Below are 288358 nucleotides of genomic sequence, written 5' to 3'. Positions count from 1 at the left end.
AACATGGGCACCTGCTAATTTTTGTATGTTGTTCATATGCCCAAAACTGCCTCAGACCCAATATCTGGCTCCTGCTTAAACCCCACTGGTTTTCTAGTGAAAGGTGTGATCTAACAGGAGGTTCTGAGCTCAGCAGAGCCAGACATAAATGTACATCTCACCCAAAGCAATTATAACTGCTTTCTTTAAACTGAAGAGAAAGCGGTAGCCTTCTTACAGGCATCATCTGTAGCTAAAACTGGTTGCCCAAGAAGCTGAACAGTGTAGTTCACTGTAGCCCTCAGGCCGGAGACATTTAAATTCACACTGTTATCTCTCAGGGGAGAGCCCTGACTTAGAGGTAACAGCTCTTTAGGTCCAAGTAGGGCATTCTTTTAACGCACTTCTGGCATCCCAAACAATTCTGCTTCTATCTTGTTGAATCTAGGTCACTATGCAACGAGCAATGCAATATTTAAAAGGAGAACAACCAGCAGGGATGTTGTTGAGTTTAAAGTACCCGAGTGAAAGCAGCAAGTGCTCACTGGCAAGCCCTGCCAGCAAGACTGATTTCTGCATTTTACATTAGACAGTTCTTGGAGAAAAATGGGAATTAATCCTGAAATCATGGTCTGGAATCCAGAGGTACCTCTGTGCTCAGCATTTCATACTGGATAGTTCTAAGCAGCAACAGTGTGGGGTGATTTACCAAATGTGTGGAAAGCCTAGAAGCCTCATGGTTTTGGATTTCACTTTGAGGCCAGCTTCCTTAAGTACAGACTTAGCAGCGACAAAATTGTAGGCATTAGAGTTCTTTACTGGCCCTGGCTTCATGCCTCTTTGTGAGATGGTCATGGTTTTATTCCCAGCAGAAACCAGGTGTGCTTACATCTGTATATTAAATTTAGTGTCAAAGAGGTTATGGGAGAAGTTATGGGAGAATATATTCCCATATATCCTATTTCCTTTACAGAAACTCCCCCCCCCGCTATTAATTCAATCATCCTTAAAAACAGCGTATGAGGAAATGTATTGACGCAATGTTATTTTTACAGTTATTTACTACTGACATCATTACGTATAGGTATAGATACCAGAATAAGCATTAAAACAATGATCATTAAAATTATTTAAAATGAGATTCTTTCCAGAGTAGGAAATACGTCCTGCAGATCTGAGGGGTGCTGGGCTACAGTTTGTAGACACGGTTCTGTCCTCAGTTGGTTCCAACTCCAAGAATTGTATCTCAGGATGCTTAAGGCATTATAAAAAACAAAGAAATGTAGTGCTGATTCTTTGTAAGAGCTGATAGAAGATGCAGGATATTGATTAGGAGAAAGTGGTCATTGTTTCCAAAGCTGCTCTTTTCTATTGATGAACCCTACTTTTACATTGATGATTACATATTTTGATTAACTGATTTAAAGCCCTTAACATGCTAGAGTGAGACTTGAGTGGTGTAAATCACTGCAGCTTCATTTTTGCCTCAGCCAAGGCACTCTTTGATGCGCTTTATTTCTGACTGTTCAGCAGCAACCGTGGTGGAGCTCTGCCCTGCGCTCCTGGCGGCAGGTGCCTGAGGGAAGGCTCAGCGGCAGGGCCCAGGCCCACGTTTGCCAGCAATGGTCTGCCAAGCACTCATAGTTTACAGTTCAAGGATTTTCTGTTCATAGATTGGTTGGGGTTTTTGTTTTTCTTGTGCTGGGTGGGGTTTTTTTCTTTACGTTCTTGCCTAGTAAACCTTTGTGAAAACATCAAATGATCACCAGCTGCCAGCATGCTCACACAGCTTAAACCTCCCACCTAGGCCAAGGCCTCTGTAAAGGGCTAGGCCCGAGGGCCTGCATATGGAGCACAGTAAAGGCCTGTGCAGAGCCAGATGATACATACAACACTTGCACATAAAATCTGAATAAAGCTGTAGTGGTTTATGAGACCTGCTTGATAGGATGAGTGATACGCCTGATTCAGAGAACAATTGAAACATGGAAGTAAACAGAGTACTGTTATCTCAGCGGCAGTTCATGTGACTGCTGCTTGTTTCTTGAAAGATTCTGTGGAGAAGCATTGCTGCAATGCCAGAGGTTAAAGTACAGTGTTCCTAGGCACATGAAAACAGTAGGAGATCAGTGATAGTTAGCAACATGAATCCTTGTTCTCGCTTCAGGGTTACAAACCTTGTGATACTGAAACCTTCTGACTGGTCCAGAGTCCAGTAAAATTTGCCTTTTAAGGAGCTGGAATATATGAAGTTTGCATGCTGTATACCTTTCCCGACTTCCTCTTCTCCAATGTAACGGCTGTAGTCCAGGAGCTGTGAACAGGAAGGAGGGATTCATTCTGCCTTTCGTTTCCTTTTTAGAATGTATTAATTGGTAATCACTGCAAAACTTCCACTAAGCTCTATGAAGCTGGAATTGCAATTCATACCTTTAGCAAAAGAAACTGTAATTGTTGAAAGTATGAGTGACTCATGCTTTATGCTTCTTATTCTTTAGGCCCTGTGAACATGCCTGCTTTATTATGCTTTCACTACCAGGAATTTGAATGGTTTCTAATAAAGGGTCCCATAACGTTATTATGCTTATGAAACATTTCCATAATGGTGTTAATCCTTTTGCCTCTCCTGCCTTTTCCACACGTTGTCAGGATTGGCACCCGCCATGAACACTTCACTTAACCTAATTCATACGAGTAGTTTCAGTGTAGTCAGGAGACATATTGTGATCTGCTAGACTAGGGATTTAAAGATCAGGACTTGACCCTTCTGAGCCTCATACCCACAGAACAACCTGTGAAGAACAGCTCTTCCTTTTATGTTCACTGAAGAATAAATAAGTTGTTGCTCAGCCCAATTTTTTTTCTGAAGAAAAAGGAGTTCTAGTTTTAGGCACTGTAATTATCTACAAACTTGCACTTGCCATGACAAAGAACCTGAGAATGTTAAAAACCATCAGGAAGAAACTACCCTGCCAAACATCATGGAGGTGGAAGACACCTGGAAACTGCTTCCCCTGCCCTTTGTCCTGCTCCAGTGTGTTCTAGCAGCCCAGGGGGACAAGACATACGAGGATTTCTGTGTTGATGAGTGTGGCTGATCATTGTATGTCAGATGACAGAAACAATAAGTGAGAAAATGTGAAAACTGAGAGAAAGCTAATTCAGAATTCTTTGTGTTTTGTGAAGAAGTTCCTACTTCATCATCTGATGCTGAATTTTGACTTAAATGTCAGATGGAATAACACCACTTAAATAAGGCATTATGTGAAAGGTGTTTGCTTTGTTAATTTTTTGGGACGGATGAATAGGACTAGTTAACACAGTTAATCACTTGTGGCTGTCTATTGCAGTACTGCAAACATATGTGGAACTCTTAAGTTTTGAAGTAGAGATACTCGTCATTGCCAGAGGGTAGAGGGAATTTTATTTGTCAGTTCAAGCATCATGACAGATCTCTGAAAGCATGACATTTCTATTAAACAGGTACTCAATCCAAGTAATTCAATTTTTTGTCTAAGTAATTTATTATGAAGATTAATATAGACTAAGCACAGTGGTATAACTCTTAGGCATCCCCATACTCCCACCTATGCCTCTGATTTTCCTCATATCTACTTTTGAGTCTCTTCTCACACGTGTACTCTAACAGCCAGTCTTGGTATAAGCTGCTCACTTGCAGCTACTGCTATGCTTAGGGAATCACTCACAAATATGGACTTGCTCACATAGGAACTGTCTAATCACATAAGCAGGATTTTCAGTGTTGGGTTTTAGGCACCTCAGAAAATAGGCTGTGATTAAATTTTTCACATACCTATGTATTTCTATTAAATTGAATAAAATTTTTACTTTCTTGTGCTAGGGCGGGATGAGAAACTACTCTGTCATTCTGTCAAAAAATGCCACAAAGTCTCTAGATATATCATATATTGTTTTTATTAGATAAATTGCATCTAGGTGCACCTTTATTAGCAAGATTTTTAAAATCCCAATCCCCTTTTATTTGACTAAATCCTTGTCGCTGCTCTGTAAGTCAAGCTCACTACAGTGCAGATTTGTTCAAATATATCTTAGGAATTTCAGGTGGGCTCCCTGTTCTACCCCACTTCCCCCAACACCACATAGAGAGCAAAATTGCAATCTGAAACTCTGCCTGAGGGTACTGGGAATCACAGTGAAAGAATGTGCTGAGCATATATATATTCTGCAGTGGTGAAAAATTAATAATAATAAAAACTACTAAAAACAAACAAAAAAATCCTGTTACTCTGCTGACTTTTGAGACACAAGGATCCCTTTGGGAATAGAGGGAAACAGAAGGGTTAAGCAGGGAAAAGGAAATAGATGCTGCAGTCTCTATTTTCTGCATGACTCCAGAGGCACTGCAGCCAGCTGTTGCAGACTCAAGCAGACTTGTAATTTGCCTCGTGGGTCTGGCAAGGAATTAAGGAGCAGTAACCAGTCTCTGATGGGGTATCCAGTCTCAGTAACAAGCATAAACATAATACGAAGGTCAGATCCTTAAAGATATGTAAGTATTATGTGAAATCGATGCTCAAATACCTTTAAGTTGAGGTCCATACTGTGTGTTTTTAGGTTTTGTTTGGGTTTGTTTGGGGTTTTGTTGTTGTTTTTTTTGATGTTTTTTTTTAGCAGCAGCACATATGGAAGTTCACTATTCCAACACTGGTGCAAGGTAATCATAGAACCTGATGCAAAGAAAGATGTTTTCTGAATAAAGCCTAAATGCCTAAACATGCTAAAAATGTCTTCTGCAGGGGCCTGTTTGAGCCTCTGTGTTTTCTGTTCACTGGCAGTGTCTAAGCTAGTGCTTTTGTGAGAAAAGAATACTAATGTGTGCCCTGATGTGCTGAAGCTTGGTCCTTCTTTCTTCCCCCAAGTTATTTGATTTCTGCCACTTGGGGAAAGAGCTTTATCGTGGCTGCTTTGCAAGTATAGTACCCATTAAGAGCAAAATTACTAGAAGAAAAGAGACAGTATCAATAATCTTGTTATTTCTCAGGGCTGTGTTGAAACAAGCCTGTTTAAACTCTCCAGTGATGCACAAGCGCAAGTTGAGAATCTCTGGAGAACTGAGAGTAATTTTTCCATTATAACAAGAAGTGATAAATTACAGTAACACATATGAACTTTATTGCTTTAAGTTTATCTTTCAATAATATGAATATTATAGAGTATAGGTAATGTGAAAGGCTATACATCCTGCTATAACCATGAGGTCAATATGTGTAACTAGCAGCTTTCTTCTCAGTTTTTCTTGCAAAGTGCAATTTGTTTTAGGTTTTGGGTTCATTTTTTTTTAGAAATATATGTACTTATATATACATATACATGTTGTCTCAAGCTCTGAGTGGGAGAATTTGAGGCTTGTAATATACCTGGGACAGGATCAGTTTTGATTCTGTCATTTTGTTGCTGATAAGGTGACTTTTTTCAGTTGAGTCTGACAGCCCTTTATATATAAAGCACCTGCTCCTCACTTCTGTCAGAATCAGATCCTCATATAGCTTTCATTTTTCTCCTTGTGAGGCATATTTTCCCATAGTACGTCAGTAGCAGGCATGCTAAAAATTGACTTTTCCAACTGGACACAACCATATAAACAGTTGGCATCATCCATGGCAATTATCACTTCAAACCCCTTGAAAAACCTCACTTCCTAGGAGTTTGAAAAGTGAAGGTCTGCTATTCTTCTAATGTGCTCTGTTTTTAACTACAAGAAATCCATATGTTTTCAGGAATTTTGTTTATATTTCAACAGTAGCTTAAAGAAAAAGTTAGGGTGGAGTGCGTTTTTTTTGTGTATGTGGTTTGGTCTTTCTGTCTTTCTGGAGGGAGCAGAAAAGAAGGCAGGAACATCCACAATTTTACAGCTCTTCTTATTTGATCAAATCTCAGAAACACTTGCATTTTTACTATCAACCCTCAAATTAGTTTCACTTCACATGATTTAATAGACAACATATTTCAAGGAGAATATCACTAGAAACTAAATATCTAAATGAATACCAATCTAAACGAATAATCTAAGCTTGTAAATGCTTCTACCTTATCATCTTTCAACAGTCTTGCAGGCTTCTGTGTGGTCACAAGACATGAGAAGGAAAGGGGCAGGAACAGTAGTTTGTAACTGACATCTGTATTTCCTCAGTAGTTTTCCATTTTCCCCTTAAAAGTAGGTCTTGTAGTACTAAACAGGACTGTGCCATTTTCAAGGCTTGCCTCAGAGCAAGAAATCCTTCATGAACACATGCCATTGGCTGACAGAAGGACTGCTGAACATCTTACAGCAACAAGGTTTTAACATGAGGTTTAGGGTAAATGTTTCAGCTTAATCATCTATAAAATGGGTGTACTGAGAACATGAGTATTTTATGACTGATGGTTACTAACATTTTAGATTCATATTTTTATAGTCTAAATTATTGTCTGTGTAGATTCTTATTCTGCTCTTTGCCACTTGCTAGTTGTTCATTAAGTAATATGACCAACATGAAACGCACTGTACAAAATAAGTGCTTAGTGCAAATATTCACAAATATTGATCTCTTCCCATATTTAGAAAATGACCTTTAATGTTTTTAAACCAACTGAAAAAGTAGTCTATTTCAAGTAACTTAACATATACAGGTTTTGTTTTAGCATCAACTACATCAATTATTTAAAGACCATTTTTATTCCTTCTGTGATGAATATTGAGCCTACTGTAAAATAAAAGCTAATCTTTACTCTGTTTTCCCCTCTTATCACATAACAGACAAGTGTTTCCTGCAGCTAGTGTATTATACCAGAGCATCTGCCTCTGTATGAACAAACTGCCAGATAGCCTTAGCAAGCAGTCAATTTATGCAGTTGACAGGTTTATTACTTTAACAGTTATTTGCTCAAGGACAATTTTATTATATGCAAATCATTGACATAAATTGGGGCAGAATGGATTTATTAAGGGCTCTAGATTCATCTTTCAGCATTTGGTACATGCATTTTTATTATGTAATGTATTTACTTGCAGAATATTCATTTGTCTAAGATTTGTGCTATACAGAATTTGTCAGGGTTGGAATAATGCTGATTTGTTTGGGTTTTAACATGGTCAGCTTAGCTGGTCTTTGTTCAGAGTACATGAGTTAACTAGAGAGTTTTGACTTGAGATAAGGGAAATAAAAACTCATACTTGTGATTTTAGTGGACTTGAATTTTAAAGTTCAAGATGGAAAAAAGTCAGATCGTTATGCATAGAAGCAAAAAGGTTCTGTCACCTGGTTTGCAGAACTGACCCAGAACGTGGTCTGTTAAATTTACTAGACAACCATTTTAGATAATAGAAAGAAATCATAACCAAAAGTTGTAAGTCCCGGGGGGGGGGGGGGGGGGGGGGGGGGGGTATTTATTTATTTTTAAAGCATAGGGAGGAAAAAAATCCAACACCTAAACATTTGAATTGGAACAAATATTTACAGGGGGGTTTGGGGAGGATTTTTTAAGTTTTGGTAGTTCTCAGGTTTTTGTTGTGTTTAAACCTTATGTGCTGGCTTCATTCTTGCCCTTTTTGGGTACACTTCATGTACACATTCATGCTGTTGAAACATGCTTTCACGGATACCCACAGAAGATGCCTTTGTGTTGGCTCCCTCATTGCTGGTATCAGTAACTGTACACTTTTGTGCAGTAAAGAATGAATGGGTCTGTCCTGTGTGTCCCTAGAATGAGCCAACGGACTGTCTCCTGTTGAGGGTTGCTTTGTCTGATATGGGTGTCTTCCAACTGTGCAAGGAAAGATGTTAACACACTCACACTAGTAAAGAATGGTGAATGTACTGTATTTTCCTCCTTTTTTTATTACTTTTTTTTTACAGAAAATTTTGGTTTATCTCTATCAGGCATAATGGCATTTGTAAAATCTTAAGATACTGATGTGGAAGAAGCCTGTCTTTTTCTTAGATCTAGTTAGGACTGGATGAACTTTAAGTCTTGAGAAACCTGTGCTTGAATCATTGTTCTGCTACAGAGCTGAGCATGTAAATTGCTACATCTGTGCTTCAGTCCCCATCAATAAATTGAGAGTAAAAGTAAGGTTTTGAAGGGACGGACACACTGAAAGCTGTCAGATGATCAGTTTTCATGTTGATTGGGGTATAAAATTGTTAGATGTAGGTTTGTGAGACCTAGAAAACATAATACGGAATCCAATCTGAACTTGGAGTTACAGAGCCATCATGAGTTTTAAAGCCCTAAATGACTTGTATCCTTTCTGCCTGAGAAACTTCTATTCCCTCTCTTTTCCTTCTCACACTTAGTTGGTAGAGCATTCACTCATGTTAAAGGGTGCTAAGAAGAAAATTCCCTCCTCTTCACCTGAAATAACCAGTTTGCTGATTTTCCTGTATGTTAGAAGACACTTGATAGTTTCCTCAGCGTGCTGGTGAGGCTGCAGGCAGAAAAATACTGATTTCCTTTGAACAAGACAAATAATTAGGATGCATTATTTAATTTGTAGCAAAGGGGGGAAATCCAAGAATTCTTTGAAGTTTTGTGTTTAGAGAACTGCTGCCCCTCCCCCCACTCCAGGAGGAAAAGGGAAAATAACATTTAAAAAAACCCTAATCTCAACTACCTTAACTGTGTGTTTTTTCATTTGTAGGTTGTACCGAAATATTTGTATTTTAAAAATTGTCAGTGTTAAAGTTTCTAAATTATAATGAATACTACTCCCTTCTAAATTATAATAGATATTAGTCTTCATAGAATTTCTTAAACTTATTTAGAATAGCCTGTTTCATGTTTCTTTTTGAAGTTTTGAGTAATAGAATACTAGTGTTTTAAATTGTGATTCCAACACAGACATCTTGGTATTATGTATTGTGCCCAAGCCATTTTGTTCATTTTGGAGTTGTCAAAGTGATATTTTAAGGAGTCTTTGAAGATTTTAATGGATTTTTTCCCCCCTTAAAGGATTTCATAAATCACTGATCCAGAATGTAAAATGTTTGTATTGTTTCCTTACTCATCACTCATAGCTCTTTATGAACTCAAAGCAGTCTACTCAAACCACATATATGGGCAGAAAACAATTAGAGGTCTTTCTCACCTGGACCTTACCTTTTTTACCTAATAATTAGGCTTCATAATAATACAGGTTTTTAAATGAATGAGATAGCAGGTTTCTCTGTTAGATGGACCTTGGAAGGTTCATCTAAGTTGTGGAAGATCTCTGTTGGACTTACTGGATTTGAATCACAGTGTGTCCTATGTGTCCATCTTTGAAAAAATGTTTCATGCATTTGATATTCTGGTTTTAAACTGAGATATAAGTAAGAAATATAAAATAGACAAGAGGTATATACTCTACTGAATGTGTCCAGAACTCTTTTAGAACCGAAAACTTGAAAGGTCTGGTTAATTCCTGCTGTAGTACTTCCCACTAGATGTCTGCAGTTTCTGTCTAAAGGATTTGTTAAAATAATTCCTGAACTGGTAGGTTACACTGGCACTCTGATAAACAATTATTGTTACAGTCATCAATTCATGCTCTATTTAGTAGAAATAAAAACACTTAATGGAAAATGATACATTATATGATAACATTCAATGAAATACAACTTACAGATTTGGTATGCTGTTCAAGAATGGTACTGGATAGATTAGAGAAACACACAAGACATTTTATGGTGCAGATCATATGCCATACCATTGATAATCTCATATTGCTCTTAGAAACAGAAAAAGAAACTCTGTGGAGGGACATAATATTGATATAAATGTTCTGTTTCAAGTATAAACTTAAAAATGGGGGATCATATTAACTATCAGATATTAGGGACTTGGATTTAGTCATGGCTGAGAGAGGAGCTTGGCCAAGAGCGGAAACTCTACTGCTCTTGTTTGAGTTTGGGCTTACAATACCTCCTCTTTCTCATATTAATTCTGTGTGTCAATTAACAGATTTAAGTTCTTTAAAATAAACCTTACAATTCTGTGAGTGATAGCTTCCTGCTGGTGGTTTATGACAGAATAGCACTACATATTATCAGAAATAATTTTCTGAATGTACTACTGCTCATTAATGACAACAGGAAGACATCAATCAGATGAAAGTTCTCTACATCTCACAATAAAAAAAAAAAAAAAAGTAAATCTTATTTTTAATAGAGAAAAAGTAGGACCAAGCAAAGGGAAGACAGATGGCAAGTTGGTAGAGCCACCCAGTCTAAAGTCTCTTAAAAACATGTTTTTTTTCAAACCATGAAAAGGTAGAGTGCAAACCATTTTCTTTCTCAGTTGAGAATTCTTGATGCTGTAGCATTTCCTGTACAAAACAAACAAACAAAAAAACTCAATCCCAGATTGAGATTTTATTTGACTTGAGCAATAATATCTCTTCTGCCTTTTTTCTTACCTTCCTTCTTGGTCTGTAAGACAGTAATTACTGCCTCTGAAGCACAGTAATATAGTTTTCTCCTTAATTTAGAAATGGTATAAATTGTTAATGCTAGATTTTTTTATGTCTATATATGTTTATATGAAGTTTATTTACGAGTAATTGCCTTCACTTTTGATCTAGTTTTCCAGTAACCCTCAAGTTACATCGTGTTGTTTTCATTTTTTGTTCAATACATTCTATATAAAAGTCACTGAAGCACTATAAAACCTGCGCTGAAATTAGGACAGACAGAAAGACAGGCTTTCTTCTTTCCTTAAACATTTATATATATGAAATTCTTACAAGCAAGGCAGAATGATGCAAGAGTGATGTTATGTGTAGCAGAAGAAGAAAGTGAGGAGGTGTAAATCTGGCATCAGTACTGTGTCAAAAGGAAAAATCAATTAACCCATAGAAGTTAAGCAGTAATGAAAGGATTCAAGGCGATTCAGGTTCAAAAGTTACTTGTCTTATTCTCACTATTGAGTACTTCTAGTGAGTGTCAGTGGCACAAAATGAATATGAAAAGCAGGAAATAAAGGAAATAACCAAAAAAGAGACATATATCTAATAAAGTAAGAGTTGCTATCTAGTAAACAGAATAAAATAAAAGTCTCTGATGAAATAATTTCCACCCAGGACTCTTCTGAAATGATCTACTTGCAAAATTTATACTAATCCTTTATTTAGAAACTCTTTTAAAAGGTTAATAAATTAGTAAATTAATAAATTAATAATAAAAATGGAAAATAAATTTTCAAAAATGTTCAGTCAATTCAAATAGATTTCTTTGTAGTTGGAGTCAATAGACTGCTTACAGCACAGAACTATATAATATATTCTAGCTGTGCATTTACATCCATAATTCACACTATTTACTTTTCTCTTATGCTTCCATGAATTCTTAAACCATCTTTTAAAGCAGAATCTTATTAGGGAGTGGAACTGGCTGAGGAAAACAAATCTGTGAAACATCCTGAAATTATGAAGACCATAAATGAACTAAGGGGGGAAGTATGTTCTAGGCTCTTAATTAATAGCTTTTTATCTTCAGTTTCTCTATGAATCACTATTGATCAGAGCAATGGTAATATAATATAAAGGATGTATGTATTTTGTGGGGTGGGGTAGAGATCCTGTATTTGTCTTATGAGGTCTTATGAGTCAAACCTAGAATTGTAAGAGTCAAGCTTGAGTGAGTACGGCAAAAAAGCACAGGTAATTAAGTGCTGGATTAATGCAGTGAGGAAACAAAACATCATTTCATCATTAAATCTGACAATTTGCAATTTCTGCACTGATTTAAAATGACTTGTCATTTATACAGATCAGTACAGATCCTCTTGTATCACATCACCGAAAGACAGTGTGTTTTGGTGTCTTGGATTATTTCTAAGACTGTGTTTCAATATAGATCTCCCAACTCAAACAAGTTTGGGTCAGTGTTTCCTGTTATCTCCAAAATAAGGTTCCAGTTCTGCCCTGAGCTGTTACTCCCATAGACTACATAGGGCACACATGTAGACCTTTTTCCAGAAATAGCTTCAGTGGTAGTGGTATACACTGTGTCAGCAACCCTTTAATGCACTAGATTAAGACATATTTTCAGGTTTTATCCATCATATTAGTTACAAGCAAATTTATTTTATAAAGTGTCTAAAATAACATTTTGTATTTTATATAGTATAAACAACAAGTTTGTATTAAAAATAAGAAGAAATAAGGGCAAGATGTTAGAACTCACTCATACATAGAGTGGAAAAATGAGCTCTTTACCTTAGTGGACTATCTTTCATAGGTGGCAACTTTTTTATTGGTGAATGATGCATGGCTGCTGACAGAAAGTGTTTGTGGGTTTTGTGCCTTTGTTTGGAGTGACCCCTTAGAAAGATCTCAACCTTTCAATAATACAAGGGCTTGAACAAAACCATAGATCTGATTACAGTTGAACTGTAAGAGTGCTTGGGAGAATAATTCAGATCTGACATTTTCAGAATAGTTTCTGATGAACTTCAGCAGGATGATTTCAGATCAGCTGGGGGCAAAACTTTTCTTGGGCTCTGAGTGAGTAAAGAAATTCCTTTCAAAAGAGGAGAAAAGGCAAATACAGTGTTTTCAGAATTCTCAAAATGCAACGTCTTCTAACTGTATCAGATAGAAGGACTGTGGATAATACAATTTATGTTAAGAGAGTTCATAATCATCCAGGCTAATGGTTTGTGATATATTGACCAAAAATTTAGAACTGAAGCAGCACTTTTTTCCTAACACCCATCTCTACCACCCCCACTAGAATTTAACTCAATTATATGCCTGGTCAATATCTCTCCAGTGAAGAAGGTAATCTGCTAATCACTTAGAAATAAGCAGGAAACAGATAGCAAAACTAGTCTCCCACATACAGTGCAGCTGGCGTACTAAGAAATTTTAGAATAGTTATGATTTTTTAAGAGAGCCTTTGCCACTTGCATGAACTCAGTACAGTTGCGTTTGCGCGAGAGACTGAAAGAGCAATGTCACTAGAGTAAAATGCACCAATTGCTACTCTTAATTATGTTTGCATGCATAATTCATAAATATACTTCACGGACGAGAGAGAAAAAAGATAAGACTGAACAAAAGAACAGAATTCTTCACAAAACAACTACAATATAATTAGGCAATATATTTAATATGCTTATTACCAAAGTGATTTTTAATTACAGAGCTAAATAACGTTTCCCTTTCAAGAAGGAAAAAAAAAAAAGAGGGAGGAAGACAAAAAAAGAAAAAAAAAAAAAACACCATCACTTTATATTATTCCACGTGGTGAATGAATCTGCTATAATAAGCTTCTCCTTTCAAAGGATATAAAACATAGTTGAGGAAGAGCAAACAAAGGGAAGGCCAGGGCTGCTCTCATCATGTTCACAGGAGCTGCTGAGGTCCCACTTCAAAAAGGCTCATGGCTGTACTTCATCTCCCAAACCAGGCTTTGTGGAATGGTGACTCAGTGCAGCAGAAGCGAACAATCTCTTCACATTCCTCAGAACACATCAGAGGACAGCCTGTGTTGTCTGAAGACAGCGAGCTACATAATACATAAGCTTGAGAGTTTTATTCAAACTAACTTTTCTATTATGCATCTGCAGAATTTGACCGAAGGCCCACTGGGGAGATTCTCTTTAATTTGAGAATTCTGGATTAGGCCTATGAATTCATCCCATCTAAATTGTGTGCCATTGGAATCAATGACAGCATGCATTCTGGAAGGGAGATTAAACTTTATGCCTTAGGGGTAGAGAACAGAAGACTATTTAAGTTGGGGGGAAATTATTCTGCATCTGCCTGGCTCCAGGTTCATCTTGATATGAGACTGAACCAACTGCTGGCCTCACAGTTACTGTGGTGGTTCCTATATTTTTCTTAACATGGTAAACTGTAGGTCAAGTTGACACACAAACCTTAAAGGGACCTTCTGAGGAGCCACAAAGGATTATAGAACAAAAGACCAATCCAGTACAGGTTTCTTGCCTGTACCATAAAAAATATCTTATACTAATACTCATTCATGATCTATCTGTTTAAAAGACATCCTGCCTTACACTTCAGTCACTACAGTGTTATCATCTCATAGTGTGTATGTACCTTCAATAGCCATTAATTATAACCTGTCAGGGATATTGCGTTATTTGTAAAATCTTGAGCAAATGGAAAATGTGCCCGAGTTTTCTGGATTTAAAAATAGAATGAAATGCTCTACCTCAGCTAGGTGTAAATCACAGCTTTAGGGAAGCCCTGGAGAGTTTTTTTAAGTTAATGTATTGAATTACTTAATGTATCAATGCATGTTTTAATTGAAAGCCAACTGAAAATATATCCTTCTCCTTCTCCCTGATCTCAAATGATCAAATTTCTCTGTCTGTGATAACCCTACAATTCGTTTTTAACAGCAAGAAAACAATTTATTCTATCAAGATGATACACTTCCTCAGTCATGAACTGCTTAAGACTTCAAACTCCAAATAGGTTTAAAGGCAAAACATCAGATCAAATTTTACTTTGCAAAGCAGAAAGAAACTCCACAGTCAAACATGTCAAGCTAATTCAGAAACTGATCTCAAGCTGTTATTCTGCCCTAGCAGTTACTTGTTTCATGTACAGAAGTTATCTTTCAGGGAGATGTACATTCCCCTGGAACATCATTATTCAGGGCTGTATCAAAGGGGTCCTGTAATGCTGAAGTGCATATTCTTTATTCAGCTGAGTGTTCTAAACAAAGAGTTTCCTTATCCCCAACAGATGCTTCTGATGATTGTTGTTCAAACATCATAACTTGTCGTTTGCAGATTCCTTTGCTGGACTTTGTTCAGAATTCCAATATTCAAAGTTTGCACATTCAACATTCAATGCTTTCCATTCAATGTTTCTTTTACTCTTGGATTGTTAAATTTGTATCTTGCTGAAGAACTGTATGTAGTTTATTATTTAATAGGCTTTTCAGGATAGCCCTGCTCAGTGCTGCTTTCTCTGACGTAACAGGGTGAATAGCAAGCTGGACTTTTAGTTGCTACTCCTTTCAAGCACTGCTAGGTCATATTGTGAATCAATATTCTTCATACAGATTCTGGATCATCTAAGTAGAGATTGCTGATACCATATCACCAAGTGCAGTCTGGAGTGTATTAGTAAAGCAGTTGGAGAGTGCCACAGGTACATAAGCAGATGACCCAGTATGTTGGCTTAAGGTTGTTACCCTGGCTTGCTTAGGAATACTTTTTAATGGCCAGAATAGTCTTGCCTGCAGGAAAAGAAAAGCAGAGCTCTGATCAGTGCTTTAGTTATACAGAAACATTGCCACTTGGACAGATCTTCAGGTGACAGCTGCTACCTAACTCTGAAATACCAACTTTAAAAAGTACTGGAGTAATGAAAAGAAAAACCTTACACTACCTACCTAGGGAAGCCTTGTAAGCATCTCCAGAAACTAGACTGGTGAAAATAATGGTGGAAAGATTGGAAGAGAGGAAACATCAGTTGAAAATCTTGCAAAAAATGTTAGACTATAATTTTGCCAAAACTGGTATTAAACATCATTTTTTAAAACAAATAAAAAACATAAAAAGGATGTCTGCTGTATCTTGCCTCAAAAGTATGGTAATACAGCACCAAGCACTTCTATTGGCATTAAGGACGTTCAAAATCTGCCACAAAGCAAGTGATGGTAAACAATGTCCTGCTTTCTTCAGGGATAGACAGACAGGACATTTCTGGGAGGGTGTCCTCATGCTAATCTGCTCACATCCACCATGCTGTTAAGTAAAACCAAACAATGAGGGAAGCTCCACTCCTGATTATGTTGTTGCAGTACCTCTGACTTTGTGCCTGTAAAGTCACTTCTTCAACAACAAGAAGCTGAAAGGAAGTTAATTTAAGAGATCATACTCCATAGCTATGAGCAGATTAAGAAGAATAAACTAATTCTGTAATGGCATTAACAAAATATCTCCGCAGATTATTCACTGGTTTTATTTGGTTTTGTTTGGTTGTGGTTTGGGTTTTTTTTAATCAGTTGGACCAATTAAACTTTGTATATCATTGTAACCTTTGAGAATGTGTAGAACATAGCTTATATATAGGAAGGTTAATAAAGTTTTGTGCATTTTAAAAATAAAAAAAAAGCATGGGGAGAGGAATATTATAGACCAGCCATCTTAACTTCAATTTCTGGAAAAGTACTGAAAGTATCAGTTTCTTTTTAAGCTCTTTAGAAAGCAACGGAGGTCAATAACAGCCAGCATAAATCTGTAAAGAGCACATCATGTACAACTAATCTAATTTTGCCTGATGGTGTAGTAGGCTCTTTGGATAGAGTAATAGCAGAAGGATTCTAGCCTGACTTTCAACCTGACACTCTTGCAACAGTCTTATAACCTTGGGGTACAGGGTCTAGCTCTCAAGTGGGTAAGGCAATGTTTCAAAATTTTTCAGTTATTCATAGTTCATTTCATTCTTCTGCTTTGATAGAACTCTAAGATGTTCTATCAAGAATTTTGGTGATACTTAATATTTTATTAATGTTTATTTAAGTTGCAGTTGACAGTAATAGGAAAGAGGCTGAGAATATGCCAAAGAACAGTAGAAGAATTCAAAATGACAAATTCAGGATCTTAAAAATATATTGCATTTGTCCTCACTGAAAAAAAACCAATCTACTACACGTCGATAAGGTCCTCTTTCACAAAAAGAGGTAAAATTGGAAATTCTTTAGAAAAGAACCTGGTGATTATAGGAAATCACATATAAATAGTAAGTGACAAATATCACATTGTCACAAGAGAGTAAGTAGCCACAGAATATATCACAATGATGTTATATAGGCCGTGCTTAGACCCATGATATATTTTGCAACCTGCAAAATTCATGAAATCGTTCTCTGCTGTACATAGCATTGGGAAAGATTGCCTTTGGTGTCCAGGCTGGGCTCTGCGCTGTAGGGAAGCAAAAACTGGCTGGACAAACTGAAAAGGAAATCAGTGTAACCTTCAGGAAGAGAAGGGAGAAAGGAAATGGGAATGTTTAGCATCAAGGAGTGATGTGAAAATGTTTTCCAGTATGTAAAGACATAGAGAACTTATTCTCCCTGTATAGGATGGGTAAAATAAACAAACATGATCTTAAAATAGAATAAGGAAGATTTAAATTATACAAAGGAAATCTTCCTAGGTAAAAACATCATGAAGGATTTGACTAAATTATTTCACCTCTCAAAGCGTGCTTACACCTGTGATCTATATTTCTGTTATGTGGATGAAGTAGTTATACATTGATATGCTCATTGTTTTGTGGGTCTTTCAAATCCAAACCAGGCCCCTGGGCCTTTTACTTGTACTGTAGTTTCAAATTCCATAAAGGGTTTGAAACATGTTTATGGTATATATAACTGTCTTGTTTTGCACGTTTTTAAATGACTGAACAGAAACTGTTCCCAGCCCAAAATCTGGACACACATACCCTGGAATTTTCTGGAGAGGATTTCAACTTTGTGTTCAAGCTTGAATTATGCATCCTTAATCCCTATCTGATTTGGAGCTATTTTGTGCAAGAAAGCATTTGGAATTAATTATTTCTTTGCAGTTTTTAATTAGAAAAAGAATCTGACTGATTACATTCTCCCCTTCAATTAACTAAAATAATTTCACTTCTGGGCTTATACCTTGCATGCCAAATTGCAACTAAATGTGCACAGTAAAGCCTGATGGTGGTATCCCTAAAAATAGAGGTTCAAAATGGGAATGCTCTGAGAATTTAAACTACATGAGAATGAATAATAATGCTCTAATGTTTCAGGACAATCTAAGATTCTTTTTTTCTCTCCTCTATTTGCTCCCAGAAGAACACTTAGGTTTATATAATGCATGAATACCAAGATTTGTGGTGGGAATACTTCACATCTACAAATGGCTGTCCCACTGGGATTTGTAGCACTGTTTTAGATTTCTGTTTCCTGCTTCAGATTTCTGATTCAGTTTCCTGAAGTTTCACCATCACACCAAATGCCTTTTCAGAAGAGTTCTGTTTTAGCACTTTTCTGCAGTGTACCGAGTTCTTTTTATATACCTGGATTGGATTACATTGAATCACACTGACAAATTAATTAAAAAACATGGTTTTTGTCATAGCAAAAACATATGTATAAAAAAAGCAATGAGTCATCAGCATATACTAAATAAGATTTGTTTAAAAAACAATTTATGTATGTATTAAATTTGTTGGATCTTTTTCAAGGAGGAAGAGAGGTTATTATTTGTACTCTTAAATTATTTCAGATCCTGATGAATGAATATACGAATGAAAGTCAAGTCAGCATTGTCAATGCCAAGACAGAGCCAAACAATCCCATTTGATATCTAATATGTTTTATGATCTAACCCTGTTTCAGTTTCCTCCTTAATATGTTTGTTCTTTTTAAGAATCATTCACTTCAAAGCCGGATTCTCAGTCTTTGTAGTTAAAAACCCGTCATTGTATTTAGGTATCTCTGTGGATCCCCACATTCTTCCCATGTCTTGAGTATGCTGTCTCATTCTGCCCTGCAGTTCTAAGATAGTACCTTTTCAGTCAGTTCACACAGCTAAAATTGATGTCTAGATTCATCAGGTCACATCTTGGTTTACTGCGTATTCCTTTTCTCTTGCCTGTAGAAACGCAATTTTGCTCACTATATCTGTACAGAAGATTGGAGACAGAATCTCTTTTCTAGCTCATCATTGAGGTTTTGCATCTTTCCACTGCTTTTCCATTGCATCAACAAGAAAGCACTTGTCCTCACTTTTAAGGCTGTCACCCTGCCCAATTTATCCTCGTTTGTTCACACCGGAGAATCTTATTCCTGAATCTGATCATCCCCTCTCTGCCAATTGGACTGAAAACTTCATAAGTACTTTTGGGCTTTGACTCACTGGGACTGCATGCCTGGAAGGGACTCTCCAAAAAGTTGTGCAAACCATTCTTTAAACTTCCATCTGCCCTCAAAAATATTTGGCAAATATTAAAATGCCAGTGGACTGGGACCATAGTCTCATGCTGATGTGAATGGTGTCCTCTTTAGTCCCAGAGTCTAGTGCTAGATAGCAGGTAATTCTCTATTCACTAATCCACTAATGCTAAACCAAGATAATAAATTTTTTTGGAAGTCAGGATTCATTTTTCTTCTGAGCTTGTGGATCACTTAGAAAAGTATCTAGGCACTAGAATAATACAAAATATACTCTAGTAATTCTGTAAGAGCCTTGCATTATGATAAATACAGCTATCATAATATGATTATGATAAAAGATTAATGAAATAGTGGACTTTCCATAGAGTGGTGGTGGGGTTTCCTTCAAAGCCTACAAGTTGTCAGGTTTGATATGACACTGGAATGCTATGATATCAGTGTAGTATCACTCTGGCCTACTTGGTTTAGTCCTGCTCAAAAATGACAACTTGATTGTAGTGCCAGTCAAGCTATTCTTCCTTCTGATTGTGGCAGTGTAACGATTTTAATTTTAAATAACAAATAGGCAAATAAAAACTCTATGTGAGAGCTTGTAAATCTGATTTTAAAATATGTGCTCTACAATGAGAGCCATTGTTCACTAGTGAACTGGGATGGAATAACATCTGCTGGGAATGACTAAAATTGAGGTTTTGGGAAATAATCAAATATAAGTGGAAGGATCAGGTTGGTTTCACAGCATTACTCTCTGTGTTTCTCAAGTTGCTCAAAACTAAGATTCTGAAAAATAATCAGACTATCCTAAAACCAGCAAGATAAGTTGTTGCATTAGTTGCTTTTTCCTGTTTTCTGGGGTGATTTTTAAATGGATAGGGTATGCATTTTAAGGTGCATCTTTTAGATCACAAGGGCTAGGTCATTATTTGCTTATCTGTCTTTAAAAAAAACATAGAACCTCATGTGGTTTACTTACACGAGAATTTCAGAAGGAAAACCACAAGAATTTAAATATAGTTCTAAAAGTCAGAAACAACTTAATCTGCAGGACTTAGCAGTTGCTGAAAGTAGGTACATAAACAAAACCGGAAGAGGAGAATGCAGGAAACGGAGGCTGAAGAGGCAGAAATCTTTGATGCTGTGCAAAATATTTACCACATTAGAGTTGCATCATTATTCTGAGCCATGAAAGGAGTGTAATTTCTTCATCAATACATTCATAAATACGGGGGTAATTCACGTACACCAGTCCTTGCAAAGGGAAGTTTAAAGCAGAAGAGGCAAACTGGCAAACCTGTGTTTCTTTCAGTCTTCAGGGCTGACTCAGTGACTCCATGTACAGGGTTAAACAAATTCTCCTTCTAAAGCCCTATCTCTTTATCTTTAGAGATAATGGATTGGCTGATCTCACTGGCTCAGTTAATTCTTCTGGGGATTAAACTGAATAGTCTGAACCAAAACCAGTAACTCTAGATATGGCTGAGACAATACATGTTCTGTGCAAAGGCTGTTGCTCAATATTGAGAAGATTCTTCAATATGGTAACATTTTCTACAGACACCTCATACTCTTACTTATTCCAGTATGTTTTGGAGTTTTTTGTTCCTTTATTTCTGAAAACTTACAGATTGAATACAGCAATCATATATAAGGAAAGTATAACCATTTTTTTTATTGCATTAATGACCATCAGAAACTCCTGAAGAGTTGCAGGTTAAAATCCTGCTTGAGGCACATGTGCAGTGCAAACCCGTCGAGTTCAATGAATAAAATGAGAAATATTTGGCATGAAACACATTTAGCTGTGTTTATAAATGGCTTCCTGGTAAAAATAAGCATGTAACAATTGTTCTTTAAATAATGTTATAACCTCAGAAGGGGAAAAGTAAGTAAACAATGTCATAAAGATTTGCTCTCAGCTAAAAGTTGGAAACACACTATTTTAGTTAAGAAATTGATAGGACCACAGAAATTTCATACTGGATAAAATCTGGCAGTCCAATATCCTGTCTCCAGAAGTGGCCAAAACCAGATTCTGTAGAAGGACCTATTGCAGGCAGACATACTTCACACATCTAGTCCTGAATTTGACAGAGATTGTGCTTCAGGGCTTAATCAAGTTTCAGTCTTCCTTCCAAAATATATAGATTATCATTAATTATAGCAACTCTAGGTAAGTCTGCTATCCACATATATATTTGTAAGTTTTGAATCTTAAGCTTTGTCTGCAGTAGCTTCCTGCAGTAGGCTTTGAAGTTCAATTTTGTTTTCAGTGTCCCATTTTGTCAACTCTTTTGGGTGTCCTTTTGTTGTTATACTCACAGAAAAAACTTAGTACTTTTGCTCAAACATTTTGGATTATTTGTTCTTTTACAGACCCTCTTTGTCTTCACTGTTCAAGAAAAGAGACTAAATCTAGAACGTATCAGATATAAACAAACCACACTTAACCTAAAAAAGATAACATAAAGTTTTTAATGGTTCTCTTAAGGGCTGCCAGGATCACATGAAGTGTGTGTTATCTGTCTTAACAGCATAGATAATTGTTTAAAACTCCTTAACTCTTAACAAGTATTCACTTGTATAAAAGTCTGTCTTCATTTAGAGACCTGTGGAAAAGTCCTTTGGCATTTTCTGTGGGAAGTACCATAAATGTGCACACATCTGCTGAAGTCATTTGATGTACAGCTTTGTGAATTATATATTTTCCTCTGTGCTCATCTCTTCCCAAGTAATTTTCCTCTTTTTGTTTTGCTCTCCAGTCTCTAAGCAATTTGATATTCCGCAGATTAAGGTCTTCATACATCAGTTGTCTTTCTAAACACCATACTAGATCTGCTGTGTAAAGCATTCCAAGGAAAATACGAGAGAAAGACAGTAAAACCTATAAATTTTTGCCACATGCTGATATAAAACAAAGCATGGGAATAATGGTCAGACATAAATCTAGAAAAATAAAATGTGAACTCACATGACCTGGGGTCATTCAGAGAGCATCTTTTTCAAAACCAGCTGAATCAATGCTTGTTCTCACATGATGCACTGGGCTCTGCATTGGGTTTGTAAGATTCTAACATAGCATGACACTAATTTTTTTAGACAGAAACTAATTAACTCCTCAGTGATACTTAGGGGAAGTTCTATTTAGTAATCATTAGGACAATTGCTCCTAAAAGTAGTCAGTCAAAGCGCTGAATGCACTGAATCAGAAAGTCAAGAACTCATTTTCAACACAGACAGCTCTCACCCAAGTGGTATTAGCCTTCTACGATCAGATCTGCATTTTTACCAGCTTTGGAAAGGGAGAAGCATGCAATGACAGGGAAGTTTCAGGTGCAGCTAGACAACGTTTGATCCAATATGAGCTGATCCAAGAACTCACTGCTGATGAGAGGGGGAGTTAGGCTTAGTCTTGATTTTGATGCGGTCCCACTCGCAGTACCAACTCTGGCACTCATGTGGCCTCACAGAGAGTTGCTTCAACTCACTAAATCAGCAGTAAAAAAAAAAAAAAAAAAAAAATTAGCTGTGCTACAAGCGTCAGGTTCTTCCAGCAGCAACAGCCTGTTTCTGCTTCATCTGAAAGAATATAAAGCCCTTTTCTGAGATCATCTTCAGCTGCTAAACCCTGCCTCCATTTCTGGTGTATCTCCCTTTTGTATTGTTAAGGCAAGGACTGTCTAGCCACTTGGTTTCTTGTTGCACAGTAGAGTACAGATGAGCAGATAATCCTGAAAGAAAGGAGACCTGATTTAGCAGATTTGAAATGCAGATTTTTCCCCTAGATAGCCAAGAGATCCCAAAATAGGAGACAAGCTAGGATAAGGCAGGGAAGGGGAGAGAGGGAAAGGCCAGTATTCATCCTGCTCAAAACTCATCACTCTTCACTCTTTTTAGGTTGGTGTCCCTCCTCCCATGAAGGAGGATCCCTTTTGGTCCTTCTGTTTGACTTGGCTATCTTTTCATCTCCCCTTCCTTTGCACACAGTCCCTGTCACACTTAATGACCTTGATTTTTTTTTTCTTTTGCAACAGAGAAGCCTTGAGCCAGCTCCTGTATGTATTGTTTGGTGTAAGAAGCATCCTGAAACACTACTAGCAACTAAGAGTCTGCCCTGATTCAGAACCAGCCTTCTCTGAACAAATGCTTTGAGCTACATTAAGAAAATGTTATTTAAAAAAATATGTTGGTTTTTTTTTCCTTTAATACTAAAATTCTGATTAGGGTTCAATCTGGCCTGTTATTTCCCATTTTCTTCATGGCTAATGAATAATATCCACAGTAAGAGAAACAAAATACTTGTGTAGTCTGCTGTACCGCTTAAACCTCCAACAAACTGGAGGAGGAATGATTCAACTGGTATCAGGCAGTAATTTCTTTTTATTATTTTTTTTTAAAGGCAGACTCATTTGCGTAGGTTATTTCATTAACTGCCCCACTGGACATGAATGTGTACCATACTGTTTGCCATCAATCTGCTTTCGTCTCTTATTTTCTTAATATTTTTCTATCTTTATATCTCATTCTCGCTGGCTTTGTTCTTTGAGCTACATCTTAGCCACTCTACATTATACATTTTATTTTAGTCATATCTGTTTACCCTGAAGATGGATCAAGTGCTTCCGAAAGAACAAAACCAGGCATTGGTCCAAGGTTCAGCTAGTCTATAAACTAATCATAACTGTAAATATCACACATTTGGTGCAGAGCAGTACATATGAGTAATGAGGTTTCAGCCTCTGCTGCAGGCGGTCTTGTAATGAATATCTTATAATGTACAAAAGTGTGTTGCTACTTCCATCTGCTTTTCCCAGCTTATTCTATTTACTGCTACCAGTTAATCTAAATCCAGTCACGATTCCTCCCTCCCATTCTAAAATGGCAAGGGCTCATGATCTTGCGCCTTGCTATTCTCACTTGATTTCATCACCAGCTCCATCAGCTTCTGCTTTCTGCCTTGCTACGCTTTGCTTTCTGTGCTGCGTCCTTTCCACCTGCACTGTTAGCAGCTTGGCATGGGTAAGTGTAGCAGTCTTTCAGAGCTACAGGCTGTTTTTTATCTCCAGGTTCTGGGGCACCTGCTTCATCAAAGTGCAGGTGCAGTGGCAAACCTGGAGACATTGAAGCAGAGCCCCACAGGGACTGAGTTCTTAGGCCTCAGGGGTTTTAGAAGCCTTCTGGGACTTGGTTAGAAGAAGCCATTGGGGGTTCATAAGCTCTGTAGTTGCAAGCAAGGAGTACCTTGAAAGGAAAACAATTTATATCCATTGTGTTTGGAGAGAAGACAAGGGGAATATGGACTTGTCTCAATAGGAGAGATGTATATGTTGATACTCTTGCTCACCTCAGCTGAAATAAATTGCAGTTAGGCTTGTCTAGACTGAGTAATTAAAAACATAGTGAGACAAATTATTTATCCTTTGTCTTCAAATGAGGAAATGTTTACACATAGACCACTTGATGATCTCTTCTGTGGATAGAATGGTAAGAGGTTTGGGGTTTTTTTTCTCTCTCTCTTTCAGCAATTGCTGATGTACATCAGTCATTTTGGAGTGGAAACGTCAGATGGCTGGACCATACTTCCCTGAGGATCAAAGCCAGACAGTTGAATTTAGAGCAGCCTGGGGGTTGCTTTTACCTGGCAGAGAGCTGGAGCTGTAACTATCAGCTGACCTTTGCAGTAAATCTAAGTATGCATCTCTAAGCATAGCATAAAGTAGCTGTGAAATACTTTCTAATATGTTTCCAGCCATCATGGAGAAAGTCAGAGCTGCTCTGGGGTTTTGTCTTCTGTTAGATTCTTAGTCAGTGTTGTATATTGCTGGCTGTTCCCTATTTTTTTTCAGTAAGATCTATATGAGTTTTGTTACACTTTAAGTTTTGTTCAGCTTGTTAACGAGATGACAGTCCACTCCCTATTAAAATATGTAGCAAACCACTGTACCTAGAATGAATGTACTAAATGTACTTAACTGTCAGGTCAGCCCCCACTACCACATTTTCACCTGCTTGTGTTATGCACCGATGGTGTGTTGGTTGCATAATCATTGGAGTTTTGGAGAGTCACGATATGTAACCATTGGAAGTTTGTACTAAGGACTATTCAGGAGTCCTCAAAGGAAACTGTAAAGAGTGTACAGATGGGTAACTGTCAGTAGGAAAAGTGAAGGTGTCTTTTTAGCTAGTTAAAATTATATGGTGTAGTTGCAGAAATAGTCTATAAAAACTTATCAGTGCATTTATCCCTAGCCTTTCACTTCTTATGATTCAGTTGCAAACCCTTTAGTTTGCTTCCTATCAGAGTTCTGTGTGTACATAGAACACAGTGGCAACGCCGGAAGTGTGTAAAGGGAGTATATTTATGCAGTGCTGATAATTGCAAAATTAGGAAAAAAATAAAATTCCATATCTCTTGTTTTCATTTTTCTTCTGAGTTCTGAGCCATTAGATGTACTGTATTTATGCTTTGTAAAGGGCTACACTTTGTTTTCCTTAACAAAGCAGCAATAGAAGGAATGGACACAGCAGCGATGCCAAGGTAGCATTTAGTGCCAGAGAAGTTCACAGCCTGGGTCACAAAGCAGTTTCAGTGTAGCCCCCAAGGGGAACCTAAGGGATCTCTCTGAATAGTTCCTCCCTACACAGTGTAGGCACAGCCCATGTGATATGCAAACTCTATACGGATCACTCTGAAACTGAAGAGCGAAAGGTGCACAGCTGCTTTGGTAGACGAGCTTGAGTTAATAGTTGCCAACCAGTTTGAGAGGCAATTGCAAGAGACAGATGGAACATTTCATTGATTAGTCAGTAGATCAGATTAGCAGAATGAGAAGATTTTATTCCACCCTCTAGTCACTGATCGTCCCGAGGAACACTGAGGCTTCCAGGTAGGCATCCTGTATCTTTGGAGAGGACCAAAGGGAAATACTGAGAAACTATGTGGAAATGGATTCCTTTCCTACCACAGGAACTGTTGCTTTTTGATATCTACTGTTGGCTGGCTTTGTCTTCTGTATGTTTTTATAGATTTTGCTAATAATCTACATGAACTGAAAGTTTTAATCTTTTGTCTGAGTCTTGTTGACTTCCACTGAACTTCAAATATTGCTTGACATGCTTAGCTTAATTCCATGTCCAGCCTGCATCTGGGTTGGGCATATGAACCAAGTTTTTTCTGAAAAAATAAGCAGACTTTTGAATAATATTTAAGATTTCCCTTAGAAACTTTCTTCTATCTGAATTTCTGAATGTGTGTACATGCTTACCTTCAGTATATTTTTCAGGATAACAGAAAAATATGTGAGGACAGATCAATAGAATGACTGCTACAGTGGGGAGTAAGTCCAACTGGGAAAGGCGGTCCTTTGGATAGCTTCTCCAGGTACTGGCATAGTGGTGTCCTCACGTTTAAGAAAATAGTTCTGTCTCTGCATTGACCTTCTCATGCAAGGGGAAGAGTCCATCACTGCCTGAAGAATCAGGAGTTGCCTGAACAAGTCCTCAAGGTTGTCAGTGACAGATGTCATTCAGGACTTTACTGGCTGCGAAGGGAATTAAGACTCTGAAGGAATCAGGCATTTCGCAACTACAAAATGTGATGAGGGCTGCTGGCCTGCAGAGCAGGAACTGCTTAAGCGAACAGGGAAAATAATGCCTTCTGGCCAAGCAAGCTATTGGTTTTATACACATCCCAGTCTGACCTCAGCAAATCTTTCATTTCCCTATACTCTCTAGGTAAAGGGCTAGAAATTGAGTGCTTATATATACCATGTTCGCTGAGATAGCTTTAATCGACAATCCAGCTGGAGAAAACAGCTCTTCCGGGTCTTTTAAAGCTGGTCAGTGATCAGCTCTAGCAAGCTTGATTATGTCCATTTAGCTCACCAGTGCATGCTGATTGCAGAAGAGACATAAAACTGGGACTTAAAGGCCAGCAGAAATGTGGAATCTTGCACATGGTGGATTGAACAGTACTTATGAAAAATAATATCATATTCAGAACATGATCACTGAACCATGATCTCAGTACGAAGCCTGAGAACCTAATAATATGTGGTTCTTTTTTATTTTTCCCTGTCCTGCATCTCGATGAGGAACAAAATATCCCCAGATTCTTTCTTACACACTGAGAAGAAGTTAAAAATTATGATCAGCTTTTGTCCTGTTCAGGTGGAGCTTTACTATTGTACTGGTTTAACAGAAGTCATTAAAAGAAGCTCAGCTTCCTCTTTCAAGCCAATGGTGACTTCTTTACAGCAGGAGGAATCTATATGTGAGTAGAATATTCTGTACTGAATGTCAGGAGCAGTTGTTACTGTTTGTTGGATGTGAACTTAATGGAGGAACAGCAGTGAGTTTATTTGCCAGAAATATCAAATGCTAACGAACAGCTTGCTGTAGTCCTGGCCTTGGCTTCCATCATTAACCTGATTAGACCAGTATTATCTGCAATGTTCTTGGATGTTCTTTCACTAGTATTAGAAGGTCATTAAACAATAGGCATATATTTTGCAAGCTCCACTGGGATTTCTTTTAATTTCAAACAGGTAGAGAGGAATTTCATGTTTCATTTTGAAATTCAAATTTTTTACATGAGTTGGCAGATTCTCAGCTTCAAGCAGAGAGAGCCTGAATTGACTGGGTTCTATTGCTAACATTTTTGTTGTTTTCAGTTTAATTGTAAAAATTGTAGCAGGGTTGGTTGGATTGTTTCTTTGTTAAAGCATAACGTTCACACTTTAAAGAAAACTTGAATATCATCTGTTTTGTTTTACAGATATTTTGTTTGTTTTTAAGGACACAATGACTTTGATCATAGGGGAAAACAATATTCACTCCATGAAACATATGCTGTTCTGTTGTTTGTTATTTATATAAACAACTGTATTATAATAGTTGATTAACTGTTCATCATGGCAAAAGCTTGAACCTCACAGCTGAAGTATGGTTAGATGAATTGGGGGAAAATAGGAAGTACTTGAAGACAGTCTATAGCAGGGATTGGTATAGGTCTATCGTATGTGATGTTATTTTGTGAACCACAGCAGTGGGTAAACCTTTTGTTCTCTCCCTTGAACGTTTTTATCTGTGTATGGTTTATTTTACACAAATACTTCTATGAGCAGACCACCCAGCAAGTTCAGAAAAGAGTGTTAGAAGTTCATAACTTTAAGGTACTGTGTTCAAGATTTAATAAAGAGATGAGTTTTTAAGTTCTGTGCAGGTATTTTTCACCTCCTGCCTGTAACAGATTCTATCCAGATGTTTTATGTCTTTGCTCCAATGCAAATATTGCATGAGTGTTTCTCACAACTGAAACCATGCTAGTGTACAAATCCTAAATTTGGCAATTGCACTGCTATAGCTGTGCATGCTGTATTATCAAATCTCAGCTTTTCTATTATGTTTTAGCATTAGCCGCTTTAATATTCCCAGTGATAAGAGATGACTTTTTGTTTCAACTTGGATTTTCTGGCAAACAGTACTGTTAACTAAAGCTTTTCCAGTAAACTCCCTCATGGTCCTGGTTGGGTGCAGCTGCGGAGTGGGGTGGTGTTAAATTTGTCCTGTAAAATTCCAAATATTAGCCAAAGGAGGGGGAAACTAAAAGAAGTTTACAGGGTCCAGATCTCTAGGAACTGTTGTAGCAAATCACTTTCTGAGAGCCCTGGTAGTTCTGTTCACAGTACGTTGTGGTACTCACAGAAGGAGGGCTCCCCACTGCTGGTAAGGCTGCCCCATACAGAGATGGAGCAGCTCCTCCCATAGCAAAGCTTAGGGAGAAGGGGCAGGCTGGAGTCATTATTCTGGGAAAGTGATTTTTGCAGTATGTGGCAAATGAGGATACACATAGGAGCCTCAGACTTAAATACACTTATTTTTTCCATTTAAAAAAAATATTAAATTCTATATTTTTCTAGCTCTCTTGGTTGTGATGAGGATTATTGTGATGTTATTTCCTCTTCCTCAGTATACAGGCAGCAGGAAGTTATTGTTAGTGCTGAGAATTATGGACAGATGCATATGTTCAAACAATTTTTTCCCTAGGAAACCAGCTTTTACTACTTAAATATCTTTATTAACTATTTTCCTGCCTTCATCTTTTGAAATTGAGCTAAGAGGCCTAACTCACAATTTCAAGCTGCCTCCAAGCTGCCAATACCCGAGCAGTCTGCTGTCAAAACCTTCACTTCCCACTTGACAGTATCTGATGTTTTTGTGTGGCCGTTAGTGCAAAATAGTGCAGTGCTGCATATAAAAAAGGAAAGTATATAAAAGAGATATTGATATGAAATTAAGTAGTGCAATGGGCTTTGAAGAGACTATGATTAAATATAGTAAGAATAAGCATAAGCAATTCTATATAACCTGTACTATTTTCATATTTAATTCAGCAAAAGAATTAATTATTCAGTAGTTGAATATGCCATAGGTTTTCCACTCCAGTGCACTGGCATATCACAACATCCAGTGCTCTACTGCAAATGAACAGGGGCGCTTAGTCATCTAAACACATATATAATGTAGTCAGCTTACTGAGTTAGATCTCGGCAATTAATGGATCAAACAAGTTTTGAGACAAATTTGATGACTTCATTCACACTGGATATTTGCTTTACAGCACCAGCATCCCTGCTGAATCCATCAAAGCTCTAAATGAAGAGAGAATTTCTTGAAGGCTGTCACTGGTCTCATGTTAAGTGATGTTAAGAGCACATCTGCCTGCTCCAGCCCACGACTCCCCCCTGCCTGGCTACTCCTGCATGGAGCTCAGCTCAGGGACCTGGGGCCTCTACTCAGGCTGAGGGACGTGGCTGCCACTTCCCTGTTTGCCATTTCAACCAGTAGCAAAGCTGAGCAGGTATCCCAGAGACACACAGAGAGGATGTTGACAGGGCCAGGCGCAGTGTCGTGGGCAAGGTGCTGCATTCAACAGCATCTACGTATAGGACTCACACAAACCATAAATACAACCAGTCAAGTCCCTTGTTTTCAGCTGCTAGAAATAGTGGTCACTACTGAGAGCACACACACATGACACTTTCTGGGTTCACAAGCATGCACACATCCACAGATCCCTTGAGTACCGGCACTTCTTGCCTTTTCCATTTACATGTTCGGACATACTGTAACATTGTGTCTGTGCATCAGTCACGTCAGGGCACAGAATCATGTCATGGCAAATAGCAGTATCTTCAGACTGCAGCAAGAAAGAGCTTATACTGGGGGTTGTTTGAATGCAGGGTTCAGACAGGGCAGCTACAGATTCCCTTTCTCTCAGGGACTTGGTGCCAGATGGAGGTAGCTGGCATGTCTTGGAGAGGTGCTGCAGTGTTTCACAGCTAATGAATAACCAACATATGCAACTGAGAGAAAGTGTGAGGTGGGGGCCAAAAAACATATCCTAAATAATGTATGGGACTTGACATATTTGCTGTGGGAAAAATAAAAAATATTGCCAAGCTGAGTTTTGACTTTTCGGGGTTTATTGTGTTTCTCACTAGTCGTGTGTGCATCCACCACCCACCCCAAATTTTGTTGTTGGAAAGATAAAGAGCTTCAATGGACATTTAAATTAATGCTCCTGAATAAATGGTGTATTACTAAAAAAATCAAATAAAAGAATCTCAACCCTCCCACACCCTCTTTATGTTCGTGAGTTTAGTAATCAACCTGAACTTCATACTTTGAATTTCTATTAAGATGACTGAAAATATATGTGTGATTGGCTATGAATAAAATAAAATAAAATGTATCTGTCACTTTGCAAAATACAGAATCCAGTGCAAAATTATATCCAGTAAACAAAACAAAATATTCCAAACTCATTGTGTTGTGAATGACAAAGTGACTCTGAGAGCTGTTTGCTGCTGTTTGCAGGTCTGTGGTACAGATACTGTGTGTCTCTGCTGACAGCACAGCTTAAAATTCTCCAGTGCAGTGAATAATACCTGAAGGACTGCAAAGCTCAGACTTCAAGTTCACTGGTATTTGGGAGTATAAACGTTGCATCTTTAGAATGAGGAGGACTTTGTCTGCTCTGCCAGCATTGCTGACACGCTCTCCATCTGCTCTGCTTCTTAGTTCCTGTATCTGTAAAATGCAGTAATACTGTCTGGGAAGAGTAAGCAGCACAACTCACTTTCACTTTTGAAAAGTTTTTAGATCTTTGGATGAAAGTTACATAGAAAGTGTTTATTGACTTACCTAGGTGTCAGGGTCCCTGTGTTCTTTCACGGTCTGAACTTAAAAGTAAGAGTTTTATTAACTTGCTCAGCTGGGGATATGGTCCTCATATGAATGAGATCTGAATACTACCTGGACAAATAAAAATCTGTACTCTTCCACCAAACCCACATTTTTTTAAAAAAAGATATATAATTAGACATAGTAGGGGGATTTGCCACTCACTGGTGTCTGGGGATCTAAACAGAAGCAACACTTATTCCTTTTGAATATTTGCCCTTTGGAACCCCAAACTTTTTTAAAAACAATGCAACAAATTTAAGAATCCTTGGTACCCACCCTTAAAAGTCTAGTTTCCTAAATAGTGTTCATTATTTTTCTTCAATCTTAAAACTATAGAAATTTTTATTCAGTTACTTAGAATTTTTGCAACCTCTTAAAGTAAGTTCTTTTTCATGTTGATTCATGAACATGGATTTGAAGTGCAAGCCCCAGCGTTTGAAGTTTGAAAACATCAGTCTTCAGCTATAATTTAAAGAACATTTTTTTGTGTGTGCTAGGATTTTTTTCTAGCTTGAGATGGATTTACTAACTTAAAACTTGTAAACATAATGCCTTTGAGTATCTTAAAATTATCGATTGACTTATTTGTGCAAGTAATAGAGCGGGCAGTGCTGTGAATGCATTCAGGAAAAATCATGGTCTTGTTCTTGAAATGTATCTTCGCCATAATATCACCTCTATGCAGTATTTTTCCATACATACATTTGTTACTGTAATGCAATGGGTAACTGAAAACGACAGCAATGAAAGAGGCTTTGAATGCTCTTGCAGTGGTTTGTCTTGCAAGCCTTCCTTATGTAATTTGTGGATTGGTTCCATGGACTGAGCACCTTGGCTTCTGTGGTTCGATGAATTAATTGCAAAACAAGTTTGCTTTAACTCTGAACTTTTTACCTTTCACATAGAAAAGAAAAACTGCAGAACATAGTCTGTAAAACTTCTGAGATTTCCTTCCCTTTCTCATTTCTTCTTTCTGCCATCTCCAGTGTTTAATTATGGTTTTGCTGGCAGTAACTGAAATTAGCGTCTAGTGGTAATCACTTTGAGTGATCATAATACTTCCAAGATGTATAGAAGTTTATTTCTGTGTCTGTTTAATTTGCCATTCTGGAAATTATCTTAGTATACATTACAAAAGAACTTTACAGAATGAACTAAATTCCACTGTCATTTGTTCTCTCTTTTTGATTACAATATAACTTATTCTGTCCATGTTCATTATATGAAAATCATATTTAAATCGCTAAGACAATTCAACAGTGTTTTAGGTGTGAGCATAGGGATGAAACAGCTCATAGGAGATCAATGCTTATTGTCAGTTTGCAGAGAGATTTGCATGGTGCAAAGTTTGCATTTGCTCAGATGATAATACCTGGCAACAGGTGACCTTTCCACAAGTTTCCCCCCTTCCTATTAAGCCTCTGTTGTTACTTAAAATAAAGTAACTATTCGATAAAACTCAGCAAAATGCCTCAGGGCAACTCACTTCTAAAAAACAAACTGAACCCATCAGATAAAGCCGTCAAGGCTTGGGCTTTATCTAATGCTGCACACTCTTTTATAAATTGATTCACTTTTCTGCCAACCAAACATGTCCATGAAATAGCTTGGCTGCTGCTACAAGTACAATTATTATTCTGCCTGAGGTGATTTGTGTGGTCTTAGAGCCCAGCAAACATCCATTTGTACTCAAAGAGATTGTAGATAAAGTAGACACAAGCCTGCACTCCAGGCAGGCAATGATTGCCAGCTTTCCGTGACGCGCGGGTTGCAGACCGGCTGGTGGCCCGGTGGGAGTCTGTATCAGTCTGCAGGAGCTGGCCAGGGCCACGGCCATGGCCGCAGAGCCACGCTCTGGGAACAGTCCTACCAGGAAAAGTGATAACTGATACCTTTCTGCATGCAAATCCTAACCCAGAGGAAGCTCAGTCTGGTTAGTGACTGTAGGGAGGATCGTTCATGCGTACAGCTACCTGCATGCATTTACAAAAACAAACGGCATGAGCCTGTTTTCTTGGATATATATCATATGTATATGCAATTATGTGCATGTGTGTTATGAGGACTTCTTAAGAGGAAACTATTGGTTGCAGTTCTGTATAAATGAAAACCAGTCATCATTTGCAGGAAATCTTTTCTTTCTTCCCCCCAACCCCCAGGAGTTAATACTTAAGCACATTACTTTCTTGGAGTGGAAAAAAACTCAAATTGTAGATGTACACTAACTTCTCAATAACAGACCAGGAAGCGTATTATCTAGAGCACGTTACTTCCTGATATCTGTGTGGTGGATCTTGTATTTTCTTATTCGTGCAGCCCTGAATAGACTTATGTCCTAATGTACAATGGAATATAGGAGATGTCTTTATCTAGTTAGCTCAGCAAAATCCAGCAAGGATTAAACATAGAATAACCCCAAAATTTCATGATTAGAGATAAAAGTAAAATTACCATAGAACTGCAAAAGCAGACATTAAATACAGGTTCAGGTATAGTATCTGAAGCTGTGTAATTTTATTAAAAAGGAAAAAAACCAAACCAAACACAAAACCTACCAAGATTTCAAGCATATTAATATACTTTCAACCAACAATTTTTATTTTTTTTAAAGAAAGAGCATATAACCAATAAAATAAAATAAATCAGATAAATCTAAGTACAACTATGGTACTGTAAATAAACTTCTTAGGTTATTATTATCTCACATGTAGAATTAGCTTGATAGGTGGCAATTGAAATTATATTTGGCTAAAAAAGTAGTTTGAAATTCGGGGTGATGAGAACGGTTGTCTAAAGTACACAACCTTTTCTTAAAGCAGAAAAACTTACCTTTGTGGGTAATTTTATGTCCTTGCACAGCTTGCTAAAACAGCTGTTTGTGTTGCGTTATGTTAGACTATTGATCTGATCAATTTTTTCCATTAAATGACTATTTTTCCAAATACAAAATTCAAGAGAAGTCCAATGTGAGTGAGTTTCAATGTTTTATAGAGAAAAAAGAATTTTTTTCTATTTTCAATGACATTAAAATAAATGGCTTTTTTATCATAGCAAATAAACTCAGCCTCCCTACTCCCTGCCGCAATGGACATGGGGAAAAAAAGTAATTTTTTTTATAAAAAAATTTTGTCTAACTGGACATTTAATTCAAACTATCATGAAAATGCAAAATAAATTTTTCTCAGGGTTGGTAAGAAAAAAAGATTTTCTCCCTGGTCTACTTGGGCATACTGACATGTGCCCACTGTCAGTGGAAATAAAGCTGGATCAATCCCTTGAGTGAGACTGTACTTCTTCAAAGGAAAACACTGACAGTTGTTATTGTTTTGTTCTGCTGGAAAAAGATCCCACAGATATTACTATTAATAACATTCTTAAAACGGGGATCTAAAGGTCCTCTCTAAAGCCATTTTTAATTAATTTGATTAAAGTGTAAGTAAATACGGAACAGTTCAGAGACCAGTAGTTCTCACTGATGTTATGGAAAATATGTTGACTAAGCATTTTTGAAAAGTCAGTCACGTATTGAGAAGTAGTTAATTTAATGCAAAAAGCAAAGGAAAATAAATATGTAGGCATTGGAAAATAAAGACAATGGTTTAAAAGGATATGGCAAGATGCAATAATCTATCTCTCCCCAGCCAGATCCCTACCAGTATTCACAGCCATATTTCTAACAACCAACATCAGTGTTCAGATGAAAAAAATGTTTTTTGCATTATCTACAGTACTTTTTATTTGCTTTTCCTGCATTGAGCAGAAAGACACAGTTTCAACCTATGGCAAGTAACAGTATTGCTGAGCTTTACCATCTGTCAATAAGTAGATGGAAACCCCTCATGTCTCTTAGAGAACTAAACCCAAAAATGAAGGATTATTGAAGCATGTGCCAAAAGTAAGAGAAATATATAAGTGTAAAAAGTACAGAGCAGTATCCACATACTTTTGTTAGGAATGTGCTGATATACCATTTTGAATTGTGGCTCAAGAGTTAGTTTTTCCCATATTAACTGTAGTATCTTGTAACGAGTGAGTTTGCAAAATGAGATGTTTCATAGGCTTTTGATCATTGCACAAATACATAAAGCTTCTTTGAAGCTCCTGTGTTAGCTTGCTGTGCTGTAAACTTCTGGGAAAGGATGTGGCACTAAGTCATAGACAGTTTAATGCTTGATCTAGTATTCAGGCTTCCAGTTAATAGTTTTGAGTGTAGCTAAATGTATAGGGTAAAACAAAGAGATTTGGGGTTTGTTTGGTTTTGTCTTTAAACAATTGGCATGGGACAATGCTATTTAAAGTGTGAAAAAAATTCTGCTGAAAAATCTGTAAAGTGGCAGAGCAGAGCTTTCCTCGAAGAGAGAATGTGCAATATCAAACATATAAACTGCAGGGTCCACTGAGTGAGAAAGCATACCAGGAAAACTCATTTTAGAGAAGCAGAGATCAATATTTCCTACAGCAAATGCTGGCAAAAAGTAGCATCAAGAAGAAAGATGTTGTAACATTAAAAGAAACAAGATTCACTATATTACTTATGGCATAGAAAAGGACAGAGGTATTTTTTTAAATGATTGGTGGAGTAAACTCAGGGCTTTGAAAGATATGGCTGCACCAGCATCTTAATATAACATACAGATGAATGCTAGTCTCACAATTTATCTTAGTTCAGTTACTCCAGAGTACAAAACAGATATACTGGTAATTAAATTAAACTTGTTTGTTTCTTTCTTTCAGTGTTTGTTAGCTAGAAACCATTTTTTATGACTTAGCAATAACAAGCATTGATTTGTGTGCCTTGTAATCTATTTGTTCTTACATGCAACTCACCCACACCCACCCACGCTCTCTGCTTCAAGTAATCACAATGCTACAGTGCTGGGGGGGGGAACAGAATTAATTTTTAGCGTGTAATCACTGTGAGGAGGTCATAATCCCTCACTTTTAGCCAGCTGTTGTCACAATTTCACACTGACAATACTGGCACAATGAATGAAATATATAAAAATTCGTCTCAACAAGAAATCCTCCCCATTAGGTTACTTGATTATATAACATATAGAGACTGATGAAGTACATGTAGTTGATTTCACTTTAGACAAAAATGTTAAATGAACTAATTAAGGAATAAGCCCTAACCAGATGGGTTTGTTGCTGCATCAGTAAATGCAGGCCAGTAATAAATGATCTGCAGATTCAGTTTTCAAACTATCCATGGATAATTCTAATTAAATGGCCCTGCTAAAAGTACACCAATATACCATATTTAATGCAAGGGATCTGATCCAGAAGAACTGCTGAAGTGTGTTGCAGTGTGTTAGTCCCATTATGCAAATAGGAGCCCCTGGGGGTTGATCAGAGAGCTAAAACCCTCTTTTCACCTGGGGTAACCTAAGATCGCTGCCAGAGGTAGGAGTGTATCTGAGTACCTGCTTTCCCATGGGTAAAGATGTAAGAAAATAGTGTTGCATGTTCTTCTAAAAGCCTCAAACTGTTTCAGCAAACAGAGCTTGGATTTTGGTTCTATACAAAGAGATGGGGGTGGGGGTGAGGAATACTTTATGAAGGGTTGCGGCTGACTCAGAGTGAAATTAATTTTGAGCTAATTAATTGAACAGATAACTGAAAAGTGTGACACATGGGCACACACCTCAGCTGGCAATTCTGGTATGGCAGATCAAATCTTGGGTGGAAAAGTGAGGATTTGGGTGTGCAGAGCTCTCCAGCTGCAGCAACGCTCAGTGGAGCCCCTCCTGCCAGGGACCATGTGAAGAAACTCTGAGACCTCTTCAGAACTAAGCATTTCTGACATGTTTATCTGAGGACTATTAAAGTCTTTTTAAAATACATAACCTTTTGGAGGGAGAATAAAGGAAAGCACCACCCCTCACTTTTAGTCTGTTAAGTACATTTTCATACTAACAATTCTGACACAAGAAATTAAATATGTAAGAATGACCCTACTTCACATATTATAAGCAGGTGTTTGTTCCATGAAGTCCATTTCACCAGCTTTGTCCATTGGCTATATTTCAAGATTCAGTGAAAAGAGAATTTTTTTCTCATTCTCTCCCCGTCTCTCTGTGCCCCCTCGGTTTCTCTTTGCTCTTTTCTTTCTTCACTCATTTTCTTTTGCTCATGCACTCTCACATAGATTCTCACTCTCTTGCTGTTTTGCTCTCACATACTCTTGCTTGCTCTCTCCCTCCTGCTTATTTTACCTCCCTTCTTTCTTCCTTTTCCGTCTCCCCTCTCCTATCTTACTTTGTCTGAATTTCTGACTGTGTAATTTTTATTGTATCATATGATAGATGAAAATACAATTTGGCATTTGCTACTTAAAGTATCAAAACCCATAAAATAACCTTATAGAATTCTGTATTGATGCTCCATCTCTGAAATGTAGAAAATGTCAGTGTAGTTGCATAAACTTTGACTTTGTACTTTCTAAAATCACCTTAAAACTGGAAGAAAAGTGAACTTCAGAGGTCATCTTAGGTTAATATCAACAAAAGATCAAGCACAGAATCTGCAATATGTTTTTTACTGAGACAACCCAAAAAACTGAAAAATTACATAGTACTACTTAGATATCACTAATATGTTTTAAAATCTATTACATCCAATTAACATAAAGAAAGGTCCCAGGAGTTGTAGAGCTTGGCACTCCTGCCAATTGCAGCAGGGAGGTCCTTATTAGTAACCAAGTCTGAAAGTAACTGAATCAGGAGCATGGGCATTCTCCTGCACGCATAATGGGGGGTGGTTCTTGCTGTTGTTTCTTCCAAGGAAGATATAACACATCCTTAAGGCATTGACACAGTATAGTTAACTTTGGATGAAGACAGTCATTTTCAGCAACATAATGTAACCTTCCAGTATTCGACTCTTTCTAAACCACATATATTTTTCTCAGCAATGAGCTTCTATTTACTGCCTTTGTGACTTTGAGAGAAAGTGATAGTTCACTGGTGTGAAGTATTTACCAGGGATGTTTGCAGCATTTAATCAATAAATGCTCCAACCTTGGCAAACAGTAAAAAAGAGCCCACTGGTATAGGTGTCTTTTAATCCTCCTGCTAACACATACAATGTCTGCCTCACTAATGTGGCAATTTAATTAGCTGAATACTAATTGCTAGAGCTGTGGGATCCTCACAGCCTCATCTTACAAACAAACTCCCTTTTCCAAAAAAAAAAAAAAAAAAAAAAAAAAAGCAAGCTCTTTGAATTGTCCTTACCCAGAAACATCCTCTCTAAGTCACTCAGACTATTTTATCACTTTTTCTCCCCCTTGGTTCTTTTATATCTTTGCAGACTTAAAGAAATCCTCCCTGTTCCTTATCTTTTTCTCTGATTTCACCTATCTTTCCTTCATTCCATTGCCTACTAGTTTCTCCTGTGTCTAGGAAACCATTTAAAGGATCTTGTTCATGCTTGTACATCCTGAACATGGCTGTATCAGTATCAAGTGGAGGAAAAGGTTTTTAACAGTCTGTTCTGTTTGTTTCTGTTGAGCAGGATTTCCTCCAACATCACCCTTCTGATTAATGTCTGGATTTAGGAAGCATGTAAATCACGTTCTTATTTAACCTTATTAGCAAAGTAGCTCAGCACACTTAAACCTTATTCTTTTTAATGTAAGCATCCTTCTGAATTTAGACAAAGCCCACTTCTACAAAACCACTGACATTTTAGAAAGACTATATGACACAGACAAAACTTAGGGACTTTCTGGAGACAGCCCTTAAGAGGTTGAGTAGCTGCCAATGCTCCTAGTGGTAGGGGGATGAGAGATCGAGGGTGGAGCTGCAGAGAAGGAGGGAAATAGGAGATGGTTTATGTACATGGTGCTTTCAGTTTTGTATGTGTCAAGACTTGGATTTATTACATATCCATGTATGTGATATTTTGGAAATAGTATTCATTTATTATTTATTTATTATATATTTATTATATATATTTGGTTGGGGTGTGTGTATTTTTCAGGCTTTCAAACACAAAGTGAAGCCTATATGGCTAGTCAGTGACCTATCTTGATATTGAGAGTGATTTTTGGTTTTTTGGTTGCTTTTTTTCCTTTTTTCCCTAAACTGTAGTAAAAGAGGTGTTATTTCTTTCATTCCCTTGATGCATTTTCAATTTAAACCCAAGACCAAGACTGTATCTGACAGCAATAGGTGTGAAGCAAAATCTATTTGAAACTGAAATTGCAATGAATCACTGGGGCAGGAAATGCTTATGAATATTTGCTTGTGGGGAAAAAGGAGTGTTGTCAGATTTAACATCTGTCATGTCACATCCTTGAAAAAGATGCACATCCTAGCTTATGATTTTGAGAGGATCTTGGTAGGTTAATTATAAAATACAGATATTTGTTAAAGCAATTTCCTTGCTTATAGAAAGGGAAGAGAAGAGATATAAATGCTTCAGGGGATGCAAAAATCTTATGGGTTGTCTTTTATCTTTCTTTTTTTATTTTAGACAGAGAATGTGTTTCTGTAAAAAATAAGCTCCATAACACATGTAAAGGTGAAATGGCGACTGGGAGAATATTAGCTGACTAGACACAGGACAGGAATTTAGTTAGGTACAGCTGAAGTTTCTAATTTTAGAATCTGATTTTGTAAATGCTTCAGTATATACATAACTCTGCTCACAACCAGAGAGGAAGGAAGCATAAAGTTTAAGCACATGCACATGTTCCTGCAAGAACTTTTGTGGAATTTGTGAATGGATTTTTTCCACAAATCCTGATATAAAGTTATGGTAGCAATTAAGCAACTCAGCTTTCTCTTCTTTCTGTTTGGTTTGGGGGGTGTCATGTCGTCCCTTGTTCCCTTCCCCCCCCCCCCCCCCCCCCCCCCCCGCCTTCCCCCAAATAATGTTCCTTTTTTGTTTGAAGTTGCAGAAAATCTTTCTGTGAAGAATAAGGTATTTTTTCTATATTATATATTAAACATCGTTTCATAGGGACCCTTACCTCTTTCAGGTGACTCTTAAAATGCATTTAAAATTGACTTAGCCTTTCTTGTTCTTCTTTAGTCTTGTTTGTAGCCTTCATTTTTTATTTTTTATTTATTATAAGTGCTGTGAACTCTTAAGGCATGCTGTGACTGAGTATTATCTTCCAGAGACCTATATGGCATTCACTGGTCTTTTTCTTATAGTGAGTCATTTCTCTATGGATTTTTGTCCCCCAGTGCTGAATACTGTTTCAATATGCTGAGGCATTATTACCTGTGACATGTAAACATACTGTTTATACATATATTCTGAGGCAATATCTTTGAAAGGAAAGAAAAATACTTTTCTAAAAGTGGGAAGGAAATAGATCACTTGAAAGAAATGGGCAGCTGTTTTCAACAATTTCATAGAACCATAGAATGGATTGGGTTGGCAGGGACCTAAAGATCATCCATTCCCAGCCCCCCTGCCATGGGCAGGGACACCTTCCACCAGACCAGGTTGCTCCCAGCCCCGTCCAGCCTGGCCTTGGGCACTGCCAGGGATGGGGCACCCACAGCTGCTCTGGGCAGCCTGTGCCAGTGTCTCACCACCCTCACAGGAAAGAATTTCTCCCTAATATCTGACCTAAATCTGCCCTCTTCCAGCCTCCAGCCATTCCCCCTGTCCCGTCACTCCATGCCCTTGTAAAAGATTCCTCTCCAGCTTTCTTGCAGGCCCCTTTAGGTACTGGATATCTTGTGTATTACAAATGCATTTTTGAAAATCAGGAAAACGGCATTTCTCTTTAGGAAGTCTTACAAGCGACTATCAAGAACAACACTCACTCAGCTGTAACTAAACAATGAGTAAACTAGGGAGGCTGGTAGCTGGAGAAATTCACTCAAATATGGCGTAAAATTACGTCATAGTGATTTTAGTTTTGGACTTATTCCACCATGGCTGAAAGTAAGAAAGCAAGAGATCTAACCAAAGTTGCCATTTTACCAGAAATTGACCCCAATAATACTTTGTATTAGAAAGCATTTGTCTTAACAAAAGAGAAACTTTTTCAAGGTACTGAAAACTAACTATGTGTCCTTTCTGTGGAGTGTGGGAAAAATATGGCCTTATAAAATAGGCCTTATAAAATATTTTTAAGTGGTATCTAAGTTCTTTACCAAATTTAAGTGGCAATGCTGAAAATCTTTTGTAGGTTTCACAGCGGTGATTGTGATTACGTAGCGTGAATCTGCACATTTCATTTAGAGAAACTTTAAATTCAACATTGAATTTATTTTATTTACCCTTGTGACACAAACCCTGAGTCAGAGTTCAGCCAAAGAGACTAGGCTTTCTCAGTGAGCACTGAAGAAAACCTTATTTAAACAGACAATCCAGTGAGTAATTAGAGGATAATGGAGTACAGATAAAACATAGGAAAGTAATGGAATACAATGATATGAAATGTATGTAGTTAGAGATTATGTGGATACTAAATAAAAATAGCTGATAGAAGAAAGAAGAGATATTTAAATACAAAACTGCCACGTACTGTGGTAAACACTAAAAAGGAAGTAATAATTTAGGAAAGAAAATCTTATTTGAATGTTTAATTTCAGAGTAAGTTACAAGAAGGTTTTGGAGCATTGCAAGTGGGAACTTCTGGGTGAGGGTAATTCCAAGCTGGAGGACAACTGTGTAGAGCAATTTTGTACTATCTTAATCCTAAAGAGAAAATTATGCATTTCAGTTAGATATGGCTAAAATTACTTAACATCACATAAAAATAAGCATAAGATTATACCAATTGGCTATTTGGAGATTAAGATGGCTTTCTAGCCTTCTGCTCTTGGAAAGTCATGACTCATTTTCAGCATTCAAAATATAAATATTTTTTGATTCTATAACCTAACTGAATTCAAGTGTATCCTGTATATATATGCCTTAGTTTATGGCAATATTGTGGAAAAATAAACTTAAGATATTGTATTACTACTACCTATAGGTTTTAATCTGTTACTCTCTTAAAATCACAGGGCCAGGTGAATGAATGGCAATGATATGCACTCAATTACGTGTGTATGCATATGTGCATATGTTCATCCTCAGAAACAATGTAATCCCTTTGGTTTGGGGTTTTTGCAGGATTAAATTTACCTGAAATAAGGCATTTTCAAACTAAAAGATGTATCTAGTAATATTTATTTGTTTATTTATTCAATACTGGTTTAGTTCAATGGGTGTCACAAGGCCTTACTGGATTTATTTCTGATTTTTAACTGAAAATTATTTGTATTTACTGTATTTACAGATAAATCTGTCATTTTCCTTACAAGTTTATTTTAAGGTATTTTAAGGTTTAAAGGAAAATAGGGTGTAACTTAGAAGGCTTAACTGACCAGCCTGCTGATACCTCTGCTTAATCAGAAATGTGGAACATTAACATTCAGTACAAATTTTTTGCTGCTTTTAAAATCCATTCTTCCATTTGGTTTGTTGTTCCCTGAAAAGCTATGAAGCATAGTTTTGTTTTGATTTGAATAAGGGTCATCGTTAAATAAATGTGTTTAATTCTGGGATGGGAAGCTGCCTGAAAAGCATAAGGGATGAATTTGTCAGTTCAAAATGTCAACTCAAAATGTCTTTTCAAGACATCTGAATTTAAAAAAAAATAAAAAATCTGGTTGAATCAGAGGAAAAGAAGTCTTGTTTATGTTCAGAAATATCATTCCAAATTTGTCCCAAAGGTCATACGCAAGAGAAGCTTTGAAGGATGATCATGTATCCCATTTCAGAGACATGGATTTGACAGATGGACCACTTAGTGGATAAGGAATTGGCTGGATGGTTGCGCTCAAAGACTTGTGGTCAGCAGTTCAATGTCCAAGTGGAGACCAGTGACAAGTGGTGTTCCTCAGGGGTTGGTGCTGGGACCAGCACTGTTTAACATCTTTGTCAGCTACATGGACAGTGAGATTGAGTGCACCTTCTGTAAGTTTGCTGATGACACCAAAGCTGAGTAGTGTTATTGATATTCTAGAGGGAAGGGATGCCTTCCTGAGGGACCTTGACAGGCTACGGAGGTGGCCCTGTGGAAACCTCATGAGGTTCAACAAGGTCAAGTGCAAGGTCCTGCACATGGGTTGGAGCCATCCTAAACATGGATACAGGCTGGGCAAGAAGTGTATTGAGAGCAGCCCTGTGGAGGACTGGGGGATATTTGTGGATGGAAAACTGAATATGACCTGGCAACGTGCGCTTGCAGCCTAGAAAGCCAAATGAATCCTGGGCTATATCACAAGAAGCGTGGCCAGCAGGTCAAGGGAGGTGATTCTCGCCTCTACTCCACTCTCGTGAGACCTCACCTGGAGTCCTCTGTTCAGGTCTGGGGCCCCCAACATAACAAGGACATGGGCCCGTTGGAGCGAGTCCAGAGGAGGTCACGAAGATGACCAGAGGCTGGAGCACCTCTCCTAGGAAGACAGGCTGAGAGAGTCGGGGCTGTTCAGCCTGGAGAAGAGAAGGCTCCGGGGAGACCTTATGGCAGCCTCCCAGTGCCTAAAGGGGCCCGCAGGAAAGCTGGGGAGGGACTTCTGACAAGGGCATGGAGTGACGGGACAGGGGGAATGGCTGGAGGCTGGAAGAGGGCAGATTTAGGTCAGATATTAGGGAGAAATTCTTCCCTGTGAGGGTGGTGAGACACTGGCCCAGGCTGCCCAGAGCAGCTGTGGGTGCCCCATCCCTGGCAGTGCCCAAGGCCAGGCTGGACGGGGCTGGGAGCAACGTGGTCTGGTGGAAGTTGTCCCTGCCCATGGCAAGGATGTTGGACTCAATGATCTTTAAGGTCCCTTCCAGCCCAAACCATTCTATGATTCCATGATTCAGGAGCATGTAAGAAGTGAGTTCCAATGCACTGCTCCCCTCTGCTAGCAGCAGGGATGATCTGTTGGGTAGAAATGTGTGTCTAGACCAGCAAAGTGAGTCTATTATTATAGACATACTCACTTTAATGAATATGAGTCTTTCCATGCCCTGGATGCTGTTTGATTGTGTGTTTTAATTCACTGCAGTATCTTACTGTCATCTTAGCAAAGTCTCTCCAGAAAAGGAATAGGTTTAAGGAAAAAAAAAAGAGGGTTTCTTTTTCATTTGTTTGTTTAGTTTATATATATTATATAGAGAGATATGCCAGTAGTGTCATCATAAGGTACTTTCATTTCTCTTTCTTTCCTTTTTTTTCTTTTTTTTCATATCATTAATGTTCAACATCAAGTTTTCTTATTACCCCTTAGGATTTCTAAGTCAAATTCTGTAGTAGCTCTTCTATGCATTTCCCATACGAAATATAAGGAAAGAAACACGTGCACACTGAAAGTTGGTAACCTTATCACAGTTCAAATGTCAAGAGAAAACAGTAATCTTTGGCCATTTTGGAAGCATTTCAATTCAGGTATTGTGGAAAAAACAAGTTAAAAATAAGGAACTTGATGGTACTTGAAGGCAAGCCAAATTTTGTGGTGGAAGGCTGGCAAAATGCACAGCATTTTGAGACGGATATTTAATACTTATTTTTTATAACACTTCTAAGTCAGGTCCCATTACAAAAGACAATGTACAAATTTATAATAAGTAAAATGCTCTGCCCTGAGTGTCTTAGGATTTAAATAAGGAGATTTTTCTGGGTATGAAGAATAAATAATTTATGCAGGATCATGCAGGAAGCAAGTGTCAAAGCCATGACAGCATGTCACATTCAGCACTATTCAGATAGTACCCGCGAGTACCAGCAGGAGAAGAGTTTGAAGCTCATTCTTGAGTGTTTTTGCAGGAAGTATCTAACAACTTAAACAGTAATGCACTAATAAATGTGAGGAGTCGTCCAAGCTAATGGGTAGGATGTAAGCATTATAGATCTTATAGATCTGCTTTTTATATGTATGGCAATAGATGGTCAAAGTTTATCTAACTCCTTTGAGATCTGCTCTGTGAGGCTTTACCTCTGTAACACAAATAGATGGAGATGCGGGAAAAGACCCGTACATGCTAATCTGCACGTATGCAATTAGGTTTGTAAAATTTGCCTGAATTGGTGCACCCACAAGTCCAGCACAGATCTAGAGGAGCTGGAGAAACTCACAGTTCTGGGAAGAAATCCAAAGCTTTAATTTAGTGAGGGAAACTTAGACAGGAAAGGCCAAGTAAAAATCTACAGATTTGAAAATGTTGAATAATGTTAACACTATGCAGAAGGGTTTCTTTTGCTTCTTAGAATCAAACAAACTGCTCAGTGCCTTGTAGGTATATATGTATTTTTAATAACTCCTTACCCTGTTACCCATTTTGAAGCAAAAACTAAACCATAAAATATAATAGAGGTGGGAAAAGAGAAATGTTTTAATGAAACCCATGATTTAACCTCAGCCAAAATCTGTACATCATAAGTTGGCTTATTGTAGTAAGCAAATTAATATGGCAGCGAGCTTTCCAATTAGGGCACATATCAATTTATTTTTATGGAAATGTTGTATAGTTTATATTTTTAATACATTACAAAATGTGAAGGGAGTCTACTCCCCGGAACATAAGACTCCCCGAGGCTCACACATATTACTTAACCTAGTTGTGCTAATAAACCTTTATATACTATGTTTTGCCAGCTCAGCTCTTAGCACAGCCTCAGAAGCAAAACCTGCTTAAATTTATGGGAAAACAACAACAGCTTGAAGAAGAAAAATGTGGTAGTAAGGGGAGAGGGGAAAGGAAATGTTCCTGTTCTCCCCACTGAGAAGACAAATGATGACAGACTTTTTTCTTTCCTTTATTTTTTTTCCAAAACCCACAGTTATTCACTTCCGTTTCTATAAGAAAAATTAGTCTTAAGAAAAAGAAATTCAAAGACCATAAAGCATGAAGAGAAAGAGGAATTGATCTTGGATACAAGATGGGATTGAGTTATAATATAACAAGTTACCAGTCTTTTCCTACTGAAAGGCAGAACCAATTGATTTATTATCATGACTCCCAGCTTGCGTTTTTTTAGGAAGGAACTGTAGATGCTAGGTAGCATGTCTCCTTTGATTTGCCACACTATGTCTTAATTACTAATGCTAGAAGTTCATGGTAGTATTTTCCAACTTCAAAGGCTTCAGCAGCTTAAACAGCATGAGTGGATTTGTAAGAACACAGTGACAACGATATGGTGTCTTCATATTTTAGAATTGTCAGTTCATTTTTTATTTATTGTACATTAAAGTGAAAATAAGCACACAGAAAAGATAATAGGTTTAGTCAGCATTCTCCTCTTTTGCTATCAGACAAACTGAAAAATTACTCTTGTTTCAAGAACTGGGGTTCAGAGCTGCAGTTGAAGTATTTTTTTGATCTTATGGCAAAGGCAAATGATCTTAAATTTCTATTCCAAATGTCTTTGAGTCTTTCCCTACTTATTTGTGAGAAAGGCTGCTGTAAGCGGAGGAAAACCTGGCCTATGAGATACAGGGACCAGGACATGGCATAGGGAATTTTACTTCTGTAGAGTACTGTTCAACAGATCATTTGGGTAGTTCTTTTAGTTCAAGAATATAAGTCGCTATTCCTAATAGCACAGCTATCTTATGGTGAAATCAGAGACATAAGCAAACCTCTTTTAGTGGAATTGTTGACTGGATGTCAAATTGTTTACTTGGTGCAGTGGTGAAATAGAGTTTAATGATGATACAGCAATGGCACATGATCAATGCCAAACTGAAGCATCTTAATTGGTGGGGATAGCTAGAGTACCAAAGAATCTTTAATCAGGTTGGGGATGACTAGTGGATGATTACCCGGATTGAATGTGAATCTAGGTTTTAAAATAGCAATCTCTCTAATGCTATAGCAATCTATTTTATATTGCAGTAGAGAATTGAGATGTAGGCCAAATTCTTATGTAAATTGTCGTAAAAAAATATTTAGAACTATGAACATACACAGCATGAGTTTATACCCTTCCATTTATTCAATCTAATAAGGATTCTTCTCTGTACTATCCTTTATTGTATGTTGAATTGTCTTAAATTAGCATTACTGTTTATGAATGCTCTGCTGGATACTTAAGAACTTGTTGGTTTCTCCTGCAATGAAAGATAGCTGAAAGGTCATTACATTTCTTGCTGGTTTATGAAACCCAGGCTATAATCAGTGCATCAGGTGAAAAATCTATTTTCCTCATCCAGTGATTGTCAGAGAGGATGGGTTCAAATCTGTTTATCTCTGTACTATAATAATGAACAAAAAATGTTATTGCTTTTCCAAGTGCTCTGGCTGTGACAATAAATTAAAATAATCAATGTCAGCAGAGAAAACAAGAGGAAAATATTATGATGAAGCATATGAAAGTGAGAGAGAAGATCTTTCGCATTGACATAATAATAAAATCATAATATCTTTATAAAATGATAGAGATATTCATGTCCAGAGCCTTTTCAAATATTTCATGCTTGAAAAATATTGAGAGTTGTAAGTAATATGTCTAATAGATCAGCATGTTAAGCACTGATTTGTTAGTACTATCTGCCAATACTGCCACTGTCAGGACATTATTTGGTATATTGTAAATCTTGCATACATCTACACCTTGATCAGCTAAGTTTTTTCCATGCCCTTCTCCTCAAAGGAAGTGACATCAAGTTGCAATAATTTTTCATTTTTCCTCATGGAGGAATTTTCTTTCTTCCTTCTCTTTTTTTTTTTATTTTAGGAATCGTTTAATTGAGCAATTCAAAACACCTAGTGGTGCATAATATTAAAACACTTGTACAGTGCACTCCACTTGATCAAGACATGCTTAATCAGGAATCTGTTTAATGTTAGAGAACTTATTTTAAACTAATGGCTGTAACCGATGCTTAATTAGAATGGTAGTTCTGTAACTAGAAGATATCAGTCTTCAGGTTTGTCAGATTTGCATCCAAACTTTGTATCTCCGTGACATAGATTACACAGCTGAAAAAAAAGAAGGCTGTTTTATTTCAAGTGAAATGTGAGAACAAGCCATACATGCTATTGCCATTGACCCTTCCCTCCCTCAATTCTGTCTTAAGCACTCCTTGTTTTCTTCCATTTCTCTTCCTCTAATGCCTACCTGTTCCTCAGACTTGAAGCACAATCTGCATTTCTCAGGCTTTACAGAGAAAACATTTTACAAGGATCTCAGTGAGATCTTAGGCAAACAAAGCAGAAGGAAAACTTGGAGCCTCCCATCTGTCTCTCCAGCTGACTAATAATTTTCTCACCCCCCAATTAAGCTTCCTGCAGCCTACCTCCACTGTGTAATCTGTTTTGTTTTCTTTTTCTCAGAGTCCAGAGTGAATTATTTATGTATTTTCCATTCCCTGAACTGGGGTTGTGAGGGTTACCAAAAATCTGGTTCTATCTGTGTCATCCTGTTCATTATACTCTCCCACCGTGCCCCTTATTCATGCGAGGATGAATATTACTCTTCTGCCCTAATGCTGGCCCAGCAGCTGAGCTCCTCAGCCTCCGTATTTAATAAGGTGTCTTGGTTTGCCTATTCCCTGTCACTTTCTAATCTTTCTTTTGCTTAAGAAAAGAGAAGAGCCAGATAATCTGCCTTCTCTGGTGCAGATGTCAGTGCTATGAACAAGGAGCAGTAGATAGTCATACGACCTGAAAATAGGATATTTATTATACTGAAGTGAAATAAAAACTTCATATGAAACTTTGTGCCTGTTCTTCACACCCTATGACAAGTTTGGCAGGACCAGACAACTTGATGTAGAGATTCAGGCTTTTTTTCCTTTCTTTTTTAATATTCAAGTGAACACTGAGTCTGTTTCTCAGTCATGGTGCTCATGCCTGTGAGTAGTTCGACCCAATGTGATAAATCCTGGCCTAAATTTTGAGGTCTATATTTTGCAAAATAGTCTTTGTCATGGATATTAGAGACACTGTAAATAAAGGGCAAGGCTTTCTTTTTCATCAGTAAGGAATAAAGAAGGCAGTAAAGTTCCTTTTTTTTGTGCGTGTGCGCTGCTGGGTCAAGGTTTGACTTGAACAATAAGCAGTGAGAAGCGAGTGTAGTCATTGCGTCTAATAGTGATGGTGATATGAATTCACTTTCCTTCAGTTTTTGGGAACCTGTCTTAATACGACCCTGACCTCTGCTTTCACAGTGTCAAGCACAGTAGAAATAACAAAGCGTGAAAAAGTTAAGCCTGATGGCAGGATCTATTGGGGTTAAATTCTTCCAGCAACCTTTGAAAACTTAACTCTGCAGCAGTAGGAAGAAGCAGGATGTCCGTGGAATCAGGACAGTGATTGTGTCATACGAACTTGCAATTGAACAGTAGGTAACACTTCTGCTCTCAATTTTGTTCAAGGAAAATGGAGAGAGAGACCACACATGTCTGATCATTTGCACTGACTATTTTAGAATGTCTTTTTAAGAGACTTTGATGCAAAGTTTAATATCAATGAGAAACAGGATCTTAGCCTGTTGCTGACATATCTCCTTTCCAACCCTAGTTCAATTTTTTGCCTTACAAATACTGTAATGTTAATCGAGTGGAAACAGATGGGAATAAACGCATGACTGCACTTTGCAACAGGCACTATTCTGTCCTATTTAGTCCTCAATGAATGCAAAACCTTACAGAAATTACTCTGTGCTGTACAGTGATGACCCAAAATCTTGCTTGAGAAGTTCAGGATCAAGATCTTTTCTTTCACTGACTTCAGTTTAGGTGATCCAAAGTACAAATAATGAATATAATATTGATTCTATAATCTATAGGAGTGATCTGAGACTTCATTAAGTTTTATAAAGCTCCTAACTCACCAGACAAAAGGCATTGTGTTGAACAAAAGTGTTGTTGTTTGTGAAAGTTCATGCTAGGAAAAAGTGAATAGATTTTTGAACACTGTGACCTGTTTGGCTATTTACAAGTCACACAAGAATATGTATAGCTGGAGGAGGTCTTGAGGTAAAAGCAGAAAAAATTGCTTTGGCAAGTATGCTTTAATGAAAATAAAGAAAAATGAAGAGAAAATTTATTATCATGTTACAAAGCTGTCTGATTTCTTAATGCCTGTTTAGAATTCTGTTATAAAGGATTCAGACTGCAGCATAACCCAGTGAAACATCCAGCATACGGCTCCTTCAGGTACATGCATGTACTACAGAGCTGCTTACTCTGGAGTGAGGAAATCGATATAGTTTTGTTCACCAGCCTCTTTAGTGAACAAACAGAATTTTGCCTCAATTAGTATCCCTTTCTCAGAATTTTTTTCAACAAGATTTTGGGGAGGAAAACAGAGAAAGGATGAGCTACTGTGGCTGAAAGATGCCAGCTGCTCTACCACAGAGGGATCCCAATGTAGATAGAGCTCTGTTTTGGAGAACTTTGGTGCAGCTCAGTACGTTGTGACACTCTACATAATAGTTTGTGGCAAGACAGATACAGGTTAAAAGACAGGGTCAGAGAGGTGGGAAGAACAGGGGAAAGAATAGTTAGGCCATACTAAGGGCATTTGTAGCACAAGGCATATTGAGAGCAGCCCTATAGCTGTTCTGAACTTATCTGTACTGCACTCTATGATTTCTGCTTTTCAGGATGCATCAGGACAAAATGTTATTTTGTAATTCAATTATTTCTGTGGAGTAGAAAATGTCTTGCCATTCCTCATATGATCTTTAGTTTGAAAGTCTGCAGTTTAATCCAATACTGCTTATGTCTTCATAGTCTGTGAAGGGCCAAATAGAGATCAGGGCTCTCTTGGACAAGTTGATGTATTATCAGCACTGCTATTGGCATGTAAAAGAAAGTTCTGTTAAGAAGAGCCATCAAGATTGTTCAAGCTGAGACAGAAGCTAAGGGTCACAGGAGAGGGAATAAGGCAGCTGAGTAAGGCTCAGAACCCATGTTCTGGCCCCTCTGAAATGATGTATCCATTAAATTATTTCTTCTCTCAGTGGACCATGCCTGAAAGAAACTGCAACCTAAATATGAGAGGAAAAAATATTATCTGTGTGTATGTGTATATCTACATACACAGGACCACACTTGAAAAGGAGGCTGAGGAGGATTATTGATGATGAGAGAAGAAGATGGGGAGATTTGCTAAAGAATGTGGAGAAAGGCATCTGGTGTATGTGAATATGAAGGCTGTTCCAGATATGCAGCAAGACAAAAGGTGTGTGTGTAGAAGGGAGACCAAGGGAAGACTAAAGAGCAACCACTGGAGAGTAGGGCAAGAGGATAAAGTGTGGAAGAAAGGAATTTATGAAGTATTGTATCTGAAACCATGTATGCATTGCTCAGTGCTCCCCAAAGCAAGTATTATACAATGAAGAATAAAGTGCAGTAGAGTTCAAACAAAATGTACTCCAGTGTTACAGCAGTGCTGTAAACCACCTGAAATATTACAACTGTTACCTCTGGCATCATTAATGTCCTGGGATTATTTCATAAATCAGGCCCTAAAACATAATAGAGAGGGTCGGTGCTTTCTATAAAGATGAGATTGAATTGTAAGAGAATTAATGATACCATTATTACAGCCTTTAATCTATTTTATAGAGAACCGCTTCCTTCTTCTTTTATGAACAATTTGTCCTTTAGAGAATTCTCTAATATTTCTGTGTAAGCAAAATTTTTGAAGATTTCTTCTGAGTCTTTGAAATAAAGATCTTTCTTTCAGTCTCTTCATTAGGAAAGGAATAAAGTCTCTAACAGTTTCTTTAGGTTTATGCAGATTACAATGGGTTAATCTCTCTGGGAGCAAGTAAATACAAGTTTCACTAAGGCCAGGTTTAGCTGTGTGCACTGTGCTTCTGACATTAAGCAAACCATGTGGTCACCAGTCTAACTTGTATCCTTGCTACTGACACCTGAGTAATTGCAGATGGATAGAGATGTATATCCCTGGACATTTTGGAGAAACAAAGATTGAATATCTAACTGCAGTGAGAAACAACAAAAAGAGTTTTTTTCTCTAATGGGATATCTACTTTCTTTGTTGAGTGTTTTAATAGAGAAGTTTAACATTTTTATTGGTGTAGCTTTAGTTTGGCATAAGAGAAGTTCTATTTTTGCTTTTTTTGCTCACTAGGTCTTCGCTCTCTGTTTTCATGCAGCATACATTGGACCCACCTTCCCTTTCAGAAGTTTTTTGAGGTAATTACACCAGTCTAAAGATGATGCCCAATACAACAAAGCTAATGAAAACCTGTCCTTCAATCTAAACTGTAATCAGTTTATAACAAGTTCTCTTTTCCTGTGCTTCATTACTGTGGCAAAATCTCTTTTTCATACCTCAGAATGATAAGGCAGGGTGAAAAAAAAAATCATTTTCCATCACCAGGCGTGCATGAAAAGAAGATGTGCTTAAGCATGCAGAATTGATTTACTTGCATTCTTCTATTGCTTTGGTTGCTGCATCTTTGAAAGAAGTTAATATCATATCTTTGATTTGGCCTCTGGAATGGCAGGCCCTGGCAATCAAGCATGCTTATTATAGCAGACAAATAATCTAGACTGGTGGAGTCCCAGTATGCATCGATTCATTTGGAAATGTGGCAGACTCACAGCAAAATGAATTTTGGAATCTGTTAGCTGGACATAGCAGTTTTTGAGCAAAAGAAAAGGCATTTCAGAATAAGTTAGCCCTCCTGACAAAGATATCTTTACTTGTTTTTCTTAATGCTTGTGAATATCACCCTAACACCACCAGCCAGTTGCTTCTAATGTTTCTCTTTTCCACTCATTATTCTACTCTGTGCATTTTTGTGTGTCTCCTGCTCTCCTGCAGGCTGTTCACACAGTGAGAGTTGTTGGTGTCAGCAGAGAGTGATGACATAACCATAGGTTTCCTATTTGCTTTAACAGCAGTACAAAACTCTACTGTTAATCTAATATTTCACATAATTTACTACAAAACAAAGTTGCTTACTCAACTATCTCCCAGTCTGATTTTCTAGTTCAGCCCTTGTCCTCAAGCAATCTGAGTAACACCTCTTTCAGCTGACACAGTGAAAAGTAGGAACATACTGGTCTCTGTGACACTGGTACAATTTTGTTCGTTAAATTCTGATTCTGTGAAGGGGGGTTCATTTCTTGAAAGAGCAAGTGAAAACCTGATATGCCAACATTTCTGCTGTTTGCTGATCCAGAAGAGAGGGACCTTGCCTTAACCATAGTTTCAGAGTTTTCTGTTCTTGGAACAGAGAGCCCTTACTACGGTACACTGTACTGTACCTTGAAGTGATCGCAATAATTATCTCCATATTAGAGAATGACAGTTGGAGGCAAAAATTTTAAAAAGTAGTGCTCATGATGACACTAGAAAATTAAAGGCCCAGTCAAAACTGGAACCCAGTAGTTCAGTTGTTGTCTGTTTAGTTCCTCGATGGTGCATTAACAGAATTACTCAATATGTGGGCCAGACTAGCTCCTGACCCCCTGGAAACCCAGCTGTGGGCTTTAAGTTCATCTTACTAACTTCCAAGACACTAAAAGAAAGAAGAAAAAAAAAAAAACCCTAAACACTCCAGCCTAAAACCCTGACCCAAAGTGAATTTTCTTGGGTTTTTTGTTTCTGAATTAGACACTCAATGGATGAATTGAGTCCTTGTAAATTTTTTTATAAGGCAAACCTTTTCAGAGACACAGCAGTCAAAAATGTTTTAGAATCTGTGAATAAAAGAGTATCCATGTCTTTCTGCACCTGGTTTTGCACTAGACAGGTACACAGTTTACATGTTAAGCAGGAAGCAGCAAGATGTAGTAAGGACGTACAATAACCAGTAGCAAGTATCTCGGCTCAAGTGAATATAGATCAGGCAATCAAGGAAGCTGCTCTCCTGCCTTTCAGTCTAGAATTCTGTTACTCAACTCAGTGTTAAACTGCTAGCCTGTCAGTGAATTCAGAATAAGTGTCTGCACTTCAAGAAAAGGAACCCACACATTAATTTCTAATGCTGATGACATTCAGAAAGAAAGAGGCTTTTATTGGCATTCATGGTTCCGCACCTTTGGACTGACATACTTTTAACTTCCATTTGCCATCCAGCCCCACAAGCCACAATAGGTTTATAATTTTGGCATTGTAACAGTGCAAAGAGCTTTGCAAAAGAAGCCAAGTACAGTTACAATTTTGGGCAGTTAGCGAAAGAGAGAACAAACCAGCAACATGGTTTGTTGGTTGTTTTTTTTTTTTTTTTGTAAACATGCCTGTTACAGGTGACCCCTGAGAAATCCCATTACCTTTTTCCTCATACATGTTTTGTAAAATTTACCATGTAATTAGTGTTGAAATGGGGAAAATCACCATTTTAGGTGTTTTGTTCTTTCAGAGGTAGCTACATACAGAATAAGGAAAGAGAACTGTACACAAAACTATTGAGTGTAAATATCTGTTTGAATTTTGGCACTTTGTCCTTCTTCACCTTAGTTTCATCTCTGTCCAGAACTAACTCTGGAATTGGAGTTCTTTGTTAGAAGTCATGTAATTCTGGTTCCATCATGGAATTTGAGTGGTCTTTTCACAGAGAACATACAGAAGTCCTGCTGTTGGTGACCACTGCAGTATCACAGGAAACAAGCTGTGTGGTAAAATTTTAGTTTAACTTCTATGTTAATGCTTTCCTCTGTGTGTTCCCATAATTTCTCTAAAATTTAAAATAATGAAAGTAATGAAGTATGAGAGCAATTACTTATAAAAAACAAATACAAAACCAAAAACCATTGTATGCAATACAGTAACATTTTTTCTCTAGCTTTTCTAAAGCTACTTCTAAAATATAGAGTTAGTCCCACTGAATACTCAACAGGCAGGCTAGAAGTTAGATCAAAATGCTTGTTATTTTCTACTATGTTTTGGAGGACCTTTTGTAAGCATTTATGTGCAATTTATACAATATATTTATACAATATACAATACAATACAAAATACAATACAGTACAATATGTCTACATACCACATCCTGGGTGAAATTCTCACTACCTTTGCAGTAAGGAAAACTATCTTACTACATCCAGTAGTAAAATTATTCTATAATTAGGTACAAGAATATGACTCTCAAGCTTATTCAGCAAGAAGTCAAAAGCTTCAGAAGCTTCCAAGTATGGAAACTGAGTTAGGCATATGGAAATATGGGTTAGGCAGAGCACAGGTGAAGCGGTTTCTATGAAAGGAGACTGTTAAAATGCAGTGTTAGGTCAGCCATTGCTTCGCTACAGAAAGGAGGGGGTTCAAGTTCAGATTTAATAAAAGCACGTCTTTGTATATTCAAGTATTTCTGCAGTAGTAAAAAGTCATACAGCAACTAATTAGGAAATAGGCAATGTTCATTATCTTTGAACAGAACAGTAAGAAAATTGAGACGTTACTTTTTGTAAATATATCCACCCAAAAAGAAGTATACCAGTGGCAAGACTCACATATAATATGTGCTGATCATCCAGTGAGATGCATAGAAATTTTATACTAAGAGGCGTTGATCACTTCTATTATGAATCAAATGAATTTCCACCCATGCACTCAAGAACAGTTTTCCCTCCTGAAGAGCTGGCTAACTCTTTTGTTTGAACTCTGATTGGTAAAGTAAAAAATTATAGCTGATTATTGATTTGTTTCTCTGAATTAAAGGTGTACTGGAATTAGAAATTGTATGCAAAGAGTAAAATATTACTGTCCTGTAAATATTCATGGCTCTGTTGCAGAAAGGAAATCAAATGTAAAGTTTTTTTCTGAACAGCTTATTGCCTGCGAGACTTTTTATTCAAAGTGCAGTCACATTATTCCCCATTTCCTCCATATTCATAATTGTAGTTCCTAATTATTTGGGGTCATTATGCATTTTCCATCTTCCAAAGGTTAAAGATACTAATTCTTTTAATGAATAATTTATTCAACAATTGATTGGGTAATGAGTGAAAAAGCTGAATACAGTTTTCACTTGGAAATGCTAGACTATATAGGGATATAGTCATGAAATGAAAATATATGGGAGGAAAAATATTTGTAAAAAAGTAGTTGTAGCAAATAATTCAGTCAGCCATAAGACTGGCTATTTTATTTTTCTACACAAAGTTCATCCTCAGAGTATACTTTAAATTCTTAAATTGTAACGCTATACGTATATCTGTAGTTAAATGGTAAGAAATTAGGTTTTATCTTTATTTGTATATGTAGTTCTCAGGTTAATGAACAGTTTGGAGAAAATCCTATCCCTTTTATATTTTCTCTTTGTTATCAATGGTTTATTTATATCAGAAGGCCTCCTAATTCTGCCAAAGACTGTCACCTTGTTGTGCTAGACAGCATATACGCATCTGATGAAAGGCAGCTCTTGTCCAGATGATCTTAAATTAATTAAACAATACAAATAATGAACAGCAAAGGCAAGGGAATTGCAATTACCTGCCTGAGTGACAGATTCTACATTAGAAACCAGGAATCCTGTTTTCTTGTTTATTGTTACAGTCCGATGAGTAATGTACTGCTAACTGCCTAAACATTTACAGAAAATTACAGTTAACATGACTTGATCAGATGTTTTTTAAAAAAATTCAAAATGAGTATTCTCAAAGTTTCAATAAGATTTATTCAGAGGCATCTAGATTTCTGTTAAATTCCCATTGACACAGCAAACTTTTTAGACAAAGTCCCTAATCTCCAATAAATGCCGGTAACTGTTCCTTAACACTTTGTTTGCAAAAACATTTAAGGAAACCAATGCATATGTTCAGTCCATCCTGAGTTTCAAATATAAAGCATCAAGGGAGCCAAAGGATAATGCAAACTCTAAAACAAGCAAACAAACAAACAAATGCATATAGTTTGGTAATTTTGAAAATCTCTTGGTTTTTGAAGGCTGTGTAGGGATGCTCAGGGAACTGAAAAAAGTAGCAGCATTTGACAGTGATTTGATATCTGAATCATTTGTTTAGCACTGCAAAATATAGTTGTGCTCCTTTGCACTTGCTTCATTTCTCTCATAGGAAGGAGCAGAGCCTGGAATAATGAGGATCTGCCAAACATATTATGACACTACAGATTGTTATTCTCTTTCCAGACCCAAAGGCAAATCTTTTACAGGGACAATCTGTGCCCGATGCCTGCTGTTACTGGATGCAGGCAAAAGGACTGGCACAGAACAATTGCAGTCTCCTGGAGATGATCACACCCAGAGGAAGAAATAATCTGGATAATTTGACTGACGAGTTATTCACTGGCAAACCTGAAAAAGAGAAAGTTGGCAGCGAGATTTGAGGGTTAAACTTCAGTTTGAAAGTCCGTTAGACTTCAACAAATTAGAATCCATTATGTTTTGCCTGGAATTTCATGCCAATCTGTGCTTTTACTGTTTGCCACTGGAATGTCATGGTTATATGTGCAACTACAAATATTTTTGTTTTAAATTGAGTATAAATCTCAAAGACATTTTTTAAATTAAAATCTAGTTTCTTTGGGTTTTTTTGCTTTAAGAATATAAAAACCAGTTTCTTTTGTATTCCAAACAAAGTAGTTCCATTTCTTTATTTATTGTTTTTTATTATTATTTGCCCAGTGAATAAAGTATTTGGTATTTGGCTCAAATGTAGATGTACCTCTCATTCTGCTTAGGCACAGTCCTCTCCCAATGCTCTAGTTTTGTGCTGTTTCACAATTCCTAGAAACACTATTCTCTCATGCTCTTTTATTCCTTCCCTGTATCATGATCCGTAATGCTTTTAAATATGTGCTTACGTGTTTTTATTTATATACCTGGTTGAATCTCATTGAAATTATTTTAATTATCTTCATATTCCTTAATTTTGTAGTATACTAGTTTAACATTGAAAATACCCTGCAGGTGTAGCAAACATCTTGCCCCTGTCTTCCAGCAATCCATTAGTAGTGTTGGGCAACTTCGGTTCACAGCTTGAGTTTATTTTCTAGTTGTAAAAGAGGAATGATTTTTTTTTTTCTTTGTGCCACAGAGCATTTGAAAGCCTACTGAAGGGAGATAATAGAAGCTAATATGGAAAAATACAAAAGCTCTCCACACATCCCTCTTCCTTGAAAAGTATATCATATATTTATTTTCATCGCAAACCAGAGTTAAAAATAAAATTGGAATTTCCATGGATAAAAAATAATTCTGAAAATTAACGTAAGGCCATTATCAAATCTGTATCAGTGGTCTGTTTCACCAACTGACCAAAAAAAAGGTTAAATAGGTGACATTAAATAGACTCTAAACCAATAATTTACTTGCTTAGGAAAAAAAATAATGAAAACAACTTCTAATAAAGATTATGTGCTTGATAATTATTCCACTAATTATTGTTATTATTTACTGATCACAATTGGGAGTTCCATGATAATTCAGTTCAGTGACTGTGAAAATATCAGTTTTATGTTTGTTTGGTTTTTTTTTTTGTTGTTGTTTGTTTCTCAAGATCATAATTCCAGAAGTAACTGCAACTGCCAAAACATGACCAAAGGTATCCCTATGTATACCAGACCAGACTGGGGGGGGGTTGGTTGGTTGGTTGATTTAACATTTGGACTATCCTATACTTGGCAATGCAGATTAAAAAAAACTTGCAAATATTTCTGCTGAGATGAAATTGTTTGAGCTTGTATAGATGAGCTTTGTAGCAGTAGTATCCAAGTAGTACCATCCTTTGTAGTAGTAGTAATAATACTTAGCTCATCATATTTGATGTAGTTTGAACTATAAATGACATTTTTAACTCAAAAAATAAACACAATTACAAAAATTAATTGCATAACAAAGAATTAAAATAAAGACCCGATAGTATGTTTGAAGATGGAGGTTTAAGAAATTCTTTCCTTTCCTCAATTTGTGCAGTAGTTAAACAGGCTGGTAAATCCAGATGCTGTTGAGATAGTTTCCAGTTTAATTTTCTAGTGGCACAGGAATGAATTTGGGTAATTTATTGTAACACTGAATCAAATTCAGTGCTTTAACAGTTAAAGACATTTTACCAGAAAAATCAACTATGAGAATTCTTTTCCTTGACTGGCAGATATATAGAATTTTTCTAGAAGCCACCTAGTAAAGTATAAATGATATCACTGAACACAATAACAATGTGAAGAGTATCTGTTTATTAGACATGTGCCTGTAATGGTTAGATTTTATGCTTCTTGAAACATTTCTGAAAAGCTGAGGCCACGTTGTATGTTGAAAAAACACTACAAGCATTTTATAGCTTCTGTTTTCTGGAAAACGTTTTGCCATTCCAGAGAAACAATCAGGCTGAGATCAAACAGAAAGCTGAATTTTACTTGAAGACTGTGCGTGGAACGGCATTATTCCATAACCAGCAGTATTAACGCTAAAGTTTAAGCCACAATTTGCAGTAAAAGTGAAATATTTGGCTTAGTGCCATGGTATTATCTCCATTAGCCAAATTTGTCTCTAAAGTACATGAGTAAAAAACACGTGGGGAAAGATGCCGTTTGTGACACTTCTAAAAGAGGAAAAAAAAATGGGTTAAAACCATTTTTATTATAATAATTTGAAGAGTTTCAGGTGGGGAAAACAAATATCTAGAGAATGTTTGGGAATGTTTTCTTGAGCTAAGAAAGCTGTCAATGGGACAAAAAATTAAAGATCTCAGCTACCCCACAATTAATTTCCTTAGGAAAAAAATTCTCATACAAAGAAAGACTGAATGGGTAAGTTCTCTGAACATGGCAGAAACATATAGGAAATTAACGAGGGTGTGTAGGGGTGTGGGGGTGTGTGTAGAACTTTGAACCAGGGGAAAGAACTTTTTCTACTATGCACTACAGAAGAATTTCTAGAGGTAGCTGATGCCCAGTATTTTCCTAAGTTTGATAGGTCAGCAGGGATATGGCAGGTTCTGTTGGAAAAACAGAGCATATTTTTAAGTATGGTCATAATCCCATTTGAAGGAGACAGTCTTTCTTAAGACTGTAGTTTGGATTGTGCTTGGCACCCATGGTATTTCACAGGAAAATACAACAAACTTTTCATGTTTTAACCAGATTATATTTTGATCTGAGAGATAAAAAAAATATTTTTTAAAAAACCCACTGTGAATAAGGGCTGTGAGCATGGTTTGGATCATGTTAAAGTTGCTGGGATAAAACTAAGAAATGTGTAAATTCTGTGCAGCAGAAATATCTGCTTGGGAAATATTTTAGTATATAACATGAAAAGGTCGATCACATCAAAGCTATCAATAACATCCTTTTCCCAACTACTATGAATTATCTTGTAATTATGATTAGCCTAGGAAATATTTTACCTTGTTTTAGTTAGACCAGCAACTGTGGAGATGTTGTCTGCATGTGTCCAGTGGACACTGACTGCAAACCTTAATAATTGACCGTGAACAGGAGGAGGTAGCTGAAGCACTATGAGAGTAAGTGCAAATATAAGATGTCCACATCTAAGGAGGCTGGTTTTTCTTTTTACAGCACCAAAGTCAACACCAGAGAGTGGTGTCTTGTGTATTTCTGGCACTATCAAAGCCAGAATGTCCCTATCCTGAGGTAAGGAAGGAAATCTGTTTTATGCTCATACTCTAAGGACAGTCTTTCTGTAAGAAACTTCTGTTAGGAAAGCAGGCTGTGACCTGACATTTTTTTTAACCTAAAGGAAAATAATAACTGTTTGCCTAAGAATATACAGATAATTTTTAAAACATTAAAATAAGACTGCAAAAAAATACACCAGAAGAATTCAGAGTGTGAGTGCCTGCTCGCTGTTCTTCTGTCCTTCACTCCATTTATGGCTAAGTGCTGCAAAACTGAAATTCCGGATCCTGTGCTACAATATATTTTCCTGGTTTTGCCACCAGTTGTCAATATTTAGTAGTTCCAGCAGAGTCATTTAGACATTCAAAGTAGTAACTGGAAGTCAGCTCTGAAGTAAACAACTAGCTCGTAAATGACTGTTGTGATTGTCAGATCTGCTATAGGCAGAACAGACTTAAGACTCAACTTAAGGATTGTGGGCACAGAATGGCAGTGCCCAGCCAGCCATCGTCTGTTGGTTTAAGGGTTGGTGAGCAAGGCTGGTGCTCAAAAGATTCGTTTAGGTGGCAGTTTCACATGACTGAATGCAGGAGGCTGAAGGCCACTACTTCTTTCAATAGAATAATCTGTTTCCAGGTCTGAAATAATCTTTCCGGTCCGAACTACATTTGTTTCTAATCAATTCCATTAGTCTCTATTCTAATACATGGAATATAGAATTAGGGCTAATGCTTTACAAAGCGTAAATCATTTTTAGGTTAAATATCAATAAACAAGAGCCCATTCCCATGCTAAAAAAAAAACGTTCTGCCAATGGTAAATTCAATTTTATTTGGTAACCTAATAGCTACTTGTTGTGAAAGCTTATTTCACCTATAAACATCTGCTTTTAATCTGCCTTTGCACTATGATAGTTTAAAATATACCATAATTTTTTGACTCACTGTGTCTACTAGTTCACGTTTTATCAAAATTGTTAATATTGCACTGCTTTTCTTTTTGCTACTGAGAAAAAAATTATAATTTAGAACAGTGATATAGAACACTTAATGAAATAACTTAAATCTCTATTTTTATTGCCTTATTTTTGCAACTTGTTTTAGTTTACCTGTAAAATAATCAATGGTACCAAGTAATAGAGTGAAGTACAGGATATGTTTGTTTGTTGTTCTTTAAATTCTATGACTCACTAAACTGAAGGCTACATTAAACCCCAAAGCTCAGTTTTACTAAAAGTTGATATTGTATAACCAAATGATAGATTCTGATGGGTACCTCTTTCCCTAAATAGCTAGTAAAAGGCTGCATTTGAAAGCTGGTATTTTTATTGGAAACATTACGTGATACAAAACTCTGTGCTACTTTCCACTGAGTGGGTTTTGCAGATTGTAACTGCTATTGCAAGGAATATTCAAATGCTTATTATTATGCAAAGATTTGTATCATTCTCAGGACAGTGTATACCCAGAATTAATGATGTCATTGTTGTTGGGTTTCTATTAATCTGAAGACAACAACCCCATTTGTAAGCATGATGTACAATATACATATGAATAGGTGGTGGCAGTCAGAGATGACCTTTCTGATCTGTGAATTTCTGAATATGATTAAGAAGGTCAGGCTTTCATGCCATTCAGCTAACAAGTGAGCAATTTCATGGAATTCATTTCAGTCCCAGAGCACCAACTCCTGCATATATTACTTTCAATATGCAAAATCTATTATTATTCATCATTTCCAGTCAACTGCTAGGAAAAGAATTCTACATACTGCTCCTGTTGCTTACACTGGAAGATTTGGTCAATGGCTTAATTTGAATAAGTTTCCAGAAAGATAATAGCCCAGATTTCTTCTGTGGTGATTCTGCTTTCAGGTGGTAGCTTCCTTTAGATTACCATGGTGGATGTCTTCAACAATGTCTTATTTCAGAAATTGTCTGTGCTAACAATCTTCCTTCCAGGAGAAGCTGGAAGTATCTTTCTTTTTATGAGTTGTGAAATGTTTTTATGTCCACCTCTATGTAGACTTTTTCTATGGATTTGTAAACACAGAAATCCTTAGGTATTCTCTCAAAAGTTTAAGATCTTTTTCCTACTATTTCCACTTAATTCATGAAGAGCTTATGCCTTTGTTGACTCCAGTATTTGTTAGAATGGTGGTTTGTGGAACCCTGCATACATAGGTTTGCCAGTCTCCTGTTTTTCACGGCTGCAAACACCCCTACTGTAATGTTTGCATACTGGAGGGAAACTAATGCTCTGAGGCTCAAAGCGAGCACCAAAAATGGAATATAAACCTCAGTACTGCAACATTTTACTCATATGCACTAATCTTAACGGGATCCACAGGCCTGAGTTAATGACAAGGAGCAGGAAGAAACTACTTACAACGTTTATCTAACAAATTTGCTAATCTCTTTACTTTCCTTCTGTAAACAATGGGGAGAGAGACATTCATTCTTTCAGAGGGCAGGTCAGACCACAAGTTTATACAAATAGGTACCTTGGAGTAGGTCACTCCTTTGCTTGTTGAAAGGGGGGCTTCATCACCTAAATTAGAGGGGACGATGAAGATGACAAGATGAAGTGCTGAGGACAAGGCAAGGTACACGGCCTCAGCTATTCCAGACAGAAGTTAGAGCCATACAACACCACAGGGAGATGGTTGTGATGATTAAGACCTTATTTAAAATACAAGTCAATGCAACAATAGATGCAGTAGAATGATAGAAGCTTGGATTAAATCTTTCCTAAGTACTTCATGGGAGTAAACACATAGTCCCACCTTAAGCATTTTAATCTAAAGGAAATGTGATGGTTCCACCACCACCACCTTTTGGATTAGGTCTGATTTCAATCTAGTTTTCTAAGAATACCTGGTAAGGCTGTGAATATGGCCAAGGTCTTTCTCTATTTCCTTTTCTGCTGCTGTGTATGGGATTCAACCTGCTACATCAGCCCTGCAGTCAAATATATACCTATAGAGCTTACTCTAGAGAAGTGAGGATAATTGATCTTTCATCTGCAAAGCGTGTACTCAAAGTTTTAGTTTTTAAGTCATTGGGTGTTTTTTTTTAAGAAAAAAAAAATCAACACTGCCTTTGCTTATTAGTCACCTCCTTCACCTATAGGATGCAATCCTCTCACAGCCGTGTCTCTACAGAAAGGAATCGAGTGACTTCTTCTATTCCACTAGCAAAGACAGCTGGATTAGTCCCCTGCTGATATAGCTTAAGGAACTAAACTGTGCTGAGTAAACTTCACTCAGCTCTCAGTTTCTGTATTTTACAACCTAGTTTATTAATGACTACAGTTTCAATTAATGCACAACTGTAAATGGTAGTGACTCCCCATGCAACACTGGAATACAGGAAATCCTGTTTAAACACAAGACAAACTTTTTTACTGGAAAGGAGATTGAACACAAGAGAGATCGTGGAGTCTCCGTCCTTGGAGATACTCAAAACCCAACTGGACAAGGTGCTGAGCAACCTTGTCTAGGCTGACCTTGCTTGAGCAGGGGCTTTGGGTCAGATGACCTCCAAGAGGTCCCTTCCAGCCTCAGTAATTCTGTGATTTTGGTGAGATGTTTTCAGCTTCCAAAAGAGGGATAACATCATGATTCCTTCAGCTAAGTATGCCTCACAGTGAATCAGTGCAGACTTTGCCCTAAAAGAGGTTAAACATTCTCATTATCTTTGCATAATTTTAGCTATGGGGAAACACACTCCTGAATTTTTAAGTCACACTGCTGAATACCTGGGATAGGGGCAATGGCAGGTGTTTCCAAGGCAAATGTACAATCATTCTTTTAGTCACCACTGAAAATTTTAATTCAATAGGTATAAACAAAGCTATAAATACACAAACTCCTTAATTTTCTTTATGGCATAACATTTGTAAATATCACTGAAAAGACTGCATATGTCCAATGACATTTGTAATTGAATTAAAAACTCAAGAAAATGAGATTGGTAAGGGAGAAGTGGGTGAGAAATTTACATCTCTGGCTTAACACAGTGTTACCAGTTACGGATGAGTAAGGAATGTCTTATGAATACAGCAGGAATAACAAAAGAAGTAGCAAGCTGTTGCTAGAAAAAACACATATAGAAAAGCGTATGACCAAAGATCAAGCAACAAAGGAGAGTGAAATTGAAAGATCAATGTGACCTGGGGCTGCTGAACTCCTTGTTTTCAAACACAAAGCAAATCCAAGCATAAGCTCTGTTTGCTGTAAAGAACCCGTGCCCACTTTCTACATTAGGTTCTCTAATACATAGCAAGAAGTGACCTTTAAACTACCTTGACAGATAGCAGCTGACTAGAAAATTACAGTCATTAACAGGATATCTAGAGAGCAGACTATTGTAAAAAACGATACTAAAAGGCAGATGTTAACAATTTCCAACCCTAAAAGACAGCTACAATAAAACCCTACATTTCTAGTGGTCTGAAAAATTGTTATTGAAATTCAGCATACACAAAAATAAAGGCTGCATATATTTTTTTCCATCTCTAGAGCCAAGCTTTATGTGAACAAAATATAGAAAATATTCTGATTAGTCAAACAAAATTTGTTATAAAAATGTAGCTACTTGCATTCACTGAAAATGAAGGTTCTAAATAAAATCAGTTTAGTCTTATCCACTCCAGGTATTTCTGTTAGTTGAAAAACTTATAGAATTAGATATTTAATATCCTCATTTTAAAAATAATGGGAAAAAAATCTATAAATAATGCCTTTAGAATTTCTCTCTTTCTATATGTTAGTAGACTCAAAGAACAAAACCAATTAATTTGAGCTTTTCTTTCTGAATTTCCATAGCAATAAAAACTTTTTTTATTATTATTAGCAAATGTAGTTGAGGATAACTGTGGAGATTTTTGCCCTGTGTATAAACTCAGGGGTATCATATCAGGATATATTTATGAGTCAGTTTATGGTCCAGAAAAGAAATCATTTAGAATTGTTCAGTGTTTGTTTTTAATGTTAATTGGTGTAACTCAAGGCAGCACCTGGAAATATAAAACTAAGTAATACTAAACTATGCAATGCCATGATCTTGTTGGGTCATTGCAAGCACATGTCAGAATTATCAACAGTGACAAAGACATACATTTGAAATAGAACAAAAAGTTTCAGATGGCCAGTGAGTTTCTCAGGGAGCCGTGGTCAGCAAGAACCACAGCATGGAACAGCACCATGTAGCTTCCTTTGCACACCACCACACCTGGACTAATTTACCCTGTTTTGGCACTTCCCTGCCAAAAAGATATTAAGAATTTGGACAGAATTCAGAGAAGAACCAAGAAAGATTAAATAAGAGTAACACATGGGAAGAAAACCTTATGTAAATTAACAGTTGAAAATTATAAGTGTGCTTTAAAAACAATCACAAAACATAGCTGCAAGAATATAAAGTATGGAATAACATTTCCTTAAAAAAAGTAATGGAAGTCCTGAATTCCAAATTTAGCGTGGACAAGTGTATTTTAGTGAAAAAGAAAATCTGCATGCGCAGGTTTTTCCTGTTCCTAGATATAACTTTATTCAGTGATTTTGTTTCACAAGTTACTGAAAATACATATTAAAAGTTGTAACTCCTTTTCAGATGTAGAAGTTTATAAACACACTTTGCGTTAAGATTCTTGATATGAAAGACTTCGTTGAAGTAATAAAATTCGTTTTGTAAAAAAGTTTATTTTCATATAAATCAAAGCCATATTTTTTTCTTTTTCTCATTTGAGGTATCCCACTGTCTGCAAATGTCCTTTAGTAGAGACCTCTCCGCTTCTCCAGATGTTTCAGGAATGTAGTCATTCTCTCTTCTTTTTTTTTTTTTTTTTAGTAACTAATTGCTCTGTCTTTTAAGGTGGATGGTTAAAAGTTAAGTGCTCGGGAGAATGTGACTATGAGGCTATGCTAAATTAAGGCCAGCAAGGGCACAAGTGGGGACCGTAACTCATGTATGCTTCTGATCACTGACCCTGAACTTGCCTTACAGTCTTTCATATAAATTATGACAGTCTGAAAAGAATTACAGTGAAATATTGTTTCAGGGAGTGGCAGGCTTCCCCTCCTGTCTTAACAGAAACTCTTGGAAGTCAATTGTGCTGCCTTTGGATCCTCTCATTCTTCAAATACTAACTTTTAAAATAGTTCGGTTTTGGGCTTCTATCTCATTCATCTTCTCCTTCTTTTTAAGAGTTTCCTGAAGCTCTCTCTCCTCTCTATTACTGGATCAAGCAAACTTTAATTTTACTGATTAGCTAATTACTTTGTCCCAGTCTTTCATAAAGCACGTGTTGATGAGGTACTTGTCAGGATTTCATTTCCTTCATTGATTTCCTTAACATCAGCATCTCAAAGGGTTTTCCTCCAAAAGATCACGTAACACCTTTGGTGGGGAGTAATGGAATGTTCTCCCTGACTTAGCTACCAGAGAAGCTATATTTATAATGATGTGTTTCCATAAAGCTAAGCTATATCTCACACTCCCAATAACATCTGCAGACTACTGGATCTTTATATCTAGTATCAATACTGACCAAGATGAAAACAATAGTCAGAAAACCTAAATCCAGTAATTTCTCCTTAGAGACTGAAGAGAAAACTTACTGAAGGGATTGGAAGAACAAAAGAGAGAATCTGTTGGTTTTACACTAATTTACTTTCTGCTTCTGATTGCTGCATGGACTGGGTGTTGGTATGAGTTTTTGGGGCTGAAATAATTTGCTGACAATTCACGTTTGCACTATGACTAGTTGTCCTTTTTCTACGAAGGTGAAATTTTATCAGCTTTATTTCAGGCAATTCCTTGCTTTTCAATCAAAAGAGGGCTTATAATCCTACATGAGCAAAAAGGGGAAAGTACTGTACCTCCTTACCATCCACTGAGACCTCTTGGGAGGCAATAACTGCCAGAGCCTCCTCCTGCCTTTGTTTAAAGCTGAGGAAAACATCTTGATATTTTTGGGGGGCAGCAATCAGGCACGATAATGAGAATGTATTGAAGCAACCAGTTCTTTTTTTGAGAAGTGTAGTTTTGAAGTGTTTCAGTTATCTTTTATTTTTGACATTATTTTTAACACTATATTGTCATGCATTATAAGCACTTTTGAACAGTAGCTCATTCTGAGCTCTACATATAGTTCTGAAATTAAAAAATTGCAAGAAGGATATTTTTCAGTCTTGTCACTTTCTTTCTTTTTTCTGTCTTTCCAAAATTATTTTAAACTGGAGACTCACTGAAACTGGCCTGGTAATAGTTTCTGTTTAGGAAATAATTACTTTTTGAAAAAAATTGCTTTCCATCCTGCAAGGAAAATTTTTATCATTTTGTGTGCTTTTGACTCACTGTTGAATTGCAGCTATATTTTAAAATAAACAGTAGACTTAAAAGAATATGACATTATATTAATAATGAATAAACATACTTCAAAAACATAGAATCTGTGTAACCTAAGCATAAGACAATCCTCAAAAATGGCAAGGTCCTTTTTCTCATCCCATCCAAGGTGTATGAATAAGAGCCTTTAGGGAATATGAGATCTGCTGGAAACCAGTGGTTCTCCAGGAGTTGGGTCATATGTATGTCAGCAATTCTCAGCCTGCTAGTCTGTCAATTTACTTCTCATGTTTGAAAATATAAATGATAACCTGTAACTAAACAGACAAGCAGGTAATAGGTTCCAATTGATTTTAGCTACTTGTGCAATTTTGTTGGGTGGGAAGGTGTTTGTTTTTTTGTTTTTTTTTTTTTTTTTTTTGCTTTTCATCTTTTCTTGGGCCTAATCTAAGTGTGATTGAAGGTTCATACAAAGAATATCTAGTCTGACTTGATCTACAAATCTACAATCTACAAAAAATTAAAGTCTGACTTTCATTTGAAAGCCAAAGGGACCTGTGCTCCTAAATCAGTTACATGTGTCTGGGAGTCCCACTGAAGTCAATAAACTGTCCTCTAACTTCACTACGAATTAAATGTGACCTCAGTTCCCAAGATAAATTTCATGGTGTGAATTAATTCTATAGTCTTGTTTTGTCTGTAGTTGGGCTAGACAGAGTGGTAGAATGGCATTGGGAGGTGTGAGTATACTTTCTTTAATAGATTTATGCTATTTCTATTCCCATGGTAATAGTGTGGTCCTCATTCATATTAATTAGCTCTTAATTTACAAGCTTTACAGATATTTGAATGATAACACATAAAACATAATTAATTTGTTATTGCCTTTATCCATCATTTGTGAATTTCTCTAAAGGGATGTTTAGGTTTTGATTTGACGTGTCACAGAGGTAAAAAAGCTTTATATGAATGTAAATTTACAATATTATTTAGGAGTTTTTTTGTCTCATAAGTGCATTTGAAGGAAATTATCAGAGAAAAGCTGGTAAGCTGGTATGAAAGCAGAAAAAGAAGGAGGGGGGGGGAATGTTTCTCTTACCCTCCTATTCATTTTTTCTAATAAGCTGTTTTCAATTGCTACACCAAATTTACCAGACTCAGTAATTCTGAATTAGGTATATGGATAGAATCTAACACACACAAAAAGAAACAAGGCTAAAGATATTAAATGCTGTGGTGAAACTGTGCAGGCAACGAGGAATAGAGCATCTACCAAATCCTTCCATTTGATTCCTGCATATAGAAAAGTCAAAGGGCAAATTTTCTACTAGAATGTGTTGAATCAATTAACATTTATGATGGAAACCAGGCAGGCCACTTGGTTACCTTCCAGACATTTATAGTGGGCAAACTGCCCAAGCCAGCTAGCCATGCACTGAACGCTTTGATCCTGCATTGGAAGACACCACAGGTTTCCCATCCTGAATGCCTCAACTTCCAGGTTTGTGCCTGTGTTTTATTCCAATCTGATAATTGATATTCTTGCTGGTCACTTGGAATGCAATGAATAATAAATAAAATCTATTATGGTAAAACTACATAAGTATATAAAGTTTTATTTCATGAAATCCCTACAGAAGTATATGTAATGGAAGCAGGAAGCTTTTTGTTATGTACAGTGTGTGTAGATATATACCGTGTGTGTATATATACACAGCCTAAATATATAGGTTTATATATAAAAATGTTACATTTAGGTTTATATACAGAAAACATCTGTATTTAATAGGTAAATTGCCAAAACTAGAAATTCCAATTACCAGCTAGGGCACCCAATTGACTGTTTCATGATACATACAAAATGAAACTGAATGCCACTTGTTACCCTAACAGTGAGCAATAAGAGTACAATTTATTGGTTAGACTATGAATTTCAGAAACATTCAGCAAATAATAAATAAAACAAAAATATGAAAAGACTGAAAATATAAATCTCTATTATAGTTTATAAAATTGAAAAAAAATCATATTGTATAATTAAAACTTTAAAGTCGACTTGAGAAAGTTAAAAGGAAACAATTTAACCATGCTAGAATGACACAGTTAAACTCATTGTGCCTGAAAAATGATATTTCCAGATTCTGAAAAGTCCAGTAGTAACACATGTGGCATACAGATCTATCAATGCACAGCTTCTCTACAAAAATGTTTTGCAAAATGGCTACATTTAAATTTTATTTGCATGTGCTTGTAACGTCTGTTCTGATTTCTGTACATACCTTATCAAGAAGTGAAATCTAATTACATCTTTACAAAACATAAGGTGTTTTTTTAATATAACGAGAATTTTCAGTGTTGTTATGCACACAATTATTTGGATTTAAAGTAACGTGCAGTTCCACACAAATTACTCTGATATGAAAGGGTATTATTGTAAATGAAATAAAGTATAACTTGTTACAGGGACTTAAAGCCGAATTCCACACCCTTACCAGAGTGGGAAGATATGAAAGCACTGAAGATTTATGACATGGCTCTCAGGGCTATGCAGTTGTTAATTTATTGTAGATCTACACGTTTCAATGCTTGCTGATCCACAAATACCTTCCTTTTGGATTTGGGTTTTAAATGGAGGGTTGTGAAAATTGAGGGTCCATAAGAAAGACAGAAAAAGATACAGCCAGAGCCTTGAACAGCGTCTAGGGAATTTTGGAATGTCAGACTTGTCTAATTGCATGGGCTATGCTAAAGGCTTAGAAGATACACAAATTGCAAATTTGGCAGCATCTATTGCAACACTGAAAGTCCATTTTTGTCTTACATCCATCATTAGTATAGCAGGTTGACCTATGTGCTGACTTCTTCAGTGCATAGGCTTTTAGACATTTTTATTCTTTCCTTTTGAAAAGTGAGAAAATATAGCCAGCTTTAAAATGAATAAACTGTGATTTTCATGCTAATGGCAGCAACAAAATTACTATCTCTGGGTGAGAAAGGGCTAAACAATACTGCCTACCTAGCATTGTTTATACTTAACACTCAAAGGAGACCCATATGCCTACAAATGTGTGTGGGAAAAGCAAAAACTCCTACCAGAACCATGAATCCAACCCCATCTATACTCCAAATTAAACAACTTTTTTTTCCTGAAGATTTGCAATGATGAAATGTCATTGGGTTTTGCTTTTAGCTCTCTCAAAGCAGCTCTTTTTACAGGTTACTAGCTGCTGTTCACCATCCAGGCAAGGCACTATGCCACTTTAAATACATCATCTAACCTCTCTGCACTTCAATTCATTAAAACTAATAAAATCCTTTATTTCTCACTGCATCTTTGTGCCAAAGATTAGAGGTCTTAATTCAGGTTAGTAGGCTGCCTGCAAAAGCAGTATGATATAGATAGCAATAATGGTGCCTTTGGTTATTGTTAGAAATTAAATTTGCTGAACAATCTTACTTCAAAAGGATAGAAAAACATTGGTTTTAATTAAGTGAAAGGAACCTGTTCTTAAACTCATAAACCACTCCAAGTTGTCTATGTTCCTAAGTACTCGACCACGATGCTCAAGGAAACTGGGAATGCCACTGTTTTCTTTGCTGAAAATTGCAAAGTCCCCATAGCACACTAAAGCAAGTTATCCCTCTGCTCACAGTTTCCACCTCCTTCTGAGATGCAGCCACGGGATTACCCATTCACTACCATGGCACGGCAGAATTGGGGGAGTATTTTTTCACCTCTCTTCTAAGCAGTTTTATTTTCCTATATAGTGCTGTTTACCCTGTGGTTTTACAACTTGCTAGTGTTCAACTCTTAAGGAAATCTTTAACTGAGGTGTGAAAATAAATATTTTAAAGAAAATACATATCAGTCTACTTGATAGAATTCTGGTTCAGTGCAACTGCCTCAGAGAATACCTCTGTCCAAAGGCCCTGTCCAAGAAAGAAACAACACTCAAAATCCTAGGCATGATAAAATCTTTGAGGGTAATTCTGTTAAATTGAATCTTAATCCATTTCTAATCTATATATACCTACTGAACAAGAAGCATCAAAACTTTAAATGCTGTACTGGATGTGGACTCAGGAGAATTAAAGCAGATTTTTGCTGTCTAGAGCCTTTCTAGGAATTTCTGAGCATATTCTAGGAGCTCCTCAATCTAGAACCTTTCTAGGTATTTGATTTCCAATAATTTCTCTCTGTTTTCTAGGAATTATCTCTAGTATTTTTCTCGGTATTTTCCCAGTCCTTTTCAGGAATTTCTCATTCCAGAACATTTCTAGAAAATGTGCCTTCCTTTCTTTGAATCTCCAGATACTTTTGAGTAATTCTTCTGTACATAACCTTTCTAGAAATTTCCCCTTGCTTTCTGGTTATTCCAGATTCTGGAACATTTTTTAAATTTTTTGAAGAGTTTTGAGGAAGTTCATGGTGCTTTTTGAAATTTCACTAATCTAGAAATTTTTCAGGACATTCAATAAGCATTCTAGGAATTTCAGGACACTTTTGAGGAATTTCCCATTGCATTTAAGGATTTAAACACTGCTTCCTATGACTTTTCCTGTGCAGAACCACGCTAAGAGCTCCTTAGTGCTCTGTTAGGGGGTGGGTGGATGGGTGGGTGGGTTTTCTCTAAGAATCCATTGATCTAGAATCTTTCCAGGAAAATTCCAATGGTTTCTAGGTATTTGCCCATAGTTCTTTTCCAGAAATTCTCCTGGAATATTTCTAGAAATTTTGCAATCTGGAACCATTGTAGGATTTCTCAGTGTAAAGGCATATAAAGAACTGAAAAATGGTCTGCACCGTTATATTTACAAAATAATGTGTGACTGGTAGAAAGAACCAAGAAAAAAAAAAAAAAAAGTCTGTGAATTGTGAATTATAGGAGGTTACAGTACCAATTTAGGTCATGGCACTTTCACCTGCGCTAGTTATAAAATGCACCTGCCAAATACATACTGCTTGGAGCCAAGTTTTGGTATCAGACTGATTAAATTAACACCTCAGCACAACAGGGCCATATGATGCCAGACTCTGTAACAGTGCAATATGATTTATAGTTGACTCAATTTTAATGATCAGACTCAGGATGACTGTTCTTGAATAAGTTTCGTGTCTACCATGACAGAGTGACATACAGTCATTTAATTCTCCTGCTGGCTGTAAATTAATTGAATAGGCCATATATAAATAAAATAACATTAATTTATTTCCTGGTTATTTTTTATCTTGTTCGTAGCCTACAATTACCATATCATGGTCCTGTCAGGTATATTTTAGGACATAATTAGGAAGAAGTGATTTCACCATCTTTTATCATCCTTTGTCTTGTGCCCATAGAGGATTTCTGGATTTATAGGCAGAAGCATAAACTTTGTCAAATAATAATCTACCTGCTTAAGCCAAATACCATTCCTTTCAAAACTCAGCAGAAATAATTCTTTGCTGCAGAGACTACTTTGCATCTCCAGAGCATTCTTTACCTGCAGAACCTGCAAGTGCTTTTTAAAGATGGCTTTGAGAATCCAAAGTACTGAACATCTCTGGGATATTGTCCCACACTTCCTCCTTCAGTGAGCAGTTTTTTATGTAACTCTGCAAAGGCAAGCAACTATGCACATGAATGTGCTTGGGTAGGATCCAGGACCAATCCCTATCAAGGTTCTTGTGGTCGAGATGCAGCACCTTTGAGGACTGAGTATCCTTGGTATGATGTCTCATGAAGAGGGCTAGAAACATTGTCTTGTACCTCTAGGTGCAAATACCTTGGTGTTCAAGAAGTGTTAGTGTATCTGAAAAAGTCACGTGAAAAACAGAGCAGAACTGTAGGAGAAATGTCCTAGATCTTAGTCTCATTGCTCTATGAATAAATAGGCATTTAGAAAGATCAAAGGCTTATTCCCCCAATTGTTTCAGTAAAAAGTTCTGTAGGGGATACAGAAAAAGGTAATAAGTATTCCTCACAGAGAGCTCTCGGTAAAGACTTTGCTATAAGGATTTTCAGCCATGAAGCGAGCTTTGAATCTGTTAACTCAGTTGTGTGCATAGAAATCAGTGAAACAGTTGAGAGGTGATTCTACCTATCTGTACGGCCTCTTGGATCGGCTCATTCTCGGTCCGGTTGCTGAGTGTTTGGCAGAAAATATTACCTAAAAGCACAAACCACCACCATTGTTTGTGTGTAGCACATTGATTTGTCCCCATTTGAACAGATGAGAGCAACAATAAAGGCCTTTCCACTTTAGCAGTTTTGTCCCTGTCAAGTAGAAATAATCACCATCATATATCCTTCTAAAATATATTTTTAGAAATCAAATAAAATAATGCTATTACTTGAAACGTTACAATGTCCTTTAAAATACAATAGTTCAGACTTGTCTGAGATATCATGGGTTCTGTAATAATGCAGCTGTTTTCCTCAGGATGTTCTCACAAATTCACAAAAAAATCTATTTGTTATGAGCATTCTGAAACCCCAAGGAAAGCAGCTGTGTTTTTGACAAACTGGGCCACGTTTTCAACACCTCTAGCAAAAGAGACATTTATAGAGGAATTCTATGCCTAATATATACATGAGCAACATATTTTTTTAACACTAACAACATATAGTGCTCTTAGCAGAAGTTTACGCTGCAAAGCAGCCAAACTGAACATAGAGTTGAGCCACAGTATGAAATTGAAAACCTGACCTCCAGCAGAAGACTTGCCCTAAACTTAAAATATGCCACGCAGGGTGAACTCTAAAGACCACTAGGGAAATCACTGAATGATATAGACATGTTAGATGTGAACTTATCAGAGTTTTTTAAATCTTTTTCCTTTTTCTTGGCTTTTAATGTGTTCCTGTAACTATAAAAATGCAAGGACTGAGTGACATTAGTAGGGGATCTTGCAAATGTGCTTACTACTGTATTAATAAAATATAAAGTCTGGACAAGATAGAAACTTTCTTGACTCCTGTGTAACCTGTTCCTGCAAGGTATTATTTTTGTCTGTCAGTCCAGAAGTGACTATAAACAAAAATTGTGTCTTTTTTGCTACTTTCAGTTTTTCACAAGTTTCATAGAGGGTTTAGTCTGTATGTATTTTTACACCATATCGTTTTTTCTGCATCTGCTCAACCATACTCAGTTCTTCCAGGTTTTTTGAAACTTTTAATTTCTTTCCTTTAGTATGACATGCTTTACAGACCTACTCTTTATGTATTAAAACCATCTAACCATCTTTCTTAAGTATTTTTCAACAGTATATGTTTTATCACAAGTTTCCTTATCATTTCTTAAAGTTTAATTTTTCAGTTTTAAAATTAGATTTCCTATTCACACAACACAGCTCAAATGTCTTTAATTTGCTGACTTTCCTCAGTCTACTGTTCTATTCCATATTTTAATATTAGTATGGAAGTTACTTAGATAAACATATTGTCATTTCCTCTTGAAATGTCTACATCGAGATGCTGCTAAATTTTCCAACTGAGCTGTGGCTAATCCATTTCCTTTTAATGTCAGCCCATTAATGCCTCATTCTTTGATCCTGGTTCCTCCAGATATGCTTTCTCCTTGTCCCTTTCTTTGATCCTTATCTCTTTATCTCTTTCTTTTATTATACTCAGCTTTCTGAGTTACACCTCCTTTTCACTCTCCTTCATTTTGCACTTACCACTCCATTGCAGGACTTCATCCATCAACTGTATGCATCAGCTTCCTTTTTTTGGCCTTTCAGAACAGCACTTATCTGGTGAGTCTTTTGAACCCAGTCTGTAGGCTGTTTAATTTCATTTCATAGTTCATTCTTTTTTTTTTTTTTTTTTTCTCAGAGATGTCTTTGTTTTCCATGCAACTTAATTGTATTCTTCCCTGATATCTAGCTCTTCTATTTTCACTTTTTTGGTTGCTCTTAGACTCTGTTGTCTTTGTGCCAGTACATGCCCAGGTTCCATCCTCACACTCTTGATGAAATTAATTAAGTGAAGCATACTCTGATTTCTCTCATCACATGATAATAAGTCCATCTCCTTTACAAGGCATGATCACTATCACTAAATCATTTCCTAAGCAGGAATGTGGTTGATTTTACCCATTTTCATTTCACTATAACGGTGTTTCACAAATGTTTTAATGCTCATAGAATTAAAATTGTTTCTCTTCCTCTTTGATTCCAGATTCCTGAATTTAAAATATATGTATGGAAATAAAAAATTAAGACTTTTTGTAGCTGAAAGAAAGATGGGTGAGCTGCTGAGAGTGAGATTCTTAGTAGCTGGCAGAATGCTAGAAAAAGGCACAAGTAGTCTGCCACTTCCAGTTCTAAGCGTAGGTCAGAAGTGTGTAACTGTTCCCTGCATGTAAATTGACATTTTTAGAGGTATGCTGTCTGTGTCAGGTGAATGCCAAGGAGTCCTGGCATTATTTTATCTTCATCCTTCCATATGATAAAGATGAGAAGATACATGGACCAAGTATCAGAACAAGCATCCTCCGAGAACTTAAAAAAATCTGAAACTTGCACACAGTTTGGAACACCATTCTCTTATATTTTAATGACAGATGCATTGAAGTCAATGGCTAGACTAATGAGAGAGACCTTAACTGGTCTAAACTGGTGCATCTCTGCTTAAGTCAATACATTTACAGTAACATAAACCATCCTAAATTCTGGTCCAGTAAAGATAGTCCTGGCTTTTGAATCAATTCTACTAAAGAACAATTAAAATTATGCTTTCTCTTAACCAGCCTCCATTGATTCAGCAGGAATGGAATTTAAAGAATAGAAAAGAGTGTATTTCTTAAATACACATTTGTAAATACAGTCAGATGCTCTTAAATAACAGATGCCTGTGTAAATAAAAATATGGAAATTACGTGAACATCCTAATTGCAGGCTTAGAGGATAAGTTTCACCAATTTATAGCTACTTTTATTTCATCGAGTTTTTTAAAAGGAAAAGGGTAGGAATAATAAAACTTTAAGGTTACATACAGTAAATTGGTGAGCTGTATGAATGGCTTAATGCAAACCATGATAACAGTAAGTGGAGAGACTCCCATTAACTACACTAAGATGGATCAGACTTGAAGTATGTTAAAAACTACACAGCAGAAAATGTTTGCAAGTACAATCACTGTAGTCTTGTTAAATATTGTGAATGCGCTTGCAGTTTACTCCTGTTAGTCTTGCCAGTAGTCAGACTTCAAAATTAGTTTCTTTAATTTACTTATTATTGTACAATATGGGTTTATAATTCCTCAACTACAACAAATGGCATTTTAGTATTTTAATATTTCTTTAGGCCAGGAATCTCTTTGCAAGGTAGAGACATTAGTAAATGGTAAGATAGCAACTGAAAAGTAAGACTGGGGGAAAAAATGTCAGCCTTTCTTTTCCCTGTCCCATCCCGGTTGTGTCCTGTCTCCTCCCCTCTGCCTGCATGTTGTAAGAAACAGGCAGGAGACATAATGTGGAGAGTGGAATAAAAATGACTTCCTGACAGAACGCACTTACACTTTACACTTTCATTCTTACTTGTAGATTAAGATTACTCACATTAAGAAGGAAAGGGGGGGGGGGGGGGGGGGGGAAGGAAGTGCAAAGCATTATTTATGAGTAGTCTTTACTTCCTGAAAGTCAACTGTGTTCCTGAAGAAGGATTTTTTATTTTTTGTTAATTTTTTTTGACTGCAAAGATAACCATGTTATTTAACAAGTTTTACAATACCTGCAGTTCTCTTCCACCCGTCTCCAACTGTCAGAGTCAAATAGGAACCGGCTTATTCTTTAGGAAGCAGAGTAAACTCAGAATATTTCACTCCAAAGAGCCACCAATAAAACTCCACTAAACTATGTTAACTGTCACATTTACATTGTCTAAGGAGCTTTTCCACATACCATCTCAACATTCTAAAATATCCCTTTGTTAGAAACTATTCTGTTTTTAATGGAAAACAGTTAAACAGTGCTTTAGTGGGTAGTGAAAAGTAAGTGCAATCTTTATTTGCTTGTCAGAGAGCTACATTCTACTTAAAATGCATGAAATAGATGCTTACAGTTATATAGATACATGCTTTATTACATCCTTTGGTAGATTTTGCAATACTAAAGATTGATGTAAGAAAACCAAAAGATGACCTATAGTGGATTTCTCTTATAAACAAAATAACAGACAATTCAATGATGAGGATGGGGGTGGGGGGAAGGAAATTAGTGTTCTCATTATCTGCTGAATATGGAGTCTATCCTGTGAATTGACTTAACTAGTGCAAGAAACGACAGGAGGTGATAATGAAATCCAGGAAGATTTCGTATTGTGTCTGTAGAGGAAGTCAGAATTAAGTTTCCTAACTTTTACTGACTTATTTTTTATCCTTAGCAAGGACTTTCTAACACTTTAAAGTACCAGGGATTCTATAGAGGTACCGACTTTCCTGTTTGCAATCTTGCTATGATGCCACATTATCTTTGTGGAGAGCATGATCTTTTGAGGCAAACATATCAAAGTGTAAAGCACTTGATTTATGACCCCCGCAACTTCTTACTGACTAGGAAATTAATCAGGAAAAGCTTGTGAGATTGGGGATTTTGTCGGTGGGAATCAGGAGGTTGCAGGCTGAATCTGCAGTTAGATACCAAGAGAGAAAAGGGCACGGTGATCTGTCATGGCAAGGAGCCGCTGGTCAGCCTGGGGCACGGCTGGGTGCCTGCGATGCCTGCCCCATGGGGACCAGCGCCGTGTCTGCTCAGGTCTTGTCCCCAGGCTGAGTTCAGTAGAAGCTTCTGCGGAGCCGTATGCATCAACCTGGAAACTGGGAAGCAGTCCCGGTTTCTGTCACACCAAGGGAGTTGCAGTGAACCAAAGCAGGCTGCAAAGGGCAGCCTAACTGCTGCTTTCCCAGTTGTTTTGGTTGGGAAGTCAGGTAACGGATCAGCGTAATTGAATGCCCACACACACACTGGCCCTGTGACTACACAACAAACACTTAAACCCTTAACAAAAGTCATGGCTTTGGCAGAATTTAACATTCCAGACAGGAATGGGCACACAGGACACACAGGTATATTAAATGGGAGACCTCCCATCCTCAGCAGGCACGGTATTAATACAGCTTTACTGTGCCTAGGGGATTCAGTGGATTTTCTGCACAGCACCTGTTGAGCTCATGTGTCCATCAGGATGGGCTGGCTGAGGCTGTTGACTTGCCCAAGCGCTTCCTTTATGCCTCATGTCTTCTGTTGCTTTTGAATGAGCTGTGCTAATGTGGTGACTTAACCCTGATATATATGTGTATGTACATAGCATGATACTGGTGAGGTGTCACTGGGCATGCCACATGCCCAGAAAAAGCCATTTTTTTGTTTACACAGGCCAAAGCCTTTTAACCTTGATGCTCAGAGATATGTAACCTGTATGCAGTCCCGTGCACCTTCAGTGTCATCCTTTCTCTTGGAGCTGCTGCCTTGTTAACAACAAGGCACACTTGGTAAAACAACTGAGGCATCTACTGTGTATGTACTTGTGGCAAAGCTTGGAATGAGTGCCAAAAAGAAAACATTATTATTATTATTATTATTATTACTACTGTTGTTTTTGTTGCTATTATTTTTGTTGTTGTTGTTATTATTATTATTGTTGTTGTTATTATTATTAATTATTATTTCCTCGTTTTGCAGCACATGTGCTCCAGCAGTATGAGAGCATATGGACAGGATGACTCCTAGAACATTCAGTTATTAGTATGAGATGGTTGTTGCGCCTGATTTTATGTTTTAGAGAAGTTATTCAGAGAAAGGTAGCTGACATCTGATCTGCTTAATTCTTGTCCTAACGAACCTGTTGTTTCACTGTACAAATGAAAACTGTAGTCCTGTTGTGTTATAACAGCTTTCAAAGTGTGATGGTTGGATTGGTTTAGGAACACTTGTAGAGAATGTGCGTCAATGAGTGCATGCATATTTTTATGACAGATGACTGGGAAACAGCTAATTTGATTTTAACAATATTTTACCAAACTCTAAAATTATCTTGAAAGGATGGTTATTTTTTGTGTTCCTCTTTTAAACTTGTAATACTGATGTTTCAAGGACAGTGTAAATAATTCAAAGCAAATTGCAGCACTCAGATTTAGGATTATACTCATGCTTTCCACTATAATTAAACATGCAAACTTATCAAGTTTTGTTTATGGAATAAAATTTTAATATACATTAAATACAATCTGTTTCAGATCAGTACATATATATGGTTTTAAAACATTAATTTCCACTTTGTTTGTACCAATACCTTTCATTATTTAATAGACTGGGTTTTGTCTGCAAAAGAACTGAAGTCAGACAGCAAGCAATTTCTATTTCAGATTTACAGCACTGTGCAATACGGGGCAGTACCTTTCTTTTCAGGATTCAGAGTGTAAAAAAAATTCCTGATTTACATATTGATCAGTTAAATGGAATTTGATAAAATAAATTCTGTAACATTCTCCAGGAGAAACTGACAATATTAAGTTAAAAACCTGTAGTCAACAACGTTGTGCTATACCAGCTATGAATTAAATAATGAGCTTTTCCCATTTAAATATTCATTTTAATTAAACAATTGTTTCCTTCTTCAAATAAATCAGTTACCCAGTCCAGCAATATTATTAAGACTAGTTTATAAATATTCATGGGTACGAAATCATAGATTGTATTTCAGCATCAGGAAACTATTTCATTTGCATTCTGCAGTTTTGGCAGAGACTTTACACTAAAGCTGTAACTTTGTGACTCTCTAAGTTCCAATTGATTCTTGTAAACCTTTGGCCAGTTCTATAGGTAAGTGCATCTTTACAAAAGTGTACCAAAAGATACTTGGAAAATTGCATGGCTTAGAGATTGAATCACGCCTCATTCAGCTTTAGAACTGGAAAAGATGGGCTCAGTTTTCCATCCTCCTTTTAGGACATCCACTGCGGCAGTGTCCAGAAGACAGTACCTGGCAGTTAATGTAGCCACCTATACAAAATGAACCGGTGGCTTTCAAATGGTTTGCAACACGCAGTGACTGCATGTGAAGTCATCATAGTTTTGACAATGAGAGACACAAGGTCTCTACTGAATGACTGTGATGATTAAACTACTTCTTCTGTTCTACAAGTAGTTTCTCCTCAAATGTGGGTGAGCTTTAAAATGACCCTAAATTGTACTGGGTAATTTAGTAGCATCACATCAACAGCTTGGACTTATTTCACTCATACTAAGTGTGTTGCTTTTCTCTTCAGCTGGCTAGAGTAAGCTACTCAGAATGGGCTTTATAGGTTTTAACCCATGATGTGTCCTCTTTAGTACTGTATCCCTCTGATAGATACACAGGCATTACATGGGACATACTATTTGCAATTACAGATTAACTGTAAACACAGGGGGGGTTCCTGTGCTCCAGGAAACAATGCTCAAATCATTTAAGTTCATATCAAGTATATCATTTGACGTCTTCAGCTATATATTAAAATTACTATTGGCTAGATTATTTTCTTTTTTTCTTAAGATGTCTTCTATGTTCACTTGGAAAGGTTTCCAATAGAACATTTTTTTCACAGAACTTTTAAAAAACTGAAAAGGATTTCCAATAGGGGCTATGAGCAAATGTAGGATGTGGAAACTGGACAAGTTAAAAAAAAAACCTAGAGTGGCTTCTGCAGGTGGAAAAGCTTCTGTTCAACTCCAGGAAGTCTAACATCTCCACAACACCTTTTTGTCTAATTCACTATCTGACCAGTTATTGCATCATAATCTTTACTAACCTATCTGATACCTAGACGAGATTTTATAAGAAGTATCATAAATCCTTAATTCATTTAAAGGTCAGAAGGAGGATTATAAAGATCACAGGTTTCAGATCAGTTACTGACAGTAAAAATGTGCAGTGCTACCAAGATTTTTCATGGTGTAGAAGAAGAAAGAGAAAAATGGGCAGATTTCTATGTATAACAAGACATTTACTTTCCTAAGTCTAAAACTGGAAATACTAAATAATTTCAAAATTGTAAAATTTGTAAGAGATGATCACCTCTTATTATTCAGACCTTGGTATCTTGTTAGTCTTGCATGTAGGTTTTTTTATAATAATCAGGATGCTTTTGTTAGGTTTGTTGGTCTTATAAGAACAATAGATATATTAAAACAATATCTTTGTGTTTATGTGTGCATGGATATATTCCTACATTAATTGTAGAAATGTCTGAAACATGACTTTTATGAACAACGACTATGAAATAAGGCTTTAATGGTAGTTCTGCAAAGGCTTAGCCTATGTGCCTTTTGCTATGAACAGTGCCATTTTTTTTCAGGTTAGTGATTTAAGTAATGTTATATTAGGAAGAAGGACAGAACCAAAAGTCTTAAGGGAAAAGTCAGGACAATTGACAATAGAAATAAACCTTCAGGGTTTTTTTTTTTATAATATGTTCAGCAAACTTCTTTTTAAAATTGCAGAACTGACTTCTAGTAATATATGAACTTCAGCCAACATCTTTAAATACTGAATCCAGTTTTCTCTCCTTGTAAAAAGAAAAAACAAAAGTTTTTTTAAGTGCTCAGCCTGGCATGATTGACTTCACTAAACATTATATTTTCTCACAACATTAATCTTTCATTCTACATTCAGATCTGAGGTTTGATTTTGTGTGGTGTAACATGTCAAAATATCAATATAGAGCTCACCAAAAGAATATGGAATAGTAAGAAGATTTTGAGAATCCTGGTATACGACATCAAAATATTGATGGTTTATATATCAGCTGTGCTTCTATAATTAAACTGGATTATTTAAGAGGAGACAATAAGATGAAGTTAAGTGGTCCTAAGGTGGCTTTAGAGCATCAGGCATGGACCAGGTAGAAATAGGCACTGTACTGGGGCAAAGAAAATGCATCCTAAAGCTGGGAAGAGAGGATGGAAAAACAATCTGTAGCGGGAACAAGTGTAGTAAGACTAAACCAGTCCTCTCTATCAGACTTGTGAGCTTTGTTGTGCTGCCTGTCTCGGTGGCCCTTGCACCCTTGTAGCCAGAGGAGAGCTACAAGCTCCAATCCTAGAACAGCAGCTGCTTTCATCTAACAGTCCGAGACACTTCTCTGAGATTTTCTTGAGCCTTTTATGTATTAGACAGGGTAACAAATGCAAACATTTAGAGAAATATTTTACTAAATTCTGCTACCTCAACAGTGTCTGCCACTGTTGTTAGCATTATATCTTCTAGCAGCTTGACCTTTAAGCGTACCTGCCAACATGAACCGATAAAAGAAAAAAAATATAATTATAACTCAGTGTATTTATTTTCTGAAGTGCATGTATGCACAAGCACACATATGTGTGCATACACATACACTGATAAAAGAATTACACATAACCCTTAAGAATATTATTTGTTTTAGAATCCATTAGAGTAACTAAGACCGAAAGGATGTGTGAGCTTCATAATGAAGAATTTTCTTCCATTTTTTCTGGCAGAACTAGCTTCTCACTCATACAAATGTATTTTCCCTTGCTGTAATACCTCCATTAAATGGCTACATTCATTATGCTGCTACTGAAGCATCTCCATCTAGATATGAATTTCTTGCTTCTCTTTGGTTTTTGCTTTTGCTGAAACCAGGACAGCTTTATTCCTGTCCAGCTCTTTCGCAGTTCACTGATTCCTTCAACTGCTGAAAGAGTTTCAGGAGTTTACAAATGCACGTGTAGCAAAGCAATTCAGTAACTGTCCTCTGCCTTCTCAAACCACACAGCCTCCTCATCATTGCTGTACCTGGAGAAAAATATTTTTGACGGTAGTTTGTTTCTGAGTGATATCTCTATAATATAAACAGAAAAACAAATGGGACTTAAAGAAATAGTTGTATGGAATACTAATGTATCTGTTCCATAAATAATTTCTCTTATTCCTTAAAGAAAATATCCAGCTGAAACCTCAAGAGACTTAAAAGGACAGAGTCACTCTTTGAACTCTTCTGCAAGTAAATATGCTAGTAAAGTTATTGAGGCTTTCCTGTTTCCAGGACTTATGTTATGGTACAAAAGATGAAATCCTATGCAAGTGGAACATGGGTGATTTGTGCTCCCTGCTGTGTGGGAATAGTCTATTCGTCCTGACAAGATAGTCTGTGGCTTCAATAGTCACAGTGACTCTCAAAACCAAAATTTATCTAAATTAAAAGGATTTGCGTGCCTCCCCCCCCCCAATTTCACACCTCTGAATTAAATTTCTGATTTATAGGCATCACAATGAATAATATAAGATTAATCTACTGCATGCTCATGTCTGATTAAGGTTTGATTTTTAATTGATTTTTAAATTCTGAAGTGACTTGAGTTTAACCTAGGCCCAAGGCAAATAATATCAATACTATATTTGCTGTGGAATTTGTATGCAGCTATATTTTAAAAACTTCTCAAGCAGCTATTATTTGTGCTTGTGATTACTAGATGTGATTAATAAGTAAAAAAACGAAGAAAACCCCACCACCTCACCCCATACATATTTGTAAATGTGTTTATGCCATAAAGCAATATAATTCAAACTTGAATTATTTATAAAGATATCATACACTCACAGTGTTTTTATTACAATAACTTGGACTTCAGTCATGATTATGTTCTTCCTCAGCAGTATTCATAGTGGTCCCAAAAATAAATCCTAAGCTCATCTAAATTTGCATTAGCTTTAATAGCATTATGTCAACTTACAGGAGGTTGAAAGCTGAAGCAGAGATTTCAACTGAATAGCAACTTGACTGCTGTACTGACTGGGAGGGACTTGATCAGTTGAAAATGATCATGTTGTGATCCAAAATGTAATCTTGGTCGTTATCCAAAGTCCATTCACCTTAGGGCTCACTGAAAGTTGGGAGCAGCTACAGAAGCATTTATGTTTACTTCATTAGGTTTTGTGTGAGACTGTCAGAGCTAGGAGGCAGGGGCAGTCACAAAAGCATTCAATTGAATACGTCTGGGATTGGTTTTTCTATTTTTTTTTTTCACACTGGCAACTGATGCTTGAGTTAACAGAGGAAACTGCAGGAATATCTAAGTGTAGCTGAATCAGAGCAATCCATGAAATCTCACATAAAACAAAAATACAAGTGAATGATTCCAAAACTTTCACTAAACAAGGAAATCTACTTAGCATTGGTAGGTTATTTTTATTAAACCAGGCAGTCTGCCTAGTGTTAAGAAGTGCAGTCATTAGAAATATATTAACATAGCAGCATCTTTTCAGACAAGCACAACAAATAAAAACCAACAATATATAGTGTTTCAATTCAACATAATCTAGTTAGTTTTATGTGCCCAATTAGCTTTAGGTATCCAATTAGCTCTAGAAATTCCACCCCAAATTTCTAAACTCAAAAGAGAAACAAAATAAAACACAGAGTTCCAATATGAAACATATATTAATAATTGTCTAAGAATATGTGTGTACATCCTAAACAAGACACTATTTTATAATATCTCTTTATTAGATGCAGTTCTGGTGAGGTAATATAGAGACTTAATCTATGGCCTTATTAATTTTGACTGGTACTAGCCCGGGTCTCAAGGAACCTAAGAGAAATGGCCAAAATATACATAAAAATTAAGAGCTTGCCCAATAAATCAAGAGTGGGTAATCATATGGCTCTTTGGTGCAAGTTTTCTCATTCTGTATTTTGAACTATCTGATATAAGCCAAAGATGACTGAATAAAAAATAAGAGTAACACTCCTGAAGGTATTTTTATACCCTAATTGTGTTTACACCAGACAATGGCATATTTCTCATTAGAGATTTAAGATGTGGTAAACCCGGTATGTTTGGTTGATGTCTAATTGATCATCCACTTTGTGCAATTTTCCCATCCTGTGCTGCTTTGACCCTCCGTCACGTTACATGTTGATAATCTAAAAAGATATTCAGATATCTCAAGACTGTTGATGTTCAGTGGTGGGTTTACTACCCCCTTTCAGTTTTTCATGGAACTCCTTTAACATAACACAACAAAGTCTACTTTATGTAGGAGCAAAGATCAGTAGAAGTGTGTACTTTATACCTGAGATGTTGATACACAAATGGAGATTACAACATTGTTCCGAGTCATTCTGAGTAGACACTATTACACCTGGGGTTTTATAGCTTTGTAGTTACTTTGTTATTTCTTAACCTGCAAAATGGAAAATTTTATTTGAATTATTAGTAATAATGGCATTGTTATTTCTTGCTAAGAGATTGAAAGCTGGTGATGAGTTTGCACTACTGCAATTTTTTTTCACTAAAGTGAAACAGAGAAGGCTATAATTACTTGACATCATGAAAAGGAGAGGTAAAAGAGATAAATTCATTATTTGATATATCAAGCAAGTTATTTTTCATGCTGAAAAAAAAAAAACAAACAAAAAAAACCAAAAAAAAACAGGACCAAATTCTGACCACTGCCCCCTTTGGAAAAAACACTCTAAAATGAAGTGGAATTAGCAATCAGTCTGAACTTCAGAATTTGCTCAAGGTTCCTAAAAGCTGTACAAGTGTTTTTACAACAGAGTGTCTTTTCTGAAGAAATACTTATTTATAGAAAGAAGAGTTACTAAACTCTGCTTCTCAGAAACAGTATTCTCTAGCCTTATTTGAATTCATAGAGTTTTTGACTAGGTGGCCTGGCATGTGGCTCAATGTTTTGCATGAATACGGACTAAATGAAAATACATTAGTGTATCAAGCAGCTCAGCAATATGGCTGTTCTACAGAAAGTAGATTGTCCGGTTGGGTTGATACTGGAAAAGGAAAATTTTGAATTAGTAAACCCAGTCATGCTGTTTTGGCATTGTATAGACTAGCTTGAGATCAGGGGAAGAAATCAGACAACTGCTGAATTGGATCTTTATAAGAAATATTGCTCCTGCAAAGAAATTAAAGAAAAATTACAACAAGGTACTAATTATCTCACAAGTTAGTAACTTCACTAGCCTGGTTTTACTTCAAAAGGTATGAAAGTGTCAATAAACCACCAAAAATTAGCATATCAACTGAATCAGAAATACTGAGAGTGAGCAACTTCAATTATGTAACGAGCCAGAGTGCTTTAGACTGATAAACCAGGGGAAATATTCATATGCAGGTGAGAAGAATGCTGTGCACAGATATGTAAGCATCAGGCAAAGCTACTAAAATCATGAAACAGTTGTGGCTGAAGAGTAAGATGGGTCTTTAATTTTTAAAGAAGTAACATTTGCAAAGAAACTTAATGTAGATAGAACTGGCTAAATAGGAAAAAGAGCAATTCACAAATATTTTCACGATTCGTATACAAATACTGTCTTTGCAGTTATAAGTTTTATGTGTTATTAGCTAATAGATGAGAGAATGATGCATGTTTATGAAGGCGTTTTGAATCTCTAAACCTTCATAAAAGTAGCTGTGAATCATTCTGGCTCAAATCCATCTTGAAAGTACAGTGTGTGTCATTTGCTGCTGCTCTTGCATTCATTTCCTGCTGCAGTCCAACACAGTATGAAAATAAGACCATGACCTGTCATTTAGTTGATCACCACGAAGAACAAAGAATCAAAGCAATAAAATCAGAATTTGGACATTGTTGCCATAAAATATTAGAGAACAGCTTCACTGACAATTATCTAACCTAAGAAGTTTGAGTGTTCATCAAAAATTACAAAACCAAAAGTACAATATGTCCTTCCTGCTTTGCATTAGCAATACTGTTGGGAAGCTGCGTTTTGCAGAATAAAAGAGAGTATCTGGAAATGGATCGTGGCAGAAGACAGCCTTCCTCTGGTCACCCTGTTTCCCAGCTGATCCTCAGTCATAAGCCAGACATTCATTTTAACCAGCAGCTGAATGCACTCACAGTACGATTAGTTTGAGGAGGAATAGTAACACCAGTAGTTCCACTGAGTGTCACACCAGTTGGGCAGATATTTGTATTTGCTTTATAGTCTCTGGCTGTCATGGCAAAAATCTACATATTCTGTCCAGCAGGAAAGATGGGAAATGCTGCTCTAAGTTAGAGATGAGAGATGACCTTTCATAAACAGTGAACAGTAAATAATCAGTAGAAAAAAAACCTTTTTATGCAAAGATTTCAAGCACATTACAAAAATAGCTTAACACAATTATCCCTTATTGTCTAACAGAAGGAACATAAAGAAGGCAGTGCCACAGCTTCTACATTTTCCATTACTATATGCTGATATTTTATACCACGTAATTGAAAGATTCTGTCGTGTTTCAGATATGTGGGAATGCAGCTTGACACAGAGCAGGAACCTTTAGGATCTCAGTGGTATGATCTCTGCCTATGAAACCTTGTTATATTTAAAACAAATGAAATGTTATATTCTGTTCTATGACATCATTGCTTTGCCGAGGAAATACACAGAATACATTTAACTGTTTTCTGTGGCCGATCTGTAACAGCTTAATATCTTTGATAGATTTTAAGGCTTTAAAAAACATTCACTGTGCTGAGTAAGGATACCAGTGCCAAGCTGGATAGAGTATGTTTCTGTACTGCCACAACAGTGATAAATAGAAGCTAACCAGGTGCGTTGAATCCGTCTGAGAGTTGCCTAGGTGAGAATAGATATAATGCCAAAAAACAAACCCACAATGCCACATGATTTGTGATGTGTCTGTTGAAGCTGATACAGTGAAAAACGGTGCCCCTTGTAAGCCGCCACCACCATTACCAGGCTTATAGGAACTTCAATTGCCTAACATTCCGGTTCATTCTGAAAAAATGACAGAACTGCCACCACTTTGACTTACACTGATGATGCCACCTCTTTGCAGGGAGCTCAAGCCTGCAAGTCTATTTGTGGTGGTTCTAAAGAATTGATAATGTCACAACAACATGGAAACAGGCAGTTCTTGCAAATACTTCTAATGTTTCCAAACTATTCTCACTTACACATTCCCACACATGGAAGAGAAGCCAAGTTTTTCACTGTGGTATTGGATTGGTGAGTTGGAAAGTGTCACTTCTTTCTTAATAATCAATGTGCCTGGGAAGGTGATATATAAACATTATTAAAAAATCATAAGTCTCGGGTTTAGAATCACATTGCAGTTGAGAACCATTGGTGTGCATTGGTGTCTGTGATGTCCATACAGTGGGTATGGATATAACGGGTTTAATTTTGAGCTGTGAGCATTACTCCTTTGGAGCTCTCAAAAAGACCCTGCAAAGACAGATATTACTGAGATGTACCAGAGAATCCATCATTGATCAAGCCAGTGTCATGAATAAATGAGTGCTTGAGATATAAGTAAACAAGCGCCCATTTTCTCCCTAACATTTCTTGCTTTAGTTCACTCTTTCTTGATTCACTTTTTTTTTTTTTTGGGGGGGGGGGTGGGTGGTGGTGGTGGTGGTGGTGGTGTTCACAGCAGCTCTTTTCAAGATCAAACAAATGACACTGTGTTTTTTTTAGGACGAGGAGGAGCAAGTGGCAGGTATTGATCAGCTGCAACTTTTCAAAATATTTTGAAAAGGAGACCCAGACCTCATCTTTGTTACTCTTACTGGTTATAGTGGTTAGCTGAACTTTATTTTGTATGGACCTCTACTGGAAAAGAACACAACATTCTGGAGTATTTGGACATAAGTTTTTTTCTATTAATTCCTTGTCCAGTGCTGCTTCTGACACAAGCTCGGCTAGTTTTTCATCCTCTATCAAATTGAATCTAACAAGTACTCCCTATGAGTTTCAAGGGAATTCCAAAATGATCATGTTCACACATGAAAATCAAACTGTTTCCCTAAATGGCTTTTATGGAGCCATCAGATGCCTAAATGATAGCTGAAATGATGACATTGCAGCATTTTTAATTCCTAACTATTCTGCAAAGTTTGTTCATGGGGCACGTGACCAACATCCAATGTGCTTTAGCCAGTTCCATCTAAGCTAACAGCTAGTCATTTGCACAGAATCATAATAACTAAATAACAGATAATTCATCAGGAACTCAAGCAGCCACAAGTGGATATAGAGTTAGGATTTTGTATTGTTAATTAAGCACAGTCAGATGACAAATAGCCCATGTACAGTGGGTGTGATGACAATTGGCACATAGCAATTACACACTGTGGCAAATAAATCTAATGCAGCAGAACTGTGAGGGTCAGGGAGGTCACAACAGTAAGTCGTACGTGACTCATCAGGAATCATATCAATCAAAGGTATTTTTTTCATCTGCAAATAAAAAACTTTCTATCATGTCTCCAGTGCTATGTTAGCTGGTTTGTTAATAACATTGATGTTATTAATACATAGAGGCCTCCCTCAGGTCAGAAAGATAGTTGCCTACTTAGCTGAAATTCAATGAATTTAATTAAATACTGCAGCCTTGGGCTAGTGTTCTAAAATAATATTCATTTGGAGCCCTTCTTACAGCCTTGGAATTTTTCCTTAATCGTATTGGACATCCTCAGGGTCCATGTATGTGAAAGGGAGGTTCAGGGTCTGAAACAAGCCATCATTTCAGATTCTCCACAGATGTGTTTGTTTAAGATAAGACCAAATACATCCAAATCTGACAGAGCAGAAAGAAGGATAGTAATTATTGGAACTGGAAAAGTAATATGTCTTGAATTAGATCCTCAGTTAGTGGAAGCTGAGAAAGCAGTCTGATGTTAGCCGAGTTGTGTAGATGTTCACCAGCATATCTAGTCCTCTACTCTGAAGGGTATTTATGTTTATCTTTTGTTTCTATGGCTAAAAAGCAATGAAAGCAAGAAGAATAGAAGTAACAATGATCTGCATTTTCCTGTGTCCAGTATAGAAGATACTGAGAAATGAATGCTTATCAGCAATGAGTTTCAATAAATCTTTCATTGGTAGCTTTCATTATTTCAAGAACTATTCACGTTCTCAATATTTTCTTCCAAGCATTAGTAGATAAATATTTGCAAAAGAAAACACAGGAAAATGAAAGATTTCAAAAACTTTAAAGATTCATGATGGCTCATTTGTCTTTTATTTAAGCAAATGATGATTTTCACTGAGAAATCCTAGAACCCTTGCAGTCAGTGGAGAGAATCATAAGGAACATGATACTTCAGAGCCTTGAATTCCTTCCATCCACATTCATTAGAAGCCACAGATTAGTGGTTAAAACACAAATTTTCCATACGTTATATGTAATTAAGTTTGTTTCTCCTTAAGAGCTTTAGACCTAGAACAAAGATAAAGCTTATGATTTAAGGCCTGAAGGCATAGGAGGGAAAATAATGAAAGATAATTCTTAAATGCTAAAATGTCTTTTGTTTTACAAAGACTATGCAATGGCTGTAGAAGCCAGAACTAATTCTTTAGCTTTTAGAAAATCAGTTAAAAATTCATATACTTACTTTCCCAAGATTTATCAACATTCCAGGTGATTTGGTGGAAGAAAACCAATGTAGCCTCCTGATAAACTAGCATTAAAATGCTCCTCTGACTACAGGTGAATATTGCCAGCTTAAAGTACTCAGTAAAATGTAACATCTGATTATAAAGAGGCACTTTGTAAAGTTTCACAAACATCAGTAATTGGTTAGATGGCACACCTAGAAAGCTAAGCTTAAAGAAAGCAAAGATGGGCTTATGGGCAAGACATAACATCACGTGTTCCCCTTGACCTGATTGCAAAATAAAAATTCATATAAGGTCACTTACACAACCAAAGGAAAGGTGATTTTCTCTATATGACTCACTAGTTTAAGAAAATGTATGGTCTCTTTAATCAGAAAGATGCAGTCGTGTTTTGAGTGGTATTATTTTGTGCAACCTGATCAATCATTGTTTAATGCAAAAAAAACTTAAAACATATAATTCAATTCAAGATAATAGCACAGCAAGTGTGTTTTTACAGACAGCACACAAATTCTTGAGCTTGGAAAAATAATGTACTTTTTCAGTGATTGTCTTCATGGGTTAGATTCTCAGCTGACTCAAGTTGTCTTTCATTCATTGAAATCAGCAGAGTAATGATAATTTACACTGGCTAAAAATGTGGCTTACTGTTTCAGCTAAAATGATCAGTTGCTGAATTTATGAGGATATAATTGAGATACTCTTAAAAAAAAAAAAAAAGATGCTTTAATTTTCTCATTTATAATGGAGGTGTAGGGTGGGAAAAAAGAAGGACCATGAAATGATTAGACAGCTTGTGTGACTAATAGGAATACTGTCCCTAAAGGGAAAAAGAACATCTTACCAATACAAGTGCACTCAATTAGAGTTTTAAATTAGAGTGTAATTATGTTTTTTAAGGCAGAAGAAAGAAGAAAGCTTTTAATCTTCTAGGTGGCCTCATTTTAGCAAAAAGACAAATTTAGGAAGTGTTTTGGCTAAGATGATGCTCTGCATCTTTCATAAATTTGGACTAAATCCAGCCCCTGAAGGGCTGGAAACAGTTGTATTAGCTTTCTTGTACCTGACTTTAAAAAGAAAAAACATCCTATTAAAAAACAGCACAACAGCCCATATACTCACATTCTTACTTATATCTTATTTTTGGAAAATGAAAGGATTGCTTATTTCCATTATTTATACCAAATATAATGAAACATTCTAGATTTTTACTTAGAGTTGAGTTGTGTCTGAGGAAAAACAACAGAAAAACAACAAATAGGTGAGCCCAAATGTGCCAAATCCAAATGGCTGGGTCACAGGTTTCCGAGTATTACGCAGGTCATGTTGCGTGTCCCACGTCTTGGCTCCTGCACAAACAACACAGCTCCAATAATTTCACTATCTCAGGGCTGGTGCAGTAACACAGGGAGGGGGTGTTAGCTTAACCTAAGTGCTGTAAGGACGGGTTCCAGAGGAAAGCATATGGTGGCTATCTGCAGCCTGATTCATTACCGTTTTCTGCGATCCTGTCATTTCACGCAAGGTAGGCTTGGTACAAACTTGGCTGGAGACCTCCCTCTTGCTCCTTGGTGTAATGGGCAACTGTGCTGGTGGTTCAGCAGGCAGCATTGAATGCAGCGATGCAGCAGTGTACGGTTTGAGTTTAGAACTGGGAGAAGGAGGGGTATGTTGTGTTTGGGCCTGAACTGAAAAAGCAGAAAGACAAAAAAACCCAGGTAGTGTTCCACTGAAAACAGAATGTTTTCCCCAGCCTGGTGTTTGATGTTGAGCGCGAGCTATTTCATCTTTTCAGTGCAGGTTTTTCTTTGTTATTTTTCCCACCAAAAAAAAGAGATTTTTAGATACAAAAAGCAATCTTACAATTCAAAGTGAAACGATTCTGCCTTCAGAGTTTCAAATCAAAATGTTTTGATGTTTCTGAGAAATACAACAGAATGCAAAAAAGTAAGTGTTTAAGTGACAGGAGCAGAAAACAAATAACAAGTGATTGAACTACAAATTCACTTGGCCAAAATCCAACAGAAATACTAGGATTAAATAAGCAAACAACATTTATTGGTTTTACTGGTGTGAATTCCAGGTAGTTATCTTAATAACTGGGAATATTTGTGATGGGAAGAAGATGAACCATTATGGTCTGGGCTAGCCCTTACCAGCAAGAGCTGCAGGCAACACTTGAATAAAGATTCAGAGTAAGCGGACCCATATTTTCAAATACATTTAGGTGCTTGAGGATGCAAATAAGCTAATGACAGCTTTTCTTAAAACATAGATCTTTCAAGGTACTTAGGCATCTAAGAGTCCCTAAAACCTTAAGGTCTTAGAGTTTCAGTTTGTCCAACTGATGCTCAGTTGCCAGCTGAGGTTAATTTACACCCAAGTTACAACCAGGAAAACTTCCTAAATACAGATGATTTTGCCACTGAGCTCAAGCATCCAGTTACGAAATTCTAAGCAGCATTCATTACAGACTGCCCACTTCAAAAATTCATAAAGAAGATAGCACAGCAAGAAGATCCTAGAGTTATAGCTACCGTCCTAACCTTATAATCAACGTATTAAATAGTTTTAAAATATCCTATTTCTTTGATTTTGGACAAGGATATAAACCCGATCTCCTGCTTCCCCAGACAGCAGTCCCATTGAACTCCTGTAAGATCTTGAATAGTCTGTGTCTCTTCCTTCCTCTGAAGCCATTAGCAATCACAGGGAAAAGAGACCTCAGGTGTGATTCTATAACCCTTTACTTAATGCAGCTGCCAGAGGAATCTGGAGGTAGTTTCTTTCTCAGTGTCAAATGGAGAACTGAAAATAGAGGTACTGCATCTTCTAGCACTTGTGATATATGCAGTGAAATAAGGGGAATATCCTTGCACAGGTATATAATGCAAGTTCTAACTAGTTTAAGATGAAATGTAATTTTGCTCTTCATTATTTTGTTGTAAAAATGAATTATCATGTCTTTAATGTAAAAATAGTAATGAGTTTATAGTTGGGCGGGATGTGGGGTTTGACTGTAGAAAGAAGTTGAAGTCACAATAAAAGCTTGCCCAATTATACAATTATTAGATTAAAATAAGAATCAAGGGAAATATAGATCCCTGAATGGCAGGAGGAAGCTGGCAGTGTAACAGAGGTGCAATTGTACATGGTTGTGATCTCTGTTCTGTTTCAAAGTATCACTTGGCTTTTTCTTGTTTGCACCTTCCCTGTGCCAGCATATAAGGTGAATGCTAGCGGCTAAGGCATGAAGGCATTTGTAGCTTTCTTAACAGTAAGTACAGTCAAAATTGATTGACTGTATCCAATGTATTAAAGCAGATAACCAAGTAGATAATTGCATACATTTTTAACAACCATTGGACTGGAAAACTGTAAAAGTAAAAAGAGAAGGTAGAAGCAGAGAGTGAATTATGCTTTGGTGTTTAGCTGGGAAGATTACTAAACCGGACTTTTTCTTGAGATTCTACAAAAAAAGGAAATTTTCACTCACATAATCTGATTGTAACAAAGCCCTTGTTTCAACTCTTCCATTTACTGGTGTCCTGTTTTTGTTTTTTGTAATAGATTTGACACCTGCTGTTTTTACCTCACGCCTTCATCTAATATCAACATTTCTCTCAGGGTAAGAGTATTATCTTTTTACAATAATACCTTTGGAATTGCTTTCCCAGTTATGGCCTAACTAATTTTTTCTCAAAACAATGATTTAAGAAATAACCAGGAAGATCTTACAAAGGCATTTATGTTTCCCCATTTCTTTCAGAATAATTTATACCAGTAAGCCTTGGAATCTCTAATTTGCACCTCAGAATACCCACATACAGAGATATAAGTGACATGTGAACTGAAATAGTCCAGGTTCACATAGCACAATAATTTTGTAGGTCTGCTGTGAACATTCCTATCTTCACACAGCACTACCCCATAGCAGGAAGTGCAATGCGTTGTCATCAGTTGACATCAGATGAAATCTGGCTCTGTTCTGTCTTTCTCTATTCTTTAGTGATTTCTAATTGTGACTATGAATCACACAATTGGAAGGATAGTACATCAAGGTACCACATAAATCCTACAGCATTTCTGTTGTTGCTGCAAATGAATTGCCTGCCTTCTCACAAGTCAGTCAGGGTTCTGGGTTTGAAGCAGCTTGAGGCCTTAATTGATAATAATTTGTGTGTGGTAAAGCTTAATGACTCCAACAAGACAGTTCTTGCACAGGAAGGTAAGTGTTCCTTATGTTGCTCAGAACAATTTCGAAATTGCTCTTAAAATTCCAGGGTGTGAGCATGCCTCACCCCTGGCAATACTCTTATGGCTTCCTGCTTAAATTTTTTATCAGTGACGCTGTACGCCCTTCAGAACAACCCCTCTGACTTCAGCACTTTAAAAGAGTATTTTAGGAATGGGAAATAGGAGTGTGCTACCAGTAGCATAGGACTCGATCATACCTGCAGTTGGTTGCTGAGAACTGTTATGCTTTGCTTCACTGTATGTACCCTACAACTCAGTCTCATGCTTATTCAGTGTTAGGTGTTTAATTCTGCCATAAACAGGGAAGACTTTTCACAAGGCACAAGCAGGTCTGTCTGTGCACTGTTGCTCTAAGGCTAGAACAAATCATGAAGAGCAGAACACTGCATGCTGAGCATTGTCATAGCCTATATGAACACCAGGGGAAAAGCTGGATTGTGGCCTGATCGGTCTGCAGAAATATAGCAGAGAAGGCCATTTGAATACCAGAACGCATCTATTAGTTCAGCTGGCATTTTTCAGATACCTGGCACAATTCAGATATTGTGAACAGAGAGGATGGTGCTTGGCCACATCCACCGACATTATCTGGAATAATAAATAATAATTGTCTTCTGTAATGGGGTCAGGGAGCCAATAAGCCATGCTGCCATCTCAGACTTTTAGCTCTGAGTCATAAAAGACTTCTTTCTCCTTCCCCGCAACTGGATGGCAAGTTGTTTAGGGTGACATTATCTGGTTCCAGATGGTCCCACCTACTGCAAAATCTGTAGTGCTTGTTTATTTTGTAACGGTTCTATGCCTTGATCTTTTAACAGCTCTCTGGAGAAGGAGGGGGAAGGATTAGTAGGCTCAGTGTGTTGCTCTTGAGTGCCACCAGTGAATGGTGCTCCCCCATATTTTCTTTTCATTTCAGTTTGGACTGAGTTGTTTTCCAGAGAAGAGTACTGAAGAGATTAGGACTTTATGGAAAGTAGATGATGATTATTTAAATTCCCTAATGATCTGCTTCCTATTAGGGGTGGGGACACAGGGAGACTACTTATGGAAAGGATAACACCTCCTTGAAGTGCAACTCTACTCTTAAAAAGTAAATCAGAAAGTGTTACTCACAAAGTGAATATATACCATTTCTCGGGGATTTCATGGTAAATCTACTTAAGACGCACAAGAGCGGTTCAGGTCAGAAGGGACCTCTCAGGAGATCTTTACCTCTGACTCAAAGCAGGGTCACCTGTGAGACTTGGGCCTGAATCCAATCTGCAGGTCTGCAACTTAAGTTTGTAATCTGAGAATCATCTTGTTGGCGTTTAGTTTTGGTTTTAATTCTGGTTTTGCACCCACAGATTTTGATACTCATATTAGGCCTCAGGGGCAAGGGTATATTTACAGTAAAATTTGAATGACACCTTCACCTTGAGGCACTCACAGGGAGCAGAGATCATGGCTTTGCAAGTGCAGCCCTATGCATTATCCTGAAGACATGCCTGAGCATATTAAACAGTTGAATATACAATTTACCAAATATTAGCTAGCTTACTGCATTTCCTGATAGGCTGTAAAAATGAGGTCCTCGTGTGGGTAGGAGACGATCATATGCAAGCTATCCATGAATGTGCCCTGTTTTTAGAGTGGAAAAGACAACACTTTGATAACTATCACCAAATTAATTTCTTATTGAAGATGATTAGAACGCAGTGCAGCAGTCTCTGAACCCACACTGGCCTCAACAGGTGCATTGAAACATTGCAGAGATATTAACTCTGACCTTGACGATGTTATAGGTACAACACCACAAAACTGTGCCTCAGAGAGAAATTTGCATTGGGCCACTCACGATAAACCTGTGTCTCTGATTTTCACATGAGTTAGCAGGTTGAGGTAAAGTCTAGATGTTATCACAGTCTGAATTCTGCCTTTATGTGAAGACTACAAAGTGCCTGGCCCTTGCAAATATTGTTCTTCAAGCTTGTTAACAAACAAACACCTTTTCTCCTATCAAAGTAAGGTCACTAATCACTAGATCCCTGCATTGTCCTTAGGCTAACGGTTAGGACGCTCCCTTGAGAGACAGAAACCATGGCCTAAGCTCTCTGAGGCTTACAAGAGGCTGATACATATATCAACCACTTTGTCAGCCAATTATACCACAGAACAGTACTAGTAATTCCTCTGTTAGTGTTTTGGAATGAAACTCTGCTGACTTCTGTGTTTTCTGTATTCAGAATTTCAATATATTAAGGCACACCAGGCCTGCTGAGTCAGGCCCTTGAGGAGACAAGCAGATGTTCCTGAGCTCTAGGTGACAGCAGTGTTTCAGCAAGAAAGAGAAGCCTTGCTTCTTTTAAAATAAGGTGCTCTAAATCAAGCTTGGTCCAGATCTTATGTTTAGAGAACAGATAAAATACAGGACAGCTTAGCTAGCGTCAGTTAAGATGATTGCACCGCCTGTATTAAACAGCCCTGGGAAGAAGCCTTTCTGGGCTGGTCGTGTCCATTCTGCATGAAGTCCCAGCTGGGCAGCTATTAGCCAGCTGACCTATATGCAAACCTCAGAATTATGACACTTATAACCTAGTTTCTACCCTTAGCAAACTTGCCTATAGCCCCAAACCCAATAATCTTCCACCCTTTTCTGTGAGAAGACAAGTACACGAGGAATTCAAGGCCTCAGTGCCATTCTTCTAACAGCTTCAAGGCTGTCGTGTGAGAAAAGTGTTAATTTTGCCTCTTCAATTACTTATTTATCCTTTTCCATATTTTTTCAGTATTTATAATGAAACCTTAGCATGAACGTTTCTTCCCTTCTAGTTTTTTGCTGCAAATATGAGCATTACATAAAGAACTCAACCCACCACAAACTGAAGTTACAGTAACTTACTCTGTAAGTGCCAGCTGATTATGCAAAAGCATTGGAACAAAAGCTGATATACTCTTTTTCCTCCTATATGTGATTAAGAACTTCAAACATCAGTTTTGCTTCATATGGAAACCCTCCTTACAGTTCTAGAACCATGCTGAGATTCTTAGCAGTCTCACATACTACCTAACCATGTAATTTAGCAAGGGAGTCATGATCAAGGTGTCACAAAAACATCTGGTGTGCACCAATTCTTACTCTTGCCAAAACTGACTCAATAATTTATTAAGGGCTTTAAAAAAAAAAAAAATCTATCAAATTGCCAGTGGTCTTAAGGAGCAAACAATAACTGAAAATTAAGCACTACCCTGCCTTTCTGGGAGTCTGTAAAGAGATTCAGTCCCTGGTAGACTAGGTGAGGCATATAACTCTGCTCCCTCACCCAGCATTAAAGGAAGAAAGAGTCTTGAAGGTGTAGTCAGCATATATCCAGGGCTATATAGTAGCACAAATCATTCTTAAACATATTGTTATGTGCTCTGTTCAGTGCACTCTGATAACACTTACCTTTGCGTTCCCTGTGGATTAAAAAAAAAAACAATCAAACCCAAAATTTTTGTAGGACAGAATTTCTTTTGGTAAAGGATAGTTAAATAATGTTAAATCCAAATGCAAATTTTTTTTCTGAAAAAAACGAAAGGTTAACTAAACCGTGCAAGGTCCAGTAAATGCCATGAAAAAATTTAGTACTGTGTAGCAGTCATTATTATATTTATGCATTTAGCATAACCTTTTTTCAAAGGATGAAATATATGATCCTTGTTTTAAGAATATTTTTTTTTTTTTAAGTACAACACGCATAGTGATGTTTGCGTCTTGCAGGCTTGGAAGGTAATAGCTGCCAGTTGCCAAAGGGCCCTTCCCAGCAGGAAGATACTGATTATTTAGACCTTAATCAATATCTGAGTTGATACTTCAAAGTGAAAAAACAGCAAAAAGAAGAAAATGTCAATTTCCCCATATTATTTGTAATAATTTTGTATTTGTAAGGTTCTCTAAACTATACACAGAGGAAGTTTCTGTGATATGTTCCCATCAGCTGAAATGTTTTACATAGCCCATTTGTGCTTTTATCAAAACTGAGGAAAATAACAGTTAAACCTGTTGCTGTCAATGATCCCCTTGTTCATGTAAATCACTGTTGTGTGTGCTCCTGCATTATCACAGTTCTTTTCTTGGAATAACAGTAGAAGTGATCAGACCTTGACAAATGTAAAGCTGCTATGTACTTTAAAGGTGTGTCAAAAAGCTGTTATATAGTTGATTTTAGATAAATGACCTCAACATTTTTGAAACTCTCACAAGGTTCATGTATGCCTTTTCTATTCTGTCTTCCCCAACATCAGCTTGTGGTTAGAAATGCAAGAGAGTTATCAGGAAACTTAATTCAGTCATAAACAACTCTCTCCAGAAATTCATAGGGTAGATATTTCTAAATTTTTTCAGATATTCCCAGCAGTTGTTTCCACCTCTTTTACTCCCATGTAAAAGTCTCTCCTCCTTGTGGGATCAAGGTAAATGTTTAAATAGTTCTTAGGTGCAACACAGTTCAGAGTCCTGCATACTGTGAATGTGAATTGCTTCCATGACCTTGTTCAGTCAGTAAATGTCTCTACCAAGTTCCGAATAAGTGTAGTAAGCAACACAAAAAAAGCCTGAAACTTCAGTTCTGTTTGTGCCAGTACATGTTGCTGATTCCCTCAGCAGCTGTTTTCTGATTCTGTACCTCATGGCAGATACTACAGCACATAATAGAAAGTAGGTATGAGTGGGGTATCTCACTTCTTCAGCTCTTGCCAGCAAAACATTCTAATCTTGTCTAAAGGGATTTTGCTTTTTTAATTAGTTCTGATGGTTTGAGTCACCCTGTGCCCAAAAAGTTAGAGTTCTTGTGGACCCTCATGCAGGTCACTGGAAAATTAGGAATCACAAGAGTGAAAGCATCCAAAACCATGTGATTTAGGAGTGCACATCTGTTGACTTTCAATAAGAATCAAACTCTTGGATGCCATTAGCCTTCTAGCTGTATTTGAAGGGAACAGAATATTTCGAGCAATTTTTTGGACCTCTTTTTTTAAACTGCAATTCTGTCACTGTTTTGAGGTCTGCAGTCAGGATTTTCTACTTCCCAAAGCTCACACAAAACGTAATGGGTTTTCCTTCCACCTCCTCCCCTTCCCCATGAAGTATCCGTAGTTCCCAAAACCCCAGTGCCCTGGGATTAAAATTTGCTGTAATGAAACATTGTATCAGACAAGCTAATGTAAAATCACAGATAATATCTGGACAGCTGATCAATACTCTTTTAAATGTTATAGTAAAGAATTGCTGAGTAGTTTCTATTATTACCTTGCTGCTGCCTGCATTAATGGTAAACATTATAAAGTGGTTTTAAGTTTCCATTATTAATCTATCAAAATCCTTATAAACTTGGCTTCATCAGTTAGCATTTAATTCACCATCATTAAGATCATCTCATTCTGCAGGTGGAGAGGAAATTATTATTTACTTCATCCTCTTTTCCAACACAAATTATATGATTAGGGCAGGCTTCACGTTTCTGCTTCTTAAAAATTAGAATATTTTGAAAAATGATCTCTTTTACCAGCTTTCTCTCCTTTAACGGTAAATATACACTGATGGACACGTATATCAGCAAAGCTTTCACATAAACTATTATTACACCAGCAGTTTACTGAGAACTGTATCTTCACCATTTTGACCTTTCTGAAAGTACAACACATCCTGCATGGAATGCTTATTTAATAAAATACAGGCTTTTACAACAAGGTAACACCTGTTGGAGTATCTGTGAAGTAGCAGTGAATGGAAAGGTGCAGCAGACCTCCCTTTGATTGGAATAACTTGATCTGTTTTCCCTGATTGACTACAAAAGGAGTACCACGTGGGTTTGGTCTAAACTGACAACCCTAATTTGCACCCATTAGTCTTCCTTTTGTAATCAGATGATGACCACGTGCTACACTCCAAAAGGTCATCCTTTGACATTTGATGACATCATCTCATGTAAATGACATTAGCATGCCACAGTGAGTCCACAAAATCTGGAAAATATATATTGATATTTTTGTTTAGGATTTTTTTGGGGAGCAATACAGGATTATTACTACAGGACGTTAGTTATGCACAGTCACCTGTTTGGCATAGCACAGTGACCCTGGCATGAGACTTCCCCACTCCACCAGGAGAAGGGATAGCAGGAATGGAATATTGCCTCTGTCTCCTTCATAATAAATAAAAAAGAAGGAAAGCAAGTCAAAGACAGATACTGGCTTCACAGATTTTCGAAATCCCACTAAACACTTGTCCAGAAAGTTAAATAATAGCAGTAGTTTTTATGTTATCCTATTTTATATAATAATATTGATTAATATAGTTATTATTGATGACATTATCACTATCATGAAATAATCATTTAGTCTGTCCCTAGCACATCTAAAATACCCTTCATTTTCACATACATGCTAAATCTCAAAGAGTTCTTAAAATATTCAGGCCGGTGGTGACATCTATTTTTCAGTCTCTGTAATTCCAGTTCTGTCCCTCTGCTATCTTCTGGTATCTCACTGGTATCAGTGGTAATTGTGTAACTTTTTAGATGAACGTAGCCTTTCAACACTATAATCAGGAAAATAAAATTAATCATTTTTTAAAGAAAAAAATCAAACTACTATCAGAAAGAACCAGTTTCTCTGGAATTGTGAGGATGAATCAAACATCTGTTTCCTTTCCCAGTTTGCCATTTACAACCATTCTAACGATGCCTCCTCCAAATGGCAGCACAATCCTTCCCACGTTGCACAAGCCAATGAGCAGAGTGTAATTGTGGCCCTATATATATTCTCACAATGCCATATCTGTTTTACTTTCATTCTGCTTTTTCAAATCCTTGCACTCTGTCCTCCACCCAGTCTGGGTGAACTACTAAAACTAATTTTCACCCTGTGATAAGGTGACAACTGATGAGCGGTGGGTGTGTATAACTATCTCTTTTTAAACCAATGACTCTTTTATGTCCAGGAGAAAGAAAACACTCTTCTCTATTGGAGAATCAAAGCATTTTTGGTGTGAGTTAAAATAAACCCCTCCATGACTGACGTGACAGTACTTTCACTATTTCCTCTATGATTATATGATCTCTGCCGTATCTGGGATGGAAAATCCATGTGCCGTGCCAGTTATACAGCACATTCTAGTAAGGGGTCATTTCATAGGGCAGTATTAAATTAGTTTCTAAGACGATGACAAACTGCAAAGTGGCCAGTTTCACTGTCTGGTTGGAGACATTAATGAAATCGAGAAAATGCAGTTGTCATTGGCAGTGGGACTTGATTCTTGTCAGTAAAACCTCTTCTCAGAATCACAGGTTTGACAAAAAAAATGTGACAGTGAGAAGAATGCAACTGGAAAATAATTCATAAGCTTTTCCCAGTCTATTAGTGTATCTCACTTAATGGAACTGAAGTGCAATTGAAAGCACAATCCTTTGTACCCTATCAGTTGACCTCATCCCTTGCAAATGGGGGTATTAATTTTGCTTAAGAAAACTATTCCTTAAAGTAGGGAACCAGAAAACATTGCTGATATTAAGGAGTCATTAAACTGTGAATTATATGTGAACAAGCTGGCAAGAGCTAAGCCAAACTATGTATGGGCTATGTGGTTTTGCTGGCGAAGCCATTTCAGAGCAGACTTGAATATTGATTTTGGTGTAGCTCTTGCAGAGCAAGGATATTGTTGACTTTGTGCTTCTGAGTATGGTCTTAAGCACTGGATAGGATCCCCCAACCTCCTGCACTGTCATGTCTTGAAATCTCATACGCACCACTGCTTCAGCCCTCGTGAAAGAGAGGCCAGTCAATTGCTTTTGACCGGCCCCAAAATACTCACCTATGTATCCCTGAACCAGAGGAGGAAACAAAGCATTAATCTGAAGGAAGCCCCAGTAAAACAACACTGAAAACGGCAGACAGCACAGGCTGATTGCCTTCACTACCTCCACATAAACTACACACATTTAGAAAGAAACCAACCAACAATAGTAACAGTAGTTTGCCCTTCAGTAAACCCACGATACCAAGAATCTCACTTCCAAAATGTATGCGTACCGTTGTTATTCTTATCTAGCAGGTAAGAAAACTGAAATTCTTTGCATAAGGCAGTTTTGTGGAATAACAGGACAGAAAATGCTGCTCTTTTTTACACCACACAGCTTTGCAAAGTTGTTTGACTCCTTTCTTAGCAAGCCTATGAATTGCCAGCTGTTAGAGAAATGCCAGTTTATATAGTTTTATTAAAACTTGGAGAGTTTTAACAATAGGTCAGTGGATATTCCCTTTAGGCAACAGCACCAGTTTGTCTATTTATGGAAGCAGACCAGGAATTTTGTAAAAATGTAGCTACTTTGAAGATAAGACAAAGCAATCAAAACCACCCAAAGTCAGCTGAATAATTTTTGAAGACTGAGCCTAAGATAACAGGGGTGGATTGGAAGGGATTTAGATTTGGTATCCTACTAACAAATCCATCAGTGTTTCTCTATTTCCTCTGAAAACCTTTAAATTAGATTAATAGAGTTGATCTGGTTTTTGTCTAACCCAGTCTTCAACTCACTCTCCCTCTGACAAAGCCATTAACTTGGATAAGACTTACAGTATGTGTAATCCTGACTTTTCCTACGTCTATCTTGCAGGTTTGACCTGCGTCTGTACTAATTGGTTGAAATATCTGTAAAGTCTATCTTTTCTTATAAGGCTAGCAAGCAAGGTAGATTTACAGATTCGTGTACATATTAAAATAACACAAGTTGTTAAAAGTCTTCCTCTGCACAAGCTCTATTACATTCTAGAATCTAGACATTTAATTCTGATGCCTGCAAAAAACCCTCAAAATATTTATTGATTAAAAAAAAAAAAATAGTAAGAACATTTGCAGTTTGAAACTCATTCCAAAAGAATAACATTGATTGGGATCCTTTTAAAAACAAAGGTCCATGTGAAATACACTACTGTAATAGAACGCGTGATTAATTTTGCTTAGTATTTGTTCAACTATGATCAGCTGATTCATCATTTCTAATATGACAGCATATTTTGCTACTTTTTTAAAAAAGGAGAGGCCAAACAGCTGATCCTATAATCTGCTATCTCCAACAACTGCAATACTGCCAAGCCACGGCCTGAGTGTTTACCTTATTTTCCATATTGCTTAATATCTGATATACAGCTCAAGTTTAATGGCTTGGGATTATTTGGCAATATTGTATCTAAAAATGGAAGCATCATAAAACCTGCTGCAGTTGCTAAACTTCACTGAACTCAGCGTTTCTCATAAGTTTTCTGTATCACCCACAATTTCCCTACGGAGCTAAACTTTAGCATTGATTTTAATGGCTGAATATCAAGTGTGCAGGCCCAGGTGGACTTTATGTAGTCTCATCTGGAATGGGCAGTGCTACGGAACATAATGCAGAGACACTCACACATTCATACATACATGCTTCATTCGTGCATATTTTTTCCTGAGGCAGATTGCCTTTCTTCAATCACTCTCTCCAATCTACTAAGCTCTGTCTATGGTTAATAGCTCAAGTACATCTTGAGTGCAAGAAGATCTATTGCTTCCAATATTTGAATTCCTTCCAATACTTTTTCTTGAGTATAGAAGATTTACTGCTTTCTGCTGGCCCGTCTGTATGAGACTGTGCTGTGTGCATGAAACTGGCTTGGTTCAGCACTAACTCAGGGATTTCTACATCATATCTATGGTTAGGAGAAGTGAAGACGACTCTTGTCAAGCAGGCAGTGAGTGTGACTGGGAGAATTTAAAGGTGTACAGAACACATGGATACACACACATCACTGTTCCTAGTTCAACCAGATTCTTTCTGTTGACTTTAAGTCAAATCAACTTCTAGGACAGATCTCTTTTTGATTGGTCCTAACAATGCAAACACTGTAAAACATAAACAAAATCACTTCTCACAAAGCACATAGGGGAGCATGACTGCGATATCAATTTCAGCAGAAATATATAAAGTGCTGTCTTCATGCAGAAAAGGGAATTACAGTACACTTCCAAGCTTGTTTTAGCATAATTATAAATCTTCTGTTCAAATCCTCAACTTTATATCAACAGTCTTTGATTATATTTACCCTGAAGAGTTTTACTCTTCATAGGTTTAAAATGCAGAAATTAAATGTTTCATGTTGGGCTTCAGAAGGTTTTAGTCAAGCACTCGTTATCAATTAAGCATATTCATCAGTCTACATTCTTAAACATGAACTTTCTCACTATCAAAAATTAACTATCGATGCCCTTTTAAGACCCAATAGTAGCAGAATATCTTCATATACTGATCCCTGTATTATAGAAGCAGCAATAAAAATGTCCTAAATAGTCCTAGTAATGTCAAAAATAAAAATCTTAGCAACTTGAGTCTTATTTTCCCCCCTGTGAAAATGTATGTATGTTCTTTCAACTGACTACAGCATGATACAAATTGCATGATATGTCTGCAAATAAAAACTGGCAATACCTCTGCTTTAGCTTACTTTGCACACAGAGAAAAAACAAAGAAATTTCTTTACCACATATGCATTAGAAATAAAGTTTCACTCGTGTTGACATCAATGGCAAATTCTGAACAGCTTCAGCTGAGCTAGGATTACATTTCAGAAGTTTGTTATATGCCAGATAACAACTTCTCCATCTAAATCACATGTTCTATAAAGCACTGAGGTAGTTTCTGTTTTTTGTCAAAGATACTACCTATCTGGCTGGATCAAAGCTATCCTTGCCACTGCCATAATTATTAATTAGGTATTAGTTATTATTAATGAGGTATTATTCCTTAAATCCATATTTTTCTTGAACTTGGCATCATACCACCTTACAGAAATTTTTTGCGCCTCAGAAGGTGACTTAAAAAGTCATTCTGAACAAGAAGAGATTTTCGTTATTGTTCATTTTCTGGTATTGGGGCTGTTTGTACTGTTTCTTCGAGGCATTTAACCAAAGTGACTAAATATGGAACTTTGATTCCCTGTGTAATCATTGTTTAGAAGTAGGCTTCTGCATCGGCGCTTTGATTCATTCCTTGGAGGATGTTAGCTGCATAGGGAGCTTTCTTCCTAATTAAATCATGTAAATTAGAGGCTTAAAGTTCAACAGTGTGAAAATATCCTATTGTGGCCAGTATGGCTTTAAATGCTCTGAACAGCAGACTCCCATAATTTTGCTGGGGATATATTCCCATAGGTCACTTTAGCACAGGATTGACAGTTTTGCATGATATTTAATGATAATTCACTTTATTCAGTCAGATTACACTTGGCTGTGAAGGTTTGTTAATTTGTCTTTAAGAAACTCTAAAGCAAGTGTACTGCGAGGGTAAGCGTGGGTGGTACATGGTGAGGGCTTGAAAAAACTCTTTGTAAGAGATCATATGTGTACACACACCTATTTGTTTTATATATATAGACACATACAGTGTACATATACATAAAATATCTACAAAGTTAATCTTTTAACTCCTGTTCCACTCCCAGGCTATCTTTGGGATATTTATTTTTTATGATTTTTTTTAAGAGCATTCAGTACACTGTCTGCTGTGTGACAATCATATAAAACTGTGTCAGACTCAGCCGGCGACTTTAATTGTGTCACAAATGTAATGTGACATGAACAATGCACCCTGGTGTTCCAAGGAATAACACCATATGTCACGGCAGCAATGTGTAAATCGGGCTTCTCCCAGTACCTTTGTTATGGAAACTGTGGCCTTCAGATGAAGCTATGGCACAGGAGTGCAGGAATCTGAACTCCCTGTCCTGTGATTTGGTTATGCCTGCACTGCGTTCTTTTCTGTGACCTGTAAATAATTGTAAAATGCTTCTATCCATCCCAGACAGACTTCAAACGATTTTAAGCAAATGTTTATTCTGGAGGCATTTGCATATGTTGAGTATTTACAACATTGCAGATATCTTTTCTCTAACTGAGAAAGATAACTTAATCTACCAGGGAGTAATCTGGTTCTGTCCTTTCAGAATTTAAGTTTTCCTTTTTCTTACTCCACACCTCTATATACCTATGCATATGAACATTTGAATTATTGTGTGTATACCATGTGCATATTTTACTTTGAATTCAGAGTCCTATAAATCAGATGTTCCCCAATATTTCTAAAACTTGAACAGATATTCATTTAACATTTTGAAAGGAGCAGTAATTGGATGTCGCTTACATGATAGTATGGAACATTTACATTGCACCCTTCTCTAAGTATATTTGAAAGCCTAATGCTTCAGTCTATGTGATGGTTATAGACTGTCGACACTCAGGTGGCTTTTTTGGTCTCATCTATTAAAGAGATTTTCATACATGCTTGGTGTGCTTGGTTAGCAAAGCTGACAAGCTTTCACTGTCTATAGTCCATAATTAAATGGTATTCGGTGGGCTATGATCTTTGTATGAGACGGGCATTTAGGTCTGGGGAGCACTGTACACACAAAGCTTGGTTAAATGTTATTATAATTCAGGTTCATTAATTTTTCTAATTAATCTGATTGATTAAAAGTAGTCGTGAAGCCAAAATGGAAAATTAGTACCATAGAGTTGTTGAAAAAAACAGCTAACTGTGGAAAAAGCTCTGGAAACACACTACTCTGAAAGACAAACAACAATGAGTTGCTCTGCACCAGAGTCACAAACCTGGGCTTGTTAGAACATTTAGTCTCCACTGCCTGGAGCTAAACCATCCCTAATGGTCTTAGTTCCAGCTCACTGATTTAAGTCAATTAGATAATGTCTTTTTTTCTGGTCTGGCTTTCCATTTTCTTACTTTTGAAAGTCAAATATATTTCAGCTGTTTAGTATCTTGTAGGTGAGAGCTGAAGTGACCAGTTTAATATAAAATTCAGAAATGGGCCTGAGCCCAGCACTCTTGGCCAAACCCAGAGTGAATATTTAAGGCCCAGCACCCAACTCCACATGGGTCAAACCGCTTCAGAAGCCCTTTTTCGCCAGTACTGTGTACGTGATAACAGTGCTGAAGACCCAACACCTACACTTCTGTGTTTTAGTGGTTTGACTTTGTACTAATTATAGTCTACTGCTGTGGAGTGAATACCCATTAGTAACTGGAGTGCACTGATGGATTCCTGAACCACATCTTGTTTAGTTTAATCTGAAAAGAATCCAGTTTGTGTACTCCCAAAGAGTAAACCACAGAGTAGTAAGTGGAGATAATGGGAGGCTTCTCTTCAACAGTCCTGTTCCAGACTAGAGCATCAAGGCAGACTTACGCACTGTGTCTCCTTTCAGACCTCACTGCTGAACTGAACCAACCTGACTCATACACCTTCTGTTCTCCAGCTCCTTAAGTCATGGTCATTAATATTTTCTGATAACTGCTACCACATATATCTTTTCCATGGTTGCATCGCTGTAGTGGAGCATAGTCATCCTTTGTGAATTGGAGTTTCCATCCAAGTCATATATTTGGAGTGTTTGTTTCCTTCCTTTACCATTTCCAATGAACAGGCCTCGTTTATATTCTTGTTCCAAGCCCATGTGCACTTTACTGTGCTGGAGAGATTCATAACTGCAGCTTCTTAATATCCATTCTCTGTTTTCACAAATGTAATCTCCCTGCAAAAATTAGAGCCACTACTGAATTCAGTAATGCCACTCTAGTTTCAGGTTATACTTTGAGGATCTGGATGGTCCCACCAGTGTTTCCAGCGAGCAAAATCTCCCCATGAATGCCTACAAGCTCTGCACAAGGCAGCATTCGGGGCTTGATTTCCAAGCTCTGTGTTTCTGTCTTCTGAGCAGTTTGGACAAGTAATGAACGCTGGCTCTGTGTGCGTGTTAGTCTTCAGCATGAATGTCTGGGTCCACTCAAGATAGAAATATATCAAAAGTCTGTCTGTGTTCCCCCATCACAATTAGGCTCTCCAGACTGTGTTGAAGTGGTGATTACTGAGCTCCTCAGATGTATTGAAAGAACTCAGAATTACCCTTGCACCAGAGGTTTTCATTTAATTAATACTGTCAAATAGGCTGTAGTGTCCTATTGCAGAATAATCCAATTTCAATTATACTGCAGTCAGGGCCCCACAAGACCATATAACATCCCTATTTCTGCAGATTACACTAAGTTATGATGATGTTTTGACTATTTTAATTTGTCCTTTTGTGTGGTTTTATGTCAGGGATGCAAGTTAGATTTTTCTTCCCCACAAAACTAACCCTTTGAATTAATTACTCTGGTAGTAGCCAGGTCTCAAATATGCTAAAAGATTTCTAAAATCTTCATTTCAGCAATTGACATTCACTATTAATGTCATTCCCCTCTGTCAAGGAAGTCATCCAGCCTTGAAGTTGCATTTTTTGTGCCAGGATACTTTCTTCATCAAAAAGTAGATATTAGTGTTTCGTGTTTCACAACAGCAACATACAGAGCTTAGGGAGATTACTTGAATACAATGAATTAAAAAATGTTAATCGCTAACATATTGTAGAAAAAATTAATAATATGTATGGGCTTTCTTCATATGATTTTCGTTGATATAACACACTGAGAAAATTTAATCTAGCAATGATCTTATGCTGGCAAGACTTGACTTCAAGAAAAGCAGGATCACATAATAGAGCAGATACAGGAATGTCTGTGGTAGGGCTAAATGCCAGGGTGGTTGTGAACAATAAGGTGGCTTGTGCATCCAAGAGTGACTGCATTAGTTATTTCATGTGCATTCTTGGGTACCAAGACTTTTTGTTTAATTATGTAATATATACACTCCATCGAACACTGAAGTAAACTTTTGATTAATTTTATTATGTAGTTTCCATTGGAATTAAGCTTCTTTCCTACAAATCCTTTTTTTTATTATTATTAAAATTAAAAAAAAGGATTATGTACGGCCTTATCCGTGCCAAGATTCTATTTAAATAAGTTAGACCTAGGTGTATGCCTTCCCTAAAAAAGATCTTTCACTTAGGCTGTTCCAAGTTAGGGAAAATATTTCTGAGATCTTATTTAGCTATTTTTTTTTCTGCAGATACTTTATAAAGGCCATGAGTTTTCACCGTAAACATAATTAATTACGCAGCAGAAATCCAAGAAGTGCAAGCACAGTACAAATAGTGAATAGGGCAAAACTGCATTTTGTTATTCTTCCTTAGTTCTTTCCATCATTCATTTGAGGCTTTGCTATCTCTCTTTCACCCCAGCCAAGCAACTCTTCTAGTCTAAATTTGAGCTCCAAGGCAAAGGACAATCTGATGTGGATTTAACAATTATTAACATATTTTTTCATTGAAAGAGTAATACCAGGTGAAAACATACTGAATTACTGGTTGCTACACCTTATTGTACTGCAAGGATAGATGATACCTCTGGTTACATCTAAAGTGTAAGTCCCAGGAATGTGTCCCAGATACGGAGAGTAGGAGACTAGTCTCTCAAGTTAGCTCAGAAAAGTTTAAAATGAACAGCAAATAAAATTTCTGAACATGCCTACCTCTGAACAGCTGAGATTAATGGTGCCAAATCACTGAAAAAACTATAGTAAAATACTTGTTGGAATTGTGTCATTATGATACTCAGTAATTTTGTACCCTTTCCTCATTTTTTTTTGACATATTTTTCTTTGTAATGGCTATGATAATTACAGAATCATAATGAGAACAAGAATTGATAGAAGTTTAATATGATTTTAAGTTTTAGAAAAAATAAGAGAAGTTTAATGATTTCTTTACTTCTAAACTTTTCCATTGGTGCCACACACAAACCCCAATTTGCATCTACCACTTCTCTGACAGGACTCTGAGACTGAGCACTGAACCAACTGAAATTCCTGAAAGCTTTTCTATAGTCTTCCAAAAACTTTGAATTGGACGTATATAGATGTCTGACTCATTTTTCTTCTCTACCCAGGATTTTAGAGTTTAACATAAAGTATTTATGTATTAGGAGCAGCATGGTTCTTAATATCTTAAATACAGTGTGCATGATGTAGCACTGTAGTTGATCTTGATCTTTCATTGTTATGGATAAAGAACAGGACTCATATTTTGGGGAGATCATTAGATTCTTCTAATCGTGAGATTACGATGTCGTAGGAACAAGAATAGAAGACACTGGTCTGAAATAAAGTTTGCAAAGTGATTTGAATGGCCTGGATTGTAACAACTATTATTAAATATAGAAGATACAAACTAATTGAAACACACCAAAAGTTATTGTCAATTGAAAAAACCTAGTAATGCAAATGCTACATACAATTAATGCTTGTAGAATATAATTATATTGTTTCACAATTCAGGCATAAGAGGGGAAATCAGTTGCATTATAATACTCTAGTGTGACAGCTAAAATTGCTTCAGTGACCCGCATCCACAGAGGACATGGGCCTGAGTGTTCAGAAAGTGATTCTTATGCAAGCTTTTGTATTACTAGATCTACCTGATATACTCCCTTCATTTTATAAATACTGTATCTATCTTCCTTCCTTTTTTCCAAATCAATTTCTTCTTATCTTATTCATTTTGCTGACAATTGTTGCCTATAAAATACAGTGATAAGAGCACAGAGAAAATGTAATGACAAAATGTAATGACAACTGTGCACATTGTAGGGTGGTAAACAGTCCAATCAAAAGCCCCCAAAAATACAGAAAAAAGAAAGGACATTCTTTTAAATGACATATAGACAAAAAATAAAGACCCTAGGCAAGCTTTTCCTCTACATTTAAGATAAAGAAAGTGGAGCAGGTGTTTTACACCAGAAAAAGAACCCCAACCAAAACCCAAAGCGAAACAAAATGTTAAATACTAAGATCTAACTTAGATACTAAGATGCAAGCCATACAGCTGCAAAATGGGATTGGTGTTCCTCATGAACATGTCTCAGTAGCAAAGGCCCTGGTTTGGCCTTCATACAGTTGAAGATTGTATTTTACCCTCTTTAGCTCACATTCCGGGAGTTTTTCTGCTGGGCTATGAATCTTCCAGCTGGAGGAAGACACAGGGAAAGTGAATAACCACAGCAACATTTGGAAGGGTTCACAGCAGCTGCAGGAACACAGCACAGTTGTGCAGAACGTAAGGGCACTGACAGTTGTGAGTTCGACTTTGCTCACCCAGATAGCCCTCTTGCTTGGGAAGTTCCTTTCCCCCTCATCCTTATACCTCCATCAGTGGAAAATCGGATTGCTAGCTGCTGCATGAAGGTGATTAAAATCTCAAAACGTGCCACTGCACACATGGAAATTCACCAGTAGAAGGGAGAACACAGAGAGTTGAAATGGCAAAACACTATCACAGCTATCCCACCAGGACTAGGTGAATAATTTTTCATGAATAATTTAGTCAGTGAATGTCAGTGTTTTCTGTGTTCAGAAATAGTGTCTGAACAAACTCCAGCTTTCTGTAGTCCATATACTGTCTGAAAGTACACTCTGTATAAATTTTTTTTTGCAAACATTGCTTAGATCCTCTGCTAGTTCATGAGCATTTTTTCCAGTGTTCGAGTCTGCCATCTTTTTAGGAAGCATGCGTACTAGTTTCTATTACATTAAGCAATTAGAAAATATCTGTCTGGATTTTAATAAATAACCACAATTATGCATTATTATTAACTAGCATAATTATCCACTAATAGGTAATGTCTACCTACTAATTACTAAATAACCTACTGATCTACTTGATAACTCACTAAGACCTAGTAGGAGGTATCAATCACATACCTGAGGCTCTGCAGGATAGACACCTTCGGCTTTGTACTTTTTCCAGGGCATGTTACTTGTGAATGCTGGGGCACTAACATCAATGTGGTAACACATTTCAGATAAATTGTGGGTCCAGGCTGGTCATCTCCATTCCATTCTGGCTTCTGAACTTTTTTTACTGGGAGAAGGAACAGAACTGGTCCAGTTTTGTTCCAATTTTATTTAAATTCAAGGTCCTCTCCACACAGATCCCATTCTCAGGATTTTGCAGACACTGCAAGAGTGTGCTAAGCTAAATATTTACCATCACATGTTCCCAGTGACTATCCCACAACCACTCCCTCAACTCGGTATCATTCCAGCTTGCAGATGATCCCACAACACCACACAGTCATCTCCCACCCTCTCATTCCAGAGGGCTATGGGAAGAAAGGCAAGTGTTATCTCACCCTAAGGAAAGTGTGATTAATATTTTCTTTTTATTTAATCTAGTCACTTCACTCATTGGGTAACATAATGAATATATAGATTCGTATTCTTACATGTTTCTTTGTTCTGAGGTAAAAAAATAACCTCTATTCAGTGTAACAAGTATGCAAATACCTCCCCTGTGGGTGCCTGCAATCACCTTATCTGTGAGACAGAAAACATGAGAATTTTCTCAAGAACTGCTCAGCTACAGAAAGACTGGGAAACGCTGCAACCGGTATTTCCAGGCATACAATTGGCAATTGCACTTCTCCCAGTCCCAGTTAAAAGACTTTGAAGGTTGGGTGCTTTAATAGAGGTTTGGAATCATGAAAGAAAACGTATATTGGGGCAGCTTGTGGCTAAGTGGCTACTGAATGTGATAGTAGCGTCCCTTCCTGTGCTTCTCAGCACTATGGCCAAGCTGGGAGGGAGACAAAGCTGTTGACAGAGAAAAGAAAAAAGCACGTTGTATAGAAAAAAAATAATTTAAAAATAGGGCAATGTTTGGATACAAATCTTCCCCACCTAAGTGCTTATTACAGTCTTCCCTTATGACTCTGATCTGCTTTTGCTACTTGGCCACAACTGACTTGATCATTAAGCTACTTCTAGTGAGAAAACAGCCAAACAGTAGAAATAGTGGAGGAATATGGTTTTAACAAGGAAGTCTATCCTGATGAAAACTTGTTTTGTAGGATTCATCCAACTCACAGCAAAGAACTAAAATCTTTCTTACAACAAACCTCAGGGAATATGGGATATGTATTCCCCCACTGATGTCATCCACAGGTTTTTTTCTCCTTTTTCTTTTGGCAGCTATGCTCGCTTCACCTTAGAAAGAAGTTCATGAAATTAAATGCCTGTATGGAAAGTCCACATCTGGGTCACAGTTTAAAGGCTGCTGTTAAGATGATACCTTGTCAGCCACATGAATGAGTAGACACATGTGCAAGCAACCAGGCACATTTGGGCAAGACATACTTGTCAGCCACTGAGTCTTTGCAGTGATTTATTTGAATTTAGGGTTCACTCCTGCTGTCCGTGCAGATTTCAAAGGAAATTGCAAACTTACATATTCATCAGCCTCTGTTAATGGAGGGACAGAATCAAGAACTAAATAAGGAATGAAGTTTATTCAAAATTACAAAACAAATGGAGTAGTCTAATAAATACAGTGGGTTTTATAGATTATGATGTTCCATGAACTTTGCATATTGACTGATAACACCGTGGGGTTTTTATTTTGTTATCCCTTACAGGCACGTTTTTGATCCTAAGCACACTTGCTTTAGAGTAAAATATATCAATATTTAGATCACTTTTATTTTCCATTCAGATAGGTCAAAAATGAACCGTATGACTGTGTTAGTCATAGATTTTCCCTGCGAGGGTTAATATTCATGTTTGAAGTTCATTTGTTTGACTAAGGAATATATATTTCAGGCCCCTCCAAAGGTTCTCCATGTCATAGTTTATCAGGTTCAAAGGACAAAATGGGAACCACACTGTATCTTTTACTACTGAGCACTCCTTGAAGTACTATGGTCTTCAGTTATGGTAATCATCATCTGTCTGACCTACTCATGTGGCATGATTAGCTGTAGGATCTAAACATCTCACAATTTCAGATTTATTCATCCTCCCAACATGTAACAGAAAATTATTTTCCTGTTCTTACAGTTGAGAATCTGAAGTATTTGCTGAAAAAAGTTGTCCGTGACCAAGTAACTTTTAATTTTAGAGTGCAAACTGCACTGTTGTCCAGATCAAGAGAAACATTTAAGTGCCCTTTAAGTGTCTTTGATTTTAATGGAAAGCAAGACACTGAATTGGGCTAAGATCAGTTTACAGCTATATTCATTTTGCATTAATGAATATGACTTACGGGAATAAAACTTTTCTTAATAAAATTTGTATACAAATATCTTAAGGGCAAGTGGCAAACAGATGGGGCCAGACCCTTTCCAGTAGTGCCCAGCAACAGGACAAGGGGCAACAAGCACAAACTGAAGCACAGGAAGATCCATCTGAATATGAGGAAAAACTTCTTTACTTTGAGGGTGACAGAACCCTGGAACAGGCTGCCCAGACAGGTTGTGGTCTCCTCTGGAGATGTCCAAAACCCACCCAAATGCGATTCTGTGCAACCTGCTGTAGGTGAACCTGATTTAGCAGTGGGGTTGGAATAGATGATACCAGACGTCCCTTCTAACCCTGGCCATTCTGTGATTCTTGTGTCCAGGTTTTGTATATGTAAGGTTTAGATGAGGGGAGGCAGGCAAAGCTAGTGTAGACTGGGCCCACCAAAGCAAGGCAAGTGCAGTTTACCTGTCAGCAGTCTGCTGCTTCTTCCCCTTTCCTACATGGTGAAAGGATTACTTTACAGACAGGGTGAAGAAATGAAACCAGAATATATAACTTGTGTTTGTAAATGTCAGCTCTGACTTTCCATACATCACTGAACATCCAGCAATGCGAACGCTTCCTTTAGCTTACACATTATGTTTCAGTGTCATTCTCATTTACTTTCATTACAGCTTCATGTGCACTTAATGCACACAAGAGTAAGTGCACTCTGTCTCCACAGTCTTTGCACACTTGTGCATTTGTTTAAATACACAAGCACACATTTTTCACATAGGTGTAACCAGCTGGAATGATTAATGGTGAATATTAGTGCATCTCCCCTACTTCTCTTGTTCTTTCAGGCATTACTATTACAATTGCAGCCTTTAGTTTCATGTTACCTTTCACCTTGAGAGATCATTCGGTATGTACACACAGGAGCTTAAATACAGCCACTTCAAAGTGCAAAGGAGGCGTTAAGTTGCAGAAAGGGCAGTTGAGGAGATAGCCTTCAGATTCTGACCCACCAAGTTTGTATCTTTTGTGCCTACACAGAGGAAAGGGGTTACATTCCTAAAGCTTACTGTTGCAGAAGTACCCTGTGTGGAAGGATTGTATGGGTTGCATAACTGACAGAGTAGAGAAGTCTGGTTTTCCCAGATGTGTGCTTCTGGTGTCTAGGAAAGTGAGCCCAGAGCAAAGCTTTTCATCGGCTGAAGGAGTCACAGCATCACTGTGTTCTGTATCTAGTATCTATCAGTTCATGAAACTGTACTGCAGGTGGTTAGAGGCTCTAACAGGGTTTCTGACTTTTTTTCTGAATTCCATACTTTGAGCGTTACCAACCTACTTGTCAAGTTGGTTGAAGGCTGCCTGAAACTGCTTCAAAGTTTGCAAGAAGGACTGGGCAGGCAAACTGACGCTTGCAGCATAGACGTGGATTGCACAATTTTTAGAGAAACAGTTTCAAAATACATATAAGTTATATGTCACATGGTCTACCTGCCTACTCATAACAACCCAAGAGAGGCAGCACTGGATAAAGGGACACATGAGCTCTGTGTCACAGTTTTCTTCAGTGTGGTTGTGCATCTTCTCATCTCCTCCTCCTATGTTCTAGCCCTCATCATAGGTTCTTGCCATAAAGGAGGACTCTCTGCCACTGCTCTGAAATCTAGTGTTAAGGGATATCATTGTAGATCTGGTAATTCTCCTAGTGTTTGGACAGGTAGCTCAATAACATCCTTTCTGCTTTAATTTGGCACTTTTTTTCCTCTCTAGATCCACAGAGGGTAAAAGGGGGTCAATTCAATTGCATAAAGCATCTATAAAGAATTTATAGTTTTGAAAGTTTCTTCAGAGAAATCTTTGAAATGTGTGTCTTTATTTCTGTAGTCCAATTCCATTTGGTACTATATATGTAAGTAAGCAGAAGTCTCATAAATAATGTGGTTTAAAGTAGGAAACAGCATTGAAAGCCAAGCACTATACAAAATTATAGTGATGAGTAATTTCCATTTACTTCACTGGATTTTGGATCAAATCTTTATAGCAGAGAATAAAGAACTGGATTAATCTCTTTTCCAATAAATAGTAAAATTGCCACTCAGTGGCAATGGGCACACAAAGAGTTCTTCATCACTATAATTGCTTTGATCTTACTAAAAAAACAGTTATCTCCAAAAATTCCATAAACAATGTAGATATAAATCTGTATGAAAACACGTGACAGATGTAACCAGAATCACACTTCAGTGTTCAAGTTTTCTTAATTAAAAACTGCTTTATACCCAGTATATTACATAGAGCACCTATGTTACATGTGTATTCTTTTAAAAATAATCAGATAATATTACATTTTGGAACTATGTAAATCTTCATAAACTCCTAATGAAAAGAAGCAAAGAGTATTTATCTTTAAAATCCAGACACTAAACTTGAATTTCCTCCTGGAAATTTTAATTAGCAATTTGAAAAATGCTAAGGCAAAGTATCTGCTCCCAGTTGTTTGTTTAGCTTAAATTAAATTATTTCTGAAAGTAATAGAATTAAAATCCTTTTAGTTCTTAATCAATATTTTATTTACATTTATTCTCCGTGTAGTGCTTGATTAGTTCTTTTGAAAAGGGTGGGGGAGCTTATTTCCTGTTTATTATATACTCAGATGTATCTGCATTTTCACTAATAGAAAAAAACTCTTGCAGTACAGAAAGACTGTAGAAACCATAAAATGATATGTTTTTTCAGGCGGGTAATTGGTATTTTACCATGTCTCAACAGGAATTACATTGGGTTTAGTTGATCTAAGTTCCTACATGAAATTTTCCTTCACTGGCAATTGCACATTAAACCATGGGCCTGATTCACTTAGTTTCACTTAAACTTCTGCAACATGAAGTGTATAGGGCAAGTAAAAAATTATCATTCATATTCAGTTACAATTTACACTCCAGCAGACCCAAAGTAAACAACTAAACCTGGACTGAGCCAAGCCCTACACCTACTGGAGCTCCACTGATCCTAAGGCCTCCACATAATTGTCCCCCATCAAACGCGCTTAATGACTAATCACACAAACCCAGAACATCATATCCCTAATACGTAAAGAAGCTGTTGGCACAGACATCACATCAACAACGATCAAAAAGGCAAAGCAAACGCTCTCTTCTATCTGTGCTAGATCTCTGAAGATTTCGCTTGGTCTCCTCCATTTTCACCATGACATCATTTGATTCAGCCTTACACTGTGTTCTGCAAAATGTTGTGTACACTAGTTCCAGTTAGATTTAAATCATAATAGCACAAGATTAGTTTAGACTGGTGGAGGGACAGAGAGATATATTATATATCATAATATACTTCAGAAAGTTTTTTTCAATTGTACTAGCTAACCATTATTTCTGTATGAGGTTAGATTCTGTAGAGTTCTTGGGGCTGTTCATGTCTTGTCTTGGGGACACGAGATGTGGTGTAGACAGGCCTCTAACCGCTTCTATCACCTTTTTAACCCAGCACGTGATATTCCCAGTGTTCCACGAGTTTGGCAGATAACAGCAGCCAAAGAGCCAGCTCTCCACAGGCATGGCCATGGAACAGGGGGAAGAAGGCAGTGTCCCCCCAGCAGTGTGAGCTGAAGGCAGCAGAAGTGGGGCAAAGTCAGGCAAGGTGCCTCAGGTTTTTTGCAAGGTGCTTAAGCCTTGATAGGTCTGTTAAGATCTGTATACCAGCAGACACATTGTGTTTACATCTGAGGTTTGATATATTTATGTATACAGTGGGTGAATGCCTCAGCAATGAAAATTAGCCGGTCCAGTGTTCCACCAAAACTGAAACCCAAACAGAAATTTTACGATGCGAAACAAACCTTTTACATTTAAATTTCTTTAATGTGCTTTTTTAATCTCCTGAGCCAGAACTGAAGTACAAACATCAAAATGCTAACTAAAGAAATTTTTCTTCCAAGATCTTTGCACCTATTTTATATAACTTGGACCTATTTTGCATAACTAAGAGAGTAGTTCATCTATGTCAGATAAACATCCAAACTGAAACTGTCGACCTTGAATGCTTATAATTAAGTAGTTGAGTCAGTATTTAGCAGTGATAACAAAGTGACTGGATTTGTTCCCCAGTATTTATAAAGGTGTACATGTACTGCCGAAAATTAGGGCAAGTGCAAGCCCTCTAGCACCTGCTTTACATCTTTCCTTCGCCCACATAGCAGATATGGGTTTCCAAAGCTTGAAGTGACTTTCTAAACTAAACCTTGGACATCAAACTTTAATTTATGGTTTGAAAAAGTTCAGAAAAAATAGCTTAAATGTTTGTACAAGGGGAGAAATGCAACTTGATCCAGGTCTTGGGGCAGACTGTACCCTTAGCAAGTGTGCTGAGGACACAAAACTGGAAGGTGTAGCTGATACACCAGAAGTTCATGCTACCGTCTAGGGAGACCCCCAAAAGTTGAAGAACTAGGCTGACCTCTGGAACTTCACAAAGTTCAACAAAGGGATGTGCCAGGTTCTACACCTTCTACCTCCCCAAGCACCAGTATATGATGGAGGGCCCCCTGAATGGAAAGCAGCTTTGCAGGAAAGGACCCAGGGGTCCTGGTGAATAGCAAGCTGACCAGGAGACAGCAATTTGTCCTTGCGATAAAAAGGTGGCTAATGGTATCCTGGGCTGCATTAGAAGGAGTGTTGCCAGCAAGCTGAGGGAGATTATCCTTCCCCTCTACTCAACACTGGTGAGACCATACCTGGAATACTATGTCCAGTTCTGGGCTCCCCAGTACAAGAGAGATACGGACATACATGGAGGGTTATGGAGAGATTTAAGTGAGGGTCCACAAAGATCATTAAGGTACTGGAGCATCACTCCTATGCAGAAAGGCTGGGAGAGCTGGTGCTGTTTAGTCTGGAGAAGAAAATTGTTGGGGGGATCTTATCAAAGCATAGAATTAGTTGAAGGGAAGGTGTAAAGATAAGGTCAATGAAGCCTTCTACAGACAATTGGAGGTAGCCTTGTGATCACAGGCCCTGGTTCTCATGGTGAACTTCAACTAACAAAGGTATCTTCTGGAAAGACAGTACAGCTGGGCACACACAGTCCAGCAGGTTCCTGCAGAGCCTTGATGGTAACGTTTTGATGCAGGTGGTAGAGGAACTGAAGAGATGAGGTGTGCTCCTGGACTTTGTACTCACAGGCAAATGTCTGGTTGGGGATATGAAGGTTGGGGGCACCCTCAGCTGCAGTTACCATTCTCTGCTTCTCTGATTCTGTGAAATGTGCTTGGCAAGTTTGAAAGAACAGCTCTAGGTAGGAAGTGATTCTCTGGTATCATATGGTGCATAGATAAACAGTATTGCAATATAGCTTACAAAACCCAGTTATACTGTGCATAATACTAGTTTCAAAAGCATGGAAAGGAAAGATATACACTGAGTTTGGAGTAGAAAGCTCCTGCCAGCTTCTTCAGGCCATCTTATTTATATGCATTTGCCATAGCACCATCACAAACCATCCTGGTCATCCAGGAAAGAATATCAACCAAAGTCTGTAAGTCTTCAGGTAGATGGAAAGGCAGGAGCTGACAGATGGAATCAATGAGCAGGCGTGCGTGCGCATGCACACACACCACCACCCCCCACACACAGACACATGCACACCCCCCACACACACCCCAGAGAGAAACTAGAAGAAATTACATATGAATACAATGGTAACTTTCTCGGAAACATCCATTATTTCTTCACATGTCCTAACTTAAGGTTCAGAAGACTGATTACTTTTACATGAGATAGCAGTAAAATAAGATAAAGTACAAAAACTTCAAAAAAGTCTAATTTTAATTTCATTTTTATATATTTTATCACGCATACAGTCTAATTATATTCATTGAAAATGTTCCTGATTACAATAACATTAGAGGTTTAGGAATGATGACCCCTAAAGCCTCGTATTAAACTATTTTTACATCTTCATGTGCAACTTAAAAGCTAATATTACTATCAACAGAAAATGAATTAATTTGATAAATAATCATGTTATGGTTTCAAATAAAAAAAGTATGTCAGGACTTGGATAGCAATTTAGTTCACTAGTCACACTAATGCATTATTCTAAGTTAATTAAAATGCTTTTAATTTTTTTGCTAATGCTTTTCATTTGCGTTCTGACCATTTCCTGATGTTTCAATTAGTTTTGTTCACAGACGTGTTATAATGAGCATCAAGTTAAGATCAAGGGTTACTAAAATTTATGACACTGTTACTCAACTAACCCTTGAGCCCTGTTTGGCTTCACAATATTTCAGATGACTTGATGTGTGTAAACAGCTAATTCAGCTGCTGTTACATATGTACTTAATGAATGTAATGACATTTATGGAACTAGTCAGAATTTTTCCAATTAAATATTTTCTGCTCCAAATGATATTCTGCCAAAACTGGAACATTTTGGAAACAAATACTGACTGATGAAGTTTTGACAGGTTTATTTCTAAACTCTAGAATAGGCTTCCTGGAAGATGAGATGGAAAACCTGAGTTTCTTGGGCCAAACACGATCATTTTGCCAAAGTCCCAGTTTTGCGAAAAGCTTTTGCACACTTGGCTTTCATTCCAGAGTGATGCAAAAAGATTTTCAAAGCCAGATTAAAAACACATAAAATGGGATACTCCTCCACTTAGCTCTAGCTCTTTGTTGGAATTGCCATCACTGGTCTGTAGCAGTCTCTCTGGCTTTATAATTTACTCATAAATTGTACCTCTTCACTTGGTGGGAAAAACCCTAAAAAATCCTGTTGGAAATGAAAGAAGAGGCTGTTTGGTGGAGCAGTGTTCCATTTCACTGCAAACTGTCTCCACAGGCTGGATGGCACTGAATTTTGTTGCCCTTAGGCTGAAGGGGAAGGAACTAGGCTCCGGACAGAGGAACAAAGAATCCAAGGTGTGAGCCTGGAGAGAGTCTGCAAGGCTGGACTGTGGGTCCTCCTGATGAGGAGAACGAATGACTGTTGCTCTCAGTGTCAGACATGTTCTTTCATCTGACAATGCCTAAATACTTCTAATAAATCTCAATCTAGAATACAGAAACAGACATATTGCAGAAAGAAAGAATTAAGATATCATAAGATAAAGGCAGGAAGCCTGAACCTGATTTGATAAAGCAAGGGTAATTCATGGTTCAGAGGGGTCAGGCTGATCAAGTGAAGATTGCTGAGGGACAGGTTTATTTAAATGATTTGGAAACAGGACTTTGAAATTTAGGGAAACCGGAGATGAGGATCTTGCAGCAATGGAAGAAGGAGACAATGGAGATATGACATCATATGATAGATGTCTCAACAGAAAAAGAACAGATTAAGCACAGCCTGGAGAAACAACAAACTGTAAGGGAAGGAACGGGCAAAGATAATTCCTAGCTCAGAACCATGGAAATAAAAATAAACTAGAACAAGATACAGTAACCCAAATACTTCAGTTTCTGCAGCCAACTTGCTGTTATTTGTGCGCTTCCGGAAGGACTGTGAACACTCTAATTGTTTTCCTACCCACTTGCAACTCCAGGAAAAAGATAAAAAGTGAAAAGTTTTCTTAGAATGTAATTTACTTTGTACATGCATGCACATAAGTAAAAGCTAGCCAGGTGCCTTCTAATTCAATAACTAAATTCAGTACTCTTCTGGTACAAATTAGTACTCTATATTCAGTTCAAATGCCAACAAACAATGATCTGATTTTTTGAAATAAAAAGTGCAAGACTTCTCAGAACAATAGTATCCTATGACTTACCAAGAATCATATGTTTATCACACTGCTGCCAAAGTACAGAGAAATTACAAATGGTTTAGATAATTTCAAATTACTTCTGGGCCAAGCACCCAATCTCAGAGATCTTAAAATAGAGCTGTTTAAAAGGAATTATCTCCCAAAAACAATTATTTCATTTCAGCAAGCTGTACCAGTAGCTTGCCAGTCTGAGATCTAATCTAGTGGCAGCCTTTGGCCTAATACAGTAATTATAGCTCATATGTCTAAAATTATTTTGTCTACTTAATCTGGCTAACTGGCTAACGGCATAGGAAGGTATACCGGTGATATTTAAGATATTGTAGGTAGCCGTTTGACTATGTAATTATCACTTGCTTGAACTGACATGACAAATATATTTAACCAGCAGCAGAGTTCACATGCATTCTTGGACATCAAACTCTGGCATAAAATGTTAAAAGTTTCTTGGTCTTCTCCATGAATTCTCTCAGACCGAAGAAGGTATAAAGAGAATTTTAATATTGCTCAGTTAGTTTATGCTACTTGTTGAATTTACCAAATGTTAGCTCAATCTCTTGTTTAAACAGCTAAACAATCAGTTGGAATATCTTACAGACACTGTTACAAGCGTGGTGACCAACAGCTAGGTTAGATCAGTCTGCACTGTACTTCAGGCATGATAAGCATATGTGTATATAGGCACACATTTCATGGCTAGGAAAAAAACCCCAAAGCAATAATGCAATCTTTGCATTATGGTTTCAGTTTGTGGCCTGGTCTGTTTCCAGCAGAAGCTAGCAGTGTCTCAGCACTAACACACCAGGAGACCTAGTACCTGAGACAAAGAATATACAAAATGCCGTAGTATCAATCCCCCTTCTTCCCTCATATATTCTCCTGCTACTGTAAAATTGTCATTCTATAAAGCTTTAGAAAGAGTTAATTATTAATCTTTCAGCTATCTCTTTGTTGATTCCTTTTTTATCATCTTAACCAAAAAAGAAACTCTCTCTTTAAAGATTGTTTCAAATAAATAATCCAGTCTCAGACCACTTAGGGTTCCATTTAAGAAGAAGATGAAATAAATTATTTTGGTTCTTCATAATATCTATTGATCTACTGGACAGATTTACAATATGATACAATTTCATTTATAGGGTATCTCATAATACTGACATCAACAACATGACTTACAGTGAATTTTAAACTCATTATCATAACATACCCATTAGAAAAACATCTTTGCTTTATTTATTTTTTTAGACTTGCTTAACAAAGAAAAATGTGGTTTATCCTGAAGAAAGGAATTCTTATGGCAGGATAACAATGAGATAACACCAGTTCATCAATAAATATCTGAAGGCAGCAGTTAACAGGTACGCTCAGCTTGCTGGGAGTTATAAAGCAAAATGCTCACAGTAAGCATCATTCTCCATTGTTCTACAGCTCAGGAAGACATTTTCACCATAATTTGGTTGGTGTAAACTAATGAAGATAACTGATGTGGTAAAACTCTTTGCTTATCTCTACTGAAAACAATTTCTACTGAGAGCAATTATGCTGGATACTGCACCTGGGGTGGTGTAATCCTGATGCACTTACAGACTAGGGGACAAGAGGCTGGAGTGCAGCCCTGCTCTCCAGAGCAGAAAGAGATGTAGAGGTTTAGGTTGATGGGAAACTCAATATAAGTCATCAATGTGCCCCGGTGGCCAAAAGGGCCGTATCGTGGATGCGTTAAGTACAGTATAGCTAACCAGTCAAAAGAAATTATTATCCCACTATACTCAGTATTGCTGTAGCCTCAACTGGAGTACTATGTGCAGTTTTGGGCTCTATAATATAGGAAAGATATAAAAATATTAAAATGTATCTATAATTAGAATATATCCAAAGGAGGGCAAAAAAAGTGGTGAAAGGACAAGTGGGCATGACTTACGAGTAGCTGAGGATACCAGGTTTGTGCAGCTCAGAGAAGAGGAGGCTGCAGGGTTATCTCATTTGTGGTCTACAACTTCCTCACAAGGGAGAGCAGAAAGGGGTGCTAATCTCTCAGATAGGTGGTTTAACTTTTAGGTTGCACTGTGTGGAGTCGGAAGTTTGATTCATTGACCCCCATGGCTCCCTTCCAACTCAGAATATTCCATGATTCTATAATTATTCAAGTACAAGGTAACAGAGAGCGATGTCTTAATATCATAGAGTAGAGCAATAATAGGTCTTAGGTATAATTAAGAGTCCTTAATTCTCAGTACTGGGAATGATGTGAAGTGCCCAACCTGCTGCATTTAAACACTGAATACTACACACCAAAACAGCAGCAAAAGCAACAGGAAAGCAAGCAAAAAATGTCTTTATAATAATAACAGTGTGTGATCTTGACAAATATATGTGAATTCTCTATGGGTAACAAAAAATCCATCAATGGTTCTAAAACACTTTTTCCCCCACCACAGAGCTAGATGTCTAAAATGAACCTAACATTCTTGTTAGTTATTTACAAATAATATTAGGTACTCTTTATTTTCATAACAAAAATGAATGAAAAGTCACCTTAAGAATTAAACAACACTGAGTAGGTGGGGTGTTTTTCACCCCTTTTTGCAGTGGAATAAATGACCACAGAGATTACAAGCAGTAGAGAAAGTTGCATTCTACTCTGCAATTAAAAATGATGGATAAAATGAGAATAGAACTGCAAAGCTGTCATTTTCAGATATTAAAAAGACAAGCATTTTTCTAGCTAACTGGAAAAATCATTTGCTCATCTACTTATTCTGCTTAGGTGTCAAAAAAAATAAAAGCTTTATAGCATTTAACATTTTAATGATTCAGAAGAGCAAACTTAGGCTTAGTCTTCCTCTCATTGAACATGATGAGAATTTTTGTCTTTAAAATCAGAGTAAGTGGACTTACACCCTTGGTTTTAAAGAAAAGTATTATTTGAGAAGATGATAATATAAGTATAGAATAATATGCTACAGTTCTGGTGACATAAATTTGGAGGTAAAAGTAACACTTGTTATTAAGAGTAAGTTTGGACAAATTTGCTTATTTTCATCTTGTGCTTTCTTCCATTTTATGAACTTCCTGAACAGTTTTATATCTGTGGGACATACATCAAGATTCCAGGAATGAACCACGCAAGGCTCTCCTTAAAAAAAGGGCCAGGATGTACTTTTTATTCCCCCATTAAGCCCGTGTTAAGCCTACAGTTGCTTAGGCTCAAGGGGAAAAAACTCCCTTGTGTCTGTGACCTTTGCAGTGTGCTAGGACAGTTTTGAGGTTTGTATTAAAGCAGGGTAATTCCCTAGGTGTGAACAAATAGTTCAAGTATAGAGTCACTGCTACATATAAGTAGCAGTGAAAAACCCATTCTAAAATACAGGTTTTTTTGAGAAGAATTGGTCAGTGAGAGCTCACCTGCTAGAGTACATTAAATGAACAGCTTCTCTGTTAAAAGACTGAGTATTAGCATGACAGCTAAAGGAAGATCACCAAAGATGGACACTGTGCTGGGTTCTCAGCTCCCAGAGGCACCACGGTTACATTGACATCAATAGATCAATGTAGTTTTTTCTGTGTGCGAGGGCTTGGCCATCCAAAGGCATTGAAATGTGACCCAGAGCTTGGTCTACCAAAGCTTTTTTGCAGTTCCCCCAGCACGGGAAAAACTGGGCAGTGTTCTACAGAACATACTAAGTGCAAGAAAAGACAAAGACTGCCACACAACACTAAGCTAATTAATGGTCACATCACAAAGAGTAGCCAGTGCTCTACTGCAATAAGATGTAACGGTTTCTTTCCTAGGGGGACTCTATGCTCTATCAACAATGATCAGCTGTTGCACTGCTTTGCTCGCCCTCACTGCTCGGTTGTGTGTTGAACTGGATGCCACTGAATATGACCCTGTCACCGTGCACTCCCAAATTCCTGAGATAATGTAATGACATCAAAAACTGTTGTCCTTATCTAAATACTTCTCTTTCTTTTCTGTAAAGGAAGTTAAGTAGCATCTGTGTCAGTAGTAAACAAAAAGCTGGGAGCCATTTGTAATCCTGGCATTATTGTCTCAAACTGTGAATTATGACTCTACCAGCCATGATGCTATCAAGCCACGTGTAGCCACTGTCACTGCATCACCGTTCCTCTGCAGCAGCATCTCCCTCAGCCACATTAATTTTATACTGTATTTCAAACTTTTTTCCACAAGAGCAAACCCAATGTTTCTACCTGGCCTTTAATCACTTCTGGTTCATATCAATATGTGTCAAAGAACATTACAACAATAATATATAACTCTAGGGAACATTGATATTATATAAACTGCAGCATAATAGTTAACATATTAAATTCAATATTTCAATTTAGCTATTCTCTGTCTGTTTCACTTGGCTTTAAACTAAACAAACCTCCAGTGCCAAATGCAGCAATTTGAACTGACCACCTACAGCACAAGATTAAGGAAATGAAAATATGCTGTGTATTTGTTCTGAAGCTAAAACCCCCTTCTCTCCAGCAAGGGAACTTCATTGATTATAAACCACACTGCTTTAAATTAAATAAAATGGAAATATATGAGCTATGGTGGAGTGAATTATAGTTTATTTAAAACTTTTCAATCACATAAACTCTAAAGGAGGTCACCCTTCTGCTAACAGAATTTTCCAGGCTTCTTTAGGATGAAAAAATTTATCTGTAAACCTGGCAACCTTATTGTAAAAGATAATACATGTAGTAAATGGAAAGAAGCTGATTTCAGTCCATAAGATGCTCTTTTATGTCTTCATTTTTACCCTGTCTGTAAACTTCTTCTTGTATAGATGTGTAAACACCTTTTGGGGCTCGATGGAGCAAACCCATGGTTTGCCTCTGCAGTCAGACCTCCAGAGGCTTCGATCTGGCCATGCATGCAGAAGACAGGAGCCACATGTGTAAATGTCACCCAGGCTCTGAACTTTGTCAACATCTCTCTAACTACTGTAGCATGAAGCAAGAACATAACTTTCTCCACTTGCCCAGACACAAAAGGTGACCTACACTGATGATATTACTCTAACTCAACTGAGCATGCCCCATGAGAAATGAACATCAACAGATGAGAGAAAAGGAATGACCACCACAGGCAGGGTGGCACTGCTACCTGTTTCTTATAAAAGAAAGTACATACACACTTCCGAACCTTGCCAGCTCATGTATTATTTCTTCTGCTTACCCAACCATCTCAACCAAACAAAAATTATACTGTAGATTAGCTCAGAAACGTAATAGAGTGTGATATAATGATCCTTTCGGTCTTGGAGTCATTACGATGCTTTCTCAAGTACAGGTAGAGTTGGTTGGAGGATGCAATTGTCTAGTTAAAAAGATGTATAGAAACCTAAGATCTCCTAAATTCAAAGAATTAATTTTTAATTAATTTCATTAGTTTCTATGCTGGAGAAGAGCAGTAGTATTATAGGTATTTCTCTGTGAGCTGTCTCCCATGCCCTCTGATTTAAACCAAATATTTAATGTATTATTCAGTATAGATTTCAGTGCTGTCCTTTATGTCCACTAAAGAAGCACGACTGAAGACCCTCCAGAGCATTCAACTCCCATGTAGTGGAAATAATTTCTATTTTTCTCATTTATTTGAAATCTGCTTAACTCGCTTACTTTGTATTACTACACACCTGTGTGACATCTGAGAGGCCTGTCCAAGTTACAGGTCAACTCAGAGAGGAGAAGAATCACAGGAAAAGAAGAACATAGTAAACGTTCAGTGCATACTGAGTACTAGGAATCAGCAGATCACTTAAAAATATATAAAATTGATCTCAGCCATAGCATTGGAATTTAACCTAAATTATAACAATTTTTAATAAGAAATTTACAACCCAGTTTAAATGTCAGTCTTCTTCATAGAGTTCCTACCTTTACTGTAGTTCATGATGAAGTAGCATACTGGATAGCTGCTGCTACACTTGCTTTTTGTTTCAGTGCACCTGTTCCATGCCTGCACGCCAGTTCTATGGATGGTAGCTTGGAAGATCAGGAGAATTCTAATTAATAAATAAGATATTAACAGCAGTAATGGAACATCTGTAATATTAGGAAAAAGAAGAGATACTATATTAAAAGGTCCATAAAGCATTAGCAGATCCTGGTTTGCCATGTCCCTCCTCAAGGTAAGCAAGTAAGAAAAGCTTTGTTCTTTCTCAAGTGACTCTCATGAATGAAAGCATCAAGGTTTGTAACTAATTTCTGAGAGACTGAGTAACAGCAGACCTTTTAAGAGGTCTCAGAAAGATGTCACCTATATCCAGAGAGTGATGTCAAGAGAGACAGACAGAATGTTAAAATTAAGGACCAAAAGACTGAGAACAGGCACCCCTAGAAAGGCCACAGGGGTGAGTTATGTGGTCAGTCTTCTCAGAAGTCAGCCAAGAATTACTATTCAGCCTATTGTGGCAAAGACTTTTTAATATCCTTCCTTATAATGATAGAGAAAATTAAACCGTAGTCATTTTATAGTTAACACATTCCCAAACGGTTAGTTTTATTCACAGAGATGGTTCCTCTCAATATATTTTACTAAGCTCCACTCTAGTAGATTGGTAATTGTGGCTTCGGTCCAACAAAGCATACATAAAAGTGAACCTGTGAGCAGCTGAATTGATTTTAGTGAAGTATAGATATGTTTGAGGTATTCATATGCTTAACTGCTTTGCTGTACCGTGGTTTAGATGAACAACATCTCTATATTATCCTATCAGCCTGTCCAGCAATGCAATGGAGCCAGCAAAAAGTTAATGTGATTGTTAAGTCATTGGAAATAGGGCATGCACAAGCCTACAAAATGATTTTGTGGAAGCATTTGTCTGAAATTAGTTCTTGCTTTTTCAAATTAGCTCATTTTTCTGAATAAGAGAGCTGACTATTCTGTGCAAAAATGGAGAAATTAAATAAAATGAACATACTGAGTTATTAATCAAATTAATAGGTGGCACCAAATTGTAGCTTAAGAGCACATCTGAAAGGAAAAAGGCTGTTACAAAGATCAAACACAAAATTTTATACATTTTATTCATGACAGAAAAAATATTATTATTCATGCATTTTATTAGTCTTGAATAATATCCTCCTAATTAAAATTAGTGCCTGCTAGATTCCTCAAATAGCATTTTAGCAACAATAAAGAAAACAATCCACATTTCCTGTAAATACTTTGCTGCACATTAGAAATAATTATCAATTCATTTACTTAAATACCAGGCTTTTGTTACAATAGTCAGTGAGGCTTGTGCTATACAGCAAATTAGATTTCAAAACCCAAGCATGATCAGAATGCGGGGGCCTGTGCTGAAAAATCAGGAAATGGTGCTGATCTCAGCAGGTAAAATTTTTGCGAAGGATCTGTGCAGCTTCGAACCACCACCCAGATGGGCAGCGAGAGGCAGGTGTGGAAAGAACACCTGAAGACCAAGAACCAGAAGTCCAAGAACTGTCTGAGTTGCCTAACCAGGCATGACTCTCACCCCAGTGAAAAGAGCAAGTGAGCATTTGCAGAACCATCTGGGAGATTAGATCCCATGACACTTTAGGCTAGAAAGACCCACTTTTTTTGGAAGAAAAGCAAAAGATGCATAAAAATTCAGATAGGTGTCTCAGTACTCTAAAATGCACCTCTGTGTACACCTGTGGTTATGGTCTGAAGTAACTTTAAGCCACAGGTTATTTAATTTTTTCTCTCTCTTTTTTTCCTTCCCTTTGAGAAGAGGGTTCAGGGGCTGCTGAAATCAATGGAAAGCCTTTCTTTGTATTGGTGATGTTATATATTATGTGTGAAAACAGTGATGCATCATCTCAGTTTGCAGACAACCGAACACAAGTACTATCCTTCATCTACACCGCACCTGAGCCAGAAGGCTACCTAAGATCTCATTTGAGACCTTCTCTAATCTTCCTGCCCTAAACAAGATCAGAAGTGAAGTTTATTCCTTTGCATTGCAAAGACATCCCAAGGGCTTTAGGCCTTTTAGGAGACAAGCCATGCACGAAAGCATTGTCAATATGTCTTTAGAATTTTACAAACAGTAAGTAAAGGCAGAAATAGTTTCCTGAGTTACTGGTTTTCCTCAGGTGATTAGATAGAGGTTTTACCATAGATTTTCCTCTATCTATTACAGTAAGATTGTTTTAACTGTGATCCAAGGACATAAGAGAAGTATAAGACTAATGTGAAGATACGTACAATTTTTCTATTCTGTTTCAAATGAAAAGTATTCTAATTTTTTTTTATTTCATGGAATATTTTCAAATTTCAACTATATGTTGTTGTTTAAAATATGCATGCTAAAGAGTTGGTATCTTCCCATGGCACAAAGATCTCAGTTTTGCTTAAATGTAGACTTCAGTAGTTAAGTACCCATCAGTCTTTTTGTCTGTTTTCACTTCTTAACCAAAATCGTGGAACAGACTATTATTAAAGATGTGTTATGTAAGTATTTATAAAAACAAGTACATATAAAACCCATGATTTTCTTCCCATCCGGACAATAGTAGGATAGACAGTATTTAAGCAATTTTCCTGTAAATATTTTCCTTATTTCCTGATGAAGCCAGGATAATTAGAACTAGGCTTGCCAAAACTACCAACTGACTAGTTCTATAAAACTATGTGGGGCAGAATGCTAAGTAAATAAAATATTTATATTCATCAACCTGATGGAAACATAATGAAGATGTGGAAGAAATTCTGGCTGGCCTAGGGAAAAAAAAAAAAAAAAAGCAAGCAAAAAAGCACTTGTATTCTGTTCCAGTTACTTAAATACATTTCCTCCAGTTTTCTATAAAGTCTAACAATATTACACCCATTATTTTAAGCAAGAGTAGGAACTTCACCTAGCAAGTAAGTAACATGTTGAAACTAAAAGACAATCGTCGCTCCAAAAGGCTTAGTATCAAAACAAGCAACATGAAATGAAAGAGGAAAGTAGTTACATCCTCTACTGCACGTGGGTGAGGCCAAGACACAGACACGGTCCATAAGTGTTTGTGATGATGGCAGAGCCAGCCGCGTAGCCTAGGCAGTTACAGGTTAAGGATGTGTGAAAGTGAAACCAAACTGTCAGCCAGCCTCACACATTAAGGGGGAAATTTTCCTAACATGATCTCCAAAACAAAAATTAACCTCAGATAACTTTAGATAACTAGCCTTTGAGTCATTTCCCTAAACACAGGTATCAAATGCCATTTGAGATACATTAAGGTATCACGAACTTCTGCGAGGGGCTGGCAGATGCAACACAGGGCATACAGGAGATCCAGACATCTGCACCAGCAGATCGGGTGCCCTGCAGCATCTCAAACGGTTTAGATGTTTATGCTGGGCAACTAAAACAAACCCTTAATTGAAAAATATTTATCAGGGTGTCTCTATAACCAGTAGAATGAAATACTTACCTGCAGCAAGATGAACAGCTCTCTGGAGGTACCACTCACCGCTGACTTTAGAGACCTCGGTGCTCCTGAAAAATATTCAGAATTCAGGCAGTTAAATTTTTGCATATTATTTTTTATATTTTTCAGAAAAAGTATCCTGGCCAGCCTTAGGCAAAATAAGCAGTGATTTGTGTTGCTTTTTTTGTTTTATTCAATATTTTATTTATTTATTTTATTCTTTAAATTAAAAGATTTGGTTAAATGGTTAAAAAATGGTAAGCATACATGAAAAAAATCAGCACCATTCATAATGTCTGCATCAGAAGGAAAACCCACAGTAAACTTTAGAAAAATTTGATTCTCAGTAACAAGTGCCAGATTTAACCTAGAGTACCCAGGATCTGGAATAGCAAAACGAACATAAAGATGATGTTGAAATAGCTTTAAGTGAGAACTACATTCTAATTAATTAAGCACAAGCCTTTAGAGGAATTACAGCTGTACTGTAGTGAAATTGGTTGTGGATACTTAGAACTTTTCAAGGCCAGAACATACATGATCACTGTTATATAGCAATGATGGCTGGTTCAAGACATAGGTCCTCTGCACTGATTTTTCAAAACATTTCAGTTTATCTCCCTGTGACAAGACCCACATATATCACATGGGAATTTTCCCTTCTGAGATCTGCTTTCTTAACAGGTTCCACTTCAAAAGCATACTCAATTTTGCTTTATATTCTTGTTTTCAGAGTCCTGTGTAGTCCTTGTCCTCAGGCATCCCTGATTCTGATACCAGCATTTCAGTGCTGACGTTGAACAAGAGCTTTAAGATACCTCCCAGCAAGACTTCCCAAGCAGCTATCACCTACACCTTCCCCCAAATCTTACTGCACAGAAGAAATTTTGCAAGTTCAGGTCTGTTCTTCATCACTTCAGAAAGTGTTTGTCATTTGGTGCTCCCCCTGCAATGTTGCCCTTGTTTGTATTTTCCATCATGCTGTACACTGGCCCAATACCTGATCCCTCCCTGGTGTGTCATCTGCATTTTGAAATTCCCTGTCTCCTCTCTTAAACAGGGGAGTAACTTAGGCTTCCCAAAGAGTATAAGCTTCTCAAAGATCCCTTTCAAGTCTACACTGACAGTCCGCCTTTTCTGAAAGAAGTGAATATATGAGCATTCAGAATTGAGTTATGAATACTGAAATAATCATATTTATCTTTTCAGGGTTTGGGGGGTTTTACCACTCTGGCATCACGAGAAGTGTTTGTTTGTTATAAACACTTGCTTGCTGTCAGTGAGACATTCAATATTTCTCATTGGTTTTGTCATTCAAGGAATAACTTAGATGAATGCAACCTTCTGTGGTTTGTAGGTTGACCCTCTCTGTTCAACCCCAAAATACTACATTTCACTTGGAAAAATCCATACAATCACGATATATCCTGGGTTTCTTAAGAATGCTTGATACATGAGGAAATTCTACACTACAAAATAAATGACACTCAAACACATCTACTATGATCACATCTACCAACAAAGACTTGGCATGAATAGCTTCACTTATATCTTTTTATCTGGGTTGAAAAACAGGGTTAATCAGTTTGTGATGCTGCACAGAACACATATGGCGCTCTCAGGTGATGGCCATACCCACAAGCAATCTCAAGGTAAGACCCTTGAAGTCAGAAAGAAACCAGAAAGGCTCTCTTCTGTCAGCAGCTCTTCCTGACAGGTTTTGTTGACAAGTGAACATATGAACAAACTTTCGCAAAAGCTATTAACATGCTCAGAAGTTTTGCAATTAAATGATGTATCTTAAAAATGTCTTGTGTCTTTCTTCTTTCAGACCATATGCACTTAAATTTATAAGCATAAATGTTATGTGAAAAAAATAATAGGGAGGTATCTGGAGGAAAGATCACATTATCTTTCCATTACATTATTGTGATTGTGTTTTGGATGCCACCCTACCAATTGAAGTGTGAGTTTCATTGTTAATTTCATTCAGACATGAATTTCTACATTCAGACTACCGTTCTACATCTTTTTAGGCAAGACCTTTCATGCACAGCATGTTGACAGACAGCCACCTCCTTCAACTGCACTGTTCAGGCCTCCCCTGAAGGTCAAGGAAAATTTCTAACTGCTGAGGGGAACCATGAGGGGATTAGCTTGTTAAATATATTGCTAACAAAATTAGAGACAGACCCTAAGGAAAACTTCAGATCCAAGGCCACATTTTTCAGTTTGGCATCTCCTTATAACCACATGAGTTTGCTCTGAGAGAAGAGGCGCCAGCCACTTAGAACATGCCCCAGCTGGAAAGCTGAAGGTCATTCTGTATCATCCAGGCACACCATGAATTCAAGTAGCCCAAAGCCAGATTCTCTTCTGGATATGACAGGCTGGGAGCCATGTCCCTTGATTCATCTTCACTTTCCTCTCTAACAGTGTTTTTTCCATGTGGAGGAAAGAGCTGAAGAAAGCAACTGCCATATAATGTGGAGAGCAGGCAGAGGATTCTTCTGGGCTAGAATATCAGAACTTCAAAGAAGGAAACACTGTCACATAATCATACAGTCTGTCTGCACACTTCACATTTTCCCCTTGGCCTTGGAGGAGAAAAGTTGTCATTATATTTATGGTTTGTTACACATAAAATATGATTTATTTCAATTTATGCAATTTACATTATATTTGTAAGCAGACATCTACTGTCCAAGCAATGCACAGTAACCTGAGGGACCCGGGGCTACGGTCACTTATTTAGCAAGCAATTACCTCATAAAGCAATTATCTCACAAAGACTAGGGAAATAAACTGTACCTGACAAAGCTATTGCTGAATAAAAGATTCCATCCTGGGTTTCTCTAAATACCTTTGTTTTAACTCCAAAAGTCATCACCAATAGCTGATGGAAAGCATTACAAGACAGCAATGAGAGCAGGCTTAAAGGGTGCAAGTGCTTATTAAAGCAACACTTTTCAAAAGACGATTTACACGGTTCCATAGAAGGAAATTGTAGGTATTCCATTACCGTCTGCTTTAAACTATGAGTAAAGTTTCAGTCACGAGTCCTAACATTCTTATCTTTCACAGACAGATCAAAAATTAAAAGGTGCCCTTAAGCTTCAGGACCACGCTATCCTGTTACCCAGCTTCAACAAACTGTTGGGATCACCCAGTGGGGTTCAGAGCAATACTGAATGCTACTGCTCACAGTCATGCTGCTCTCCTTTCACACTGCACCCTTGTCCCAGCGGAAAAGATTGAGGTGCTTCCCAGCTTTTCTGTGCCAGTCCGGCACTGCCTGGGTGCAGTTTTCCATGAGTGTTATTTCTGGACTGTGTATCAGAAAAGACAGTATAATGCAGGGACCTGAGTCAAGCACCTTTAATTCAATACAGATGCCCACTTGCTGAAGACTTGCACAAAAATAATGTTTCTCCTCAATTTTCACTGGGGTTAACACCAATGAAACTGCTTATACATTTTTGCAGTAGCATCTTTGTAGCTTGACAGGAGGTGATAGCACAGTGGTAATAGTTATCTATATTTCCATATTTCTGTATTTCCAGGCAACAGACCTGCAAAGTCAGTATGTTCTACGTGTTCCTGCATTGCCACTTACTCAAATGCATTGTTAAACTGAATTTAAAGGTTTCAGTTTGTGATGTCTGTCTAATTGTGCTTTGGGGGTGTGTGGGTGTGTGTGGTGAAAATGACATAACTTTCACTCTGCCTGTTTTAGATTTCACTCATTCGGATGCCTTATATTTGTTCACAGCACAATATCAAGAAAAATCAGATAGGTGGATGACCTGGCTCAGTCAGGTAGTCTTTAACCTGAAATGGAATTTGCATGCAGCAACATGTCAGGAGTTGATGAAAAAAATAATCGTTCCTTCTGTATTTATTTTCCACAATTTTAAAAGTGAACACAGCGATCTTCTATCCTCTTGTCTGACTTTTAACAGTGCTTGAGCCTGCACAGCGGCTCAACCTGATCACATGAGGAAGAGATACATTTACAAGCAAAGACCAGAACGCTGATCTTTAGTAAATCATTGCAGTTTTAGTGTAGACCACAGATAGCAGCTTAGGATATGACCACTTCTATCAACACATAAAAACTGTTTATGCAAGGTGCATGTCTTTTACATTTATACCTACTCTGTGGTCACTAGTTCACCTCCTATTCTTTGGAGAAGTAAAAGACAAACTGCCTGACATGGCTGGGACAGAAATGGACATGTGAGTAACATGGTACCAGAAGACCAAGAAGTGCCAGAGTAAACTGGCAAATAGGTATCATGACTTAATTCTTTAATTCTCTGTCTTGAAAAGCAACACCGCTGAAGTCTAAGTAGTGCAACCTGTCTGAAGTTCATTCACTTGGTTTCTCATTAAGCTTGTTCCTCAAGGCTAATCTGCATCTTTAATTCTGTTTTGTGTGCTCTGAATTATGTGGTTCCTTTTTTTTCTACCATTGCATAAAATGATTCGGTAGTTACTTTGCATCTTGGAATAAATACTCTATTTACAATATTACAATAAGCTTGTAGGGGAATTCAGTTGTCACTCAAGCAAGAAACTGGAAACTCAGCCTTCAGGCTCAGGGGTTTAGAAGTGAAAGCTAACAACTTTCATACCATTCTGAGCAATATTGAGACCCTTATTTTCAAATACACAGAGGAGTGGCAAAGGCAGAATTCCACCCACCTGCTCGACTTCAGTATCCTCAAGCCAAAACTGCAGTCGTTGTCCTCGATGAAGAACTAATACATCTTTTAATTTGAGCCTCATGTAGATGAACTTGTCAGAAGTGCCGGAGACACTTCTGCCCTGCAAAAAATAGCTGAACTATCACTTAATATACAATATATGCCATTGCCTCAAAAACTGTCTAAACATTTGAGAAAGTTCCTATGTCTGTAAGAATGCACAGGAAAAATTACATGATACCAAGATGGATTTCATTGTGCTCTGAACAAAAACTTGTCATAAATTTGTTACAGAGGACAAAAATCCACTTCTTAAATGCCCAGTCCTGGTAAGTTTGCTACTGCTCACGTAGAACCATGCTATTCTGCAACACGTATCTATCTGAGCTGTGAGGAAGACAGTTCTAGGCTTCTCCACCCTGGACTAACCTCGGTGAGATGTCAGAGGAAACTATGCCCCTCTAATTAAAGGACAGGATATTACACATATTGATAGGGTATAGGTCAAGTTACATTTTTTTGGTGGTAAGGTTACACATCTATCTTAATTGAAGCAACACCTTTTGCAGAGAGGGTAAGGAATCTGTCCTTACCAGATCATCTGTCCATGCTGGTCTGTTAATATTTCTCCCTAAAGACACAGGCTTTTCAGATAATTTGAGGTTTTCTGTCCTGCCTCTGATAGGGAGTGCTGGTTCTTTTTTAAAATCCTATTACAATCCTATACATGTGAAGCATCTATGTGTACTCAAAACGACTTTACAAGAGATAAAATGAATGCTAGGGAATATTCTGTAGCAAAGCAGTCAACCCTGAGCATACAACATCACTGAAGATAAATAAAGTTGGAAAGAGACTCTTTTTGGTTTAATGCCATTCCTATGAAGAATGCATTTTACAAGATATATGTATACATTTATAAGAATCTGGTATATAAACATGAGACAGATTTACAGCTGGAAGTCACAGAAAGCCATGGGTAGGGTGAGCACAAAAGACTGTTGCAGCTGAAACCAGAAGGAATATCACAGCTCAAGAAAGTAATTTCCACTGTTTTTTTCTCCCTTCTAAGATTTTAAAAGGAATCTGGTTTTGAATGGGGGTGAGATGGTCTAAGACTGCGACTTTTGAATTCTGTTTTACTTACCCATTACTGAAGGTGAATTAGTGCAAAGCTGGTTAATCTTCAATAAAATGCATATTCGTTGTAACGATATGGTCCGAAACAAAAGGATTAAAATCTCTGAATGTTCCAGCTCTGCAAGAAGTAATAAAATACCATGTAATATACACCTGAGAACAATCTATTGCTTTTAATACATGTACAATATATTATTTTTCCCTAATGCACACACATAACTCCTCTTCACATTCCTTGAGTTTTTTTAGAGGGGTGTTGTGTTAATCTGCTGAAGGTCGAGCTGAGAAAACTGATAAAACAAAGCAAGTGCTCTTAGAAATTGTGTCACGTCATATTAGGCTTACAGATAAATGGGCATTAGCTGTAGCTAGAGGTACTTATCAGTTCATCAAATTCCCTCACGTCTCCTATCTTATCTTTGGGTTCAATTTAATGTTTTATAAGTTATTAGTGTGTAATTGGGTTTGTGTATTTGTACGTTAAATACAGAAGCAGTGGGTGTAGTCTAAAGCACAGTTCCTCACTGTACTACTTCCCTATGACTGGCCACAATATAGAAAATCATAATTCAGTGTGATGGGTAGTAATTTGCCTGAAATGGATGATATTTTATCAAGAAGTAAAATTTGAATCTGTATCTTTGAAGAATTGTTTGTGGTTTTTCTCTCAGTGTCTCATTTGTGACTTTTTTTTATATAGCTTGGGAGTTTCATGACTCAGAGAAGCACTAGAGCGCAGATATGTTGACAGATCTCCTTTGTGTCATTTTATTTAAATAGAATCCTTTTTCTAAACCTCCAGATAATGCAATGTTAAGACATACCTTTCCACTTTTAAATACCTCCCACTTTTTCTGTGGTTGTGGAATAGTTACTTCTTCCACTGCACTCCAAAGAGTATATACATTGTACAAAAACTAAAAAAAAAAAAAAACCAACAAAAAAAAACCAAACACCAAAAACCAAAGAACTAAAAAAACCCCAACAACCAAACCATAAAAATATGCTAAAAAAAAAGAAGCTTCTTTTACAAATTATGTTAGGGCAACTAATTTTCTTTAGTCTTTTAATTAAGGACAGTGCAAATTGCCTTTTGTGAGAACACAGTCAGATAAAACAGATGATAACATTATTCTACATGTATGAGCAAATAAATCATTCTTTCTGTACCTCTGCGCTGCTAAGAATTTATTTTAATCAACTAAAAATTAAATTAATGATGTATTTCCATATGAATTTCTAGACTGGATGAGAAATAGGACTTACGGTTCATATTTCTGAAGCTGAATAATTTCATTTTTTTGTCTATGTGTCAGAATACTCTAGCTGAAATGCTGGGCTGTATTTCCTAAAAGCAATGAGAGAACTAATAGCCAGGATAATGAAGAGTGGACAGATTTACACGTCCTTTCTCCCCTGACTGCTTCTGGTCTTCAGAGGAGTATTTATCACCTCACCATTGGGAGCATCCTGAACGCAACCTGACTCACATTTCCTGAGGTGACTACAAGGAGACCTGTGTCACAGGGCTGTCTCCTATCTCCTTTCTCCAAAATATTTTCATTTAGTGGTTTCATCTGGGCCTTTAGGACTGCTTTAGACTGCTGCAGGCCTTTCTATTTGATAAAAAAAGCCTGAAATAGGTGTGAAAGTCTCACAACGATGATGAAAAATATAAAAGCAGGGAAAGAGAGATTAAGAGATAATCAGAATGATTTCTCACCCCAGTTAATAAGTAATGTACCTTGAATTGTTTGAGAAAGAAAGGAATGAAGGATTTTATTTCTTATTACTTTTGCTCTTCATTGAGCTTTGCATCTTTTGTTTTTAAACATTTCCAGACATGAAACGGATGCTTGAAAAGGTGTTGTGATAAAAGCTCTGGACTGATTCTGATTTCCTAAGAAAGAGCACAAAATATCTGGTGGGTGTATTAAAAGGAAATGTGAAGCAAGTAGAGAGATTTCAAAGCAAAGTAAAAAACATAAATGGATGCAAAAGTGAAAGAACTGGGCTTGTCTAAAAGAAGGGACAGTCATAACAGTTCACAGACACAGTAGTTTGCTTCAGTGGAGAAGATAATATATGTTATTTCTGTACTGGTAGTGGGATAAAAAATAATAGTGAACACTTCAATATACAAGATGCAGGCTAGCCTGGGAAAATATTTTATCAGAAAGGCTAATAGGTATTCAGCTACACTGAAGAGGTTGTGAGACTACCACCACTTTAAGAACAGATTAGGCAAATGTGTTAGAAATACTGAGAATGTCCGTATTTGTTGGGCTGATCCTGACATTAGCCTAGAGATGAACTGCATAAACCCTCCAAGTCTTTTCTAGACTCCTAGCCTAAGATTTGAAAATGATCTTACTGGTAAGATGCAACAGAAGGACTGAGAATCCAGCTGTGGCCTAATATCTTTCATAAGTACCACTACTCTAAGGACCAGGGGATTACTGGATTACCAAAATATTGGGTAAATTTATTTTAATGCTTTAATTTCATGAGGGCCTGATCCATAATGGTACAGACAAGACTGGAATTCACTCTCCTTAAAAAACAGAGGGAAGGGAAGAATTTTTGTCCTTGACTGACTGAAAAGGCTAATAGAAAAATCAGTATTTTTCATTCAGTTCTCTGAAAGGTGGTTTATTGTGGTTATTTTTCAGTTCTGTGTGCATTTAATAGAGAAAAATCTTACACGTTTTCACAGAAGCTTTATCTGAACATACTGCAAGATCAGTTCTTGTTCCAGCTGTCCAGTTCCAGCTCTGGTTCAGAGCCAAAACTACTGCATAAACCTCAGCTCTCAAAATCATATTTAGCTGGGGTGGATTTGACTTCGGAGAAGCTATATATGAACAAGTCAGTATGCGCAACTTATTAGCAGACAGAAATAGCTGAACTTAGATGATGCAGATGCTATTTGTAGAAAATTAAGTTACGTTAGTAGCTTGTCTGAGAGCAGCAGATACTTTCTGTTTGCCACTTCATTTAGGCTTGAGAGAAGGAAGGCTGGCTGACTTGTAAGGACAGAAGGAAAGGCAGGCTGAGGCGCAGCAATGGCACAGGATAGTAGAAAATATGTCTTGTCTAGTAAGCAAAACTGTCATGGTCACATTATCGACCATCGATTACAGATCTTTGTAATGAAAATGTTAATGTATAACAGGTAATAATGCCAAAAGGAGTGGTACCCATTGTGCTGAGCACTGAGCAACCTGTGTGAATGCAAGTTTTGTTAAAAAAATAATTATCTGCATCTAGAAGACTTTATTGCCTAAGAAGACTGCAAAGGTTTGAACACATACCTGATAGCATATGTCTATGGTCCACTGACCACACTCTTCCTTTGTGACTGTGTGACTAGCAGGATTACTCCTACAGGAACTTTACAAACAGGTAACTTGTTTCAAGACTGACACCTGAAAAATGCAAACAAAAGATAAATAACAAGAGTGTAGCATTTCAAATTAAAAATTCTGAGGTGAATATGCAATTTTGTTATAGGACTTATTTCTGGTAAAGCGTAACATTAAAGGCTGGCTATTTCCAAACTAATTCCAATTCCTTTTCAGTGGTGCCAGGAGCTGTGAGCCTGCTAATGCAACCTGGGATGCTCAGTATATTCCCTTCCCTTTTTATTCCTTGTAGCAGTTATTCACAGAACACACTGCAGGCAGACATCTGAGGACTTTTTTTCTCATAGAGCACACCAGGGCTGGACGGCTGAGAAGAGAAAGTGTTAAAGGTTGACTTCAATGGGAATGTTCCCTGACAAATGTGAAGATTTGACCCGGAAAGGTTTGAGTGTGTTTCTGAACAAACTGAATTATCTTTTGTGCTTCTCAAACATGGGTCACTTAAAAAAAGTGCAAAAGTTTAACTCCCAGACCACATCTTTGAGTGAAACTATTTTTATGTTACTCCTTAAAAAAAAGCCCTTCTATTTTACTTCCAAACTGCAGGGAAATATTAAACTCTAAATAAAATTAAACTCTAAATAAAAACTGACTGTCTTTAACCCCTTATTTTGTAAATGTAGTGCATTATCCCTGGCAGTTGCTTGCTGTTTAGATTTGTATTAATTCCAAACTTACCTCTTCTCATGCAACTCTTTTAATTCCTTTTTTACTTACATCTTTTTTTGCACAGTAAGAACATGTGTTTTCTAAGCAATTTTCTGAGCAAATTTTCTAAGCCTTATACTTTTATTACAGAGTATTTGTATTAAACACAAACACCACAATCTAAATGAGGATACAAACCGTGTTTGGTCATGATTAATGAAGATCTGTTTCTTTTGCAAAAGCTAAACTTTCTTCATCCTGGTTCTATAATATTCTTATCTATGAAAATAACATTTTCTTTTTTTTAGAAACATTTTTAATCTACTTAAATTGTGACACCTCATTTAGGATTATTTGATCATTATAGCTTATTTAAAGCACACCTTAAAAATAGTTTTTAAAACTGCTAACATATTTGTAATATTTGGGCATATTTCAGAATACCTTCTCTATTTTTTTCCTGATGTAAACTATTCACTAAATTTAAATTAATTGCTGTGATTTCTCTTGGCTCCTACAAATCTTTTCTCTGAAAATTTTATACAGCAAATGAGCAAGCAAATTTTTTTTCTATCTGATGCTGATATCTATAGTCTATCATAGACAGATGTTAGAATGCTATGGTTTAGATTGTTTTCATGTATTGATTAAACAATATTGAAAAGTTACATAGTTAATAACCATCTATGGAAATAGACAAATAGCCAATATACATGTCATTTTGTCATGTTATACTATTTGAATACTTTTCAGTACAACTCAGCACACTCCTGTTAATAATTGAACACATCTTGTAACTGATTAAAGGTGACCAGTTTGAAGAAGAAGAAACATGAGAGAGGTACACTGTAAGAAATGAGCTAATAGCATTGAAATGTGGGAAATCATTTTCAAAAAGTCTGAATCTAGACTTGTGCTTTATAAATCACAACCCAGAAGTAACTGGGGATTCAGCCAGATCTCATTAATTGCATAGAAATAGAAACTATAAAGACTGAAATTTATGTAAAACCAGTTCACTGGTCTATTCTTTTATGGGAACTATTTGGAATCAATCTGTATCTGCAACTCTTCTATGGGAAATGAGTCAAACAGCTACAGCAGGTGCTTTAAAGTAATAAGGGATTTCCTATGAAACCCAGTGGACTGATGACTCACCAGTTTAATTATGGCTTACTCTTCTGTTATAAAAGCAGGACAATCATTTGTAAAAGGTTCTTGTTGAGTAAATGAGTTTGAACAGAAAACCTTTGATAGGGAAAGGAAGATACCCATATTTTATCTTAAGGAGTATAGGATTTATAGAGAATTCCTTCAGACTACCACAATGATTAGTGTTGTCTGAGTATCCCCAGAGTAACCGAATGGATCAGCAGTAACTCTTTTAGTGCAGTCTGGCTTTTCCTTATTTTGCATTTCTGACTTATTTTTCAGTTCAGCTATTTGATTTATTTCTAAATTATATATATCTCAGACAGACATTACAATAGTTCATGCTGCTTCAGTATGGTTGGAGTGTTGTTGTTTTTTTTTTATTGTGTTGGGTTTGTTTGGTTGGGTTTTTTTCTTTAAAAAAGAAATTACTAAAATTGCAGTTACTATTTCTTAATTTCACAATACCATTTCCTTTTAGCAAGTTGCATATGCCTGGGAAATAGGGCAGGCTCTATAAAATGGTGAACTATTTTCTGTCCTTGTCAATGGGAATTTTACTACTTACTTGGAAAACCACAGTCTTTCACCCCATAAAATGGGAAATAAGATCTTCCACATCCACTGCATCTCTGCTATCAGCAATGCACACCTCAGATCCGATGAGAGCCACAGAGGGGAATCTTCTCAGTTTTGAATCCCAATACCTTGGGCTGCAACAAACATCAACTATTCCTCAGGGATCCTCCCAGAGGAATGTAACGCTGTGTCAGTCCTGCCAGCATCATCCACTTCCCGTGATCCTTCTGCAACTGGTTTTGTGGACACTAGCAAAGGTGCACCTGTGATAATGTTCCTCTTTTCCTTTTCCTAGCTGCAACTCTCTGCAGGGACTGCACCAGCAAGACCCCTAAGGATGGATGTGCTTTTCCTTAAGATAGAGGGCAAGGGTGAAAGTGTGAGAGTCTCAGGCCCTGAATATTTAGGAAGCCATTTATTCAAAATACAACACACCACCCTAACAAATAATAAAAAACCAGGGAAGCATGACAGCTGCACCAGAAACATCCGGCTCTTTACAGTATTTATTGCAAAGTAGTAGTTTCCAGTGAAAATTCCTTTCATAAAAGTGAAGGAGGCTCTGGTATTTAGGGTAAGGGCGACAACAACCGTTAGGCAGAACGGTTCTTTTCACAGACAGATGGGTCATGTAGCCCAGCTCCCTGACACTGTTCATTTCCTAGGTTGGTTGGTTGGTTTCATTTGACTCCTCTACTCAGAAATCATCAACCTGATTTTGCCTGTGTCTCTTAAGTCATTAGCATAATGCATCTTCTTGATAAAAGGTAAACTTTCAGTATCTGGAGGGTAAAGGAAATAAAAAAGACTCATAGCTGATATAAATCAAGAGAAAAAGGAGAAAAGGAAGCCACTTAGAAGAGTAGGTGTCATTGATTGACTGTAATTTTAAAGGGTCTTTCTTATGATGGACAAATTCCTGAAGTGTTCATTAACTAATGGAATTATGGTGGCAGACTACTGCTGTCTCCACAGATCGTCAGGTTAAAAAGTGCAGAGGAATAATGGGCTTTTCTTTGTCCTGGATCAGTGTCCTCACTGTCTGGAGCTCACTCAAAGTCACTGGAAAGGATCAAGGGGTTTTCACTACTGAAATTCATGTTTATGCTTTCCTCTTCCTCAGTAATAGCACACAGGTGCACTGGGGGACTGGATGAGGGGAAAGAGAAAGATGGAATTGTCACTGGCAAAGAAGGAAATTTCCCTTCTGAAATTCTTGGTAACAAATGAATTTCCTGCTCAAAGCATCAAATGAAGCTGAACTCAGAGGGTTAAACAACAGAACAGCAGAACAGCACCTGGGCTTTAATATATTCAATTACCCAGAAAGCAAAATCAATTTTGTTTTTGTTAATAGCACTGAAATACGCATTACACTATTTTAATTAAAGCAGTCTATTATGCTTGCCATTCAGTTCATTCCTGCATATTCCCTTAGGGCAGTAGTCATGTACTGTGATAAAACATAATGAAAATAATTTATAAAGGAAACAATACAATAAATCAATCTGATGCCTAATGAACCTGCATTACAAGAATGGATACAATATTTTTTTTTTTTTTTAGAATATGTAGTGCTTTCTCCTCAAATGATCGGAAGAATACCCTACAGCACTTAAAAAATAGTACCTTGCTCCATCTCAGTGTGCTTTCAAAGCACTGCAACTTACAACTTAAACAAATCTTGGCAAAATAAATAGATCTCTCTTTCCTTTACACTAGCTTTCTGATTTTTGTTATGTTATCTTTCGCCAGATTCATTTGCCTCATAAGGCCACCTGTAGAGACCACAGGGATTCATCTCATTTGCATACTTCAGCAGCCAGATATTTATTTTCTGTATGCTAGTAGAACCAAATTTTATAGCTAAGATCAGGGCTGTCTGGGGCTGTGAGTCCTTCAAACACCAAATATAAACCAGGATCTTCTCTGAAGATCTCACAGTGCCAATAGGCAAAAAGAAAGACTAAAGGCGAGCAAGAGGGTCCTTTAACACTTTCACTCCAGGGAAGGGAGAAGGGCACTGACTAAAGGTGAGGTATCCTAAAGAATACAGGATCCCAGGCCTAAGTGGCCACAAGTGTACTGAAAGGACCAGAATTTGTCAATGACCATGCAGAAATTCCATGACTGAGTCCCATCCTCTGTTTGTCACTCCTATCAAGAGGATCTTCTACATGTATCTCTTCAAGGTTAAGTTCTACCTTAGTGTTATTTTCTAGATCATGAAAGTGGTAATTCCTGCAGTTGTAACCAAAGTTACTGGGTGAGAATTCTCAGGTCTTCATCATAAAGATGGAAAAGAACAGGAAAACTCTATTGACATTAATTACTTTTCTCTTTATGCAAATGATCCTTAAAGACTTTTTTTCACATTCAGCTGATGACTGTATTTGTGAATTGCCTTTACATGAGAACTGTCAGGGAATATCTGTCACTATACAACGTTCCCATTCAGTGACAGAATGGGTGATTTAGTGCATTTACTTGCTGTTTGTGTGAAACTACCTGCTACAAGATCTTCCTACTTGGAACAATCCTTCTTTAAGAATGTGATCGCTTGCATATTTATAGGAGAATTCAATCAATTAAACGAAGCAGATTGCCCAGATGAACTAGGACAGCAATAATGAAACATATGATACAACACAGCCCAAAGGCTTTGAAAGAGTCACCCCAGGCGACTTGACCATGAATCTACAGACACAGCCCAGAGGTAGTCTGCTAAAGCTGTATTAAACAAGGGGTGCTTTGCTGTTTTCCCAGGCTGGTTGGTAAGGAAGGAATAGAAAGAAGGAAGGACCTTACCTACCACAGCTGAATAAACTGAGATTGGCTGTGAAATTGCAATACATCATTGTTCTTGTAGCCCACTAGTAAACTGGGAGCAAATAAGAGCCAGTGTGGAGATGATGAGGGAGTAGAAGTTCAGCAAGTTGTCACCGGGTATGGCAAATCCCTTTATCATTGCAGGGATGGAGTGGCTTGCTCATCATTTTAGTTAAATAAATTGGAATAACTTTTTCCGTTTAACTTAATCTTTCTTTTTTCCCATTAAAAAAAAACAAAACCTCAACCCTCAAAATAGAGTGCCAATCTGCTTTTCAAAAAAGTCAGTTCAATGCTCCTTGCAGACAGCTGAATTGGGCCAAGAGGGGAACAAATACCATCCAAATGGTATTTCCTGATGTGCCCTAACAAAGCCTTTAATATACTTTCAGATCCTGTGTAATAATTTAGGAATACAAATTATCGCTCTGGGTATTTACTATTCTTCCGGGAGTGGCGGGAAAAACAACCAACAACTACCAAACCCACCCACCCTCCCCCCAAAAAAAATAAAATAAAAAAACCACAGATAGAGAGAAAAGAATGGCTCTAACAAATGGATAAGAATCTATGAAAATACTTAAAGGCTGTTAGAGAGCAGTACCAGAGCTGTTAGCTCTTTAAGGTTTTTGTCTCCTCTCACACCAAACCACAAAACTGCTCTGGAGCACAGCAGGAAAATCTAGGATGAGCTGCTGGAGCCAAGTTACAAGAGCCCCTCGGAAAGGTTTCAGACAGACACCCAGAGGAACAGGCCTTGGTGGTCTGCCAGAACGGCCCAGCAGGAATCGTTGCTTAGGCTAATCTCCTGGTCAGAGCTGTATCAGCTCACACAAATGTATTTTCACTCTATGAAACAACATAGTTTCATTTAAAAACAAAAAAAAACCCCAAACAAACAAAAAAAAAACCCCTCACCCAAAAATATTTTCACCGTATGAAACTACAAGTCCCAGCTCACACTGGGGTGCAAATTCAGCAGGAGACAACAATCCTTGCCCCACAGCGGGGTAGCAGCTAACATCAGCTACTCCATAACAGCTTGCCTTTCCGAGAAACAGCATCTCCTGGCTGGACAATTTGCTGCTGTCAGCCCTGTAACTGCTGTTACAGCTCATCCTCTAATTTGGGAGAGAAGGTATAAATACCTTTGGAATCCTGCTGACACATGGCATTAAACGTGCCTGAAGAAGTCCCAGCTCCCTAGGTTACCATCAGCGGTGTTACACAGATTAGAAAGACAGTTTGACTGTTCTATGGTTCTATAAACCTTTCTTATCTCACATTTTTATTCCTTTTGCTGAAAGAACCAAAAACCTTTTGCTGAACTGGGTGAGCAAACATGAAATGGTCAGATAAAGCTCCACCAGTCTGGTAGGTGACAGAAACCCTTTGCATTTTCTCCCTCCTTAAATTCATTCCTTCTACCATATCTGACTGTTTTTCTAGCTGAGTATTTTTCTTGACAGAAATCCCACTGGAGAAGTGTGTTCATATATCAAAAACCATCCTAAATGGAAGTAAGTGATTTTGACTCATATTCTTGCCATGAATTCTCCCTTTCTCCAGCCCACAGTTTTCTGATTGCTCCAGTGTTTTAAACATGGAAATTAGTGACTTTGATCCACATTAAATAGCATGATAACAGCCCAAAGGAAAAAGAAAGCCAACCATTCCTCTCAGTTTTGAGACTCATTTACAGACAGCTGTTATCTTTCTGAACAGAGTGGATGTCAGTTGTTTTCCCTTTTAATGATGAATATAGCTATTTCAGATCAAATAGAAATGGATAAGAATAGAAAACCTCCAGGTTCACAGAGAAGGAAACTATTAACTGGCCCAAAAATTGTGGTTCTCCAGGGGTCTGATTACTCTACAATTATTGTTTGGGTGTTTTGCTCACCTTTTTTCCACCTTTCTTGCCACCCTTAGTCATCGAGACACTGTATTCAAGGGACTATTGTTACAGGTATAACAAAACAATTCTTACCTATATTGTATTCATATGCCTCATGGTATATTAGTTGTGTTTTATAATGTAGATGATTAAAGTAAGATTATTATTATTAAAAAAAAAAAAAAAAAAAACCAAACAAAACAAAACCAAAAACTGGCCACTCATTGCAATTCATTTTGTCTTATTCCTTCATTCCAAGGATAGACATTTTCCTCTGTTCAGAGGCCAGAGAAAAACTTATGGAATAAGCTATACTGTAAATTTCATTTAAAGTTAATTGAAACATAAAGTGATAAAATTACAGAATACATCAACCTCTGTCAAGTCTTTATTGGACATGGGTGAACTGAAATCCATGAGATGGTCAAATTTGGACTATTTTCAGTAAGAAAGAGAAAAGAAACAGATCTCTGATAAGTGCATAGCAGCCACTTTTCATCCAAATGTTGAAACTCACTTAGAAGCCTATAACCTGTAGAGTCTTTCCCAAAGTCTTTTCTTGATCATGTCAAAATAACATTTCTTAGGAGTTGGTTATTTGTTTTTCACACAAGAAAAACTTTAAAAGTTTGGCAGGTATCCTACAAAGAATAATTTTCATCCTGAGATGTATGGCAAATTAACAAGCAAATGGAAAAACTTTGGCTACTAATGAAAAGTTCAGGTGTTCTGTAAAGGTAGGCATCACCATATGTGCACACTGTAATACACATACACGTGTGCTCATTTCTTTCTACACCCAGTTCTGCTCTCTGTTATAAATTGAAGTCAATGCCTGTCTACAAAAAGTAAGGCAGGAGAGATTTTTGGCCCACTGCCTCTTCAGGGCATCTCATTCTGTTAAATAACCTATTTCTGAGTAACTTAGCTAGACCTTCACTGTTCAGTAACTTATGATTGCCTTTTTAATTAAAAGCTTGAACCTTACTCTATACTCATTAATCATAATAGATTGGAGTGTTGATATAATGGGCATAGTTCACCCCTCAGAGACATTAACCGAAGTTCTATTGAAGTGCAGGGTAAGAAGTGTGAGGATTTAAAGAAGATGTTTTTCTCCTGGTGTGCTGTGCTTCTGCACATCTCACCTAATCCCCTACGTGGCACAACCTCCTTTCCTCAGGATCCGCTCTTGGTCCATATGATAACGCTGCATGAGAGAAGTTAGGCTACCAGGAGAAAAGCAACAGGACATGAGTCTCACCTCCGTGTGCCCAGAATCACTTTGCTTCGAGTCTGATGTCCAGCCGCCTCCTTTTCTCAGTTAGGCAGTTCTCGAACTCGCCCTGGCACAGAAGTAGTACAATACAACATTAGGGTACAACTCAAGCCTTACTTCACACCTGAAAGCCCACAAACCTCAGTTACTTATGCTGCAGCCTATCTCCTCGACGTGCTGAATAACATATGCTGCATATGTGGGCGGGTACCGCTTAGCTATCACAGACGTGGCTCCTTGGGTGAGCAACTGTCTTCCACAAAACCCAACAGCAAAACTCCAGGTGATTTCAGTGGCAGCAGGACTGGGTCTAACAAGTCTGGCTTTTATAAGAAATACAAGCCTCAGCCTCTGCTGATATAAATCAAGAGAAGTCCCCATTGGAGCTAGGCTAATTTACACCAGAGCGGGATCTATCTTTACATAGTCTTTTCTTTCTTGCTCTGCCTTACTAGCAAGAACCCAACAGCAAAGCTTTTTGTGCATTTGTTTCATTTTGTGTAAGGTCAGCTAAGGTTTTATGTAAAACAGATGGGCAAACTTAAAAATGATTTTTCACATTGCATTGAAAACCAGTAAAAAAGCAAAAGGGGGAAAATTATTCTTTCTGTTCTTTCAAAGGTTGTTGCAACGACCTTTGTTCTACCCAATGCCTCAATTTTTTAAAAAAGGAAAACAAACCCCTGTTTTTATTACAGTGAAGTTGTTTTCTCTGCTATTCATAGTGGTCTTGAAGAGGATCAGCAAGAAAAAGAAAACTCCTGGTGGTTCACTGGCAGCTTTAAAACAGGAATATAGTGCCCAAGTTACAAAATAAAGACTATATTTAAACATCCTTTAACTTATTCTGTTACATTTTTCTTCTCAAAAGTCTGTAATTTTGTGGTAACCAGTGTTGTGGGCTGAAACAGTATGCAGACATACAGGTTACTAGCCTGGAAGGGGATACAGCACAACAATTTTAGCTAGCCTGTCCTTTTCTTCTTTAAAAGATATTTAATAAATTACACAAATGGGATTTCGTGATTATAGAACTTTTCATTCTAGGGCACAGAAAACAGAAGTTTATAAGGCTTCTGTGGCTGTTCTGATTGCTGAAACAGGGTAGGATTTCTAATGAATCAGGTTCTTTGTCTCTAATTAGGACTGATAGACTTAAATATTTGCATTTCTTTAAAATGACTGTAGCCTCCAATGTGTTATCCTTACTGCTGAGGTATCCCTTATCAGCCAAAGAGAAAAGCCAAGGAAGAGTCCATCTGCAACCTGCAGGGGCATCCTTGTGCCCTTCCCCTTGGCCTCAGCCCTGGCTGATATATTTAATAGAATTACAGGCTGGGTGTCTAAAAAAGAGAATCTGAAAAAAAAAAAAAAAAAAAAAAAAAAAGAGGTCCAGAAGAGAGCAGTGAGTTTGAACAAAGTGCCCTAAAACATGATCTGCAAATAATGACTGGAAAAGTGGGGGACTGGGAACAAAGAGGAAAAGGATGACAGGAAACAAGAATAGTTTTCAAGTGGGAAAAGGAAGTTTACAAGCCTACAACTCATAATATATGTTATTAATGAATAGAACTAAAAATAACAGGACTTGCATTTTAGGATAATTCACGCTAGGAGAAAAAATTGCAAATTTTAGAAAGAGAGATATCCTGGAACAGCTGGGCTGGTGATCGGATGCTGCCGATGCCTCTTTGAGTCGGTTTTGAGAAACATCTGATCAGAGCGACACAGGTGCAGCTGATGCTGTCCTGGGCATGGGGGATGGACTAACGTGACCTCACAAGGCCTTTCCGGCCTCATGATTTTATAAGTAAGGTTACATACATAATGAACAAAGTAAACTTTTAGTTATGCATATTTATGCATTTCACATAAGTCTCAAAGCTTTAAAAACCCGTAAAAGTGCTAGTGAATTGCTGCCATATTAACAAATATTTAGTTGCATGATTTTTCAAATATTTCACAGTAATTAATGCATCTTCAAACAAAATTATTATGTGACTGCTTTGGCAGGTCAGATACCTGTATTTCATCTAGTTTTGTGCTTGCTAAATACTGTGTAACTAGTCCAGACATTCATGTCATTTTTAGTCTGGGACTATCTGTGTGTTACCTTAGCCTGGTGGATCAATTGACCGTGTATTTATTTGCAATCTAGTGCTAAAAATAATTTAAAAAAAATAGTGAGAAGTTGAGACAAATCAATGGCAGTCACAAGAGTCTAATTCATAGAACTCTACAGGAAGAGAGGACTCAGAATGAATGAAGCCAAGCTGACCATGTAACTGGAAACCAGCTTACTTACAATTACTTGGGGGCTAAAAAGGCAGGGATCCATATATACAAGCTTCAGGGTATTTTTCAGAACAGTAATGTGACAATCATTTAAAACAGAAAAAAAAAAATCATCAAGACAATTTTCATTTTAGTTTACATTCAAACATTTCAGAAGACAAATAGCCTTTAAACTTTCCAAAACGCTTGAGGTACTTCAGAATTAAAATACTTTGATGTACTTAGACAAATTGAATCCAGGATGACTCTGCACAAGTGGGAGAAGTAATAAAGCTGCTGACTGCTTGCAACGGTTGAATGTTTAGTCTAGGAGCTTAACAATGGTTCTGGAAACCAGAGCAAGAATGATTTTTATAGCAGAAGGCCACGATGGTTTAAGTGAAGAGTGAAGTCGGCACTTTGACATGCTTATTTTTGGCTGCTTACATATATTACTGACATAAAGATAACAACCTGAACCACAAATAATTTGAATTGATGTTTTGGCATTTTATAAAGGAATTAAGATGAGCTTTTAAAAAAAGTAATAAATTACTTTTTGCCTCCTGATCTTACTGCAGCTCTAGCTATCTCTAATCTGATATCTGCATTTATTTGAAGACACTACCTACAGATGCAGTCCAGAATATCTGTTACTAAAGTAGTTCACAGGACTCAGGAGAATGTTATTTTCATGCTACTTTCATTAATTATCTTTGGTATGCATAGGTGGGGAAAAGTCTGTGAGCAGGCTTTATCTGCCTTGAAAAGGCAGATACCCTTGAAAGGGCAGATAAAGTAAGAATACAAGAAGAAGATACTAGTGAATAGTCATAATTATTTCCCCCATGAATTTAAAGAAACTTTAAAAAAATTATGTTAATTTAATTGCTAATTTTGATTTATTGCCTGCCAGCTTAGTATCTCATCATTTAGAAAGAGTTTGCTAACAGTGGAAAAAACTTACCATTACTTACAGTAGATTAAATTTTACAAGAGCAAAGCAATTGCATCATTTCCCTGAACAAATGGAAATACCTGATTTTTTATACAGGAAGCTAAGAAAACAGACAGACATGAAAGGACTCTATCTGTTGATATAAAATCTATTTCTATGTAGATACACTGCAAGACTCCAGTCGTACCTATGTAAAAGTGATTGTCCCAGGTGTTGAAAAACAAATGGCTTGTCCTTCCAAAAATCATGATTATTACATTTAAAGAACTTTGTTTTTAAATAATAAACTTCGAGTTCTTTCTATTTGTCTTTGGCTTTCAAGATTTTAGCATGCACCTGGGTCACGTTTTTATACTTTTCTGTTCAGCTAAAAGAAAAACTAATCTTTTTTTTTTTTTTTTTTTTTTTTAAGGGATGCCCAAGAGTCTCACATAATCACATTACCCCAGGAAATGAGACTTGAGGAAAAATACCAAATATTGTGAAACTTTTGATAAAAACATGAAAGTAAGTAACTATAAAATAGTAGTATATTATGTGTGTTTTAAAACAGAAGTCCCTACAGATTTTAGGGCAACAGAAGGTTGCCAGGCTAAAAATAAGCCTTTCTCAGTTGTTCATTTATGAAAGTTGAACATTTATGAAATCAAACAGCTGCTGTGTTTACTGATACAGAGATATTGTTAACTAGTCTGTGCTCCAGGTAGATAATTGGGGTATTTTCCTTAGAAACAAATAAAAAATACTATGAAGAGATTGATGGTGAGCAATCATCTGTTTTGTGCTAGTCTTCAATGAGAAAACACACGGAAGTTTTTCCACCTTCAGACCTCCAAAAGAAAGGGAAACAGTAGCCAGCAAAGAAAGGAGGGGGGGTAGGGGGTGAAGCATAAGAGAGAAAAGGTACAAATCAAACTGAGGTGCTGGCAGCATGTGTGCACCAGGCTGAGTGCATCTCACTGAAAAAAATAATCCCATCCAGTGAATTACATCTATTCAAGATTTCTGCCTGTCTTAGTTATTTACGCCAGCCTAAATAAGGACTTATGCTGCTGAGATCAGTAATGTAACAAGTAAATAAGAAAGGAATTCCTTAAAAGAAGGAAGACTGAAACATTATTCCATGACTCTTCAGAAAATAAAATTACTGAATGTATGTTTGTAAGCATCTCAGCTCTCTACAGGTCTAAGGTTTATCCAGCTAGCAGTGGTTTGCAACGGGTGGTTTCTCCTGATTTGATCTTGGCTCTGGCACATAAAGAGCTGCTGTCATTAAATATGATAGAGTCTTTTCTGCTCCCAGACTGAAATGGCTGATGAAATAGGTGGCAGAAATTTTGGCTGCCAGTTGAAGGAAGCAAAAGGCACTGCTCCTACACCAGTGGGATTGAAGTGTTAAAAAGCAGCCACATGATTCTGCATGACATATTCCCCGCAAACAGTGCGCGTTTGAAAGCCTTTGACTGAGATTCCAACAAACACAACAACATTTTCCATATCCTCTAGTTTTCTCCAGTAACATAAAAGTTTGACAAAAAGTAATTCTATTAATCCTATACCAAAGGCCTTGAGGAGGAGTCCTTGTATTCACTGAGTGGCAGGTGAGGGAGCATTACCTCCCCATGTTTTACAAAGCCAAAACTTAAGAAGGCATCCTACTTCAGATCACAAACCATTTAAAGCCTAACACACAGTACGTGTCAGTATGAATTTATTCTATTGGCTAGCGATTTCAAGGCTTATAGCTAGATATTGTAAACAAATGTGGTTGTTCCATACAATCAGGGGTGGGTCTTAGCAATCAGAGCACATACCAAAACGAGCAGTTTGCCTCTGAAATTTAAGCTAACGCTGTCACTTTGTGTTGAGGTGACTTTCTGATCATGCAAAACCTACTCTTTAAGCAATGTCTTTTCCCACTGGCTTGGTGCACTGGACATACCCTCGGTGGGCTGTGATTATTAATCTTAAGGGTTTTTCATTTCCAGACATCCTCCAATGTCCCTGTAGACTAGGCGGCTCCACTGCTGCACCAGTTCATTTAGGGACCTTTAGGACACACTGAAATTTTGGCCCATAAAACAGCTGGAATAGATCTAATCCAAATGATTGATGTGGATCAAGGGGCAACAGTGCCAGTGATACTCAAAGGGAAAGTTTACAGAGTCCTTTGGTTTTATGTCACTCAGAATAGGTTGTCCTGAATGTGGAAAAACTGGATTTCCAGACACTGGTTAATTTTCTAATGTTGTCTCCACCTCATCTGACTAAACAATTCCCTTATTTTCTAGTCCTAAGACATTTCTGACATTCCATCCTGGAAATTGAACTTGATCCCTCCATTTTCAATTCAAAACCTAAAGCCATATAAGAACGCTTTCTCTAGACCTAAGGCTTGATGGAAAACTGCCTTCCAGTTTAAGCTGAATGTGGTTGACCAGATTTGATCCCTCTTAAAACACTAAAGTTGGCCTAATTCTAATTTCTTTGACAGAAGTGCAGTCAGACCAAGCCCAAGAACTGCATTACAGCTGTTCAGGATTTAACCAACGTCAGTGAGATTCAAAGAACGGTCCTTTACATTGTTGTGCTATGGGATGCCTAGCGTTAGCTCACCAGCTTTTCAAAATAATCATGGTTTTATCGAACTGAAATACAAGAGCCAAGGAGCTGGCCCTTATGTTTAGCCGCTGCTCAAGGTAGAAGATGAATCACATCTGAGCGATGTTTGCAGCTCACCCAGTACCAGCAATTTTAACATCGAGCTGGGAAGTGCTGCAGTTTGTAGAGGGCCATTAGGACCAGCAAGAGGCCTTTGTACAACTTTTCAGCTAAGTCACTTGTTCCATGACAGCTGCTTTGGCAATTACCCCTTCTCCTGACCTTATGGTCTACCACGGTATGCTTCAGAGATCTCTGGGAAGGGAGACTATTACACCTAATGTGTTTGGACAAGTATAGCATGTGTGCAAATTAACAAGAATGGCATATTCTATTCTGTATTTTCCTTTACAAATGTTGTCCTGCATTTATGAACCTGCACATCTGCTTACCTGCTCTAACTAATGATAATGGATCTAGCAGGATGCAGGGAACACAATATTCCCTCAAGTGATATTTTCGGGGCGGGAGGGGAGATCTCCTTCCTCTACTGAAAGGCAGGAGCCTTAACCACCTTCTTAAAATAGAGGATAGGTTTCTTAGGAAATTCTCTTTGGACACAGGAGGAAGTACTCACCTATCCATGAATGTAACACATGAAAGGAGCTGGGAGCTGGGAAGAGCGCAGCAGGACATCCTTTGCAATACTCACATTTAAACTGTGAGAAGAAAATTTCCGATTTATTAAAAAACAAAGCTGTACTTTTGCCTCTGATATTAAAAAATAAAATAAACAGAACGAATATTACACAGCTTATGGCAACAGGTGCCTGGTACTCTTCATAATGGCAGTTAGGACTGTAAGCTAGGGCAGACCTTGGCTTCATTTCATCTCCTAATGTTGCATTTCTCTTCTTAAAGTAGTCTTCAAACATTTTTTAGCTAAACTACGTGATGCAAAAGAAGAAAAGGTGCTGTAATGTGTTGCTGTATTAAAAAAAAAAATCATTCTAATGTTTCTGCTGTCCTTTTTCAGTGGCATTTATGAATAAATGAATGTGTTAATAAAAGTTCCCATATTGTATTGCTTGTGCAACTCATTACATGAGCACTTTACAGCTTTCTAATTCTCACACTGAGCAAAACCCACCTGTATCAGCGACCAGATTTATAGCCCAGTCTCTGACTGGAAACAGTGTACACCTTTCCTCCCTGAAAAGTAAATTCCCTCCTTTTGCCTGAGCACAACTGGCACAAGCATAGACCAGCTGGTGCTCAGCAGCACAGCAGCAGCAAGATGCAGATGTTGTAAGATAGCGAATGAACATAAAGCAGAATCTCCACAGAAAAGCAATATTACCAGGGAGGGTTGTGGTGCTGCTCATCAGCTGCATGTTCAGCGTATTGCAGAACTTCCAGTGTGATCCTTGAAGCTGTCAGGACTCTTTTGTGGAGAGTTCAACTCCGCTAAATTTTGATAGCGTGAACAGAAATAAAATGTTTCTGCCTTTCCAAATTTTTTGCAAGGGCTCCCTGCAAAGCCTGGTGCACTGGCAGCAGTATGAAATCCTCAGAAAAGTAGTAGAATCCTCCACATATGTGCATAATTTCCTGATAAATCTTTAAATATATGTTAAGTTTTTACATCCCTTGTGCGGTATTCCAAAAAAAGGCATCTTCTTTCCTATGGTCTTTCCAGTACAGTGACATCTATTTTCTTAAAAATTGAGAAGAACAAATCCAAATTGGATATTATTTCTTCTCTCTGAAGTGCCTTTCCTTTTTCAGCAGAAAACACATTATCTGCATTCAGCTGTCTATGAGCTAATGCCAGATTTCAAGCTGTTTCTCATCACAATTTTAGTATTTACTAAGTTTACGTGTAAGATATATGACTTTTAGATTCTTACATTATTGTGTACATCATTGCAACTGATTTAATTGTATTACTACAGGCTGTGAAGAAGTGCTCTGCACAAGTCACAAGGCAAGCGCAAGCATGCTGTAATGTTTAAAGAGCTCTTCCAAACTTTGCTGTGAGTACAAAACAAGCATTCCTGTACAGCACCGAGTACCAAAATACAGACTGCATGGAGACAGTGGTGCATGCATGATGGCATGTGCATGTCTACAAGGACACTGTAGTTTTCATTAGTTCATTACTGGCACTTATTAATTCAATAGTAAGGTCGCTTCAAAATCCCCAGGATTTCTGTTCTCAGCTACACAGACCTCTTGCTGCAACTTCAAAAATTTGGAGGAGTACTGCATTTTCTATGACATGAAACAATAAGTATTGACTATTAATAAGCTGTTGAATATTTCAACACTTCTGAAATATAAACTCCACAGCTTATAGGATCGGAGCTGCTCTTTGCGATTTGCTGTCAGAGACAAAGGGATTGTTCTAATATATTTGGTATTACAGCCGGTTAATCCTTTTCTGATTTCTGTGAATATGTCACAAGCTAGTGAACTAAAACTATGGGATGTTGATTTATGAGCAGCGCAATAATAAATTCCCAAGTAAGGTTTTTCTTCAACCCAATTTAGTCTGCAAATAACAGCTTGAGGAATGCTTTCCGGAATCTAAGCTATTATGACTTGGTCCCAATTTTCACAGGAAAAAGATTTGAAACAGTATCTCAGCATTAAACCTTTAGGCAGGGATTCAGAATAGACTAACTCTTTTTAGTATGTATAGGATATTTTTAGCTTATTGCATTAATAGCAAAACACAGTAAAAGAGGATTATGAGTTTTATGCTGACAAATCCTGCGTATTTTGCTCAAAATGTATAGGATGTTTGGAAAAGAGCATTTTGACTTTCTAATTCTACTGTTAGTGGAGAAACATGAGGTCCACTTTGGATTTTGTTTAGCTTAATATTAACAATAACAATCAAAATAAAGGCTTAAGTTTAGGAGCCCAAAATCATGTTAAAGTCCCAAAATAAACCTTGTCTTTCATGAAATGTCCCCACATCCAATAAATCCAGTGGTGTTACGAAAACATAAAACTGAAGTTTTAGAGAAAAAGCAAGAAAGAACAGTTTTTAGTTTTCAATGTAAACATCTCTGGGTGATGCTGAACTGACACACTGGAGAAAAGGCCTTGTGATGGTTTGGTAGAGCTATTGTATTAACTTGCAACTCATGCTGTTGTCTTGTACTGCTATCACAAAGTACCAGAAATTCCATTTCAGAGAGAGATTCATGATTTTTGAAACATCCCCTTCACCTAAAACAAAGTAATACCAGAAAACAAGGGAAAAGTCTTGCAATATTAAATTCTAAGGGGGGGCAGGGGGTGGAGGGAAAGCATTTTGAGCAAATTAAACTGTTTAATTTCAAGTTAAGGTTGCTCCCACTGCACATGTGATTCTAAGAAATTTTAAAACATTAAAATATACAATCAGCTTGAAACAGGAAAAAAAAAATCACTTTCCAAATGCCAACTTTAGATGTCATTAGAGTATTTGGGCAAAACAAACTTTACTCAGAGGTCACACCTTGCTATGCTGCTTGGACAAATAACTGGGTTTGTGATGAAAAGTTCGTCTGGAAAATTCCTGACCAGGGCCACAGAGCTGCCTCTTCGTTTTACTTTTCTTTGGCAGATGAGCATTGGATATCTCTAATTTGGTCCCACAAAACATTTATTTTAACTGTTTTTTTTCTGTATTACAGCTACAGTTCAAATCTGACTTTAAGGAGTCTTTCTTTCTCAGAGTTGTGAAATCTTTCCCACCTTGATTAATAGGTCACAAGGACTTCAGGGAATGGATAGACATGAGCGGTAGCAGCAGCAGCAATTGGCATCTCAGTATTAGTGGGAAGATAAGGTCAGGTGAAAACATAAAACATGTATAAATATCTGACATAAAGAGGCAACACAGAGTACAGAAGATGAAAATGATTCCTTAGTGAAATGGATCTTGAGGCATGAGCCTGGCACTGAGGCATACTATTTGGTAAGGAGAGGAAATTAAATTTTACTTTTAAATTTTAGATCATGTATCTTTTAAAAAAGAGATTTACTGATAAGGTGAGTATTAACTTATATAAAACATGGTACTAGATGGCCTTTTAAATGACAGACTTTCAGAGACCCATATTTTAACGTGCCACGTCCTGGGATAATACAGTATATCAGAGGTTCCCAAATTATTTCGCAGCACAGATCGTCTTTTAAGTGAAACAGCATGTTCATGGACCGCTTTCCCTTTGAATGACGTTCCTATTCACAGCTGCCCAACAGCCCTTTAGCAATCCAGCAACGAGCACACATGTACAAACAAACGCACACACGCTAATGGCCCCCAATAAAAGAAATCTATTTTTTCCCCCCTGCAAATACAGGGATTTTCTTTCTGCTTGACTCTCACTTCAGGTTCTCAGAGCTTTTCCCTGCAAGAGGGCTTTGGGCAGCTTGTTACCTTCTTACCTGTGAGGTGCCATCCCCATGCTGCAGCTTTGCAGATGCTTTCCGTGGGAACATTCAGCATTTAGGGACTTAGGCGCTTATTGCCATAATCACTTAAGAGTTCCTGTGGCTCCTAGGGCAGCAGCTGGGCTGGTATAAAAAAAAATTCCTGCTCAGCGGCAGCCTGAGAGCCTTCGGGGCTCCGGACCTGGTGACCAGAAGGAGCCGTTCACCAAAGTTCTGAAAGCAAACTTACACGCCGCTCTTTTGTTTCATGTAATTCAATATAGCAATTAATTACTTGTTTCTTTAAGTAATTAATTACTAACTGCTAAAGAATTATTGCAATACTGTATATAGACGTAATAAAATTACTTAAGGGTTTTAGAAAATTCTTCAAGAAAGCAATTATTGCTGGTTGTAGCAAAAATTATTTGTTATATTAATTACCAGTAATCTCTGCCTAGACATAATTAGACTGAAAGAAATTTTATAGTGGTGCAATGTAATTATGTTATTAATAAGAAAAATAACAGATTATTTTACTTTAATTCGGTGTATTCTCTGTTTAAGAGCTTGCCAATTAAATAACAGTGTTGAATTAAAGAACAAAGTGTGCACAAACTTTTGGGATAGTCTCCTACACCAATAACATGTTAAGGGAGATCTTAAAATCTGTTATTCTTGTTTAGTGCCTATAAATATGAACTGAACTTATGTTTTCAATAAATTTCTATATCAAAGCTCAGTCCATTGCTTTTCAGTAGCTCTAAATTCTTGTTTAAATTCTACTTAGCCAAATTCTTGGGGAATGCGTCTTTCAGAGATACCCATGTTCATCTCAAATTCTTGCCAAGAACAAAATAATTTATTTCACTTTTGTAATTGACTATTTGTGACTTTTCTGCTAGCATTCATCCAAGTCAGGCCCATTTCAGTGTAACTAAGCACAGACTTAGCAATAAGCAAAAATTTTAGGTATCCCACTGAAGTTTGTTTAATCTTCCTTTCCTTTTTCCTGTACTTTTTCGTAGGTACTAAACAAATGCTTGACAATAAATAAATGCCCAAGGGGCTTTCTAAATTTAAGTTCAAATTAGGAAGGAAAAAAGCTAATTTCAGAGCATAATCATAAAATATTAACTAGTCATACAGAATGTTGCTCTGTGAAACCACCAAAAAAATAAGTCTGTGGTTTATAATAAAATGAAAACTTATATCACAAAGAAAAAAAATGTTGCTGAAAACTTTTTGCTAACTTTCTTTGGGGGCGGGGGGGGGGGGGCTAGGGTGGTGACACAGTATGTGAAACACATTTTCATATCAGGTAAACTTTCAGCAGTGAATAACAGTATTTCTCATAAGTGCTTCTATATATATTGCTTAGACAAAGCAAAGCTTTTGGTCTTCTTGCATGTTTTTTGATGTACTGTGGGGTTTTATTCTACAGAATATCATCAATAATCAGATAAATTCATAAGCACAAAAGAAGACCACAACAGAAAGATTTGTTATTTCAGGTAATTTTTTTACCACCTATGCTAGTACTAGTTTTATGAGAATTCACTGACAAGAACTGTGAAATAAATCTGCTATGTTTCTTAAGGAACTGGTTATTATTCATATCATTGCATTACTGCAATCACTTGCTAGAGTGTTTTGGCAGAGGCTGTAGCTTTTCTGCTGGGGAACGGAACAGTAATAGATGGATACTGAGCCTCCGTGTCAGGAGCTCTCACTTACCATTCCACAGTAGGCTTTAAGGCAATTCCCAAGGCGAGTTGGGTGGGAGGAAGGAACCCAGAGGTGATGCCGACCGACCGGTACCCTGCAGGGGAGACAAAAAGCCACATGCTGGAAAGTCAGAGAGGCTGGGATGTGCAGGGAGGTGTACCAGCGGGAAGGTTTGTACGAGATGCAGGCAAGCACTCAGCAAATACAGGCCGATTCTTCCTGCAGTCTTTGTCTTACAAAGGATGCAAATTAGCTTTTGTGCAGATCAAGATGCATCAGGTTGGTGATGAAATTATTCCCATGGTTTTAATCTGCAAAATGTTCCCACACCTTTTCAAAGGGGTGGCACGTATAGAAGAAATTAATGTAATTCCCCTTTTTCCAAAACCTTTATGTTAAAAAAAAATACTTCCTCTGACTGTAAAGCATCTGCTAGACCTGCAGATAACACACAGTGTAGGTACTGAATTAAATTTTTGGAAGATTCCACCTGAACAAATGCTTTCTTGATATATGAATTTCTAAAATGTGCTGTATGTTCCTCCTCTCATATTATTTTGGAAAAAAAAAAAAAAGAATCCTGTACATACCTGGCTCAGCTTCTCCAAGTTAGTCGCTGTAGTAGTACTCATGAGACCTAACCTACTTCTACTGGAATCTGAGGCAAAATTCTCTTTCAGGGGTCTGAAAATAATTTTCATTTCAGTATTGAAACAAAAAAAAACCCTACTCTGTAATTGTTTTTAGTTTTTAGGTAGCTTGTGGCTTTCAAACTGAATAGCTCATTTATGTACATGATTAAGACTTTTTGCGGGAAATTACCATTTGTTTTTAAAGCTAGTTTTAAATGATAAGCCGCATGGTAAAAATGGAGTCAATCTATGAGCATTTCAGATTATTTTTTTTTCCCCTCATACTTGGTGCTATTGATATATACCTTTTTAACAAAGTTCTCAAACAAAAGCTAATCCCATGTGGTTTTCTTATCATCTATTTATTTTTGATCAAAACTTTTACTGTCCTGAGCCACGAGTATTATGCAGACTAAAACCGCCATGTTAAAACTGTAGTTTTAATCCCAAGACATGGGTTGCACCATAATTTATTGTACTAAAAGTACAGTAACATATAGCAGCGATGATGTAACACTATATTTCAACATGTTTTACAGCACCACAATGTTATTCTAGTGATTATACTGTAGTTGGAATAAATATTACTAAATTTGAGACAGATTTATTATGGCTTTACACTTTCTTCTGCTTGGTCCAGGAAACAGAGGATTTACGCAGTAACTCTTATTAACATTAATGAACATTAATTGCTTATCTCCCTTGTGTACCATGAGGAGTTTCTATCCCTCTGGCTGTCCTGTGTGTTAGCACCTTTTAAGGTTTGATCTGGGACTAAACCGTCCCTCCAGTTTCAGCACTGTGTGAAAGGAGGCACCAAGCCAGGAAAACATTTCAATCCTTTACAAACGTTTCCCTTCATCTCTGTTGCTCTTGAGCAACCGTCCGCTGCCAGTCGTTTGAGGAGGAGGACGACCCAGGCCAAACCGTGAGCAGTGGTTTTGCAGACAGCGTGTGCTCCCATGGGAGTGAGGGCAAACGGGGCAGGTCAGATCAAAGCCAGCCTTTCTGCCCCTCCTGCTAGATGCAGAGGGCAAGGAGGACATATAAAGGACCTGAGGAGATGAAGAGTCTCATCTTGCCTCATTGTCACAAACTGGTAACAATCAGGTAGGTTATGGTCTGATTCCTCATTACATATTCTGAACAGACAGCCTTAGGTTAGGGATAAATAGATTGTTACCAGGGAAATCTGACTGTTGGAAACAAACAAACTACACATTTTTGGTGAGATGCTGAACTGAGGGAGAAGTATTCAGTATCCAGTATCCTATTGACTGGTCACAGATTCCCACATTTCTTACAGTCACAGAAATCTTGATGTTGAGGAAAACCATTTATGGGATTTTCAGCTAACCCCAAAACAGAAGAGAAAAAACAAATTCCCAAGAGAATCTGTTCTTACATCAGCAGCCCAGTTCTGCAGGCTACTCTGGCTCTGACTGCTCAATTCATGAGGTTGCCAATAAGCATTTGAATTTCTGACCTGCTTGTCGGTATCTCAGTGAAGAAAAGGCTAAATCCTGCTTTCACCTGCATGTATCGATGCACTCCATTGAGTTCAATGATCTTGGCCTGGAATAGGTGATTTTCATTTGATGTTTATATGACAGTACCATTACATTTGAGGAATGGCTGTATCTGGCCTGGGCAAGGTTTCTTTCCACATTATAAAATCTGTATTTGATTTCTGTTCCCATATTTAATTTTTTTTATCATTTTCAACATCCCAGAAAGTATCTTTTAAATACAGCCCCCCGCAAACCTACTCTGCGATTAGACGGGTTAGTCTTTATTTTGTGCACTGGCCAGAATCTTGCAGACCAAGTGGCTGACAGAAATGGGTAGAAACTGGGTGATACTCGTTTATTATGAGTTAAATCTTCCAGCACTTCAGAGTACTTTGGGGCAACAGAAAGGAGAATAATATGGGAAACAGTTTCAGGTTTTCAATTTGGAACCTGCTTTGCTGTAATTTTGAGACACGGTCTAAAGCACAGGTAATTGTTCATAATGAAAAAAATGCATTAATGAAAGTAATTGACAAAAGCCAGTCCACCTGTCAAAGAAGAGAAACCTTGAAAAGAAACTGCAAGCTTTTGAAGGTCAAAGCTCAGTGTGGTGTAATCCCTACCATCTGTGTTCAGGTTGGTGCTATTCTCAGACTGTCATATGCACTCTCTTCTTTGAAAATAATAGACAAGGGAAAAAAAGCTTACCCGATAGGGAGCCTAAATGTAGTTAGTTTTATATAAAATGAAAAAGCACCACTGTATAAACTTAAGATGACCCTTAATTTTCCTTCCCCTTGACCTACACACGTCCACAATTGGTTTCAGAGTTGTAGTGGCACTGGGAATGAAAATAACTGAGCAACCAATAAAATGTAACAGTATAACAGCAAGCTGGAATAGTAGGCAACCATACCCAATGCAATCAGCCAAGCATGGTATTGCCCTGCAAACACAGCAAAGTGATCAAGAAATTTCCTCCTTTCCTTCAGCTTTTGAAAGGAGTGCAGTTCTTGCCTTCAGCCTACAAAAAGCTGTGGGTGCACTCCCACGCCCATGCCAGAATCACAATGCTCAAAAGACTTGCTTGACTGCCACCCACGATTACATGACTTTTTTTTTGGGTGTTCAAGATGTCCTGCTCCCTAAAGCGGTGCTTCTGACCATTTTCAGAAAGCGTGGAGAAGCTTGACACTTACACCTGCTTGTAGGGTACTATAGGTACGCACTCGTATGCTGGGTGTGCAGAGCTCAGCTAGACACGGTGCCAGCAAACACCCACTGGCTCACAGTCTGCACACATGGCTAGGACAAGAACCTTGGACATCCACCACCCTAACAGAGTTACTCCTTGGAGTAGGAAAAGTTGGGTTCTGTGCCCTGTGTTTTCTGAACACTAAGCTGCAGATAACAGAGCAATTAATCTCCCTAATATTTGGTTTTGCATGTTGCTGGAACATCTTGGGAAGTATGAATTGGAGTTGTCTTCACCCACAAAATGTGGTAGCTTACTGATCAGGTCACTTCGTGTGGTCTGGAGTTCAAATCCCTCAGGCAGAGGAGGAAATTGAATTCAGGTTTCCCACACACTGATGGGATATATTAATCATGGAGTTATTATATTAAACAAGGGCATTAGCTCCTCCATGGCAGTTGTGCTTTGAAAGAAAAGGATTAGAAGAAGGTGGAATGGGAGTTCCAAGCGTCACATCCAAACACTTTCCTAGCCTCCAAAGCTAAATTCCTGACAAAGGACAACATTTAAGACACAAGCTCGTTCTCAGTATATCATGTCAAAAGCAAAGTCAACTGCACGCTTACCTTTTTGGTTCTTAGTCCGCTGCTTTCAAATACCCACATGCATCACTACTAAGGGAGTTCGTTCTGGAAGTTGTGTCTTCCAGAAGGTGGCCAGGTATCTGCAGTTTCAGTGATCTAGCATTTGGTCTCACACAGCCCCTTTAGGTTCCGTCGCTGCTCTAGTCCAGGTCATTTCAGACAGAAAACTCAAGAATGTGAAAGATTTTCAAAAACATTACAACATTCCAAAATTTTTGGAATTTACTTTCAAAATACAGTGGATGCATGCAGTTGGTAGGCTGTCACTATCTTGGAGATTTTTGTTTTAGATGCCTTTTTTTCTATGAAAAAGATTCACCTATGAAAATAGTGATAAGAAATTTTTATAGAGTTTTTTACTACAGAGCGCTAGACCTATGAAGCTACAACGTTTCCAATATATAACCAAAAATATTGCCAAAAATAACCAAACAGATCCCCCAGAAGTCACGTTGCACACACTTTGTTGGAAACAGTGTATATAAAAAGCTCACCATTTCTATTACTTCTAAGTGACAAAAACTAGGATAGTATATCTAAAGAGCAGGTATAAATAATATGTATATGTGTTATAGCTATTCCTTGCTCCTAAAAAAAACATTTTAAAATTTCTGCCTCTATGCACAAAACCAGAACACACCACATAAAGCATCCCTCTGTTAAGTGCAGATTCCTGGGAAAACAACCACAATAAAATAACATATAAAAAATAATAGTGCTCCACAAATGTCTAATTAAAAAGGTTCTCCACCTCTTTGGAAGAAACACATTTTATTTGCCCTCATTAAGGTGACATAACTACTGTGCTTCACCCTTCCCTGCCCGAGTGATGTAATCAGCACAATCCCAAAACAGAATAAGAGAAGAGGAGAACAGTGTTTTTTCTCTCTCTGAGCTGTAACTGCCAATCTTTCTAGATACATAATCACTTTTAAGCAGGTCCTTCAATTAATGATTCCAAGGACAGGCTGTGGGCACTGCATAGTCTGACAATGTTTAGGTATAACTCTAGGGTATATGGAGAAGATCAAAACTGGATCTAAACCGAAAGGTGCTTCCAGAGAATCTTCGCTAATACCTTTTGTCTGTTATGCACACTCATTCAAAATAAACATTTACCTCACTATTTTTCGAACTACACCCTCTGCTAATGGAATAAGATGCTAATGAAACACCTTGCTCAATGCAAAAAGACAATCCTCCCTCTCATTTGCAGTAATCTCTTTTTCAATTCATTCAATTTCTTTATCTTTTTATCCATTACACCTGCCTCCTATGTGGTTTGCTTGTACTGAGGCCATATGTGCCAGGTAAGAGAAAAATTGGGAATTTGAAGCTGCATTAACACATAGGAATAGGTTTGAAACATGGTTCACAATTGCTTCTTTGGACAGCTGTGGAGGATCTCATCTCCAAAGCTATGCCACATCTTGCTGCCTTTGACAAAATAAGAAGTTGGTACAAAAAAAGCAAGAAGTGTTAACATGGCAAGGAGCACTGGTTGCTGTGTTGCTCACTGAACAGTAACACGGGAGATGTGGCAAAACCCAGTGTGAGACTATATTGAAATCTCTTCATTTATAATAAAGTTATATAAAATAATTGAAACTTCTAAAAGTAAAAAAAAAATCCAAGGAAATCACATGTTCAGACATATATTTATTGGTAAGAGGAAATAAAATTAGAATAAAATTTAAAAAAATTTAAAGTAAAATTGAAATCTAATATTGCGATGGAAATGCAATGAAACCTGGGTATTCTGACAATGTTGTGTCCGGTGGCAAAAAAATGGAAAGACAAAGAGAGTAAGAAATTAGGAAGGTAAACCTAAAACTCAAAAGTATTTCTACTAAAATGCAGGAAAAATCTTTTTCTATTATGAACTGGAAAAAAAAATATATCTTATTTTGAAATTTCCAAATAGTTTAGTATTTTATGCACTGTATTGCCAATCTTATGGCGCACCTGAAAAATTTAAGTGTGAAATTAGGAAAAACATTCACAGGGGGAGCAACTCTATGCAGAAAGAGCAAAAAAAGCCATATCAGAAATGAGGGTACTAAGACAATAAAGATATTAATTTGTAATGAAGCTCGTCATCCTTTAGGAAGAAAATCTGACATTAGCTGAGAATAGCATTCTCAGCTCACAGTTCTAAGGAGTTTATGTCAACATTTTTTCTTTTTATCCTCAGGGAAATAGAACTTTTCTCCTACAAGAAGTGTCAGCTCTGGTCAGCATGCACTAAGTGCAAAATTTGTACGTTACAGCATTATTGATATGTTGCTACTACCGTCTCCTACATTTTAATTAATTATGTGGGAAAGAGAAAGAGCAGCTTTTTTTCCTCTTTTATTTTTTGAAATAAAACATTTTACAAAATGAGCTAGCATCTCAAGGGGTAAAAATCATTCTGCTCCGTGTGCACGGGGGCAGGAGATGTTCTGAAGTATCACTTCTACATTTCAATTTGTCACTATTGTTTTGGCTCAGAAGTCTACTTTGCTTTTTTTCAAAGCCACTGGAGAGCAGGCAGGAGTCACAAGACAAGGCACTTGCTGAGAAGGACGGCACAGTCCCGTGCTTGGGCTGACAAGCTGGCAGTAGATATCTTTCATTGAGTACATCTCTATAAATTGCACAAAAAGTGCCCGGCAAGCCTTGGTAATGAATACATCAACTTTTACCCTGCTCTGTAAAAACAGCTATAAGGAAATGATTTCTATTCTACAGAGGGGGTACAGAGGCTAAAAAGAAAACACAACACTTGCCAGAAAAATAAATGCCCTGCTCCATCAGAGAGATGAGGGAGAAAGATAAAGTGCTCTGTGTATGCTACACCACTGCAAGGTTTTGGTACCGGGGGGGGGGGGGGGGGGGGGGCACGGCTACGGGGGTGGCTTCTGTGAGGAGCTGCCAGAAGCCCCCCCGTGCCCACAGAGCCAACGCCAGCTCCCAGACGGACCCACCGCTGGCCAAGGCCCACCCAGCCGCCATGGCGGAGGCGCCACCGGGATAACGGGTTCAAGCAGGGGGGCAAAACCCCCGTGCAAGAGCTATTGCCACCGCAGAGGAGTGAGCGTACGTGGGAGCAACAGCTCAGCCCCCCAGGGCAGGGCAGGGGGGGCTCCAGGAGCCGGAGCAGACATTCCCCAGCAGCCCGTGGCGGAGCCCACGGCAAGGCAGGCTGTGCCCCCAGCCCATGGGGGTCAGCGGGGGGCAGATCCCCACCTGCAGCCCGGGGAGGACACCACGCCAGAGCAGGGGGTTGCCCACAGGAGGCTGTGACCCATGGGCAGCCCGCGCTGGAGCAGCTCCCGGCAGGACCTGTGGCCCCATGGAGAGAGAAGCCCAAGCCGGAGCAGGTTTGCTGGTGGGACTTGTGACCCCATGGGACACCCAGGCTGGAGCAGTTTGTGAAGAACCATAGCCTGTGGGAGCAACTCACCTTGGAGAAGTTTCTAGTCTTCCCTGCGCTGCTGCTCACCGTTCAAGCAGGAACTGGCTCAGGAAGTTGTTTCACTTAAGAAGAAAAGCTAGGAGAAATAAATCAGAAAAAACCCGTCATGTGATATGTTGTTACCAGTCCTAGTTATAATCTTAATTTGCAAAATACAGCATATAAAAATGAACAATATAGGAAATCTATTATAGTTGGGAATGGTTCTAATATTTTTTTTCCCCTAATATATAAAGAAGTGAACAGATGAGCCATAGTAAGAAAAAAGATGAAGAGAGAAAAGAAAAAAAAAAAAAGGTCCCTGAAGTGTGGCTGGCTCTGGTATTTAGAGTTCTACAGATACAGTCAATACGCATGCTGAGAAACGTAAGTTGTATAAGATGCTTACCAACTTCTCCGTACATGTTACGGATTATTGATTTTACCACCCCACTCTGGTGAACAAAAGTTTGTCTCTGTCCCTGCAAAGGCCAGCCAGCATGTGGAGCCTGCTGCCGTAAGGAAAAGCGGCTGCTCCCAGAAATCCCTGATTCCAGCCAGTGCTTCCATCCCACAGCAGGAAGGCGAGCAGTGCCTGAGCAGCCCGCGGTCCCCATGTCGCTTATCCTTTGCCAGGTGCCAGCTCAACCTCTGCAATTTTTGTGCTGCGGTCTTGCTGTTCCCAGACTCCAGAGGATCTGGAAAGGGGTGTTGTTGGAATAGTTTGGAAACGGCAGGAGTTTTGTGCATGCCTCCATCCGAATTCATGTGTTTCTCTGCTAAAGTCCAGTTCCCAACTAGCTATAGCTGAGCTGAGAACAAAAATAACCTCACAGCCGATGATTTCAGTTGTGATTGAAACAGCTTTCCGAATTATTTCCATTGGTTAGAACCCTTGCACAGACCCATGCAACAGAAATAGCAGAAGCGCCTGAGATGGGGAACTGCGTGTCCCGCCGGTCGGCTGAGCTGGATGGACTGCTCCATTGTACATATTTATGGATCTGAGTTGAACCCTCAGGGTAAAAGTGAACAAAGAATAGACTGTTTTTCTCCTAAAGCATCTGGGTGTAAGTCTTATTTTGCCAGCAACCGTGGTGTTTATGGGCATGTTTTACTGGAAACCTGCTGCTTCTCACAACGTTTCCTGAGTGACTGTCTTAGTAAAACTGCATCTGGAAATGACAAGCACACAGCTGTAAATCTGAAAAGCAGTGTGCAGTCCTAATAGCTAGCAGCCACAGCACGGCTGTCCTTCGGAACATTGAAAAGATTTACAAAGACAAAGCAGAGCAATGAATACGTTTCTGAGCACTCTGTGATCACGTTACACCTCTTCCTCTTCTAAGACTTTTTTTGTAGACATACAAGGGGCTATCGCTGCTCTTAGAGTTAATACCTCAGGCAGGTAACCTATTATTGCTTACCCGCCTAAGGCACCCAAAATTTCTGCCCTGCACCAATCTTCCAAAACAATGGCTAGTGCTGTAATGTATCTTTTTTCTTCTTCACCTGAACTGGATCCATGGCAAGAGCAAGGCTACGAAAATGAGCCAACTTAAAAAAATCATATATTGATGGTACTCTGGCATGCACCATCCTGTGAAATGTACGGAGTGTTCATAAAATGATATCACAACAAAATAGATAATGCAAGAGGAAGAGATGAAGGTTTGTACTTACTATGTCCCTTAAGCTGTGAAGTCCACAAAACCACTCTGGAATCTCAGTTTCCTGATGTTTTGAAGTGCAATTACAAGGAAACGGTGGTAGGAGCATAGCAATGGTGACAACCAACTGAGGTTGCAGCCATACTGGCTTGGCTGACCAAAGGAAGCATCACTCCATTGGACCAGTCACTGTGAGGGAGAACTGGGGGCTGGAGCCAAGGTTTTGGAGTACAAGTAACACAGCAAATTGACCAGTATCGCAACGAAATACACATGCTCTCTTCAGTATAAAAAGCTTGGCAACAAACTATTCATTTAAAAACCCCTTTGAATACCAATATTAAATCAATACTAAAAATATTGATATTAAAAACTAAATCTTTTTTACACTCTTAGAGCAAAGAATTTTCTTTCATTCAAAATGTTTTTTCTTTCAAAACCCCTTCAGTTTTACTAAAAAGTAAAATAATAGAATCTTTAAACAAACCATCTCACTTGACCTTAACATTTTTGCAGTTCCTGCAAAAATTAACAGTTAACCATATTAGTATGTACAGGTGCATGTTTAAAACTAGGTGTTATTTGTTTTAAACTAGGTTGTTTGCTTAAAACTAGGTGTTAATATTAAGCAAACATACATACATATATATGTATTTACATAAGTACTTAAAATCTGTGTGCTTCAATGCTTGGTTTTCAATTTACAAGGGCAGAAAACCAAACCTCAGTAACTCATTTACTCTTTTTCTGAAGGTGATGCTAGTGGATGTGGATGTGCAAGGTAGTGAGGTATGTATGTGATATGATCATTTCCAGAAGCAACCAAAGGATAAAGGACAACTCAAGAGGGTGGTTCTGGGACATCCTATGGAGCATGTATCCCAAATTTAAATTTTAGATCTAATTGGTCATTAGGGAACACCAGTGACTATATGTACTTCTTCTGTAGCCAACAGAAGAGAGACAGCATAAAACATGAGGTTTGGCGTTTTTTATTGGTGGGTTTTATTTTCATTTATTTAAACCTAAGCAAAAGCCTTAAGTTTGTTGATTTTACATCTGACTATAAATTATTACCTACTGCAGGCTTCAGAGAAGGCTGAATACAGACTTCAGAAAATTCATCAGGCATCCTTTCCTGTGAACTCGGCTCTCTAGATTTCTGATTTTTTTTTCAAAAAGACCTGCCAATGGCTTCATTAAATCAAATGAACCTCCAGTCAGGACTGGCCTTCTACTTAGAAGGAAATACATTGTTCCTTTGTAGATTAGACATTTCCTCCTATGTCCTCGTCTACTCCTTTATAGATATAATCTCTATTTCTGGCACTTTACCCATTTTACAGTACAATCTATTGCTCCCCCAACCCCCTTCAGGATGTCCCCATGTGGCGTGGAGTCAATGAAGAGGAAACTCTCACTCTGTGCCCACTTTGGGTACCGGTGGCTGGGGAGTGTGCCAAGGTTGGGCTGGGCAGCACCAGAAAAGGTGGCAGTGTTCGCTCAGGAAGGGGATTGTGGCAGGTGGGCTTGGCACAGGGTCCATGGGGCTTCTGAGGAGCTGGACACCGCTTTGCTCCATGCTGTCATGGGGAACGCCACTGCAGGTTGTGCTGCCACAGAGACACGGTGCTCTGCCTCCTTCACACCAAGGCACTTGTGCCATGGTGGCTTTCCCCCCCAGAAGCACCCCTACAATGTGACCACCAAGGACAGCAGGGGCTGCAATGCATCCACCACCTCCAGCACTTGTGGGGTAGCACAGCAGCAGCAGTCTTCCAGGGACCCTGCAAAGTACCCAGCTGAATAATCTGAGTTCCCATTTTAAAATAATTCAGGGGAATCTGGAAATGAGGCCCTTCAGAATCAGAGCTCTGGGGAGAAGGAACTAAAATGCTGCCTCTCGTTGATGGCTTATCCACCTCCTAAAACAAGGTATGTGTTTCCAGGCCCATAGGAAGAATACTCTTATTTTTATTTTTATTATTATGTTATTTTCCCCCTAGTTATAACCTTGACTTCACCTTTAGATTTTAAAATAACAGCTATTTAGGACTTGGGAAGAGTCAGCAGCCACACTTAAGTACTGATCTGGATTAAATCCACTGAAACCATTCCCTTCCAGTCAGGCACGAAGTGGCTGGGTAGAGCCATACGTTCCTGTTCCTCTACAGTGCTGGTCCTTTGCTCTGGCCCTGTTCAACAGCCACGATAATGCTCCTCACTCAGCTTGTTTGAAGATTAAATTAGCTGCTATTAGTTCAGGTCTTTGAAGATGTACCCAAAATGGTAAGTGCTAAGTATTATTAGATGAATTTTAGTCATTAGACCCTAAAGACATGTTGTTGCTTTGTATTAGTGCTTGAGCCCTGCGAAGCCTTGGCTGCTGGTAGACTGGAGCACCCTGGTGACCAGGCTCCCCCTCCACTCAGCACCAAGTGACAGACGATGAGCTTCTGTCCTTAAACATAGTCACCTTAAAGGCGTGTAAAGGACCAGCCTGCAAACTGACCTTAAAGAGTAGCTGTCAGTCTTCCCAGTCAAGGAAAACTTTTCATTTTCCAAGCCATATCTCGAAAAATTTCTGTCTCCTTTTTAGCCTAACTTTCAAGAAGCAAGTCATCTACAAGATTTATTAAACTGAACTTTGATTTAATTAAGAAAGGGGGAAAAAAAATGTCAGTCTGTCTCAAATTTAAGGAAAAATGGACAACTAGATTTTCCATTAAATTACTCCAGATGGGAAAAGGTGTAACAGGGGTGAGATGTAGGTCCTTTGTAAAGCCCTCTAGTGGCAGTTGCAGTTATACTGTTCGTTAACATAGGAAATTGCCACATTACTAGGCTATTTTATTTGGGATCTTTCACAGGAAGTTAGATGCATCTGTCCTTAGAAGTGGGGAGAGGAAAAAGAGAAATTGTTAGTAGCGAGGTAAGTCTTTCTATACAGAAATAATCGTGATTTAAATGCACAGTGTAGTAGGAATTCTAAATGCCAAACATTTGCAAAACATGTAAACAGAAAAGGCAGCAAGTGCCACCCTGACCAATTTACAAGGTCTGCCCTCCAGGAACGGATAAATTCTATGGACTGAGAAAGCTGCTGCAAAATTAAACTGACCCAGTTCTCCTACATACAGAGTCACAGTGTCTAAAACTCAGGGTGTCAGTGTACTGGTGGGCTGCTGGGAAGAAGTTGCCAAAGAGCATGCTGTACCAGCTACACAGATAAACAACATCTTTCATTCCTCAAGGCCATAAATCTGCCACTTTTTATCAGCCACTATATTGCCATTATGGCATTTTTCTCTGAATTTTTTCCTTCCTTCATGAAGTTGTCTTTTGAAACAAATCCACAAATGATACAGTCCAAGGCAGCAGAGACAATAACACAGAAGTAGTTCAGTGACAATATTTCTGAGATTAAAAAAAAGAAGAGCTTAAGCTTAGAAAAAGAAGCACCAAATCATGTCAATAAAATCAGTATAGGTAGAACCACTGTTATTTTTAAGGTCTTTTACATTGTGGCTGCCCTTTGCCAAAAGAAACTGTGTAAAAAATTAGTATTTAATTTAAGCTTAAACCAGTTTTTAGAAAGACAGACAACCTTACACTTTGTTTCCTCGAAGCAATTTCAGGATTTTAACAATAAAACTGATAAGCAGGACCTGCCCAGAGCCTGTCAACAACCAGCCTGCCTGTCCCAGCCCCCAGGTTAATAGACTCTATCTGTAATTTCTGCATAGGGTTGTACCTGAAGCTATCTCAGTTGTTAAATGGCTAAACAGTAGCTGAAGTGCCTGGCAGAGCATTCAGTGTTTCTCAAGGACAGCTCTCCCAGAGTTCTCCAGGAGAGAAAAGCATTACTCTGATGGCTCTGAGTGTTTCTCCAGCACCTCCTCTGAAACACCTAGAGGATTTTCTGGAGTGCTTACCTGAATAGAGGTGCTTATAAGTACTCATTTCATGAAAGTGTTTTGAGAGTGAAACAAGAATTGTAATAGACAGTCAAGAGGTCCTTTGGGGAAAAAAGGCTGGTACTGGAAAAGACAGAAAGTTCTCACTGAACAACAGATTTTTGTGAGGAATGTCAAAGTTAAGCATGACAAGAGACCACTTTCCGAAAGGAACGGTCTTTACCCTGGACATTTTGCCATTACTTTTCTCATGTTCCATGAGAGTTCTAAAGTGTCCAAATCATCTTTGGACTGTCCCAGAAATGTTTTAAAGACATTTATTTGTATTGTATGACATTTTCTAAAATTACTTTTTAAAAGCCAAAGCAATAGAGTGGTCCTGATTAGTAGAGTCATGAAAATCAGTATAATAAAATTTGTTTAGTTCACTGTTGTGGTGTAAAACAAATAAGACTTACAGTAAACAACTAAATATGCATCAGTTACTAGTACAAGGTCCCCTGAAAGTTACCCTTTGGAAAAAGGATGACCACTTGGTAATGTATAGGCCACGTCGAATAAAAATGTACAATGAACACACTGTGTGACAGAGTTTCATTTCCTGACTCGTGGGTGACAAATCTCAACTTTAATAAGACTGTGCTGTTGCACAAAGGGCACTGTGAAGCAATGTGATGCAATGGCTACAATGCAAGCTGAGTGCAGAAAATTATGTTCTTTTCCTGGATCTACTATTGGCTTCCAAAATAATTTTGTATATGTCACTTCTACAGCTCAATTTCCTCCGTGATAAAAATGGGAATAACAATGGATTCTCACCTTTGACATTCATGGATGAAAAGTGCTAAGTATTATTAATTCATGAATTTATCAACCTCAAGCAGAGTTGTGACCTTGAAAATGGAGAAGTTCCAAAGAGTCTGCAGAGGCTGCTGGGGAGATCTCATTAGTGCTATTTATTTTAACAGCCAAGAACGTTTGCAGGGCTGGAGAAGGAAAGGCGGCATGATACACTAGGCAGCATGGTGGTTTTCATGCCCAGGTAGACAGAATTATGAAAGCACAGCACTGAGCAAAGGTTGGAATGAGCCCATTGTGTCTAAGTGGAAAGGCCACTCCCCTCCTGGGAGATGCTGAGCAATGTTTTAAAAAAATCTCCATGCTTCAGTCCCACACCTTATGGAACAGTTATAGTAATCAGCCATAACTACTGATTAGCGTGGCAGTACAAGGGAACTTATAATAAAACCCACTTCTCAGTAAATATCACTTAAGAACATTTTCTTTTTTAAAGTATTAAAATGATCAAAGAAACTGAGGTTGTGAGTGTTTTGTAAATCTTTGCTAAAGAACGGCAAACCCAAGACAATTTGTCACCCGCATTCCAAAAACTCTCCCTAAGAACATTTTCATACAGAAGTCAGCTGTAGTCCATTGCTATTTCATCATTCTATACAAAAACAGAGCAATAGTTTGACTTAATAAAAAATATTCAGTGCTTTATTAACTCGCCTTTTTGCCTTATTGCAAAAAGAATTAGAAAACCCTGAGTGAGTTGCAGCTAAGGGTTCTGCAGCTTTTCGCTCCGCTCTACAATTTCCTTGATGCTCTTTTAGCCTACGTTAATTGTGCACCATTGCCATCATCTGAGCATGTGTCCCCTGCTGCACTGAATCACCAGAAAGTGGCTCTTCCAGTCCATCTGCCATGGCTCCAAGCTCAGAGCAAACACTCTTTGTGGAAATGCTGATTCAATGTGGCAGGGGATAAGTGGGCTGGCAGAAGTGGCTCTGTGCATTTTAATAGCTGACGAAAAAAGGGATGGGAATGACAGACAGGAAGTCAAACAGAGAATATAAATTCCCTCTTCTCCACCAACCCAACACACTTGTGCTTAATTCGTATTTTAAGGGACTAGAGATTTATTTTGGACAACAAACATCGCATGCATCTCTCATAAAATGACATATTACACCCCAACGTGTATATAGCTACTTATATATTTTGTGTAACATATCTTAATATAGAATATATACATTTTACAATAGAAAAACATATCGTGGCTTGAAAAGTTCTGCTATGGGGTTTTTTGTTCTTTTATCTTGTTCTTAATGGGGCTTAGTGATGTATAGTAGTAGCTTGTCTAACATTAGAGAAAGCAGAGGAAGAAACAGAAAAGATCAATCAAACAAAATACTTTTCAGTATTACCCATACAGATACTGACAGTATCTGTATGGGTAAACAGATGTAAGTATATAACCTTTTGTACTGCAGATTTATTCTTAAATCTGATATACACAACATGTTTCTTATCCAGCAAAGAACTAGATACTCTGTTATCTACCGTATAATCTTGCCAGTGTAAATATGTGTCATGGTCTGACCCCAGCATGGTTTAACACGGCTGCTCACTTACTGCACCCCCACACCCCCTGTCAGTGGGATGGGGGCGGAGAATCAGAAGAGTAAAAGCGATAAAACTTGCAGGGTGAGATAAAGACACTTTAATGGACTAGAAAAGGAGGAAAATAAAAATAATGATAATAGTTATTACTGTAAAAGAATTAAAATATACGAAGGGAGTGATGCACTATGCAGCTGCTCAAAACTCACCAAGCAATGCCCAGCCAGTTCCTGAGCAGTGGCCTTCAGCCAGGTTTCCCTCCAGTATATAAACTGGAGTGTAACATGATGTGGTATGGAATATCCCTCTGGCCAGTTTGCGTCAGCTGTCCTGGCTGTGTCCCCTCCCAGCTTCTGGTGCCCCTCCAGCCCTCTTGCTGGCACAGCACGAGAGGCTGAAAAGTCATTGACTCAATATAAATATTACCTAGCAACAAATAAAAGCATCAGTGTGTTATCAACACTATTCTCATACTAAATCCAAAATAGAACACTATACCAGCTACTAGGAAGAAATTTAACTCTGTCCCAGCTGAAACTAGGGCAGTATGAAATCTAGAGATTAATATATGACATATTCTTTCTAACAGTCTTATATCATATTGCTGAAGCTGGTAAGAAAATTTGGGTATCAATAAGAGAGAACAATACCAAAAATGACCTATTTCTTTTCTTCTCTATAATTTCTGAGCCTTCTATACAGATTGGACTTAGACTTCAACATCTTTCCTTGCTTAAGTACATCAAATACATCACAATGCTTACATGGAGTAGACACCAGTGGGACTCTCAGTTAAGAGCTCTCTGCCTCATAGGGAAAACAGTGACCCTATGGATGATTCAGTTACAATGAAGCTATGACTTAACAGAATCCTAAAATACACTTACCCCCCGTCTTAAGCTACTGTTAAGCAGTTATGTTGCATGTTGAGCTACTGACCAGCTCCACATGGAGGTGATCAAGCTTCTCTAGAACCTAAGGGGTTACCTTAGCTATTTATTTTCTGCTTAGTCTCCTTGATATGAAGGAGTTTAGGACCCTTTGAACAGAAAAAGAACTGCAAGTATGAAATCTTAATATTTTTCATTGATGAGCTAGTGAAGAAAAAATTAGAGATACAATATTTTTTAATTTTTTTCCCAATACATGCTTTTAATGACCTTTAAAAAAATATATCACCCTCCCAGAAAAAAAAAAAAAAAAGAATTATGATAATGTAATATCACAAAGTCATGTCAAAACTCTAACTTTTCCAAATTTGATTGACAACATTTGACCAGTTGTAAAGATAGTGTGTGTGCCATAATCTTTAGCCTTTCAGTCTGGACCACCTATAAAAAACTCACTTTAATTTAAAACATAAACAAATCTCTTATCTATCTTTCCTATTTTGGAAGTTCAATGCAAACATAACTTAATAACTAATATAGCAATAAAACTGCTGCAAGAAGAAATTTATAGTACATTAATTTCTAGATTCTGTATTTGGACTGGAAATGATTACATGATAATGGAGTAAATGCTTTGCTAAGTGAATACAAACTTAAATACTGTATATATCAAATATGGACATGCTGAAGGATAAATCTGCAGTACATTAATTTACAGAAAGAACTTTCTTAAATGAAACCTTCTGAAATAATAAGTCCAGGGAAGTGCGCAGGCCATCATTAAAGGGCAGGAAGTAAATTCAATGTGAATCTATTAAATGAGAGACAGCTACGTTTTGCATGAAAAACAGTGAAAAAACGTCTACAGCCTTCAAAGTTTCCCTCCACCAAGTATGAACCAACCCTTCATGTAGTCTGGAAATATTTTCAAATTTGTAACAAAAATGGCCCAAATTGTGGTGTTACCTGAACAGAGAAGACCACAGGTTCTGTAGAAATATTTATTCTGCAAGGAGGAGAGGGCAGGAGAAAGAGCATCCCAAGATGGTGCTGTTCAGTCACCAGGCCATCCCTTTGCCATGAAAGGACCTGAAAGTTTACAGCGGTTCACACGTACACATTCCATTCCTACACTCACTACCCCCCATTTAAAAGTCAAATGCTCTGTAAGACTTTGGCTGCAAGGCACCATTCATCTTCTTTATGAGAAAATATATGTAAACTGTACGAAGAACAAATGTGGTTCTGCATGCAAAGTCCTAGTAACCAGCTGTACACAAATGGGAGTCATCAGAGGTCAAGAGGAAACAAAACCATTCCCACCCGGTTTGCTACAAGGCAGTACTAGCATTTAACCTGGCTATTTCTATAGCTCCAAGTCAGCTGTACCCTCACAGTCTCAGGAAAGGCTGGCATAAGGAAGCCACTAACAAATTCTTTGCGCTCTTTTCTGGTTTTCTTCTCAAAACACATTTCTATGCTAATTTAACCGGACAAAAATAAATAAATAAAGATAATCCCTCCCCTCCCCCTTCTTCTTCTCCCATTCCAGCAATCTTCAGTTAAGATTAAACCAGGTTAAACTGCTGGAAAGATCTGTTCTGTAAAACTGAAACAGGGGAATACAGGTTATTCTAAAACTATGACTAATTGTGGCCCACGGAAAGAAATTGGCAGATATGCTGGTGTACTAGGTATCCCCAAGTCATCTGTTTTTCCCATGACAGTAATTGGTGAGTGATCTCTCTATGTCCTTTCCTTGACCCGTGAGCCTTTCGTTACCTTTTCTTCCCCCATCCAGCTGAGGAGAGGGAGTGACAGAGCGGCTGTGGTGGGCACTTGGCATGCAGCCAGGGTCAACCTGTGACAGAGGGACAGACTTCTGAGCAGTTCCACTCTTTTCTCTAAGGCATCCTGAAACAGAGCAGAAAACCTCCACATTCCTAGTAATATCAGTGGCTTTGCTTTTGGCAGAGATTTAAGCATTTTTACCAATAGTCATGCTGTGAAAGACCAAATATACACATAATTTAAAATTCAGTTGTAGTTTTCTGTTTGAGATTCTTGAGTATCGTGAGGGAAGCAAGGCTAAGATCAAGCTCTTGATTTAATAAGACTGTATGTAGTACAAGGAAGGAGAAACAGTACCAGTGAACCAACAGATATTACCAAAGCATGTTTTACATCCTTATTTGTCACATTTCCCACTAACACTTTTTTTTTTTTTTTCTCCTTTGAAGTAATCCATACTTTCTGGGAATGACAACATTCTGTCCTCCGAGAAGTCACATCTGTGCAAAGGGAATGTAAAAAACTGTTTTGATTTTGAATTTTACCTACCCACACTGTAAAGCTGTGAAGAACAAGGTCATGCTAGTTTACATGAAGAAGGATTCCCTATGCGTTACAGTGGGTTATAAAGAGATAGGCCTAAACATTTCAATGGATTAAACATTGCTTCACTCAGTCTTGCCCAAGTTCTCATTCTGAAGATTGATCTGTGCCATTTACATCATTTCAGCTACGCAACACCAAACACAGTAACCTATTTTTATAAAACTAGATCTTTGTGACTAATAGCTGTCTGCCAAAACAAAATGCTCACTTCCACTGATAAATGTATTGCAGGAAGACACATAGCATTGCATTGGTTGGCAAATAATGTTTCCCAATTTGAGGAAACAGCTGGGAAAGAAAATTGTCTGACAGGTTTGAGAAGCACAGAACAGACAAGAGTAGCAGGAAAGGTGAGGAAACATCGTGACCTCAGCTCCACCTAAACCACAGGCCACCCACATTCATTCTCCAGTAGGTACGGATGAAATAGGGATTAACTCTTCCCAGCTACTTTCAGATCTCCTGCTATGCCCCGAAGCTGTGGACTACTACAGCTCCTACACAGGATCAGTAAATACCCAGCCAAACCCTCTGCATGTCTCCTGCATGAACCTCAGGAGATGTCTGGGAGCACACTGGTCCAGCTGCAGGAATGGGCCATGTCCCCACCTGGCACACTGTGAATAGGAGGCCAAGGAACAAGGACAATCCCCAAAGCAACAGCCAAAGAGTTGAAAGATGGACTCACTCTTTCTGTCTCGCTTACACACACACACACAGAAATATAAAGGAATGAAAAGGTGCTAGTGAAATAAGAGCATGAAGATGGAAAAGGATAAAGGGCAAGAATGCAGAAAATTGGAAAAAAAGATACATAATGGGGAAAAAAAATTCTTTTCCCCTTCCCACCCCCGCAACTTGTCAAGAGGGCTTTTGGAAGCTTAGCTTTGGAAGAAAATCTTATGCAAAACTTAAAATTATGAACCCAAGAGAGATCTTACAGTCCTCAGCTAATTTTCCAAGGGAGAAGTGAAAACCTGAGAGAGAAATGTTGATTAGCATCCTAATGCCATGCCAGTGCTGGTATATGTATGAATAACTGAAACCAGACCTATACTCCCATCATCCTCTCCCCAACTATTTCCAGCTGCTTTTCTATGTGTACTGTCACAATCCCTGGAGCAAGAGGTGTGCTGCTATCCTTTTCATAGCACTCACATATTTCTTTTCTGAATTTTTTCTAAAGCTACATAGGATAGTAGCTTTCTCAATGTAACCACAAAAGAGAGCTGAACATGGTAAACAGATGGTTCCTTTGCTGTCCAAATTTTTGCAAAAATTGCTATTATTTCCTTGTTAATAAATGACTTGGTTTGGATTCTGACAAAAAAAAAAAAAAAAAAAAAAAACTTTTACAAAAATCATGGACTGCATTAATCATTGGCATTTTTTAACAAACAGCAGACTTAAGCAATCTGCAGTTAAAAGAATAATTTGTACTAACGTCTTAAGTCAGTTATGGATTCCTGGAGTCATTCTCAAGTCAGCACAGAGCTATTCTGTAGGTAAATTCATAGGCGATGTGCTTTATTTAAGACTACAGCACACAGAATAAAATACTTATTTACAGTTTTTTCTTGCAGTTACTTTTCATTTTCCTCCTCCCTCTTTGTTCAGCCTATTTCCAAGAGCTATGTCTTTTAGAAAATAATTTCCAGTAATAAAACTTGTGCGCATTTACACTTCTAGCAGTGATTCCTAATATTCTGTGCTCAGGTGGGAGGAAATGAGTGATAGGGATATTAAGGGTTCTTCAAGGTATCCAAGTAATTTTGAAAAATGTAAGCCAACCACAACTAGTTGTCAAGGACTTAGCACCCAAGTAGTTCATATTACAGATTCTTCAAAATGATCCGCCATCCCTTTCAAGTCACAAGGTCCCCATTGGTTTAAGTTGTGCGGGATCAATCCTGTTAAGCTAAAGCATATGCCAAAAATCTGTCAGAAACTAATCATTGGGGCATTTGACAGCAACACTTAATTCCCTGGACGAATGTGGGGGTTTACCTGACATGAGCAAGAATTCAGAGCCTTCAGAGAGGGATTTTCTGATAAACCCTCCAATGTGTATCAATGACAGTCACTGTGACTTTTAGTTCTAAGCATCAAACACTCGGTCACATTTGCACCTTCCCTCAGCTTCCCCATGCCATGCCAACACCTCGCTATGTCCTGTATGGCCAAAATGCTTTCCATAAACTGGGGTGGGGTTAATTTAGCAGATGTCCACCTGAAAGGCTTTGCAGAGTAAGAAGCGAAGTTTTCTATCAAGTGATTTTTCAAGTATGCCTTTCATAAAATATGTCAGAGAGCCACAAAAAATATTTTAATGAAAAGGGCCACGTTTGTAAAAACAAACTATTTTTTAATGGCACACGGTGGCCAACAGCAACAGTGGCTGAGGCTGGGACACTTCTGCAGAGCAGAGACTGCTTCTCTCCTAATGACTGTAAGCCTACAATGAACATGAATTTGAGTGAGGAATCTGAGACTATGACCATGGAGCATTATTAGCTTTCGTCAGTCCCTCTCTGACTTATTCATGGAATCTGGATGGATCCCAGAGACATGGTTTCTCAGCCCTCATTAGGCTTTGCACAATGAGTCTCCCTTACTCGGAAATACCTATTTGGCATGGATCCTGTCTTCTCTCTCTTCTTCCAGTGGGTGTTTTGTTGCAATATTCAGGGTTCATATTGGGCCAGATCTTTTTTCAGAAGGGCTGAACTACACTCACAGCTTGCCTTTAATAGGGAAGGGAAGGCTGCTCATGTCCTCATGATTTCTTACAGTTGCATACATACACCAGTTAAAAACATCTCCATAAAATGAAGTTCACATTCAAACACCAGGGAAAAAAAATCCATCAGGACCACCTTTGTCACTCTCTGTCCTCACTCTCTTTGATACATGCACTGTGCCAGACTCACTCTCTTCAAATGCACAGAATCAGCAACCTGTGAAAATGTTCCTGATCTTTCAGTTATCCCAGCCCTAATCAAACAGAAAAATCATTTATGTAATGATCCACCCACAAAAGGCTTTTATTTAGAACACACAAACATGTGTGTCACTTTCTGCTCATGAAACCTATCATACCAGCACGAAAGCCAGTTCATGTGGATGAGCTGGCAAAGAAACATTCTTTTAAGTGACTAGTCCAATGTTCAATTCACTTGAATTGGCCAGGTAGGAGCATTCCCTTCTAAATTTAAGATGTTCAGTCTCCTGACTGAACATCAAAAGCTCAGGTGGAGCTCAGCCAGAGCGGACTTGTGTTAGCAATGTAGCATCCAAAAATAATTGTTTTGCTTGCTAGAAAAACAGACCCACTGAAGTCAGGAATGTTTTCTGTTTTGAAGAATGAGCATCAGTATTGTGCCAGATGACAAGCTTCTGTTGGCTGGACTCAGGCTTGTTGCCTTCAAGTGTTTCATGGACCTTTACAGTAATTCCCAGATCTTCTAACTCTTCTCATTTGGTTTACCAGATTTTTCAGCGTCAGTGGGAGATTTGATAATTGTACTCACTGAAATTGCAAGGTGATTTCAACAGCAGCAGTTCTTTTCTATCTTACTCTTCATGCTTCTCTGACATAATTTCTATCACCAATTCCACCATTATTGCATTTTTTCCTTCAATTAGACTAATTAAAGAGGTATCTTGGGTCCCACGGTGTGCTCATTATAGTAGATTCTTTGCCTAAAGCAACAGTGAACAGAGAAAAAAAATCAGATCAGTTAATTGACATTACTGACAGGCACTCTGATCTTTAAAGGCTCATATATGAGGCTTTTGTGAGGTTTTTTTTCATGTAGCAACTTTCTTATTCCCTCAAGATTTTAAATGAATTGGTTACCAAAAGTTTGAGCTTTTGTTAGTGTATGCTAGTCTATTTTTATGTAGATAAAGGACAGACAAACAAAGACCTATGATTTTAATGGGAGATTCAGTTAGCATTGACTATAACTGCAGACGAGGTTTAGAGTTCTAACTCATGGATGTCTTACAAAACAGGCAAAGCTTTCCAAATGTTTGATACAAAATATTCACAATAAAGCAATAATAAGTCATAAGTGTGCATTTTTTTGTTCCTTGTAAAACAAGTAATAATGCAGCCAGCTAACATCTTTATGAAACATACAATTAGAGTTTATTTTCATTAGTATTCTGTTCAATATTGTAAGAATGAAAATGAATGATGTAAAGTGGACTTGAAAGACTATAAATATAACTATTAATTCTGGGATATTCCACTTTTCTGGTGGCACAAATTAAGAGTTGGGAATTTGCTATGTCTCAGTGGAAAGTTTGATATTAAACAGTTATCATTAGGCAGTACCACGAAAACCGCTTGTTTTCAACATACTTTCCTTTCCATAAACCAGGAAGCCAGAACATTTCCATAGAAAAAGGAAGAGGAAATAAATGAATTTCATATAAACCACCAAATGTTTTTGGTCAGACCTCAATTATTTTCAAAATCTTCATGGGGTGGTAGCGGTTCTGTTTCAGATTAGGGAGATGTTGAAGCTGCACAGATCAGATTGGGATCTGACTTCCTCAGAGCACAGGGATGCTGCGAACCCAGGCTGATTCATTTTATTGTAGAAACAGAAAGCATATGCATAGATTTAACATGAACATAACCAAGGAATGCAGGTGCTTGTTTTGGATTTTCATCTGCACTCTTTTCCTAGACAACTTCTAATTTGCTTGTTTCAAAACCACTAACTGGGCAAAAGCTGGCTTGCCCAGCCATGATTTCTTCTTTTCTATGAAGCCTAGATTTTATACAACATCTCTAGAATTAGCTCGCTCCCAGTGTTGAAACCTGCTGCTGTTCCCAGGAAATTATATTTCTTATTATTCTGCGATGTTGAATAGCTAGACTACTGCTGAACTCATTCATCAATCTACCTTAGATTTTAACATGAAGACCCAGCTGTTCTGCCACTGAAATCCATTGTACATTGATGGATGTTGCTGGTTACCAAGGAATATACTGTACATATAGTAGAAATGCTCTAGAATCATTAGGAGATTTGCACGCACACATTTTTGTAATGTATAGCATTAATTTCTTAGCAGTGCTCAACATGAGTCTAAATATTGCTATGACCAAAGCCATATTGAATCAATAATAATGATGAATAAGTCATTAATGTACAACTTAATTCAGGAAGCAACGATTATGGAATTCTTTCAAGCAGGTCGTGAATTATTCAAATACACGCTGGTACATGGAAAACAAAGTTTTTGTAGCATTGGCCAAATATTCTGAATGCAGGCTGTCTCAGGTTTGGGCTAAATCAACTACGTGGTTCCTTGACTGAATGATTGTACTAAAGCCTTTCCTGTAAATCTTCCACAGACAAACATAATCATAGAATCATAGAATGTTTTAGGTTGGAAAATACCTTCAAGATCATCAAGTCCAACCATTAACCCAGGACTGCCAAGTCCATCACTAAACCACATCCCTACACACCACACCTACACGTCATTTATATACCTCCAGAGATGGTGACTCCACCACTTCCCTGGGCAGCCTGTTCCAATGCCTGACAACCCTTTCAGTGAAGAAATTTTTCCCAATATCCAATGTAAACTTCCCTCATGCAACTTGAGGCCATTTCCACTTGTCCTATCACTTGGTACTTGAGAGAAGAGACCAGCACCCACCTCACTACAGCCCCCTGTCAGGCAGCTGTAAGAGCAAAAAGGTCTCCCCTGAGCCTCCTTTTCTCCAGGCTAAACAGTGCCAGTTCCCCCCATAGGACTTGTTCTTTGGACCTTTCACCAGCTTATTTGGATGCACTCCAGCACCTCAGTGTCTTTTCTGCAGTGAGGGGCCCAAAACTGAACAACAGTATTCAAGGTACAGCCTCACCAGTGCCTAATTATTGGAATTAATTCCCTTTTTTCTCTAAATCTGATATCAACCTTTAGAACTTTCCTATCTACTATTCCAGTCCTTTGCAGACTGGATTCTGAGGTTTTATTTAATGTCTGTCCAAGAAAAGCCAACTACGGTTATCCAAAATTTTCTCTTACCTGACTGCATGATGCATGACAGGAGAAAGATGGAGGTGCCCCAGCACTGCTGTTCTTCATTGTTCCTCCTCCTTTGTTTCCTCACCAGTCCTGTAATCCACAATAAAATCCCTATTGAGAACTTTTCTTATGCAGTTCACAAGTCCATGTCTAAATTTTGTCTGAAGCTCTGGCTCAAACAGCTAATTAGAGAACTTACCTTTTATAGCCTCCTATACCCTTTAGTTAGCTGATCCCTAATCAGCTTTGCCCATTTGAATTCTCCCCTGCATGCTTGATTCCAACTAAACTCACATTTTGTCAGGCTGGTTGGCTGCTTTACCTTCCCTTCAGTTGGTCTTGATAGTTCGATCTCATAGTCAAAATACAATAACTCTGCAGGCAAGAACTGCAACCTTTCCACAGTGTACTTTGTCCAAAAAATAGCATATTTAAAAATACAGTCTTTAAAAAAACTTCTAAAAAACTTTCATATAATTAAAAAGTGAAATCCAAGGAAATATTTAAAAAAATAACAAGGAAATTCTTGTTGTGAACTCATGTGAACACAAGTGACTTTCAAATTAACAGTCTTATATTTTCATCAAGACTGGCTCAAAGAGGAATACAGCCCTAAAACTGGACTTTAAACATGGGTATAAGAAAATACGAAGTTCCACTAGAGAGAGACAGTTTATACTAGAATCATACATATGAGGATGAACAATTAAAGATATTGGCACAATTTTGTAGTCAGGTTTAGTTTCTGTTATTGACTGTCAGAATGAAATAGATTACAAATGAATTTTATTTTCCAAAACTGTTAAAGATTAGCAACTCTCCTGTTTCACTGAAATAGCCTCTAGAATCTCAGAACACAGGAGTTTAGAGCTGTTGCTCTGCATTGTTTCTGCAGCTGAAGGAGATTAAACCACTACTGGAACATTCACTATCCTTTATTTGCTAGACAATGACAGACCTTTGAGACAATTGACTTCATCTCTGCAGATTACTGACAAAGGATGTTAAAAGGTCGTTCTAAATGGTGTCCCTTCGGGCCAGTTGGGCTTGAGTGGTCCTGTCCACAACTTATTTGCTATGGTCCACTGCTTTTAGGTAGATATGAAAAGACCTTTGTGCAAAGCACATATTAAGACATCTCTGCATGACCCTGCTATACTTTTTTTGGAGATTCTGGACAGACATCATCTTTGTGGCAAAGGTCAAATGGGAAACATCTTGATAAGAGCTACTGAAGCAACAAGGGAATGTGAATCTTTGTGCTTTTCTGCTCTCAGCCGTGAGGCTACAGTACCTTATGAAAAAGTGCGTGGATCTTTGTTTCTTTGAGACGATTTATTAAAAAATAAGCCTTTGAAAGCCCTCCTTATTTTCAGTTTGAATCATATTAAGGGGAGGAGGTGGAAGCACACATAACATGTTTTCACTGGAGTCACCTTTGTTAGTTGAGGGGAATGATCTGTATTTACAAGAGATGAAATACAGGTCTAGGAAACATAATCACAAAGGATGTATTGGTATTTGAAAATGACAGCTGTACTGAAAAATATCTTCTTCTTGAGCTACCTTTTGTTACAGAAATCAGTCAGTTCAGGAGGCTTGATCATTTCTGAAGTTTACAATACTATATTTCTATTCTCTTTGACAAATAGAAAAAGAGACAAATCATTCCAAGTCTGTGCAGCATTACAAGTTTTACTAGAACATTACATTATTTTTTATAGTTTAAGATCTTACTGATTGTCTTGATATGCCCTTATATCAATTCTGCTTCAGAACAATCAGTTATTTTTCTGTTACAAGAACTGTTACAATTCTGCTTTCAATTTCAGAGGGAACCCCTTGAACCTCAATGAGATAAGCAAATAATAATGTCACACCCAAAGCAATATCACATTTATAGGAAGCATGCTGCTGTTAAAGATACCCCAAAAAGGTCAGTTATGAAAATAAGAAAACAATTAACGTTTCCATCCCTAGCCTGCCTGAAACATTAAAGGTAAGACATGTTGTTAAGCAGAAGAAAGCTGCTGTTGTACTGACCACATGCCCAAGGCTAAGGACATTTTGCAGCAGTGCAGAGGGCTGTGCTCATGGGTCAGGCAGGCAAGGGCTGTGGCAGGAACCTCTAGGTGACAGATTCTGTCCTCCCATGGCCAAGTATCACTAGCCTGGTTATTAGCAAGGGCTTAATTTGAAGATTTAAGTGAGACCAGAAGAACCCTGTTGTGCCAAATAATAAATAGATTTAGAAACACCTCTATTAAAGGAAGAGGTTTTTGGGGTTTTTTTTGAAATCACATTTCTTTATCTTTCAAACAAAATCTTGGTATCCCCATGAAGAACAGGCAGCCATTTAAAAAATGAGGAACAGACCTTTTGGTAATTTACATAATGTTAAATTTCAGTACACAGTGGTACACAGTGGATTTCCATTTTGTAGCTCACAGATACTACAGATATACTTGATGTAATGTCAGATTAGACCTCTATGAAATTTAGTATTTTTAGGAATGTGTCAATAAAATGCACTCATCTCAAAAATTAAGCTCAAAAAGCATGATCTTCTGGCTTTTAAGAATCTGCATGTGCAAAAAACTGTTCTCAGTGTAAAAACCAGAACATGCATACTTAGTGTAATATGACCATAATTTTATCTAACCGAAGCCCCCAGGACACAGGAAAGATTTGTCTTACAGTCCCTAGGTGAACACATTAACATTTTCTTCTTGTCATTCAACACGAAGCATGTTAGATAACAACCTATAATAGAATTTAATATAACTGCTTCTCCAGTCAATATTGGGATGAAGATTGAGATTTTCCTAATGGGATCCGAGTAGCCAAATCCCTTGGGCAGCATGGAAGGCCATATCAGCCTTAAAATTCAACCAAGCAAAAAATTATGTCAACATGTTTTCCAATATTAAAATTATGTGTTGCCTTCACTGCCTTAAAATGACAATTCTCACATAGAAATGCATTTTTAATGGAATGATTTTGAGAGAAACATCCTTTCCTCAAGAAGTTGTTGGTTGTATTTTAAGAATACAACATTCGCCTAATAACACTTTGAGCTTTTCCATCTCCCCTGTTTTTTCTATCTTGCTAATAAAAAGAGAAAGGAAAAGAAAAAAAACCAAACCACAACAGAAATATGAAATTATTTAATTATTTTGGGGTTTAGCCTTTGTCTTTTGAACCATTTAGCCCCAGTAAAGGCTAAAATGTGAAGAGAACTGGAGGATTTCATAGAGAGCAGGTTAGAGGTTTATTGGCTGACTAACCACCTACGTCACACCATTTTTAGGCACATGAAGCAGCACTGAATAGCTAATATGTTTTTGAAAGTTCTGGTAATGCAGGGGAAACCTGACAGTTTCACACGTGCCCCAGATGTTCTCACCAACACTCATGTAAGCCAAGACAAATAGGTTAAAAAAATATTCCCTCCATGGATCTTTTGTTATGGGAAAGGGAATACAGCTCTTCTACAATTTACAGCATCAGTCTTGCCTGAGGCTGCACCAGTGTTACTCAGGTAGCAACTCTAATGTGCAATTATACCAAAAGATTGCAGATCTAGGCATTGACTACAGGCATCCATGAGGAACCAAACATCCTCTTCATGGCTTTGATCTAGTCCTTAGAAATAAGCAGGTGATGATAGGACTGTCTCACCAATTATTGCTTTTCCTTATACAACAGTCAGTCACTTTAACAGAATTCAATCTGATAAACCAACTTTTATCCTCAACTTTTCTGGTTCAATTAACTTGCGGTAACTAAAACTATCAAGGCAGCTTAAAACCAGAGAGGAATGACCTTCCCTGTACACTAACATACGATTCTTGGGAAATGAACTGTAATTATTGAAAATAGCTCTCCAGTTGAATCCATATACCAATAGCAGACAAATATATATGGAGTGATTTTAAAAGTGCCAGAGACATGGAACAATAAGCATAGATTGATTTACATGATTTTAAATGTCACTCTGCACAATTTAGCTCTCTTTTATTGAGATATGTGCAATAACATCTTACTACCAGTATTTTAATCATGCATAGATATAGCAGCAGACGTGACACTTGAAAATGTTAAATTATTCATAATGGTTTTGTGAAAGTAAACATAACTTAAAAATCTGTATGTATTTATATTTACTTTTCATATATAATATAGAAACTAATAATATATAAATACATACTACAGTATATAAATGGCTACTTATATGTGTTTTTGTTGAGACTCCACCTTCAGACTGGAAAAATACAAACATCTAATAAGAGAAATGATGTCTTCCTTTAAGAGCTTAAAGTATAAATGGATAGAAGGACAAGGGATGGAAAAAAAAGAAAGCCTTGCTATGGTCATTTTATGATCTGGAACTTAGGCAATGAAGGAGTAAAACATTTTCCCCACAACACCACAAGAAACCTCTGAACTAAGAATCAAACCACAGCTCCTAAACTACAGTCTTGTGCTCTAACCACATGGCCAAAAATGCCTGTAAAATATTAAAGTTTTTTTAGGAAACTATGTTATGACTTAACATGAACAGATGCTAATATAATAATTGAGTTTATTTTGCATATCTGCCTTCTGAACTGTTGGGCATAGCAAAACTGCTCAGGGAGGGGGTGACTATGCCAACAAAAAGAATATGCAAGTGTGTTTGTGATGCATCTTTTAAAATCACATTTTAATATTTTTTTCCCCCCACTGACCTTCCTGAAGGTAACTCTGTGCTGATGTGTTGTCATTGATTGGGTTTTTTGAGAGAGGAGGATTCTGGATTGATGAAAAAATGACTTGCTTCAAGACTGAATACCACAGGAAACAAGACTGCCTCTTAGCAAGCTGAAAGAGCTTTGGTTCTGGAGAAAAAAGTAAAAACAAAAGAAGAGAATTGTGGAAGGTGAATGTAGTCCACAACTGTCAGCTGTACCACACTGGGTTAAAACATGAATAGATCCATTTGTGACTAATTTACTGGCAAAATTAAATGCAGCTGCTAAAACCTGCCTGGCTAATCTTTGATTATGTTAGATTTGAACTACATTGCTAAAATGCTATTCCAAACTATGGCATGTCTTATGGACATCGTACAGTTTAGTCCATGCTCAAAACACCGCTGAAAAAGTGACAATTTGTACTAAAATAATGCAATAAGTAAAGGGAGGCAGCCACTTCCCCCTCTTCCCTGTCACACACACAAACCCCCAAACAAAGCACAGAGAGAAAAAACAAGCCCCTTTCTTCTTCAGAAACGGCAATGTTAAAAAAAAATGAAAAAAATTTAGTGGTGCAACAGTGGAATAACAAATAAGACTTTCCAAAGGATATTCCCAGAGCAATACCTTTTTTTCAAGGAGCGACAACTTAATATACAACAGGCAGAAGAATCTTTGTGCTGCTGGACTATGCATGCTGTCATCGTCTGCCTATACTGCCCTGCCCTACAGCTCGCCTCTGCCTGCTTTCAGGTCCCTGAAACAAAAGAAAACTGAAGCCAGGGTCAGTGCCCAGGCCAGGCGCAGATGCTGCTTGGTGCCTAACACAGGACAGAGCAGCAGGGTCTGTACAGAGGTCGAAGAGAGGTTGCTCCCAGCCTGTGTGTGACCCAGCCCAACCTCTCCACTGACAAGGGAACCGTCAGTCAGAAACCGGGAGTCTCAGAGAGGAGCACCCGTGTGGCTCTGTTGGGTGAAGCACTCTGCAGAAACCGAGTGAGACACGGCCAGGTGTGGTGGAGCTGGGTGAGCAACTGAACAAAACGCACAGTCCATTGCTGCAGATGAGCTCCACGTGGCTGTTAAACTGCGTGTCCCCCGTGGACAGGTCCTACAGCCAAGTCACATCTGAGCAAAGTCCCTGTCTAGCTTTCTCCTGACAAATCAGCCAGCTTCTTCCTCAGGCTTCTCCTGGCTTTGGCTGCATACACCTTGAATCCCCCTCTACTGACTTGAAACCAGCTCAAAATTTTATTAAAATTAAATGGAAAGAAAAAAAAATAAATTACAGGAAGCATTAAAACGCTGGGTGTAACCAAACTTAATCTTTTTGTTTGTTCGTTTGTTTGATTACTGTGCTGGTAGAATGTGTTACTGTGCCTTGTTAATACAGTGCTGAGAGTAGGAAAAAAAAAAAAAACAAACCCCAAAATGACACAATAGAAGTGTAGTAGCAGGAGGAATAGAAACCAGATGCTGAAGAAAAAGTACAAGGGTATAATTTGTGGCATCGTACAATTACCCTCCGTGTCTCAAGTCTCACTTGCCTCACCAAGCTAGTGTCACCTATAAAAATCACAGTAGTATTTTTTTTATATGTATCTCATTCCTCTGGGTTGTAGCTCTCTCCAGCCAAAATAACTTCTTCCCCAGCATACCATAGCAGAGATCCACTCCTCCCACATGCATCGCTACCATTCCCAGTTACGTTATATTCAGTGTCATTGGCAGACTTGCTGGAGAAGGAGATAGCAATTTCTTTAAGTGTTTGTAGCATGTCTGCCTGACACTGTACAAATAATATAATCTTAAGGCACCGTATTTTCCCTGGCCTTTTAGGCAGGGGCTAAATAGGGTTTCAGCTTCCTACTCCCACTTGCTTACACAAGAATCACAGTCTTGTAAGTTGTCCCCAAATTGCTACTTGTAGAGAGCATAAAGTATCATACTATAACAATAAATTAATGAGTAACATTTTAAAGCTTGTATATTAACAAATACATTAGCAGCAGTCGTTTTGAAGCATTTCATTCCTCAGCAAAGCCTCCTGTCTTATGAATGAGAGGGGCTGCAGGTCTTGCAGTGGGGATAGATTTAATCTGTCCCTTGATTTTAATGCTTAACTGAACGATTTCATTGTGAAATAATTTGGGCAATTTAAGCAGAACTCATCACAGAGCTAGACATGCTTCTGAAGGGTCCAGAGGTAGCATCCATAAATCATCGCAGCACGCAATTCTTTAAAAGTGGCTGACAGGCCACCAAGGCATTACCACCAGCAGGAAAAGAAAGAAGTCTGTTTTGCTATTCAGGCTCAACAAATAATTAAGCCAGCAGATTTAAGAAAAGTGATATCCATCCTTGAAAAACACCTATCTCAACCTTCTCTCTTGTTCAGAAGTTGGCATAAAATACATCTATATATTTCCTAGGTAGCAGATACAACCTACCCACTTACGCCCAATGCATTCTTACAATTAACAAAAATTCCTAACACTGGTGCACAGTACCAGCGACGGCATACAGCATATTTTAACCAAAGCCTAATGCAGGTCCTTGCTGATAACAGTCCTTAATTTTTACAAGCAGCATTAAGTCATTTATTAAAACCTCTTATTCCTTCCTTCACCAGTAACCACAGCTTAATGGCAAAAACTATTAAACTTGTCATAGAACCATTTTGATGGATTTTAACATGTTAACTTCTTTTGTATGTAAATTGACTCCAGTAAAAGAAACAATGTGATTGGACTTATAATGGTTTAACTCCAGCATTCTGTAACTGTCTCCAAAACTTTCTCCTTCTCTTTCATAATAGCAACAGATTTTGTCTTTTCTGCCTGTCTTTCTTTCCCAGATCAGCTCTGGTCCTAGCCCACAATTCTGTGATTTCTGCTTTTAATACTTTTCTAAGATAAAAGTTCACCTTTTATTCTTATTACTCATTTTTTTTCTGGTCTCACATGGTCTTTTGATGAATTAGTATACTTTGATTCCCTGACTTCATTTTTTCTCCAGTCTCCTGTGATTAAACTTCTCAAAAGTCTTTTGAAATGTAAACAAGCTATACAGTCAGACTGCTTTCCTTATCCACTGCTGTATGGATTTCTTCCAAATAGTGCAGCATGAATTTCTTCAGTTGAATCTGTTATGATACACTAAACTTAAGAAAATGCTTTTGAAAAATGTTCGTTTACATCCCAATTCATAAACATGGTGGATTTTGACTGTGCAGGAGAGCTGAACTGAATTTAATTTCTGGATATGATAAAAAGCTCATTAAAATATAGAAAGTAAAAAAGCCTAAACAGCTATAATTCACAGTTACTCTCACATGTATGGAACAGCGGTATCTACATGTTTATGTAGAAGTATAACACATTTTGTTCAGCGATGATTCCTCTTGCAATATGAAAATTTATTAAAGTTGAATATACACTCTCAGACTGACCATGACTTTTTAACCAATGTTATAAACTACTGTTTCTTCTTCGGCCGAAGAAAGGAAAGTTGCTGTTGACAGTTGTTCTTAATTCTTTTTTATGGAGGCCCAATGTCCTAAAACACAAAAGTTTTTCTTCTTCCTCCTTTGATTATATAGTAAACTATATTACATCCATATTTGCATCTTCTCCCCTAGCCTATATCAAATGTTACAGCTGAAACACATCTCTGACAGAGATCTGGACTCTCAGCCTTTTCAAGTATGCTATTAAGTCAACTATTCTTACTTTTGTGGAAGGAGAGGCATTTTGTTATTTGACATCTGGCAGTCATTTAAAGCACCAGCAACTCCTCATTCAGAGCAGTACACATATCTGATTTGCTTTCAGTATTTTCTTAGTCTAAATACCACTCTATTGCTTTTCTTGGCAAAAAAAAATAAATAAATAAATTATGTTGGGTGGGGCTAGATTTCAACTGCTAGATTTTCATATAGTTTGTACTAAACCAGATCCATAAGAACTATCAAATGTGTAAAATCTGTTGTTTATACAGATCTGCAGCTGGCTGTGTCCCAGTTGCTCGAGAGTGATATCTAAACATAAAATAATCTCTCTATAAACTGTGGGTTTGTAAAATATGTAAGCGCTCTGTGTTTGTTCAGTCCAGATCACTTGCTGAAACTGAAGGTTATGCCCGGGTGATAACCATCAGATGTCAATTCAGATGGGAATCCAAATTCTTCTAAATTTTAACTATGCTCTAGTCACAAGGATATGAGATGGGGGCAGATTGGGTAGTTTTTTAAAGTATACAATCAACGCATGCAAAAACTAACCCAAGGTAACTGTGCTTCCTTGAATTCTGTGGAAGTCAAGTGAAGTAAACAGTTTTTAAATACATACCTCATTATGAGATTGCACCCTTTGAATCATTACAGCTGCAATCAGGAACAATGCTTCTTTTCTGCTTACACACAGCGATGTTCCTGCTATAATGATTAACTGCTGTTGAAGGGTAACACAAGGTAAGTTTAAAACATTTTTCTCAAAAACTTAGGCAAGGAAATACACATGACTACCTGAATGACACAACTTGTCACATTAAGGGTCTTGTCTTCAGTGCAAAAAGTAGGTAACACAGTAGTCATTTCGGTTCTGGCACAAGGTAAATTCACTGACTGGCTATAAAACCCCACTCTGCCACAGCATTTGGGGCTTTGGGGGTTAATCTTAGGATAGCAGAAAAATATTAGTTACATCAAGGTTTGAAAAAGCATCTTTTCATATGGGAAGAGGCTGTCTTGGGCATCTTAAACAAAATAACACCTGAAAAAAATGACAGATATGGTCTGGTTTTAATGTCTGCTTTATATTGATTATTTTAGGCTTTTCAATGCTTTCAATCTGACATAACCGTAAAAACTGCACACCTACTTCAGCTAATAGATTACCACGTACCAAAGCACATTCTCTGCTGTTAGTAGAGTCCAGTGATGACAAACAGCAAATATAGCTTCGTAAAATTAATTCTTTCCTTTCTGATCCTTTCCCACAATCCTTTGCAAACTCCAGAAACCAGTCTCTCCTTGGAATCAGATGCCACTGCATAAAACACAGGGGGCTCTTCTTAGGAAGATATCCTATAAATGAACATGTCAATGCAGCACTCTGCAATGGAGAAACTCCCTTACGTGACAAGCTCTGATGTGAAATTCATCTTTCTTTAGTTACCACGGGAATGGTGCCTTGTCCTCAAAGCCTTTCCCTCTGAAATCACCACCACTGCCATGAAGTACATCCACTACAAGCAATAAAAACGTTGGGTGACGTTGGGTCAGCACACATTTAACAGCAAGACCTTGCATAAATTTAACATACACTCTTTAATTCATTTGTATAATGAAAAAAGTAAGATCCTTGAAATCTATGACTTAATCTTCAAAGTTTCTTTCTTTTTACGTAGTTGATTATTCAAAGGAACAGAATCTTAATTAAGACCTTCAATTTAAATTTGTGTCAGTCTTCTCTTCCAAATCCCATCATTTCAATCCTCTTTGTGTCCTTTCTGTACTTAAAATCTTTTATATTAAGTTATTGCACAATACTCTTTCTGTGTTATAAAACCATTTGGAATACGTGGTTTATCCAAACCCACAGAACTTGTCAGGTCAGTAGTACTCAGGTTCAGTTGTGAGGGTATGTTCTCTATGTGTTACGGTGTTGAAAGCAGGGTAGAGGCGTGCTCTCCCACATCTAATGTAACTTAGCTAACATACTGTTAAACCACTCCAGCCTCATTATTCTTACATTTTAGTCACCACTTCTTCTGTGATTGCATGAGGTCTCTAGTACATTCTGGGTAAGGCAGTGCACTTCCACTTCTTTCCATAGCAATAATAAATATTATTGGATGCCTTTACTATTGAAACTAGGTTCCCTGCGTTGTACCTTTGAACTCTACACGAAACGATACCCACAGCGTACAATGGCCTCATTCCACTCGCTTATTCCACTGTGTCCATACTCACAAACTTTTTGGATAAGATGCCGATCCCTCTTCCATTCATGTTCTCCCTGCCTGCTGGAGGGAGTTACTCTTGGGGAAGCATGAAGCTGATGAGACCCGATCTTTGTTTCTCGGTTATGTTTGGAGTTAAGTTTACCCGGGTGACAGTAACAATAAATCCAGAACATGTTACAAGCTTAACAATTCTTTGTTTCTCCTGAAGGGTATTCAGCTCTGCATTTATAGGATTTGAAATATGACAGCATTTCTTTGAGTATTCAGGTAGGGGGAGGAAGGTCTGAAGCAATCACTCAGAAGAAAAAAAGGAGAGGAAGAACATGTCTTTGCTAACCTAGAGAATTTAGGGATCAGCTAGATTGTTTTCTCTGGGACTAGAAGATTTAGGGGACTGGATATTACAGCTGAGTCCTCTGGAGCTCATGAATAGCCTCGGGTGGCTGTGGTTAATTCTGAGTTTCTACTTCTCCTCAGCCAGCAGCTGGCACAATTTCAAACAACAGAAATCTACAACTCTCAATTGAAAACATGAGATTGTCCATGATAATCAACGCCTTGCAAATACAATCGGAGAAAGAGAGGTTCCGCACTTGGATCAGAGAAAGCAGAATCATGACATGGCAACCGCACCTGTTGGGACAGCTGCCGCGCCTGGTGGCCTCTCCTTTGTCACTAGCGCCTGCACCCCAGAGCTCCATCCCGCTCCCTGCCCTCGCTGCCGCCATCCGTGCCCGTTGAGAGGGCGCCAGGCCATCTGCAGCCATTCCGCAGGCTGCGGTGTCAGAAGTGCTCAGCCTTCACAATGGAGTCCTGATTTCCCAGAGAGGCTGGCACCCGTTCAGCCACCTCACGGCAGCGTACCGAATTTTCCGAAGTGCTTGGCCACAAGCAGTTCCTGCTGACATTACACATGGCTATGTATTTATCCACAGCTGCTGCCTCTTTTGCAGGTCCTTTAAACACCTCCTTTCCCGGTGCCTGTGTCAGCACAATGACCTGTCACATCATCAGGGACATCTTTAGGATGCGAGGTCCCACGATATGGAAGCAATCACAGCTGTAGCCAGCTGGTGGGGACCGGGTGCCTCACTGAGGTTCTACCAGCAAATGTGGCATGAACCCAGCTGCAGAGCAGCCCCACCAGCTCCCTCACAGCAACCTGTCTTTGGGGGCTGAAGGTCTCAGGACTGTCCTCCCATTGCTCTAAAATGAGTGAGACAGACCCTGGGGGCTGGGGGGAGCAATGCAAGGTTTAATTCCTATGTATGAGTCACAGCTTAGCATTTCAGGGCGTACATGTGGGTCTGCAGAGACAGGAGCATTTGAACACTGACTGCCTCTAACCAGTCACACCTTTGCTTGTTATAGGAAGAGTTCATAACGTTTTGAAAATGGGTGCTAACCTGGAGATAAGGTTCACAACAAACTGCCCACATTTATCCCCTCTTTGGAATGTCCCACACAGATTTTCCTCAGGCTTGTACCATGGACACAGCACACAGGGCTCACCCCGGATTTCTGAATATTACTTAAAGTCAGATTCTCCAGAAATTAATCTGGATGGAAACTGTATGTGCAAACATAGAACAAAATGTTCTTGTTTTGTAAGTATTTTCCCTGTATCTGTTAGAAGTGAGATTGCCACCTACCTGAATAGAAGCACAAGGAAGTAAAGCCAAATTCCCTACTCCTCATAGGTAGAACGAGTGTAGGCCATGCACCTAATTGGTTGGAGAAGATGTTTTCCTTACAAAAGTGCCTCTCATAATCTTATAACAATGAATGTCATTCCCTTCCAACTGCAATTAGTATCAGTTTGATACCGCAGGTATAATTGTGACTTGCTTTCATGCCTTTTCACAATGCACTGTAGTACGGAAAATGCCAGTCTAACTCATAAGCAACAGAGAGAAAGCATAGGTCCACTCTGAAAAGTGGACCAAGAAGGGGTGGATATGGAAAAAACATCTACTGCACCATACTGCTACAATAACCAAGCCAGGCTGGAGGGCAGTAAAGCCTAGTGAGGGGCAGAAGCACTAAAACTACAGGACATAAACAACAACAGATCACTGAGGCATCTGAAAAAAACTAAAGCATTTTTTTCTTCTAAAAAGCCATTTACTTGCCTTCATTTTTGCCTGTTCAAAGGTTATCCTTTTATGCAATGCATAAAAGGAGCCTTTTAAAAAGTATTAACCTGACAATGTCATTTTAAAATTTCACAACATCCCATGCTGTTATGACAAACAGTGCATAGTTCAAAAGAAAGGAATGTTTCTAACAAAGTATTCTACAAACAAAGAGTACAGAGCCCAGCATGGAATAACTAATGGCCTAAACTACAGCAATGTTATTTTTTTAAAGTTTCTCAACCTGGGAAGCATTCAGGTTTATCAAGCTGTGATCCAAATCTTTTCTATGCATACAGTGTCCCACTGCCTGTCTTAATACTTGATTCTTTACTAAACACATCATGTGGCAACACAGAGGTATTGTTTTTTACAGGTTCCCCGTTCAGCACCATCAAAAAATACGGCTTCAGAAATGCCTTTACTTGTAGCACGTATTTGCTCGCAGTTCTCAAATAGGCAACTAATAAATGGTGCAGATTGAAAAGCAATTATAGAAGATGGTCCTTTCAGGATGGGGCGCTTGAAAGTAGTCATCAGTTTGACAGGAACTTTGATGGGCTGGTATCTTTCAATGCGGATTATGAAGGATAGCAAGAAACAGCCTGAGAAACAGAAAGAAACTGTTCATGCGAGGAAATGCTGGGGGAAGTTATACTCTGTCCAGTGACTATGCAGGTTCCTAACTTCAGAGTTTGTCCTGCTGAAATCAGCCTTAAAAATTCAATTTATTTCAGTGAGAATGGAATGTAGTTTTTTTCATGTAAAGCCTTAAAGACAGAAAACTATTGTTTGATTTTGCGCTTAAACTTATTTTTAGACCACAAGAACTGTAGGTCAAATGCTAGAACTTCACCCTCAAGCTCTGGCACCACATTACCTGTCTGACACCATACTTAGCTAAGTTTATGGCTGGAGAAAAAGGAAGCAATGGTCATCTCTACTTACTAGCCACAAAACATGCAGATGATCTGCAGATTCCTTGAAATATCTCCATCCTTTTTCTCACGACATCATTCACTTTCCCCATGTGGAGTTCTGAAGGTTTATCCAAAACCCACTGCAATCAGTGCAAACCTGCAGCTTCATAAAACTGTAAAAGAACCCGTTCTCCTCTCCTTGCCACACTTACGGGAGCACACTAGAAAACTGCTCAGACGATTACTGTTTACAGGATCTGGGACATCGTTGTTACTAATGGTCTCTGGCACCGTATTTCTGCGGTGCAAACAAAGGATGCTGATGGCCAGCTTCTTGGGTTGGCTGAGCAGGTTTACCTAGCTTGTGAACTCATGCAGACATTCAGATACATTAATTACATGACTCGCTATGCAGTTCCAACTGTGTGTGGATAGATAACAATCATTAACTATATTATACAAGGAATCCAGGAAAATAAGATGTTCTCTCAATCATCTCTATTTTCATCATAATCTTTGCCCACTTTTACGAATCTGACTAGTGTCTTCTGCAGTAGTCTTGTGGCATCAGGAAGCTTTTACTACAACCCTAATTCATCTGAAGGCCTATTTCTACACTGAGTAGCAGCAATTTAAAAGAAAAAAATTATAGAATCACAGCACTAACAGAAGTGTCAAATGAAGAGAATTAGTCCTATATTTTTAGCTTTACAATCACTGTGCCTTTTTTCTTCAGCATTAAAAAGAGCAAAAGGAGTAATGAAGTTTTGCAGATGCTAATCTAATAGAGAAAGAGGACTTAAAGAAAATGGGTTTAGTTAGAGTTTATGAAAACATAAACCACCAATATTTTGCTACTTTGCTTGCTTTCATACCCAGTTCCACAAAAACAGAAACAGGAAATGAAGTTATGGATTCCAGAAAAGAAACTAAAACCCGACTCAAACTCTAGATAATTTCTTCCCTGCTTAATTTTTCCTCACTCCCCTTCTCCCAACCAACTATGCTTTTTACACTGAAAATCATTCCTACAAAGGTCAAAGAGATCCCAGACTGCTGCACCATTACTTACATAGAATAAATGTTTGTTGTTTTGCTATCGTGCTATTTCCAGAAATACAGGTTCCATTTCTACAACAGCATTAAAGCAACAATTGTCAGAATTGTTTTCTGGTTGTCCTGATGTTCAGGCACAGAGTGGTTTAACTAGCAAATGAATGATTCCTTTTAAAGACAGCTGTACTGATCCAAGTGACAGAGCAGTGCCCTACCAGCATCTCATGCCAGACCTGCAGCAATAGTGCACTACGAGAAAGCATTTCAGAAATTTTAGAAGTGTTTTAGTCTCACAAGAAACCTGATTGTGGAAAAATAATCCCGCACCTGTAGTTTCAAAACAGAATGACATTTCAGACAAAATGAGTAAATATAAAGCTGACTTATGACTTCTAGGAACTTATCCTATCTGGGTAAAATAGGTGAGTTTAGATGACCTTAGGATGTAAGGATGTACTAAAGAGGTGCACGAGATGGTCAGAAATGTTACACTACTGAAGACACCACAAGAGGCTATGTGCTTTTGTTGCATGCTACATGCAAAGCCATATAGTGATTTTAAGCTAGAAACTCCTCCCCATGTTGGCCTACAAGCATTTGTAGTTGCCCTTCTATGGTTTCCATGTACCCTCTATTCTTCCCAGTACAGGGAATTAAATTAAATTTACCTCTGTACCAGCAGAAAAAAGGATGTTTATTTTGTTTTACATGTAGTGAAGCCTTGGAAAGGAAGGCTGGATATTCAGCATACTGGAAGCAATCCAGAAGGAGTACACCTCCTGAGGCTAACGCAATTACCATTCCATTTTGGTTGGCTGTGGGAGCAGAAGGTATCATCTAACTGCGAGAAGCGCCAGGCAGAGGTTACGGTCCTAAGTCTGTAGAGCATAGTGTACCTCGGAGTCTGATTTTGTTAGTAAGCGAATTTGTATATGAGAAGTTAGCAAAGAGGGATAGTCCTGACACTGATGGATCTGCAAGCAGGGCAAGGGTTGGAAGTTCAAATACACAGTCTTCAGGCTCTGCCACAGAGAACAGCTGCATGAGGATATACCTCTGCATTTCCGCAGAGCAGCTTGCTGAATCAAGGCTGTGAGGTAGTTTATTTCATGGATTATACATGTATTTAATTAAAATTCTAGATAAATATTTGCAGCAATACATTTCTGAAGTACTGTAAAGTTACATTGCATTAATCATTTATTGCAATCATATGAAATATTCTTTAGCTTAAATATTTACTGTTATTTTCAAGATATTGGTTTTGAACTTATTATAAACATGGCACAAATGCAAAACCATCTTTCTCAGAGCAATATACTTCTCTGAGTTGCTTTTAGACTTATTTCCTGATGGATATTTGCCATTAATGCACTACGACATTTTCCTTTATGAAAAAAGGCTCTAGCCCAAGCTAAGAGAAAGTCGTAATTTAAAAGATAGTTTCCACTGTGCTCAGCATTCTCACAGTAATAATAGTTTGTCCTTTTTTCTTACTGCAGTTACTGTGTTAATTATTTATATTGATGTTTATTTTGTAAACAAAGAAACCGAATTAGGCCTACACACGAAGCCGATGATGTGTTTTAATATCTGCATTTTTTTCATGTTGTGGCCTTTATGTGATTGATTCAAAGGAAAATGCTAAATAATAAATAACATTTTTAAAATTACATCAAAGTATTTCTGTTTGTTCACTGGAGGAGATCAATTTTTTTAAAAATAAAAAATAGAAGTACTTACTATGGAAAATATCCAGTCCGTAATTATTTTATATGCAGTAAAGGTAGTGAAATCACCTGTAAATATTTGGCTTTGCTGAAGACAGCATGGTTGTCACCAATTCCTTTGGAATTTGACCTAAAAACCTCAGCACGTTAACACCAGAGGAACCAAAAGGCTTTTGGTCCAACATTTTGTGTGAGAATTTCTTCCTGATCAATAGTTGAACAGTCCAACCAACTTGAAGGTGCTGTTTGTAGGAGTACCACTCACATTATTTAGTTAATTATATTTCCCATCTTATCTTGGGTTTCTAGAAAGTTTGTTTCTTATATAATAAGGCTTCTGCTGCTAGTGACTGCACAAAATAGTGTTTTGGGTGGGAAACACCTAGGCTGTGAGATGTTACGGAAGGGTGCTTACCCGTCCAGACCATATAACCCTCGGATTTGTACATAACCTGTTTCTTCAGCATCTTTTGCAGGGTGGCATTTTCCTTGGCCAGGGTAACTGCTCTGCATCCCTTTGGCATCAGTGCTAACACAGTCATCACTTCACAAGGTGTTATAAAATATCTGGACCTTCTTAATCCATACCTCAAACCAAGAGCACTTAGAAGGTGTCTTGCTGCCAGCTGTCTCAGTCAACTCTTCAGTGCAGTTTGAAAGGTTGGCTTTTTTTTTTTTTTCTTTTCCTTGATTATCTGGGGAATCTGTCACTAAAAAGTCAAAGGAAACGAAAAATCAACCAAAAAAAAAGTAATAAGGACAAACTGAGGAACTGAAGAATTTATTATTCTTCAGATAAGGTCAGTAAAGACTATCAATGCACCAACTTTATCAGAGAAAAGGTGCTTGCGTTTTCCTGTCTAGTTAAAGCTGTCAGTGGTCATGACATAATGCACATTCCTCCAGCTCAGTTATCAGCACGGCTCAGATAGACTTGTATATTTTTATGTTCCTGCTTTAGACTGATAGCCGTCTTTTGCTGTACATTCTTTAGATTTTACACACATCTATTGGAAGCGTCAAACATTAGTTTGGCGTTCTTAGATCTGTTTTCCTCTTTTCAATCTGATGCATGAAGGTGCAGGCCTGGAGGTGACAGTTCAGGGATCATTTAACAGAAATGGAATGCCCTCCTCCTTACAAACACCAGAGCTGTTCAACTGCGGCAGCCAGGGGATTGCACTAAGCCATATCGGTGTAAGTCATACCACAGCCACGGGCTGCATCCAAACTAAAAATCTCTGTTTATACTAGTAAACAAAAAAGTGATGGGAAGCAAACTCATGCACTGGATCACTGGTCAGTCCTATTGCTAGCAGACTCTCTGATGTTTTGTTTGCTGCCACAAAAAAAGTCTTTATGCTGATGCTCAGCTATAGCTCAGTGCTGGGACTGCTCTCAACGGGACCCTAACCCACCAGTACGGCTACTTTCCACTGTAGGGCTGCTCGAGGCCGCTCTAGCAGGACTGGCACCAGTGCCCACAGGCACTCATACTGCATCCCAGGCTGATGTGCCTTTAAAGAGGCTGTGGCACACAGCTCAGATTTTCAGACCATCTGTACTGAAAAAAACAAGCATAGCAAATAATAATGAAGACGTTGGAATAAAGCTGCATCATAAAGGATGCAGAGGAGACCATGGACCAAGTGCATCATAGTGCGGACACATCCAGCCTGTGCCATTTAGCCTGTGGACTAGGGAGAGGTCCCTGGCCCTTAGTATTTGGCAACAGACACACAGCAAAAAAACCTAAGATGACATCAGTGCTTTTCCCTCACTAGCATGTCCAGAGATGGTACTACTAGGTTTGAATTCTGTTTGCACAAAATAATTTAGGAAAGCAAAAATATTTTCTCTGTCCCAAACTCCAGAACAGTGTATTTGTATTCAGAGTGTATGCTCAGAAAAAGTGGTCGGCACCCCCTCCTTTACTCTTTATAACATATTGCCAGTAAGCTTGTGCTTTGTAATAAACAGTTTCTCTAGTCAGACCTTCAAGCATTCTCTTGTTTGTGTCCAAGTGTGCCAAACAAAGACTGTTTCTCTAGGAAAAAATATGGATATTACATTTAAAAACCAGCTTCCCGGGAAGGGACTAATTACTCCTCCTTTTTGTCTTCTTGCCTCTCTTTATAAAACAAAAACAAAAAACCAACAACCTGCACCGTTCCATCACATTAGGTTAAACTAGGAATCTGTTCAACGGGAGTTAGTAGACACAACCCGCTCTTTAGAAAACATGATGATAAAGGTTTTTCCTCAGCTAAATCAAAACTACAGAAAGATAAATATACAAAATCACAGGCATTGTGTAGGTAAGGTACAGCACATCAGAAAGCTGCTGAATTTTTGTTTGTACCATGTTTTACAGACCAGTCTGAAATGAGAACCTTCCATTTTCATCGTCTAAACAAGACATTTTTTTCTTAAGTGGGGTGTTGCCTTTTTGGCAAGCTGCAATCCTTAGGCATGCAAAAAGAGCTGTTGCTTCTGAAGCAAAGTCATGTTTTATTATGGGGGGAAAAAATGTGCCTTATTAGTGCCTCAGTGCATCTCTCAGATTTCAATTATATCATCTGGTTAAAAAAAGGTATCTTTTCTGGTCCTTTCATTCACCCAGGAGTGGAAGGAGCATCATGAGCAGGTTTATCACATTGAAGAGGTCTCAAGGTCTGATCAGAAAAAAAGCTGCTGCCGAAAATAAACTAATATGAATTGGGCGATAAACAAGAAATTCTGCTCCTGCTCCAAGTTCAAGATATTCCAGGAACACCAGGAAAAAATTACGAGTTTGGGCTTGGAACTGGTCCCTGTCCACCAATCAAGTACTTCTGGAGGGCAATGCCTTGCTATTTTGAAGCTGCAAAACAAGAGCCTTACTGACCAGCTTGGTATGTTACCAGCAATACCAGAGATTTGCTTTAGTCACTCTTTATTCTCAACACCTTCACATGAAGCAGAATAACCCAAGACCTCAGTAAGTTTACCAAACAAACACTTCAGTGTCTATAGTTCATGAATGTTAAAGTACTTTATGGTATAAATTGAAATATTAGTCAATCTGTGGTCCCAATCTTTGTGTATGAACTCTATTAACTGACAGGTTTAGGTTTTGAGGGTTTTAGTATTTTGTCACCCATGTAAAACCACCAAGTTCCCACATACCCTCATTATCTGCCTATTTGAAAAAAACTATATATTAGGAAAAAAAAAAAGAGAACATTTTGTACTATATATTTCAAACAAAATATAATTCATGAGCTAAAGAATATGCCATGTGTTGGTGATGTTCTTACCCTGCAGAGCACACACTTCAGATTTTTGCCAATCCCAGGGATACACACTCAGCCTACCAGACAACCAAAGGACGTAGCAGGAGCCTGGATCTATTTTAAACATCTGACACAAACCTCAGAAAGCAGTCAAGACACTACTTACCGGTAACTGACTTTATTTGGAGCAATAGTATCCCAGGAGACTTGAGCCTTAAAAATAAAATAAAATAAAATAAAAATGTGTAAGCACCAAACTTCAAGCTAACTTGTCTATATGACGAGTCTAAGTCCTAACACCTCTGACCTCAAAAGTTTGAACCCACAGCTTTATACCCAGCAAATACTTAGCTCTAAACTGTCATTGTTTGTTCTTCCTTTGATACTCAAAATGTTATACAGACTTTTTAGTAGTCCTGCATTCTTGGATGCATTGGTACAATTATCCATTAAGATCACTTATGAATCTTTTACTGGTTAAGCCTTGGATAAGGATCTTACCACCCTGTAGAGCTGAAGAGAGGAGAAACAGCCCCACCTCGGGCAGCCCATTATCTAAATGTAGGAAACAGCAGCAGGGGCCAGATAGAATGGAAGTGCTGTAAAGTGTCTTCAAACTGATTTGTGAAACATAGTTAAAAGATAAAAGGGGTTATCCTTGGTCCTACTGTATTCAGAGCATATAAAAAATGAATAGGATGGCAATATTTATGCAGGTAAGTATTTTTTACATATATTTGTTGTAAATTAAATTTTACATGCTTAATTCTCCTTCTGGCTCATTCTACAGGGGATTGCAGAAGGAAAAGTCAACTGCGGTGCTAAATTGCATCAGATACCATGAAGTGTATTAACCACAAAAATGCTAATAGAGAAACCACCATGTCCCAAACACTTTTATAACTAAGCCTCAAGGAAAGAGCTCTTACTGAACAATGTTGTTATTCAGCATTGAACTCAGCATCAGCAACACTGGCAGCCAGGCAGTTCCAGCAGTGCTGATAAAGTCGTTCTTACTTTTGGCTGGATCATGGCCCCAGAATAATTTCATTGGCCCTTACAGGTAAACTCATGACTGTGGAGGTAAAAGATAGTGCAGAATCAACTATATCACAATTTTCAACACTGTTCACTGTAGGTACTGAAAGTTCAACTTGCCTATAACAGACTTAACAGGCCAGAGTACTGCACTGGATCCACTTACTGCTTCCCAGTAGGTCCCAAATAAGCACAACGTAGTCCTACTGCCTGGCTTGGAACCTTGATCATGAATCCTGCCTTTTCCCCACAAAAGCACAAGGGCATAATACACTGCCAGGTAGCTTTGGCCAATTGTAACGATATTGTAAGAATAGGTTGTGTTCATCCATTCTAGACAATACATACTACTGGCAGTCTTAAAATGGGTTGTGATATGAAAAACACATTCAGATGAAACACAGCAAACAGAGAAATTGTATCAGCTTGAAGAATGTTTTACTTCATCCTCAACTATCTAATTGAAACATTAGGTTTATTCTAGACTGTGCTTTATCACAAAATGCCAGATGTAGCCTTTTCCCCAAAACTAGCTGTTGGAATCTCCTTCTTGAGAGCCATAAAAATTCACCTTGAGCAAGTGTTTTTAGCACCAAGGTATCAGTACTAGTGTGAAAACAATGGTGGCTCCATTTCTGAAAACATGTATCCTGGTTTTGGCTGCGATAGAGTTAATTTTCATGTTAGAAGAAAAAGTAGAATAATTCATATAATAGAAGGCTTAGTAATCTAAGCAAGCTCATTAATGCAGTAAATAAATGCAGTTCAGTTGTCCTCGTACTGTCCTACAAAGTCCTTGATCTGATTGTGATGCGATACTAAGAACTGCCTTGATTTTTCAGGTCAGAGTGCCAAAGTTGACTAAGAAATGTGATGATGCTGTCTAGAGAGTCTTTCCAAAAGTGACTGGAGGACATGCTCTCAAAGTAGTTAGGAGGAAACCAAGTGTTAGCAACACTTGCAAGTTTTATTTCATAACTGAATACTGTCTAAAAGAAATATATGTCATGTGCATAAAAATAAAATCAGAAACTGAAAATAAAGCTGAAGAGCAGGATAAAGAGTTTCCTACAACTTTCTGTCAAGCTGCTATACTCTGCTTTTCCTGCGGTTCTCTTTCAGTGGTTCTGTACCTTGACATATGGCACTTTTCAGAACGCTGACTTAAAGTAATAATTGCAATTAAAATATGTTCTTTTGGTAAAATGAGATTTCTTATGTTTTGCATCCATCATGTCCTGAAATCAACAGTAAACTAAAAAGACTCTTCTCTGCACTCTATTCCAAAAATATTCTTTTTTGTTTGCACAGCTCAAAAGAGATAACTGTGCACTTGACTAAGCATTTAATACTGAGCAAATAATCCTGACTTAATAATCAGGAAAGTTTTTAAAGTTTTCTGTTGCAGAAAAGGAATTGCTTAGAAAGCTCCATCACTGCAAAGAAGCATAACTACATGAATTACTTGCCAGCAATAAGAAAGGGGGAAATGTAGGGTGAAATTGAATAAGATAGAGTAATGGAGGAAAAAAGGAAAGTGCTGGAAGATAAATAAGTACTAAAAAGGTCTACTTGCTGCACATAGGGCTACAGAGCCAATACCAGCAATAATGGCAGTAGCATACCAAAATTGCATGTATGCAGAAGAAAGATTGCACTGTGCCTGTCCGTGGGAGCCCAGGCTTAGGCGGAGCTACCAACATCGATTCAAAACGAAAAGAAAGGACCATCTTGGACATATAAAAGAAACAGAACTTCATTCTCAGCTGAATTTAGGGAGCTCTGAATAGAAACTATGGGTAGAGCAGCCAGAGAAGATTTTCTTGCTGGCACAGGCTGAGATTTCAGGGCTACTGCAGATGGTGTCTGAGCTGTTGCTGTGTGCAGAGCACCTATATTACTCCACCACATGGCCCTTGCTGCTGGCCCAGGACTACCACGAGCACCTTGGTCCTTGGGTTTCCCATGCAGGCAGAAAGCACACCAAGGCTAGTGCTTGGAAATAAGTTGATGCTCCATATCTCAGAGCTATTAAGAGCAGACAGAGTCGGGGCGGGGGGGTGGGGGGGGTGGGGTGGTGCAGGGTTCGGAGGGGGCTGGGAAGGGAAAAATGCCGAGCTAATTGAAGAAAAAAATTCCTTTAAATGGTAACAACCTTGAAGAAACATGATACCAGTTGAATAACCGATGATAACACTAAATGCTGGTTAAGAGGAAGGGAAATAGTTGTAAATACAAAGTAAAAGCAATAGAGTTCAGGTGACTTGAATAGATTAGGAGCACACACTTTTAAATAACTGCAGTTCCAAGATGAAAGAGGCAATGTGAAAAGAAAATCGACATCATCGTCTGTTACGAAACACTAAGCATGAAAAGGCCCTCAGCTTTTTTGTGAATAAAAGTCTTCATGTCTTCCACATGCTGCTTGGTGGTAGAAAAACTGTATAGCATAAACTGAACAAAAGGTACATCCAAAAATTAACTCAGGAGAGTAAGTCCAATACTATAAAATTGAGACGAGATTCATTTGAAGTGCGATAAGAAATAACAGAGAGAATATCGTATCATGTATTATGAAAGGTAGAAATAGCAAGGTTTTAAGGGGTAAGGTATGTGTTTGGAGAATACCAGAGTACATCAATGATAGTGCATAAGGGAGGTGGGAAAAGCTACATATGTTTCCTAACTCATTTAAACATTTCTGTATAAGCACAAAGCAGACCTTTAGATCTCAAACTATATTCTTGTTAATATCCAGATTATAGAAAACATGTAGAATTTGATGGATAAAACTGCATTATAAGAAAACATGTCTAAGATTTTTGTCCAGTTGTCTGAAATTTATCAGTGTGTATTTTGAAATACTGTGACTCAGATAAGTTAATTTGCCACTAAAATATTACACAGGTTAACATTTTGCTGTGATGGGTAAGCAAATCTACAGTTTCACTGCAATGGATTGTTTTCCATTAGATCTACTTTTTCTTAGCTAATGAAAAAAGGCAGCAGAAAACTGCAAGTTCAGACACTTAACAAATATACTAAGCATACAATTATTTATGGTATTTGTGAAGAAACAAGAACAGACATCCATAGAAAATGCCAAATAAATTATTCCAATACTTACCTACATAGTCCATTCTCTCTCCAACACCACATTTTGTTAGATTTATACCTGCAGTACAGTAATACCAAAAGCTTTTAATTTCATTATGTTGCATAAAATTAGTTACAGTGCTTTTCATCATTTCATGTTATGAATGATGGAAGAGGACACACACAGTATTTAAAATGCTGACTGAATCAACTCCATGAGTTATTAGAGCCAAGTATCACAAGTAGGAAAGAAAAGTAGGGCTAAGGTTGAGAGACCCTGACCTTACTCAGACTTTATTTTGGAGAATGAAATACAACATATCTTATTTGCAGCTGTATAAAAAGGCACTATATATATGTAGTATATAAAAAAAAAAAAAAAAAAAAAAAAAAAGAAGTTCTAATTCCAATCTGGGCATTTAACATATTGGTCAAATCCTTACAGATGAGCAAAGGGATTTTTTGGAATGAGATTATCTATGTATTTAATGTCCTGAATCTGTATACATCATAAGAATAAACTTTAGCATTTAAAGGATTATTTGAAACATCTGGTCTTTTGTTTGGAGAGTCCACATTTGCCTTCCAGTTGTTGATCACAAACACCTGAAACAGACATGGGAGCTTAAACTCCCAGTGCCTGCGGTAGTGCTGCCTGATCTGGGCTGGCTGGGGGATGTAGCTGAGGCTATGGAGGAAGAGAATCTTTTCTAGCCAAACACTGCTAGCCCCGTGAAAAGCAGCAGAGACTGGGGTGGAGGAGGAAAGTGCTCCAAAATTGCTATTTCAGTAAAATAAGTGAAGTTCCCACAGATTCAGAATTAACACATTTAACTTCCTTTTTAATATGGAATTTTAATTATTACATTTTTATAGGCTCCTCTGACTCATAAGTAGCACTACTACATATAGACTATATCATACTACTGAAATCAAGTTGTTAGGATGTTCCACTTTAAATGTTTTCTAAATCATTAAAAAAATAAAATTAAGGCAGCTGCTGCTCCTTGCTGCTTGACACAACTTGTCTTTTCAAGTGTCCTCTATGTGTGTGGGAATAACCATAATCAGATTTCAGAATTACACAATTAAGAATTTCCAAGCCCCAGAGTACAGAATATATATTTATATAGGTGATAGATATGTATATTCATATTCTCATCCTGAGAGGGGAAAAAAAAAAAAAAAGAAAACAAAAAACAATGACCAGTTTCTGAATCAGAAATTTTTAGTTTTAGCCTTAGTACTCATACAGTTCCCAGGATGTCATAGATTCTGTTAGTTAAACACTGGGAAAGGGCTGGTGAATCCTTGGAAAAGCATCATCAGATTTAGAAATCAGGTCCTAGACAGCAACCCTTCAAAAATTAGTGTAATAATAAAAACAGAAATAAAACCAGCAACCCTGCTTGCTTCCTCCCTCTAATCTCCCAGAAAAGCCACCATTCTGAGTATCGAGAAGGTAAACATAGAATATATTGGTCATGATGGAAAAGATCATGTCCAAATTATTGCTTTTGATTAATTTCTTTCTGCAGCAAGAGATCTACAGCTTGTATACATTGACCAAGTCCCACAGGTCATTCAGAATTACAATTCTTTTTCTTAAGTAATGTCTCATGTGCCATCATGCCCAAGTGATAAACGGCGGTTGTCAAACACCCAATTGGCAATTCACTTTCTGACTTTAGGGGTCAGACTGCAAGCACCTGGAGTAAAATTCTTCAGAAAAACTCCACCAGCCCTCTATTCCCTTTTCAGTTACATTGATGTAATTCAGGCGAGGAGAAATCCAAACCCGTCCTGAGCAGTATGAAAATGATACTACTGTGAAGCATCCAACTATAACAAGTTCTATTTAGAAACTGGTGTGCTATTTCAGGGATTCATGGTGGGAAGGAAAGTGATGAGGAGGGCGTCATCAGTTCTGAAGGTAATTTAAAAGTTATATTTAAACATGCCATAGGCGAAGGCTTGGCAACAATATAATATATATATCTATGTCAAACCCTTGAAAAAATAAAATGCCAGATCTATCAGAAGTTACATGTTGTTGGAAGCTTGTCACTAACCTCATCATAAAGGCTAATACCTGCAAAACTTGAAGTTTCCTTTGTAAAGTCAACTACGAGGCTTGAGTTGTGACTGGTTTTGGCATCCTTTTTGTAAAGGTCACCATTTTGTGAAACACTGCAAAATCAATTGGTTCATCCCTGACATCTGGTCCTATATATAATGCATCACAACTGATGCCATGTGGAGCAAGACAAAAACAGTGGCAGAATTACTTTGTCAGAGACCATTAAAGTCCCACTGTTTTATAGAGAATTATAATTGATGAAGTGTGAAAGAACCAGTTCCCTCAAATCTGCCTGATTTCTTGTTAACTTATTTCTTTGGCTGATTGGCAGCTGCCCAGTTCAGCAACAGTTGTGTTAATCTTGCAAAGCCAAAACCCAAGGGCTGAGCTCCAGCCCAGTCTGCCAAGAAAGTTTTGAAAGAGGAGATGGGAGAAGGCACAGAAGGGGTCTTTGTTCCACATCAAAATGAAAGTAAAACATTATTATCTTCTGAAAGTAAGAGTAAGTTTTCTCTTCATACCTGTCTCAAGGAAACCTTCAAAATTTACAAAACACAACTCTGAACACAGGCCTCACATGGGAGAACAAGTTTTCTAAATTGAAAAATAATTTTTTGTCTTTGTTTCTTCATTTTCCAATATTATTTCTACCAGTAGTTCAACATGACAGCTTGGATATGTTACCTGAAAGGGAATTACAGAGACTGTCACTCCTTAAAAGATATAAAACAAGTATTTCATGCAAAAAGAAGCACTCAGGGGAGCATAAATATCAGTTCTGTGAAGATGCACAGACAATATATTCAGAGAACTAGCTGTGCTACTAGGAAACCTCTTCATTAAAGGGATCCATTTGTTTGGATTAGACTCTGCCAGTTCAACACAAAGTTTTCTTCCTGAGAGAGCCCCTTCATTCGCTGACATTTGTAAAGTGCTGTAAAATGCTAATTGGTATCATCAGCAAACGATTAACATTCTGTTTAGTCTTATTCTCAAAGCAAAAATTATAATAGAAAATAAAATGTCACACAGCAAAGAGATAGCCGAAGACTTTAACAAGAGGCAATCGTAGTTTCCTTTGGATGTTAACTTTACCTGCGCATGAGCAGTTGTCCTTATGCCCTGTCAGATATCCACAGCTTTAGCAGTCAGAAACAACAAACATTTCTGTTCTGACAAGTTGCCGCTGGCCAAGGAAGTTTGCTGCTGAAGGAAAGTTAATATTCTAATAAAAATCTGTCTTTGATTAGTTTTCTTTAACCTCTGTGCCCCTATCATTTTTTGCTAACCCACCGATAGACCTCAGCTGACCACCAGTTTGCTTCCTTGCCCCAAACTCTGTCTTGTTTCCTCTTGTATTATTAATCAGGGATTTCTTTTCCTCTCCCTGCCATCAAACCTTGGAAAGTCGGTCTTCTTTGCTGTGCTATGGTACAGGATGGTTTGCATAGCTCTGCTAGGCTAAACACTGCAGAGTTCAAGCACAACATGGTATTTGAATTACTCTAACATGTAAAAACATTTCTGGATAAAAAAATACTTTATTGCCACCAATTTAAAACCATAAACATGCTTTGAATCCAGTTCAATATATTCATTATTTGTTCCTGATTCTCTCCCGTTAATATTATTAGAAGGTATAAATTTCCAGCAAGACTTGTGCTTGACAAGGCTCCATTATTTGCACATGACAAGGTTTATCAAAAACAGTTGGATTTTTATGAGGAGTCTTTTATGTTTCCTCCATAAAATATAAATAAATGAAAAGGATTAGATGGAGGAAGCAGAGTATAATTCATCACCAATGTGAAGCAGAAGGAGTAGACTGCAGATGGATGAACTGAAGAAGAACATAGTGACTAGTCTAGAGAAGAAAAATACACTCTCTTTCAAATGCTGGGGAGCAAAGAGCACAATAAAGGAGTATTGACCTTTCTTGCCATTTGTAGATGTCCCTAAATGCACAAAGTACAGAATCACCCTAAGATGCAAAACCACATACAAAATAGTAGCGCAGCTGTCTAGTTTTATTTGTTTGGCTGATATTTGTTTGGTTTGTGGCTACAGAATAAACTGAAAGACCAGAAACTTAAAACGCTCCCTGTAAATAGTTTGAGAACAATTAGAAGGAAAAACCTTTTAAGGTAGCAGCGTCTCACTCTGTTCTCCATTACCCTCACATCAGTCTCATAAAAATCCATTAAATTGCCTTGTATTCCTATAAAAATAAGTGGTGGAGACAATGACCCACTTTTCCCACCCCACCCCACCCACCTCCACTAAAACTGAAAAGTCATCCTACAATCCTAAGGCATATCCATGGGATTACTTCTGCACGTCATATATGCTGTGCAAAGAAACTTTTTCTTACACAAGTTAAGCAACAGCATCACCTTCCATGTGTCTCTGTTTGTGGTAATGGCATATACAAATCAGGCACATGGTAATTATGATTATTTGGATATAATTTAAAAAGCCAGCCACAAAAGTCTGATGATTTCATAAGCAAAGTGGTCACAAGCTTCAAGTATTTTATGGCTCCAAAATCTGTCTTTCCAAGCCCAGCCTCTACTTTCCAGAAGAACTGAACTTCCATTTCTCTTGAAACCTTAAAATTTGGGTGTTCACTTTTGGTCCGATTCAGAAGGAAAATAGTTTTGCAGACAGTAAAAACTCTAATGTTTAGTTTCAGTAAGGTAACTATGAAAGCCAACATGCAAAACAAATTGTTTTAATATAGCGGAAAGTCAAAATACCTTATTATCTTATCAAAATAAAGTAAAAAAAAATGTTTATAAACATTTATTTAGGCACTTTTTCCTGCCAATTTTCATCAAAGTCAATATGTTCCCATAGCACATTTCTCTTTGGGTGAAACTGCATTGAAAAACTTCTCAAAACATTACAGTTGGAAGCGGACATTTCCAAGGACTCTCCTGAAATGAAAGCTGATGCTCTTCATAATTATTTGGAGTGGAAAGCACACAGTTCTTCGATGCAAGTACTCTGTAAATACTTAGGCAGATGAATTATGAAAATGTTACCTTACTTTATGGCAGAATTCTCTGTGATTTTTTCAAAACAAGTAGAAAGACCCTCCCCTAAGCTGATCTCTTACTACCTCATAACCTTACCTATAAAAACTTCTGGGTTTTATCTATATGAGGTGTGTCTGTCTTCCCACACCTACACACAACTCTGCCTGTCAGTACTAAATCTGTTTCCAGCAACAAAGGAGTCAGGGGAAAATGTCCTCGGAGACTAAGTGAATTATCCAGAATAAGTATGAAAGCTTAAGTTAAAATAATGGCTTACAGAATGACGGGTACAAGATGGAGAGGGACTGTCTCAAGGAGATAAATTTTGCTAACTGTTTCCACAGCGAAAAGGCATACATTATATTTAACCAACCCTCTGATTCAAGTGTATGAGCCACAGTCAAAATCCAATAGAGAAACATTTTCTGGCACTTTTACATCACCTCCTTGAAGAGAGTTAAATGACAAGTGTTAATGTGCAAGATAAATAAAAACTTAAATATTTTATTGCTATATTTCAGACTTATCTCAGAAAGAATAACTTCGAGTTTTAGTCTTTCCTTCATTTTAATATTGTCATTTTTTATCTTGATCCCACAAACTTTTATGCATCTGATTTCCTATACAAAGCTGAATGCTTGCATTAAGATCTGCAGGATCTATGCCTTGTGTTGCAAGTTCTTCATGTGGTATTCTACCAGTACTAGGTAAACAGAAATAATTAATGGGCAACAGGAGAGATTCAGGTGCTGTTTAAGGTAATCTCATTCCCAGGAATTTCTTTTGATGCAGGCTATGTAGAGTCGGATTGACTAGCTAAATCTCTGTGTTAATGAAGTCTATCTTTTATTCATGGGTCTAAACCTGAATGTTTTCATTTGTTGGAAATGTCTTGTGACCTCCTGGTACCTATCCCTCTGCCAGGCCATGTGATATTTAAACGTGTTGTGTATGCCCTGATTTAATCAGGTTGTACAAATCTGACTCAACTAATGATAGAATCTGACCAGATAGCCTTATTATTTGTTTTGGACTGTTGACTAAATCTTTGGCACACCCAAAGGATTATATCATGGATCAAAACAGGGAGAAAAAGAAGAGCCATGAAATGGTATTTCAATATATGGGAGAATGCCTAAATCCGATCTGCAGACACACTAGTGATAAACACAAGGCAAAATCCCAACTCCAGGCCGTCTGGGAAGGTTTACGTATGTTCCATACACAAAGGCATCAGCATTTGCTCTTGTGTCTTCTTCTGATCATTTAAAAAACTCATAAAGCTGCTACAGTTTAGCCCTTCTTACTTGTTTCTGGATGTAGAAGCAGTGATTTTCGTGAAATCAAAATTAATGTACACATGGAAAGTACCAATATTTAAAGCAACATGCAACAAAGACATTTTGGAGGTGTTAACCGCTACAACCTGGGATTCATTCTGCCAAGGCCTGTTCAAAAGCAGCAACTGATTAATTGTAAGAAGTCAGCCTACAGTCCAGTAAGCAATAATTGTTATTCTGCAGGTCAGCAGAGCTGACCTTGTGAGTCTTTGATAAAAGAGGGACCTCAGTCACCAGTCAGCCACCATCTGACTTTTAGTCCCTGCTGACCTTCTGTATGTCAACAAATTGCCAGACATGATGTCTCCGGGGCATGTGAGATCCCTGGAGCAGGGCATGAAATGCAGAAGTGATAGGGGAAAGCTGATCTATGCCACCTTACTTTCTCCCCCGTTAGACATCAACAGATTGTGCCCACTCCGCACCTTGTACCAGTGACAAATACCAGCCCCTGAGCCACCAAAAGAGTGAGCGAACAGAGATGTAAAGTTAAACCAGAGCAAGCGTGAGGCTCTTCTGTGCTGTGCACTGAGTTTCGCCAGATCAAGAGGGCTTTATAGTCCATAGGCAGAACACGTTTGAAAAACAGCAGAACAGAGAAAAGGGTCTAGCAGAATTAAGTGGACCTAAAGGAGCACAAAGAGGCAAGTGGAACATCTCTGGCATAGAGGGTGGCTCCATTCTGAGGAGCTGCAGCTAAAGAACTTGGTTTTGTTCCATTCAGACTCGGTTGGAAAGGTTTTCCAGACCCAGTGTAGTACATTGCATAATGTAGGCAGTATACATTATGACCCAAGGACACAGAGGACAAGGACTGACTCAGTATGTCTAAGTTCTCCTGAAAAATATGGATTCATTGCTGAACAGGCCCAACCAGATCCACAGGAAGCAGGGCACAGGTGCTGCGCACATCCCTGCATCTCCTATTGCAGTAGACATCTGGCATCTCCAAACACCACGATTCATGTGCAACTACCGGGCCATGTCCCCCTTCTGTACCCATCCTGCCATAAAGGTGAGAAGGTCACCTAACAACCAGCCAGGCTTTGAGCAGGAAATCCCAGAGCACTGTAAAAACGATTGTCCTGCGAGTTGAGTGCCGTATGCCTCGGTCTGCTGCAAGAGCCCATGAAGTAGCTGGAATGGCTGTTGCGCACTGCTGCTGAATCCTCATCACATCAACAGCCTTATTACACACCAGGCTGAGCTACCTCTGAGACTGCTCTCCATTTGTGGCTGTGATTTGTCACTGCTTTCATTCTCCATAACAGGTTCACAGAATGAATCAGGGAATACAGAAAAATATCTCAGACCATCTGTTTAGAAGGTGTATTTCACCCCCTAGGGCTGATTCAAAAGGTACTAAAAAGGTGACAATTTCAGTCGAGCTCTTAAGATCTTCCTGGATTGCTTTAATGATAACAAAAAGCAGCATTTAGCTCCAAAATCTTGCCACAGTCTAAAACACAGATGAAAATAAGCAGGTGATAGTCATATTTTACACCTCAAATTCTTCCCCACTAATCACACCGGGTAGCAGTTCATTCCTCACATAGTCTGTCATTTCCAGAGGATTCCTTATCAAACTGCGTATTGTCATGGGCAAGATGGGAATCCTGCACACTCTAATTCCAATTCATTAGCACAGACCAAACAGGAAATATATCTGACATCATCATTATTATTATTTTCCTGTGCACTGAGAAATAGAAACAACGACATTATATTCCACTACTTAGAAATACCAAACCACCAAACCCAAAGGAATTAGTAAGTGCAAGGCAGACTGATTTTTAAAAAATTGCGAAGTAGAACATAGCTATTTCATGTGAAATAAGTTTGCTTTTCATCTCAGAAGACTGATATTTTGCAAATTCTATATGTACAGAGCTGTACCTGGTCTATGAGCCTATTTCTATAACTAGCAGGTGAGTTTTTTAAATGAATAAGCTGTGGTTATTTTCATTAGCAGTCTGGAAAAGTGGGATCATTTGCCAAAATAACAAGAAAATATTCAATTCAGGACAGTGTCTTTTGCCTTGGAAATGTAGTTGCACACTGAAGACACCCAGTCATGGCAAAGCCATCTGTCCCATCAAGACAGCTTGCTTTGCACATTGCTAGTACTTTAAATCTGCCAAAATCTTGTTCTGAACAAGTCAACCAACGTCTAAAAAGCTATACCGTATTGAGAACTAGAGTAGTGCTCACAGTTTCAAATGAGGATAGATCTGATTAACTTATGCTCTGCCTGCCAAACAGAAGTTTTGTAAAAAAAAGATTTGCAAAATGTTTACCATCTTTCTTAAAAACAAGCTCTCAGGAAAAAAAAAAAAAAAAAAAAAAAAAAAAAAAGAACGAACGAAAGAAAAAAAGGCCTATCAAAAGAATAGTTCTGTTAAAAAATTCATTCAGGTAACGCTTTGCAAACTCTTCAACAGCTGTCTCACCGTGACTCAGAAGGCTGCTGGCAGCCTGCGCCGCAATTTTCCCACTCCTAGAAACCCTCTTTTGCATGGGCAGACTTAAGGAAAAGCAAAAATGGTTCAAAGCATGTTACAGTGTGTCTCGGAGTCTGGCAACTAGAGATCACAGCTGTAAGTTTGGTGAACAGACTGCTGCTTTCATTACCTCATAATTTTCTGAAACCTGAATCAGAACAACCCCAAAATAAAGTAACCCAAATTTAACCGCAACAGTATCGCCCTGCTGTACATTTATACAAGTTTGTATAAGTTTAATTGGAAGTGTATGTTCATATATCAAGCCTGGAGACTTGGCTTAAGAAGACAGATAAAGAAATGGTATGTGGCCCCCCAAACTTTTGGCTGGAGGGAAACCAAGGAGCACTTTGAAGTTTCTTATAAAATGTAGAAAGCCGTACCTGACTCAAAGTGGGAATATGCAGATTAGAATTCCTCAGGTATTAAGCTCTTCTGGCTCACAAATTGTTTGTGTTTAAATGCAGTCTAAAGGAGAGGAAAATAAAAGGAACGATACCACAAGACTTTTCTATGACACAATTGTGGAAACCATTCCAAAATCCTGGTTTTTTCCTCTAACAAGGAGGTGTTCTTGGCATATGGCACAAGCTGTTGTTTGATATCAGTAGATTTTATGCTAATTCTCCACAGAGAACAAACTATATAGTCATAATTTTTACAAGAATTTTAATTACCTATGAAATTATTTTGTGTTTCACCTGGGGAGGTGCAAGGGTATTTTTTTATCTAACTTTTGGTACTGTTCTCAAATTCCAGTTGCCATCATTTAAGAAATGTTAATGATGCTAATGAATACTAAAGGTCAGACACTTAGCTTGTGTAAATTAGCACAGCTCAGTTGATTTCTGCAGCTCTACTGATTTACAGTTACTGAGGACCTTAAGATCCTGGCATTGTAATTTATTAGTCTTGGCTATAAATTTTGTTCCATATATTCAGCTGTTTAGAAGTATTTGCAGGGTCAAGTGAAAATGCAGGTTAGTGCAAGCAAATGTCAATCAATGTGAACCAAAACAACTTTTCACGTTCATTTCCACTTGCATTCATGGCTACATAGTTTTGACCTTTTTTGGGGGTTTTCCTTCCTTTTTATTTTTTTTTTTTTTAATATGAACACACACATAAAAAAAAGGAAGCTCAGTTTAAACCCTCAAGTTTGCAACCAAAGCATGAACATATGGTTTCAACTAGCAAGCTCCAGCCCCGCTATTTTTGATTTGCACATCTTTACACTTTGAATCTCAGACCAAACTGTAATTCTAGTGTAAAATCACGATACAGCAATCCTGGTCTTACAACTGAGGCAATGTAGTCAAAAAACAGAGTAGACTATAACCACCATAAACTCTTGGGAAGAACCTAAATGCCATTTTATGATAGCAAAACTCCTGAACAGTTAGTTTTGGTGTGGTTCCTGGGTTCATCCTGCGTGGTTCATCTACAGACGTGGGGTTACCTTTATGCAGTACATCTTAGCATGTGTCGTATTTTGTGTCATAACTCTAATCCCCCGGTCAAAGCCTACCGCACTGGCCAGTGTGACCACCACATTTGCTCTCTATCTGTATTTACTCATCTCATATGCAATGGCAGCTTTTCAGGGCAGGGCCTACAAGCATTTCTAAATGAGTCTGGAGATTTAATGGCAGCTCCCAGCCACCACTGTGACACAATTACCTATGAGAAAATTCCTCCTTATTTGCTCTTGGGCAGGAAGTACAAGAGTAACACAGACCTCTGTGAAGCAAAACAGTGACTCATCTGAAAAACCAAGTGGACGTATAAAAACTGTTGGCTAATAATTCTGCATGAGATCCAGACTTTCTTAAAATGGTCAGCTAAAAGCATCATAAGATAAATGAGTATAGCTTAAACAAGACTAGCTGTTCTGAAGGCTGAAAAAATATCAGAGAGATTACCCTTGGGAGGAAGACATGAAAACAACTCCAATTAAATATTCATAGGAATAGACAAAATATAAAATGGCCATGACAACTTCCCTTTTACATCAGGATAAACTGGAAATTATAGTAAATTTGCTCCCTTACTCCCGTCAAATAATTAAATACTTAAACAAGAAAACAAGCCATTCAGCTGTGAGGTGCTGGTAAAGCCACTGATTTGACTCTGGCAGAAGAAGGTTTTAAATACAGATACCTGAAAACTAAGACAAGTTTTACTCTAGGGGTTAAGAAGGAATAATGACTGAGTACATGAGCACACTCACAAATTTCATTCTGGGGAAGTGAAAGAAGAGTTTTGAAGAGAGCATTTGAACAAATGTTTTTGTCAAGAAATATGCATTTTCTAATAAAAAAAATACCCATGCAACCCCCAAACCCCATAGTCTTCTACTGTTTTTGTTATCCTTGACAATTTTCAACTAACTCTGATTAGTCTTTTTGTTTGTGTGTCTTCCACAAGATCTTTCCTACCATAAAAAGGTGGAGGAGATCATCAGAGACTACAGGATGATTCAGGTAGGGAGGAACCCATTGCTCTGCTCCCACACTTGGGTATGCACAACGAGTCCATGAGACTTCTGCCACCCTGATTGACTGTGACAACACTTGATGGGGCTGGAAGACTTGATATAAAATTATTACCTTGGCCTTAGTAAAATGTCACTGCATTATTGGTTTATGTCAGAAGAAGCGATTAAGGTAGAATTTACTTTCATCACCACAATTAGCTTTTCTAGAGAATTTTTAAAGTTGTATTTAATGTTTCAAGCCCCCAGACAAAAAGCTAGAAGAACCAATGATTTGTCTTGCCCTTTTTGTTGCTTTCATTTTCAAGTCTTTATCCCTGGTTTATAAATATTAGACTGCAGCAGGCTATAGTAATAAATAGTGTATCAGTTCCCCCAGTGCTAGGATACTTAGGAAAAAAAAACAAACAAACAAACAAAAAAAAACCCACCCACATAAGAACACCAAGAAGAATGTGCTTCATAAAAAAGCAATGACTCTGGCTGAATGTCTTCATGTTTTTAAGTAGGGCCTTACATAACCTACTGCTAAAGATACATGCTATACGTTGTTGTATGTGGGATTTCATAGAATTACTTCAGCAAAATCCCAAAGCCTTCTGGCAAGATTAGTGAAAGCAAGGGAAACATAATGACCCCTTTTTCTGAAAGCATCAGAAGTCATGGAGAAGAGAACATTTTTAACAGAAGAAAATGGTACATCTACAGGTACAGATAAAGCTCAGATAGACTTTAAAACATTATTTTTTTTTCAAAGAGTTATCAGTGTTAGTCAGTTCAGAATTATACCAAAATTGGATGAAAAGTTGCACAGTGATACAAAACAACTTTCTAGAGCTTCAGTAATTTGCAAGGGGACCTTGGTTAGATAAGAGTAAAGGGCTTGAAAAACTTCTTTCACCACTTTAAGGACTTGAGAATATAACTTAGAAATTATGTGAGAGATGCCCCATGGCTCCTCTGAGACAGGCCATCACCTACCTGCTGGTCGTTTATTCTGGCATAGAGTCTTGCGTCTTCTGAACAAACAGTTGTACCTAACAAGTATTGGGACTTTTGCTCCTATTCCTAACCAGGACACATATGAAATTAGAATTTGTGTTTTAAACCAGCTACATCGCTTCCTTTTACATTACACAGTTTCTGCTCAGTTCATACCTACCCGAAGCACAGCAGCCTCATCAATCTGGGATCTACCGCCTCTGTGATACTATTCTTTCCCCCCTCCCATAGGACAGACACAAAGCTGCATTGTGCAGTGTGTGCTCAGGGAAGCTGCCTGAATCTTTGAGCTCTCTGCAATTTCACTGCTATATGCATTACAGTGTCAGATCCATAAGCAATTTTTGACTGTTGTGTCCAGTGCCGTCACCATAAGCAGACCTGGCTTTTCTAAAATCATGCAAATCAAGGACTGAGACAGTAGCTTATTTTACCTTAGCTACCTTCAGTCCTCAATATGCATGAATACTTCTGAATAATGGAAATGCATGTGGTCCTCTGGAACCCATGACAGTCCATGGGAGCTGCTCTTCTGTTTCTAGAGGCTTTAGATGAATAACGTATGTTAGTTAGCCTTCCATGTCTCCCATTGTCATTGACACCTTGCCCTCTCAGAGCTCCTGCTGTGAGGCAACATGGCACAAGAAATTTAGGCATATTTATGTGTCATGTTACCACAGTACAAGAATACAAAATTAAAATAAAACCCAGTCATTTCAAATAAACTTAAAGAAAAAGAGCTGCTGGTGTGATGTATAGATAACAACAGACTAGAGCATAGGAAGGTTGAGCTGTGTCAGACTGTCAGTAGTGAATGCTCAAAAAAAGGTAACAAGGACAGAGCGGACACCAATTAATCCTTCCCTAATCCACTCCCATCATACTACAGTCATTGAATATACTCCACCAGTAGTAATTCCTTTAAATACGCGGTTCTGCACTTGAAGAGGTACTGCACCAGGCAAATATAGCGATAGCAGCTGGACCCTAATTATTTCAAAGAAAAAACAACACTAGACATTTGTCACCTGACACAACATAAAACACACAGAGGAGCAAACCAGAGAAGAAAGATGGGGAGAATATTACTCGCTTGGGCACAGCTAACACAACTAGATAACTTTTGGACCAGTTCCACCTGCCAGCTCAGAACAGGGGCACAGTGAAGGTACATGCATCTACCCCCAGCATCGTACTTCTGTCTTAAAAATGTCCCTCAGTCCTTCCATCTCCTTTGCAGACAAATTACTCCATTTTCTCCCACTGAGGAAGAAATACCTGTTGTGCCACCAGTCTGTGTATTCCTCCCTCTCTTCCTTCCCATCCAAGCCCAGATCAGGGAGGAGTCCCAGCTAACCCTACTACGTGGTCATGCATGAAGAAACCTCTTCTCAAAGGTGGAATACTAGGCTGGCAGTAACAGAATGTTTTAGTCTTCCTCCTTATTAGGACAATGTAGCCATAATTATTACATATTAACCTTTCCAATACAAATCATGATTTACCCATATTGCCTAGGGGAAAAGTTTTGGATAGAGAATCTCCAACATATCCGTCTGCACTTCTTGCCATTACAAGGTTCACAGTGTGAGGAGGAGACTGGAGCACCTCTGAGGGTTCTCAGGGATAGTTGCACAAGCATTAATGAAATCCCATTAATCACAGCCCTAGCCATCACGGACTTGTCAGCACAGGAGGTTGCAGACTACCCACAGCAGGTAGAGAGGTTAAGAAAAACATGTCACAAGAAGTTACGTGTATGACCTTTCCTGAGTCTGCAGTGTTGGTCAAAACATTTTTGTGCTGTGGCTAAACCGGAGATGGGAGGAAAATGCCATAGGGAGAACATCTGCAAAACTTAAAATGACACAGTCCAGGGAATTTCCACAGTTCCACTCCCCACCTATCAGAAACTTGAATGGGAAGTATTTCTCCATCCGCTTTGCCAGGCAGGTAATTATTTGTACTGCTCAGTACCCATATTAACTGCACCTGCAAAGAAGTGTTGTTTTCTAAGTATTTTGCATGCAAAATTTGGCAGAGGAGAAGACAGAACTATTTCTTACCGCCAGCATTAAAACCCAGGAAAAAGCCTTGTAAGCAGGTACTACAGGACCGTGAAGAGAAATGGCTTTACTTGCCACACAGTCTTCTCTCACTCCGCCTGTCACAGCTGTGCTAGACATAGGGTAATGCTATACCTCTCACGTATAGCCCAGGAGATCTGGCACCTGATAAGGTTTCAGCTCGCTCTGGGCCAAGTTCGCTCAGGTACATGGTGCAAGTTTGCAGTTGCCCACAGTCAGCAGAGATTCCAGCACAGTTTAAACCAAAAGCACACTTCTGGCCTCTTGTTACTATTCTGGACACCTCATTATCATGGAGGAATTTAGTATCTCTGGAGCAGATCTGGCACAAGAAGGGAAGCCTTTACTGTTCTCCTGTGCAAGATAAAGTCTCGGAACCTGCTCACAGATGCAGGCGCAGTCAGATAGAAGCTGCACGCCCGTGCCAGGTTTCTCCTGACAAGCACCAGCAGATGTAGATGATTGATTGTGTCATTTAATAGAAGGTCTCCTTCCCAGTGTTCCCATAACATCATCTGAGGGACAATTTAGAAGCTGTGGAGCATACAGTTGGGAAGTCACACAAAGGCTTTTTTGGGAGCCTGGAAGAGGCTGGACTGGTTTGTATCACAAGTTAAAGTAACCTTTTTAAAACAGATATGTGAATGAGTCGCTGGGTTTGTATCCTTATATTTGACAAGCTAGGCTGCTTTGCTTCTTCTGTCAGAATGGCCTGTACTTTTCCCTCTGTCCCCAAACAGCCCCATTCAGAAAACCTATAGAAAGAGCTACGCACATTTCCTCCTGTGTATATCTACCAAGCAAAAAGCGTATAATGAAATGTAAGATAGCGAGGAAAACAGAGAAGTTTCTGTAAACTTGTATAACATTGGGGGTATTTTATTAACAAAGAGAGTGTTCAGTAATATCTTTCATTTGTTTAAACTTAGCGTGATACAACTTCTTTTAGTTAAAAGGGACTAATTGACAGATTTTTTTTCTGTATACTTTCAAGAGATCATCCAAAGACGCTTTTTAAAAAGAAACAGAAAGATTGTATTCAAAGGACATGCATGAACGAATTCATTATTTCATATGGGATATAAAGAGAAAGGCAGTAATTTGTAACCTGTGAGATAAAAAAGATATCAAGGGAAGAAGGATTGCCTTATATAACAAGCTTTGATTGTAAATAAAATGTCCGGGCAGGATGTTTAACGGCAATAAATTGACTGTTTGGGTCTTTGCTGACATATCTTTTTAGTTTTATGGACATTAGCTATATTTATATGGAACTTTATTATATGGGAAAAGTTCTTGTTCAGGATTTGAAAAACTGGTTCATAGTATAAGATTCTTGAAAGCACAGAAGATGCTGATGAACAGAGACTGGGAGGATAAAGAGAAAAGGGCTGAATTTCTCACATACAACAAAATCAGAGACAAAACAGAGGGGGTATATTTAATCGGACTTTATCAGAATCAGCATTTTGTTACATTTCTTTTACTAGCCATTTGTAATACAGTAAGGGGTGTGTGTGTGTGTGTGTGTGTGTGTGAAGAAGATGAAGGCTGTCCATATTGCATTATTGTAATCTGAGTCACCAGTGAGACCAAAGGACTACACTTCGACTTCAGTTAGGGATGACATTCCTTCCATCCAGTCCTAGCATTTACTGCTAAATGAACAACAGCTCTGCCCTCAAACTCCAAGAATATGGAAATTCATCAGCCAGGGTCTAGAGTGAGCCTAAATGTTACATAAAAGGATCAAATATCTTTCCCAGTCTATTCCATTCAGTTCTTCAAATAGATTTAGTATTTTCATATTCTTTTCCTTCTCAGCCACCCCTAGTTAACATTTTCCCCACCTTGCGTTGAATGTATTTATGTTCACCCAACAAGGTTCAAGCACCTAACCCAGCACACTCTAAGACCTCTGGGAACTGTGGTCCTTGCTGGCGCTTCAGTGGACCCTCCCAAGATCCTGCAGAGATGTGTCTGCCTGGAGGTCAGGGCAGGGGGAGGGAGGGAGGTTGGGCAGCATTGCCCTTTCCACCCCAGTTCAACAGAGAGGGCTTGCTAAACTGGGCAAGGGACTTCTCCCATCGCATGCCTACTCTCCTTTGGTGGATCCATGTTTTCTCACAGCACGTGCAATGGTAAAACAAGCCCATTTCACTCTGAACTATACCACAGGGCTTTTGCCTGAAAATGTGTCATTTGAGAGTAGGAGGATCTCTCCATTTAGGGAAGAGGCTTGTGTTTGGAATACGGCTGGAGATGCCTTTCTCCAAGCAGGCTGACAAAGCAATCACAAATCCCCACTCCCCAGGAGGTGTGTTCACACTCAGACAACTGCAAAACTCCTCCCTGTCCAGGATTTAAGGTATTTTCTCAACTCAGACATGATAATTTTCATGGCAAGAGCAAGAAAAAGAAAGGGGAATTCTCTATTACACCACACAAGGCACAAAAGAGAACATACATCAAACACACGTCTGGAAAGAGATTAGCACTACCTCAGTGGGTCCTGTGTCTCAGTACCTTGGGCTTCTAAAATGAAATATTAGGGATCTAAACAGATCAGAAAAGACTTATGGGGGGAAGGAGGGGCAGATGACTAGAATTTTACCTTTTTTTTTTTCCCTGCAAAACCCACATTATTTTCTTTCAAACAGGATGTCTAGAAATTTATCCCTGAATGTAGTAAGCACATGAAATGCATGTGCCTTTAATGTGTAAATTCGACACTGCACAAGGGAATAACTAAATGAGACACTATTTTAATGAATCAAGTCAAAATGGCAAGGTGACATACCTCATTTAAGACAATGAATGCTTAATGTCACTGTAAAATGAACCCCTCCTTCTCCTGGGAAAATACGACAATATTGGTTTGGGTTAAAGTCCTACCTTTTTTGTGTCAGTTGCAGATTTTCTACAGTCCTTGGGAGATCTTTCTGGATCATACCTTCCAGAAAACAACGGCAGGTTTTGATCAGGAAAGTTAATGAAGACGAAAACAAACCCAAGCAGTACTGAGCAAAGAAGGTGACTTCATGTCCAAAAGGCCATTCACAGCCCACAGAATCAGCCCCGCACAGTCACACACACCCCGAGGGACAGGCAGTGTGGGCACATGCAGCATGACCCACGCAGCCTGGGCAGAGCTCTGCAGCTGGTCAAGCAGCAGCGGTATAGCCCTGCAGAGAGCAAACCTCCATGCATGGTCAGTCTTCACCTCCCTTCACTTTGCCTACTACCTAACATCTTCACCCTGTCCTCCCTGCCATGACCTGCTCCTCACGAGATTGTTTCTAACCTACAGGTGTTCCTAGAAGCAGGTCCATGCTCCTCAACGTGGTACTTTATGCTAGGTCTTGCTAATGGTTCAGAAAAAAAAATAAATCTTTACATCTGTGGTAAAACAACCATCACCTTAATACTTACCATGTCTCCAAATTCTTAAGTCGCATTGGATGTAGAAACTGGCAGTTGGGGGCTGCAGGAGGATCCTCTGTGAGGGGGGCTGGGGCTGCGCGGAGCCAGACAGCCAGCTCCTCACAGCCCCACCGCAGGGCACAGCTGAGCCCATCAGGGACACTGGTGGCACCTCTGGGAAAATGTGCTTAACAGGGCCAAACGCTGCCCAGCAGCCAGGGGTAATGAAACCCATGTGAGAAACAGCCCTGCTAAGTCCTGCATAAAATGGAATTGACTATTCCATTCACAACCCAGGCGAGAGCAGAAGGAGGGGAGGTGGTGTCCCCATCACCCCAGCAGAGATCCTCCTGCAGCCCATGGAAGAGCCCACGCAGGAGGTTTTTCCTGAAGGACAGCAGCCCATGGGAATACCCCACACTGGAGCAGGGGCAAAACGCAAGGAGAAAGGAGCAGCAGAGAGGAATCCTTAGGGACTGACCACAGCCACCCTTCCCCACCCCCTGCACTGCTCAGGGAGGCAGGGTGGAGGAGTCAGGAACGGGGGAGTGAAGCTTCTCCATAGATGAAATTAAGAGAAAGGAGATACACCTTTTCAGAACCCTTCCAACAGGGATCTGTAAGGACTACGTAATACATCCAAGCAACTTTTTGGTACTGATTGGTTTTATATGTGAAATCTGTTTCCATGCATTGTTTGGATGATTCAACAGATAATATTCTTCTGTTTTAAAATTTATAGAAAGTTATTTCAGTCCTACTCTGCAGCATTATTCAAGACAACATTCAGCACAGTTAATTAACTTAGAAACCTGAAAAGGATCTACACTGAATTCCTGCATACTGCTGCTTAGGCTCCCGTAAATTCTTGATTCACATTGACAAGTCTGATCCAAAACCCAGTAAAATCAATAGGAATCTATCAACTTCCATGCACCTTCTGAGTAACTTCAAAACTCCACAGATTACACAACTTTACTCAAAGCAGTATTTAAAAAAAAAAAAAGTTTTTGTAACATTATGCTTTCAATCCCCCACCCCTAACAACAACATAAGATGACCAAAAACCCCTATATCATTTGGTTTACTGCACCGCTATCAGCTATTCATTGGTTTGCAGACAATATCGCAGGATAGAAGAACTGATTCGGTAGTCTAATATTTATCTTATTTCTCACTCATTAGCATGATTCTGTGACCAGCCAATTAACGGACAGGATACCCAGTTCTCAGCAGGCACATCTAACAGGCACTGAACAAAGAGGAGTGATCCTTAGAATTGTGTAAACAGTTCTCATAAACATCACAAGGCGCTAAAGACAAGTATGTAACTAACCTCTCCTGCTGGGAAGTGAAGGAGGCTTGAATCATCTGTCTGTGGAAATGGATCAGGGAAGAGCAAGGGTCTGATTTACGGAGTGGGAAGGACTCTGCAGCAGATTGTTGATAACCTCCTTATGTAAAGCCCACAAGCAACGAAGATGGAACATGACTGCAGGAGGGATGAACAGCCATTCTGGAAATGGGTGAATAATTTATTCAGAACCAATTGTCCATTACTGTTCACAAAGAAATTGTTAGAGTTTAAAGCATATTCATTATTTCAAATTGTTCCATTTATTTCTTCAGCAATTAAGATATGTGTTCGGAAGATACCCAAGTTGTGAAACATACAATTGACTATTCCATTCACAATCTGAATTGTCTCGGATAGCTGAATTATTTGCATGATTTAATTACATAATACAGGACAGGAAAATTGAGCCTTTAATCACCATGAGTAATGCTTACTCAAGGAAGAAGTCCTATTGAAGTCCAAAGAGCAAAGACTTTACAGCAGTAGAAAATGAGTCAGAATCTGGCCTTATTCATAATTTGTGCTCTAAGGTAGTTTTACTCCTTGCTTTTTAAATATATACCTATCCCATACAGTATTGTCAGGGAGCAGCAATAAACAGCTTTTGACTTGCTTAGCCAGCCAGCATAGCACCAACTCAAAACTGAAATGCTATGAAGAAGGTAGTTCAACAATTCAGGTAGAGGAAGGAGAGGAGAGAAATACCTGTTTCTCCAGAGTCTCCATGTGCATGAATTACAATCATTCAGATTTATTAAAAAAAAAAAAACAAAAAAAACAAAAAAAACAAAAAAAACAAAAAAAAAACAAAAAAAAAAAAAACCAACAAAACCCCCACACACACAAAAAAACACACACACACAAAAAAAGAGAACCAACCCCAATGTTCAAGCCTTTTTCCAAATTTAGATAATCATTAGTAAGATAAAACAAAGTCTAAACCATCATACAGCAAATGAAAAATAAGGCAGAACTGCACCCGATTAACTTTTAGCACCACAAACAAAATTATGAGCTGTTCTGTCATCATTTCTGGAGGTCTTTAGGAGGGATCCAAATTGTTATTGTGGGAAGAGCACTAACAGAAAAAATTACAAACATACGCTAACTTGCGGTGTTTCGTATGCCAATTAACAACACCCCAACAGCCCCCAACAAATTAGACAAACTCAGCAAGCAATATTCTTTATTAAGACAAGTGTTGTAAAGGAGGCAGCAGCACAATGAGTTGACAAAATTCCCTCTGTATCCAAACAAGAGCAATGGCATGAATCCGAAGGGAAACTGTAGCTGCAAACAGCAACCAACAGTGACACCCCAGAGCACTGCCCCACTCCAGGGCAGCCGTGTCAGATGGGGGTCACTGGGCATCCGGGACCTACATGTGCACCTGTAAAGGGGGGAGCAAAAAAGGACTGAAAGAGAAGGAATGTCCAAAATGAAGTTTTCCTATGAGTGAGTGACACTTCAGTGAGTTTTTTTCTTTTTACTTAAAAGGCCACATTTTCCCAAACATTTTCAGCACCAAGGAATTTGAACTAAACCAGAATTAGTTTTATCAGCCGTTTCAGTTACGTATCTGTAACTTCCCTCGAGAAAAGGTGAAGAAAAGGTTCAAACCTACTTTGTTCTATTTAGAAATTGAGCCAAAGCAGAAGTAAAAGCAGGTCTAGCCAGTAATTTGAATGTCAGGTTATTTGCCTCCCATCATTATTATTTCAGTTTGTACCTGCTTGAGTAGAGTTTTGCCCACATTTGTTATGCTTGGTTCATTACAAAAGCTTGCTAATAAATAAACTGTTTTAATAATAGAGTTTTAGGCCTTGCACTACAACAAAGTTATCATCTATATCTTAGGCCTTTTATCCTCCTTTTATGTGGAGGATGGAAGTTCCTTTTGTGGAGGATTTCACAATTTCATTTTGCTTTCCTTGGGAAAAAAACCACCTCTGGATTTGCAAATTTCTCCACATACAGAAAGTATTGCTCTGGATCAAAACGTTTCCCTGTCAGTGGACTTGGTGGGAGATGTTGTGCAATAGGGCACAATAAGGCAGAAGAGGTAAAAACATTGTCAGCTCTTCATATCCAGACAAGTACTCACTCCAAAGCACTGAGGGGATGTGGGTTTCCTGGTCGTGGCGGTGGTTTGGCATTTGATTTTGTTTTAACATATATCATCTCCTAGATTAAACTTTCAGACTTCAGGTCTCTGAATCCATCAATTAGCTTGTGCAAATGTACCCAGCCTTTTTACGTTCTTCTCCTTCCCTCCTCCCCTTCCACTCTTCTTCCTGCTTCCTCATCCTTGCAGACTCGGCAAGAGCTGCTGGGCTCCAGCCAGCTGCTGCTTCAGACCCGGGTTGTGCTTTCAAGGCATAGTCCTGTGTAGCAGGGTGGGCGTGCAAAGCACAAACCTGAGCCAAAGCACGTTATCCCCCGGGAGAGCACACCACCCGGGTGCTGGTGCGTGTGGGAGCCTCTACACCTTCGCCACCCGCAGAGGCTAGTGGGGACGGGGACCTACCTCTGACCAAGCCAGATCAGATACTGGCACGACCCTGTTAACACCGTGCTGTGCCAAAGTTTACACATCCCATTTTTCTAAAGCACACTGGATCAGGCAATGGCTTTCCCACTGAAATTGAGCTAGTGCTACTTTTGTTTTATTTATGAATCTCAGCCAGCCGTTGTTTAGTTTAGATCCTCCGTGCTCTACCCCATTTAACTTGTTAACTTTGCACTGAGGTCTAAGGGAATAAAACCAGCAAGAGGGAACAGGGGAGGCCATTCAATTTTCCTGGGTCTTCAGCTGGCAACGTTAATCCTCAAGGCTTCAGAGTCACAGGTCCTCTGCTCTCACAGGCATATTGCTTGTATGAAAAAAGGAACATTCACATTTGATGGGGACAAATAGCAGATCTGCATTAAGTTCAGTCAAGCAAAACAGATCTATTTTTTAGCCATTATCAGCTACCTTTTCCTTCAAGGCAATCAGAATTAGCCACAGCAGAAAGACTGGTGCAGCGAGCTGTCCCCACAAAAATGATAACACCTAAGCCTGATGGAAATCTGCAAGGGCAAATGTTGGTTTCTGCCACACCTCCCACCAGTCGGAATGCCAAAGAATCAGCCAGCTTTCTGAGACTTCATAAAGCAGGCAGAGTACTGGATGCACAAGGGAATATAGGAGGTAAACTTCACCCTTGCAATGGTGCAGAATGAAAGAGTTAAAAGAAGTTCCCTTTCATATATTCTGCACAAACTTACATGCCCAGAGGCACCGCATTTGGCTTCCTGTACGTTATGTTTTTCCTTTTTACTTACCCCCAGCGGTTCATTATTGCAGGCCTTCTGACTTGTGAGAACAAGACTCACCATTCCCTCTGGGAGTTTCGCCACTGCCCTCTCGCTCCCTGTTACTCCCTTCCCTGTTTACCGTCTTCCAACTACCTCTCTCATTCAGGTTGGGAAAGGAGGTAAAAGGCAAAATATCTATCATGATTTTTCCCTCCTGCACAATCTCTTTTCAAAATCATTTTGCTCTTAACAAGAGAAACACCACCATAAGGTGAAGACCCCCTGGTGTCTCCAGCCAGGCAGGCTCACTTAGAAAGCAGAAAGAAACCCACAGACCAACCTGACAGCACAAATATATCCATCCCACCCTCAGACTCGGAAACGCTGGCTGTAACCTGCCTCAGTCTCCCCCTTCCTTGGAATCTGCCTGCAGATTAAGCAAATCGGGCTCCAAACACTCCAAGCAACGCCTGCAAGTCCCCAACATTTGTTTGCTAAATTCAAATTCTTAAGAGACAGAGACTGCTTTGGTACAGTGATGTTCATCTTTGTAGCAGGTGTCTGCAAACATGTTGCACTAAAAAAAGCCTTACCCTTCTCTATTAGTATCGGTCAGATATTAAACATACTCACAGTAAAATTGATTATATTTGCCGAGTTATTTATTTAGCATAGATGTTCACCCTATCGCCAACCTTTTCATCTACCTTAATGGTTGAAGTGACCAGTTTGTGAATATAGCAATCCCCTCTACATCAGTCTGAAAAATAGTTTAATATTTATCCCTCCATAGAGTAGCAGGTAGCTTCTTCCCCTTCTAACAGGAAACAGTGACACAAGGTTGAAGCAGCAATTACATCCTTCTCCCTTTTGTCCAGCCACCTTTGACTTCCACAGGGGACAGAACAGCTGACTGAAAAAGCATGGGAAGCCAAGCTCAAGGCAGATGAAAGTGGTTGAAGAAGAAAGGTAAAAAAATATAAACATAAAAATAATTTACTGCAGGATTTTTCTAAATATATCCATTTTCCTGGTGGATGCAATAGTGTGTGCTGCACATGTTTTCTTTTCTTTTTTAAGAATAAATAATTTTCAGGTGTGTGAAGTTCAAGTACAACAAATCTTTCAAACTGAAGCTACTTTTTTTGTATGATTAATATGTTACATTACAGCTTGCTTATAAATTAAAGGAATAGAATATCATGTACTGCAAAGGAGTTGTATATTTTCCCTGCTAAGCTACAGTGACTATAAATCATTTCCATCACACTTCATTTTTAATTTGAATTCATAAAAGGTTGTACATTTCTTTGTGGTTTTAAATAAAAGATTAAAGGCTGTAAACTTAAATGTTTATTAAAGGAAAAAAATATGCTGATCTGAAACTTCAGGAATTTAAATATATGTAAAATATAAGAAAGGAGAACAAATAAGATTCCTGCTTGAGCCCTGGGAATTTAAAGTGAACTTTGTGGCCTTCCACTATAGATGCATCTGCATTTTGCCGGGAGAAGGTGGTAAGGGAAGGCAAGGGTGTGGAAATGGAAGGTCTAGAACAAGAGTGCCTTGCCACAACCCAAGTCAGTAATTTTGTGAAGTCAGTTTAGCCAATTGGTAGCTAATTGTTGAAAGAAGTGGAGCCTATGGAATTAAACCCAAAGTAAAATTAGAAACAACTTTCCACAAGATGTCAACCCTCGTTCCTGCCCATCTGTAAGTACAGGCCACCAGAAAGTCTGACCAAGTTGGACTTTCAAATGTTATAACCTCATGAGGCCAGATCCCAAGTGAGAAATCAGCTCTTGCTTTTGGTAGCCTCAAGGTTATGCCTACAGAGTACAAGCTCTGAGGTGAGCTTTAGTAATCAACTTTAGGTGAAGCGTTAATGTTAATGTCCAGGTCATGCTTCAACTGAATGGGGACTCTATATTCACGTTCTATTATAGCCCTCATCTAACTTAAGGAACACCATCACTAACACAATGACCAGCAGGGGGAAGTAATTTTAATCACATTAACATGGTATGACTGAAATTTTGCAAAATGTTTTCTATTACATACCTAGTAAGCTAGATTACAACTGCTTTTAATGCCTCTTTCAATAAGATATTTTGCTTGCCTGTAGCAATCTTGCAGAAGTCTACTATTAATGAAAACCATGGCCCTGATTCTACATTTACAAATTCATAATTCCATAAAAGTTAGCAGCACCCCTGCCTCACCCCTCCATTGATTGATTCCAGTGGGAATGTGCATTTGAAATGAAGCATGCAACATTTTTTAATGTATCGGAATATAAGTGAGTAGTTCAAAACTCTCTTTGTCTCCCACAATGAACTGCTTTAGTGTTAACAATAGTAGATCAAACTTTTAAGAATAAACTGGAAGGCTACATTCAAAACTGCACGTCACACTTTTTTCAGATGGAAAAAACTCCCAGTTCACATTCTAGCTGCTGGGAATTCCCATGTCTAAAACTTGCACAGGTTTCCCCTGGGGAGAATGGTGGACTACTGGAGATCTACACTGCTCAAAGCAGTTTAGCTTCTACCTCTTCTATTTCAGAGAGGAAGCTGAGTTACAGAAACCCTGAGTGCTCTGCCTGACAATGCCGACATTTTCTTAGAGTTCTGCATAGAGGTCCCAGGTTTACCCTTCAGAAAACACTCCTGTAGTTTATGCATGTGCAGCATTACTATATAAAAACATAAATTTAAAAATCAGAAAACAAAAAAGAAAACAAAAGTCTCCACCATCATGCATTTGTGTGTTTTGTTGAAGAAGAAGAAAGCAGAAAAACAAGAAGCTGGCAAATAATTTAAGTTTTAAAAGATGATCAGCTTTACATTATGATTGTTTTACTTGGTCTGATCTGACGACCAGGGACAATTCCCTCTAAATTCCATAACTGATCATGGGTTCCACTGATGAAGTTGTCCCTCAATGCGTAGTGCACGTGTCCACACAAAGTGATGGTCAGGTGCTGCAGGGTGCTTTCAGGTAAGCAGACTCCAGGCCATGCCATCACTACAAACATGCAGCAACACAGGTCCAGGTGAGCTTTAGAGAGCCCAAGTGCAGCAGGGAAGCATGCTACAGGTCATATCCATGTGAAATAAGCATGAAGTTTAAGTTTTTTATTCTACAGTGGGTGAGAATTTCTACATCTCAGCCCAGGTCACTAATGCTGCACTTCCATGTGCATGCAGTGAGTGCAGGGAAGCCCCAGCCAGCAAGACCCAACAGGCTGCTTGGGAGAATCATATTTATACCAGGCGCCCAAAGAATGTTGTTTTGCTTGGCATTTCCTGCCTGACTGGTTCTTTTCCTAACAACCAAATTTTGTTTGTCTTAATTTAAGATGTTTACTTTTGCTGTGATTGCAGTAAAAGCCCATGTCCTCATAAGAAGCAATTTGCAGAAAACAATGCAGGGCAGGAAATCAACTCATAACAATGTCCAACAAACTGAGCCTGTAACATTTCTGCTGGGGACAGTGGCAAACTAATGAGCAATCCCCTAATTACACAGAAGGTATTTAAGTAAGCACAATAGCCTAGATGATGCTAAATTGACACCTCTTGTAGACAAACTGCTTAGTCACAATTTAGCACAAGCAGCAGCTGCAAACGCCTATGGACTGTTCAGCCAATAAGCCTTTGTCAGTGGTGCAAAATAAAGGGAGGCCTTTTTTTTTTTTTTTTTCCTTCTTAGAGATGAAGTTTGTTGTGTCTCACTTACAGATCCACCCTGCTGTAAACTCATATTTATTTCAGTCTACATTCCTAGCAAATTAAAGCCTTCCTTTGAAAACAGTGGGCACTGCAAGAACAGAATCAATTCCTAACTGAGGTGCAGACCCAGTGATGAAGTCTCACAACAGACCTCATTTGCTGGAGTGTTTATGCATTTATTTATGAAGACCAGCTCTTCTGTATTAAAACCTCCTGTCTCAGTTCAGGATTGCTTAAGGATTACAAGGAGTAAAAAACAGGAATAGCTGCCAGTGAGGAGAAATTACCCATAATATTTAGGCTTCCTATGACAGATTAGACACATTGTCAGAAAAAAAAAATCCTCTCAAAAAACACGTCTTGGACATAGTAGCGTAACTTCTTTGTTCGATATGTTCTAAAGCTAACTGGGTAAAGATCAGCCACTCCTGGTTGTGTATCATCTGCAAATTTGCAGAGGCCACACTTGTCCCACCATACAGGTCATTTATGAAGACGTTAACCAGTGTGGGCCCCAGCACTGACCTCAGCCGGGGTACACACCACTGGTGACTGGCCTGCAGCTGGGCTTTGTGCCACTGATCTCAACTCTGAGCCAGGCAGTGCAGCTCATTTTCAGTCCATCTCACTGTCCATTTACCCCATATCTCATCATTTGTCTGTCAGGATATTATGGGAGACAATATCAAAAGCTTGGTAGAAGTCAAGATAAACAACATCCACTGTTCTCCACATCAAAGCAAGCTTGCTTTCTGCACAGCTTCCAGCTAGTATAAGGATTTTCTTATCCCCTCTTCTTCCCTTAAGCTCAACATAAAAAAAGCTTAATCTGCTCACCATAAAGAAATTAATGTGTTTAAAGTGATTTTGAATTATTTAAGGAAGATGCATAACTGAGTAAGTACGCTTTCAATACTAACTGCAAAATCAAATAATGCAGTTGAGTAAATACCAGTCACAATTTGGACACTACATTGAAAATTAGGCATAAAGTGAATACCGACTTTCTCCATGTTCTAAACTTACAGTATCTGTTCTCTCACAGCCCTGCAGAAGACCCAGTACAGCTAATTCAAATTTTCTCATTTATTTCAGTGAGCTCAGGACTAAATCCCGAGGTTTCACTATCAAGCAACTATCAGAAAACACTGAGTTCTTTATACATCAGCTTCTAATAAAGATGGGAGACAAAATCTGGCCAAGCAGCCAGGCTTTAAAAGCACAAGGCAGTAGAATGATGCCTCCCATGAGACCATACATCAGTTCAGGAGGATATAGTTCAGCCACAAAACAATCCAGAACACGACTTTTTAATCTCACTCCAACCAACCAAAACATACAAACATTTCTCACAAGTGCCATGTCCAAATTCTCTGTTCACAGACAGCATCCTGGGAAGAAAGATGCTTTTCCAACTTAAGGCTCTTGTAAACACGGGATTTACTACTGATCAAAATTACAGTCTGCCATTAGTTTGCAAATATCCCCAAACCCACCAAGTTATCTCCGCCTGTAGAGGTTTATTGATACAAACACAACAACATACATGAAGCCAAAACCAGAGTTTCAAAGTAGCTCTGTTTTTCTTAAGGATCAGAAGGATTTTGCTTCAGTTTCCCTCCCAGTTTCCATTCCCACACTTACCTTTAGGATTTGATACAGCAGCATGCAGGCTACTCCCTCTTCTGCCACCGGTAGGTCCTTTGGGGGACTGTGGGGTGCCCCTGCCTTCTCCAATGGGGCTTTTGTCACTGCTGTTTAGAATGATCAACAGTTTTAGAGCATTTTCATGCTTTCTGCAACAGCTTTTGTATCAGCCTGCTGGGAGCCTGAAGTTCACGGTCATGCCCACCATTTCAGTGTGGTTAGCAGTCCTTACGAGAAGGAAACTACATCAAAAAAGCCTCTTCCCACATGTCACTGGTAGCAAACCAAGAACACGCAGTCTGAGCACATCCCTGTACCTTTCTGAGAACAAAAACAACAAACCAGCTAATATGTATTAGTTAATTTTTAGAAGTTTTACAGACTTCTAGAAGACATGTCAAATTCCCACAGCTCTTAAAGCAACTTGAAACGCACTATGCCAGCACAAATCCATGCAGGAATGTAGGTATCATCAATTTTAGCAATGCCAGGAAACAGCACGAGCAAGGCTGCTCCAGGCAGGAGTAGCCAGAGGCTGAAAAGGACCCTGGAACCAGCAGGGCTGTCCCCTCTCCAACAGCCTGAAATCCTACCATGCCCAAGCTGGGCAAGCACAGCAGAGTGGTGACAACAGGTCTCATTAATGGCCCAACAATCATCAAGGGAAGACAAATGAAGGTAACACATCATGTCTGAGGTCAAACAAGGGAAATCAAACAACAGTTCAGAAACAGCAAGAAGACAAACCAAAGGCCTGAGCTTAAATGGGGCTCCTGGACTAATAAGCCTCTGTGGGTGTGGGTGGAGGTCCCAGGTGAGGCTGGTCATGGCAGTCAAGGCCTACTGGTGCACTTGGGGCTCTGACTAGTAATTTAAGTTCATATTGAAGAAAAAACATCAAGAAAAATATCTGAGTGTTTCACGTTAAAGCATATTTGTCATTCTTCTCAAGTCTGGGACCTCACCACCTCTCCTCCTCTATCTTTTTCATACCCCAAAAATGGAAGAGAGATTCAGAAATGATGGACTTGTACTTCATAGAAACAGTGAACTCCCAGCTGAAATGTGTTCAGATACAGCCTGCTTGACAGGGCTAGAGTACCTAAGGAATGAGGCAGGACATTGCTCAGGGATGGAAATACTTCTGGAGCTTATCCCACATACTCCATAAACTGAAAGTATCTTTTCCTTTTCCAAAGTCCAGCCAGAGTGGAACATAAGGCTATCTGAATCTGCTTACACAGGTAGGACCATAATAATGAAAGCTGATAAATCTACTATTAATTTCATATTTGCTTCCCTTGCTTTGCAATTAAATATTAGGTACTAATAATTCCATACCATATATACTCTAGGTCCTAAATGTAGATTAAAGTACATTTAATTGCATACTGTCCTTGATAGTTCTTTTTACTACTATCCTAAAAGCCAATGTTCAAAAGAAATCATCTCCCTGAGATAGAGGACTCACGGTATGACTCAACGTTTTCTTTCATTAAAGGACTGCATTCCGCTTGTTCCCTATTTTAAGTTTTATAATAGACTGTGATAGAGCTAAGATATGCACATCGTATAGTCACCACTTTGCAAGCTGATTTACTACCACACAAACCATTTAGAGTTCTCCAAAGAAGCTCTGAATGCTTTAATATCAGTATCTTTCTCCAAGGTCTGCTTTAGTACCAATATTTGATTAAATTTAAACCTAATTAAAGTCTAAAATGAATTATGTGCATTTTCTCTGCATTAGACAGACCTATTTGCATTCCGTGAAAGATTATTGACATGGCAGTATGCCACTTGATTCAGTTTAATTCAAAGATGTCCCAATGAAATTGTCTTTTTACCTACCACTCTCTGCCCCACATATGCTGTATCTGTCTTCTCTACCAGGTGCCCAGTGTCTAAAGTTTTAGACAGATTTCATAACCTGAAGTAGATAGTGCACTAAAACATTTAATGGGTAGTAGCCTGTTCACTGAACCTTTGCTTTGTCCCCACCTGTACTGATGCTGATTATAAGATATTTTGCACAGGTTTTATTCCTGAGAGACATTCTTCAGTACCTGAAACCTATCATTAACAACCTTCTCTCTTTCAGGTATTCTTTACTTTTTCCTGGGTGTCTTGTTGAGCAGAAGCTTCCTAAAGCATAGCAGTGTTCATAACAACTAAAGCAGTTTAATTATCTTTATCCAGGGAAAACTGTCTTGCAGTTGCTGTTCTCCAGCCTTAGATTCAAAAACCCTACACCCAGAGACAGCTCTTAAGATGTTCCCAGCACTAGCTTCCTTCAGGCTATCCAAAATCCTTCTCTGTTACTGCCTTCCTTGCTTCTACATGTTTTCACCATGCCTTAGAAGCCAATCAGTAAACCTTTCTAAAGCACTTTTTCCTCCTTTTTTTCCTGTCTGTCTTCATTATAAGGGGCCATGTCAACCTGCAAGTTGGGACCAAGCACCATGTTTTCCCTATAAGTCACATAACAAATATCTAAGAACATTTTTCCTATTTGTCCCTATAGATTACATCTCCTAGGGAGCTCAATCAAACAAACCATTGAAAAGGCTAGCAAGCCACTTATTATACCATCACATTTAACCATAGTGATTTGTTGCTGCATTTTGATACTAAGTATTTAGGATAGGAATATTCCTCACCACGGCTCTGAATTAATGTCATAAATGAACTTTACACCAACATACATATTTCAAAATTAAGATAACAAATAACTGACAGATACCGATGTATCTATTTGTCAAGCCTTCTCCATATAGGCTATCTAAACCATATAAAATCTATACTGAAAGACCAGTCAGATTCTCAGTGAATGTATTTTTTCTTCATAAAAGTCACTGGAATTTTTCAGAGTTGTACCTGCTGAGCCTGTAATGGAAAACAGTCAACTGTGGATTTGCTGTGGGTAAGGTAGGAAAAAGACAATTAAATATTCTTCTTTTAGCCCTTATCTGTTAAATCTCAATTTTTTCTGCTGCATTTCTAAAATGAAACCTGTTGGTAGGTCTTCTATGATTACTTTTTACATATAGTTAAATCTGCTTCCTGCCTTTGCAATTGCAATTCTACTTGCTTTGATACCAAAACACTCCACACGCTTTCATTACAACACTTCTCTGATGCAAGAAAGAGTTAGTATCCCCATTTTAGGTACAGAAAACCAAGGCATAGAGAGGTCAGGTTTAGATATCAGTTAGATATCAACTCTAGCTCATGCATTAGCCATTGGGCATCACTTTGTTTAGGAACCAACAGTATGTGAATTCCCTCTCAGCACTGCCCATTCATTAACAGCTGATTTCCATTAACAGCACCATGCCAATCATCCAATCAGACATCCAAGGTTTCCTTTGCTCTCTGACAGTTTTCTCACGTTAAGGAACGAGATTATTTGCAGGTTTCCAGGTTCTTTTTGGTTTTTTCTATAAATCTAAATTATGACTGACTAGTGGTATCCCAAGTCTTAGCTGGAATAAGGTGTAGGGCAGGGCTAAGCACTTTAAGGTGTCAGAAGGATTCAGAGAGTAAGTGAGAAGCAAAACATAAATGCCTACTGGCAGCAGAAAGCAATAAGGAATGCTGCTATTTGTGGGGGGAAAAGTTCATTTGGCAGGAGAGAAAGTTAAGAGGTTTCTGAGGGCTGAATTGCCGAGAGTTGAATGGAAGGTGAGAAAGACAGACATAAGCCCCTCACCTTGCGTTGCCATTTTGGCTGCTATTGCTGCAGCACACAGTTTTCTCTGTCCTTGATCTATCAGATGAGTCAGCATGAGAATGTGTTTTCTGGGCACTGCTGAGACATTTAAAGATGTCTGCAGCATATCCGTAACTCAGCTGAATATGTGACACCTCAGCAGAGAAGCAGGGATGCATGACAGGATGAGATACCTGACATGCTCTCCATAACTTCCCCTTCTTCTCTTTCCTTGGCAATGGCTGACCTTTTTGGAGCTAGAGAGCCCTGTTTTCTCTGTTCACTGTCCTTTCTCCTGTCCTTTTTCCAAGGTTATCTGTGGAGGTGATTCTCTCTTGCTGGCACAACATTTGTTGCAGTGACCAGTCCTTCCTGAGCAATGTGCCACGGCCAGACCCCGCTTACACCAATGAGTAGTCCTAACCACATAAACAACACTTTGGTCCTACTACATCAGACAGGCTCTTTGGCTGGCTGCTATTACAATTAATACAAATATGCCTTTGAGAAGCTAGAAAATAACTGTGCCTGGTACAATTCAAAGAATACATAATTTTCTCTTATCCACTGGCCAGGGTTATGAACAAATGGCTGTAAGTAGAGAAGGAATTATATTAAGCTCATTAAAAATAATTTGACAGGAAACAGAGGATTCACTTCCACAAAATTAGGCTAGGAGTGAAATAATAAAAAACACTGTCTTTTTAGAAATTCAATATGATTTCTGTTATATTGCTGGGACATTTAAGATACAGCGCATGCATCTTGATTAAACCCCCTATATTACAAGCATGCTCAGCATTTGCTTGTGGCAGAGGAAGTAAAGGCAATCTTTTCCTTCAGTCTACACCTGCGTGTATTTATTACAGGAGTCACTAAATATGAATCTTCAGTTCTTTTAAAGTGATATAAAAATCCTGGGTTGATATTGAGCCTAGTTTTACAGATAGCGTTTATTTAAACAATATCTTCCCAGAGTGACCACTTAGTATTTACATTACAACTCTCATATTAAGGCTAAAGAATTATATATTTAGCTATTTATCTGATCCATTAGTCTCTCTTCCAGGTTGGTAGCTGATTTGATATTTAATGTATCATAGATAACTATCTTGTTATAGCTAAATGAAATGTGCATTTGGAAATGTTCTTTAATACCATTATCATTAATTGCCTCTTACCTGAATCTCACTGCTGCAGGGACTCTTCAGATTAAATGACAGATTTGCAGGTTTTTTTTAAAGCAGGATTTTGACAGCCTCCACACGTTGCAAATGAGGTCTAGTGGGCCAAATCCTGTTCTACTGATTTAAAAAGAAAGTCATAGTATTTAGGCTATTCTTACTTTACACCAAGTTATCACGGTTTAGGATTAGCTCCTGTTTGCTTTTTTGGATTTAGTGCAGAATTGTATCTAGGCATCTTAATCTTTGGAGAGAAGAACACACATTGACATTAATTTCATTTTGCCTTTCACTGAACACTGTTGCTAAGGTGTGTAGCGGAACACTCAGGAAAAGCCTGAACGTAGGTTAATCAGCAGCAGTCTCACATACATGAAGTCCTCCTCTCACTAAGCTTCTCTCACTTTGAACCTCACCTACCCACTCTGATGTCCTTGTAATTCCTTTGAGTTTAGCTGTCATCTGCCGGTATAGTCCTGGCAGTACATGGCAACTGAGATAATAGCTAACTGCAGCTAAGGATCTGACCTTGGGAATACACAGGCACAGGTGTGTCTAGGATGGTCATGCATCAGATACTGCATGTTCAATGGCCTTTACACCTCCAGTTGCACCTGCAGCGTACTGCTAAGCTGTCAGTCTGTAACATAAAACTACCCAGTAATTGGAATAGCAGCTGGTTTGTGACCCATTAAGACTCTGCCTCATACAGCTCAGCCTCCCCAGATTGTTCTGAGTGTCTAAGTGAAACACTTTCTAAAAGGAAGGCAAAGGAAACCACAGGAGTCATGCTAAAACCCTGGAATACAGAATTTATTCACCTCCACCAACACTGAATGAGTTCTTCAATCACAATGACTATGGGACTCCCAGCCTCCCCGTCAGAATGCAAAAAGCTTAAGCAGTATTTTCTCATACACAAAGCTATATCCTGTCTGATTTAAAGCAAATGAGATTCTTGATCCAACTTGTAGGATTAAGTATCTCCTAGAGAGATTACATGAGTCCTGCAACGCACTTTAATAACTTACTCATAAGAAAGTCCACCCTGGGATTGACTATAGGTGTAAAGAACTATTTCGTCTTGGTCAGCATATTAATTGACTTCTTGAATTCTCTCACGCAATGTAAAACAGATTGTCTGCTACAGCAAAGGAGCTGCGTTTAACCATCTCCAGCTGGTGAAGTCCTATGTGGCAGACACTTGTATTTGGAAGAGCCATTTCAAAGAATGCAGCAGCCATTTGCAAAACTTCAGCAAAGGAGATTTGTTGAAAAACTGGTAAGTGCTGGCAGAGAGAAATGTGGGTGTGTGGCCATATGCGTGAATGTAAAAGGAGAAAAAGAAACTCTTTCTACCTCTTTTTTAATCTTGAAGGAATTCTCCAAAGGACTTCAGCATAGAGAATGTCAGGGTTTGTTTTTTTTTCTTAAGTTGGCACCTTCTATTCTGTCAAAATGACATCTGAAGCAGCATTTGAACAAAACAAAACACAGAAAAACCAACCCACCAAAACCAACAAACAAACAACCCCGGGGCCACCCCACCCCCAACATTCTTTCCCTTTCAAAACCCAGCCCTGGTTCTATAAAAGTCAAAGAATATACTGTGTAGGTAAATTACACAGGTTAGTCAGTTTTTCCAACTGACAAACACTTCATTGAGATGGCAGCAAAATGCAACTTAAAGCCTGAAGCATGGTAGGGAAGTGCACAATATACTCTTTTAGATTCTGTGAGCAAATCTCGTCCTAGGGTACAATATATAAATGTGACTCACACACAAGTACTATTCTCTCTAATGAAAAGAACAATAACAATAATAAAAATAAAACTTTCCTCTAATAAAATTACTAGTAAAAATTATCATTAATGGCAGCTTTATAACAAATTCTGTTGCCCTCCTGCTGTCCTCTGCACCTGCTGACTGGCATAGCCTGCCTCCTGCCTTGTCCAGCTGTTTTAAACGATACTTCATCAGCAATGCTTTTTAATGAAAAGAGTTCTGGGAGGCTGATTCTCCACGAAGTCTGCTCAGTGTGAAACTGCCCCTCTTTGTCCTTATGACACATAAAGGAAGCCTGACTCACCTGTTCTCCTGTTCGCCCATACTTGCAGTTTATTGGTAGCTCATTGCAGCACCACATCATCCCAAATTGGTAGTAAACACAGTGGAGTCCATCACAGAAGAATCCTGCCAAAACAACTTTGGATCAAATTATTCTAGTGATTCCCACCTCGTCCTCACTACCACAATGAATGTAATTGAAGAAAGAAAAAAAACATAACTTGGTTTCTCACGCTTTGTTGTTCCCCAGGTACCACAAAAATTAATTGGTCGGGCAGTGTTCTCAGCCCAAGATTTACCCAGTGAACAGGAAACCTCCTCACAGCGGATTTTACACAGAGCCTGTACTAACAAAGAGGGTGAACGGAATAGTGAGATTCACCTTGTTGAACACAGCGAGTCTATTTAAAAGTAGCATAAGGGCAGACTCGGAACTCGGCAGCTGAGTGGGAAGAATGGTTTCGAGAAATGTTAAAGTTACCCATCAAATACCGTCACTGGAGGTTTGTGCCATTTGCAGCCTGACTGTAGGCAGCAGATAGCATGCCCTCCATGCAACAGCGAGACGATCTGCCTTGTGTACGGCACTGCATTTCATTGAGCAAAAGCCAGCGAGCCACCAGGCTCCCTGCCACCTAACAATGAGAAACACAAATTACAGCAGCAAATGGTCTCTTTAGCATAAACAACGTTTCCAACCTTCTCTGATTCTGCTCTTCCCTAATCCATATTTACGGGTTTGGGGGATTAATCCCTCCCATTTTCCTACCACTGTTAGCATGATCGCAGCTGCCTTTACTGATATGCGATCAATTACGTGAAAATAAAGAACGAGTGTATGAAAAGGATATGAAAACTACAACTGAACAAGACCCACATTACAGGTGTCTCTTCCCCATTCCTGAGTACCAGACACAGACTGCCTTTGTTTCCCACACTCAGCTGATATGGCACAATCCCAAACTCATTTTAGGCAACAGAAAACCTTCTATTGGTTTCAACACGTTTCAGAGCAGAGGTAAGGAAGGAAAAGTTGTCACAGTTACAAAACAACATTTTCACTATTCAACAAGGAATCAATCAAAAATCAGTTTTAGCTAACTGTTAGCAGAACTCTTGAGGAGGAACAAGCTGTGCTGTACAGCCTTATCCTCCTGAGGCCAATTCTTTATTTTCTAAGCTCCTAATCTTCATTGTCTTGGTTGCTGACTACTTGATAAAAGAATCATTTAATCTTAGAACTTGTTTAGCCTAGGAAGAGACAGGAAATAGAACAGCATATTCCTACATTAAAAGGTTAGTTCGGCCTCCTTGCTCCACTAAGTTTCAAAGCTTTCCTCGTAACGTTTCCACTAAATTTCCTTCTTGAAATGACTGCTACTGACAATCAAGGGGAGCAAGCAATTACACACTCCTATAATGCTTGAAAGAAGTAAAGCTAATCAAACGTCTTCAGGGTAGTTTCATGAAAGATCATCTGACTTCAGGTATGCACGTGCCGGTTCTGCAGCCTGAGTGCACAAGGAAGTTACACCATACCTCTCAGGACCTCAGTAAAGACTCAGTTGCAGAACAGCCTGAGTTCCTGTGTTAACAACAGAGTTATCAGATACTGGTTTGGAAGCTTCAAGTCCCTGATGTGGTTTTTGATCAGATGTCAGGCAATTTTAGGGTGATGTCCAGCTAATACCAAAGCTAGGTGATTTATCACCCCTGGACAAGAAGTCACCTGGAAGTCCATTTCCGGAAACATCCTTGGGACATCTTTTCCCTGAGTCACCATGCCCACATACAAACAAGGGATTTTCACACTACAGTGACCAAACTTTCTTGCCTGTTGCCACCTTTACCAACAGTCCAAACACCTTTCTTCTTTGTGTGTCAAAATATGAATGCACTAGGTGACTTTAAGAAAAAGATGTAAGCCCAGTTAGGTTGCATCACTGCATTCACCTTAGGCATGAGTCAGTTGTACATTCATGCACATGACATACATTAGATCATAAGGTAAGCACACTAACCTACAAATGACCTATCTAGTAATGTGGTGGAGGAATATCACGATAAACAGCTCTTGAAGGCCTCTGCCTTCTCTTTCTTTTCTGTAACCTCTGCCTTTATTTCATGATTTTTTGTTTGGGGAAAAGGGATTCTCCTTTTTTTTGAAACACAGAATGAAGCCACAGATTCGTAGCCAGATTCCTATCTTAAAAGCTCCAGTAGTCAGGAATGTTTGGATTTGGAGTTCTGGTCTGACTTAGCACAAAGCCAGAGTTACTTGACCACAGCTTACTGAAGCTCAGTTTTTTCACAGTCCCCCAGCTTTCAGCACTTTAGGATGTGTGGGTCTCACTTGTCTGATTTTGAAGAGGTATCACTGCAGTGACAGCACACAATCCTGTTATATATTATTTCCTTTAGAATTTGGGAACTTCTTTAATCACAAATAATGAATAAAAAAAACCCACAACTTGACAAATTATACACTGATGATGTTGCATTTTCTGGCACTACTTCAAGGCTTGCATGTTGTAGTATTTTCTTTTTGTGAAACTGATGTGTAACTGCTACTTCTAGAGATTAGTAGGTGTAATTTCAATGCAATTTAAACATGTATATCAAAATATTAATTGTGGGAAGAAAGATCTGTTTGTTTATAGGGTTTTATTCCTCCCAAAAAGGTGGCTATAAAAAACTAACATTATCTTGAATGTATCCCTTTTATAAACACAGCAAGATTGGGAAAGCATTCCAGGATATATACCTGTCACTGTAGCTGGTATCACTCTATAACTCTGCTTAGCTAAAAATCACTCTCTAATCAGAAAGGGTAATGGATTTGTTCTGGTGGCACTGGAAGGTGCTCGTGCAAGTGACAGATGTCAAAAACATCATTCTTACTGAACCCTCTCTTCACAGCTGAGATTAGAATAGTATAATTGCACCTTGTGCTCATTTAGTGTCTTTAGAAGTAAGAAAGTAGGATTTTAACATCCATTCTACATTCTTGTAGTCTTAAGTTTGAGCTTTGGCAGCTAGAGAGACAAACTGCAGCTTAACTTTCTATCTTCTACAGAGATTAAAAAAAAAACATTAATTTAACTAGCAGGCTCTGCACACAGGGGAGGAAAATGATGGCTTGAATAAAGATCAGGCAGAAACATGACCAATGAGTAAGGTCCTCCAAGCTCAGAAGCTGCCTGAAGCGGACACTTGAAGGCTGTGTAAGGGCTCACACTGAACAGAGGCAAGGACAACAGCTGGGCTCTGCCCATCGCCCCGCATCAGGGAGAGGAGCCCAGGCAGCTGCCTTTCTCCTCCTGTTTGTGCACAGCAGGCTAAGGGCTGGGAGGGAAAGAAAATATAAGTCTATCAAGTTAGTTCCAAGGCAGTCACAGCAGACAAAAGATCAGTTTAGTGCCTTTGTTCTTGGCTGCGGTTTTGTGTGGTGTCTGGGAAATTCCTATTGACATCCCAGTCACACAGAAAGGCACTTCAGGTACATATGGCACAAGTGCAATGTTCCCTTTTTATGGGTAACATTTACCTGCGGGGTTTGGCTATCCTATAAAGTGGCATTTAAGAATATTCTCAAGGGCTCTCTCATCAGCAAAAAGAAAAAATAGACTTGTAGCTTGCTTGGCTTCCACATTCTGTATTAAAGAAAACAATCTGCTCCAGTCATATAAAAGGAAATAGGTATTTCACCATCATCTTACTGTTAGCTGAGTTTTAAAATTCAACAGCATGACCACACTGAAAGGAAAACAAAAGAAAAGACAAGAAGAACCCATGTCCTCTGAACCAACAAGTTTTGAATTGCTACAGAAGAATGGGAGAAGGATTTGAATTAAGTCTTTCACCCAGAATCTATAATATTCAGGCTTTGAGTTAACAAGAAAAAAACATTTATGCAGATGGGTTGGAGTAATGGGAGAAGAAAATGTGAGAAGTCTGCACAAGAAAACAAATACCCTGTACTCAAACTTATATTAGATTTGTAGCCGAATAGCTTTATTTTATTTTTCAATTACCAGACAAGCTCATTTATGGAATAGCATGAGCCTTGCTTTCCTACAGTTTTTAGCATAATAGAAAACTAACTAGAGAAAACTGGCAGATGCAGTTTTTATCAATAAAGCTCTGCTTAGAGGAGTTGAAAACCTTTTCCTTTCATTCTTTCAAGTTCTTGTTGTATACAATTGTTTTCCTCAGGGGATTATACCTGATCCCATGAAGCTTTCCCTGCCAAGACAGTCCAGCCTTATTGTGGAATCAGAGCAGACATTGATAGGCAGGGACCACAAGGGAGACTGCGGCAGCTCTGGGCCTCTCTCTCCCAGCAGGGTTTTGCTGCTCAGCCTGTAAGGGTCACCTGAGCATGGCTTAAAGGATCTGGAAAGGAGGGGATATCTGAAGGCCAAATATTTAAAAAATGCAAGCCCTTTGCCATTTCTTTATGAACCTCTCCCATCAAATAAAATAGATTCAACATTGTTTGTTTCCAAATGTGCTGGAAATGAAAATAACTGCAGTTATTGAAGCTGTGGGAGGTACAATGGATATTTCAGCTGCAATGGGATGAGAATGCCCGTTCAAAGGTTCCCTTCAAGCTCTTTATAGCAGACAAATCCTCAAAAGAAAACATACTTTGTTAACTTTCATTTGAATACATCCTGCTCCAGCCAGACAGCCCACTTAAAATGACACAGAGGTAGTAAATTGTTCTACTGATTGGTTAGCTGGAGTTTAACAGCTTGAGCTTATCAGGAAAGCGATAGGAACAAAAGTGTCAGGCATATCATCGTTCAGACAAGACCTCCTTCTACTCTCCCTGAACCTCTGAGGTGAAGGCCTTTAATTCCTCTTTGCGGTAAAAGATGTGTCATGAAAACACTGGGAAATGGACAAAGGCCACCCAGAAGGGATCTTATTCAACAAGCCTTGCATACAGCATCCCACAAGAAGCCCTCTTAATGCAAAAATATTTCAATAGCTGCATTTGTGTATTGGTCCGTGTTATTCCAAGAAAGTGTTTGCCTCAAAAAGTCCCTTATGAGGTAGAAGCAACAGATCTTGTCCTCAAGACAATTCTGATATCTAACAACTGAAAGATGATGAGAAGCACAGACTTCCTGTTATTTTGTTCTGAGAAATGACACCCCAAGGCATTAAAATGCCCATGAAAACACGGAGGGCCAGATTTTCACAGGCACTCACAGCACACGCTGTTGAATGGAGATTCAAAACGCTCAGTTCCTGTTTTCTGGCCAATTCATTCAGGCTGCCGACTTCTGGCTCTGAATCCCCTCCAGAGCTCAATGGCTTGTGCCCAATAACATGCACATGCCACTAAGCCCAGCATTGTCAGACAGCTACAAGCTGATCAGAAGCATTTGTAGGTTTGGCTATTTCTGTTTGATGTTACAGTCAACCTTTGAATAATTGCCTCTGAAGAAATAGGAGTAAATAACATACATCCAGTCTGGCCAAAAGCATTTTATCAATGCCAAAATCTCCACAATGTACAATACTGTACAACAGACAAGGACAACCCCTCAAAGGCAACTATGATTGTTGCATGAAAGAGTAACAAAGCTCAATTAACCAATTAAATTGTCTGCCAAGAGACTAAGGAATTCACTGTTCAAACATACATAAAATTAGGCTAAATAGAAAGTGTAGAGGTCTAGTAAGATAGAATGGCCTTACAAGAAAGCAAATACCACAGCTATCAGTTGGTAGGGCAACCTGAAAACGCCGGGGGCAAAGGAGCCCATAGATCATGGAAGGGCTGGAAAGGCAGGCAATTAGTACCTCTCATTGGCTGGTGTTCATTTAACACCCTGAAATAAAACACAATAAGGAAATCTACCAGTCAGGTATGAGCTCTCAGTTGTGTTGGGTACGAAGGCAAAGATACACATATCTTAGATCCTTTTAGGATGTTGTTATAGGAGATTCTATGTGTGACACCACTAATTTGAGATTCAAATAGAGAATCCACATGCCAAAAGTTAAAACTAGATGCAAGCTTCTGGATTTAACCCCATCTCCTGTGTTTCTCTGGTTTACTTTGTAACAACATTAAAAATGTAACCATAACCCCTGGTGAAATCAGACGGATTTCTGGAAGGGAAATCAAAGCATTCTATGATGACATGACTAGCTCAGAGGATGAAGGGAGGGCAGTAGATGTTGGTTACCCTGACTTCTACGAAGCTTTTGATACTGTCTCCCATATATCTTGGCAGACAAACAATGAAGTATGGGCTAGATAAACAGACAGTGAGATGGACTGAAAATGAGTTGCACTGCCTGGCTCAGAGTTGAGATCAGTGGCACAAAGCCCAGCTGCAGGCCAGTCACCAGTGGTGTGTACCCCGGCTGAGGTCAGTGCTGGGGCCCACACTGGTTAACGTCTTCATAAATGACCTGTATGGTGGGACAGAGTGCACGTTTCTCAAATCTGCAGATTGTACACAACTAGAAAGAGTGGCTGATACACAAGCTGGTTGTGCTGCCACAGAGAGGCACAAGGAAAGGCCGGAGAAATGGGCCAGCAGGAATCTCATGAAGTTCAACACAGGGAACTGCGAAGTCCTGGCCCTGGGGAGCAATAACCCCTCGTGTCAGAACAGGCTGGGGACTGACTGGCTGGAAAAGGTTTGCAGAAAAAGACCTGGGGCTCCTAGTGGACACCAATCTGATCACAAACCAACAGTGCATCTTTATGGCAAAGGCAGCAACAGCCTCCTAGACTGCATTAGGATAAACAGGTGCCAGCACAAATCTGGAGTGTTGTGACCGATGCTGCACTCCCAAAGACAGGAGAGACAGACACACAGAAGAGCAGGTCCAGAAAAGGACAACAAAGGTGGTTATAAGGACTTGCAGCATCTGACATGAAGAGAGGCTGAGAGGCTTGGGGTTGTTCGGTCTGGAGAAGACAAGGCTTGGGGGGATCTTATCAATGTGTGTAAAGACCTGATGGGAGGGATTAAGAAGATGGAGCAAGGCTCTTCTCAGCAACATCCAGTGGCAGCTGACAGGACAGGAGACAACTGACACAAAGGGAAACTCAGGAAATCCCACTCAAACAGAAAAGCACACTCTCTGTGAGGGTGGCCAAACAGTGGAACGGGCTGCCCAGAGAGGTTGTGGAGCCTCAGTCCTTGAAGATAATAAAAACCCTGACTGGGTATGGGCAATGTGCTGTCACTGACCCTGCTTTGAGCAGGCGAGTTGGACTAAGCAATCTCTGGACATCCCTTCCAGCCTCAGCTGTTCTGTGAAAACATGCCAGCCAGAGTTAGCATCCATGAAAAATCAAGGCATCTCTAAAGTGCCGAGTTCCTGTGTACATTTACTAAGAATGTATTTGCTACAGGTTTCACGTTTACCTTGAGGATCTCTTCAATTTCTCACCAAAGTAAATATAACATAGGTGAATATATCAAAAGAGCAGCACATCTCATGACTGATGACTGCAACATTAAACTAACTTTAACACCCATGATGCAGGAGGTGGTGATATTAGGCAGAAATTTTTCAACGCAGCTTTTCACTCCAATGCACTTCCACTATCTTGAATCTCAGCAACTGTATGTAACGTGTCTTTATATACATTCACATACAGATCTTTGTATACCTTAAATATACTATCCTTCTCTGTGTTTTAGATCATTTTGTTGCTAATTTTGGCAAAATCTAGGAGGTATTTGTTACTCCTATTCATTTATACCAGTATTCTTCCAGCTCACCCCTTCTTGTGTAATACCTCTTCTTTGTTTCTGATTTTTCTCTTTCACATTTTACTCTTCCCAGTGTCCCAGATTCCCAGTCAGGTGACACCTCATGATAGCCATAACACATCTGAAAACAATCCAAAAGTCACAGGCCTATCAGTTCTGTGCCGAAGACAGCCACTGAAAGACAGCCACTGTGTACAATCTGGCAGAGGCTAATCTAACTCTTTCCATCTGTTTTCCTTTTTTTTTTTTTTTTTTTTTGTGAGAGAGAGAGAATGAGAATGATATACAGGGGGGATAGAGGATTTGGAATGGATGAGGATGAATCAAGACTTTGGAAAAAAGAAGCCAGAGCCTCTTAAACTTGTTTACTGAGGTCCAGAAATACAGAATTGCCTGTTGCTGCTGTTCTAATTCCAGACTAAGGCAACAGTGCTGCAAATCAAACCATAGTACCTCAAGCACACAAAGAAATACAGATAGACTCCAAAGAGTCATTGAGCTCCCAAAATCAGTCACAGGTCTGTAAACACTGCTCCTCTTAGAAAGAAACTCATCCTTAATCTCCGAAGTATCATTTAGGATTAAATTGATAGGAAGAACATGAGTTTAAAGGAAAATCTGCCAGAGTCTGACAATTCTAGTACATACAATGTTTGTAATAAATCCTCCAGTAGTTTGTACTCTTCATTGCAGATGTTGATAAGCTATTTGCTTATTTTCCCAAGCTATTCAAGACATTCAATTCTGCCCCCCCCCCCCCCCCCCCCCCCTTCCGGAAATGCTGATATGAATCGTATGGACAAACTAAACAGAATACTCTGTTAGAGTTTCCCTTTTTACAAATGAGCCATAAAATTGTCCATTAATCAGCCTTGCTTCCCCAGGGGCTGGACTGCATTGTTGAGGTTTCCTTTTCCATTTCTGATCCCTGTTTTGTTGAGGAGATTACAAAAAAAAAAGTCACAATGCAGTAAACCAAAAAGAATAGGCTTTTGAAAACTGCCCTCCTCTCCACAGCCCTTGGGCAGAGCTGGAGTTTTGATCAGTGGTGGAGGATTCTAAATTTAAACGCTCCCTATTTTCCTTCCTTTACCTTCTAGTAAAATAACAACCCTATCACGGCTCCTTCACCTCCCATCCAGAGGACAGGGTGTTCCTATCTATTTAAATTACTCCAACAAGTTCTTTAGAACAATAAAAAGGACCTTTAAGGTCTCCTGGGGTAAGAAACTACAACCACAGAAGTAATGAAAACCTGAGAGAATTTACTGGGAATCTGGCATTTCAGAGCTTTGCCTCCTATTAATTCCTGAGAAAGCTGTCAGTTCTGACAGTGCTTGAATTTATCTGGAGGGCATATCCTTTTAAAACAGGGCAGGCAGAAATATACGCCTATTGTGCTTGTCACTCCACAGCGTGTGCTGTCTGAGGGCACAGGGTCGGCCAGCAGCTCAACTGCACAGCGGATCTTTGAAGCTCCAACTTTTTATCCAGGACAGCAAAGTCTGCACCTGGTTTTGAAGGTGCACAGCAGGAGTCAGCCTCAGTTGCCCTAAGTTTTCTAGCTGACTTTGATGTGTTTTTTAGAATAAATGGAAAGGTCATGAGGCTTTTGCAGGAGCACTGGAAGCTGGTGCAAAATAGCACGGAATGAACAAAGTCCACCAACCTGTGCATGATTATGCTACCTGTAGATCTAGCCTCTAGCTGTCAGATTTGCTAACTACCATCTAAAAGCTAATGCTTTTGTCTTCTAGGTGTTGGATAATTTATACAAACTTTCCAATTCATCCTGTCCCTAATTAAAACTTGAGGTTTTGTATCGCCTATTCTGCCTTCCACGTCTTTCACATGTTTGGGGGGAGATGGCATAAGTGCGTTGCAGGAGTATATTTTTAGCAGAGCAGCTTATTTAATGTGCAAACCAAATACATAATCAAAGTGGGTTTTTTTAGAGGGAAAGTCATCTCAAGGTTGACTTAAAAGCCAAACAACTTTATCTTACCGAAGTCTCAGTTAAGTGCTGCAAGTGTGGAGCGCTATGTGTAAGACAAGACTGCTCTTTCCACTGAGGCTCTGTTGATCTATGATCTAATCTAGGCTTTTTAAATAAGCTTTTAAGTGTGTAACTCAGAACCCCTTTATCTGTTATTAATGTCTCATCCTGTTATCACTGCAGGCAATTTAAATATACTAGTCATATTTGACTAATTCCTCTACAGATTTCCTCCCCTCCCAAAAATACGTGAAGCCTGGTAAGGAATTTTTCTTTCTCTGTATTCCATATGAGCTCAGCGGCACTCTAGCATTAGCCTCATGCTCATAAAACACTGAAATGTCTGGACATGCATGCAATGTGACTCACTCACACCTAGTGAACAAGTTCTCTCATTCAAAGACTAGAGAAGTGTGAGTTTCTTGAATCACTGATTTTATTAGTACAAACATGTTGAACTTTACTAACATACCTTTTGACTTTATTGGCGTACCTTATTTTATACATCTTAAAGACCTTGGCAGTTTTTCCACAGTTAATTTAATCGAAATAGCATTCAGGGGAGAAAAAAGAATACCTTACTAAATCATAAAAGGAATTTCTCCTAATCTCTCTCATGTTAGTGGTGGATGACCTAGGAATGTACCTGTCACATAACCTGGCTTTTTCTCAGGGGAGGTTCATTTATTCTTATCTAAAGCCAAATCATACCACAGCTCTGATTCCAGTGTCAGTGTGAGCTATGGGAAATGTCTGAAGTCTTCACATACTGTTAGGGAAGCCCTGTGTCCTGCATGAAACCTAAAGAAATATTCATTATGCATGTTTGCATTGGCTTCTCTGTCACCCAGGAAAACTGTTCTCAAGAAAGGAGCAAATAAAAGAAAAGCTGCTGAGAAACTGTTAGCTGCCTTGGGAACAGTACCTGCCAAGTCAGCTCTTAACTCGTGCATCCAGTTGCCACAGAATTTGATCAGCTCCGTAGCACATTGCATCCGACTTATCCTAGTACATCCCACAACTGCTGAGCCTTTTTCTGTGGGCAAAAAGAAAGGTATCGTGAAGGTCATATCTACCCATTCTAAGTCTTCCAGACCTAGGAAAGAAATGTGTTCCTTTTCTTATAGCTGCAATGACAGGTATTTAGCTCAGTGGTGAGATAAATGAATGAATATGCAAAAGTTAAAATCAGGATTACACTTCTGTGCTTGCTTAAATAAAAATACCTGATGAGGTATTTTATTCTGACCTTCAGCTGTCTTATCCATAATTGACTTAGATTTATAATCCTTCAGCAGGTATTATGTTGATGACAATTTTCTGTGCTAGCTAGGAAGGCTTAAGCAAGTTTTGACTTCTCTGTCAACAAGCAAGTGCCTCGAGACAATTTCAGTCCAAGCCCCCATTCCTCCCTCCCACAAAGTATTACAACACTGGCTAAGTAGTATGATCCTGATGCCTTATGCCAAGTCAGTGACCAAAAGCAGCTCCAAAGCCAGTTAAACTAAAAGAACATGTGCAGAGCATTCAGAATGAACCAAAGAATCTCATCCTACTATGTTTTATTAAGTGGAGATATAAATCCAGTATGGAATTAACTAAATGCTGTAATTCAACAATGTCTGATTTTCCATTGCATACAGATTCAAGAAGAGAATAGTAACCAACTTTCATCTTCTTCACACTGACGTACATAGGTATACACACACCCTCATGTGTGCAGGTAGACATACATAACAGAGAAAACAAGAAAACATGGATTTAAAAAGACACTAAGTGTGATATCAGCAAAGTGGAAAGTGCAGATCTTTCAAATGTTGAACTCCGTGCTAAGAAGAGTGTTTGTACCCAGCACTATATGAATACAGATCCCTGAAGTGTACAACATTTTAAAGACAATTCTTGGCTCTTACTTCAAACCCTGAGTGTTAAAATCATAATAAAAAGGTTCCTATCACAATTTAATGTACCACTAAACTGTGATATGTCAAAATCCAGACAAGAAACCACTAGAAGCATAAATTCCTGCAAAGAATGTTAAAAAGTCTGATGTTTCAAATAGTTCAGCTAATTCCATCTTAATACATAAACTCTAACAAGTAGAGAATATAATGTGGGTTACAACATGCACTCCTGAAGCAAGCCTTCATTAAAGACCCAAGGATATAGTTAATTCCTTATGATAGTCACCAGGAAAGAGTGAATTCTGTACAAACATGTCTTCCCTCCACTTTCTAAATCCATTTTATAACTGTAAGAGGACTCCTTTATTGTCCTCTTGCTTCCAGTAATGACTTGATTATTTATTTATTTATTTATTTATTTATTTTATTCCTCACTCTGTTAACAACCTTTGCAATGCAGAGGGTCTTGCTGGAAAAAATATGCCTGGAGCCTTCATATCATTTGCATATCATTTTAAATACATTTACATGGCATTTTAATCAAGGAAAATGCAAACGCACAGTTATAACTTTTTATTTATAGAGTTCTTATAAGGCACTCAGCAAAACATACAGACAAAATATGACCTCAGGGCTGAAGAGAAAAAAGTATCAGCAAGAGGACTATTAGCATGTCTTAAAAATCCATCTGATTAATGTCCTGCTTTACATATAGGTATTCTTATTTGAGGCTATTTAGGAACCTGTAATGTTTTGATTTAAACCATTTTATGATAAAAAAATACCTGTCTACAAGTACTCACAAAGCGGCTCACGCATAGAGAACACGACTCAGTCGTGGATGTCACCTGGCAGGTATCTGCCAGGACAGAGATGCTGTAACTCATGGGGGCTTGCAATAGACAGATTCTTGATAGATCTCACATGAGGCTCACCCTTAGATTTCACAGTTCTGCTGAAGATAACCTGACATCTGTTGCACCTCCTCAAATTGCTGTTATCTTGTCAGCCTAGCTATAAGTCATGCTTCCTTGAAATATGCTGCTGGGAAAAGAGAAGGATCACAATAATGAAGTTGGCCAGGAAAAAGGTGTTCTGCCCTGCATCACATCAGCTAGCTTGTCACCTGCTCAAAAGTCTTCCCACCCAACCCTTCCCAACAGCAGCAGCAGACAGAAGCTCCATTTCCAACCCCCCAAAAAAATACGGTTATGCTAGTGGCTGACTCACCTTTGCCTCTCAACTTGGGGAACGGTGCGATCTGCTGAGAGGGAGGTTATATGGGAGCTCTGCAGAACAGCAAGCTCTGGACAGGTGGAAGTGGAGTATGAATTCCAGAAATCAAGGAATAATCTATAAATACAGATGAAGCAACAATATCAGAGGAATTTTGTCAGGTCATGGTTTAAAAAGTCAGGCGATGCCAGAATTAAGGCCACCAGAAAAAAAAATTAATCCCTTCAAACACATACATTCTGATGACTCTTACAATCATACTGAGAGCTTCCATGAAAACATGTGACAGAAATAAGACCTGAATAGACATAGGATTTTAACACCACAAAAACTGGTCATACGCCTCATCCAAAAGGTTAAAGCTGAAAATTTCTGCAGAATTAATAACCTGAGACAACTTTCTCAAAGACACTTTCGAACGGTTGGACTTGAAGATCTGAAAGGTCTTTTCTAACCTAAGTGATTCTATGATTTGAACTGTGACATTTCCCAAATGAAATACCTTCATAGGACTTCCTCCTGAGTCTCTGAAAGACAGAGAAGCAGCTGACTGAAATTGAGAAGATTTTTCTCAGCTTAAAAATTACTAACAAAGAAAACTGAAGACCTCATCTTCAATAGGTTTGTCCATCTTGAACAATGAATGGAGTGTCTACCTGGCTTGGAAGGAAAGAAACAAGTATGAAATAAAGTAATTATAGGTGGCATGCTAGGTACAACAATGATGCTTTTAATATGCAAGTTCTACAAATCTCTGCCTGAATCTGAGAAGCTATGAGATTTAACAGGTATTTGTAAAATGTTTAGTGATTCCCAGGTGAAAAGTCCTTTTAAAGTGTAATTATTGTTGTTGTTATAGAAAATAGGAAAGGTCACAGTCTTACTAAAGTAAAGGAATAGAAACTACAGGAAATATGTAAGAAAAAGAACAAAAAGTACTGTGATACTTCAAAAAGTAGTGCTTCTAAAGCCATTGCTTACTATGCTGTAGATGTTCTACATTTTCTTGCAATCTTCACAAAACATCAGCATTCCAGAGTTACATCTTATTCACATAACAGAGATATTGTATAATCAAAATCCTTTTCAAGGCAACAAAGTAAACAAAATGGCCAGTACAGCATAGAAATTTTGCTTAAGGGCTCCTAGGGACAGCAACGACACAGGGTGAAAATCCATTCAGGCCAATGCCGGTTTGCCAAGAAGGGAATCAAGACCTTCCTCCTTTCTTCTGTGAAATACAAGGTTTCTCAGGTGAACTGAAGGAGCCTTGGTGTCACTGAAGCACATGGTATCAACCAAGAGAGGCTGTGGTCTGCAGGTTTTGTGTGCCCACCCTTCAAAGCCCATTAGTGTGGGGCGACAGAGAACTTATGAGAGAAGGAGCTGCAAGGCAGGGCAAGAGCAGAGATTTCAGACAATAGTAAAAGTTAAAGCTGGCATCTCTGTAGGTTTCGGGGTTTTATTTTGCTATTGCTGTTTTGGTTTATGGTTAGGGATTTGGGGTTGTTGCATATTTTAAAAGCATTAAAAAAAACACACACACACAAAACAAATGCTTGCCACCACTGGAAAAGTAGAGCTCTTAGAAATGTTATGAATGATAGCTCATAACTCATCCCTTGTGTCAGTAACATATTATCCACTTTTTCTGATGCTTTTTCCCCCTCAAGGACCAATTCAGCAATAAATATATTTCAGAGTTCAGCTGTACTTGCTGATCACTGGAATGTCACTGTGCTCAGACATCTTATTTGTATCTATTAGGATGTTATTCTTTTCACAGCTGCATTATTCATTCCCATGTAAGCTACATGAGTGACCTCCATCCATACAGATACATGGAGAGTTCTTATGTCTGCTGAGGGGAAGCCTTCATCCATGTATCATGACAGCAACTGATGGTAGGGACGATGAAAAGACCCATGACAGGGAAAATATATCAGTATTTTCCTGAATTACACCCTACATCCTACAAGTTACAAACCACTTCTAGGTTATAAAAACCTGGAAGATGGCAAGTAATTAATTAAAAAAAAAAAAATCATGTCATTATCTAGGGATTTTTGCAGAAAATCATACCACTGACTTAGTAAAATAGTTTGCAAAACCCAACATATCTGGCATTCCAAAGTTTTTTTGAGCAGAATAAAAATTTGTATGAGATGTGATTCAGTTTATCTCAAAGTCAGTGCGTCAAACCCTGTTAAGGCCCATATTTATGACTGAGCTTAGTAACCTCATATGAAACAACTAGATAGGTTCCGTCCCTTTCAAAATGGATCTTCATATCAAGCCTCTAAACACCAACTGTCATACAAGACTTCCACATTATTAACTGCAAGCATATTAAAAAAAAAAATCATGTACTGATCAGACAGTATAACATTGTCAGCACCCACATTTTTATCAAAATACTCACTGTATTGGTTGCTTTTCTTCAAAATCCCAGCTGCAAGGGTCATGTGATTGTATCTGAAAGTCAGATTTCAAAACAATTTTTTACCTTTGCTTTTAAATGAAGCTTTATAGCATAAGGCAGCTGAGCCCTATTCAAAAGCATAGCAACCACTAAATAACATGCTATAAAAGCATATTGTTTTAAAACCTCTCTTGAAGGCAAAGACAATCTCATGTTTACTACTAATAACGTACATAAGGACACAACTGCATTTTAAGCTGTGAAAGGTCACACTGGTTTTGGTACCCATACCTGCTAAGTTTATTTATATTTAATGCCAGCCTAACCGTAACTTAAAAAGAGCATCTATATTTTTCCCCAAAAAATATATTGTGATTGTAATTTTAAGATTGATACAGAACAGGAAAAAAATAAAAAGAACCTGTAAATCTGTGTGATTTAAAAGAATAGGCTTATATTTTAAAATTACTTCCGTAAGAGGTAGTCCAAAAACATCTGCACTGAAATGCAGAATAAAATGAACTTTATATCTTCTTTTTTTTCCCTGTGATCAGTCCAAAAATGAGAAATAGCAGAGCTTGCTATTAGTGTTTAATAAACAATGTGTGGTATGGGGTTTGTTACAAAACACTAGTGTCTGAGCAAAAAGGTTAACTTCTTAAGGCTTACAATAAAAATGTGAAATACCATGAACTGGACAGGGGAAGGATTCGCAACACCAACAGATTAACCTTCATTCTGTAAAGGCAGAAGTAAGCAAATAAAAGAAACATGTCTGTCATCAATAGCACAGTGGTGACATGAAGAAGGGTCTTATTTGCCAGAATTTTTGTTTCTTCCCCCAGAGAACATGTGAAGTACATGATCATGTACTTGGGGAGCAGTAATACTGCTTGTGCTCATCATCCTTTCTGCCTCTTGAGTGGAAAGCTAAACTTTCAGGAGTCAACAATATCAAAAATGAATGAATGCTGTATAGCTCAAGAACAGGGACCAACACTGTAAGCAAAGTTTGAGGAACTGCTCAAAAGTCATTGAACACTCACCTGTCCCAAAAAAAGGCAAGAATTCTGAATGTCCCATCAAACAAAATTCTCAATAACAACCAGGTAGAAAACAAACACTGGATCTTTTTCTTGTCTTTTAATCATTCAGTTGTGAAGGTACAATTTGTGAAGTGATGTTTCTGACCAAATATTGGTTTTATTCTGCAATTGTTCTGTATTCCTAAAACTAATCATTTGGGGATTTTTCCTGAAATTTCCCTGATTTCAAGGACGGGGTGGGGGGGTTGACAAGTATTCTTATATAGATGTGTGCTCCTCATCCTTTAAGGTTGCTCTGATTTAAGAATTACCCCAGAGAAATGTTATGAAAAGCATTTTCTTTTATTTCTGTAACATGGTCCAGTTCTTTTCAAGATCTCCAAACCTCAACAACGTGCTATGTCACACTTTAGAATACAGCTCAAGTCAAGCGTTATGAAGTAGGAGAAACAAAAAGTGAAATATGTCAACTAAAAAGCCTAAAATTATTTTACCTATCTTGCTATCTATAGCCGGTTGAAATACGTGATTTTTTTAATATTTCAGTGTGATCATATTCGCATGTTTTCCTTCACTTGCTTAAAGAATAATATTAGACTACTCACAATACAGAATATTAAACTCAAGTTTATACTGTCAAATATAATGAAAAATGTATATATGTACACATATATATAAAGTTCCTACTTTAATTCCACTTAAAAAAAAAAAAGATCCAAGCACATCTAAAGCCTGTTTTAATTATTTTTGGCCTTCAGATTTTCTTCCTGAGTTATGTTGAGAAAGAGAAAATGTATCACCAATAATATTTTAAAGCCATCACTTAATGTTCTATCATACATCACCACATATTTCAGTTTCCAGACCTTTCAGCAGTTATACAGCTGTTATTTATGGCACTAGCTACTAGTTTTATAGCTGATTATCAGAAAGGGAATAGGAGTTGGGCTTTCTTTCTGGCTTCTGTCTCTTCGAAAATGAAAACAGAACAAAACTGGCACAAATAAGAAGGAAAGCATTCCCCCATCTTTGTTTAGTTTGGGTCGGTTTCCTTTCAGGTTCTCTTCTATAGACTCCCACTGTAGACATGTCCCTAAGGAGCATTTGTTAAGGCTAAACTGACAGTTACTGGTGGCCTTTGTCTTCCTGTTTTTAACCATTTTAATTCTTCCATTATGTCAACCATCAAAATATTCTTTCCGTATTTATGTACTGGTGTCAGGTCTCATGAAGCTTCACAACACTGAAGCAATATTCAATTATCTTTTGTTTAACAACTCTCCAGTACCAAGCACCTAAGTACAGCTCCAAAGACAACACAGTACAACATTAAGTGAACTTTAACAGTAAATAAAAGATGGCAGGTATTCTCCCTCTCCACCTGTCAAAAAAAAAAAAAAATACATTATATCTATTACATAAAACGCTAACAGAAAAGTATAATTATTCCAATTTAACAAAACGTGAACAGTTAAAATACACTTCAACATCAGCAGACAATCATTAGCATGTAGGCCAAGTTATTATAGCAGAAAGGAAAGCAGATAAATTATTTAGAAGAAACAGTCTGTTACTAGAAACACAAGCTCATATGTGCCAACAAATCGTGTCACAAAAAGGATCAAATTGCCATGCTCACAAGCATAGGTTATAGAAGCAGAATGGAAGAGAGATGCTCTTAGTGATAACTAAGAACTGAAACAATCATATTATAAATATTCAATATAGAAAGATAGCTTCACTCCTTAGAAAATATTTCCAGGTTGCAAATGTGTAATTTACTTTTTTTTTTTTCTTTTTTATGAAGGATGAAAGACCACAGCATCTGTTGTACTATACAACTGGTCTGTTCATAACACTGAAAAGTTGGGCACTTAAAGGTGAAAATATGCAAGAGGCTTTTCTCTCATTACTTATTTCTGCAGGTCTGTAAAACTGAAAGGATTAAAACTTTAGATCCATTGATTACAAGCCTAGGGAAAAACACTGGAATGGTGCAGTTAATACCCAGCTTCTTTTTAAAGAGAAAGTTACAATGACTTATTCTTCCTACAGAAATAAGAAATAAGAGGATCTGGCTGGAAGAAGATTTCCAAAACATGGAGGGCAAATCTTAACACAATCAACTTTTTGGAGGATTTCTATTCCCATGGTGAGAAAACAGCAGAGGTGTTAATTGTGAACTACAGTTCAATATAAAGGCCCCACAGAGCACTTGGTACTCAGTTTTTTGTTTCTCATGAAAGGCCCATTTTTTTCAGCTAAAAATTCAATCTCCAACCCCTCTGTTCCACTCAAAAATCATAGTTATGCTTAATCTGCTGCTTTTCTGGCTCACTTACAGGCCCTGTTGGCAGGTAGTGAATGCAAAATCATTTTAATGGGGGAACCCCTGGGAACAGGAGCAAAAGTTTTGAGCATTTACAATTTTACAATGACATACAGCCAGCTGTTAGAGGAAATAGGCCTCCATCACTGGAGCTCACTGGAATGAGACCATTTGCATGGATATTTTCAACTCAGCAGTCTGCTAAAGAAGGAAACTAGATCATCCAAACAACAAAAGAACAGGATTGGTCTGGACAGAGAAACATCACAAGGACATATGGTACATATTAAACCCATTGCACAATGAGTTTAATATGAATTATTGCATATTAATGAAAACTCCATCCCCAATTTGAGAGCCACAAACTGTTGAGGGGATAAGCAAAGTGAAGGACATTAGAACCTGAAGGCCTAGATGGGTAGGTAAAGCAAATAAAATGGTTCAGAATTGAACTGAGCAAAGAGAAGAAACTGCTGGACAAGGAAAATTTGGTGTGTTAGTTTATACAAACATGAATTTAATTTGGATCAGCCCAGAGCACATTTGGGCAACACAACATTCAGACACTAATTCCCATCTTTTCTTTTCTATTACAATAGCTCTAAGTGATGACAACTGATGCCAAGTTTAAAGAAAATGAACTTAATTCATTTCCCAATGAAATCAATCGAAATCTTTCTTTGTCTTCAGAGGAAGCTAGATAAAGTCATTTATTAGCAAGAGTATTTGCTCATAACTATCCTATTATAGAGCAATTAGGAAAAAAAATCAGAAAATGGAGAACAAACTGAAGAATAAGCACTGTGGTTAAGAAATAATAAGAAAACTATATTTAAATACGCATTTCTCCCTTTGATACAAAACTCAGCCATAATGTCCTATTTCACATTCCTTTCTTCCCACTCATTCAACTGATCAATGGTTTCTAAGGTACCTGTTTATCTTGTTTTCCTCTGCTTTGGTCTTCTCCATGGAATTGCTTTCTCAACTATTTCATGAAACACAACATTATTTTCAACCCAGTGCCTCCTAAAACATACACAAGAAGGGGATTATAAGAAAACCATCTGTCTTAAAAATCTTGTATTTATTTAGGTGTGAAGTTTTCTAAAGGAGGGGAGTGGTTTACAGAGCTGAATTGAACCTAACTCATCATCAGCTATAACTCTAAGCTAGATGCTTTCCTTCAGAATTGGTATTAGCCTATATTCCTACGCCCAATACTGAAACAGTCGATTGGTTCTACCCAAATTTTGAACCTCCACTTCTCCTTTCCGGAAAATATCCTGACTTTTCTGAGTCACATCATCAACTCTCCAGATTATTTTGACTTCAAATTTAAATCTAACAAACTTGCAAGTCTTTCATAAGTCTAACAAACCCTCTATTCCACCACTTGAATCTTTAATGAAATTATGGACCAGAACTATGGAGTTGTATATGTAGGAGGAAGCTGTTATGTCCTGAACCTCTCTCCTTAACCTCCTTCCTCCTCATTTCAAGTTTTTTTCTTCCTTCCTCCCTAAGGCACCTGCAGAGAGCAGGGAAAAAAACAGAGGAGAAGGCAGCCTGCAGACAGCCCAGCAGTCAGACACATACGTTTGTAGTAGTAGTGGTAAAGTAATAGGATAGAGGACTGAGATTAAAAATTGGAATTCCGTATAAGACAGCTAATAACACACCTTGTTTGTTGTTCTCCTGGAGTTTTGAAAGTGTGACATTTACATATCTAAACAGTCCTGCACACAAAGCAAGCTACACCTGTGATCATGACCTACTGTACTGTCTCTAGCAGGTCAGAGTGAGACAGTAGAAATAGCAGTACCTGATATTCCTGCATCCCCTGTAAAAGCCTTCTGCTAAGCTCAGCCCATTCTGATGGCAACCATCAGACAGTCTACAGTATCTTAGCACTACACGATCTTTCTAACTCTTTTCAAATGTTCTCCTTGTATGCTCAAACCCAGAAACTTTCAGCTTAATGGCTTAATTATCCACTCAGATAATATAAATACAATACTTTGGCTGCTGTAAAAAAATCCTGTCTGCTGGCAGAGTGTCTAAGTGTGAAATAATTTGTAGTGACGAAAATTCTGCCTTGTTCTGAATGGAGCCAGAAATCTTGATAACGTTCAGCTGTATTTGAGTGCTTTCAGTTTTGTGGTATTGCCAAACACTGGTGCCCCCTTCCTAACTGTGTAATCTCCCTTTTAAGACAATTCTGGAATCAGCCAAAGCCATTAGACTTTATGGGAGGATTAAAAAAAATAAAAAAACATATATATGGGCATTACTATGACTATCAAAAATGAAAACAGTAGTCTATTACTAATATAAATCAAAACGGGAACTCTGCACTTTGGATTGATTGCCCAACTGGAAATCACCCACAGTTCAAGTTCTAGTTAAATGTAATTGACCTTGGCTCTGGTCAACAGCACACAGTGAAAAAGAATCTCTAATAAAAAAAAGAATTAAAAAACATTCACAGAGTGCTCCTTCTCCATTAAGCATTCCAATTTTATGTTAATGTAGTTACATTAATTGGGAGTTCAACGATTGTCTAACACTGTAGAAAAAAGAGGATCACACAAGTGTAGGCCTCCAGAAACCTTTAAATAAAGGTTTAACTACATTTCCTGTCAGTATCTATCAAGGACGGCAAAACAACTTTGCTTTTTCCACCCTATTCAGCACTGAAAAGGGCAGCGGATATTTTTTTTCCCCTCACCAGAAAACAATTTTTTTCTCACCACCCCAGTCAGGATTGACCTACTTAGATAGATCATGAAATATATAAGATTATTGTCAGGTGCATTGTTTTCTTCTTCAACAAAGAATCTCTTCATGTTCCCCGAGTGCATCATGTGCTAAAAGACAACTGCAAAATCTCTGAAAAGCAAACAGAAAAATCCAAAGTCAAAATACATTTAGGATATGATTACAAAAGTGCTTAACATTAGAGAAAAAGTTGATTTTTAAAAAAAAATAATTCCAAAACCAGGAAGGGGGAAGATTTCTGAGGTTTCCAGACCACAGAAGCATTTTCCACTTAGTTTGAAGAAGAATTTCAGGCTTGTCCTGGCACCTAGCAGTAGCAATATAGGCAAATTATTTCAAGGTATGTCCTCCCTTTTCACAATAACTTTTTCATAGCAATGCTAGGGTAAAATAATGACAATTTCACATCCCTGCTTCCAGCTCTTGCCCATTTTACCAGAGCACTATAAGCATCTGGCAGCCATCCAACAAGCCAGAACTGAAAATTATTTAGCTGAAAAATAAAATAGGGGTGTTTGCTAGTTTCTTTTTAAGCCAAATCAACTCCTCAGTCATGTTCACCACTTTCTTGTGCAAGAGTTTGTGCTGGAATAACAGTCATTAACACAAGGGTGAAGACTACATGGGTTGTGTTATTACCCAACCTCTAGCTGCAGTCTCAGAATCCCAAAAGACACATTAGCATGTTTTGAGTGGTAGGTTGGCGGGAGGGAGGATTCTGTCACTGAATTCAAACCTGTTCTCACTCACATGAGCTGCACACCAACATGCTGCTCTCAATTTTCATCCCTGTAAGGGAAAAATCAAGACCAATGAGTTAATGAAATGTTGGGTGAAGAATCAGCTAAACATGTCAAAATGCCATGGAAAATATCGCTCCCAAAAGAGAAAGAATCTAGAGTTCACCAGAAATGGCATATGGCTGATAATCATTATTAACAACCAAAAAAAGAAAAAAAAAAAAACAAAAAAAAAAAAACAAAAAAACTAAGAAAGGGGGGAAAAAAGGAAAAAGAAAAAAAAAGAGGGAGGGTGGGAGGATGGAAGGACAACAAAAGAAAAAAGAATAAAAGAAAAAGAAAGATCTTCCACCCCACAGTTCAGCCAGATCTTTTCCTGGCTACCACTTTAAAATGATAAATTACATACCTTAAAAGAGATTCTAAAATACGTATGACAGTCCCTTTAGTTCAGATTTATTTACAGTGTTTTCAAAGATGCAGACAACTGAGGAACCTCCCATATAGCTGAACCTCAATATTACTGAATCATAAAAAGTGACAGCAACTGACTCTTGCAAAGATCAACACAAAGATCAAATCCAAATCTCACCTCTTCTTAACTGTCATACTGCTGTCATCCTTCTCTTCATTAACTTTTCTTTCCACATCATGTTTTTCATTATCAATTCTATTCAGTGAGCATAGTTCTGCCATTAATTTTGCAGTGTTTTTGTTCATTTTCTTGCCCCAGCCCATAATCATATATAGCATGTCTTTCTGTTAGAAACAAGCTTAACAGGGTTAACAGATGTCAGTACTGTACAGCACAGGCATGGAATCCAAATACCTAACACACTGTTACGTGATTACAAAAAAAAAAAATAAAATAAAAAAAAAGGTAGCCTTCTCTCTGTATAACTACATTACAAGATAAAACAGATACGGAACGAAGCAAGATGACTTTTAATATGCAATCGACATGCTCTCTTCTGGATTATAGTCCTCGTATTAAAAAATCAAAATAGGTTTTAAGTGGATAATCAAACTCTGAAGTTTTGTCTTCTTATTATAAAAGGTCAGTTCCCTATTGATATAAATCAGCTGAATCTTATTTCATACCATAGCATTTATCTGCATCAGTGAAGGATCTGTAAACAGGGAGAGCATCAGAAGTTTATGCATTTAAAGTTCATGCATCTAGAGTTTCTGCATGAACTTTAAATGCAAATGCCCCCAATTCTGAACATATATTTCTGCTCTACAAACCTGAAACAAAACTTTTCTGGATAGTGGATTTAAATTTTAAGCCACTTGAGGCAAGATGACTGTTGTTATCAAAGTGGTAGAAACATAGCACTCATCCATTTTTTCACTAACTACTGATCTGGGTCTCTGTGGGCTAGTCAAAAAAAGGCTGTGACTCACAGTGGGATTCTGCCTGCACCAAAAGAGATTCCTAGTAAAACTGCCCCAAAAAACTTTCCCCAACATATCTACCAAGCTACGAATCTCTGCACACAAAAGACTTCAGAATCGCAGCATGGAAATGGTGATGTTTTACGTTTTTCCCCGTGTTTCCTTGTCAGCTAGCACCTCAAGCAGTGACTAATACAACCATACTATAGAACATGTTGAACACCCGGGTCAGTAAATACAGCCCACTGCATCTGCTGACTGCTAAATCTCCTTCACCACTGTCCTAAGCCATTCTACCTAACGTCTAAGCTCCTTCCAAGACCCTTCACAACTCAGTTCATACTCCTAGCTTATTTGTTTGACTACCTGTTTTCTTTCTAGCTCCAAGATTTCAACTAACAAAAGATGTAGCCCTCAGGCATAATTTAAATTTTAGATTCTTTCAAAATTCTTTAGCCGCAATAACACTGTTACTAATTCCTACCTTTATTTTTGACTTTCTTAAGAACCATCCCCACAAAAAAGGGGAGTGTAAATATCCTCATAAGTATTAAAGAAGGAACTACTATGCCAAATACATTTAGTAGTGTATGCACTATGCAAATATGCACTACAACACAGCCTACAAATAGGAAGGTCAGTGAATTCATTTTGGGTTGCTTATAGGCCCAAGAAAGCAGTTTTATTCAGTTTGAGATGGGAAAAAGACACAAAAATATGTAGCCGTTCTCAAGAAGGCAACATTCAAAAAGGCGTTTATATGGAATAGCTTGTGTTGCTGATCTGGGGCTACAGAGATTAACAACATTATACCCGTATTCAAAGCTCAGACACCCAGAGGAATTAAATAAACCAGACAAAGATCTGACAAATCTTCCAAACAGGATCATGTGAATGAATGCATATGAAACTAGATGGCATAAATATGGTAGCAGAGGAAGGTAGCTGAAGTTTCTTGAAAGCTAGGAAGCCTAAATTATATCTTCCTCAATGGGTCATAGAAGGATCAGGAAATTTTGAACACTGGGTCCATATGTCCAATACTTTTTCTTATAATGGAGCCTGGGAGAAATCTTAATGTCAAACTTCCAAGATGAACTCATTTTCTACTTGTTCGTTCTGTCATTCTTGCTCCCTTAGTCCAAAAGAAGAAAGCCCCCACATTAAAGCATTTACATTGCTGCATTAAAATTAGAAAAGAGCAGATTGCCAGACAGTCTTGGTAAAAAAATCAATATGAAAGTGACCTATATGGAGCATATTTTTTAAAATCAGCTGGCCTGAACTTGTTCAGGCAGGAAAACCCACATACTATGAAAAAGTAGTAGGCAAGAAAATTGCAGGAAAAAACGCTTCAAATATTTGCACAGAGAAAGGAGTAAAAATCTGTTAAATTATCTGCTGTGAATTACTCCCCAGTTTCAGCACTGCAGTATGTTCTGCATATGTACAGCAGGAAAAATAATTAGACTTCCAAAGTAATTCATACATACCTCAGTGACCTTGTACTAATCTGTAAGGTCTGGAAATCAAGCTGAGATCTCATGACAGGACTGGTATAAACAGGGAAAATATTTAATTACTATAATGATTAGCTATACCATTAGGGATAAATGGACACTGAAACTTTAGGAATTTGCTTCCAGTTGTGCAAAAACTTGTATAATGCACCAAATACCTATAGAACAAAAGTAAAACCATACTTTTTATTCCTTTTAACAGAGTTAAACTCAAATCAATTTCCCAAATGTCTTGGTTTAGGTTATCCATTATTCTGTTTTTGAAAAATTATTCAAGATTCCAGGGAGGTGAAGAAGCATCAGCACAGCTGCAGGTAAAGTGTGAAACCTGACTCATCCTTCCAGATGTACCCAAAACCACCAGTGATTCATATTTTTGCAGAATAATCTGGCCCAATGAGGTGAAATAAGTAAAAAAAATTATTGCTGGTTTTTTTTAAATAACAACAAAAACAGCTCACTGCATGCTGTCTTATGCTTCTGAGGATAATGCAACCAGGTGAAGTAGTAAGGAAATCCAACATTTTTATAGAGAAAAATACACATGATTAAAGCCTAGGAACAAAACTGTGTGAACAATTTTTTTTTAAGTGAACAAACTGAAAATTGCATTCAGTTAACAAATTTGTCTTTTTTTGGTCAACCAAAAAGGCTACATTTCTTTTCCTTCTCTGCTTGATAGAGTTTAAACACTTCTTTCCAATGCTCAATCTAACTACTTCATTAGGGATATTTCAAAGCCAGCCTATTCAGACCTCAAGTCTTTTTGGACAATGAAAGCAGCAAAGGACTAAACAACAAAAAAAATAAATCTGTTGTACTTTTATGTAATAGTACGAGAGTGGAATAGCAAAATTCATGTGTGTTGCCTGCATGAGAGGCCAGGAACACCGCTTGCAGCCCTGCACCTCTCCTGCAGCACACTGCGCACCGGGCTCCACAGCCCTCCTTCCCTCCCACTTACATGAAGAGGAGGAAGAGGCCTTACCTTCTCCAGAGTGGGCATGCTGAAAAATAAGTCTAAATAAAAAAAGTGAAAGGATTCATTTCAGCAGTTGGGAATCAAGCCCTTTTTTTTTTTTTTTTTTTCTTTTTCTTTCAACTTAGATAAAACTGTTGCATAAATTCTAGTCTAACTCACAAATAATTTCAGAATTATTGAAATTACATTGCTTGGGGAAAGAGTAAAATAAAAAATTAACTGTTCTTCTTCGGAAAGAATGGCTCTGCATTCTCTTCTCTTCCTGACTATGCCACAAGCTTGTTGTCTGCTTAGTTAAGTTATTAAAATTCTCTTTTCCTGACTTCTTCTATTGTTCAGATGCTGATCATGATGCTGCCTGTCTCTAAGGGTGCTACAAAGTTGAATCACTATCAAAGGTCTTTGACATTCCTGTATGGAAGACATCATGGAAATACAAAAAATTGGGGTTTTGTGCTGAGCAACAAAAATGTCTTTTACTCCTTTAAATATGAGGCAGATGGAAGAATCAAACATATAGAGCCAAATCTAACTTCAGAAAAGAGAAACAGAAAATCTATGTTCTAAAGAGTGTAATACTGTAAGCAGTATTGCTGGATTTAATCAACATTCATCAATTCAGTGATGAAATTTTGCTGCTGTCCAAAATCATCATTCCATCAAAATTTTAACTCCTTGCTCCAGAAACTTAAAACATATAATTAATGATATCTTAATATTTGGTGGCATTAGTGATTGCTGTAAGTAGTTGGCCAAGGCCCCATCCAGCAGGCTCTACCATCAGAGCATGGAAAAACCTGCAGCACAAGAGGAACCATGACGTTGTGCAGAGCTCTTTGAGTAGCTTATAAGAAGTCATTCGGACTGGAAACATGCTTCTTTTTTTCAAGTTAATCACCAGCAGATCACATTTTTTCCCCAAAGGTTAACCCACCCATCCTGCTGGGGTGGATGGTGCCCTTGGTTAACCACATTTCTCATGGAAGGTTATGAGTAACACAGCCTGACTTCAATCTGCAAAGGCACTAGACTCCTCCATAATAATCTGAGAAGGCAGCAGGAATGGAGGAAGGCTCGCACACTAGCAGCATGGTTGAACTGATACAGGTGGTCATAACTTATTGCAGATGGAAGTATATATTGCTAACATCTCTCACAGGACCATAGTGTTATGTATGTACAATACCATATACAAGAGTTTGAAGCCACAATCACTTCCTCAGAAGAAACGGCATTTAGGGAACTGAATGGTGATTTTTTTTTTTCTTTCATCTGCAGGAAAAGGCCCCAAAGGAGAAGTGATGAGGTGGTTGGTTTTTTGCATTTTTAAATGAGATGCTAAAAAAGAGAAACGTTGAAACATTTTCATCCTGGAAAGTGGAGAGACATTGTGGTCTCCTATTTTTAGCATGTAACAAGCCAATGGCATGAAAACAGTAAGGGATCTTCACTACACGCCAAGACAACCCATGTGTTTCAGGAGAAGTAAGTGCCTGTTTTTAAAACAGTTTAAAAGGGGGGGAAAGTTAGTGGCTTCAAGGGTCTAAGTTAAAAGGCCATCTATTTAAATTACAACTGTGCAGTTTAGTTTGAAATATAACAGACTTTATAAGCTTCATACCTTAAACTCAGGAAAAGAAACCACCAATGGCTTCAATCTATGATTTTAGAGAAGACATTGGGGTAGATTGTGAAAATATTTACATCCTAGCATGGCTGTGAGAATCTCTACAGCTGCATTTAACTCTCCAAATGCTAACTACTGAAGAAGATGCCTTGCTAGGCTGGAAGCAGAGATTTTACCCAGTTGTTCCTGATTTAGGGATGTAGCAGTCCTACAAGAAAGATTACCAAACCATTAATTCAGATTCTCCTTATACCCTCTGACTGCATCCTGCTTCCCAAATCATGCTGAGTTCTCCAGACATTGTCCCAGATGCACAAAAATCAAATCTGTTCTTCCAGGCTAGGGAGCCTCTGTAGCATCACAGGGGTAGGGCTTGGATTTGATGCAATAGCAATGCAAGTTGTTCTACAGTTAACAAATATATTGGTATTTAATTCACCAAACATTGTAAACACTAGTGCAAACATTTTAATAAGCTACTGTGTAGTCATTAAATATTGAAATCTGTTCTTAATTAAGTGCTTTGTTTGACATAAAAATCCTCATTCTCAATGCAAGATTTAGCCCTGTTCCAACACAAGGGCAGCAGCATGACATGATGTGTTAGACCATCTGTGTTTACAATCACTGGTTTTCCTAATGTATATATGAAAATGAGGTCAAGCCTGAAACAGGTTGCTTCATTTAGTTAGAAGATAACTCAGGCTGTTACTAGACATCAAAATCCATGACTTTTCATAGGGCTGACCAATTACAGAAATGAACTGCTCTGTTGAAACAGCACTTCTGAAATATTTTCAAATTTCTTTCAAAAAGAGGCAGTGCTGTAGAAATACACAAATTTATCTGGGTTTTTTGCTGTTACAAGTACCTATGACAATGTGTATACTGAAAATTAGAGGAAAACAAAAGTCATGGTTTTGAAGATTTTATAAAATCTAAACCAAATTCCCCACTGTCTTTTTTGACTTTTTTTTTTCCTTTGGTCTATAGAGTTTGTACCTTCAAACAGAATTTAGATGATATACAATTTCATTTTAAAATTACATTTTCCAGGCCCATCCAAATGTAAATATCCTTTTACTATTGCTATTTCTAAATGCAAGGAAAATTACTGGCAGATTAATGGAAGATGATACTCAGCTATGCAGTCATTAACAAAAAGAATTATATCATCAAAAGCCTTACTTACATTGCATTAGTAAGGATATTGCTATTGAAGGAGGCCAAACCTGTGGATGAGGGAGAGGCTTGGCATGGGAAGAGAGGAAAGAGAGACATCACAGCGCAGTGGAGAAGTTCATAGTAATACCTAGAAGAAAACAAAGCCACTCCTGAGAACTGCAGCCACGACTACCAGCAGGCTGTGGAAATTCATAGACAAGGCAGGAGCTCTCTGTTTCCCTTAATGTACCCTGGCAAAAAATGTAGTTTGAGAGATCATTTCCTGCAAATATACGTGTTTCCTACCTCTACAACTCTATACCTAAGGGCAATAAACTTTTTCCCAAGAATAGTGAATGAAATTCAGAGGGTAGTTTTACATGCCTAGAAGATACAAATCCCCACACTGGCCAGGAGTTATATTTCATCCTGGCAAAGAGACACCATGCACCAGGCTTCTGAAATTCAACACATGAATATATGGAAGTGGGCTACTATTTCCTCACAATGTTTGGTGGTTTTATAAAATCATCAGTGCCTGTAGCCATGTGATAATTTGGCATTCTTTTAGAAAAACAGTCATGCCTCTAGCTTTCAAAGTTTCAAAAGAAAATTTTAAAAAATATAAGCTATACTAGCTCATATATCCAGATGGCAAATAAAATATAAGGAAAGCAACTGAAATGTACTTGGAATTTCTAATTATGTTGGCTTGAATTTTGATCACTAGGGCTAGCAAAGCCCTTACTTCTGTAAATGTATGAAAGGTTAGGATACCCAAGATGATGAAGAATTATCTACAGTGACTCCTAGAATTATAATGAGCAAAAGTTGCATTAAATCAAGGTAAGAATATTTAGAAAAAATAATGTTAAAATGTGGAAGATTGCAGACATCATTTTCAGTCACCATTTTTCTTTTCTTCCTATGCCTTTGATCTAGAGAGAGGCAATAAATGTAATATGAGCTATGAAAGGAAAATCATATAAAAGGGAGGCATCAGAGGCCCATTAAACACAATCAGTTACAGGGAATGAAGGACAATACATGAGCAAAGAAAAAAAAGAAGTGCTATTTTAGATTTTTAATCATGACAGGTTTTTTGATTTATAATTTTGGGCTAGTTTCTTTAAAACAACTGTGGTTTCCTAAAATCTTTTTGACCATTTGTAGACCTTGCCATACATTCTGTCTCAATATGCACAAAGACTTTATCAAGCAGTTTCTAGCCCATCAACTACTTGTTTTGTCATTACAAAACTTCTTTTTGCGTTGCTTAACATTTAACTTCTGATAATGAAATATAAATAAGTACTTGACTATGGAACCTCACATTATTATTTTAGAGTGATCAGGTAGGATTTAATTTCATAACTGACAGCACGAATGATCAAAATAATAATTTATAGGAAAGATGCACTACAGATGGCAACCAGCACCTTATCTCCTGCAAACTGCTTCTCCACTATACTCCCACTCTGATCTGGAGGAATACTATGAGAAGAGACAAACAAAGCAATGTATATGCTTTTTGATGAAAGAGCTAGAAAATACGCAAACTTCACTTCCCCTCACGTGGGACAAATACCATTTCTGTCACTATTAAGTTGAGGTAGCAACAGGCCAAGAAAGAAGACTTAAAACCACCCAGAAATATTGTGTTTGCTTGCTTCACAAGAGATTCTTTTGTTTCAAACACTTCTCCATTTTAAAACAGGAAAATTCTGTTTTGAAATTTACAGCAAAGTTTCAAAATATTGAAGCCATCTGTTTCATCATTTTTTCTGCATTTTTATTTGTCTGTTTTTTCACTTGGTGTTATTTCTAAAGTTTGAAGTAAAAAGACAGTTTAAAAAATTTTTAATGATCCCAAATAAGTTTACACTCTTTAGATTGCATCTTCATACATTTTTATACAATTTTTCTATCAGGACATAATTTTGGCAAGCATCAGTACCTTTTTGACAAGCTGGTATATTTAAGAAAAAAAAATACCCAACTGGTAAAAAAACCCAAGTATGTTCCAGTAAAAAATAGAATAAAATATAGTTTATCTAGAAGGATTTGTATCCAGCAGTCTTGGCTACACTCACTAGACAAGACACCTCACAATATTTAAACCCATCAAAGCAATCATTTATAGGCAATACTCCTAGCTTTATGGAATCATATAATCTACAAATATAAAGACAGGTCTTTATTATTTTTATATAATTATTTATTATTTTATATAAAATATGTATATAAAATATAAAACTATATTATATAAAAATAAATACCAGTATATATTCAAGGAGCTAATTAAATCGGTCAAAAAAACCCAACCCTGTCTTCTTTAGCTACAATTTCACATCACCATCATTCCCTTCTTATCAGGGCTAAGTAATGGCATACGTATTAATGAATTTTGTTTCTGAAATCCCAGTACCCATTGTTGTAAGAAGAGGTCTGAAACAGTCATTTTTGTCTACATCTATGATACCTACATATGAGTGTGAGAAAACAAGCATGGTTACAAGAGAGATTTGAAACTTACATAGCTGAGAAGAATTAATAGAAGAGGAACACAAGTATGGAGAAGTGATGTGGAACTGACCATGCTGATATAAAACAAGAAAAAATAGGTCAGTGATATTAATCTTTCTCATCTATATTTTTTTTATCCAATTAAAAAAAATAAATAGATAAATAAATAAATGCAGGCATGCAAATTGGTAATAATCTGACTGCCATAAGCACTTATCTGTAGGACAGCATGTAAACATGCCTGCCTAAGAATTGCACAGCTTCTCCTTAAAGAAAAAAATGTGAAGCATCGAGCCAACACTAAAATATTAATTTTCTTTAATAGTAAAACCATTAAAATTTTACTCCTTTATTTGTTCATTTTCATATGTTACTTTTAATTACAATGGAACTTGGACTACTTATTGGTTTCTGTTGGATATGACCAGTCTGGGAATTCCCAAGATTTGCCTGAATAATAATATTCTATTCAATATTCAAGTTATGTTCAGCAGAGTGTAAAGCACATCTACACATAGCTTTTATTTCTTTTTGAACTATCATAACCACAATAGAAGGATCAGTGGGAGCACATAATTCATGCACTAATAAATAGAAATCGAAGTGGGAGCTGCTGAAATGAAATCAGGAGTTAAAAGCCACTTGTTGTTATTCCCTGCACTCTATTGCATGACGCAATTATATAATAGACATAGTTAATTTCAGACATCCCAGGTACAGGGTGGCTATCAAATCATGTTCAGACCAAGTACTAAATTATACTGTGAGACGCCTCAGTACTTTCAATAGCACCATTAGTTGAATAAATGCTGCATAATGCAAGCATTAGTATTCAAATCTGACCATAATTTCTAAAATGAAATGTGATCGCTTTGGGTACTTACTTAAAGCAAAGGGTATTATCGTCAGCCAGTAGCATTACTAACACAACGACTGAATGTATACATATAACTTCATACCAAAAAGCGTATGTACAGTAAGACTTTCATTTATTTGTTTTTATTTGTCTTTAAATTTCATTCAAAAACCAACTTCTATATACTTCGGGGAAGACATTTGTGATAAATAATTTCAAAAGTGGAGATCTACATCTAAAGTCTGAAGTTTTGTTTAGTGATGCTAATGAGTGTTGTCATAAATTTTAGCAGCACAAGAATCTACTTTTTATAATGCATTGTCACAGAAACATTCTTAAGGAAGGATTGTGTTCCCAGGGACTGAAACTTCAGCTGCAGCAGCATGCTGCTCATGTCTGAGCTCTGAGATTGCTTCGTTATTCCTCCCCTGAGAGTTCGATGGATTTGGTTCAAGCACCATTGAACGTGATGCTGTATTAATTGCCCTGGAGGGTAGCAAGGCCTTTGAACTGCGACTGTGAGTGATATTTTGCTATAAGACATGTGTCAGCACTTGGCTGGTTAACTCTAGGGCTGGGTTGTAGAGCATGCTGGGACCAAGTATCTGGAAAACTACTTTGCATCCTAATCTTACATCTGTTTTCTATCATGCTGTGAGATTGACTGGCCATTCTATCAGAGAAGCATCATTCTGGAATAGACAGTCTAAGTAAAAATATTGTACTGTCAAAGAATATTAAGGATATGGCATCACCCCTCATAGTTCATAAAACCAGCTGGCAGACAGAGACACCAAAGTAATACAGTGGCTGATGCGCTATCCTTTCTTCTGTAGAGGAAAAGGCTGTGTTCAACTTGGTACAGTAGAAACTAAAGTTAAAACACTTCCACAGTCCCACTTGTCCCTGTGTTTGTGTGTGTAACTTTTCTCCAAATATAACTGCAGGCAGAGTGTCTGTCACATGGTCATCTATCACATAATCCATTACCGTCTCTATTAGAATAGCACCAGGATGTCATACCAATGCTTTAGGAGTTATAGCACTCACCTGACCATTACAGACCTCCAGTTCAGTTCTGTCCTCCCAAAAGAGCTCAGATCCCTATCTCCTTTGCCTTTGAAGAGGAGTAAGCCAGAACACCATGCTGTATCCTGTCTCTGCACTCTTTTCTAAAGTCAGACCAGTTTGCATTATAAAGCACAACAAGCTTCTGCAGCTGAGGTATATGGGCATTCACCTCGTACTGAAACACCCAAGTTCTGATTCTTAGTCTGAAAACAGTTTCTGGTTTACATACCCAAGATGAAATACCTAAAAGTTACAACTTGCTTGTGCTCTGGCAATATCTTTGTATGGAAGGGATCATTGTCACAGTTTTTTGTGTGGTCCCCAGTCCTGGACTATTTGTTACATGTTTTAAACACAACAAGCTCCTTAGAGGACACAGGTAGAGAAACACCTAGAACAAAGCTCCTGATCTTCCTTAAGCACAGGAAGTTTCCAAGATACTAAACTCTGACAGAATCTGGGTGGTCATGCTTGTGCACAAAAGCAGGAATTGGAGGAGTCTGCAGGATTTCAGTGAAGCAGAATCGTTGTCATGGCTAGAGGCCAGTATGGAGGATAGGGAGAGTTAAGCTAACTGGTGAATTTAGGATTAAGATTTCAAGTTCCGCTTTCAGTGCCTAGATCATTTTTCTTATTTTCTCTCCTTTTTTCCTTCCTTTTTGCTTTCTTTCTGCTTCTCCTTTTCTTTCCCTTTACTTTTCTAATTTAGTCTATTAGGAATTCTCCAACAAAGCAGAGAACTAAACTTGCCACTATTATCAAAAAAACCTACCTCTCTTTCTAAAAGCACATGAGCTACACCTTCTCCTTTTATCCCTACTGATAATGTTTGGTAGTAAAATTACTCTCCTTATTTTAGAAATGTACATGAGGTTCAAGTGGATGCATAAAAAAAGCAACCATAAAGTCACAAGAGATGTTAACAATGGTGCCATGTACACATCTACATATTGACATATAAAGCAGAAAAATATTATATAAATTCCTGCATAAAATAATAAACCTTCCCTAGTCATTTATTTGATATTCTAAAATATCAGACAAAAGTAAGAAAAGACTAAGAATCCATACTAAACATTAAACCATGGGCTCTTTTTTTCTTTTATTCTTTTTTTTTTTTTTTTTTACCACTCTACCAATCACAGCAGAAATATTTAGGAGAAAGAAATGTTGACATGTGAAGCTGAATATTTAACAAGGAGGTCACCTTAAGATTAAAAAGAGAATAATTTCGTAAATGCAAGATGCAGTATTTCAGATTTTACAGTCTGACAAAGACACACCCTGTGTCATAAGAATTACAAAGTATAGCCACAGTCTTTTGATCTAGAACAAAAAGTTGTCCTTCATGTTGCTGGTAATATGAACTAAATAACAGAAAAATATTACCAATGTGCCTGCAGCTTCTACCAGTGGAGAGGTGTATCTAACTTCCTTTTAGGATTGTATTCAGTATGACGACAGCAATCGTGCTTCTATGTGACAGTACAAGAATCTGGACAGAATCTTCTCTGCAAAGAGACGATACCCCATAGACACTTATACTTGATGATTAAATAATAATCCCTTGCTAAGTAAAATGTCTTAACCCACACTCATCTACTTTGCTAAGGTCCAGTGCAATTATTGAAGCTGATGGAAAAAAATTCCGTGAAAGCCAACAAATGCAACAAAAGAGATAATGCCCTTAACAGGAGCAAGGGATTCATAGCACAGGATGCCCAGTGCCATTGCATTTCCTCCCTTGGCCCAGATCCCTGGCTGGGGCAGTTTTATCATATATTGCAATTCAGCTGTTGACTGCCAGAGTCCATCTGTAAGTGTAAGAAGTACTTTTTCATGTCCTAAGATGTTACCTTGTTTTTAGTTTCAAAGGAAAAAGAGCTAGCTAGAAGTCTCTAAATATGTCAAACAAGAAAGTTTTTGCGCTAAGTAGCAGTATAGTCTGTACGCATTTATCAAGATAGCCCATCAGGTTGACACCTGACATGTAAATTGTATAGTAAATCTGACAGCTAAAATTTTAATGCATCCACCTAGTCCTGTCTTACACAGTTACTATTGCAATAAATTTTTTGAAAGGATCCTTAATATCCATTTCAAATCTGGCTGGTTTTTCAAGTTGACATCACATCAACCCCATTTATTTAGAACCAGCCATTTGAACATAGCTCAATCTGTGATTAGTAAATTAATTACTGATGCAAGTGACAAGTGTTATTTTGTATTCATATTCCCTGATAGTTTTTAATCAGCTAAAAAAAATCCTCAACACACACAATATATTGGACCATTTCAATAGAAAATACTACCATGCCTGTAGGCCACAGGATTACACTGAACTATCTCTCTCTTGTAGTTGCTTGCTCTGCAGGATATGTTTTCTTCTCATAATAACCTGAGATCCAAAGAAGCAATGAGTTAAGACTTCCAAGGCCAGGTCAAATACTCACAACCATCCAAAAGAAACAGCTCTGCTTTACTGCAAACAATGGAATAGGCACTTTCAAAGCACTGGTGCTATCTACAGCTTCATGTGCTAAGCTGCGGACTGCGTCATCCTGGGTGCTGAGCAGCTTCGCTTCCTGCTGAGATCTGCAAGACCTCCTTGCAGGACCATCTCTGCATTTCATAACACTGGGCTGCAAAGTAGATAGGAGTTGTTTTGTAGGGTGGGATTTCTGGACTGCACGTGGTCTAGAAAAAGTTAGTGTCTCTGGATTCTGTTTATACTAGCAAGGCTCTTTGGTAATAGGCAGGTTTAATGTTCCCTAGGAGGAATGTAAAGAACACTACTCTTTAATATGCCTTGTAAATAGCAAATTATAGGCTGAGGGAAGATACAAAATTGAAAACATTGCTGTTCTACTGAATAGGAATGACTCCAGCCTTCTCTAAGAATAGTATCTGTATTTATCACCAGGCTGGACAAAAAAAACCCAAAACCACCTTCTTTCCCCACAATAGATCTTCAGTGTTGTTTTTAAAAAACATATTTACACCTACCTTGGATTAACTCTTTCATTTTTAATAACAATTTATAAGAATCATTATCCAGTAGTGATTTGAGAGATGCAATGATAAATAAAAATAACTCCCAAATTATTTCTCTCACTAATTGAATGGGACCTTTCTTCAAGTTTCCATTGTATTAATTTCATGCCTCTGTCTCATTTCATATCCAGGCCAGCTTTTAGTATAAAAAAAAAAAAAAAAAAAAAAAAAAGATTGCCTTTGGTTTTAGAAATAACGTCCTTTTCTCAGCCCTTTATGTTATTTATCAAATGACTCCATCTGTTCCTTAGAAGAACCTATCCAAAACAGAATATTAGAAGCAGATACAAGAAAAAAGAATTCTTGACAATCCCATTTTATTCTAACTTTAAAATAATGGGAAGATACATGGAGAGAGAATGTGCATGTAAAATACAATGTTTTAGGGACTCATTATATCTTTGAGGACAAGTTCTATATGTCAGGACACTTGAAAAACAGCAGAAACAGACTTTAGGAATGCTCAGCTGCAAATGAGCAACTGCAAATGTGCAAGCGTGGATCAGGGTCTGGCAGATTAGTGTGATGTGGCTGAGGACAAGTACATGTCTCGATAAACAGTAATAGTGAGACACTAATTTTGCTAAATTATATGGGGCCAAAAACATTGAAGTCAATTCTATTAAGATTATAGCTACAAGATCATTTGTTTCATATGTAAGAACTTGTTCAATTAAAAAAGATATATTGGAACTATCAGATACCACATTTCTCAGGGAGAGGGATATAATTTTCATGGTTTTCCATTTTAAAACCTATTCTAGAACTAAATTTTTGCTGTTCTAACAATAATTCAATTCACAATAAATCACATTCACAAAATAAACATAATTTTTATTTTGATCTGCATTAGGCATAACAAGCTCCTAGTCATACTAAACATGTTAGCTTCTGACTTTTAGATCCAAAGCTTCTGATATGTGTAAACTAAGAATTTAATGTAGCTAGAATCCAAATATTATTTTACGTCTACCTCTTACCTTCTTTCACACCTTAACCTTGTTTCCATCCAGTCTGCTTACTGGCCTATTTGTTGCACAAGTTTTCTTTTGCTACTTGAGAAAATACAGGTATTTTTCTGGCAGGACCAAACCAGCTGTGAGTTTTCATTCCCATTGATTCAGACAGTTTAATGTCTCAAAGGAAGACAGGTTGGTGGCAAAGTTTATCTCTTCCTCTAGTACCACTAAGGAAAACAGGGAAAAAAATCTTCCCACCTCTTCACAGTTATGGTTAATTGATTTCCTCCTTCCCACCATGGTCATGGGGAAAGGCACTGCCTTCCTGTGTCTCCAGACCATCTGAGTTGAAAGGAGGGGTAGTAACTGCTAACTGCAGAGAAGCAGCAGGCTGTGCCTAGAAGACAGAGAAAGGAGGTAACAACAGAAAACCCAAATATCAGCCAAGAAAAAAAAAATATCAGCCAAGAAAAAAAAAAATTATGTCCATGCTTGTATTGCTAAAAATGGCAATCAGGATAAAGGCCCCAGGGATCTTTATTTAAAAGAATACAATTCCTAAGGTAGGTATAAATACAAAATAATTAGCATGTAATAAAAACTGTTGGCAAGAATGATATAATACACCTTAAATTATTTGGCTCAATTAGAAGAGAGCAGTAGAATTGCTCCTAACAATAAATATTGTCCCGGTTTTCTGCTGGTGCAGTAAACTCTGATGACAATGGCCTAATCTTTGAAAAATGACTCCTTTGGTTTCAGCATCAGTATTTGGAAAAGCTGGTCTCTGTGTTGCTACCTCATACCAGATGGTCAAGCAATGACCAGGGAAATATTTTACCTCTGCTGCAAAGGTCAGATTATTATCTTTTCTAAAGAGAAAAAAAAATATCCCAAATTTCAGGTTTTATGCCATTTTGTATGCATATTTCCAGCTTATTAAGAAGTAGCACCAGATTTTGGCCTAAAGGTTCCCAACAGCTTTCAAAAAGTGTCCTGACAAGAACATTTGAAACCCATCCTGCCCTATACCTTGCCATCAACTGTCACAGATAATTGATCTTATACTCATTTCTCTGCATTTTGAAAACAAACAGGTTAGGTAATTGGAACACTGAAGCAAATATAATCATTCATAAATTTCTCATGCTTTATCCTGATTTTGCCTGTGCATGTGACTCATTAGTAATAAACATGTTTCTATCCAATCAAGCACCGTATCTTTTCTGGCTTGAGTTGGTACAAAAGGCCATTTAGAAACATTTTACAGGCAGTTACTACAGTTTTCATCTCAACTCCTATGTGGTCTGGTAGAAAGACAAGGACTTATTCTTTCCACAATAATTTCTGCTCTTGCTTTTTAACGGTCCATTTAAAACAAGCTGCTAAGTGATCTTGGTAAGAACCTGCAACTTTCAGATCATCCTAAGCAACCTTAACAAAATGCTCAAACATCTTAGAAGTCAGTCATGAGGGCTTCAGTATTTCTCTTCAGGTACCAGAACATAGTAAGAAGAAATGATGGATCCCATATGCCACAAGGACAATCCATGTATTTGCCCTACAGGACTTGAGAAATGACCAAAGGAAACACTTACCCACTTCGCAAATGGATGATCTCTTAAAGATACAGAGATGCTGTAGATGATCTTTGAATTCAGAGAGGTTTTTGCTAACTACATAAACACAAGAATTTATAAAGCCTAGCTCCTTTGTTGCTTGTTGTTATTATCATCATTTTCAAAGGCTCAGTATACAAATGCATTCACCTTAATACAGCCCACCTAAAATATAAACACAATAAAATCAATTATATTCTTTCAAAGTAAAAATAACATGACTTTACCTTTCTGTTCCTGCAGGTTTCCCTCTGAAGCAAATACTAGAAAAAGACCATTTTTCCCAAATAGAAGCAGAAAACTCACAGGGGACTTCATTACACAGGGCTTCTAGACTGCATCTGAGTGCTATTCAAAATCTCAAGATTTATGTGTATAAATTGTTTTAAAAGCTGATCAAGTCATTGTCATTGAAGCAAGAATGTTAGCTAATGAATTGGCCTCACCAGAAGACACCTGTATGTTTTATTTATAATTTATGAAATCATGTAGATACTCTTTGTATTCAAGGTATATTGATAAATGGGCTCATTATAAATATCTGTGGATGCAGCGCATCTAAACTGGCCCTAAACTATTAAACTGGCATCTAAACTGTTAAGGATCAGGGGTTCATGTTCTCTGAAAAAATGCTACCTTTTCAGTAGAAATTTCTATGAAATAAGAATTTATACTGAATTCACCTGCAGTGATGTATGTTAATTAAAGTAGATCTACAATGTATATACTGTGTGCAAATACAAGCTTGCCTCATCTATGCTGCAAGCTAACCAAAAGCCAGTAGTCATGAATTAGCCACTGATTAGGTACAATTAGTAGAGCCCAACTGCTTTGCTTAATATATTAACTTATGTCTAATCTATTCCACTATACGAGTACTTGGTCTGGAGCTGACTCATATTCCACAGGATATAAGCAGGGACAGGAAAAGTTCTGTGCTGTGTATTTCACATAGATAATTGTCTAGCAAGTTGCAGGGAGTACCAAGTTAGGAAACTTGATCATAACGTAAATAAACAATAGTGAAATGAACATCTGGGAAAGGGTTCACTCATTTGTCATTCAACAAGTATTGATACCAGACATGAAAGTTTAACTAGTGATGATAAGTCGCTCAAAGACAAGTATTCCTTCAAAATTAAATTGCAGTTCACCAAGACAATGAATTAGTAAAAGTTTTGCAGTCAACTCAACAGCTTAGATACAACATTCTTTACAGCAACGTCCTGAAAAACATCCAAACTTCTCTTGTGCTATACATTCCTGAGCTACCAGATACAGAGTCAAATGTCTGGATCTAAGTAACAGATTGAGACAATATATTAGTACTTGAAATGGAAAGAGAAAATATTTCTAAAATACCATCTTTCTGAGTTTGGAGCACTGCAGATGAAAGTTGTGTTGTCCTTCACTTTGACTTTCCCTCTTACCAAAAGTACATTACTTATGATCAAATGTCAGATTGACATGACTGAGTTCTGCTGATCTGCCAATATTACCAGCTTTTCTGATCTGATAAGATGTTCATTTCAAAAATACTTTACCTTATCAAAGAAAGATGAAGGTCTCAATGTCCTTCTACCATGTTATTTAACACTGAACATGCCCATGAATTCTTCAAGATTGTTTCACTCTAATGACTGGATTGCTCACAAGATACAAAGTAGATACTACGTTTTAGAAATAGAGCTCTTACTTATTTGGTGATTTTTCTTTATTTATATTAATTTCATCCTGGTTTCAAAATGAGACTGAAAACATAAAACCTTCACACTAGTTCACTTTGTTGTTCCTTAAAATATTTTCACATCGTTACTTGACTTGCAAATGTATATGTTAATATTGATGAAGGAATTTGACATTTCAAACTATCTACCTGCTAATACAATAGAATGTAATTTCGACTAGGTTCAAAGTCACTAGTAAAAGACAAGAGGAGAAATACAATGACCTCCAATCATCTTTCCATCTAGTTTTAGTGTACAGAATAGCATACTTGCCCACAGCGGGGTGTGTGATAAAGCACCACATCATGGAGAAGAAAGCCTACAAACTTTAGGAAGAAAAATGAGATATCTTTGGAAAATGTAAAATAAAACCACTGGGAAATCTAGGTGCCTACACAGTGTGTGGTTTTGTTGTTCATAACTCAGAAGTAAAAGCCAGAGACAACAGGAGGATATGCAATCTTAATAAAGAGAGCTTTAGAAAGCTAACAGCTTCCTTAGCCACATTTCCAGTGGTACACATCAGCAGAGCTCCACTGAAGTCAAAGGCAACAAGTACACAAGCAGAAACCTAGAACTAAGCTCAACAGAGATTAGCTAAAGGTGGGGTGAACTTCACTGAGCTGGGTTTGTTTTTAATGGCCCCACCTATCTTTCCTACCAGCTCACTGTTCATCCAAATGTTTGTGTAAAACTAAATTGCAGATCTCTGCCCAAGAAACTAAACCAGGTTTGATTAAAAACAAACAGGAACTTTCAAGTTATTGCAGGGGTTTGTTTACTTAATTTGCTTCAGTCCGCACTTTGTTACCAGCGATCGTACAGCCTTCCTAGTGAATTCAAGATGTGAGCTATTCATGGCAAGCACAGGGTGAAACCTGATCACAACTTATTTGTGTATCATTGCATTTTTAATACAATATTGAATTTACAAGAGGTACAGATATAGGGCAGACGAGCTGTAAATCAGCTGCAAGCAATTTCCACATCTCTAAGGTATGAACAGCATCACAGTCCTTCTCTTAGCAGGAAGCAATCAACAGCCAGAGAGAAAAGCCATGAAACATCTTAATCAATAGCATCAGGGCTAATAATTACTGTTGACTGCTTATTCTAAGTTTCTAAAGACAGGTGATATAATTTTCTGTGTTTTACAAAAGGCTGAATGTGCAGATATTTAGTAAATTTTAATAAAATTTAAAAATGCATTCAATTTTAAATATGTAAATGCAGTCCAACAACATTATGCCTCCAGGTTATAACACGTATAATAAAATATAACAAATATTTACAATAAGAACTCTTTCAATTAAAATATCCATTTTCAGCAGCATCTGTATTTTCTGTGAGAGCATATTGATCCTAAATTAACTTCCTCCCAACCATACAAAATATTCTTAGTTTTCCTTTCAAAATGGCTTTCCAATGACTGTTTCAGTTGATCCAAGAAAAATTTTTAGGTACATATTTTGCAGAAATATTTTCTTGTGTCTGGATTTTCATTAAAAA

The 288358-nt window shown here is 38.0% G+C and overlaps 1 long non-coding RNA gene across 5 annotated transcripts; it reads right to left on the bottom strand.

Annotated features, from left to right (window-relative positions):
* Positions 1 to 89342: 89342 nt before the first annotated feature.
* On the bottom strand, positions 89343 to 209783 carry LOC308072534. Of its 5 annotated transcripts, none has more exons than XR_013931695.1 (3): positions 132814 to 209783; positions 129283 to 129410; positions 89343 to 93028 (listed from the first exon to the last, which is right to left on the bottom strand). It is a non-coding gene; the product is annotated as an uncharacterized lncRNA (long non-coding RNA). The 5 variants fall into 5 exon arrangements; XR_013931696.1 differs by having other exon boundaries at positions 129283 to 138777; positions 141974 to 209783; XR_013931697.1 differs by having other exon boundaries at positions 129283 to 142087; positions 150454 to 209783.
* Between the last annotated feature and the right edge of the window lie 78575 nt (positions 209784 to 288358).

The sequence above is a fragment of the Falco punctatus genome (assembly GCF_963210335.1).
Source record: "Falco punctatus genome assembly, chromosome: 13".
Lineage (NCBI taxonomy): Eukaryota > Metazoa > Chordata > Aves > Falconiformes > Falconidae > Falco > Falco punctatus.
The sequence above is the reverse complement of the archived record's forward strand: the minus strand, read 5'-3'. Positions and strand labels throughout refer to the sequence as shown.